The following is a 283,413-nucleotide window of genomic DNA, read 5'->3' as shown; positions in this document are numbered from 1 at the left end:
ACTCAAATGATTCTATGATTCTATGATTCAATCACAGCAGGTGTGGGACAGCTTTATTTGGGTTTGATCTAAAAATGGTGGAGGGATTTCCAACACTTGGCAAGTTTTAGAACCAGTTCTTAAGTGAAGCCAGGAATTGCTTATTCATGTATCCATGTGCCTGTTTCACCCCTTCTCAGCTCCATCATCCTGTTGTCAAACCTTAGCAAGCAATGGGCCACTCTGGGATATTTTCATGCGTCCAGCTCATGTTCTTCCAAGCAGAAGATTAATTTCATGTTTTACTTTCTTCCACTTCCGTATGTTCCTGCAGATATCAGCCGTATGTTTCTGCAGATAGTACCAATAAACATTTCAGAGAATCATAGAATCATCAAGGTTGGAAGAGACCACTAAAATCACCTAGTCCAACCACCAAGCCATCCCCAGCATGCCCATAACCATGTCCCTCAGTGCCACATCTCCACAGATTTTAAATACCCCCACGGACAGTGACTCCAACACCTCCCTGGGCAGTCAATGCTTGACCAGAGAAGAATTTCTTCTTAATATCCATCCAATACTTACTCTTGAAGATCCCAAATCAGTGGTAAATTTGCACTGCTAGACTCTGACAGTCTGTCCTCAACAAATATTCCATAATGTTTCATGGCACATTGACTGACTGGTCTCATAGACAGAACCTAGACAAGCAAAGCATGGGAAAGGTTCACCCACCACAGTACACCAGCCCCAATCCGGAGGGGCGGTGATGGGCTGGAGGATGATTTTGGCAGGTCCCCATCGCAGCAAATCCTTCTCCCTACAGGGAAAGTGACCCCGCAGCAGAGATCAGGTCTCCCGCGGACACATCTCTGCACGGTCGGGGCACTCATGATAAAGGAACCTGCCCAAGGGACACTTGGGAGTAGCATTCAGCAAATAGGCACCTACCATGCAGGAGGGAGCTGGGATAATGAGCTAATGGCAGCCTTTTTAGGTTTCCTTTTGTCATTACAAGAGGTTCTTCTTTTAATGAACAACGCCCAGGTCTTGGGAGAGGGAGGACAAGAGGATTCAGTTTAACGAAGGACATTTAAAAGCAGTAGGACTATTGTCATGGGTTTGGGGGATTTACTGTGATTCCCCATTTGAAGGAGGGAGAAGACAAAGGCAATTAGCCTGCTGGTCCCACTCTGAATCCCCTCTCCTCCGAATGCCAAGGCCATGCGATGGGCAGTTCTCCATGACAATGAGCCTCCTCCCAGGCTGGGCCGGGGCATTGCCTTTTCCCAGAGGGAAATATCCATCCCCCAGCCTTCAGGCTTCCGTCTTCATCACAGCATGGCTGCGGTTGGCAGGGGTCTTTGTGCCCCTCCGGCCCGACCCTGCTCCAGCAGGGACAGCCAGAACAGGGTGCTGAGGCCAACGTGCAGCTGGCTTTAGAATGGCTCCCAGGAGGAGACCCCTCGACCTCTCTGGGCAAGCTGTGCACCCACACAGCAGAGCTGCCTGATGGGCAGGGAGTGCTTCCAGGGCTTCAGTTTGTGCCAGAAAGATACTGCCTTAACTGGGCAAGCATGGCCATACTTGATGTGAAACCACGGTTACACCTCCAACAGCCCCAGCCAAGGACTGGCTCTTCCAGCTACTCACTGCACACACAACTACTGAAATAGGCAAACCTCACTTGAAAAGAAGTCCAAAGACGTTTCAAGCGCCGCATTGGATCAGTAACACAGATGCTTGCTGGCTCCTACGTGTGGCACTTCTCCAGCATGGGGTCGTTTAACTTCGCTCAGCTCTGGCCCTATTGATGTGCCAGCAAAGGTTCAGGCAGGCACCCATTACAGGTCTGCACTTGAGTTGCTCCACGTTACAAAGGCTTTGCCAGTACAGCTGGATCGGCCCAGTCCCCTAGAGGAGACCCAGCTCCTATCAACAAAGGAAACTCTTGTGCCAGAGAAGCTAAACCCCCCACCCCCAGCAAAACTCAGTTTATTGCAGGGTGGTGGGAGGGGATTCGAGAGGCAGAACACAGCCATCCGTACTGGGTTTCATCACCCGCCAACTCTTTCAGAAAGAGGGTTTCAATTACTGCTACTGGCCATGGATTGCGGTTTGAATCTCCTCTGAAGAAGGAGGCTTTTGATTTGGGCTGCCACTTACCAAGCCCACGAAAACTGTTCACATTGTGCCCGTACAGAAGGATTGATTGCCTTCATAACACTGGTGGAGGGCAACATTTCTCTGCAATCACTAGGACGTTCAAAAGACGTAGTAGTGTTCAAGGAAATCACTCTTGGGATGTCTTTCCCTTGCTCTATTTCTAACAATGGAAAACCTTTATCAGACTTCTCTAGCTAATGCCCCACCAGTCCTACAGGCTTCACCTGACTTTGAATGTCATGCATCTAAATCCTCTCCTGCTCATTGGTGGGAAGCAGTCCTGTTGGTCTCATTCTGATAGCACACGAAAGAAGAGGGGCAAAGCTTCATTTTGTGGCTTGACCCAAGAGGAGCAAGATGAGAATCAGGCCTGGCTGATGGTAAAAGCGGTGGGTGATGCGTCACCTAGAAAGAGCTGCTCCATATGGAGACTGCAGTTGTTGGGAAAATGTTGACAAAAGAGAGTCCAATTTCACCATCCTCTTAGAAAATCTTCCAAAACGGAACTTTATTCCCAATTATCTTTCCTCTGATTTTTGAAGGAAGAAATATATGGATTTACCTTCTATTTTTCCTTCTTTTTGGCAGAAATCTCCATCAAGCTGAACTCCCACTCCCCAAATGTTTTCTATTAAAAAGGAGCCTGATGGAATGTTTTTGTCCAAATTACCAAGCACAAGATTCACCTGGGTAAGGTGACGAGAATTGGCCCCTCAAGGAATAACTGAAGTGTAATGTGAAACATCAAAGGTGTTGTGTTTTTTTTTTTTTTTTTGCCTTATACCTGAGCTATCTCTGAATCATATCAAATAATCTTCTCATTTCATAACACCATACAATGCAGGCTAAAAGTGTATGTGATCTGCTTTGTGTACTGCTGAATGGATGATTAAACTGTCTCACCCGAGGGATATTCATCCGGGGCCTGCCCCAAACACAGTGAAGTCAGGGGAAAGACTCCCACTGACTTCAGAGGGCTTTGGAGCAGACCCATAATCAGCTCGGCTCTAATATACTTCAGGTGGTGTCTATGAGACTGCCCCGGGACACGTAAAAGGAGCTAAAGATTACACATGTGAAAATTAAATATCGTGGGCTTGATCCTGGCAATTGCCTGCCATAGGAGAGCAGAAGCCATCTCCCCTGTGCTCCTGGGATCATTTTCCTTCCCTTCACTGCACTGTGTCTGGGATTTACTGACAAAGCAAAGCTTTCACCATGCAGCCAGGCCTTGCTTACAATAAACAGAGACAAATCAGGTCAGGATCAATGGTTAAGCTACCCTGGGACCCTTTGGGTGGTGCCCATTTTATATCTAATTAAATAGCAGGGCTGAACTGTGCTGTTTTCCTCCTAGACTGGTTCTAAGGAAGGCACAGCTCTCTCATCTCAACTCCAGCTTTGGTGTGAGCAGAACCAGCGATCCCAAAAGCACAGGGTTGGTGCTCAGCTCCAAGTCTAAGCTGTTATGTGGCAGAACCAAGCCTAGCCCTCCTTAAGCAATGTGAATGATACAAAAATTTTGTCAAATGATATTGGGGGGGACAAATTTCATACTTTACATTCACTAAGTGGTCCTCCATTGTAGTAAGTGGACATCTGGGTACCTATCAAGTAACAGGTTTGGGACCAGAGGAAGTGAAGGTCTCTTCTGGTAGTGCGAATGAGCTGGGACCTCCTTGCTTCAGGAGGATGGAAGCTTAACTGGACAGGATCATAGAAAGGAAACCCAACAGGGACTGGGGAGACAGTGCTTCAACTACAGAGTATATAAATGTGGGAGTGTGTTTTCATGAGGTACCACTGTGTGATAGAATCTTTCCTAGGCAACCACTTTTTGGCACTGTTTGAGATGGACAGTGAGATTGACAGCCTGATCCAACAGAGCCATTTTACATTCATGTGTTTGCAGCAGTGCAGCTGAAAGTATCGTTTCAAGTCTCCATTTCATAGAAGCCAGTACAGACCTCTGTCCAGAGCTCAAATCCAGATTTGAATGAGCATTGAAGATACTCAAATTGCTTCAGCAGATCTCTCCCTAAAAAATAAAAAACCCAAACATGGCTACTTTAATACAGACGATGTGCTTTCTTCAGGTGCATGTTTCTATCCGTACCCCAGGGAATGTGTTTATTATATTTGAACAAGGGATTATATTTATTTTCAGTGTTGCTTGTAAGGAACATGTGAGCAGCAGTAAGCCCAGAGCAGTGTACATGTGATAGATATTAAAGTCATTTATCATATCTCTGAATGCTGCTTCATTCCAGACAGCTACTCCTTGTCACTGTGTGAAACTTCATTCCCTTCCTAGAAAAGTGATGATCTGAGGTATGACCAAGGAAGTGTTACTGGCCCTGCTTTACCACCAGGGGTCAAGGAGCACTATGGAGAAGGAATGTACTGAAGGTTACACAGTGCCACAACAGAGATAGGTATCAAACCCTCATTTCCCAGAGCCTGCATCACAAAACTGTTCTCCCCTGATGTCTGGCACACCTCTGAAGCCATCTTCCTTGGTGTTGTTATGGGAAAGCACAGTGGACCCCATCATTTCTTGTCTAAATCTCCACAGAGGAGCATGGGTATTGCTGCTGGAACATTGCTCCTGCCAAGAACATCCATCTTCTCTCCAAACCCCACAGTTCAGCTCAGCAGGGACTGGTTCTCTCTCAGAGGATTTCCATACTGTCTAAGTCTTGTTTTAAATCAGAAAACAACTGGAAATGTGCTGAACCTGCCAGGAATAACACCAGTAGCTCATTGCTGGAGTGACCAGTAATATGTGATCTGTTCTCACTCATTTCAGTCTGCTCAGGTATTTCAGCAGGAATCATTGAATCTTTTGAGTTGGAAGGGAGACTTAAAGGCCATCTGGTCCAACTCCCTCACAGTGAACAGTGACACCTACAGCTCCATCAGGTGCTCAGAGCCCCATCCAGCCTGAGCTTGACTGTCTCCAGGGATGGGACATCCAAACTGCTCTGGTCAACCTGTTCCAGTGCTACACCCTTGGTGCAATGATGTTTGTATCTGTGCGCGACACCAACCTGATCCCACCCGGTTTGAGCTCTCTCCAAGCAGTACTCTTGCTCCTCACAAACATATGCCATTTGCACTCGTGTCCTTCCATGTAGCTGCTGCCATGCTTGGAGCACACCTGCTCTCAGACCTATTTCCTCTAGTTTTTAGTGGATGGATGGAGCCCCATGCTGTTGGCAATCCGTTTCCACAAAGAGAACATGATGCTCGGTACTGCAGAGGGGAAGGATGCTGGAAGCAGGGGAATGCTGACTGCTGCCTCCAAGCCACCATGAAAGGATCTTAATCTTTTTCATACAGCACTTTGCAGCAGCAGACTTGCCCCAGAGACTCCTATGACTAGACAGAGTCTATTTGCTTTTCTTGTTCCAGGAGTTGGACACCTTGCTCACCTTCAGAAGACACCTGCAAATTGCATCCTGCCCTCTCTGCCCACTGCACACCTGGCTGCCAGCTTCCCACAAAAAACTCCACTTTCTCCTAAGGGTGGGATTGGTTTCACCAGCTTCAGGTGTTCCCATTGCAGGCATCTCTGTATGAACCAGTCACCCTTGTCCCTGTTTTGAACAGATGCAGTGAGATCAGTGCAATGCACCTGGTTTGTTCTTTGAGGTCTACTTCAGGAATGGATGAACTGCTCCCCAGATCTCAACAAGGGCTCTCCTGTGCAGTGAGTCTTTGCAGTTGTGTTTCACTGGAAGGAACAGGAATTTATCTTCTGACCAATGTAGGCTTTCCACCAGCATTGCTGTCTGTAGTCCATCAACCGCAGTCTTAGATGTAAAGGGAAAATCTCCCTTCTCCTGTTCCAGTGGATGCAGAAAGTCCACTATATTTTCCATTCTCCCCCTCAACATTTTCAGCCCCAAAACTATTATTTCAGGCCATGTTTCCAACACCTGACTACTCAAGAAAAATCAGGATTGGGCACACCAGTGATGATGTGTCACACCAAGTCGCATTCAGATTTAAATCTCTTCCAGGTTTATAAAGATTTTCCGAAGTTTGGCTACATCTCTAATTGTCCCACCACCAGTATTAAAATGTACTGTGTGTTTATCTCAAATTCTTTTCTCTTTCCATAATCTTCTCAAGTTTTCCTGCTCCCAGGAAGCAAATCCAAATAGATCCATGGGTGTTAGTGCAGTCAGTTTTGCTTTTCCAGCTCAAGATACTAACACAGTGCTGGAAAAGTATTTTTTCCCTTCCCTTTCCCTCCTCTCCTTCCTCCACAGTGTTTTCAGCCACAGCACGAGTATTCATGCTCTGCTCCTCTGCACGTTCCCCTTTCTTGTGTAGGCTGAAACTGCTGGAGGTAGAGGTGTGGCAGTGATGTTTGATCTTATTTCACATTAAAACTCTTTCACTGAGGGGGGCTGATCCCCCACCCCACGCACACCTTGAAGAGCATCCCACTCCTTCAGTGCTCCTGCGGCAACGAGCGGGCAGGGTAAGGTAATACCCATTGTAATCAGGGCAGGCAGGATCGAGCCTCAAGCAAGCTGCCATCCCTTCAGGCTGCAAAATCTGTAGTCTCCTCCAAAATAAAGGTGAACGTGATGACATCACAGTCAGACCATTCAAGCAGTTCATGTCTCAAAGCACATTCTGGCTCTGCAGAGGTAAAACCTCACCAGGGCATGAATTTCTCTGTGCCTCCCTCAGAGGAGTATCTCAGCACTGCTCATGTTGTCTCTACTTTGTTCTGATGAGGGCAGAATTAGGCATTGACAGCATCCTTGTTTGTATCCTTTTGAATTCCCAAATGCAAATGAATGGGAATTATGCAGTATAATGATTATATAGACTGCTCCCTGTGGAGGGATAGACTGGAGAAGGTACTGATGGAGATAGATAGGGTATGAGAGCTGGCAAGGAAGCAGCAGAATTGTCCCTGGTGATCTCACTGTGATTTAAGTAAGCCTCTTCCTTCCGTCAGTGTAGAGCTTTTGCATTACAAATGCTGAGTTTGTAATGGAAGCAGCTCTTCAGACTTGATTTCTGCTGCTCACTCCAGTGTTTGGGAAGCACCTGAATAGTTTAACCCCTGTAGATCTCAGCTAGATTCTATGACCACCTAGTGGCCCTCCAGAGAACTCCAAGGTTTCAAGTTGACTTGGTGTGAACACATTCCCTGGAAGAGATCTTCTTGAAAAGGTACATTTCTCAGCAGCCCTTTAAAGCACTGCTGGTATCTGAAGGAGCTTGCTGTAGCTACCCAACAATGCTGTGCTTGCAGGTCCCAGTTAGTTGAACCTGGGGCCTGACATAGATGCCTGCCAACCTAGCAAGATTGCAGATGAAAAACAACTGAAGGAAGGGCTCAGTACCCTGACGTCCCAGAGGTGGGATGGATTAGGAAGTTTGCCTTGCTGGGATGAGAGCCAAATACGTCTCTGGTGCTATCTGTTTCTTTATGAGAAGGAGGATTTCCAGTTCTCCTTCCTGTCCTAAATTGTATTTTAATTTGACATTTAATTGTGTGTATAGAAACATCAAATAATCTTCTCTAGAACTCCTAAGCTCTGGACAAGAATGATAATAAATATAAATAAAGTGAGTGCTTAGCTTGTGTTGGACAACTTTTTCATAGGCACCACTGGTGCTGGACACCTCCAAACTGCACTTACAGTGGTTGATAGTAGAGGCTCCTGGTTTGGTTTATCTTCCTTTGAAATGGCTGTCTTTCTGCAGCCACTAGAGGAGATGGCTCATTAAAGGAGCCACTGGTGCCTCAAGACCCTATCTAATGTAACTGAGATTCATCTTTGGCATTTCTTTCTGGTTGGTCACCTCAAGGGTGACTTTGTCCTATACATATTAAGTGTAATCCTAACTGTGTTGTATCCTGGTTATCTTTGGCTTCAAGGTCACGGCAAGTTGGTGGTGTGGTGCCCTCATCATCCCGAATGGCTTGTGGCTGGATAATGTCTGGCCACTCTCAATTTACAGGGATTTGTGATATGACCTGGACTTAACCTGAACATGCGCCATGGTGGCTGAGCACCCACATATTCCCCTGCTCCCATGTTCCACCACTGTAAACATGGATAATCCCCAGCTCATGCTCACTTGGTCCTTCTGAAAGCACCTTATGGGCTTGAATTTAAGCCCTGCTTTATGACCAAGGGAGCACAATCCTTGCAAAGCCCCAGTAATCATAATACGTGGAGGCAGAATTGATACATGTGGGCTTTTTCTATCACTCAATTAAATGGTTAGTTTATGCAACATGCCGTCTTTTTGAATCAAAGCTGGGTCACTGTTAGGCTGAGGTAACATTAATTATTTTTCCGCTTGTCGGATCCCATGAAAAGGATGTGAAAATGGCCTGTTTATGAAAGAGTGCGGGCAAAGGCTGTGAGCTGATTATGTCAAACATATTCAAAGCTTCCTCTGCAAAAGGGATTGTGATCAACAAAGCATAGCCCACACCTGCACCCATTTCACAATGAAAGCTGTGAGGGCCATGGAGCTACTGGGGAAGAAGAGAGGGTGCATTAACCCTTTTAGGAAACAGATCTTTCCACAGTAAGATCTGTGCACACACAAGTTGCTTTTCTTTTTCCCCTCACGTTGGTCCCGAGAACATTACTCCAAGAGGAAAGCCATTTTTTTTTTCCCCTTTCTGCTTTTTTTCCAAGCATAGACTTCAAGTTGGACAAAAACATTGGAGTGCCCCATTTCTTCCTGCCCTTTGCTGATCTGCAAGGGAAGTTGCAGAAAGGAGCTATGTGTGTTAGGAGGAGAGCAGTGCAAGCTCAAACCTCAGCCCTGAAAGGAGTTTTGTTCAGGCTGATCCTGGCACCCTAAAGGCAAGTGCCTACTCACATGGAGCATGCTGCTGGAGCCAGGCCATCTCCTTTATAACAAATGTAGCTGCTTGGAAAGCAGGAAGGAGAGATGTGCTCTTAGAGAAAGCTGAACTGGATCCTAACTTGTCCCATTTTCTTCCAAGCCTGTTGGGTTTACAACTGCTGGGTAAGATGGTCTGAGTTCAGAATTGAGCCTGGTTTGATGGAGGGGTTGGACTGGAGGTTCACTGTAGTCCCTCCTGAGCAGGTGATGCTAGTGTTTGCTGTTCCTGCAGACAGGAGGTGGAGGTCTCTAACATAAATGACAACAGTAAGGGAAATGGAGTTATATCACTTGTGATGTCCCTTACAGTCTGTGCTGAACTCCAGCCAGCCCACGGTGCAAGCTCAAAAGGCCAAGCAGGAGCACTCACCTCATGTTATCCTGCAACATCCCAAGAAACGCACCTGAATTCCAACTTCTACCTCCAAATCCTTCCCATAGGTTCTTCTATTACAAGAAAATCCTGCCTATGTTCATTCAAAGTCACAATCTAACCCTTATACAGGGGTTGTTATTTAAATACTAGAAGAAAAGGGACCAAAAACAATCTGTATTACACTATATAACCAGGAACAGCTGTGGCAGGTGCCTGGAATGAACCCCGATCCACACCAGAGCAAGTAGGCAATTCCCTGGCTTTGTAAGAGCCTGGAAACTGGTGCTGACATGATTGGTTCCACACAGTTCAAACTTAGCCATTTTGCCTTGTGAGCCTAATAGTCTGAGATTAGGGAGTTTTCCCTTTAACACAGAACAAAAGTGTAGATCCCCCAGTGCTTTGGAGATACTTTCTCAATCTAAAGAGAAGGCAAGGGCTTGTTTTTCAGCTGCTTTTTCAGCTAGGGCAGATGGAAGTCTGTAAAAGGTTTTCCTTTACTTGTTGTACTGAACATCAGCAGAAGTTGTTCTTGTAAGTACTAAGACACCCTCAGAGTGATTTTCCCATATCTGTATTTAAATAGTGTTGGAATATTTCTCTGAGAAGGGACAAAATGTTATTACTGATTACAATAAACCTCTAAAAACCTGGTATTTTAGAATCTCCAAGTTGATCTTCAGAGTCTTTAAAACCCAAATGCTATAAAAAGCATAGGGTAAGTGCTTTGGCTGGGCTGTAGCCTTTAGTCAGGTTGTAATCTCATCTTTGGGCTGAGTTAATTGGAAATGGATAAGAAATAGGGTATGTTACAAAGCAGTGTCAGCTACTTTAGGTAAGTCAGTGGGTAGGTCATTTTTCATTATCAAATGTTCTAAAAAGTACTTCAACCTTGTTTGGAAATAAACAATCCAACAAAGCCTCCACGCACTTAATCTATTAATCCTTGTAATTAGCATTGTGCAGGAAGAGGTAAGTTTGGTAAACAAAAACTGTAAACTAAGGAAGTATTCTTGAAGAATATGAACAGCAATCATTGCAATAACTGTATTCTTTCAAAAATCATTCTTTTTCCTGCTGGCAATTTAAATCTCTCAGAAGTTTAAAATATTTGAAAGGATCAGAGAGTGAGAGCACCTGAGTTTGGCGAACATGGAGAACTCTCTCAATAGCATGTTGTAAATACAATAAGTGATGGAGAATAGTCACTATTTGATTATAATTATGTATAAATACCATAGATAGCACTGCAGTACTTTCAAGGGTCATTACAGAAATCAGACTGACTTCCTGCACAAAAGTTGGTTTGGTTGTGAGAGGATCTGTTCAGGAAAACAGAATCTCCTGCTTGCAGGAAGTTCTCTAGTCAACTGCCTATTTCTAAAACTGAAAGAAGGTTAAAAGTATGACACTACTGTCGTATTTTCCTTGAAATAACACCCTGGAAAATGTTCATAAATTGAAAGTATCCAGATGTGGACTTACTCTCAATATTTTGTTCCAAAATCTCAATGTTTTAATATTCTAAATAGTATTTCATGAATATATATATATTCTACCACGGAACAAAAGCAAAACAGCAGGTTCTAATGTCAACATTGCTATCCCCTGATACACCCAGTGGCTTCAGTTTTTCTGAAGAATATTCCTGCAGCATGCTTAGAGACAACATGGGTGAGGTTCTTCTGGTCAGAGGTAGGTGTGTGCCTCAGCAGCTCTTCCATTCTCTTTGGGGAAGAGGAACAGGATTTCTCAGAGCCAAACTCCATTGCTCTTTGATTCAGCATCTACATCTGGCTGATGAAACATGCCCTGCTTATCTTTGATGATCTGCAGATGTATAAAGGTGGAGTGTACATCTCAGAAGTAAGCATCTACCATACAGACATTTGCAACGTGAGCCCTGACTGTCCATGCACAAGTGATTTGGCTGTTCCTCCATTTCCTTGGAAAACTGCTGAGACACCAGCCAGTATGCAGGCCTGGGCCTGGAAAAGGAAAGCTTTTCCGATGTCATTCATCACATTTCCCCCCTTTGACACCTGGGACATCAGCACTGTGAGCTGCCTTTCCTCAAGCTTTTATTTCCTTTCAGCATGGAATTGAAGTGATTCTTCATATACTCTAATGGGAAACATATATGAACTCTGGAATGGATAGACCTCAGCCTAGAGTAGAGAGACAAACCAGATAAATGCTATGGGGGGCAACAATAGCATACATTTTAGTGGTCTTGACTTGCATACCCTGCATTATTGACCCCTATCTGCATAGGACATTCTTGAGGAACACCAAAAACTCATACTTTAGTTCTGAAAGCCCAGTTATGCTACCCACATTACGTCCAGAAACCATGTCCTCAGTGTAGGGATGGACCACTCTGACATCCCAGGAAAAAACTGTGGAGCAGGAACGGAGACTCACAACATCTACAGGTTGCTCAGTGGCCAAAATAATATGAACATATCTGAGGAAATGAAAAGGAAGGGAAGACATCCCCACTGTCCTCCCACATTTTTTTAATGCACTGTTTGTTGGTTTTGTTGTTGTTGCTGTTGTTGTTGTTTGTTTTGAGTCAAATTCCCCAAAGGTAGGAATTGGAGTTGAAAAGTAAGTCCATGCTTCTCTTTGGATTTCAGCCTGGAAGTGTACCTTCTCCACCTTATTTGTATTTCTCCTTTTTTTCCACAACTTTCTCCAGCCTCTTGAATGGCAGAGGTAACTACCATTCAAAAAAAATGTCAGCAGGTCATTTAATAACTTTCCCTCTCTTCTGAGTGTTTGGCTCTTAATTATACATAGGAAGAAACACAAGAGATTATAACAAGAGGAATAGCAGGCAGCCAAAACCAAACTAATTTATTTATAGCATGTGACATATGGCAACATAAGACAAGATCTCTGGCTTTTGGGCATTTTGGCAAGATGCAGACTGGATCCTATGGCAACACCTTGTTTGTACACTTTCTATTTCTGCTGCTCAGTCCTGTTTTTTTCTTTTATGTCTCATCTGTAGACCTTCAAAGAGGAGACCTTAACCTTCCTTGGCCAGTTTTGACTTAGATATTACTTAGGCATATGCCAAAGGGTAAGAACCATCCTGCTTCAAGGAGATACAACATCTTAGAAAGCACTTTTGCCCGAAGTGTAAATGGAGACAGTGGTGTTTACCTCTTTTATCTACCTCAAAGTGTAGTGTGAGGGACAGATACTGTTTTAAAGTGCCATCTAATTGTTGAGTGTTTTTCTCATCATTAGGAAAAGAACGCAAGAGAAGCCAGTCTGGCTTAGATCACCCCTCAACTTCCAACATGGCCAAGACATTTGCCTTTACCTGTGTGTAGCCTTCACTTGTTTCCCATTGAGCCAAAATAACAATAAAAGATTACCTATTCCTTTATCTGCCTTTCCCTTCCCTTCTTCATCTTCATGTCCCTGGAAACGAGTTGTCATGTGAGACAGAGAACACAGAAGATATTTTATATAATTGGGAAGAACAATTCATAGTGAAAGGCAGTAGTTCAAACCTCGCTTCTTACAAACAGTGAAGGGGTGGAAATTTCCATGGGTTTTGTGCTTCTGAGTCCCATCAGTCTTGTTGAAAACCCTCTACCTTTGATTCCAGGGTCTCCACACAACTGACTTTTTATGCATCAATCTCCCTTTGATGACTACTGCCAGGTAATTTTTCTTATCTGACTTAGGAAAGATCTAAAAGGATCAGTTAGCTAGCTCCAGGGTAGGTTCTTTGAAAAGCAATGATTTAGCAAGGCTTTCTTTTTGGGGTTCTCCAAACTTTCTGGTTTATCGAGCTCTCCAAGATGCTGCCCTCAGCAATGCCTGGGCCTGGTAGAGGTGCCCGTCCTGACCTGTGGCTGCAACTCCTTGCTAAGATGGGCCACGGATCTGTTTTAGTCTTTAATCAGTCTTTAAGCTCCATGGTTGACTGGGATGGAGGAAAGCAAGCTGTCATCAGAGATGGGCGACCATGAACCAGGATCCCATGTTTACTGTGTGACTGGGACCTTCACAGGAAAAGCAGAGGAATATGAGCAATAGGAGAAGAAGGAATGGCCTCAAGTATTGCCAGGGAAGGTTCAAGTTGGAGGTTAGGAAGAATTTTTTCTCTGAAACAGTGGTGCCTGGAGCAGGCTGCCCAGGGATGTGGTAGAGTCACTGTCCCTGAAAGTCTTTAAGGAAAGAGTAAATGTAGTACTTAGGGACATGGTTTAGTGAGTAGTTGTTTGTCGTTGATGGATGGTTGGACTACATAATCTTAGAGGTCTTTTCCAACCTTAATGATTCTATGATTCTAAGGCCTCAGTTAATGGCAGGCACCTGAATCTCCTGTGTGGGAAATGCCACTGCATGGTGCACACTGGCCAGTGACTGGTCTAGCTGGAGAAGCTGTGATGTGAAGCCAGTGTTTTGTGGCACTGTCACAGAATGGCTCATGAAGGGTTTGCATGCTTGAGCAGACCTGAGCAATTCACAGTCAGAGCTATCAAAGCAATGACCCAGTGACTTTAACATGCTGTCTAAAATCATATTCAGAAACTTTATCCCAAAATTTTAATGCTTCATTGTATCGTTACAAACAGGCCCATGGTGATGTTATACATTTGCACATTGCCTTCCACACCAGAGACTCCCAGTGAGGAGGTCTTGAGTGAATTCATGGAATTAATGCATTATGTAAGGTGTATGGACAGGTACACAGCGATTAGATGAAACAAAATCCCAGTCTCCTTCTGAAGCTGGATATGTTCTAATGAGGAGGGATATGGTTTCATCAAGTTTGGACACAGAAATTTGAATTCACACAATTTATTGTCAGTGTCAGATTGTTAGATCTATTTTCCCTGTAGCCTCACTGAGGGGAAAACAAAGGCACCCTGCCTACCACAGAAAGATTTTGCACTTTCCTAGGGCTCCTGCTCTACTTCCACTACCTCAGAGGAAACCAAAGGAATCAGTTCACAGCAGAGTCCCAATCTACAGATGGCTGAAGGTGAAAACAGAAATCCTCGTACGCCCATACACAGAGAGCACTACTGACATGCAACTTCACGTGTTCATAGAGACTTCTAGGCAAAGTATTCATGATCTTCATGAGCTATTTTTTCCCCCATCAGCCAAGAGGTAAATATATTAACAACTTTGAAAATGCATCAGTGCCCCAGTTCAGCTCAAGCATCAATTCACCTTGAGGTCAATTTCTATTGGGAGTGCTGAAAGTGCCTAAATTCCTGTTCTTGGCTTGCTCAAGGTGACATAAGAAGCCTATGGCAGGCAGAATAGAAGAAAGATATACAAAAATATCCTTCCTCTCAGCTCCTGTAAAGTCTGCTAGTGGATTTGGAGAAGTTCACATAAGAGGTGGGAGGATCCATGAAGGGGAACATGAAGGGCAATGAAGCTGGTGAAGGGTCTGGAGCAGAAGTCTTATGAGGGGCAGCTGAGGGAACTGGGATTGTTCAGTCTGGAGAAGAGGAGGCTCAAGGGAGACCTTATCACTTTCTACAATTCCCTGACAGGAGATTGTAGTGAGGTGGAGTTGGTCTCTTCTCCCAGATAACAGAGATAGAATGAGAGGTAATGGCCTCAAGTTGCACAAGAGGAGGTTCAGGTTGGATATTAGGAAACATTTATTTTCCAAAATAGTGGTAATACATTGGAACAGGCTACCAAGGGAAGTGATGAAGGGGTTCAAGGAACGTGGTTAGTGGGGATGGGACAATGATTGGAGTAGATGATCTTAGAGGTCTTTTCCATACTTAATGATTCTATGATTCTATAAATGCAGTCCCTCACATCCTGTGACCTGGTTTCATTACTGTGAGGAGAAGGACTAGGGTTTTTAAAGTCTTCCAGTGTTAGCTGGTATGGCAGAGCTGGCTGGCTCCATGTACCATGGCACATAGGACATTACTGATGATACCAGTAAACAGAAAAAGGAAGTTTCGTGAAACATATGGACTTTAGAGCATGAGCTGAAAAAGAAAATGGGAATCAGATGAGTAATCAGAACTCCTCAGTGGAAGACTTACCCTGAGAACCACATACTGAAGTCTCGAGACTTGTAGCAAGTCCATAGTTGTAATCTAAATAATACAATTTAATGATGTAATTGTAAGTTGTTACGACCAGCCTGGGTCACTGGGAACAGTCAAGGATGTCAGTGGGGTTAGGAGTGAGGGAATAGCATCTCTACTCCAGAATACATCACTGTGGTGGGTCTGTGTGAATGGAAAATACAGCTTTTTTTTGTCCTTATGCTGCTCCCAGACCCTATTCCCTCTGCTCCATCCATCTTCCCAAAGGACTCCTGGCTAGTGGTGACTTTTTGCTTCCACACTGCTCTTCATGGCACACAGCTCTGATGGGCTGAAAATCAATTGCCTGCAGAAAATCCTAATGGTGTTGTCTTAGCAGTCTCATACACTGGATATCTGCCTACAACCTTACCGAATAAGCTTAACTGTGCCCAAAGGAGTCAACATCCAAACCAGATTAATGGACAAGTTTATTACAAGAAGACAGAGAGGAACTTCCTTTACTATGAGAGTGGTGAGGTGCTGGAACAGCTGCCCAGAGAGGTTGTGGATGCCCTGTCCCTAGAGGTGTTCAAGGCCAGGTTGGATGGGGCCCTGGACAGACTGGTCTGGTATTAAATGGGGAAGCTGGGGGCCTTGCATATGGCAGGGAAATTGGAGATTCATGATCCTTGAGGTCCCTTCTAACCCTGGCCATTCTGTGATTCTGTGATTTCTTGCCACGAGGTGGCTGGTTAGCTCTTTGTGGCACCAATGGGTCCAGAAAAGATAAAGGAAACTGGGAAGAGAGGGACCATGGGAACAGCACGGGGCAAGGCTCAAAGCAACAGGATTGCCCTACTGCTGGCTGGGATGCCTGCCATTCATCCAGATGAGAGCTGGTGATACGGCAAAGCTCTTTCTCTCTTTTGTGTTATTCAGACAGATACTGTGTGTCTTTGGTTGCCATATACAATTAATTTCAGATCTGATGCCAGAGGATATTCGATACAAGATCTGAACAACCATATGTGTAAATTCATAATGCTGTCTGTGCCAGAACATGTTGCATGACTTTGAATCTTACTGCTGGTTAGTGCCATCAGATATAGCTTAACAAAATCAAATGTAACACGCCCAGCTAAAGAAAAGATGTGACATTTTTGCTGTAAAGCTCAAAGAAAACTAGCCAAGAGGGAACAAAACACAATTTGGCAAAGTCTCAATCAGCTCAACGGAAACTCAGCATTTGTTGTACATAAATACTCTCATTACCCAGTCCAATGCAGAGTGCATGGACAGACTTCCATGAGTGGAAAGGGAAAGGAAACTTTGGCAGAAAGGCACTCGAGATAACATTACTCCTGATCTTGTCTGAGATCCACCCGCTGGTTGGAGGCTGGGAACACCTCTCCTGGGTTCATCAGTCTGTTTAAAGAGGCTCCTGCCTGCAGCTCTGCAGCTCTTCTTCCCAGGTAGTAGCACTGTAATTCTCACTCAGTAAAACTTTCCCTTCATGGAATACAGGGCAACTTGCAGATACTGTGTTTGCATGGAGGGCTGCCTGCTGTCACACAGGAGAACCCATGTGTTTCCCCATGCATACTCACCTCATATATCTGAGCTGGACTCTGCGTCTGTGGTGATGAGCAAATTCTCTTCCAGTTGCAGACACTGGAACCCTAACATGTTTCAATACATGCACAAACATCCCTGTCTTCTCATAGTGATTTCTGTTTTCCCTGTGTACGTTTGGCTGTTGGTGGAAGAGAAAGTTTCTGCAGATTAAATACTGAAATTTACTCATGCAGAAATTAGGGTATTCAAAACACCCTACAGTTTCCAGATCACTTCAATTTCCTTTCTCTGCTTTTCCCAGCATGCTTTCACTTGTTTGCCCATCCCATAATGGGATATAGCATACCCCCTGCAAAAACCCAGTGGTGTGTGATGGAGCAGGTTCCTTCAAGGGAATTCTTGATTTGACAGCAAGATGTAGAAGGGTCATGTATTAAAAGGTTATTACCTTTACATGGTTTCTTGTACTTGTTAAGTATGAACAAAATGTGCTAAATGCCCTTAATATATTTTCCTGTTCATGTTCTACATCTTCCAAATGATCACTTAGTGCACAAGACATGAATATACAGAGGTGAGATGCTGAAACATGCCCAGTGGATGTGAGCACACAGTCAATGCTCTGCAATGAGCTCAGCACTTCCTGTCATTCATTGACATGGAGAAACCTACAGACATATTTCATACTTGACTGCATAAAATTAACTGCATTGGTTGTGACCATGCCACACCTGAATAGCCTGCAACATTTTCTGAATCTAAACTACAGAATCTGTTACCATGGAGAGTGGGACTTCTAGATTTGGTTTCACATTGGGATATTTGAGAGATTTGTCTTGCCACCAGCTTGGATTTCTGCCTTATGACTGCGCATCAGACTTCTCAGAGTGTCCCTTCAAATTTGTATTGAAATGACCTTCCAAAAATAAAGCTGTCATTGAGGTTGGTGTAGAGATGGATTAACATGGGAAGGATGGCCAGGATGCGATGAGAAACGTGTGTGTGACTACAGGTGATGAGAAGGTTTGACATCTTTTACTGCAAAAGTAGCTCTCCAAAACCCCCAGCCTCCTTCCCAATTCATAACCATTTTATTTTATTAGGCAAATGAGAGTTTGACTGCTTCTCTGCTGCTTCACCATTATGGGAACTTTCACACCCAGAGCAATTTTGTGGTCAGAGCACTGGGCTAGTAAGCAGAAAATTAAGTTAAGTCGTGGCTTTGGAATAGATGTCTACATGCCTGTGAGTCAGCTCCCCATCTAGAAGTCTAAGATATTGATGCTTTCTTATTCCTGTTGATTGTCTTCTGTTCTTAACCCTGATGGTTTCTGTGAAAACAGAGGTTCCAAACAGAGCCATCATGGGGTGAGATCTGATTTTGCTCAGACCCTGTACCCATTTCCTCCTTCTGCAGCAGCCCTCAGCACAGCAGGTGGGCTCCTCTGCTGTATGATAATAATTCTCGTTAGCTAAGATGTGGGCCAAAGACTCTGAGACAGCGTGTTTTTATTGGGAGATTACTGCCTTCAACTGGCATTTCTGCTGAAAGCACCTGAAGACACTACCATGCCCTTCCCATTTTTATCTGCTGCAGGAGATTCTAATTACAAGTTCGAGTTCAGGCACAGAGGAACTCAGCCCTGTATTTCAGAGGCTGAAAGATCTTTGGGAAAAATCAGCACTTCCTTGGAAAATACAAAAGAAAGCTTCAGCCTTATCTAAATTGTGAGAATCAGTGTAATCCTGCAGTTCAGTAGGCCTTCAGCACACGTTTACTCAGTCCTGTGCTATTAATGTGTGTTTGCATACTTTCATTTTCAAATTCTTTTGTTACTAGTGGTGCTGCTGAAGTGCTGAATGAGAATTCTGTATTTCAACACAGGTTTGTTCTCATTCCAAAAAGAATTTTTATTTAGCCACCCCTGAGATGATGCAGGCTTCATTCACAATAGACATGCAAACACATTTATGGTCGCATGATTCACTAATTAAATTCTAACTGTATAAATTTTTAATCATGATTATGTTAAGATTACAGACAAGTTATATGGTATTTCTTCTGTTCCTTGAGATTTTGGTAAATTTGACAATCGTTTGCATATTTACATTTGCTCTATTTCTGCACAAATGACTTAGACATGAATGATGTAGCACGTATAGAATCGTAGAGTCATTATGGTTGGAAAAGACCACTAAGATCATCTAGTCCAACCATCAACCCACCACCATCATACCTCATAGAATCATAAGGTTGGAAAGACCATGTGGAGAACTGCACATTGTTGAAACCTTCTCGTAAGAGAGTACATGCAATCAATGACTACTAATTACAAAAAAGCACAGGTTTTTGAAGTTATCTACACCAGAATACACAGGCTATTCAATGACTTCTATAAGCACTGCTGTCACAGCAAGCACACAGTTTGATACCAAATGACAGCTCTTAAAATATCACAGCTTGGGATCACTATACAAAAATGGTCTGTTTTTCTTCTCAAGTGGATTTTAGAAGTCCAAATGTTGTTTTGAATGTTATTAGGAAAATGACACTAAAGTACTATTACTACTTATATTGCCATTAAGGGCAAGTGACCAACCACGGGTGCATTTCTGCTGTACAAAACACAGGATGTAGTGAGCAATAAGCAGAATCTGCTCCACATCAAAAATTGTTACGTACTGAAGGCAGTGGCAGCAGTAACTGCTTGTGGTCACATACAGTGAGTGGTAGCACAGAACCGTGCTTTGAGCAGTGCACTTCCAAATATCCCTGTGGAGGGGGACTCCTTTTGGGGGCTGATTTTGTAATGGAGAAGATTGGTAACCTTCTCTCTGTAGAGAGCTTGTACTATTTCTATTTTGGCTCTTTGCACAGTTCCCATGGTATTGAAGTACAAGTGTTTTCTGCCGAAAATATTTGATTCATTAATTGCATTTCCTCAACCCAAGAAATTCCTCAGCATTCTTCTAGCTGACAGCTTTCCTACCTTCCACTCTAGGACTTTGTCAGCACTTGGCAAACTGGACACATTCACCTCTCATGATCTTTCTCCTGAACACAGCCTTTGCGAGGACTCCATTCCTACCAGTTAGTGCTGGCTATCTGGTTCATGGCTCCTACATTCATTCAAGTCTAGTCACCTGGTGACAGAGAGCTGCAAGTTAAATTGATGTCAGCATGTCTAAATATCAGATCTGTTATTTAAGACTTACACACTGTTTCTAGACTTCTAAGATTGAGGACTGTGCCTTTAATGGTTCTTTCTTATTTTTAACGAGGTGCAGAGGTAACTCTTCCAGCACAATGAGTTACACCAGTGCCTAATTGCAGAGCAAGGAGGAAGCACCAAAACACGGAAACATGCCTGGGTCTTACTTTTGCATGACAATGATATGCCGTGTGCTGTTCTGTCACCCTGAGAAGTGGAGCATCCTTGCTAGATGTTGGCCAAGGCTGAGGAGCCAAGTGAAGCCAAGGGGCTGCAAGCACTGCAGCCCTGGTCACTGTCAGCACTGCTTTCACAATTGCAGGAGAGACGAAGGAGGCTTGCAAGGCTGTGCTATATGAAAACACATAGCTTAAAGGCTGCAGAGCTCACCAGAAACCTGGAGGATTTTCCCCCGTAGCAGGAAAAGGAAGGGCGAGTGCAAGGACAGTTTGAATCCTGTGATTACTATTCTTTTGCTAATGTGCTCCACACTGTTCTCTTTATAAATTACTGAATTATCCTTAGGAACAAAGGGTATTAGGGTCCTGCAAGCTTCTCTCAGTTTGTGGTAGGACTAATTCATTAATGTGGCTCCAACAGGAATGTGTGCAATGTTCTTTCTAATTGGACATGACTGGTCAAGAATGACTCGGCCTCCATCCAGATCACACTGTCACTTATGCTGTATAATAAGCTACTACTACTGGCCCATGAATCAATTTTTAAACAATCTCCAGTAATGAACTTGGACGGCCCATTGTTGTTGACAAAGAAATGCACAGTCCCACTATTGTCAAAGGGCTCAATTATGGGTTCTTGCTGATAAAATAGAGGAGGGGGGAGAGGGGAGGGCGGTCTGCGGACAGTAGTGACAGACTGAAAGAAGTGTTTCATCTCTGGGGTCCTTACTGAGAATGACAAGCTAAAAGGTCAGTTTCATAGAGGTTTAACTTGAAATGTCTGAGGACAAAAAAGGCATCTGGAATCATTAGGAAATGTGAAGTTTGACTTGCACCATTGGAAATCCTTAATATATTATTTTAACTGTAGCTCTGACAAACTCTTTGCCCACTGGGTGGGAAAAAAAGGTTAAGGGAAGTAAAACCTTTATATTTATCCAGTAGCAGGGAATAAAAAGGTTAATTTTAGTAACTCTGGGAAGATTCTGTGGGGGAACTGTCAATTCTTCAGCCTATTTGCCATTGTCCTGAGCCAGCCGAGTCAACACGGGCAGTGGGAGAGGCTGCTGCCGGCACTGGCTGCCGGACACCGGGCTCTGAATGTTTTCCCCTCAAATAACCTCATCACTCACCGAAATGTCAGAGCTCTGCCCAGTTCCTCCTGCCTGAAGCAGCCTCGCCAGCACGGCAATACTGCGCCTCTTCTTCTCACTTTGTTCAGGATTACTCGCACGTTACCAGAATTCCCTGAGCCCTCCAGCGTATAAAATAAAATAAATTTATCTGCAGTGGTTCCAGCAAGCTGGGTCTGGCATGGCAAAGCACATGCTTGCAATACTCTTTCCAGTTGACCAACGCCTTACAAAGCAAGCTCTTTGTCATTCCCATGTGGAACATCAATGCCAACTCTTACTTCAAAGCTTTAAAAATACCATACAACGTCAGAAATTTGGTTCCAGGTTTCTTTCAGTGGTAGAGGACTGTGGGTATGCATACCCAAATTCAAAAACAGGCAGGGTGTAAATTTGCAAGGCCCACAGGTCAAAATCTTCCCCCTTTTCTGGAGGTTTTGCAACAGCACCTGAGTAGAAGGGCAAAGGGCAGCCTGTGTTGACTGCCATGTATTTCCCAGGTAGATGAGTCATTTCTCCATCTGGATAAGACACTTGCTCTCCATTCTCCAGCCACAAAGCAGGACAAGCTTGGTACATCTGGAAGGCCACGCTTGAGTAAGAACAGTAAGAGAGATTTAAGCAAGAATAGGGGCTGGCAGCCCACCTATTCTCTGCGGAGAAATGGGGAATCAAGCCAAGGCTTTGCCAGAGCAGGAATGAATGTGGACGTGCATGGCTAAAGCATAGGAGAAGGTGGAGTCTGAGCCACACCTGCCGCTGTGAAGGTTGCTGGGGCTTGTCTGGCAGATGGGCTCATCTCTCAGGTAGTCCTTCCAAACGCCTTCAGAAGAAAGGGATGGGAAAGTGCTGAGAGGACGTCATGCTCAGCACACTCCAATGCCAGCTTGAGTCAAAGATAGGTGCTCTGGAACCACAAAGGGGGAACCTGGTGGAGCTTGTAGTGCTGGCACTTCATGAGAAATAAGAAAGTACCCCATGTGGAAGCATAGAGGTTGGCATTGTTGGCTTCCTGCTGTTGACCAGACTTACAGAATGGGTGAAAAAGCCTCCTGGGGAATTAGGATTAGTGGGACCAAGTGTGGGGAGACCCTCAGCAGAGGAAAATACTGAGCAACAGATTTCAAGGACCTTGAAAATACTAGCTGCCAGTACTGGGATCCATCCTTAGAGCAAGGTTCATTCTGGAGGCACTCTATTACTAAACTCCCAAAACAGACAATGTGGAGACGGTTCTCAAGTTTCTCAAAAAAAGAGGAAATTTTCCCTTCTTTTTCACCCAACTGGTAAGAAAACCCTTTTTCTCCTCCACAACAATGTTCGCTCCTGTTAACACACCTTGACCTCTGGTTGCTAATGGTCTGTGATTCACCAGGCAGGAATGCATCTCTATGTCCAAGCACTGGGCTCTGGTTTGTCCATTTCTCCCTGGGCTGCGATGGAAAAACGAGCAAAGGGAAGGGACTTGAGTCCAACAAGAGAGAAAGGAAATGTGGGATGAAGAGCTGCAAGTGAGGGCTGGTTTTCCATGGACCTGCTGCTCATTTTGGTCATCAGAGAGTTGAAGAGAGCCCTTGAGCCTACAGGCAGTGTTTTGAAACTCCTCCTGCTCTGGACAAGCTGTATTGCAACTGCCCTACACCCCAGGACAGAGCCAGACCTTCTGGTGAAGTGAAGCCTGAATCAGCCAAACTTCCAAAGGGGTTGAGTGGAGCAGAAGGGTCTCAGGAGCTGGAGCTATTTGGGCACTGGATGAAAACTCTCTACTTACAGAGCCAGAGACCGCAGGGGCTGTACTCAGTGCCTGCCTCAAGTCTGGGCAACCCCGTCTGTTCCCATCAGGAGGCCCAGGCGGTAAATTGGGCCCTGAATATATAATTAAGCAAAGGGCACCATCCTGAAGCCAAGGTTCACACTGGTCTGTTGTGGCTGGGGTGGGAACAGCCCTTAGCAAATCAGTCTCAGGATGTTGCTCCTAGTCAGCTGGAAACTTGGTAGCTCCACTCCATAAAAGCTGGATCTAACGCTTCAGCTCCCCAGCTGGCTTCGGCATCCTGACCGGCACGCAATTCTGTGGCTTGCTTTTCTGCACGACAGTCTGGAAACCTTCCTTGAGAGCCTCTTGTTTGCAAGCTGCCAGGATTTGCCATGCAGATTCTTGCCAAAGGGATAATATAAACAAAGCATAATGTCAAGTTTCCCACACAAGTAAGATGATCTATTAGCACTGCACTTTGTACTAATTATTGCACAGTGGGTGGGGGCTTGTGAAAGGAGATTTATGCATTCAGCTAGCCTCACTTTTATTATTTGTAAGTACTTTTTGGCAAGGAATGAGCAAGATATGTATTTTATTGTTACGCTGTTGCAAACATCCTAATCTTCCACACTCATTAAAACCTCATAACAAATAGTAAGAATGATATATTGCAGCCACAGTAGACGTCTCATTTATCCCCAGGTCAGGGGGAGGGGGCTGAGACACAGGAGTGAGGGAGGATGGGGGAGATGGGAATGCAGTTTTTTGGGCCATGGGCATCACCTCAGCACATGGAGATCCAGATGTCCCAAGGATGGAAAGATGTTAGAGGTGGTAAGGTTGATGGGGTGGTAGGGCAGATGGAGAGCTCTGTGGTTTGCTCACTATGGCGTGAAAGGAGGACACTGCTATCACAGAGTGTGAGTTAGTGCTCTCTGAAAGCAAGAGCCTGTCTACATCCTTCCTGGCATGAAGGAATTTCTCCACCCATCTGCTCAGGGGGGAGCATGTCAATGTCACTATCCATGGAGCAGCCTGGATTGTGAAGTTTGTGCCCATGTGTCAGGATTTGGCTTGAGGAATAACCCAGGAAGGTATCTCAGAGTATTCCTGCACTGCCTGGACAAGTAGGAAAGGCCTCAGAAGTTGCCCAATAAGTCAGTTTTTCCTTAGGTAATACGCTGCTGGGTGACGAAGGCTGGATGTTGCACTGGTGCAGTTGGGTCAGTGTGAACTGATTCTTCACAATAATCGCCTTGATGATCTCTGATCGTGATCACACCTCACCAGTGCAGCCCTTGGCTGGTAACCAAGGAAGGAATAGGGTGAGCTCAGAGCCTGGTCCAGGAGAGGTACAGGAGACCTCCCAGCTGCGGATGGTTCTGCTGTGACAGCTCCCTCTGAAAGCTCTGCATCCTCTGCCCACTCCCACAGCATCCAAACTCCATTAGTAATGCGGAGCCAAGATGGACATGCCTTGAATGTCTTCACATGTGAGCATCCCAGGACAAGGGTGGGAATGCAGTAATACTCAAATTCTCATTTTCCAAACCAAGTTTGAGAAGATCTGTTCCCAATTTTCCTCCTGACAACAGAAGGACAGGTACACAGTGTAACCTCTGGATGGTGTGGTACCCTCTGGGGAGAGTTTGGGTAAGAGCTAAAATAAGCCAACTGGCATTTCAGGAGAACAAATTCAGTGCAAAACAGAACTTTTTCACAGGTGGAAGGGCTGTGATGGCACCTCCAGAGCATCATGACTGTTGTTGGATATTTCTTTACCAGAATTTCCCAGGTAAAGTCCAGAAAAGACACCTGACACACTGAAAAACACACAAAGAAAAAGGAGGAGGTGGATGGCGTGGGGTCTCCCTGGTGCTTCCACCCAGGCCTGAAAACCACGGCTTTCAGAGCCAGCTGCACCCCATCCCTGGCTCACACTTACCCAGGATGGTAAGACAAATTGGTGCTCTTCTTCAGAGGTTCTGAGTTTTGTCATCATTTTTTGCATATTTGGAGCCCTTCTTGTTTTACATGACATGTTTGGAGGTGCCAAGGGAGAAGATGGGCTTTCATCCTCTTTGTCCACTATTCCTTCCAATATGAAAAGAATATTTTGAATACGCCAGGAGATCTTGCCCTGACCACCAAGACACTGCCAGCCCAGGACCATTCTCTTGTCCTGTTTGTTCTTCAGTTTCAGGCAAATAAAATTTTGTGAATGGTTAAAATTCATGAATCAGAAGTTTTGAAATACTTGGCAAATGTTTCCTTGCCACATTGTCTTCTCCCACAAATCTTTCTTCATTTTCCAGATGGTGCTGTGTTAGCTCCAGGATGTTGCTAGAAAAAAGAAAGGTGAGACAGAAAGGGAGAGAAAAGGTTGAGCTTAGGAAATGGCAGATACTGGTTATACTTTGAGCTTGTGACAGATACAGAAGGAAAGAACGTTTCTCTCAGACTTTTTTGGGGGGGTGTATTTTGGAGGTGCTATCTCTAATTCTGAATCTGTCATCCTCCCTTCCTCTAATTATTGCTGTAATTATAATGGCATTGTGCTCCCTGGGGAACCAGGGAAAGTTTGTCCCAACACCTAGGAACAAAATCCCTATTTGCTTTTCAGCCTGCTCTCATCCAATATAAGAGGAAGAAGAGTGTCCTGCTCTGCTCCATGGCTTGGGAATATTACATTACCATCAAGTCACAATGTGAGTGATATAAACGAAGGTTTAGGTCAGATCCTCCATTTGCTTTGGACACTGCTGGAAGATGGCCCTGGTGGAGAGGTTGGCTCCCAATCCTGCCATTGGGACATCCAGCACAGGACACTGTGGAGATGGTTTCGGGATAAATCCTTGCTACTCTTTGGAGAAAAGAGTAGAGCTGTTAGAGGGAGAAACCTGGTGTCTGAGATGGGGAAAAATGAGGATTAGGAAGGATGTCGACATGAGGTAACTCGTCTTGCAGGCTTAAGAAAGTGTCAGGTTGCCAAAATAGAGATCACAGAAATGCACCCAGCAAAGAAGGGCTTGATTCTTTCTTGAGAACCGTGGGTGTAAAATAAAAGTGCTCTGCTGAAGTCCAAAACTGCAGGACCACATAACTGAAGTAGTGATTGTTGAGGCTGATGTTGTCCTCAGTGAGAGTGAATGTGCTCCTTCATGGTATAAAACCCCAAATGAACAACCTTGTTTCACTGCCAACCACCACCAACAGTCTCTCCTGTAGAAAAACTGTCCTAAGCCTGTCCAGCCATAAGACAGTCATAAAGTTCAGCCAGAAACAGAAAACTCCGTCCTTCAACCAATGTCTATCACTATTTTTCATCCTCATCTTCCTCCCCAGCCATCCCCAGAACAACACAGTTGATCACCCCATCCCTTCCGTCTCCCCTACCTCCACACTCCCGCTCTCTCTGCACAAGCTCACCCTGAACAAGCCTCTTTTGTTGGGCCACCCCACACAACAAGAAAATTAGCATCATTCGGGCATGTTGAGGCCACCACAGCAGCTACAAGCCATGATTATGGTGCATGTGGTTAGCACAGCCTGCAACATCAAACAGCTTGTTTACAACAGATGTAATCCGTAATGATATAACAGGTGTATAACAGTCAATACCAGCTCTGTAGCGATCAAATAACTTTGTGGCACGTTCACATTGATCCAGTATTAATCCAACTCCCTCGGGGTTTTGGTCTATGATTTATATGGCTCACTGGGAGGTTTCGGCAGCTATTTGGCACGGCACCAAACTCCAGGTAGGGATCAGTATATAATTTACCTTTGCAGTGAGAGCTTTTTAAATCCGTGCTATTAGCAAGTTGGGTTTGTCAATGGCACTTTGAAAAGGAGGGCCTGTTGGAGCACGCAGAGACACGTTTCCTTCAAAGGATGATTCATGCGCTGCAGCTTCAGTGACTGTCCTGGTTTTACATGCTCGAATGCTGATGAATTAAAGAAGCAACAATACCATAGCCTTTGTCAGCTCTCACAGGCCCGTGCTATGAATTCCCTCCACATTTCTTTATACCTCTGCCCAAATTGTTTACCTTAGCAAGGAGGCACAGAGGAGAGGATAGGATAAAAGCATACCGAGGGAAGGAGGACCGGGAACTTCTGAACGGGCATCAAAGAGAAATTCCATGGTGGCACATCCAAAACTGGAGGGGGAAATACTTTTCCACCCAGGCCTTGGTTAAATGGTGGGATTGTTTCCCACTGGTGAAACCAGAAACTGGACAAGATTCAAGAAGATGATAAGTGTTCCAAAGAATAACAAGAAGTTGTCCAGCCATGTAGGACATGGGTTACTTGCCCAAGGCAGGAACCAGGACCTGGCCCGAGTTCTGCTCTTGCATGACAGGAACCTTTGAATAGTCAAGGGTCTACATTTAAAAATTCATCTCATGCCTAATTTTAGTTAGCACCTCTACAGGCAATTTGCAGGCAAAACAGTGGTGATGAAGTATTCACAGCAAATTAGAAGCCGTCTTTTAATAACAAGAATGAAATATGTTGCTGAAGGAGCATGGAAAGGAAGCTGGTATTGCGTGTGCTGTAATCCAACAAACGAGCTTCGCTTGCAGTGATGGCAAGCTGGTAACTTTCATGAGTATTAAATGCAATTAAAGAAACAAACACTCTCCATCATTCCCCAGAGTGAGAGATATTATCAGCTGTGGCTTTGTATTTTTACATAATCACAGTTTAAAGGAACATTTTTCCATATGTGGAAATTCCCTGTTTTCTCCTCCAAACGCTAACAAAATCCTTGCCGCTGGCTGGCTGCGCTCTCTTCGTGGCTCTGCACTATGGCACCCCTGCTTGCCCCAAGGCCTCGGGGAGAGGAGATGGGCCCAAAACAACCGCCAGAGGTGAACGTGCTTGAGATCCAGTCCTACACCCAAGCAGGGCACGTTCCCTCGGCTTGGGGTGTTTTTGGAAAATTCCCCTCACTAAATGTTAAAAAGGCTTTTGTGATCTCCGGGCCCTCCTCTTTTGGGTGGCCCGGCCTTGCAACCTGATCAAGAGGCACAGCTCCCTCCCTGTGCCACATTCAGCCCCTTTGCCCCCAAAGCTGCGCCCCCCCCCCCCCCCCCCCCCCCCCGGGGGTACACAGCATAAAGGGCACAGCACCCCCGAGCTGCACTCCTGTGACCTTCATCAACTGCAGCCTGGCTGCACTGAACCCACCGCATGGCTAGGTGGACACCTTGGGGCTTGGCCAACCACGTCAGCTTTCTCCTCTGATTCAACACGAGGCCTTTGAGCATGGCCGTGCTCCAAGACGCAATAGGCCAAGCACCGGGCTTTGACTCAGAACTCAGCTGCTCTGAGGTAGCTCCATGCTCCTCACTCTTTGACCCAATGACCGAATTGTTTGCCCCCTTGCCACGGAGCAAGGTTGGGCGCAGCAAGCTCGGAGGGAGACTCAGGATGTCTGTAACTTGCGCTAACACGTTTGCAGGCCTAAGCTGTCTCGCACACCCATCTGGTGTCCACACATGGTTGTCCTTGCATCTATCCACACCCTAGTCCAACCGCAATCACTTCTCCCCATAAAGGCAGATGTGTTTCTCCCACATCTTCACAGCCCTGGCCCAACTACCCTTTGCACCGAACGGTGATTTCTGGCTTGCTTGCATGGCCTTTGCTCGACTTGTTTGTTTATTTGCCTTGCGTGTTGTTTGTGTGCAGCTTGCCTGCTGAGATTTTCACTGCCTGCATTCAGTATGTGGGCTGCCTGCTCCGCTTTTGGACGCCATCTCACTTGGTTGTGAGTCTGTAGAAATTTCTTGTCTCTCCTGTGCTACACCACTTAGCTTATGAGCAAGCCCACAGCATGACCAGGACCACTGCAGGTGGCTAAGGTGAAGAACTTAGGGCATCCCAAATTCTCCCATCACTTCTCCACAGCTCCCAGCCACATTCTCTGCAAGATGTGCACCCATGCACCAAACCTTGAAACTGCACTTTTTCTCTGATGGCTGGAGAGGTTTTAATGGCATCAGCAAAAAGTGAGTGGAGGTATTCTGCTATGGTGACCTCCATGGGCACTTATGGACCCTTAAAAAAAGGGTAAGGGGGGCAACAGCCCCTCTATATCTCTTCCAAGCTGTGCCATTATACACTTAGGATTCATAGAATTTTATAGAAAGGACCTCTAAGGTCATCTAGTCAACCCATCATCACCCTGCCCACTAACCATGACCTCTGTGTCATATCTTCACGGCTCCTGAACACCTCCAGGGACAGTGATCCCACCACTCCCCTTGGTAGCCTGTTCCAATGCATTACCACTCTTTCCAAGAATAAATTTTTCCTAACATCCAGCCTGAAATTCCCCCAGAAGGTACTACGCTCTGTGGAACACCAACCCATACTGTGTATTCACAGTCCTGCATACGTGTTCCCTGTTTGGCAAAAGGCAGACAAGGAAAACCTGAAGCTTTGAAGCTTTTCTCAGACCAAGGAAGTGACTGCCATTATTTCCATTTGGTGAGTCTTTGAGGACTTCTGGCAGATTCCAAACATGTTTTTTTGGAATGTTACACTGTCAGAAAACATTCAGATATTAAACATCACTGTTTATGGGAAAATCTTGTTAACATGGAACCACCATCAGGAGCTTTCATTAAGAATTCCTTTCTGCTTGATAAGGGCTTTCCTTATCTAAACAGTGGTTTGGTTTCCTCCCTCCAGAGGTTGGTGTTGTGTCATGGAGCTTGGGAACGCTCTTCCTCTTGGGAAAATTGAGAAGCCTAGACATCACTCTGCCAGGCCTGCCAGGAGGTCTGTCTAGTTATATCCTAGGTATAGACACAAGCTCTATCTAAACTAAGACTTTGCTGTGGACTTGGACCATTTGCTGGTTATGCGCCCAGCCCTGTCTTAGAAGCTAGATCAGCCTCCCCGTGGGTGACGTGCTGGCTGATGAATAAATGCAAGAATGTCTCCAACTGTCTCTCCTTTTTTCCCTCCTATTCTTCCCTTGCCAAAACTGAACCATCCTGGATATTGATCATCTCTAATGTTCATGCTGATTCAGGCACACTTGCTAAACATTGCTGTCATCACTTCATTTATTTATTTCGTATTTGTTATCTTTTTTTTTTTTTTAACTAAATCCTTTTAAGACCCTTTTAAACAGCTCAGAGATCATCCAGGACTGTTTTCCAGCCTGAACTTTCAGTTCCTCATTTTTTGGGAGAAGAGGCCTTTAGGACTGTTGGCTTACAATAGGAAATCTGAAAGCCTAGTGTAGATGTAGTCTCAACCTATGTGCGTGGTCCTCTATTTCTGTTCCATAAATGCTTGCTGAAGCCAGATCTTCCCTGCAGAGGGAACAACTGAAGCTAAGTAATTTGGCATGTTTCTGGAGTGTTTCACTTGCAGGATCCTGTGGCTGTGGCCAGGTTAGCCCAGATCACCCACATGCAGTGCCCATCCTGGAGGGACCTCCATAAACCAAATCCCAAATATTCACTCAAGCCCACCCAAGCAAAACAACCACTGCTGTTTGGGAGCTCAGTGTATGGCCACAGCAGATCACACTAAATTCTGTTTGCCCGAGGTTTGGGAATACCTGCAGTCCTGAGCTCTGCTGTATTACTCATATCATTACTGTATTATTGTATTATAAAGGCTGTATAAGCATTTATCACTCCTCTTCCTCTCTCTTGCTGATCTGCAAGGTGTATTCCCTGCAATAACTGAAAGATTCGTTGCAGAGCATTGCTTGCATTTTTGATTATGCAGTTCCCAGCCCTCGAAAGAGCCCTGCAGCCACTTAGCTCATGATGACGACTGATACCAAACACCGTTTCCTCTTATTGCAAGCAAGTAAAAATAAACAACATCCTACTGTACCTGCCTCTATCCAGGAAAGCGCAGTAACCAATATTTATAGATAAACAGAGATACATTGCCTGCTGGGGTCTACTGCAATGAATTTAGACCAGAAGATTGAAAATCCAATTGTGTTTATAAATCAGCTGTGACATGCCAGTGTCATGTCATCAGCAGAAGGCAAAGGGCATGTTTACTACAAGCAAAGGCACACGCTGCAGTCATATGCATAAGCAAGGCTCTGTGCAGACAGGTTATTTTTTGCATAGTGGTTTCTCCATTTTTACATGACTTAAGGATAATGCTCTAGGAGCCTTCTTTTTTTCTTTGTACATTTTTTTATAGTAACGTTGTTTTTTTCACCTTTCGTGATTGACTGGAGGTTTTGTTCTTTTTTTCTTTTTTTTTTTTTTAATGTTCTGGAGAGTGTTTGTGCTTTATTTGGCATCTTATTGCATACCTCAAAAAAAAAAAAACAAAAAAAAACCTGACTGCAGTCTGGCTGCTTGCAACCACTCCTGCCAAAAAGAATTTGTGCTTCTCTAAGTGTGTTGTTTCCATTTCTCAATCTAATCTTTTTAATAATAAATACAGTTACTAAGAATAGCTGTTTACCACCTCTGTCAGGTCCGGACTTCTACTTGGGCTCAGATCTTGTCCTTCAGTTAACTGTTTGGTTTGAACAAAAGTCAGCGTAGTATGAAGATCCTGTGTGGCCCTTTGTGCAAGCTGTCAACTGTCCTTAGGATCCATCCCAAGGGATCTTACTGCAGCTCCAGCAAAGCCCTCTTGCTCCTATCCATTTGGGATCTGGTAGGTGCTATGATCTACACAGCCAAGCCCAGTTTTCCCCCAAGAATGGTGACTCCCAGCTTCTCTCTGTCCATTACTTTGTCTTCCCCTACAACCTGTGCTGCCCATCACCAACTCAATATCCATTTCCAACCATTGCACCAGCCAGTTGATTTGGGGTATTTTTGCTGTCATTTTTTTTTGTTATTTTCCACACCAAGCCCTCTTATTAGTTATGCCCTTTCCACTGACCCTGAATTATTGCTACCCATGGTCTCAGAAGAACAGTGCTGTTTGTTAGTCTAGGACCACATGTGACAACCCTCTTCCTGGCCAACACCAGAGGGTAAAGAAAAGAATTCTAAGCCAAAAAGCAGCAAAAGCTACAGGTGCTGAATGCTCATGGTGGGTTCAGAGGAGGACGAAGGAATCAGCATCTATATGGGGACCTGCTGGAAAATGCTCATCAGAGAAATGTGCACAAATTCAGTTTGGAGCATGCAGAGCTTTCCCCAGTGGGGTGTCAGACATCCCATTCCCACTGCCATGGGGCTGCCAGCAGGAGATTAATGCCTGGAGTTTTACTGGGGTTGGGTTGGGGCACAGCGTGCCCAGCAGCTGGGACGATCATGGGGAAGGGCATCCCGGTCCAGAGCTCTTTAAGGCTTACAGCAATTTGCAGATTAGTGTTGGCGCTTCCAAAGCCAGGCTGGCAGTGAGACCTTTAACCAAGACAGACAGATTCCCTGCTGAACACTGTTCAGTGGCTTTAAATGGAATAACAACGTCTCTGCAGCTTGGATGATATTGGGTCAATCTCGTCTGTTCTGATGTGTTCTTCCCCTCCTTTTGCCATGGGTCAGCGCTGCAGCCTGCTTACTCACTGCTGCCTTTGTGTTTTAGGGAGGTGGGGGGGATCATTTTTATAACCAATGCAAGCAGAGCTAATGGTAAAAAGTAATCTTCTGCTCCAAGGCGTAAGCTGGTTGCATGCAGGGTCAGGGAGGGATTTTGCCTTCCCTCCTCTCCAGGGCTCGGCACAGTATGAGCCTTGCCCCAAGCAACTCTCTGATCCTCATCACGCTTCCTTTTTATTTTTTTCTATGTTCTGTAGCCATGAAAAAATATAATGAAAGGCTGATAGGTGCTAATGGGACCCCTGGGGAAGGTCCCATGTGGGGGACTGATAGGGGGCTCCCAGGGGTCTGCTGGACAGTGAGCAAAGCTATTTGTCTTGGGGATTTTGATTGCTTCCCTCTACTGTCCTACATCCATGGCACATTTTCCTTCTTGAGGTCCTTCCTTTTCTATTCCAGATCCCATTGGCTCACTCAGGGTGCTGGATTCCCCCGGAATAAACCTCATGGCAAACCCCAGGGTGGGCGATGCTCCCACCCCAAGGAGCTGCTCCGATCCGTGGAGCTCACCCAGCTTGGTCAAGGTGTACCGGTAAGGCGCACGGCAAAAATGCAAGCAGGCACAAGCCGAGAAACAACCGTTGGGAAGCCAGGAGTTCAGAGGTAAGCCGGCTGTCCTCAGGTAACAAACTCTGGGCCACCCACATCAGAGCCCCAACCTCAGCTCCCTCCCAGCAGAAATGACCAGGGGCAAATCTCAAAAGGCAGAGCCAAGGCTCGAGATGTGCACTTCTATCAGCATGGTCTCACAGGGAAAGAGCAGGCATCAAAGGGATCGTGGCCTCTTCTCCCAAACTGCAGCTGTCCTGGGATGCTGTGGCAGGCTCTGGGTTCCCCTGTTCTCCAGCCAAACCCATGTCCACTGCACACAGAAAGGAAAATACACATGGATGTGGAAAAAAGGGATGGGAAAAATATCTACTTTTTTCCGGTTGAGTTCTGAAGCCACTTAGAAAAAGAAACCAATAATTAAATTTGAAGAAAATAATAGCAATTAAAGGAAATTAAGTATGAGGTATAGGCTACCGGTTAACTCAAAAATAGCAAAGGTAGCACTTCTGTTGGGAGCCCTGAACGTTCACCTGGTCAGGGAGACAGACAGGGAGAGGAAAACAAGAGATATCAGGACAGGGCAGATATGGTCAGACGGGACACCCTGGAGCTGGTGTATGGGATGTGACATCACCTTCCCACTCTCAGTCTGCAGCACTGCAGCTTTATTTTTGCTTTGCCATCTCCAACATGTATGAGTTGTGCTTTGAAATGTTGTCCTAAAATGAGAGTGCTTTCAGTCATTCAGAGGGTTGAAGGGAGAAATGTAAAGGCAATCTGGTGTCCAAGAGTGCGTTTGCACCAGTTGTCTGTCCTGAGCATCTTCTTTTGGTCATTGGCATCTCCAGGCAGAAAATCCCACTATCCATTACAGTCCTTCCCACCTGCTTTCCTTGCCTCTTAGAGGATGCTTGGGGTCTTTTTGGTCCCAGCCACTAAATTAATCCAAACCTAGGGTACCTCCAACATACAGCCACACACCATAGCCACTGTGTCGTCCCATTGGTGTGGATGAACACCTGGATTGCCCAAGGCACATCTAGCCTGGGGAACACAGAGCTTGCTCTTTCGGCCCCAAAATGAAGACCTGGGCTCCAGACAAGTTGGTATTACAACTTTAAGGTGCCCCAGAAGAGAAGATCATCTATTTCCGGCCACCCTTGAGGATGGGGATTGCAAAAGGCGTTGCCCTCAGCTGCCCACAGCCCCCTCCATCAGCCCCTCACCCATGGCCCTTCGCTGGAAGAGCCGCCGTGCGGCGCATTCTGCCCAGGGCTGGCAGATCCGCGCCTGGAGAGAGACATCAAAGTCTCTCTTGGAATGTGTGTGGCTCTGCTGGGCTGAGAGAGATACAGAGCCAGGGATCATTAAAGAGATACTGTGATGGTTATCGCCCCGGCAAATCAAGGGGAAGCTGAGCATCAGGCTTGCCAACAATACCTGTTATTGTTCCTCCCCTGCGCAGTACTTTATTAAGCACTATAATCATTTTAATATTCATGTATCTCCGCAGCCATTCCACCCCCCTTCTCCTCTTTGCTTTTCAACATATTCCACGTTGGAAAGTGCCTTTCTTGCATTTCCTGGGAACTCGCTTTCCCTCCGGGCAGCAGGTGTCTTGGTCCACAGCGCCCAGGCACCGTCCCTCTCTGTGCTGAGAAAAGGGGATTTTCTCTTGGTCTTTTGCTTTGCTTTCCCCTCACCTCCTTCCATCCACCACCGCCTGCTTTTCCTTTGAGTACAAGCTAATTAAACACCACCCTGCTACATGATGGCATTGTTTCATGCTCAATGCTTAGAGACGTGGTTTAATGGGCAACATTGGCTGTAGGTGGACGGTTGGGCTAAATGATCTCAGATGTGTTTTCCAACCTTAATAATTCTATGGCTCTATGATTCCATATGATGTGAAACTGGAAGCTGCCCAGTGCAAGGTGGGGAGCCACACCAGGATAGCCCCATCCTGAGACACCTTGAGAGCTTTCTGATGTGTCCCCACAGCCATGCTGTTAGGCAGATGTTCTCCAGCAGCCATGCGTGGGGCTGCGGTTTATGCTCAGCTGCTGGGACTGAGAAATTGAGGCATAAAATTTCTAGGGATCCTGGAGGGCACTGAACTGAGTGTGAGCCAGCAGTGTGCCATAAAGCTGTTCATGGCAAAATATGGCCAGCACGTCAAGAGAGGTGATTCTTCCTTTCTACTCAGTATTACTGAGGGTTCATTTGTAATGCTGGATTCTGGGACCCTGGTACAGTAGAGACCTAGCATATTGGGGAGAGTCCAGCAGAGGCCACTGAAGTGCTATAGGGACTGGGGCAGCTCGGCTGTGGGGAGAAGCTGAGAGAGTCAGAGCTAGGTTCTGCTCAGTGGCGCCCAGGGCCAGGCCCAGAAGCTCTGAGCACAGCCTGGAGCCCAGGAGCTTGCCCTGCCCATCCAGCAGCACTGCTATGCTAGGCCATGCTGGAGCACCAGCACAGGGACCAGGGGGGTGTGAGGTCTCCTTCTTGGAGAGGTTGAAAATCTGCCTGGCTCTGAACCTGAGCATCCTGCTTGGGATGTCCCTGCTGGGGCAGGGCTGTGCTACAGGGACTCTGAGGTGCCTCCAGCCTCAGCCATGCTGTGGTTCTGTGCATGGATTGCATCACCTTGGAAAGATGTGAACTGTTTGTGGGGTGGATCTGAGTGTGGGTACCCTTCAAACCAGGGCTCTGCTTCAGTAACAGCCCTCACAGCAAAGACTCACAAAGGATGTATGGGATAATTTGGAGAATCATAGAATCATAGAATGCCTTGGATTGAAAGAACCTTGAAAATCGTCTAGTTCCAATCTTCTGCCATAGGCTGGTTGACCCCCACTAGACCAAGCAGTCCAGGGTGCCTTGAGCACCTCCAGGGATGGGATACACACAACTTTCTGAGCACCCTGTGCCAGTGCCTCACTGACCTCCCAGTGAATATTCTCTGAGCCTGGTGCTTTGGGGCTTTGAACTTCATAGCACCATGGGCCATGCTCTGCATGGCTGTGCTTTACTCCATAATCTGGGACCCTGGATTCACATGCTTACCCCCAGGGTTCCAACCAGGCCCAACATCAGGGGGAGGGGAGACTCAAAGTTCAGCTGAGACACCTCCACCTCTCCTCCAGCCCCCCAGATTCTGCCACTCATCCCAAAGTTTACTTCCATTTTGGAGCCACCCATTTAAATCCATTTTAAAACACCTTATAAGACATGTTCCCAAACCCCAGTTTTCTGGTACCTTCTCCAGTTAGGTTCATTGGGAACACGTGTGACAAAAGGAACCTGTGTGTGTTTGGCTTCTGGTGGAAACGATGAAGGATCCTAAAACACCATGACTCACAAGGGCACAGAATGGTCCCATGTATCCAGAGAAAGGTGCCAACACACACCGTGACCCAGCACCAGGTTCTTTCCCCATCACCATCAGCTCAGGACAATCCACTACAAAACAAGACGAGGCTTCAAGGTTTCTGGCTCAGAAAATGTGCTGCCCATCCTGTGAAAATCCCTTTTCCTGCAGCAGGGCTCTGGGCAGGTGCTCAGCCCCGTGCAGGGTGCAGGATGCAGCCCCTGGCTCCTCCAGCTGCTGCTGAGGTATGCACAGCTGGGACCACGCACCATTGGGGAGTTCCCCGAGGTTCAAAGCACTGCTGCTCACTTTGTACCCCGCTGGAAGACGCTTCCCCTCACCGCCTTCCGGGTGTGATTTCATAGCTGCAGGAGAGAGAGCTTTTCATCCTCTGGCCTCAGCCTTCTTTTTCTTTCTTTCTTTCTTTTTTCTTTTCTTCTTTTTTTTTGGTAACAATATCCTATATAGAAAGGAAACAAACAAATTAACCACTCACTCTCCAGGCTTAGCAGCCTCACCCACACCCAGCAGCCATCTTCCTTGATCCCCCAAAGCACTCATCTCTTGCTGACATGCAAACACGCATCTTTCCCACTCTCCTTCTGCAGTTTCTCTTCTGAGCACAGAAAGTATCAGGTACTTTTACCAGGGAAAGGGAAGCAGCAATGCTAAGGTATATCCATATGGTTCTTCTGCTAATGATCATGCCTCACATCTGCATTTGGTGCCTTCCATCTTTCTGCCCACCCTGTTCATCAGCAATCCATCCCACAAGGCTTTGCCAACAACACCTCCATTATCTTGAGAGCCTCCTGGGAGCCCTCAGCCCCTCTCCAGGCATTGCCCACGGGGCTGCAGAAGTCCTTTGGAAGTCCATCATCAGGGAACTTCCTGATGGCACTACAGAGGGCTCCCATCAGGGTGTAAAATAGATGATGTGAAGAAAAGGTGAGTCCTTAGGGGAAAACAATACTGCAGAAGAGGGATGTGCCTTTCTGATTTAGAACACCTGATGATGCCTACCAGTGCACCCATCCCTTTGTGTCTGTCACTCTATGGGGCAATTGGGCTTGGCCAGGATAACGTCCTGGCTGGTGGAGCTCAGCAAATGCCCATGAACAAAGGTAAAGGCAGTGAGAAAGAGGAGGAAATCCACACAAGAACTTAAGCACTGGGATTTGGGAATTTGCCTATTTTTCTTCTTCATCAGCCACTGTAACTTAAAGCCTTCAACAAAGCAGAAAATGTAGCTCAGCTCTGCAGAGGGGAGCAGAGGAGAAGCAATTGATTCTGTATGACCAGAGCAGTGTAGGATCATGGACTGTGGAGTCAGTATGTGGCTTTAAAGGGGAAAACGAAGCAGTGCTGGCACTGATGCACTGGGCGTGAAGTAAAGCGAAGTCATTTGAACACCAGGTCTCCTCTGAGCACAGTTGCACTGACATTATTTCAAGACACAAGACTGTATTTTGGCAATTACACATTGGATGACCAAGATCCGCTTCCTGATTTCCAAGCAATGTAAATCTAATATTGAATCAACAGCACGAAGCAGCCTGACTTTATCACAGGGCACACGGTCATGTGAACAGCTTACAGTAAATAGGAAAGTCAGGCAGCTGAGTGGATAACGATCACATTCAGGGTCAGGGTATTGTTAGGAGCTGTTCTGCACAGATAAGATTTCTGACATCCATCATTCCTTCTGTCAGGCCAGAGAGGTTGTGAGCTCAATAAGACGTGGTTTCACTTTGTTAGAAGGCTTTCTTGAGCATAGTGAAGAGGCTTTAGCAATGATTTGTTCTTCGGTGTTGGCAATTCTGTGCACATGTAACAGGCCCTGCAGCATCTTAAACTGCTGTCACACAACTACTTCAAGAGGCAGTTCTGAGAGATATTACACTACTTCTATAATCTAACTATCTATTTTCTATCTATTATCTATCTATTTTTATAAAATTTATCCAAAACCACCTCTCAGCCCAAAAGCTTGACCCAGGGAAGTGGTGGAGTGATTGTCTCTGGGGATGCTGAAGGAAAGGGTAAATATAGTGCTTAGGGACATGGCTTAGTGAGCAACATTGGGGGTAGGTGGATGGTTGAACTAGGTCTTAGTCCAACTTTTATGTTTCTACAATTCTATGATTCTTGGGCAGCAGCATTACAGGCATTTAGCAAATGACTGCTTGTCAGTCAAGCTGCACTGATTTGCCATAAACAGGGTAATTTACCCCAAATCTCCTTCACTGAGGTTTTCCCCTCACTGGGGCAGCTCTGCATGGCAGAGGAGCAAACCTCCCTATCCCAGCAGCTCAGACCACAGGAGAAAACCACACAGAGGGATTTCAGTGTGTAGACATGTGGTGCATCTTCAAAGCCCCAGCATAGAATCTGTTTATACTGTAAATAAACAGACACAAATAACGGGTGGAATCCTTTTCCTTCTCACTATCTCCTCTGGAGGAGAAGAGCAGCTCAAGAGCGGCTGTGTTTGAGTGCCACAGCACTGAAATTCCTTATTCCTTTTTTTTTTTTTTTTGTGGAATAGAAGAGTACCTATAAAATGACTTGAGGCAAACGAGCTGAGATGGCTGGAAATGGTGAAATAGCAGGACCTTACTGTTAGCAGCATGTGGTGGTGGATTTGCTTCTACATCCCCGGATACATGCTGGAGTTGCTCTCTGAGAACATCCTGCTATTCCATAAACATGGTCTGCACTGGGAAACAGTGGAAATCTGAATCTGATCCCATCAATCCCTCCTGAAATGCAGGTCTGACACTGGTTTCCATGAGGGAAAAACAGGCTTTTGATGAGCAAGAAGTGAATCATTCACTGCAGTCTGATTATTAAAAGAAAACCTAGGATGACAGGTTTAGTGAGAAGGAGAGCTCCTGCTGCTGGTACCATGGCACAGCTCAGGCATGGCATTCCTCTGGCATTGCTGCAGGCTGACAGGGTCCTGCATGTAGGAGGTACAGAAATGTGTCCCAAAAGCAGCCCAGAGTGAGCTGTGGGGGGGGGGGGGGGGGGGGAGGGAGGAAAGGCTGGGAAGAAAAAGGCCATGGCACAAGACAGATGTGACATGAAGAGCCACAGGACATTTCTTGGGGCTTTGAGATCTATTGCTCCCTTTGGATTGGCCATGCAGCACCCTGACATCAGGCCTTGGAGGAAGAGAGCAGAGCAGGGATGCTGTAAGCCTGGCCATGCAAGAAGCACGAGATTTTGGTATGATCAAGGATACATAGCAGCCGTAAGGGGTCTGTGCTCAGAAGGTGTTCTGCAGGGTCCTGATGGATTGGGTAGCGTTGGGCGGACCAGCAACTTTGCAGCACATCTTGGCTTTTGGCCACTAAACGCACTTTCTTCTCCTGTCTGGCCCTGTGGGATTAAACTTTCTTCACCAGGTGCTCTGTGGTTGGTACAGAGCTTGGTTAGGCTGGGTGGTGGTAGGCGAGAGAGCTTTAAAATAACATAGGGTGTGGACATCTTGCTGGCAGTTGTGTTCTTAAGGGCCTCACTTGCCCAAACAGGTCTAGCCCTGTGTCCTCAGCCCTCAGCAGTGGGCACCTCCACTATGGTGGAGTCAGCAGTGGGTTCACACACATTAGCCTCACTGGAGGCTTGGGAATGATCAACAGTGTCCATGGTGCACACCAAAATCAACCTTTATGGGTCTCCAAATAGCACAGCTTTGGGTCTGGTTGACCCAGGGCTTGCTTCCAAGCCTAGGAGAGCTGAGAATGGGCTAGATCATATTTGGAGGTCCTGTTTCACCTGAATTATACTGCAGGAGAGGCTGCTCTGTGCTCTGTGTACATTACATGCTCTGTGATGAAGTTATAGGTGAAATTTCTCCAGACATTTCTTGAATCATACTGTCTCTTGTTATGATGATGCTACCATCCCAACCAGGGCTACAGGAGCCTCTCATAATACGTTACATAATGGAGGTATGGAAAGGTAAATGCCTAGGTCCAGGGATGGGACTCCACCAGATGTCAGTCATTGTTGTCTACAGGCTAAGAATCCAGTCCCATACATCCTGAGAGTGTACAGCCAAGCCAATAGAATACCTGCATGGTATCTAGTCTCCAAATGAGGCTTCATCCACGGCCATCCTCACCTTTGGGTGTTCATTTCCATCTTGACTGTTGTCACTTAATTTCCTACTCTTGTCCCAAACCATTTCTACCATGGAGTTGATCCAAAATATTTCATCTAGTCAGCCAAAATTGATGAGAGGATGGGGTGAACTGAGGCACCTGCTTCAGCTGTGGGAAGAAGGGAGACAAGGCAGGAGGATACTGGGACAGCTGGAAGCCTGGGGCTGGCTGCTCATGCTGTTCTGAATGGATGAGAGACATAGGGACAGGCAAAGAGAGCTGCTGATGGAGGGCATCCCCAGCCTTCCTGCTGCCTAATGGGGGCATCCAACTCCTCACTCCACCAAGGTCCCTGCATCCCCCAGTGCCATCCTCAGTGCCATCTTTGCTGTTGATGAGAGAACACTGACGATGAGATCCCATGTGTTTGTATTTGTGCTAGATTTGCTGAGATAATTGACGGCAAACACTGTAGCTTGATAAGCAAAACATTGGCAAGCTGCAATTTCTAAAGCATCTTTAGCTAAATTTGTAGTGGTTGTCTCCAATTTGCAGTCCTGTTTGTGTCTGTGAAGAAGACACACACTTTCTCAGCTCCCGCCTCATGTTCTCACTTGCCTCTCACAGCCATGGAGGTAGAAGGAGGATTCCCCTTGCTTTATGCAGCTTGGCTTTGACTGAATAGCTTCCAGTTACCTTGAAACCTAATCTTCTTTTGAACTCATTTTAAGTCAGTTGCATTCTTGGAAGGAGATGAGCCTGCGAACTTGTATCATCAGATGAGAGAGATAACAACCCTGCAGAACCTACGCCCGGTGGCAGGCACAAGCCAGAAAATATCTGCACCTGCTCACATGGAAAAAGCACCCGGGTATTAGAGGAGGCAATTTGCCTTTCATGAGTTTTGGGATGTTTATTCCATCAGGGAGCTTCTCATATGTGTCCTGGCTGCCTGCATTTGGGCAACCTCCCACCAGTCCTACGTGAGATTTGGGATGTGATGCAAGATGAACCTGAACTCCTCCAGATGAAGACGAGGTTCACAGTTTGGGTTCTTGGGGGCGGTTTGGTGCTGGTTCTCAGCTGGTAAAATCAGTGTATAGGACAAAGCTGAGAGCTCAGCCCTTCCTTAGATCTGGGTTTCATAGACTTTGCTGTTCCCAAAATAGGGAATGAGCAACAAGATATGTACAAAAGCGGACTCCTCCTTGACAGCAGAGAGCCATGGCTACCAGCGACCATGGAGGGAGTCCAAGAACCATGTAATTTGTAACGTCCACAGGCTGGTCACCCCTTTCCTTACTGAGTCTATGGAGATGCTCCCATGTTTTGTCCCAGGCCCTACTCCTTGGGTTAAGATATAACGTTTGGGTAGTCAGTCTGGTTTCTTGCACCTAGGTGCTTCCCTGTAACATCCAAGATTCTCTGACACATATCTGAGCTTTCTCCTGCAGGAGCATGGGTTTGGCATTCAGCAATTCTTCATGTGGAGACAGCATTACTGCCATCAACTTTGCATTGGTAAAGATATGACTGCTAAACAATGAACTTGAGGAAGCAAGGGAGGAGAGGCAGAGTCTACGTGAGAGAGGGAACCAGCTCTGTTTGTTCTTGCCCATTCCTCCACCCAAACTGGTCGTGAGACAAAATGGCAGCCACAGTCTTTGGTCTCATTATGGAGCATCAAAAGAAAGGAGGGCTAGAGAGAGGGACAAAAGCTGCTGTGTTTTAACATCAGGAGGCAAGGCTGGGCACTGAACACAAAGCAACCAACAGCCTATTGCAGGGCGAAGATCTGGGCCCTGGGGACTCCCTCAGGGAGTAGGGATTACACCATTTTTTGGTGTGCCTTTTGTATTCCTTCATGGCTCCTTGGATCCTCAGCTTCAAACACAGCTGCTTATCTTCCTACATTACTCAGTGTTTCCCTACCTGTGTTCTAATGTAGCTTCAAAGCACAGCACTTACCACAGTGAACAGACCGGTTGATTACATTAGAGCAACATCTTCTAATCATCAATGGTAGCGACTGCAAATCTGGAGAGATGTTTTGGGGTATCTGGAAATAAAGTTGCCCTAAAAGTGCTGATTTCATTCTGAGGCAAGACCCACACTGACTCAGGAGCAATGTGTAAGGTCTCACCCTTAGAGCAACCTTTGCAAGAGCAGACGTGCACTGATGGGTTTTCCCTTTTTAGTAGTGCTATCTCCATCAGGACATTAAAGAGCTTTCAGAGCATCTGGGCAAAATGCTCCTTCCCCCAAAACCCAGGGCAGTTCACCAGCCCAATCCATTTGCTCTGAGTTGTTCTCAACACTTTGATTTACCAGTATGGGTTTCAAACTGTAACAAGTGAGAGGAAACAGCCGTGCCATTTTCCTCCTTGGAATTCCTCTGTTAAAAAGAAAGTAAAGAAGATGTAAGTCTGAAGATTGGATCGAAGGTGTGTATGAGCCCTTGAGAAAAGCTTTTGCTCCCAAGAACCTCCTGGCCATCCATAGTGCCAGAAAGGAGGATTTTCTTTTGACATATCTATAGTTTTTTGCCACGGCGTTGCTGTTTATTTTCAGTTTCCTCCAAGATGGCGGTGATTGCACTCTCCAACAAGGTGGGACAATGTCGGTACTCCCCAAATGACTGGAGAGGCACCTCATCTTCGGGTAACCCAGCTGGAGTCCTCCCAGTGGGTGACGGTCACATGATGGTTGTGAGGCTATGGGAAAGCAGGCAAGTGGGAGTGGGACCGCCGGCTGCCAGAACAGTTCATACAGCCCACAGCGTGCTCCTGCCCACATCTAAGGAGCTGTCGGGAAGGTGAGTGAGAAGGAGCGAGCTGTGGACCAGATGGATTGCTCTGGTGGGCCGTATCCAGCCTGCAGGCCATCGGGAAGGCATGCCTGCACCAACGCTCCTGGCAGCTCTTCTTTGATAGGTGCTGTGGAGAGAAATCGTGCATTGGAGGGAGCGGTGGAGCGATCCAGTCCGGGAAGTCGTGTCTATCTTTGTTCTCCTCCTACCTGATTGTGGGATGACTCATCCCCTTCAAACCAGCGAGGCTATTTCTGACACGAGGTGCTACTTGGCGTGAGTAAAGATGGAAAAGCCTGCCCCATAACTTGGATGATAAAAAGGATAATAATTATGCTTTATATAGCAGACTTACAAATAATGGCTTGCTTCTTTGGCTGTTCAAGACCACACACGCTTTTTTTTTTTTTTTTTTTCAGGGGGAGAGGTGTGGGGGGTTAATTTGGGACTTTTTTAGCTGGAACGGGAGATCTGTGTGGTCCCGTAGGCTCCTGTATAATAATTCTTTTAGCTTAATATCTTTTGATCTCCTCTAAGTTATTCATCAGCCCTGAATAACACACTGCTTGACAGTCAGAACATTTTATTGGTGAAATGGTGCTTCATTTCACCTTCAAACAAAAGCAGGCTCAATGCTGCACCTCCCCAGTTACTGCAGGAACCCATGGACAGGTGTCAGTGCTTTAGGAGAAATGGGATATTAAGTGGAGACAGGAAGGAAGGGCATGAAAAAAGGGAGTGAGGTCAACAAAGAAAAGTACAGCTTAAAGGAACAAAAAGGAAAAGAAAGAATAGGCAAAAGCATGAGGGCTGCTGGAAAGGTAACAGGCAGTAACAGTATTTGTTCATTCACTTTAATGAAAAGAGCACAGGTGAGGGATGGGTAAAGAGGATGGTTCAAGGCTTCACAGTGCCACACAGAGCAAGGAAGTTCCTGCAGAGGAGATGGGTGATACCATATGCAAACAATCAGCAAACTGTATGGAAAGCGATAGCTGAAGGGAAGGGGGATCATTAATAGGGATCCCCAAGCATCAGCTTTGGAACTCATCTCACATCCTCACTGGTGACTTCAGCATAAAAAGCAGCAGTATAGTGATAAACCAACTGATGGCTAAAAATGAGGGAGGGAGGAAAAATGTCATCATTCTGGAAAAGGATATGAAGTCCAGAAAAACTGTCTACGTCCAAGGACAGGAACAGCAGGAGTGGGGTGGCCAGGAAAGAAAGGCACAGAAGGCAAGGTCACACATTTAGAAGGGCATTCATTCTGACCTTGCATTGGCTGTCTGAAAGCAGACCAACCCCGTTCTACATGCAGTGCAGAGAGAAAGGGAGGTCCTGAGGGTGGTTTGCTCCACCTAAGCTGTGTCTGACTTTTCTGTGGATGAAGTTGATGGCAGGAATAAAAGAAGAATGGCTGTTTCCATACATACACTGTGTATGAGAGCATCATGCAAGTCTGGATAGGAGGAAAAAAAATGATGCTTGTTCTAATATGTGGTTTTCCCTATGGAGAGCCACACAGGACAGGGCGCAGGGCAGGGTGCAATCACAAAGACACTGAGCCCTGCGGACACCACCAGTGTCACTGCGACATCTGCTTGAGGAAGTGATGGTCACACAACGGTGCTGGAAGATGGAAGTGGGAGACCACAGCAGTATGGGGAGCAGTTGGCTATCCCAGGTGGCTGCAAGGATGGCTAACCAGCTTGGGGCTGGCTGCTGGCACATCCCCAGCTCACAGTAGTAGGGATTTGAAGTTTCATCATCAACTCCAGTTGGGACAATGATAATCCATCCTCAGGTCTCCAGTAGTGCTGCTTTAAAGGGGCATTTGTTTCCTGGCAAATATGGAAGAGGGGATGACTCTTCGAAGGCCTTTGAAGCTCATGAATATTGTACCCACTTCATATGTCCCAGCCAGGAGGGATTTCAACATCATCAATTGCTGGAGGATGGTATTTCTCTTCCTTCCCCTCTAACTATCTATCTCTATCTTGTTGGGTACAAGGAGTTCAAAAGAAAGTGAAATAGACTGCCTGGTCTAAAGGAAGGTGCTCCTGCCCATGGAAGAGTGTTGGAATTAGATAGTCTTTAAGGTCCCTTTCAATCTAAGCCATATGATTCCATGAAATAAAGGCCATCTCAAGACAGCCATAATAGGGCTACCATGCTTCTGAGTTGGGGGACCTGCTACTGCCAGGTAGAGATACCCTTCCTCAGAGCATAAACTGGGAATACTCTACACTTTGGCACCCAATGTATGTCCCTGTGCTGAGACCAATCTCCAGATAAAGCCCTGGGCCAAGAGCAGAAAAGAGCAAGTAACTTCTAATGCCTGGGAATCAAGGGAATAGGTGCAGCGGTCAGTTTCTCTCTCCAGGTTTTAACTCCATCTTTCCAGCACAGTAGACAGGTCAAAGCCTGCTTTAAAGCGAAACTCAGTCTGTAACCTATATGCCCAGACAGGCGCACGGCCAGGTTCACAGTGAGCATTAATCCAGGCTCACAGGGCTTGTGTGTGGACAGTCTGGGCTGAACGCTTTGGTGGAAGAGTCAAAAGCTGCGTGGGAAGGGTTGTCCTCAGGAAAGGGGCCAGTGGTACAAAGGCTGCAATGTAGTTGGGTGTTGAATGGTAGTGATTGAACTGGTGAGAGTGAAAGCAGGGCTGCAGCTGCTCAAGAGATGAGAGATGCAGCTGAGGATGAGATCTTGCAACCTCAGAGGCACTCGAAGCCTTTAGGAAAGGGCTGGGAGGGGGAATGCAGAAAGACAGAGCTGCTAACGCACAGTCTGAATCTGGAAAACCTGCAAGGTCGTGAGCTGTATTAATATTTTGGTTTGGTTTATTAAAGTCAAAGAGTAAAGCATGGTGTTTAGGCACAGATTAGAAAGGAGCAGTAAATACTGGGCAAGAATAACCAGGCACTGGATAATTTACTGTGACAAAGGCAGGAGCTACGAGATCTGGATTGAGCAGCAGAAGGAAGGATGCAAAGTAAGCTGGAGCTTAGCAGGGTGTTGGTGAATGTGTTTTTGCCCCTCAAACACTGCAATCCTCAGCCGAGATCGTGGTGCTGGCTTTCTGTGGGAAGCTGCTTGAGCGTGGTGTTGGTGTAGAGGAGGGTTGAGCTGGGCTTTTCTGCAGATGGAAGTTGAAGTGAGTAATGGACTCATATCAACTGTCCTGGCTAAGCATCCCTGTGTCTGCTCTAAATGGAGTAGACACAAGCACAGGGAAAGTTGAAGGTATGGCGCTGAAATCAGCTCCTCCTGTCATATCAGAGAAAACAGGAAAGTCATTGTAGTCTTACCAGAGAGGCAGGCTGGCTAAAAATCTATATTAAGAGAAGTGTTGAGGTGCCATCAAATACACCCACAGCCGCTGCTCCAGAAGAGCATCAGTCTCCCTGCAGATACATTAGGCAGTCCATGGGGATGTCGCAGACACCTCAGCACCTCTCAAATGGCCACAGATGCCCACATGTGGTTGAACAAATTCAGGTCCTGGAGTCAGCTGGGGTGCCAGAAAGGCAGCTCACATGGCCCAGACAACTGTTCTAGAAATGTCTCAAAATTCAGGGATTTATTCTTCAGTTCGGAGTCTGGTCGTAGAACAGGATCAGAGTAATCATAGAATCACCAAGATTGAAAAAGACCTACAAGATCATCCAGTCCAACTGTCCGCCTTATCACCAACAGTTCTCACTAAACCACGTCCCTCAACACAATGTCTACACGTTCCTTGAACACCTCCAGGGTCGGTGACTCCACCACCTCCCTGGGCAGCCCATTCCAGTGCCTGACCACTCTTTCAGAAAAGTAGTATTTCCTAACATCCAGCCTAAATCTCCCTTGACACAACTTGAGGCCATTCCCTCTAGTCCTATCACTAGTTACACAAGAGAAGAGGCTGACCCTCAGCTCACTACAATTCCTCCCGTCATGCCCCACTACAGCCAGGGAATTTCTTTCTTGTTCACTTCTGAGCTGCCAGCTTTCTCGGCTGTAACAGCAGATACCATCAACTGACTCTTGCAAAAGCAAGACTCAAGGAGTCTAAACAAAGCAAAATTCATACATGCAACACTGATAAACTCTCAGAAAACAACAAAGTCAGTGGGTTAGAGACGTAGTTTAGTGGGTATGGTTGTGATAGGTTGATGGTTGGATGGATTATCTTAGCGGGCTTTTCCAACCTTAATGATTCTATGATTCTATGGAAGGGTTTCATTTCCATGAGGCTCAAATCATTTTTGCTACATTTGGATGAAGGCAGTCAGATCAATTTGCACCTGCTGGAGATGTGGACCCAAGAAATTTGAGAGGAACTTCATCTGTGATTCCACTTTGCAAAGCAGGGAACGAGGCCACTGGTTGAGTGAAATGTTCAGATGCAGTATGATGTGGCACTTCCATGCCCAGAAGAAAAACTTGTCTAGAAAGATTTTAATAATGAAAGGGTCGTACTGTTGGGCAGCAAACGTCCTCATTGAGTCTGTTGAAGAAAATCTGCCGTTCATCCTGGTGCGCAAGTTTTCCTGTTAAACCTGACTCCTAGGAAAGACTAATGCGACAGGAGATGCAATCAAGGCAAGCCAGTGGAAAGATAACCCATCAATTACCCAGCGGCTTGGGATATTCCTTCAAAGGCCCATTCAATCAGACATCTGATTTGCATGTCTTTCCCATTTGCTGCAGGTACTCATTAGGAGCATTTAAATACAACCCTGACTGCAGCCCCACAAAGCCTTGGGTGGATACTTTCGAGAACCTCATTTTAGTTTATCAGGGTTGTCAGAAGTTGCAATTACTGTAGAGCATGAAACAAAGTCCTTTATCACCCCTTTGAATCTGCTGGGATTAACATCTCCCCCTCACAAAAATAAGTGTCTTTGCAGTATTTAGAGATCCCAAAGATCAGCATCTCTCCCTGTAAGTCCTACCAGAAAAACAGACAGAGTGATTCCCAAACACTGGACTGATGTGATGCTCAGCTCAATGGCACCATCTTTTCCCCATTTTTTTAAATAGCTTTGTGCCCAAAAGATTGGTTGTAAACCTGGTCTGTATCTACTCATACCCATGTTCAGACTAAACCAGGGACAGCCTATTTCCCTTCAGCAGGAGACCAGGGTTGGGTCCTGCCTATCCTCAGCTGCAGTATCTTGTTTTTTTGGCCACGGGGATGGGACTGCCCTGCAACAGGTCAGGCCTGTCCATCCTCCTCCTTGCCCCTCACTGCCCCATCTCAGCCTTGCACACTGTCTCCCCACTTTGCAATCTCAGCTGCTATTTCGACATCCCCAGAGCTGCAGTGGGACCACAGTGCCATTTGGACTTCTGTCCAGCTATGGATAGATGTTTGGCCAAGAGTTTGGATTCTTGGACATCTAACAAACTGTACAACCCCACCAAGCTTGAGCCATGGTTAGGATGTTTGTGCTGTCTCTCTCCTGTACGTACAGGTGGTGATCTCTACCAAGGTCAAATCTACCTGGAAGCTGCCCAGGAGTCTATTTTCATGTAAGATGTAGGAACTGAATGTCCTCCAGCCTGCCTTCCCCCTGAAAATTTGCTTGAAGTCAGCCCAAAGCTTCAAAGGTTACTGTGGAAGAAGAAGGTTGAGAGATGATAGACCCTTGAGGAAAACAGTTAAAAAATCACCCCTCCCTTTCTCCTTCCCCCCTTTGGCAGAGCAACACAAGCAGACATGGTGTAGACACAGCTGTACCCGCACACGAGGGCTTTGGTCAGCATGGTGTATGTTATTGTGGGAGGCAGCACAGCAAAACACGCTCTGGCAGGAGAAATCCTTGCAGCATTGGCCCAGCCTTGGTCAATATTTGTCCTGAGTTTGCTTGGAGTCAATTCTGTGGTTGGGGAGGACAGCTGCACTGCCTCATGCATCTGTGAGTTTGTAGCCTCCAAACGCAGACGTGGTGCCAGATGGGCACTTCAGGAGGTACTAGAGAGGAACCAATAATCCCAGCACCAAAATCGGAACCAATTTGGTCCCACTGAACCCTTTGTGCCCCTCTCCTGCACCAGCATCCCAAACACCAGAAAGAAAGCTTTTAAAGAAGAAAACCGTGTTAGCCTTACGCCAGCCTTTGATTTCTCTCTTTGGATGCTCTTGTACAAAGTATAAAGGTAGTGTCTCTAATGAGATTACATATTATAGTCAGTCGGGAGCTGTTAAAGAGCTGTTTCTAATGGGATTAAAATGTATAGCACCCAGTTATAGCCGTAATTGCATTACACCCGTAAGGAGAGCCTGCAGTGTAAACCGAAGGCAGGTCAGGGATTCGGCGCGCTTCGCTTCAGCATCTCCCAAGATGCTTCCCTGTTTTCCCCTTTTTTCTCCCCCCTGTCTTGGATGAAGAACAAAGAGGGAGAAGATTTAGCAGAGTGTCAGGAAGTGACTGGAGGCTAATCCCTCGCTGACACTCCCCAGCACCAGGGGGAAGTAACTGAGATCAGCCAAATTGGCATATCAAAAGCCTTCTAATTATGTCACTGGTGGCTTGAGCCAATTCCTAACATTCTTATTCATGGAGTTTCCAGCACAAGAAAACCCTCCTTAATCCAAGCTGCTGTTGTGCAGAATGTAATGTCATGGATGGGGTTCCCTTTGTCAGCGCTGGAGGGCCACCGGGATGCCTCCTGCCCTATGCAGTGCTCTGGGTGCACCCAAAAAAAACTCCCCCTCTTCCTCACTTGCACGTTGTTCACGGAGTGCTGTGGTGAGCTCAGCTCACCTTTTTTTCCAAAAATAGGATGGTGTGAGAGTAGAGATCCTGCCACCAACCACCATGCCACTAAGCCCCAAGTGTGCACAAAGCCTGTGTGCTGATCTGATGCTGTTAAACCCACTGGGACAAGCATTTTAGTAGCTCCAGCCCTTAAAAAATTGTTTCCATGCCAGGTTTGTGCTCCTTACTGCAACGCCAGCTAGCAATGTCCTCATATGGGATGGTGAGCAAGCTCATGATGCCATGGCCACTGAATACTCAGAGGTGAGGATGAGTCTCGGACCCAGTGCATAGAATTATTGAATAATTTGAGTTGGAAGGGACCCTTAAAGGCCATCTAATCCAACTCCCATGCAATGAACAGGGACATCTGCACCTTGATCAGGGGGCTCATAGCCTGGTCCGATCTGACCTTGAATGACTCCAGGGACATCCACCAAATGGGACAGGGCATCTTGGCAGCAGGAATCAGTCCTACCTGTTGGGCTGCACGCTCCCTTCCAACAGGGCTGGGCAGCTGGCTGGGAGGGTGTGAGTTAAGCAGTAACAGCGCCGGGTCTGTAGGTAGCACTTTTCATCTGCAGTCTCCAATCTCTTGACAAATATTGCTCGCAGTAGTGAAGATCTGAGAAGAACAAAAGGATTGGGTCTGTGCCCATCTTTCTTCTTTGTAATATGCAAAGAGGGCCAGAAATCGCTTTGTTCGTGTTAGATTTTGTTTTTTGTTGTGTTGTTTTTTTTCCTAAGGTATTACAAATGCAGATCTTTATTGCTCAAGAGAAAACAGCACATTCACGTTGTGAATAGACACCGAGCAGGTGACACTCAAGCAAACAGGGAAGTGATTTGTTCTCAAGCTATTTAAATCTCCTATCTTTTGTGTCTTACTGTTGTTGTTGTTACAACTCAAGAGTCAGCAAAACACTTGGGAGCAAAAGGACTTCGGGCAGGACACTGTCATGATGCTCATCACCTCTGCCAGCCTGGGCTTTGTGTCCACACTTGAACGTCACTGGTTTAATTTTCTGGCAAACTCCTTTTTTTTCTGGAGAGCCCAGGGGGCTGATTCCCAGGGGGAAAAGCCAATGTGACCTGAATGACAGAAAATGGGGACAGGCACCTCACCCTGCCAACTCCCCTGGTAGTGCATTATTCCTCTCCTAGAGCCACCCTCCCTCAGCACCCTCGAGACAACCCCATTGTGCAAACTACTTCTCCAGGCTCCCTCTGCCCTTCCCCGGGACACAGAATCTCTCCCAGCCAACACAAGCCAGGGCAAAAATCTGACACCCACTCACCACCCCACAGCTTTCCATCAAAGGGGAAATGTGCAGAGTGGAGTTGGGTGGCCAGGGGGGTTCCTGGGGAGCGTGGGGTGAAGCAAGGTGTGCTGGTTGGTCTTCCATGGGGTGTTTGGATTGAGAGGGTCCCCTTTTCTGCAGCAGTGGCAGAGCGGGTGGAGTGGTTGGTTGCAGTAGTCAGAGCTCTCCTATGGGAGAGCAATGGGAGACAGAGGTCTCCCAAAACTATAGTGAAGTGCTCAGTGCAAGGACCTGGCCCCTGTTTTGAGCAGAGAAAAGCACTGTGGCCCCACACGTTCACCTGTCTGCCATCTCTATGTCACCATCTCCAGGACAGAGAGAACACTCTCCCCACCCCCCCCTCCAGCACCAGCACAAGCCCTCCCTTGGCCCTGCACTGGAGATGCTCAGGGCTGGGGGACCCATTTCCAGCTTTCTTCCTCGCCAAACTGCAACAGAAAAGTCACCCAGCTGCCAAAACCCCACAGTGCTGATGGCAGAAAGGGGCTAGGGGTGAGCGTGCCAGATGCATGCTCCATCCCCTACCTCAGGCGCCTGGTCCGACTCGCCTCCCCCAGCTCCAGCATCACCTGCCTGTTTATACGGGAGATTTGAAAGCTGTTACCTCCAACTCTTTTTATACCCTGGTCTAATCTAGATACTGCTAATGATATTTACTTTCAAGACGCTCACCTTAGATTGGCTTTTCAACATCTAAATTAAGTGTTCCATCTCAGTCTTTGATATCATGACGGCACTTCAGCTACCTTTGATCATATCTACTAAGTATTCTCATTAGTAATCAACATTACTTACTTAAAATAAACACATGTTTTCTTGAAGCTCTGCGGTTATGCTTAATCAGCCGCAAAAATTCCCCTTAAGACGGTTTGTATCATTCAAGGGCATTTGCGTCCATAACCCCATAAATAGCTGTTGTTTTCCGTGCGCTCTCCCAAATGCTGTCTGTTGAGATCTGGCTTTCCACTAAAAGGACGTGGTAGTCGTAACATCCCCCCTGCCCAAACCATCCAGAAATTACAGTGGATGTCCCTCTGACGTGCAGAAAATGATGAGAAATCATTGTGTTTTAGATAAGCTGTTTGTGATCGGAGTCACACCGCAGTTCGGTGTATCAGATCTTTACTAAGTCCTGTCTTGGTCAGAGCTCTGCATACGACACACGAGCATCCCTGCATACATCCGAGGAAGCCACCAGGGGAGGCAAATAGGTGTCTCTCACCTTCCAGCCCTGAAAATGTCCCTGTACCCCCTTCTCTGAGCTCCTCCTGCCTTGTGATCCTCATCCTGGTGACTCACATCTCGGGACTTCAGACCACTTCAAATTATCACCAGTCTGGGGATGCCGGATGGCAGAGAGGAGGTGACCCCTCAGAAACAGTAGCAGTGATGCTGGGCTCCCATGGGGACTTCTCCATCCAATGGGACCAGAGCAAGGCACCTCCCTGCCTCCTGGGCATGCAAGGATTAAGGACACTAAGCCCCTGCCAGGGAGGGATTTGGCAGAGTTTAAGTCTTTCCTGCTGCTGATAACGTTTCCTCCGGCTTCATCCCATCCCCTCCGCCCTTTGATGTCAACTGGAGGCACCAAGTCTAAAAGAGCCACTGCTGTTGATTAGACCTAATTAGTCCCTAATGCCCTCTTAAATCCCATTTTAAAAGGGAGCCATTCAGCATGCCCAGGGCCAAAGGAAACGGTAAGGTGTCCACGATCAAAAGGAGGGAGAGTGCTCTCCAGGTAATTTAAGATGAGCAGGGTGCATAAGGTGGGCACCAGCTCTCCTAGAGAAGGCTTATGCAGACTGAGGGCAGAGAGCATCCCGCAGTGCTGGGGGCATCCCAAAGCCATGTGTCCTCCTCCCCAAGCCAATGAGACCCTTCTGCCCAATCCAATGGGGCAAGAGGCTGATTTCCAGTGCAAGAAGCTGCTTCAGCGAGAGGAGGAGGAGGTAAAGGGATGAAGGCTCCAGCATTCCAAGAATAGTGGTTGAGTTCTCTTTTTTTTTTTTCCTCCAGATGTCATTTTAGCAAGGAGTTACACCATCCAGTCCTTTGAATTGATGATCCTTGGGGGCCTCCCCTTGGGCGGGGAGAGGTGAGCAACCTCTCTTCACCCACCTTCCTCCCTCACCAACACAAAAGGTAACAATACAGCCAGGACTGAGAGATTAGGGCATCAGTTTAGGAAGACACAACAGGGATGAAGTCCCATTTATCACATGCTTGAGTCTCACTAACCTCAGCGGCTCCTTGCCGCTCCATTCTCATCCCGTCTCCTCCATGAGGCTCACTAGCTGGGAACGAGATACTCCCCAGCCTGGGTCTTTGCCTCAGCCACACGACCAACCTCCCGCCTTTAGGTCCAACTTTCTCTAGAAACCAGGCCTGCATCCAAATTAATTTTCTGTATGTGTTGTTGGAGCGATTAGATCTGCAAATCAACATAGCCACAAACTGAATAATGCACCAGCGCTGAGCGCTGTCGGGGCAAAGCCCCAAGTTCCTCATCAAGTTCAGTCCTGCAGAGCCTGTAACTAATGATTTTTCTCTCTTGGCCAGGAGTCAGCACTGTATCTCTCACATGCACATACAAACATTGTACGTGTGCCTTGTTAGCATAGAGCGATCTGCAGATAAAGGGCAGCAGAGTGGAGCACCATGGGCACTGGGACACTCACACGGCACCTCACCTCCAGCTCTGCTGGGCTTGCCGAGCCTGGGAGCGCCAGCTGAGGGCAGGAGGAACATCTCACCACCCACAGCTCTTCGTGTTGGGATGGTTATCTCTTGCTGGGAAGTTCTGAAGGTCTCTTTTTAGTCCCAGTACTAAAAGCTGGCCCAAAGCCCACTGATGTCAATGAAAACCAAGGAAGAGTTCAGTCTTACACAGCAGAATCATCACGAACCCAAGCAAATTGCTGTTGGCCTGGCAGGCCCCACCTGCAGATACCACCACCCTGACCACACCAGCATGGAAGCAGACAGCGACTGCAGCTCCCAGGAACTCCCCAAGCATCACCTGTTTGGATCCAGAGAGAGAGGCAAGAGATGCAAAAGGCCTTCTCCCACAGCCGTGCGCTGGTCCCTAAGCATTCTTTGCTGGACATACTGGACCCCAATCTGATCCCTCCCACCAAGTTCAGGGAGCCCCTGGATGTGTTGGTAGGGCACAGGGGACAGGCAGGGGATACAGGGCATGAAGCTGACACCAGGTCAGCCTGCCCTGCCCTGCCTCACAGTGGGCCTGTGCTTATGAGCCTCCCAGCAGCCTGGTGGGAGGATGCTCCTCCATGACCTACCTCCTAGAAACTATTTGTGTCATTTCTACAGCCTACAGCAGGAGACAGAAGAGTCCTGAGGAACACCACGCTTCAAGACCCCTATGCCTTTTACATGCCTGCATTTAGACATACCGTTCCCACTGTTGGTGATTGAAGCTGGGTGAGATAAAGATTTTCATCTCTGCATTAGAAACAAAGATAACTGAGGCCCAGGTGGAACTAGGGTGAAAGACCCATAAAATGAGTTTGAGGAGTTAAAAAAAAGATGATTATCATAGGGACATCCCTGCCTGTGCTGGTAACAGCTCAGGGCAGAAGGGACAACAGTGGTGAATGACATCTCCCAGAACAAGGTGGGTGTTGAGTCTAAGCTCCTCACCCTAACCTAAAGCCCAAGAGAGATGTCCCTTTTCAGAACTACCTCATTATTTTGTCTGGCATCTCTCTGTCTCAGTCATTATGTTTAATGCAAAGCACCACAGCAACCTTGTTGCTGAATAGGATGCATCTGGGCTCAACTAGAGTTTTATCCATAAGCATGGAAGAAGTGAGGAGAGGAGAGGAGAGGAGAGGAGAGGAGAGGAGAGGAGAGGAGAGGAGAGGAGAGGAGAGGAGAGGAGAGGAGAGGAGAGGAGAGGAGAGGAGAGGAGAGGAGAGGAGAGGAGAGGAGAGGAGAGGAGAGGAGAGGAGAGGAGAGGAGAGGAGAGGAGAGATTATCTCAAAATCATTAAGGTTGGAAAAGACCTCTAAGATCATCTAGTCCAACCATCAACCCATCCCCACCATGCCCACTGAATTATGTCAGTGCATATTTTCTTGAATCAGTTGGATTACCCTGTTACCCATTTAATTTCCTTATAATAAAATTGGTGTTTATCCAAATGATCATTTATGCTGTAAATCAACTGTGATACCTGTTATTCTTCGTATTATACCTCCTAAAAGAATGGTGTTCCAAACTGACAGCAGGACCAATCTATCTCCATCAATCCCTTGCTCCTGTTCCATGAGTTGGCCAAAACTGAAAAGGAGGGGAGCGTCTCTTCACTCTGCTGCTTGTTGTGCAGCACCTCTAAGCACACTCTTTCAGGGCTTGTTCAAAGCCTTACCATGAGCATGGAGATTGATGGTGTTTGCTCACACCAAGCCTGTTTCTCAGTACTGATCTCTTGATGTAGCCCCAGCTCACACCAGCAGGAAGGGAAAGGAGTCCTGCTCATGGGGCTTGTGCTGGCTTGCCAAGCAAAATATCAGTGCAAAAGAATGTACCTACAATTATAACTTCATGTGTTCACTTTGGGGCCTCTGACATTGTAGAGCTATCAGCCCAGCTCACAGATGTTGACAAAGGGCTTGGGGTGAAGTCATCCTCTGGAGAGGAGAAGCCAAGAGGACTTCTGCCTTGGCCTGTTTTTGTGGCTTGCATGGCCACAGGAGGGACAGCCCATGGCCAACAACAGACATCAGCCAGCCCACCCCAGGGCCTCTGTTCGACACTGTTCTGATGGAGATCTCTTTCCGCAGTTTTCTTCTGGGAAACAAAGAGATGGAGCAGGCCAGATGGGAACAGAATATCCCAGAGACAATGGCTTGCACCCACCATTCAGTTTGAGTGTTCATGGACAGTGGGGTGAAATCTGAGTCCGTCCAGCAGCAATGCTTGCACAGACAACCACTGAGAGAAATGGTAACCCTTTGTGGCCCTCATCTCCTCTTGGGTGGCACCTGAGTGGCAGTGCACATGTGCTCATGCAGTGGGATGTATCACTAGGATAAGGAGGACATAAAAGTGATGCTTCCCATCTCTTCTATGGATTGGACCCAGCACAGGGATCTTGGCACGGGAAAAGCATCCTGGAGCTGGGCTAAGCCACCTACTCGTGGTGTGTGGTGGGAGCTCAGCATCTCCTGGTACCCCATCACCCCATCACGCGGCTTCTCCTCACAGTGCCTTTGCTCTGCAGTGAGATCAAAAGGCATCCAGCCCACTGATGGCTCCGTTTGTGTCGAAAGGCTCCCTGATTACCTCACCATTAGCTGCACCCATTAAACAAAATCTGAAAGGTTTTAGACAAAGCTGAGGTTTCAGATGAGAGGGCGAAGGAATGACTCAGTGCCTTTAAACGCCAAAGTCTTCTCCTCCGTCCTGTTTGTACAGCACCTAACACGAGGGGTCCAGGTGCATGCCTAGGGCTCTGAAACACCGCCACAATTAAATAATAAGTGTAATAGCAGCTGTACTCCCACCAGCAGGGTTTCGTTTCATTATTTAAATATTCAGTTGCGCTTGGTAGCACCTCTCAGGGATGCAGTTTGTTTCAATAAGGAGGAGGGTGACCCCCAGCCAGCCATTGGCATGTAATAGGTATGGCCAGCACCCATGGGGCAGGAAGGAGTGACCCCAGGGTCCTGACCTTCCCCAAGGGCTGGACGGGGCTGGGCAATGAGTTTGCAACTGATATTAGCTGCCCATAGAGTCTGTAAGGGTGGTGAGCCACAGCTTGGGTCATCTCCAAATAAAACCCATGGATGGAGGTATCTCTGCAGCCAAGAACATCTGGGGGTGATAATCATAGAGACATCAACGTGAAGCTGGGTGCAGGTGAAGAGGAGCAGGCAGAGGCACAGAAGCTGTTCCCTCCTCCATTTCCACCTGTAGAATTAGCAATAAACACCAAATTTCAATCCTAAAAAAAGAACTGATAGAAAGCAAGCAGTGTCGTGGTTTGGCATCAGTGCCTGAGGTTTGGGCTGGGGATTGTTCACTCCCCATTGGGCAACAAACCCAACATGAAAGCAGCCTTCAGGAGGACAGGTCTCTGCAGAAAATCCCAGAGACCCTCTGACTGGCTCCTGGCATTGGTTGACCCACCCCAGATCCCACCACAAAGCTCTTCCCAGGGCTGTGGGGGCTCCTGGGAAGCAGACTGCCTCCAGCCTGGTCCTTCTCCTCAACGTGGTGCAGGGCATTCTACTCTGGGTGGTCCTGCTTGAGCACAGGGTTGAACCAGACAGATCCCGAGGTCCCAGTGCTTCTCCTGCCAGATCCAGCTCACAGTTCAGATTCCTGGTGGGAAACACCTGCATTTATCGCAGAAGAAATAGTGCCATCTACTGACATTTATAACCTTATTCCTAGAAAGCAAAGGGTGGATCCTTATCTCCCTTGTGCCAAAGAACATTCGGCGTTATTTCAGCTTGAGAAACACCCGTGGAGTAGAAGTGGTGGTCATGTAAGTGACCCACATGCTAGGTTGGTATGCACTGGCAGCCTGAGTCCCCACAGACATCCAGGGTAACCCCCTTGGCTGCAGACTGCAGTTGGAGTGGCCACAGCACCAGGGACAGACCCCAAGCACCCCTGGGAGAAGGGCTGGAGGTGAACACACTGCCCAATGCTGAATTTAATTGATCCTTACCCTCTTCACTGTAATGAACGAACAGAGCTAAACCCTTGCAACAGGCTGCCCTTCAAGGGTTATCCCCTGTGCCATTCGATTTCTTGATATAGTTTTTCAACCCTGATCTGTGGTCTGCTTCCTCTGATGCTGATGGCCGTTGGAGTTACTGGGGCACTCAGAGGAATTATGGGAGAAAGTACCTTAGCCTGGGTGATAAGGGCTGAGATATCTCTTAGTGGTCCTTCTTGACATTATGAAAGCTTCAGTTCTCATGCAAATATGCAGGAGGTGACAGCACTCAGCATGATGTCTCCTAAGTGAGCTCAGAAATGAAATAAAGTTCAATTTCCTGTTTTGGTCTTCTTTATTCTACACATTACGTGTATTATATATGGTAAGTATTTTATTATACTGTATTCTGTTACATTATATGAGACACCAGCCCCACATGCTTGGTCCAGCACTGGGGTCACCTTCCTATGCAAGGACCATGACAGAAGACATCACAGGCCTCAGATTCTGGCAATGCAAAAAAACACTCCACCAAAAATTGGTCCAAAACCACTGGGAGAAACCATCCAATCCTCCTGTCCCAGCAGCAGGAAAAGCCCAGCATCCCAGTTTGAGGAAGCCCCATGTTGGGGAGATGGTCCCACCCCCACCTGGGGACGTGTGAGCCACAGAGAACAGGTTGAGAGCAAGTCAACGTGAGAGTCAACAAAGCATGGTGGATCTCAGCTTGGGAACTGACTGTGCAAAGCAAAGCTCCTGATTTTCTGATTTTCCGAGCTGACCTACCAGTAGTGAAACCATCAAAGCAGGAGGCACATTCCTGAGGTTTGACCCAGCACGGCAAAGTCAATGAAAGGTTCCCACTCAACGGACACTGGAGCACAGCCACAGAACTTGCAGGTAGCCAAGATTTATTTTTCTCTTCTAGGTTTTGTCCAAGGCTTCATCCTGCCAGGGCTCTGTCTCATCCTGCAACAAGGAAGTCAAGTTTCTCCTACAGAGGTATTTTAACACGGCAGATAACCAAATACATACAGTTAGAAACATTACCAAGTATGTATGTATAACTTATATTTTGTATATACATACAAATAACCTCCTAAGTGAGAGGCCAGCATAAAAGACAATCAGAGTAAACACTGTAATCATTCTAATTATGCAACACATTCTGCCTAACATATTTATTTTTAATGGTAGTCATTTTCATAACTCTAAGGCCCTGAATTAGTCCAATATGTTCTTAACTATGTTCACTTTAAATACAAATGATAATGACTTTTCCAGAGGGTCCAGCACCGTGGATGGGCTTGCCGCGCACCAGTCTATTCTGATTAACCTGTTTACTTTTAATAACAGGTTTAATGATGCACTCGGTGCCTAATAACCATGTTTAGTCACAAAGAGAAAAACCAACTACAAAATACTTTCTCTAAAAACCAGGCTACAGGGGATCGTTGGCCATCCTTTAATGCACCTTGATACGTTTCAGCTCTGCCAGCACCCAGGCAGGGTGCTAAGATTTTCAGGGAGGGCTTTGGGGTGACCAAGAAGAATAGGGTGCTGCAGGGAACTCATGTTACCTAATCTGGCTTTGCTTCCTCCCACCCCCGGTGCTCGGTGGATGGCTCTGGGGAGATGAACGGGGAGGGCTTCAAAGGGAGGCTTTTGTGGGCATCATGGAGCTCTTGATGATGGAGATGCACCAGAGAAGAGCTTGCTTGAAAATCACACCCACTACACATTAAAAAAATAATAATAATAACACAAAACCAACACCACCAAAACCTCAACTCCTACCTTCAGCTTTAAGCAGAGCCCCAAGAACTAGAAAGGCAATTAAATCAAGCAGCAGCTGCTCTCTGCTCTCATGTCTGAATCATGTCATCCCCCCCAGCCCAATTCTGGGGACAGGTGGGACCCTTTGGGCACATCCAACCTGGCACAGAGCTTCTTTTCCTAGCTGAGCACTAGATCTCCAAAACATGCAGCCAGGCTTCTCAATGTGTTGTGTCCAGACTTGTCCAAGCCCAGAGCCATGTCCAGACCTGTGCAATCACACTGCAAGGAGATGCTTGGAGCCACATCCTGCTTAGGATCATTCTTTCCTGTGCCTGATTTGACACCCGTTGGATATCACATAAATCCCCAGTGCATGGCAATGTTTTTGTTTAGTCGTGGAATCATCTAGGTTGGAAATGACCTTCAAGATCTCCAAGTCCAACCATCAATCTGACCTACTGAATGCCATCACTAACCGTGTCCCTTAGTGCCACGTCCACACATCTTAAATACTTCTAGGGATGGGGACCCCACCACTTTCCTGGGCAGTCTGTTCCAATGCCTGTCCACCTGTTTAATTTAAGAAGTCCTTCCTAATATCCGCCCTAAACTTCTGCTGTTACAACTTGAGTCTGTTTTCTCACATTCTGTCACTTGTCACTTTCTGGCAAAGCCAAAACTCCTCAGGACATCACGATTCTCCCCCGGTCTTTGAGCATCCCATGGCACCCAGCACACACCAAAACGCTTCCAAATGATCCTAAATATAACTGCCACAGATCTCACCAAACTTCAACCCTGGTTACGTGAAAAACACTTGTAAGGCTTGAACCCGCTCTAATTTGTATGCCTTCTGCCCCAGGGCTCACACAAAATGGGAGGGTGGAATCCAATAGAGTGTTGTGCATAAAAAGATGATGCCAAAGATAACCTTATTGCTAATAATAACTGTGGAATCCGTCCCTGTGAACAGGCCCCATTGAATGCCCAAACACAAGCATTCCTTGGTTAGGTTTTTCTGCCTACAAATATTTCGTTGGAGTCTTTAAATACTAATCACAGAACTTGGGCGAATGCTTTTTATCTTCAAAGTGCTGAAGAAAAAAAAAAAATTAAAAAAAATAAAATTAATTCATTAATCAAAGATAATTATAGGGCACAAAATATGCCTTGCCAAGAGCGAGAGTCAGCCAGCAGCCCTACAGAACGCCATCGTGAGGACTCCAAGCATCGCTTCCATGCGGAGGTGATTTTCCCAGAGCACTGCCCGAGCCGGATCCCTCTTGTTACTGCTCAAGCTGTCCGCCTGACATGTGTTAGGCTGTGTGTCTGCCGTGCAGGAAATAGGGTTTGAAGCTCACAGCCAGGAGCAAAAGCTCCGATTGAGGCTTTAATGAAGCTGGGATTGAGTGGCGAGGGTGGTTCAGTGAAGCAGTAAATGCAAACACATTATCACCTGAGAACTTGCTCCAATTTCACACCAATTAACTAGGAATGAGAGAGGGTTGGGGCTGGCTGCAGAGATGGCTGATAATCCCATGAATGGGCAGAAATGGCTCCTGCACAAGAGGCTGTGCCAAAATGAGTTTGTTAGATAACGGCAGGCCCGGCAATTTTGTCTTGGGGAGTAAGCATGTCGTTACTAGAGCTGCTTTTATTAGCAAATGCTACAGACGTGCTCAGAAATACAGATGCCTGTGAGGGAAACAGGGATGGGAGGGAATAAAGCAATAGCTGATTATCTCACCCCTCTGCCAATGCAGTGTATGGCAGGAGAAGGCAAGGATGAATGGGGAACTGAGGTTGGGACACATGAGGAATGACCTCTGGAATACCAGGAGTTGCTTTTGGGTGGGTTTTGGGTCCAATAAATGCAAGCCTGCAAGTGCTAAATGAGTCTGTAGAACTTGACCAGGGGTCACAAATCCTCATCCCCTCTTCCTGCACCATTTTCACCATGTTTTAGTGTTTGAGTAATTTCCCTGTCTTCCCACTGTGTTTACTCTCAGGTTAGGAGCTAGGGAGAGAAAAGGGAGGCAGTTGAAGGAAAGTGCTCTTTAAAGGAATTTTATGGGTTAAACACTAAACCAAATCACACACTCAGTGTGCAGAGCCCTCCCTTACCCCTTCATTAACTGCTGGGCTCGATGCCTGCAGCCAGCCTGACCCTCGCACACCATGCCACGAGGTTTCCTGCAACCAGCAGCATGAATGAGAGCAAATTCTAGTCTTTGAATGAATATTTGAAGTTACATCTTCATTTTAAAATGCACAGTCTACTGCAAATGTATGTGCAAGGATCCCTTGCTGAGTATCACACTGGCTGCAGATCTCAAGAACAAGTGGATATTGGGGGTGGTTTCCATTTGGGCAGGAAATATTTCAGGCTTGATGGAGCCTCCCATCTCCTGTTAGGGAAGGTGCTAGGATGATGAGGATATTGCTCCTCATCTCCTGCTTCAGCTGCTTAATGCATCAGAGCAACAGTCATGGGCTTCTCCCAAGTCCTTAAACCATGAGCTATAGCCCATCACTGACCCTTCTGCTCCAAGAGGGACTGGGATAACTGGTTAAAATTCAGGAAGATGTGTTCTCTGAATATGGAGAATGAATAGCCAGAGACCAGGATGTATCATAATTTCCTAAAAAAACCCACAAGTATTATTCACTCTGTTGAGTTCAGGGGTTGTGTGATGGTGACCTTGGCCCATTACCACAGCCCACCCTAACTGGTCAGTGGGCTGGGAAACTATAGATTGGATGTCAGGAAAAAATTCTTCTCAGAAAGAGTGGTCAGGTATTGGAACAGGTTGCCTAGGGAAGTGGTGGAGTCGCTGTCCCCTGAGGTGTTCAAGACATTGAAGAAACATGGCACTTAAGAGCATGGTTAATGGGCATGCTGGGTATGAGCTGATGGTTGGACTAGATGCTTTTAGAGGTCTTTTTCAACTTGAATGACTCTGTGATTCTACGATAAAAGAGGGGAGATTTAGATTGGATGTAAGAAAAGAAGCTTTTCACAATAAGGGTAAAGAAGCTCTGGAACAGGTTGTCTAGAGATACGGTGGATGTCCCATCCCTGGAGACACTTGAGGTCAGGCTGGAGGGGCTCTGAGCACCTGATGGAGCTGTAGGTTTCCCTGTTCATTGCAGGGGAGTTGGACCAGATGATCTTTAGTGGTCCCTTTCAACTCAAATGATTCTGTGATTCTAACAGTTTGGGTTGGTGTCCAACCTGCTAAGCCATTTAACCCCACAATCCTGGACAGGAGATGCTCTCTGCAGGGTACCCCACTCACTCTGGGGTAAATCTCCTGTCCTGTGCACAAGACACAGTGTGAATCGACAGGACTCTTCCTGCTCACTGCCTCTGGCCTGTAATTATCTTAAAGATAACAACTAAACCATCCAATGCATGTGAGGGGTTGAGGGAGCACAGTGCCTGTTAGCATCCTGGAGCTGGGATGGTTGCACTCCACAGGGCAGTGGGGATAGGGATGGGCGGAGGGTGAGCAGTGCCCAGGGGCAGCAGGAGACCTTCAAAAGACTGCAGCTGCAAAGGGTCCCACTGAGCACCTGATGGAGCTGCAGCTGTCCCTGTTCATTGCACGGGAATTGGACTAGATGGCCTTTAGGGGTCTCTTCCAATTCAAACGATTATGTGAATCTGTACTTCTATGATTCCTCCCTGCATCACTTCCTCCTCCATTCAGACACTGCACATTTGAAGAGGAGGGAATCCTTCACAGTAATGTACCATTTCCACTGGACGTGGTGCTTTAAAGACTTTCAAACTTCCTAAATTTTTGTAATAATCCCTTTTGCTCCCTTTGCCCTACATTAAATACAATTTCAGCCATTTTGAGTAAAACTGAATCCTTTGGGTTTAAAAGTACGTATCTACATTTAACTCAAAATAGGTTTTGAAGTACCTGGTCAAAACCAGCTCATTATGGTGGAACAAATTATTTTATTATAACCCAAACAAGTCCAAATCCCTTTTCAATTAAGTATATAACTTCCAAACACAGCCAGCTTTTCTTTCTTTCCTTCTTTTTTTTTTTCTTTTCTTTTCTTTTTCCTTTTCTCTTTCCTTTCTAAAACAGAAATAATTGGGGAAAATCCCCACCTGGCACCCTTGTGCTGCTGGACCAGCCACTGCCCTAAATAATGCAGCATCCCTTTGTGCATATGTCAATGGGCAGCAGCTTTTCAGGCAAGTGAAGCTAGGATATCTTTAAGTCAGGAGCAGTGTTGTGTGTAGGTGCCACTCTGCATCACTAAGAATTTCATTTAAGGGGTTGCTGTCCATCCTGTGAGCATCTGAACTTTTTAATTTACATTTCTAGAGGCCGTTTGTGTTGAGTTTCTGTTGGAAGGCAGAGAGGTGAGGGCGGCTCTCCCCACACCCTCAGCACTGACCACAGGAGCAGCACTGGGATGGGCACTCACAGCACAGCCAGTTAGAAAAAGCCTGAAGAAGTGAGTAGGAGGGATGGACACTTATCTGTAGATCTTCACATCAAAATGTTCACCAGCCAACAAGTTGCTGGACTCGATGAACACGGCAGTGTTGTACACAACAGCCTGCCTGGCACTGGAGATCAAGCAAAGTGATCTCCTCCACCTTCAAAATGCATGAAGCTGCAAAATCTTAAGGGCATAGAAACTTCCTTTGATTGCAGGGCTGGTATCTTGGAAGTTGCATTCCTTTAATTTCCTTTGGCTGCTTGCTCTCCCCATGAAGGACATGCACAGGGTGGTGAGTTTGCAGTGGAAACTGGTTTTGCTTCATTTTCCACTTCTCTCCTGCTACAAGGAAAGAAGAGCAGCTTCGGAGGCCTTCCTGCCTCTTTCTATGCAGACAGAAAGGGCTGGGTGTCTGTGTTTAATTACAGCCTGAAAGAACTGCATTTAAAAGACAACAGCAAGCTATTTAATTAATACTTATCATTAGCACACATAGGAATGCCTAGCAGCAAATTGCAACAACAAAGCAATTCCTTTTTGTTTTTTTCCTTGCACTTGGGATAAATTAATTAAAAGAAAAAAAAAAACAAAAGTAAACAAACAATTTGAACCATATTTGGGATGACTTTTTGTGTAGTGGCAGCACAGGGATAGTAGCTCTGACCCTAGCACAGCTCACATCTATAGGAGCTTTCCAATCTCCAGCCCTGCTGGCCAAGGAGCTTATCTTCATCTATCCAACTATCTATCTCTCTATCTCGGCATTCACACTGGGCTCATACCCACGTCTGAGCGCCTACTTGTCTTCATACCTGTCCATAAATTACACAGTGCCCCCGGGGCATTATAAATAATAATTCAACACCCAAACCTTCAGAACGCTGTTTTAAAGAATTGGCTTTTAATTCACTGTGCTGTGGACTCCTCCTTCCGGCCCATAAAGGCAGTGCTGGAGGAGGACGTGACACCATGGGCAGCTGATGAAATGGCCCCCAAAATCAGCCCTGTGCATAGGAGGGACAGGGTAGGTGTCCATAGGCAGACGGGTGAGGATGAAGGAAGGCTGAGCTGCTCTGCTGGAGGGAAATAGCATCCTCATCCTCAGCCTTTCTGAGATTTGTAGAACTGCCCATATTTCATCTCAGCTAGCCCTGCAAACATCCTGTTGTTCTGTCCTTCCCTTTAATTAATAGCATTTTTAATGACACTATTAATGACTGGAGTGGTGCACTGGTATCCACATCTCCATTGGGCAAGGCATGAGGCAATGACCTCTAACTTGGAAGCAGATGGCTTAAAAGGCAGACCTCCATGTTTAGCTCGGCAGATGCAACCCATACTGGGACAGGTGTCCCAAATCCCAAATTTCATACACCAAAAATGCCCACAGAACAGCAAGATGTTGTGGAATGCATGAACTGTGAGGTAGAAAACACCAACTGAGCAATGTGAGACCGCACTGTGTCCCAACACATTGTATCTCCATCCCAATGCATCTTCTTCTAAACACACTGTATCTCCATCCCAACACACTGTATCTCCATCCCAACACATTGTATCTCCATCCCAACACACTGTATCTCCATCCCAACACACTGTATCTCCATCCCAACACATTGTATCTCCATCCCAACACACTGTATCTCCATCCCAACACACTGTATCTCCATCCCAACACACTGTATCTCCAACCCAACACATTGTATCTCCAACCCAACACATTGTATCTCCATCCCAACACACTGTATCTCCACCCCAACACACTGTATCTCCATCCCAACACACTGTATCTCCAACCCAACACACTGTATCTCCATCCCAACACATTGTATCTCCATCCCAACACACTACAGCCCCATCCCAACGTACTTCTTCCCATTAAATACATGGGGTAAGGAGCCCCAGCCATATTGTCCCTTCCTGTGAAGTGTCCCAATCTCTAGGGAACATGCCTGGTGAGATACATGGTTCCCGCAGAGGATGACTGGAGACTGTGGGCATCACCTGTTTCCTGGGATGCATGGATCAGACCTACTTAGAGGAAGGAAACTGGAATTTTTGCTGGAGAAAAGGGTAAGCAGCTGATGTTGAAATGAATTATTTCATGATATGGCCTGGATTTGTGCACAGCTCTGGAAGGCACAGAAGTAATGTTTGTCTAACTAAGAAGTGTGTTGATCGGCCAGAGCCCTCAGCCACCTGTTAAGGTGTCAGATAGAGAGGTACCACCAGCATCCACCTTTCCACATGACTTTCCTCCTCACATCTTCCATCTTCCCATCAAATTTGTTCCTCTCCACTCAGCCTGTGTGGAAGCTCTGAGCACCCATTCTGGGGATGAATTGGATCCCTGAGCCTCTCATGGGACCTGCTGGGAGATGTCCCCAGGCCTGTCCCCACAGCAGGGCTGGGTTGTGTGGCAGTGCATTGCCCTCTGCAGGTCACAGCAATCCTACAGCATCTATGCCTTCCCCTCCATCCGCCAGAAAACATGGAATCACACAATATCCCAAGTTGGAAGGAACCATAAGGATCACTGAGTCCAACTCCTGGCTCCACACAAACCAAACAGGCTTTTCCTGCCTGGAGAGCACCAAAAGAGGTTTCATAGTGCCTTAGATTTGTCCACTCTATAGGATATTTAGGAATGTAACCCTCTTCTACCTCCTGCACAGGACACCATCCCCAGCAGGATGCTTCAGGGGCGATACAGGAGCAAGGGGACCTATTCACCATTCATTGTTCCCTTTCTTCTTGCAAACAAAGCTCGGTGGAACCCCTCACTCATGCATCCTGCTGCTCCTGGCCAGCCGGATTTGCAACCTTCCTCTTGGATGTGGAGTTGCCTGCAATTTCAGGCCTCTCCCCCCTCACAGGGTGGCTTCAGTTATGATTAAGAGCTAAATTACAGCAGGGCAGTTGGCCCTGTCTGAGAACCACAAAGTCTGAGGAGGCGGCTATTAGAGGTGGTGGAGTTCAACCCATATAACATGCTGCAAAATGAAAGGACCTGCTGATGGTGGGGGTCAGATCTCAGGAGGGGGGAGATCTCACCATCACCTCCATCATTAATTAAAAGAAAAAAGCCATCACAAAGAGGGTGGTGAAGCACTGGAACAGGTTGCCCAAGGAGGCTGTGGATGCCCCATCCCTGCAGGCATTCAAGGCCAGGTTGGATGTGGCTCTGGGCAGCCTGGTCTGCTGGTTGGTGACCCTGCACATAGCAGGGGGTTGGAACTGGATGATCGTTGTGGTCCTTTTCAGCCCAGGCCATTCTGTGAATCTATGAAAAAGTCAGCACTAGGAGCAAGTAATTGCCAAGCAAAAGGCTGCATTGTTACTCCAATACAAGGCCTTCAGCTGCATTTTGCATCATTTTTAAACACTTCATTTTGGGGATGGAGGTGGCCTCGCTGGTGGCACGTATCCCTTCTCTCCCACTGACTTTGGATGGGAAGCAAGCAGGGGGTGGTGAAGAGATGAGAGAGGCTGCCTGGGTGCTGGGCACGGCAGCTTGCAGCCCGGGCAATGCTCCCTGCTCTCCCTGCACACTCTGCAAATCCCCTTGCTGATTTACTTCACAGCATTTTCTTTTACCCCGCTAAATGCCACTAAACCTTCAGATTACCCTCCCATTTTTTATCCTTCCTTTGATGTAATGGGGAATTTTTTTTATTTTTATTTTTTTTTTTTTTATGGCAAAAGGGGATTTTTCCCCCTGGTGTAATTATTCCCATTTTTTTCTTTCCCTTTTTAGGCACAAAAGAATCCTGCCAGATGCACGGCTTGTGGAGGCAGCTCCCACATGAGGTATTTATGTATTTATATGTACATGATGGGAACGTGGTATTGAAAGTCCTGAAGTTTCAGTCTGAAGATAAGGGGAATTTCCCATTTCCTATTTCTTCCAGTGGAAATTGCCCTGGAAGAGCCTGCAGCAAGACTGGACCAAAAGCTGCGAGATACAGCACTACAATGTAGGTCCAGTGGCTGGCACCCCTATAATAACCACAGCCAGGGGACACAGCCACTATTTAATACTAACACTGAGCAAGTTTTGGTAGCTGGGATGATTCCTAAAAGCAGATTCACTCCAGCCCTGGGTTCATTTCCAGCAGTTATGGAACAGAGGCATTTACTGCTTTGAACATTCTGGGCTATTAAACACGACTTAACCCAAGGGCAGCATGTTGCTTTGAAAGGTGTGCACTGCTGTGAGGTCGATTCCAGCTCAGATCCCTGATCCCATATGCTGGTTTTTCTCATCCACTTCACAAAAGAAAAAAAAAAAACAAAACCAACCACCCATTTCTGTCCTTCATGTTTGCAACGAGCGTTCAAATCTTCACATGAGCTCTGGGAAGTGGAAAAGCTCCGTGAGCAGCACATGAACCTCCTCTCCAAAGTGCAAACAAGCCCCTTGTAATCCAGCACAGCATAACTTTATGGGATACAGCTCAGTCCCTATCTTGGTACCCAAAGATGGGATGTCACAAGTGCTTGCAATGGCAATTCTGCTTCCCAGAATGCTTTCGCCCAGCCCTGCAGCTCCATCCTTGCCTGTACATGCACCACAGGCATCTCAATCCCCATCTGTGCACCCCCCAGAACTGAGCAGGCACCTCTTGGAGTGATCCCATTCTCAGGGAGGTCTGGGAATCCCTTCTCCTCACACTGCCTCCATTCTGAGGCTGCTCTAAGATATATCTTCAACTGCTAACTGCCATCCATGCTGACAAAATAAAACAAAACACAGGAATCAATGCAACGGAATCATGGAATGGTTTGGCTTGGGAGGGACCTTAAAGCCCATACAGTCCCAACCCCTGCCACAGGCTGGCTGCCACCCACCAGCTCAGGCTGCCCACGGCCCCATTCAACCTGGCCTTGAGCACCTCCACGAATGGGGCACCCACAAGCCCTCAAGGCAGTGTTCCCATGCCTCAGCAACCTCTGAGCAAAGAATTTCCTCTTAATACCTAACCACAATGGCTTGACAGTGACACCCAGCATTACTCCTTCTGGTAGGTCTGGTACAAGATGCTCAGGGACAGAATCACTGAATGAAGGTAGGTGATGACTGCGGATAATTTTAAGGGAGCTTTTTGTGATGGCTAACAATGATGAGACAAAGATGTTCCTTCAGCATTTCAATCAGCATTCATAACTTTATAGGAAAAAAAGAGAATACGATTGCAGAGTTCTTTTGTGAAAAAATTATTAAAGAGTCTAATAATTCAGAGTTAAAATATGTTCCAACTAATAATTAACTGCACAGGAAGAGTAGGTTTCTATCTCAGTGTAACAGAGAGCTCTCGGGTAAAGGAAAATGAGCCCTGGGGTATCATCCAGCCACATCCCTAAAGCTCAGGCCTGTCCATTGACACCCTGTAGTCCCGGGGAGGTCAGAGCAGCACCCCGTTTCCCCCACCATTGCTCCACAGCTGTGATGTGGTCCCGGATCACTCGTGCCCAATCCTCGCCTCGCTGTAGGACTGTGGACCGGGTCTCCATCGCTGTTAGGGCAGTGATTTCAGGAGGGATTTCGGGAACCAGGCCAGCTCGCAGCACAGCATCCTGAAATTTGGCAGCAGAGGCTGGAGCTAAGCAACAGCGGGGTGTGCTGAAAAGAAAAGCAAGAAATCTTTTGATGTCAGCCCCGAGAAGTAGGCAGAGAAGCAAGCTGGAAAGTGATGCTCTGGTCCTTTAACACAGCTGACCAGCACACCTGTCTCCATGCAGGTCCTTACCTGCTGGCACAGCTGTCCAGATGTGAGTAGTGGTAGTGAGCAGCCACGGCCGAGTGTGGGCACAGCAGGTAGTGGTTCTCCTCCCAGCAGCGCTGCATGGCTTGCACGATGTCCTCATCAGATGCTGAGCACGAGCGCAGGGTCTCCGAGACCTGCAGCAAGAGAAACAGAGGTTTGCATTGAGCATCATCACCTCACGTGTTCCTTTCAATGGAGTTGATGCCATGGGCACCCAGCAAAACAGAAACAGGAAGGCTGGAAGTAGCAACTGGATGGCGGTTTCCCCCACATAATCAAGACAAGGGATGTCTGCTGCAGCTGGAGGAAGGTGCTGCTGGAAATGTATCCTTCCCCCAGTTTTGTAATAATGCATTTTCACATTATCTTGTCTATATATTGCATCTGTATTTAAGTAATGTGAGGGTTTCTTCTTATATTTCTGACACGCAAGCAGGCCTAGGTGCTGCAGAAATGATGTTTGTTTGGGACAGCACACATTGGGTGTGATGAGGCAGATCTCCGCATCTCACCCAAAGAGCTTCACAGTTCAAACCTCCACTTTTCTCTTGCATTTCACTCTGCTTTGTACTCCTGGTCCCATTCACCATATCAAGGCTGAATGGCAGTAGTGGACCCCACACCCATTCCCCAACACCACACTCAGTTCATGCCAGAATCCACTGCTCAGTCCACCCCGGCCTGACTCACTGCACAGCTAATGCAGGCACTGAGTGGCCAAGAAGGGGTGATTTCATATCCTACCTAAAAAAACTATAAGTGCTTTTATCTAAAGGTTTGGTTTTTGTTTTTTTCTTTTATTATTTTTATTATTATTATTATTTTTTAAACATCTCTATGCACCTGCACTGACATAAAGCTTCTCTTAGATTTTAGTTTGGAAAGTCTCCAAAATGTGATTTTTTTAATTGTGAAAATGAGTAATAGAATCATAGAATGGCCTGGGTTGAAAAGGACCACAATGATCATCCAGTTCCAACCCCCTGCTATGTGCAGGGTCACCAACCAGCAGACCAGGCTGCCCAGAGCCACATCCAGCCTGGCCTTGAATGCCTGCAGGGATGGAGCATCCACAGCCTCCTTGGGCAACCTGTTCCAGTCAAAACCAACTGGAAACAGTAAGTCTTCTTCCACACAGAGGAACAGGCATGAAGGACTGACCTTTCTGTGCAAACTCTCTGGCAGCTTCAGGCTTTTGGACACAGTGAATTGTTCCATCAGCGTTTTTGTCAGGTGGCTGTCAAAACCTGAGAGCAGCCAGAGGATCCTCTCCACATTGTACGGCTCCTGGGATGACAAGGGAACACGTGAGCAGCAGAAATGGGAGCATCTGTCTCAGGGTGAGAGCAGCTGTATGGATTCTCTGATGTCTAATTTGGGGTGAGGCCCTGTTGCACCTTCTTCTTGCTGGTAGGTTTTGTGCCTTCTCCCTGCACACCTACATCCCCAAGCTCTCTTTGGGAACTCAATGTCCTTCAGATTCCTGACCTGTCTGAGCAGTCTGGCAGTGACCATCAGATTAAAACAACTTAATGAGGGGACAACTGATAAATTGACAGCGAGACCACATCTGTATAATCACCTTGAGGAAACCAGGCTAATAACACGCTATGTATTTAAGAACCAGAAATATACAGCGGTTTTACTGAGTGCTGCAGATGCTGCTATGAATCACACAGCTCCCATGTTACTTAATGAGACACTCAGCTCCCTGCAGGGCTGACCAATAATCTTTGTAAACATATAAGGAACATATAGGGCCTGACTGGACTGTATGGCTATGTAGCAACCGGCGTTACGACACCGCAGCAAAACTCAGTGCAATACCAGACAAAAGGGTCCCAAATGGGTCTCACTGCTTGCTCTCTCATTCCCATGTGCTCAGAAGCACTGAGCAATGTCCAGCCAGGTGGTTTGACCAAGGTACATTGTAGAAACAGACAGGACAAGGAACACCTGATACAAAGTCCTCACCACATCTCTAGGATTCCTGCTCTGCTGCAGGGAAGTGCTGGCTTTGAATGAGTTCTATATACCTGACAGTGCCTATGACCTCTTGTTCCTCCCATCCTGTCCTCCCCTGGCAAGTCATCGGGACTTACTCAGCCTTTGATGTCCTTATCTGGGTGGCTTACAGCTCCATTCCTGTTCTACATCTTCCCACCATCATCTTCCACTGCCTTCAGCCTGTAATTTCATTGTAGTATGGGTGTTGCCTGCCCTTTGCTTTAGGCTGTCCCCTGGTTTAGGCTGTCCTGACCCAGGTGTCCTGAGAAACTACTTGTTAGCACGCTTGGACTTTGATGACCTGCTACCAGAGGTGCCTCCAGCCCATCCTCCTGATGCCTCTTTTGCTTCCCTTTCTGCTTTTCCCACTCCCAGAAGTTTTCCTTCCACCTCCATCTGTTTCAGCTTATGCCTTCCTCTGCTATCTAGATCCAGTCAGTCTGGGCTGGGCCCCCAGTGGGAGCCTTGATCTTCACATTATTCATCTCTATGGTCTGTTTTTGTCCCATGTACTAGAGCTGTCCAGAAGGACACCTGGGCTCAGTCAGGAGGATGGGTCACACTGAAAACTGTTCCCAAGGAAAGTTTTGGCTTGTGGACATGAGCTAAGTCTTGCTGCCTGAATTCAGGCCCAGAAAATAAATCCCCTGGCTGGCTTCTGATGCTGAAAGTCACAGCGTGCGCTGTGATTCTTCTGGAAGTTCTCCTTAAAAGGGTCATCCACACTATAAGCTCTGCTTTACCTTCATCTTTCCAGTTAGTCACTAGCTGGAGACTGCAGAAAAGGCAACCAAAAGGGAGAGTGAGCCCCACATATTCATGTTACGGGAGGAACTTCAAACTGCAGGCCACAGCAGCCCAGTGATGGGAGCAAACAACTTATTCTCTGCAAAACACCGTATTCCTCCACGCTCCCAAGTTCTCCCACTGTGTTTGAACAGCTCTTGGAAAATTCTAGTAGCTTAAGGCCATGGTGATACAACACCAAGTATTTCAAACCTAGGTCACTTGTTTGGAAGCAGATCCAATCCCTGAGGATCACAGGGTAGGTATGAAAGAGTATTTGCTGTTATTATTTCCTGGTATTTGTCTCCAGGCACTTGCTTTCTGTCCCCCCATGACTTTTCATTTCTGATGCCTTTGCCTGCTGGGACTTGTTTTGCTCTGCACAAACTGCAGACGGTCATAGATGAGGCATTTCTTCAGGGCTACTCCAGCTTCTTCCCTTCTCTTGCTCTTGCTGCAGCCTTCCAGAAGCACCAACAGAAACCCTGGGACGTGACAGGATTTATACTTTTCTGAGTGTCACAGAGGTGTTGAGAAAATGGCCCTTTCCTTCCAAGCTTGCACATAGCAAATCTCCAGAAATCCACCATTTAGCAACAGAGATTACAAAGTCCAGCCTTGAAAAGTATGGGAGAAGGTGATGTTTGATCTGTCTCAGCTCAGCAGTCTGCAGCATAAATGCTCAGGATGACTCACACCTCCCAGTGCATCACTGAGAGGCACTGCCAGTGGCAAAATTACAGTCTTATAAACCAGGTATAGCAAAGTACAAGAAAAAAAGATCTAAAAATACGCACGTTCATTATCTTCCATTTGTTCCAATTCATTATCTACCTGAATATCCATGGCTGATGCTAATGTAGCCTTCACACGACCTGAGAGTGAGAAATCTCCATCTTTAACAGTCCTGTGAATGATGTCGTTGCTGTTAACTGCAGCAACCAGCTGAATTGGAAGACCCATCTTCTGGGCAATACAGCCAGCTAGAAACAAAAGTGAAAAAACACATGCATACTTGAGAAAGAAACATTAAAAACAGATTTAACAGAGAATTTGTTCTGTAAGCTGACTGAGCATCCAAGTTCAGAAGTGAGCACAAACGACAACCCCTAATAAACCTCCAGATATCTATCTTAAATGCCTTGGTAGAGCCCCATATTACAAAATCCTAGGACAAAATGCACCTCCTGGCAAACCAGCCCACTGAACATCTCCAGATCTGAAGATGGATAGGCAGGAGATTGAGAGGTCAGACAGGTGCCACTCCAGCAAAAGAGAAGAAGTTTGGAGGTTCTTGGAGATCATTAATAATGCCTCAGATGGGCAGCCTGGAAATACAGTGAAAGCAGCTGAGTGCATTAAATCCTTTTCATACTACTGCTGTGTGCCTAATTCAGGATGGAGGCAGTCAAGGATTCACATGGAAAGGGCCAGATTAGGCAGTCAGGAGTGGCCCTCTTGACAGCAGCTATCTAAATCAGGTAAGACAAGGGAGAACTTCACACCTCTATTGAAGTCTTACTAGGGAAATCAGACCCACAGTATTCTCCCTCTTTTCTGGACCAAACATGTTCTGTCCTTCTCCAATGCATCCACCCTCAAGATAGCTACAGTCATCATTAAAGGGTGGTTTCAGATTTTCTGCACCTTGCAAATCATCAGAGACGCTTCAATGAGTAATAACCAGACATGAGTAATAAAATACAAGTGGTTCTGAAGAAATCCTACCAGAGAGTGGGTGTTTTAATAAATAGCAATGCCCAGCATTTGCAAAACATTTTCAGGTCACAGAGCACTCTTTCTCTTCCCTAACCCATCTCTCCTCCCTTCACCTGTGACATTTCCCCCGCCTCCTGTTGGCACAACAATTTCCACCACTGGCAGTGTGGTGCTATCCAGGGTCGGGGTGCACCGAAAGTAAGCGTAGAAGTAGTGAGCAATCTGCACCATAATCCTCGACCAATTGACCGAATTCAAGCTCATCAGGTTGTTCCTTCTGGCAAAATCGACATCAGCAAACAGTTCCTTGATAGGCTCATCGATTTCATCGCTGTTCCCGTGAACTGTCAGAAAGAAAAAGGAAAGAGTAGATGTGCCAAAATCAGTGCCAAATCAGTGCCATGGGGCACAAAGCATTTCTGCTCAGAAACAGGGCCAGACTGAAGTCCTGGGGTTCGCTGCAGCCAGGATTGTCCTGAGCTGGCTGTCTGTCTCAGGGGCTGTTTGAGTTGGGGTTACTTAAACCATAAAATTGGGGGAAAAAGAAGTGGGGTCACCCCTTCATCCTTTAGTTCCAATAAATGGTGTTCAATTCAGTGCAGGTGAATGGAGACCAGAAGAGAAAGTCTTGAACCACTCAGTCATCAAAGTGGGAACACGGGCTAAGAGCCTCTCCTTAGCAAGACAGCAGGGCATAGTCACTGTGATGGAAATGACCCAGCTGGCTGCAGCAGCAAAACCAGCAGCCCCTGGAGACATTTAGGGTCACAATTTCAACACAGCAGGGCCACAACATGGACGATCCTACAATAATGCCAACCAACAAAGACGTGGACATTGTCTTCAATGACGGTGGTCATCTGAAGTTCCTGTATCTGGGTGCACAACCCTTTGGGTAGCAGAACAAAGATGTCCACATTCTTCTGCCCTCTCACGCTCTCAATTGCTGAGCTCCCTGTGTCCCCTGAAGTCCCTGTTTCAAAGCAATGAAGAAACAAGAAATGCAAACGTTGACACACCAATCAAAATTGCATCACCAGACTTCAAGAAAAAGATGTGGAGGTGCTCCATGAGATACTTTTGGTTAGAGGAGCCTCCTTGGCATTGACAGGATCCCCCATCAGTCACCCATGAGGCAACACCACTACTCTGGGGCACCTATATGGTGGGCTGTAGGATGATGGCTCTCAACGTAAAAACCTTCCCAGAAGCTTTCCCCCTCCAAAGAGAAATACTCACCAACCAGAACATTGATGTGTTTCTGCTTTTTCTCCAAGAAATACTGTAAAAACTGCCCAGTGCAGGACAAGGACAGATCCTTGAATGCGTAAGTAACCCCATGCCAGAGCTCCAAAACATTCAGCCCATCCTTCAGCCTGGACAGATGAACAACATCCTTGTGTCTGAACTTGCTGAAAGCCCTGTCAATCAGATCTAGTGGAAAAACAATTAAAAGTGCTGTCAGAATAGGTACAGGACAACTTATCTGTGGTTGCCTGCATCTGTGCTCTGTGTGCTCCTGGGAAGCAAAGGCAAAGACTCTCCGAGCTGGAGAGGTGACATATAGAAGTTGTTTTTAGCTATTAGGAGGAAGCCAGCCAAGCTCCATTGCCTTCAATAGCTCCGCAGTGAAGAACTCTAGAGGAAACCTGACACAACCAAAGCAAACTGTTAAATCACAAAATAAAGGAAACTTTCATCATTAGCACACTGTTGAGACAGAGGTTGTAGCTGCCCTCTGGTGGAAAGGATGGTTTAAAAACATTACAAATGGAATCACAGAGAGCATGGAGTAGCTGAAAGCCATTGGCAGACAGGTAAGGTCTGGTGCTAGCACTGCACTCCCCCAGCAGTCAGCAGGGCCACAGCACTAGCAATTGCTATTGCAATCATCACAGTCCCCATGTGCATGCAGGGTACACATTTTCCAAAAGGTAACAAGCCCCAGCAAGGTGACAGAGGAGAAAGGGGCAGAGAAAAGGTCAGGCAATAGTGCAGCAGGCTCCATCTTCTGGGCACTGTGAAGATGCTTAAGCTAAGGCAGCACCCAAACACCCCGAAATCCTCACAGGCATCTCTGCAAGCAGCTCCCACTTGAGACTCACCACTAAGTGTGCCACGTGGGATCAATTCAGGCTTGACAAAGAGGAAACATATCTCCTTCACCAACTCGGGGTAGGAGAGGTGGCTCCATTGTTGCAATGTGGGCCTGTCCAGCGAGGGGATGCAGCTGGGCATGAAGAGCCCACCATCAGGTGCATAGCCAGAGAAGAGGGCTTCCTCGAAGTCCACGGCCTCCGTGCCCCCCCGTGTGCTGATGTACTCCATCGGTGCTGGGTGGGCGCTGCGGTCACTGCCAAAGTCATGGGTAATCTGCTCTGCTGGGAGCACTCAAACTGACCCTAAAATATTTCCTATGTAGACACATGGGGCTGGAGGATGGTGTTGTGTGGGTTTGCTTTGCCTGTGCCCTTCTAACACTGTCCTGGACATGTTTCCTCTACTCAGTCACTGCGGGGGCACCTGGTGTTTCCTGAGGGCTGGGTGCAAAAGCTGGAGCTTTAAGATAAAATTACTTAACAATTTTTTCTTTAAAAAAAGGAAATGGGAAAGGAGACAGTAAGGGGAGAGAAGAAAAAGGGGAAGGGAAGAGGGGGGAAAAGGGAGGGAAAAAAGGAGGAAAGGGGGGGGGGGGGGGAAAGGGGGGAAGGGAAGTGAAGGAAAGGAGGAGAAAGAGGTAAAGAAAAAGGGGGGAAGGGAGGAAAAGGAGGTAAAGAAAAGGGGGGAAAGGGATAAAGAGAAGGGAGGGAAGGGGTAGAAACGTGGGAAAAAGGAGGGGAAAGGGGGTGAATGGGAGGAGAAAAGGGGAAAAAAGTTAGGGGGGAAAACGGGAAAAAAGTCAAGGGTAAAAAGAATGGGGAAAAGGAATGGGGATAAGGGAGATTATGCTTCTAGAGCAGCCTGATTTTTTTCGAGGGAGTTGAACACTGGAAGTAAGGGCAGCATTTAACTCAAAGGGAGCGCAGCAAACCTCCAGGATTTGTTTTGTTTTGGTTTGGTTTTATTTGCGGGGGAGGGGCGAAGCCTGCCGGCCTCCCTCGGCCAAAACACTTCTTTCCTTCTTCCATCTTTCCCCACCACCCCTCCTTCCAACAACACCGCAGCGTTTTACCCATCCCGCTTCCTCTCCCCCCGGCCCGCTTCGCCCCGCTCTGCCCCGCGGCCCGCCTCACCTCGGCGCCGCGCCTCGGGCCGTTCCCGAGGCTCGCAGCCCTTTGCCGGCTCCGCCCCGAGCCATGGAGGCGGGTCGGGGCGCCCTGCGCAGCCCTCGGGCGGCCCGTTGCGGGGCTTCGTCGCCCTGTTTGTAAAGCGCTTTTCCCTGATATCCGAAATATCCATTCGCAGCAGGCTGGAATAAGCCGTTGGCGGGGCATGGCGTTGCTCTCCAGGGGAGCTCAGGCTTCCATCAGTGGTGAAACCTCCCCAGGACCATCCCCAGGGTCACCCAAAGCCCCGGGGTCACCCCAGGAGCCGCCCTGGGGACGTGGCCGCTCGACTCAGCCGGCCCCAGCGCACAGGGCAAACCCTGCAGTGCCGCAGGCTGTAAGCAGGTGGGTTTTGGTCCGTGTGTCTTTAATTCTCTGTGTATTTTTGGAAGGTAAACGAGCCTTACATCCACCCTCAGGTTAGTTATTAATCCCTTGTTTACCAGCTTTTCTGCTCTCGTTGTGCTCCTTCAGCAGCTGACAGAAAACAACATCTCCAAGCAGGACAGTGAAATCAGACCAGTAAAGGAAAAACAGGTCTGTACTGACATCTTCTGCCTCCTCTACTGATGTCTACTGATGTCTCCCTTCTCTCAGAGCAGCGTGATGAATTTGGGCTTCACGCAGAGGCTGAGCACATTGTGAGCAGGAGGAAGCAACCCATACAACTTGATAGCTTTTATTAGCAATACAGTGCAATTTAATTCTATCAATATGCATCTGATCATCTTGACAAGATGCTACAGCCCTGCAGTCACCCTGCTGGGTCCTCACCTCTTCTACCACCACAAGATTTTTATGCCTCCATGCATTCTCTTTCCATGTGTGAATTAGCAGCATGAGATTAATTAATAATGAGATTAATAATCAGCTGCAGCAATAGATCAAGAGCTGGGAAATGAAACAGCCTGCTCATGCCAAAGTGCCTCCGTGTTTTTGGACTTGCGCTCTGTCCTGAGCACTTGATAGCCATGAAGCAGCTCAGCCATAGCAGCTCAGCTGCTCTTTGGACCTGACAGAAGCCAGCTGTTTGCAGGCACCAGCTAAAGCTACTGTGTCACTTTTTTACTAACGTTGCATCAGTTTCTATCCCCCTGAACTGGATTTTCTCACGGAGAAAGCAGAAAGGCATAATGCAGCAGTGAGGGATGGATTTGTGTGCCTTTTCCATACCTCCTGCAAAGCACCCCCAGGCCCGGCAGAGCTGCAGAGCACAGATACATCACTGGATGGCAGCAAAGCCTCGCACACACGGAGGAGATGCTCAAACGCAGCCTCGTCCTGGTTGTTCCCACCCTTGCTCAGTGCCCTTCACTCTCAATGCACCCAGGCAGTGTGTGCTTAGCCGGGATTTCTGGCAGCAGAAAGGAACGCCTCTCCAAAGGGCTCTGTTTTACAGCCGAGGAAGAGGAGAACAGGAGATGTCCTGCAGCAGGAGGCCAAACTATGGAGCTGGGTGCCCAATACAGGGGCTCACCGTGGTGTAAGCATGTCCTACATCTTTACCCCATCTTCTCCCTGAAGGTTCCAGGCGTTTATCACCCTCCATTCAGCACACTCTCAGTGGTCTCAGGAGCCTACACCCAGGGTGAGATTCAGAAAAGGACACATGGAAATACCCCAACTCACAACCAGGACCAGAAAGTGTTGAATTTATTCAGAAAAAATCAATCAACCACAATGGCACAATGCTTACTGCCCTGTATGGAGTATGACCCCCCTCTCAGACACAGAAGTGTGAACTGTCAGAGGAAGCAAGGAGTTTTCAGGTTGAACCTGCAAGGTTTGGGCCAGAAATCAAAAGAATTCAGTTCTGCTATTCTCACTAATGTGTGTTGAGGTTTGGGTTCAATGGCAGGAAAGACAGAGAAGCCTGCAGATTGTCTGCAACTGCATAGGCAAGTTTGATCTTAGATGCATTTCTTCCAGCCTCAGGTCAAGGAGATATGAGACAAAAAAAGTACAATTACAAATGAATCATAGTGCAAGAAGCTTCTCCTTTGTTCATAGAATTGTGGAATCTTAGAATTATAGAATCGTAGAATGGCCTGGGTTGAAAAGGACCACAAAGCTCATCCAGTTCCAACCCCCTGCTATGTGCAGGGTCACCAACCAGCAGACCAGGCTGCCCAGAGCCACATCCAGCCTGGCCTTGAATGCCTGCAGGGATGGGGCATCCACAGCCTCCTTGGGCAACCTGTTCCAGTGTGTAACCACCCTCTGTGTGAAAAACTTCCTCCTAATGTCTAACCTAAACCTCCCATCTCAGTTTAAAACCATTCCCCCTTGTCCTATTACTATCCACCCTCATAAACAGCCGTTTCCTCTCCTGTTTATATGCTTCCTTCAAGTATTGGAGGGTGTTGAGGTGAATTTGGTTCTTTTCCCCTTTTTCTACATCTGAAATATATCTCTATATTGTAACTATCTCACCTGACATGAGATAGGATTTCTCCATGTAACAACTTCTGTTCCAGCATACAAATATGTAAGCATACACTTTTCCCCCATACCCGTGGTGGTTTTACAGTGCAGTGAGCCGCCAGCATGTCGACCCTTTCACCATGGGTTGGCGTGGCACTTCCCTGCCATAAAGTGTTTTACAGTAGGCTCAAGGACATCCATGTTGTGGTTTGGGTCTTGTGGATCAAAGTGCAGAACACAACTGTAGCAGTAGAACAGGAAGGCAGTGTGAGGATGGGGTTGTGCAACAGTCAGTTCCATGGGGAGACACCGAAAACACTCTTGCCTAGAGAAGGTTGTGCAACCCAGTCTAACTCAGCCAAAGGTTGCATTGAACACGCTGGCCAAATTTTCTCTCAAAAACTGCAGTCACATAGGATGCTGGTTCTATCACTGCCCTCCAGGCAAGAAGAGGTACGAAGATAAAGATAAGTGCTGTGGTACGTGCACAGCTACAGCACTTTTTCTTTATCAGCTTTCCCAGGTGGCTTTGGGAAAGTTTCTCAATCTTAGTGCATTTCATCATGTATGAAGTATGGACACCTATGGTTATGGAAGTACTTTGAATAAAGTAAATGTGTCAGAAGCACAAAATATGACTGCATGGTGGCAATTCACTGGAATAGGTTGTTGTCTAGAGAGGCTGTGGATGCCCCATCCCTGGAGGCGTTCAAGGCCAGGCTGGATGTGGCTCTGGGCAGCCTGGTCTGCTGATTGGTGACCCTGCACACAGCAGGAAGTTGGAACTGGATGAGCATTGTGCTCCTTTTCAACCCAGGCCATTCTACGATTCTAAGATTCCACAATTCTATGAACAAAGGAGAAGCTTCTTGCACTATGATTCATTTGCAATTGTACTTTTTTTGTCTCATATCTCCTTGACCTGAGGCTGGAAGAAATGCATCTAAGATCAAACTTGCTTATGCAGTTGCAGTTGCATGACCCTGCACATAGCAGGGGGTTGAAACTGGATGATCACTGTGGTCCTTTTCAACCCAGGCCATTCTGTGATTCTATGATTCTATGATTCTATGATTCTATGATTCTATGATTCTATGAATTTTGGACTTTGTCTGAAGCCCTGGCCTTGCGAGCACCATGGTTATTTCTCACAGTGTCCCCCTAGCCATGAACCTGCTGAAATTTGGATGCTGTCAGACCACACACAACCTCACAGCAGTGTCATGCCTCAGCCTGCTTTGTATATTGTTTTTGTGTCTTTGCTTTCCTCATTTGAAGAGCACCATTTGCTAGAGCAGGTCATGGGGGTTTGTTTTTACATTTGTTTTAAATATACACTGCGGTTCTGTGTTTGGCTCAGAGCAAGACAGAAAAACCTTTGCCATTGTGCATTCATTCTGCAGCATGAAGACATAAGTGCAGATAGCAGTGAGGGTCACCACAGTTTGTGAGGCTTCTTTAGATGTCATGGCTGTGGGACACAAAGTAAACTGCTCTGACAGAGCCATTTCAAGGACAGAGGTGTCAATGGAGTGCACACAGAATCATAAACTCATAGAATAATTAACATTGGAACTCAGTTGTACCTCAGGACTCACGTGCAAATGGCAGGGCACACAGGTTCCTCCTCCTGCCTGTACGGACTTGAGAAGCTCTCCCTGACTAATTTGCAGCCATTCACTGTAGGCAGTCTTTAAGTGTGCCGCTTTGCTTGATAAATCAGGATCAAGGAAAGCATGAGCCAGCTGGAGAGGTGAGCATCATCTCAAAGTGACAACCCAGGTGTACCTCCAGGATGGGAGTTCACCCAATCACCTGCAGGCACTCTGATGCTGCTGCTCTTTGCCCTCCACCACGCAATTCTCCACTTGGTTGGATGAAGGTTGGCTTATCTGTTCTAGGGGCTATTCATGCACACAGATCATACAGAGACATATGCACTGCAAATGTGTGGTGGGATGAAATGAAAGGCATTTTCCTTCATTTAAATGCTCACTGGCTCTTCCAGATCATCCTCACTCCACATTTGTGGAACCCGTCCACAAATCCTATAGCATATGGAGGACACCCTCCTTGGCACAGACATAAGTTTTAATTTAACTGCCTGGGAGACTACATGTTACTGCCATTGTCAGTCACAGAGTTAGATTTGAGCTGTCTGTCCTCCAGGGATGTCCCCACTTAAACATTCCTGTGTTGCTACTGCTGGAGAGGCTGGGAGAAATATTTACACTAATGGCTAATGACTCTATTTCTCTCTCAGTTTTCTTTCCATGCACTGACATAAAACTGCTCCATAAGCAGTGAGCATAATTTCCAGTCCCAGCCCCTTGACACTCTATAAACTAAGTGGTTGGATGAAGGACAGCCCCATCCCCATAGGTACCAACAGCTGTAGTCAGCTCTTCTCTAAGCTATGCCACCCATCATTGACAAGCAGAGCTAAGTTTCATGCTATCTATGGAGATCTTTGCCTTACTTTTGAAGAAGAAATGCTGGGCCTTTGCTTCATTTGGATCAAAGATCTGAAGAGGGCATGGCTGATGACAAGGGCCAAGGGCTTCCTTTACTTCAGCATTAATAGGAAATTTTATCAAGCGGTGGTGCTTTGTGCAAGCCATCACTTTCAGCAGTCTTATCAAGGCTCTGATATTGGCTTATCTAATCTAAAACAATACGAACTGGTGCTTGCATGTCTACAACTTGAAAGGTACAGCTTGGAGCCAGCCAGCCTGGTTCTGATTCCATTAGACCATCAAAACAACTTTAAAAAGAGAAAAAGCTGGGAAAGGTGCCACATGTAATCTTAGTGGTGTCTTGGTAATGCAACCCAATGAAAGCTTTGTGGATATAAGGACAGAGAATTAACTGCAGCAGAAGCATCTTTTCCTGGCCTGTCCAAACTTTTGAAGCAGTGCAGCCATGCGGCCAACTTAAAGAAACCTTTGTTCCTGAAATAATAAATAAGTGAACCAAAGATGTGAAAACTGGACAGCAGACCAAGTTCCCAGGTGCAAGCACAGCAGAAATAGAGATGATCCAAGGAATAATATGGCTTGAAATAGAGGGAAACCCACATGGGAAACCATAGCTGATGAAATTGTTACCAACTCCTTTGAATGGCTGTGGGTTTTGGGATACACAACTGGGCTTGCATGACAGGAAGCTGTGATTCAATCAACAAAAGTTTAAATTAGAACTATGGCTCAAACTGGAGTAGGCAGAGAAGGATTTTCCCTGCAGGACCCCTGAGATGAACCATAACGTCCAAGTCACCAAGCAGCAGTGCATTAAGAGGGTGTTTTTCCAGTGCCCTGGCAGACAACGTGTGAAAATGTTCACAGTTCATGGGAGCTGAGAATGGGAATCCGAGGAAGGGCTTGAAGGAAGGTGCTAAAAGCCTGCAGCTGCTTCAAGGGCAGCTGTATGGTTATGGCAGATGGTACAAGAGTCACCAGCTAACTGCACTCTGGGGTGAAGCAGGCCCAGCAGTGCCTGGTGACAGAAGGGATTGTCCTGCTCTGCTTTGCCTGGTGCAGCCTCACTCAAGCACTTTGTACAGGTTTGGGCACCACAACATAAGAAGGACAAAAACCTATTAGAGAGGATCCAAAAGAGGACTTCATAGGTGGTGGAGGGTCTAGAGGGCAAGACATGAGGAGTGGCTGAGGTGCTTGGTTTGTTCCTTTTGATTATGATCTTGCCTTGAGCAAGAGGTTAAAACAGAGCCTTTTGGAGGTCCCTCCCAGCTGGCATTTCTGTGATGCATCACCTTGGGACACAGAGAATTTGGATACGTCCATGCCTAGGAGGGAGCTGAGAAGTTTGGCGTATCTTTATCTTTGATTCAGATGAAGAGAGAGAGATGAGACAATTGTGTCCTTTTCTTCAGACAAGTTTCTAGGGGCCTATGCATTATCTTCAAAGCAAGTTAAACAACTAAGTACCTGACGGCTTTCCACAAGACATAGCCTCAATCATATTTGAAAATGATTCTCGCTTTTTCTCTTTCTGCAAACCAGACCCAAGATTTAGGCTATGAACTGAGTTTTAATGACATGGCTAATAGACTCAGCCTTGTGCTGATCAGGTGCTTTTCCATGTCTCTGGAAAATTAGAGATTTCATGTTTTAAAATATCCCATATTCTGGTGGAGAGATGTACAAATATTCTGAACTTTGCTACTGAGATTAAGTTTATCTCACTGCATTTGCTTAGCAAGCCTGCCTGGGTAATAATTACCCTGGCCAAATTTAATTCAGCAAAGGTTTCTTCTTTCTTCTTCTTTTTTTATAAGAACGTTAGCATTTCTTTAGTAGGGGAAATAGAAAGCCACAGGGAATGAAATGAGAAGTCCCCCTGGGAATTCATTCAGCTCATATAGTCTGGGCATTTTCCACCAAATGAAAAAAAGAGAATGTAACTGTTCAGGACTCTGATGGTAGCAGAATGGGCAACTTGTATGAGAATTCACCCCACTTCAAATGTAAGCTGTCTTCTCTAGGTATCGTCCCCTCCTTTAATATGAGATATTCAATATGCTCCCAACTGCAGTCTTGGAGAGAAGTGGGCTATGGATTACTGCAGTCAAGGCTGGAAATGCAATCAGTGAACACTTGTTATTATAAATTACTTAAAATTACCAATGATCAAAAATAAAACCTCTTTGTTTTGTCTGCACATGTTCTGTTGGTCTTGTGCTGTGTACTTCTAAGTAACTCAGCCACCCAGATTAGGCATATAAAATTCTGTGGGACAAAACCTGGTGGGCTTTTCTAGATCCTTTCTCGAGCTCTGGTCCCATTCGCTGTTTTAGTCTTGGTGGTTCTGTTTTGTTTCAAGCTGATGTGGGTCTTCCAGGCAAAGCATGGGTCTGGGACATCTGCAGTGGCTGAGCTGTCAAGTTTCCTTGGAGCTGAGGACAACATCAGATGCTCCTTCAAGCTCCTAAGGTTGGATTCATCTTCCCTAATATGAAATGCTTAGGAACACCCTGTTCACATAGGCTTCTTTTGAAGAGGTTGGAGAGGGATAAGCAGCTCTGGGATACTCCTCATGATGTATTTTCTCGTATTTATCTCCTTTGGCTCAACTACACATCAGCTCAGATGCAGTCACTGCACTGCACATGGCTGGGGTCACCTGAGGAAGGTCCAAGGTGCCTCTCCACTGACTTAGCAGACACACATTCACTCCAGCCTGCACATGTAAATAAGTGAGAACTGGGCATCTGGCAGTGTCACTCTCATACCACCACAAAAAGGCCAAATATGCAGTGAGAAGGCAGAATGAAAGACTCATGAAGAGGAGAAGGCACGTGGGTGAAAAGTGGCAAAAAAATTGATAACTTTGGGAGATGTCAACAGGGACAGAGGAGATAAGAAGAAGCTGAGCCTGGGGTGTCTGAACCCTCAGAATGAGTGTTTGGAAGCAGCAACCTGGGACGCCTGGGGACATGCCATGGGGACAGTGATGGGATTGGAGCCCAAGCACTAAGCTCAGCCTTGAGGGAAGGAACTGAGCCCAGCAAAGAGCTGCTGCTGGCCTTGCTGCTGATGCAGGATTTGAGAGAAATGCAGCTCCAAGGGCTGAGCTTTTACCCATAAGCTCCTTCACAAGTTACTGTGCAGTGTTTCAAGAGGTGTCTGGACGACGTGCTGCGTGATATGGCTTAGTGCAGGTGGTGGCAATGGTGATGAGGAGATGGTTGGGCTAGATGATCTTGTAGGTCATTTCCAACCTTGTGATTCTATGATTCTATGTCTTTTCTAGAGAAATGAGAGGAAAGGGATTTTAGTACTGGCCTCTGGTAACAGCTTTGGTTGATCGATCACTGGTGCCACCAATCCATCCATCCATGTGAAAGCTCTTTCTGAAGCCAAGGCCATAGTGATGGAGCGTGAACTTCAGGCTGGGCTGCTAGAATTTAAATCTGAGTCCTGTTTTTCCTTAGGGGACAATGATGGTTTTGTGACCCAGTGTAACCCTACATCTGGGTTACACCAAAAACCACATTTACAAAGAACCATGAAGCATCTGCAGGAGGGAGTGAGCTAATCCTGCCAGCACACAGCCATGACTATTTGTGCCCATGCTGAAGACCCAGCATGCACAAACCAGAAACCCCACTGGTATCCAAGGGACATCATCATCTCTCCCCACTTCCTCCCCTTTCAGATGCACACATCCAGACCATAAACTGATTAGATTGTTGCTTTTACAATTAATCTTCTTGCAATTATTTTTTTTTTTAATGTTTGTTTATGGATGCCACGTTGCTCCCACCATAAAACATGGGACTTTCTCTGCTCCTGCACTGTAAATCGAGGTCTCTAAGTTGTAGAGCAATTTATCACTGACCATTGCCCAGTTTTATGTTAATGTTTGAACATGGCAATAAAGGAATTACATCATCTTACCTCTGACCAACTTTAGGGCAAAAGGTCCTTATAAAACCAAGCTGTGCATACCAGCAAGGCATCTTCTCTTGTGTTGGGAGCACAGAAAGCCTTCCATCATGAGCTTCACTGGAAAGTACGAGTTCCAGTCCCATGAAAACTTCGAGCCTTTCATGAAAGCCCTTGGTAAGTGCCTGTGTGCATTCTGTGCTGCTCTGCCTAAGCAGTTTCCACTGATATTTGGAGTAGCCCAACTGTGCTGATGTGCTGCTGATGTAGACTGAAAGCGATCTGTCAGATTTCCTATTTCTGTCTGTTACTCTGCAGTTGTTGTTTTCTAAATAAGTGTGCATGGAGATATGGCCTCAAAATAGAAGGGAAAGCGTCACTCTCAATGATGGCCTGAGGTCAAGTGATGCTGGGTGTAATTTTACAGCTTGCAGGAGAGTCCCAGCAGTCCTGCAGCCGTGTGCCAGCAGGCTGGGAGCTGCAACACGTGCTAAACCAGCGGGACCTTGCTAGCTTCACTCAGTGGTAGATCTGTCCCATCAGATTGTGAAATGTCAGAGTAAGCAGGACACTGCTCACCACTGCACAGCTCCAGATTCTACCATTCATCAGAAGAATAGTCAGGTTGTCTAAATGCTTAGTGATGAATGTGTCTGGCTTGATTTCCAGCAGGGATTCAGGAAGGGCTGCACTACCTCTGCATAGCTGTGTGCAGGAAGGGCCCTGTCTGCCAGATCAGCTTCATGCTGATGGGACTCTGAATCTCATGTAAAAGAAAAAAAAGGTTTCCTCCTTCTTCCTTGATTTATCCCATTTTCTCTGCTTGCTTTTCAGTGAGGGAAGGAAAACTTCCTTCTTGGCTGGTGAGATAGCTGTTCTACTTCTAGACAACTTCCTTGAACAAGGGAGAACTCTAGTTCCCACACAAAACCCAGGAGGACATTATCTTTTATTACTCCTTCCCACTGGAGTCTTGTGGTCATTGAGGAACTGCCATCCTTGAGAGCCTCTTCCACAATAGAGTAGAAATCCTCCAAGCTGTGTGCCCTCAGATTCCATTGCATTCATTAGGCAGCAGCAGTGCACCCAGTGATGGCTACAATGTCTTTCTAACATCTCTTGTTCCTGCACAGGGCTTCCTGATGATCATATCCAGAAGGGTAAGGACTTGAAGAGTGTCTCAGAAATTGTGCAGAATGGGAATAAGTTCAAGATTACTTTTACTGCTGGCCCCAGAGTAATGACCAATGAGTTCACCATTGGGGAGGAGTGTGAGATGGATCTGCCGACAGGAGAGAAGGTCAAGGTGAGACATCAGATCCCTCTCTGTCCAAGCCAAGGGGTTGAGGGACATTGCATCTCACAGATTCATACATTTATGGAATCATTTGAGTCAGAAGGGACACTTAAAGGCTATCCAGCCCAACTCCCCTGCAATGAACAGGGACACCTACAGCCAGATCAGGGTGCTCAGAGCCCTGTCCAGCCTGACCTTAAATGTCTCCTAGGATGAGGCAACCACCACATCTCTGGGCAACCTGTTCCATTCCAGTCATCCCCCTGCACATGGGCTAAAGGGAATAACCACATCAAGGGAATTAAATCTAAAGTGTTAGATGTAGAGGGCAAGAGCTGGGTAATTCCCCGGACCAATTCTGCCTCTTGCAGTTTGCATGTGTGATTTAGTGCATTGGGAAGGGTTTAATTGCTGAAACCAAGCCTGCAGGTGTGACACTCACTGCCCTGCTCCTTGTAGGCCCTCTGCAAATCTCTTAAAAATAAATTTCTGAAAGTGATAGTGCACTGCTGTGTGACCTTCTGACAAACTCAGAGCCTGGCTCTCTGAGGTTTCCACCTCCCCTCTGCTTCTATAAGGCACCATACATCCTCCCCTCTCTTCATCTGCAGCATCTCTGTAGATGAAGCTCTGTATTTTTAAAGTTATTTCATTGGAAATATAGAAAGCCAATATTTTAATAGCCACTTTGGAAAAAGAGGACAGAGAGGCTTTGGTGAATTCTTCTGACTGCAAACCTTTCTGACTGAAAAGTTTGAAGTGAAAAGAGGTTTATTTTGTCATGCTGCAAAACAAAACATACTCTCCCTTCATTTTGTTGACTTAAAGGTAGCACAAGAAAGTCAACCAATGAATCATAAACCAATAAACCTGTCCTTTTAAGTCCCAGAGGCTGTTAGCTTGTCTGCCAGCCTTTTGCACTGCTGCTGTTCACACTGGGTGAGATGATTTGGCAGGGTGAGGATTTATGACTCTGGAAACTCCAGTTCCTCAGCTCCAGTTCCTGGACAATACTTTTCAGTGATTCATGAAATGTCAAGATGGCACCACTGGCAAATATTGCATCGCAGCTCTACACCGGGAGACGTTGATACTGCAGGGACTATTGAAAGCAGGAGGAACGATCACTAAAGACATGCCCCAATGAGCTGGGCTCTGAGAGCAGTATTTGCCTTGTGTGGTTTCTAGCATCCCTGAAGGCCCATGAACAGAAACCAGGGGTTAGGAAAAAAGTTTTACCTTCCATAAATCAGCAGCTTGAGGGCAGATGAAGATGTTGTGCAGATGGACAAACAGGTGAACAGAAATTGATTTTGCTGTGTTATTTCTCTGAGTAATTTCAACAATCAATCAAGGCTGCCCTGAGGGCATCAGTGCTGTCTGAAGCCTTTATAGACATGTAGTTCCTGGGGGGCAGAAACTCAACAAACATACCAATTCAGCTGAGACCTTTCCAGAAAAATTGTATCTCTTTCATAGAGGTTTGCAGTGCCCAAAGTAAACACCCATACTCTTGCTGTGTTGTGGGCATCACCAGCACAACAATCCCTCCTCTTGGGAAAGCTAAATCACCAGGGAGCAGCTTGCTCCCAGCATTTTCAGAGGAGACAGTAGCAGCTCAGTACAGAAGGGGAAGGACAAAATGCAGGGGGTGTGCAGTGCTAACATTAATGCCTTTGTCTCTTCCCTTCTTACCAGTGTGTTGTCAACATGGAAGGTAACAATAAACTGGTTACTAACCTGAAGGGGCTGAAATCCGTGACCGAACTGAACGGAGACACCATCATCCATGTAAGTGGAGAAGAGAAGGGCAATGACCAGATTAACAGTGCAGACAGCTGCCTTCAGGGGTGCAAGGGGGACCAGGCACTGCAAAGCCTACAGTGATGCTGGAGACCTTAAACAGGTGCTGGAGATGAGCACATGCTTGCATTCAGGCTCTGTAGCCAAAGCAGATCAGTTGACCAGGCAATGAAGGCATTGTTTTTGAAACAGTCTGATTCACTAAGTGCCCTCTGAGATCCTACCAGGCACTGCTGATCAAAGTTACATGTAATGAGGGCATGTTTTCAGCCATATTTATAGGTTTAGGGTGGGGCCTGGCACCTGTAAAGAGGAAATGTACAATTCTGATTCCAGTCAGTGTCAGATTATCCTTATCTGTGTTGGGGTACTCATGAATATATCCCAAGCTTTAATAATTTGATTTATAGATGATTAGATGGAGATCAGTCCTGTGCTGATTTGCAAGACCAGATCTTTTCCAAGTAGGGTTTGGAGCCAAGTGCAATGCAAAGCTAACAATTTCTATTGTTTTTCAGACCATGACAAAGGGAGACCTCACCTACAAGAGAATCAGCAAGAGAGTCTAGAGACCCTGCACAAACTTATCATTTTACTGTGTAGAATGAGTTCCATTAAAGTAAAATTTGTATGAAAACATCTTCATAATAAACCTCTTTGCTGTTGCTATAAAAAAGTGCAAGCCTCCAAAACTCACAAAAACCCTGGAAAAAAAACTGGGCAGCAGGCTGAGCCAAGCCATCGTGAGACCCTCTGTGTTGCTGCTTGTCAGCCCCATTCTGAGATTCAGGCACTACTGTCCTTCTTGGGGCGTACTGCTGGGCTGCACACAGCTGGGTGGATGGAAAAGCACTGTGCCAAGACCAGAGAAAGGGTTCTGTCCCCTTCCTTAAAGACCTGGCCAAAGTGACATCAAAGTGATTGGCAGGGCCAAAGAACGAGGTGGTTGAGCGTGGCAGATGTTGGTGAACCTGCCTGGAAAGCTGCCTTGGGGCAGAGACCAGCACTGGGGGAGTTGAGGCATCCCAGCAGCCATTCCTATGCTCACTTACTCAAAAGAGGAGCCAGACCTACAGGCTCTGGCCACCCCATCACCGTCTCTCCCCCATCCTTTCCAACCAGCAAAGGGCACCAGACAGCCTTTAGGTGTTCAGTTTTGCCACGAACTGTGCCTGATAAATTGGGTTACTGGATATAAACTCTGGAATGAAATATAGGTTTTCTCTGCTCAGAGAAGGTCAGCACTGGTTATTCATAGCGCAGACATAGGAGCACCATGGTCAACTTCAACACTTGGTGCTGCAGGCTGGATGGAGACCTGGTTTTCTGAAATCAGGAGAGAGGAAATTCTCCCTTCTTAGCTGACTTTTCCAAGCTCTATGCTTGAAAGCTAATTGGGATTTTTTGCTGGGAAATGAGTGTACTGCTTGTGTAATATACCTACCTAGGATGATGTTCTCACAACAATTCAAAGCTATAAGAATGTTAGGAAAACAACACCAGTGCCTCCCTATCTCCTTCTACAATTCCAATGTGTGCTGTTAAAGGACTAATTTGTCCTCGTGTGCATCTCTGCCATAATTTCCCCATCAAAGAAGGTTTTCAAGCTGCAGATTGGCATTGATCTTCATGTTAGGAACTAAACCAATAGAGATTGTCACAGTTGAGGTCAGATAGGTACCTCCTTGACAAGTGGAAGGATCTAGTTCAACATCTAAAGAGCTGAAGTTTGTGTCCAGCAAACTCATCTTAGAACTGGAGGATCACCACCAAAATCTCTGAGAAATGTCAAGAGGAAAAAGCCTGGTTTTGTTTTCTTGCTATTCTTGCTATTTTGCTGAGGAGCTGGCAGGGGATTTTTGAATAATCAGTCCTTTTTCATCTCTTTGTTATCAATGAAGATCTGGAGCAAATAATTTGGATTTACAGATGGGCAGACAGCAAAGATCTTTTTGTTATTTGGAAATCCATCCATTGCCATTAGACTTTTCCTTCTCTCCATTCAGGCTCGGTGCAAAATTGATTAAGCACCTAAGATGAAGGACTGGTACAGGTAAGCGTCAGAGCCCCCAGCTCTGAGCAAAGGGGGTTCCCCTCCTGGAGAACTGCCTGTTCAGTAAAGACAATCCACACAGCCACTGCACCACACTACTGCGAATGGCATCTGGCATGGACTTATCTCACGTCCATTTGCTGCCACCACTGTGGACACTGTGATTTTTAACAAACTAACTTCTCTTAACTAATGTATCTTTAGACACGAATCCCATTTAGGCACCCAGTCACTGTGGTCAGAGTCCACACAGGTTGATATTACACCCACGTCACCTGCAGAACCATTGTTCATCAGTTTTTCATCAGCAAAAGATCACTTTACTCAAAATACCATCTCTATTTCTTAGTTGCTTTGCACTTGATGCCCACAGGCATACAAGACACTTCTTGGAACCAGCTTCCCACTTGTACTGTCTGTTGGTCAACCACACATAGATATCACTGGCAAGAAGTGATGTCATCACAAGGAAGTGATGGAAAAAAATCAGGACAGAGCCAATTAAAAATTTAACTGAGGACTGCAGGACTCGCCCAGAGAGAAACTGGCTTTCAATAAGAACGTAAATAATTTTATAGCAGGTTTCTTGCTTTGATTTTTTAATGCTTGTGGTAGAAAATGATGTTGCTTTTGCCAAGAGAATTTCTGCTGTGAGCTCTCAGGAGATTTTCAGGACTATCCCCGCTGGTCCATGCTCTCAGACTGGTGGCACTGGAAACAATCCTTGGGGATGTATCACATTCACATATCACATTCCCCATGTCTGGAGGTCCCACGGGTGGTGTTACCTAACAGGCATGACTTTGTGTCAAGCTCAATATTTATTCCTTCTTGTGGAAGAGGCTCGGTGGGGCCTCATTGCTGGGTTCAGGCATGACTTGAATCTTTTGGTTTTTGAGGGCAGCTTCCCTCATCTTGTAGTACATGAACTCATTCTGCTGGAACATGCGCAGCTCCATCTCTGTCTGGACACGCATGACCTGAGAGACACAACAGATTAAAGACCTGTGATGCAGGAGATCTCAAAGCCAGTGAAAAACACACTGCCTAAAAATGAGGACTGTCCATCAGGGATGTTCTAAGCCATGTAATGACTCTGATTCTTCTTGCTCCAGGTGTCCCAGCAGCAGAACCAAGGCTGACTGGACAGAAATAGCATTTACTTTCTCAGAGCTGGTTGCCTGTGACCTATAAAGGTGAATAAGGCATCAGCCCTTCCTGCACCCAGCCCTTCTGCAGGCTCCTGGAAAACCTCATCCCTGGATTCACTATGAACAATCATTTATAGTGCTGCACTATGACAAAAGTTCAGAAGGGATTTAAGGAAATCTTTTTACACCTGTCTGTAAGTTCCTTCAACCTTTAGTTTAGCAGCACAGAGGTCAAAGATCTAGTATTCTCATCCTGAAGAAAGTGAAAAGGGAAATACAGGAATGAAGGTGCTGGAGTCTTACCCTATGAGATGTAAAGAAGCGAACAGTCAAGAGACTATTTTACTTCAGGCACAAGACAGTCATTCTTCTGATAATATAAAATTGCACTAAAATTATAGCTCTGCTGTTAGGGGGACTAACATCAATAAAGGATTTAATTTGGCACTGTGTAAGTTTTTTTTGGCTACTAAAGGAGAATACTATAAAGCCAACAGGCCATTTGAGAGAGTTAAAGGATAAAGAAATGATCAGCCCTCAGATGCAGTCATATATAGTTCATCACAGCTCAACATGTGTGATTCTCCTGGGATCTGCAGCTCTTGACCTTAAGCTAAAAAATACACATATCAGTCATTTGAGAAAAAAAATAAACTGCAGTCCAAAAGGACTAGGGAGTGGTAAATAAAGAAGAATGGTCATCAATACAAGATGAGGAATATTGGTTGGTAAGCCAGGAACAAGTTCACCATCTGTAATTTGATACAGCCAAATTGAATGCCATCCATCTGAGAGCAATGAAGAATGGGAGGCTCTGCCCTTGGGCTCAGTGTTTCAAAAAAAGATTCAGGGACTCAATGGCTATTTTTAAAGCATCTACTGGTGCAGAACAAAAGATATTTTTCAGGGATGAAAATTTCCCATAGGAAGGAATGTGCACGATCCAGCGGACTAAAATGACCTAGAGAAAAGGATGGCACTAGTAAGAAGCAGCCATAACTTGACCTGTCTCTTACAGATGGGCCGTTCCTACAGACTGAATGCAACCTCATCCAGGCAGATAACAGAGGCAAGAAGGGAGATCGTGACACCTACCTCCAGGTCTTTGGTAATTGGGTGGGAAGGTCCATGGGTTATCAGGAGAATGGCATAGGCTTTACAGATCATGCTGTGTCCAGCTTCAATGAGGCCAGCATGCCAGTGGGTCACTCCTGCTCGCATCACAGCCATCCCCAGCTGTGCGTTGTTAGGATGGTATATTTTCCTGGAAAAGCATTGAGTAATTTTAGTTCAGGAAAGATCTCAATTCCCAAATGTTTGTCAGTGATGTGACATGTTTTCCAGAGAGCAAACTGTTTACTCAGTTGAATATTCTATTGAATTTGTTGCCAGGAAATGTGCAGCCCCGCTAGGGGCACGAGGGCATGGGTTACACAAGGACACAAGGTGTTGTGAAAGAGAATGAACAACCTGCAGACAGTGTGAGCTGAACACCTGGGTTGGAGACCTGATCATGCAGCCCAGATGTCACCAACATCACAGGTATAATGATGTGCCTAAATTGAAAAGGCAACAATCATCAACATCTCATTAACTAAGGCCTCATTACTCAACCATATTACTCAAGAGTGAAGGGATATCTTGAGTGATAGTCATTTGACACAGCTCCTCTTTTCTCTGCAACTTATCTTTCCTGCAGGTTACAGAAGAGCAGACCAGGTCCTGCAGCGATGATCTCTCTGTCCCACACTCAGGCTCTGTGCTTTGCTACTAGGGCAGCCCTGAGATGCTTCTGAGCAAACCAAAGAGGCTAATGAAAGATGACCCAAACTACTTGTCATTTACAGTTAAGTAATTCAAGGTGTTTGAAAGCGTTTAGGAATGGGTTCCTCTCTGTCTGGTGATCAGATCAAGATCTGAATGCCAGCACTTTCGTTCTGATGGGAGCAGACTAAGAAAATAACTTCTATAACACATTGCCTAACACTGCATAACCAGAGAGAGCTGCCAAAAACAGAGCAGAGCCATACATGTAGCCATCCACCATCCTCTTGGCATATTCAGCTGCTTCCTCAAACATCTGGAGGTAGGAGAGGACCTCAGAGGCAATGCTGAGGATCCTCAGGAGGTAGATGTTTGTGTCTCCCAGCACAGGCTCCTGTTTCTTCAGGCATTCGCGGCACAGCTTCACAACCTACATCAGAAAGCAGGGAGAAGGAGGAGAAAGTCATAGCACCACCGGCCCTGAAGCTGCCACTCCTGAGCCTTGTGTGGTCCACACCAGTCCTAGAGGCCAAGTCAGACTGCATGAAGGCTGGAGAAGATACAATATGCTTTTATATGTCCATAGCATCAGTCTAACTAAATGATTTGTGCTCAAATCTTCCTCTACCAGGGTTACTTTCAGAAAGTAAGCAAGGAAGAAGTGATTATGCCCCTCCTGCCTTCCACCCAACCTCCTATAAGCACCTTGATGCAAAGAATGCTCCTAATCTCCCTGTGAAGGTGAAGATGTGAACAGTCCCATTTCCACTTGCTTGTGTGTGTCAGCTTTTGTGATCTGAACTGCCAAGAGGACAGGATGTACGTGGAGACATTCAGCTTATGGAGATGGAACTTTGTTTCACCTATACATCTTTGACTTAGGGGGGACAAGACCTAATTTCCTTGGCACCACCTACACAGCAAGAGAGCAAGAGCACAGGGACTCACTTCATGGTAAGTTCCCTCCAGGCGGGCCTTGTTGATCTTCTCCAGCATGTCCTTGGAGAACTGGATAACTTCCTTCACTGTCTCTGCAGAAGGCTGGCGTCAAAGTTAGGAAAATTGGTGAGAAGTATCCACCACCTGACATCCAGGCACTGTACACATCCAAGCATGCCTGATGAAACACTAACCAGCCCCTAATTAGCCACCTCTTCTTCCTCCATTTATTGCTGAAATATAATACAATTATATTCAGTACCATCACTTATCCTCTGCTTTTCCAAGCCATTTGAATTTGCGTTTTCAAACAGTTCTAGCTGTCACAACCTTCCTTTTGATAAATGGAAAATCTGAAATCAGGCCACAACTGCCTGGTTCTGGGAACTTGCAGGAAGAGCCTGGCCAGGAGACACATGACCAAGAGAGAAGGCACATGGCCAGCAGACAGAAAGCAGAGACACAGAGATGCAATGAAGAATGAAGAGATTGGGATTTGTAGAGCAGGACAGCTCCACTGCCTTTTTACTTGGTTGATGGGATTTGTGAGGAGTCTGAGATTTAACAAGCTCAGAAAAGCTCTTGAAAATTTAGTATGGAAGGAAAAACAGTTGCATTTCAGAGCTATATGTCCCATATGTACATGGTTATGTATGTTATGAATTATTATTACATATTATTAGACTGAAACTGTTACAGCTGGTCAGATTTCAGCAGCTGTCTGAGCAGCACACAGGGTGTCCTAATGGCAAGAGCACATTCATTCAAAGGCAATGTTAATGTCACTCTGCTGTCTGAGAAAAGACTCCCAGAACAGGCACTTCAGCAGCACTTCCACAGAAGCTTTATCTAATAAAATTCTCTCCTGCATTTACTAGACCCCTAAGCCTGTTGCCATTATAAACAATGGGGGCTTTGCTACTATTTGGAAGGGCTGATGGACCGGAGGCCAGAGCGGCTGTTGAGGATGTAATCTGTCCATCTCACGTTTATTCATAGAGCTTTTTCCACACAGCTGTGAGTGCTGCTGCTGTCAGGCAAGCGAGCCTGAATTCAGGGAATGCAATACAGCCGATGTGCTCTGAGGGTGAGGTCAGCCTGGATGCTCATTGTCTGTGGATGGAGGGCATTTATAATAGCTGAAATCATATCTTGTATAAAGATACCAGGAGGCTTCTTCTATGCCAGCAATTCAAACAGGGGAGTGTATATCCCCCAAAGTGCACACAGCAGAACATATGGAGCGTTCACAATACAGAGATGGTGCGTGTCAATGCTTGACAGCAGGCTTTGAATAAGAGATGAGATTTTTTATGCAGCCCACTGCAGGAGCAATTTGAAAAATCTTCTTCTGCATCTGGGACTGGGAGCTTCAGTGGCCAGGATTAGTTTTAAAATGAAGCTTGATAGTTTAGCAATGGGAATTATTTAGCAATATCTTTTGCAACAATTTATCTTTTGTAGAGTTTACAGGAATAGAATGCCCCTTAGCTAACACTGACACAGAAGAAAAATAGATTTAAGCAATTATATCCTTGGGCACAGGAATAAAAAAAAGAAGATCTTAGAGCTATCAACGTGCTCTGAAAATAGGAGCTGCTGGCCAAGCAACACATCCTAATGCTGACAGCCAGACACAGCCTTACATCCTTCTACTCGATAACTTGTCAGATTGCCCAGCAAAACACAGACAACTGAAAAATGAATGGTCCAACACACTAATTCTTCCCACCCAAGCAACCAGGCACAAATGGCAGAGCATAGAACAAATTCATTCTCACCAGGCAGTGCAATGACGGCCTGATGACTGGATTCCCAGCTTCCCAGAGCCAACACAATGGTACATCTTTACAAGCTGTACAGTGTACGTAGTGCCAGTTGGTCCTGTTCTCATGGACTATTATATATATATACATAATATATGATACAGTATTTTCTATTCTGCTGTTGTTCAAAACTTTGATTCCATTCAGTTCCTGTCAAAAAGTCCAATCTAAATACCTGGATTTTTCTCAGCTCTAGACCTCATTTTCTAATATTTTATCATTCTGCCTTTTGCTGGACTGTTAGGTTAGAGTTAAAGGCAACTTTTGTGGGCTTTTTAGAAATGAAAACCTGTGTGCCTGTCATATAATAGAGATTAAACTGACCATGCATGTTTGAGTTGTTGTTGGGCTCAATAATGTTTCAGTCCTGGTCTCATTTTTTGCATTGGCACTGTTCAGACTGCCACAGTCTGACTCTGGCACTGTTGGGTGTCCCTGGGCTGTGGAGGAGACACGGCCAGCTCTGTTTGAAAGCACCACAGGACCATACCTTGTTGTCCCCCTCCTTCACTGCCAGCATCAGGTCATCTTTGATCTTTTTCTTGCAGTGCTCACAGGTGCAGTCAAAGTAATATTGCTTCTTCAGCTGCTTCTGCCGCTCCTCACTCACATTGAGGAAGTCCACATAGGACACAGTCAGCTCATCTCCTGGGGAGATCTTGCTTAGTGCCCGCAGCTCAATCCTGGGTGCAAAGAAGACGAGATATGGAATTGAAGAAGCAAATGCAGCCATAGATACATCAGGGACAAATCCTGCTATCAGAATCAGCCCTTGCCCTAAGCTACTGCTTTAGCAATGCAGAGATGTGCAGCAGCCTGGTTAACTGAACAGTCACATCAGTTTGTCCTGCCCCCATGCCAGTCTCTGGCTGGGATATGCTGAAAAGCAGAGAGAGTCCCATCCTGGGTGAATAATGGGATGAACCCAGACTTAAAATCTTATTATGCTGGAGAGAATCTCACCACAAGAAAACCCCTCAATCAGAAGTACATGACAAGGCTTGTAAAATGCTGAGTTTGGACTTTGGGTCTTTTTTAAGCACAGCTTGCATACTGCTTGTAGAGATCTGGCTAGACTCCCAGATCCTCAGCTGGGCTGCTTTCAGTATCATTTTCACTCTGAAAAGTTGAGATGTGCCCTTTGGATGTAGGATAAGAGATGTCCCAATCCGTTTCATGCATCTCTACATAAAGCCTTAGAAACAGTTGACCATGAATAGTTTATTTTCTATATAGACCATCTGAGCTGATGCCTAATGCCAATATCAAACACAGGGAAATCACCATTCTGTTACTAACCTAAAACCCAGGGTAAATGCTTGCACTGACGACAGGCCTCTGGAAAGCCTGTTTTTTGTACCTACCTTTATCTCAGGCCTTTCTCTGTAAGACATCTTAAATGATGTGGACACACAAATTTCCTTGCTGTTTAACTCCAGCAAGATAAATATCTTAGTTCCTCTGGGCCGTCCCTCCATCAAAGGGTCTGGATAAGCACCCTGTTGCCTCCTTTAGGTCTCACCATGAAGCCATGACGTTTGTATCAGGTCAACTCTGTGTTTTAGAAGAAAGCTCCTGGGGGATGCTCCTGGGTGGTGAGGCACTGGCACAGGCTGCCCAGAGACCTGTGGTGTCCCATCCCTGGAGGTGCTCAAGGCCGGGTTGGATGGGGGCCCTGGGCAGCCTGATGTGGTGAGGGTCACCCAGCCCACAGCAGGGGTTGGAATTGGACAGGCTTTAATGTCACTTCCAATCAAGCCATTCTGTGATTTTATGTCAAAATGTCTCACCAGGAGAGGGAGCTGATAACTGGAGCACTATAGGCAGGCTGGTAGCTAAAAGCTCTCTGCGTCCTTAGCTTTGCAAAAGCTGCTGTGAAAACTACACACTGAGGCTGGTCTTGACTTTCTCTGGGCATTAGATCATATCAACAGCATATTTCATACTAAATTTATCACTGAACGTGTCATCATAATGAAGGGTAGCTATTAGACCTGTCAGAACATAGAAAAATGCCAACCAGAGAAAGGTACAACCAGCTACTCCAGGAAAAAAGCACACAAAAAGGAGTCATTTCCACCAGAAAGGTTTACACATAGAAACATTCCTCTTCACACTTAACAGGATCCTCATTAAAATGAGTCATGCAACCAAAAAAGCAAGCCTTTGACTTTTATGATGCCCCTGATGGCCTAACTACCATAGGTATATTTTAAGCAGTCATCTGTGGTGATGAGGGGATTGATAACATTTCAAACAAGCCTGGACACACGTGGTATATTTTAAATCTACAGTTAGAGAGACACTGTCAGCTGATAACCTCACCAAGCACATCCTGTGCTCTTTCCCTCCCTGGTGTCTGCCCCAGGCTCCAAGGACCTTGACAGACGTGCACAGAAAGCACTGGGGAGCTTAAAACTCAAATGGTCCAGAAACAGCAACTCTAATCAGGAGCAAAACCCAGTTGCTTACTTTTATGGTACTATCTGTGATGCTCTGAGTCAATGGTAAAGAAGTTTTTCATCTCTTATTTCAGGAAATTTCCTGGGTTTTTTTTTGGAAATGAAGTTTGAAAACAACAGTGTCCCTGTAACTGGACTGCATATAACATACCAAGTGTATGAGCTGAGGTAAAGAATTTTCCTTCTTTTTTTGGCATACTTTTCAGGGATTTCTCAGGCAAAAGAGAACGCTCGCATCAGGTAACAGTGGCATCATTAAAAAGTAAATAATTAATCATGTACTATGATAAAAAAAAGGATAAAACCTACATCTCACAGTGTTGCTATTGTAGACAATGCATTCACAGGGCACTGTTTGTTGCAGAAGAGACATGGACTATTTAGTATGTCAGTAATGCGACCATTTCTCATCTCGTAGTATGCAAGGTTTTATTTTGGGCTGTGTAAGATTAGCAAGACCTTGTTCTGACTTTCATGCTCTAGCTGCACTTGGGGGGGAGAAATGAGAAGTGGAGGGGAAATACTGAAACAGAGGAAGCCATGGGAGAGGGCAGAAAGGAAGGGAGGGAATTTGCAGTCAGGGAGACATTACTGCTATTGTTTTAATTTACTACAAAATGCAGAGTTAAGTGAGGTTTGGGTTTAGTGGGGCTTTACACAGGGAGGAGTAGAAGTTCAGAAAACAGAAAGTGAAGTTTTCTGCAAACAGAGGGTTTTTGGAACCCCTCGGTGCTGTTTGCAGCTGTGTCATTGACGGGGCGTGAGGGGTGCATGGCAAGGGGAAGGACAAGGCTTTCAAGAGTGACCCACCTCATCTGTGTGTGGAACATTGATCTTACAGCCTCATGACTGAAAGACAAAACAGACATCTGCAGATTACACCGGTACAAGCACAACAACAGAAACTGGGTGAACTGGGTTGGTTGGGGGCACTGGAGCTCCCGATGCCTGTCACATATCAGTCAGCATAAAGGTACAAAGAGCTCTGCTGTCCCTGTACAGCTACCAAATCACGCATCACTGGCTCGCAGTGGCTTCAGGGACAGCTGTCCTGACACTGTGATTTTAAGAGCGCTGTCAGCCAGTGGATGAGTAAAATGCTCTGCTGACATTTTGCAGGGCTGGTTTTGTGCTGACCAGAAACATCTCTCTGACATCAGTAGTCATGCTCTCCAAAATGCAGCTTGAAATGGGAATTAGACTGGGATATCAGCAACCATGCTCTGTAACGAGTTTAGTGGGTCCTCAAGCCCAGCATTGTGCCTTGAGTGCTGAGAGCTCAGTTCCTGCAACAGTAGCTGCTCTTATCTCCAGTTTTCCTAGAAAAGAAACCTGGATAATTTACCTGGCCAATTAGCTAATGTAAGCAGATTTATAGTCATGGTCATGGTTTAAAGCCAGCAAGAGGATTCGTGCAGGAAATTCATCAGGCTGCCATACAAGCAAAATGTCATTCCTCTACTTACCACCCAGAATCTCAGGTTTGGGGGCTACTACCCCTTCCAGCTACCTTCTCCAGCACCCAGGCTGGTCTGAGAGGCTCCTCGTCACCCTGTATGTGACCTATAGCAACTGGCTATAGAGCTCAGGCTCCAGCTGGCTCTGGATCACAAAGGTAACCATCCTAAAGCACTTATCTTTTTCTCTTTGCTTATTCCCCAGCTGCTTGATAATACTGGTATCATTTTAGCAGGTAAAACTGGCAGTGAGAACTGGAGTGCACAAGCAATGTGTTAAAGGAGAGGAGGCTGTGGGCTTACCTTAGGCTCAGCACTGATGTTTGCTGAACATAGGAATGTATAAAATCTTAAGATTGAGCAGAAAACATTGATAAAACACCGAGGCTGTGGAGGTTTTGGCAAGCAGTTTCCTTCAGTTAATGTCTTGCACATAATGCTGCTTGCTGGATCAGCATCAGTTTAGGCTCCTCCTGGCTTAGGAGGAGTTGGAGGGCAGAGCATCCCTCCAGCAGCTAGGCACTGAGAGCAGCTGCCTCCACTGCCTGCTCTGCTGGGACATTCCTGCAATCCCACTGTGCTTTTCAACCTCTTCTTATCTCACACATCCTGCAGATATTTTCTTGCAGGATTCAGGTGGGAAATCGGAAGGCATAGCACTTTAGGGCATCCAGCTCTTGCATGTGACTCTGTTTACAGATAACAGTCACATTTCTCATTAAGAATCCATTGCTAAAGAGTTTATCAGTAATTAATAGAGACTGCAAGCTCCCATAGAGATTAGCATTTGTGTTAAGGATGGCCATAAACACATCAGTGATAGTGATACATGGCTGATTGCAAGCTTCAGTTATGAGAAACTCTTGGACTGTGGACTCAATTTAATCTTGAATAATTCATTAACTGTAAGTACTCCTTAACTGCTTATGAAGCCTTAATTGAAGCTATCTAGGTATCTACTTGCCACCCTATCTGTCTATTTTGAGTATGATTTCAAAACTCACAAGGGAAATTTACTTGCTGGTTCATTGGATTTGAGGTCAAACCCTGCTGAAAAGCTCTGTGTATTTGTTTGGTCTATCAGACAGCATTTTTTTAAATAACAAGAGAAAAAAATAGCTCTTCTTTAAAAAGAAAACCATAACTTTTTGTTGCTGCACTAGAGAAGGAAATGAGCATCGATTTTCTGGGACAGGGATCTGACACTCTGAGGTTAGCAATCTGTTATGTGCATTGGCTGCAAGGATAGGTCCCCACTGTGCTTGAGGACACTCTGCACTCTGCAGAGGAAACACTGCACTCACTTGCCATTGTTGAAGATGACAGTACAGTTGGGCCAGCAGTCATGGTTGGCCTGGCAGAGGTTGGGGAAGATTCCCACACCAACAGCTTGCAGTCCTCTTTGGTCACTGAGGGTAAAGGCATTGCAGTTGATCTAGTCCCAAAAACACAGGCAGGAAGAAGCACGAAAGGAGAAAAAGTTGAATTCAGTTACATTCAGGATTTCTCAGCTGCTTCTGATTGTTTAGGAGAGGCACAGCTTGGTATCCCACCTCCAAACTTTAAGGAGAAAGGAGAAGTGCCTACAAGATTATTGTAGGAGGTAATTCTAGAAATGATAGTTGGTGAAGGTGCACTGGTCTCTTGTATGGATGGCTCCCTGTGCCCAGTGGATTTGCTCTGCTGGGATGCTGTGTGTCCCTGGGGGAAGTTGATGTTCCATGGGGTTAACGAAGCCTGACATGCACTGACTCACAGCAGGGCTGGGGGCAGAGCTGCTCAGCCTCAAGGACTTTCTCTCTCTGCACCACAAAAATTTGTAGTTAACATTTTAGGACAGGGGATTATGAAATCTTTTCAGTATACTTTACCTATTATGTGTATATATATGTAAATATATATTAAAAAAATGTAACACATGTAATATTGTAACAGAATAATGCGTAAACTAAAATAGATCTGCTACATTCTCATATATTCTATTTGAAATATGTTTACTAAAAGTATGTTTATACGTTTTTTCTTAGCTCCAGGTGCAGAGTGATGCCCAATTGGACTTGTGGTGACCATGCAGCACCTGAGATTGAGAGAGCCATTTGCCTGCATGCTTAGACAGACTGCAGACCTTTTCCTGGCTGTGTCTCAGATTTCTCTATGTCAGTGCAGAAGTGATGTGCACGGCAAATGCAGCAGTATTCAAATCACCTGCAGAAAATGCTTGTCTTGGCCATCTCAAGGATGAAATCAGGAATCCTCAACTCATTCATTTTGGTTTGAGACTTCCCTTGGGCACCTGGCATAATCCACAGCATTAAAAGAAGCCCCCTTTGCTTTCTCACCCCTTTGACATACCACTCCAAATATGTGGGAGATGTACTGCATGCCAAACTGCTGGCTCTGGGCTGGCCAGAACTCCAAGAAGCTTTCCACATCGATACGGAGGTCCTTCTTCTCCTCCTCATCGAAGTTCTCCACGTGGTTTTGCAGGTCATCAATAGACACCAAGCAGTTCTCCGACAGCCCACTGCCTTCTCTCTCTATCCTCCACAGGATGCGGGCTGCCAGCCTGGCCAGGAGAGATCCCAAGGTGCTAGCACCATGCAACGCCAGACCCTGGTGCTCGTCTACTCAGGTTCTCATGCTCTTCCACCCAGCACAAGGACAGGGACTGAAGGGCCACCAAAATTCATTCATCAGTGGGACACTGTGTGCAGCCAGGCCATACAAGACAAGTTCAGCATCAGCTGGCTTATGGCTAGTCTCCATCCAGGAGTTTTGAAGGGAAGGAAGACACAGGGGTTTCCCATGGCATCTATGTTCTTATCTGGAGAAGTCATATAGAACCCCAGCCCTGGACAGCTTCTTCTATTTCTGTGGGGACTCCTATCATTTTGTTACTATGGAGCCAGGACATAAATCAAAATCAGTAGATACTGGAGCATCCCTGCTTTTCCCACTGAAACTGTGAAAGGTGGCTTTTCTCATTCTGCTGCTGTAGGGTTTTGGGTGTCTAGCACCGAACAAAAGCAGGAGCACAACCCCTTCACACTGGGCATTCCTCCAAACCCCAGCCTATGAGCTCAGGGATGTTTGTGGCCTTCCCCAAAGCAGTTCCCACCATCACACATCTAACTCAGTGCACCCAGAGGGATTTCCTATCCTCTCCCATCATTCCCCTGCCTGGTGGTGCACCAGACAGCCAGGCTGTGGGCTCAGGTCCTCGGGAGCCACTCTCACCTGATGTTCTCAGTGGGTGCCTTGCCGTGCTTCTTGATGGCAGAGCACTCATTTTTGTGGTTCAGCCAGGCATCTCTCTGGCAGGTTCGGTCACAGTAGTAGGCGAACTTGCACTGGCCGCAGCGATGGAGCTTCTCCTGCCGTTTGAAGCAGGTGTGGCAGACTACGTGTGTCAGGCTGGAAAGACAGAAAGTAGGCTTATGCCTCAGTGATAGAATCATAGAGTGGTAGAATCATTAAGATTGGAACAGACTGATAAGATCACTGAGTGCAACTCCAACCCATCCCCACCATGCCCACTAACCCATGTCCCTCAGTGCCACATCTACACAGGTTCTTGAACTCCTCCAGGAGCAGTGACTCCACCACCTCCATGGGCAGCCTGTGCAAATGCATTACCACTCTTTCAGAGAATAAATGTTTTCTAATAACCAACCTGAACCTCCCCTGGCACTACTTGAGGCCAGTACCTCTCACCCTATTGCTGTTACCTGAGAGAAAAGGCCGACCCCCACCTCGTCACAATCTACTTTCAGGGAATTACAGAGAGCAATAACATCTCTCCTGAGCTTTCTCTTCTGCAGACTGAACCATCCCAGTTCCTTCAGCTGCTCCCCATAAGACTTGTACTCCAGATCTCTCACAGCTTCACTGCCTTTCTATGGACACACATCTCTTAGTAGTGAGGGGCCCAAAACTGAACTAAACTTGAGATGTGGCCTTACCAGGACCATATACCAGGGGACAATCACATCCCTGCTCTGGCTGGCTATGCTACTTCTGATACAAAACAGCATACCATTAACCTTCTTGGCCAGGTGGATACACTGCTGGCTCATGTTCAGACAGCTGTCAACCAGCACTCTCAGGTTGCTTTCCTTTGCACAGCCTTCCAGCCACTCTGCCCCAAGCCTGTAGCATTCCATGGGGCTGTTGTGACCAAAGGGCAGGACCCAGCACTTGGTCTTTTTGAACTTCATACAGCTGGCCTCAGCCGAGTGATGCAGCCTATCCAGATCCCCCTGGAGGGCCTTCCTACCCTCAGGCAGACTGACTCTTCCTCTAAACTTCGTGTCATCTGCAAACTTAGGGTAATGGCTAAACTCCTTCAGGCAAGGGTCCTTTCAGCTTTCTGTCCATGGGCTCCTCCTACACACTGTGATGGAACCTCAGACATTCTGGGAGGATGGACAAACATCCCACCTAGCTTAATCCTCATACACTTGTCTGATGCTGTTGCTTCCCTATTTGGCTATGTCAAAGAGAAAAATATTTTGTTTAAAGGAGGAAAGCAATAAACCATTCCCCAGCTCTCAGCCCTCTTTCCTGCAGTTTGTCTGCTCCTTCTCAGCACCACTGCTGTTAACAGGATTTTCAGTCTGGTTTTGTTTTCCGTCTGGCCCATGCTGAGCAGAAAGCAGACGTCTAATGGGTCTGTCACTCAGTAGAATAAGAACAATGTCAAGGCAATGAGCCAGCCAGTGCTTCACCTGCTTGCAAAGCCTCTGAATTTGGCTGAATTGAAACCCCTCCAGAGGGGTTCTGCGTAGGGCCTGGAGCAAAAAAAGGAGCAGTGACCACCACAACACCTGACAGACTTAGGAGAAAATGGTTGAGAGGGGTGAGTATGATTCTGTGTGGTCCTGGCTGCTATCTCAATATTTATTTAGGCACAGTCATACTGTAGGGATAAAAATACACACAAGAAATGCTCTGATAATCAGCAGACTGGAGGTGTACCACAGTAAAGAAGACTGATGGATAGAGGTGGTTATATAGGGAAACCCTGCATTTGTGCTGCTTGAAACAAAGTTATTTTTCTATGAAGTAAAAGCAGCTTTGCTTGACACTTCTTTCTGCCTCTGGACCTAAACTGCATCTGTGTTGGCAGACCTGCATTTGGTATTATGTTGGAAATGACATAAGAAAGCCAAGAAAATATCCTCCTTCAAGGTAGATCTCCTCATCATGAAGTCTTCTCTTGTATGTCTTCTCCTTCCTTCATCAGACACAGCATGTATCTCGGCTGTCTAACACCAGGTGACACCAGACTGGGTGGCTCTGGAGCTCTCCTGCTCCCAGGGATTCCAGAAAGATGCTTAGGATGGACGAAGGGCTGAGGAACCCATTCAGCCAACCCCAAGCACAACTGCCCAGCTTGAATGGAATTTCAGCTGCCTCAGGGACAGACAAGCAACACCGAACAGTTAAGGACAGAAGAAAGCTGACCTCCAAAGTGCTCATATAGCACCATCTGGGATAGGACATGGGGCAGACTGACTGTAATACCAAGTTTAGGAGCTGTAATTGTGCTTATGAACACTGTAAGATTTTATTAATAAATCCAAGAGGGTTTTTATATTCAAAAGGGCAATATGGTGCTGAGCTGAGAATACTGATGATTTAGTGCTTGTTTCAACATATGGCACCCATGGGGATGCTGTTAAACAGCGAAGTAACAAGGGCAGTGCCTGATGTGGGGATGTGCTCTGCTCTGTTTACTCTGACATTAGCTTTAGCACCGTGCTCTTTAGGTCACTTAAAGCTGTCCAGCAGACAGGCTACCAGTGCAAATTCCTCCTTCCAGTCTAAAGGTCTGATGTATCTCTGGTGCCAGCAGCACTAAGTGGTGCTCACCAGCTATTCCTGTTCCTCACTCTGTGGTTTACTGTGAGCTGGATGGAGCAGGGAAACAGCTTTCAAAAGCATGTTTTCTCTTTGGGGACTTCAGAAAAAGATTTCCAAAAAGCATCCTACCATTGCATATACATAACTATAACCAAGGGTGAGGAATATATCAGAGGATACTGATGAAGCCCAATTTGATATCCACCTTCCAGGAGTGCCCAGGGTCTTGGACCCCATGTTGCAGCAGGTAAGTAGTTGCTTACTTGTGTGACCCATTTCAATGGGGAGGAGAGGGAGACCTTTTGGGATTTTGGCATTGCTGCACCAGCAGGCTTTTTTTCCCCAGCAGTTTTCTTCTCCAGGCAGCTGCACGCTCCTCTGCCTCCAGCCAGGCTCAACAGCATGAGGGAATTAAAATTCCTACTGCTCAGACACCGCTGTGTTTGGGGGAAGATCTCCTCATTGCAGAAATCTCACTGACCCCACAGAACATGATCATTGCCCACAGCAAGGAAACAGGCATGGGGAAGAAAAAAATGAGTCGACAGTCACAAGAAAAGACTGTGCCACAAGTAGGAATCACTCCCATAGTCACAGGACTGTCTTGCCTCTTCCCCTACATAAATACACATATATATATAAAAACACGTGTGCATGTTTATTTCTATCCCAGTACATTTAAATGCTTTTTCATTCCTCTGGCACTACTGCCTGAGCTACTGGAACCACCCACCCTGTGTGTTGGCTCAGGCAGGATGGAGAGGCCCACTGATATAAAGCAGGTTGATTTGCAACAGGCAACACCACATGCAAAAATGAGGTTTGGAAAATGACAGCAAGCAGTGCTGGTTCAGGGGAGCGAGCCCAGTGCAAGGCAAGCAGTCAGCATGGAGAAAGAGGGAGTGCATGTACATGGAGGGGGATGCAGCCAGCTCTATTAATGCAGATGAATAGCTGGGAGGTGGTGAAAAATGCAACACTGCGCTCTGTCAGCTGTCAAGTCAGGGGGGCAGAGGTGCAAGAGAGATTACATTCCTTGTAAGGGAAAGGAGAGACAGAGAGCTGATAAAACCCACATGGTTGTGTTGTGCAGTGAAGCACAGAGAGATATCTCGCACAGGGAATGGGGCACCCTTCTGCTGCTTGCCTGTTTTGAAGGCAGAGAGAAAGTGAATGGGAAGCTAAAGAAGCTTCCCTGCACTGAGGAATAGTAGGGTGGGTGTGAATACAGTGCAGCAGAACACCAGTTCTGAAGCAGTTCATCTTCCCAGCTCTCCCAGAAACAAACAAAAAAAAACCAACAATGCTGGCTGCAGATAGAATTATTCAGTAGTCTGAGTAGGTTGACAGGCATAAAAAATACCTTGTTTTTCACAAAACTCTCATGGGATCCTCAGAAACGGTTGGAAATAAAAAAGAAAAAAAAAGACTGGATGTATTAATAATACACCAGGCCTTCAAAGGCCTGTGCTTAACTGTTGGTGCTATAAAGAAAAATGGAAAGACACGAATAATTGAGATCAATTGCCTAAATCTTGAACAAACAGCACTCAGCACTGACTGCAAGTCTGACTGCAAGCCCTTAAATTGCCCAGGAGTCCTACAAGCTCCTGTCCTTCCAGAGAGCCAAATGCCCCAAGTGGGGATGGAAAACTGGGTCGCCCTTTGGCCCAGGAATGAACATTATGACAGGTTCTGATACCTGTATCACAGAATCACAGAATTGTAGGGGTTGGAAGGGACCTCCAGAGATCATTGAGTCCAATCCCCCTGCCAAAGCAGGTTCCCTACACCAGGTCACACAGGTAGGCATCCAGGCAGGTCTTGAACATCTCCAGAGAAGGAGACTCCTTCAGTATGTTTGCAGGTAGACAACACCAAAGACTTGCAGTGGTCCACAGTCTCTCCTGCAGTCACCTCTGCAATAGTTAAGATCCTCCAAGGACACAGAGTTAAACCCAAGTCTCTCAGCCTGTGGAAAACATTGGTTTATAAGACCTTGTCTGTGTCAGTGCTGTGTCAATGTACACTGCAGTCCCTGGGGTGATCTCCAGCCACTCATCCACCACCTCTGTGTGTTCATGTGGTGGAAACTGTGAGTCTGTCTATTTTTTTTTTTTCTTAATCCTGGCCAAAAGCAAGATCTTCATTAGCACAGTGATTTCTTCAGCCCATCTCAGTCTTGCCAGGTCAGGGATTTAGAACTGACCTCAGGGGCAGATGCCACTGATTGACTCACTAAATGACTCTATGAGGAGCCTCAGGTTTCCTCGGCCTCTGCTCCAAGTGTCAGCTAAGTTGGACTCTGAGGGGCTCATGAACTCCGCTGTTACGTGGATGAGATGTACAACCACTGCTATTCCTGGACATAGCTACTGTCACAAAAGCAATGATTCAATATGCCAGCCAACTAATGCAAGAGGTGACAGTGCTGTCAGCTAAACCACGGCTCCCACAAGCACAGCTCTCAGTGAAAGCAAAAGAAGCTAATAGCTCTAGCGACTGCTTGGACTGGATTCAGATGGATTCAGATCTGTAAGACCTGCCAAGACAGAAGGCTGAGTACTGCCGCAGGAAATACACTCACCTCATCTTTGAGACATGCACAACCTAAACATCAGGCAACCATTTCCCACCCAGCCCCCAGAGCACCTCATTCACTGGTTTGAAAAAGCAAGCTGAGATGGCTGAACTGCAAAAGAATAAAGGAGGATTTCACTGAATAGCTACTGGAAGTGGTAGAATGATCAAAAGCCATTTGATGTGAGTTTATTCCATTCTGTACAGGATACATGTCACACACAGATGATACAAACACCTAAGTTCACCTGCTCCATTTCTGTTCCTGGCTGTCTTGGCATCCCTCTTCACAACAGCATACAGAGGATGATAGAATAGCCTAAGAAGCAGGCAAAGTGAATGCATTTGGGTCCCACTTCATACATCACTCATCAAGCAAATCTTCAAGCCATCTTAGCTTTCTACCACATGATACTGTTTGCTTTGACTGCTCTCTTTCAAATCCTACTAGTTAAAGAGCAAGCTCATAAAGAGAAAGAAGGTTGACAGAAATATATCAGGCTTCCCCATGCCTGTAGGAAATAACTCTTATAAACTGGAGAGCTGGCATACATGAGAAGGTCACATACTGTACATTGAGCCCAGGTGAAGGGAATGTCATCATCCTGAAGGTAGCTGTGAGGAAAGGAGACCTGAGATCTTCGAGGAGAAAGCGAAGAGGGAGGGAAGGATTAAACATTAGTACATAAGCAGAGCATGATAGCATGCTTTACTTAGAGGCATGCTTTACCAGGCACGCACAGTGGCTTTACAAATTGTAAAAAGATCCAAAAGGGGCAAATAATTCCTTGAGAAAATCTGTTATTTCCAACTTTCTGCATCTATTTGGGGGAAAGAGAAGTTGATGCTGATTGGCATTTTCTGAGTGCTATTTGAGCTCATTACAGCAAGGCTGATTCAAGCACAAATCAGAAAGTTTGTTCACACACCCGAATAGCAAAACACAGGAGATCACACTGAGATCTGCCCCTGCTTTCAATCAGTATTCACCATTTCTCCCAACAGGCGGTTCTAGTTTAGGTAGAAGCAGTGGGCTTGATGTGTTAGTCAGTGCCAGGAAACCACAGTGTCAAGTAACATGTTAGCTTCAATATGAGGTGGCTGATGTCTTTAGAAACCTTAGCTTCTCTTTGAGTTTCCTGTACTGTTGGATCAGAGGTCTCTGGCATCATGTAAAAGCTGCTGCTCAGATGACCTTCCCTGGGTTGAAAAGTACACGTCCCCATTAGCCTAAATGACTTCAGTAACCTTCAGGGGTTTGTTTCCTGAGTGGGATGCAGCTTACGTGTTTGGACACCTCATCTGTGCCCTGTGTTAACTAGAGCTCCAGTCAAAACACCCAGTATGGTCTGGAAAGCAGTTCTGCTCACCATGGTGGTGTCAGCCTTCCATGCACATTCTTGAGCTCCATTGACTGTAATGGGCACTTGGGGCTGGATTGACTTTGCCTGCACATAGGAGCCTGATGTTATTTTAAGCTCTGCGGGGACTCGCATCTGCCCTGTAATGTTGTTCCAGAGGAGGCCTGATTCTCATAAATCCCCATTTGTACCTGTCAGCCCTAAGAGGATGTCTCAGACAACCCAAAGTGAACTGCTAGACAAGGCTCCACATTGCCCTGTAGGAGGATCCACTTAAATTGTCTGGTCTTATTTGTGCAGAGTATAATGGCTGGTTATAAAGTTTTTTCAAAGAAGGTATTTTTCCTTTTGCTTTCAAAACAAAATTCTCAACACCTCCTCAACCTCATTCTCCTAATAGCAGACATTCATGCAGTGCAATTGGTGACAGCCTCGGGTTAAAACTGCTTCTGCAATTTCTTGCATCAATGTGTAATTCTACAGTTTCCAGCAGGTGGCTTTCCCCACTGTGTGGCAGAGTAGTGCCTCTGCATAACTTAAGTCCAAGTGTAATTTATCCTCACTTTCTGCTGTGAAGTACTGTATTTAACACTTTCTGTTCTTCACCAGGTCGAATGGTCATCAGCTTTTCTGGGTCTCCAGCATTTCTTCATCGTCTCCTGTCGCAAACCAGTTTCATACCTGTGTACAAACACAAGCTGCTTTCCACCCTATGGTACTGCCACATGAAGAAAACAGTGTTGTACCTCTGAAGAGCTGCTCCAATGAATCTAGAAAAGATGCCTTCACTTTGCCTGCTGTTGCCACAACACATGCAGTCACATAGAAGATCACAGTGTGGTCATTACAGTATTATGGCCATCCATATTAATCACAGCACAGCCAGATGCAGGTTTTCAGTGGTTCAACATCTGCACCATGACCAGACTTCCCATAGAACGGAGCTTCTAAAGTCGTTGCAAGGTACAGACCAAATTTTCAAATTAACCTGCACTCCTGTGCTTCCATGGTCGCCTTAATAGATGCAGAAAGTTGAGCTCTGTGGAAAATCTCATTACCTGTTTGGTAAGATCTGAGCTGAAAAATTAAAGCTACCAGTTACTCATATTTGAATTCCCTTTCCATAATTCACATACTCACTGCTTTTAGCAAGACTCTAAGATGCTGAGTACTAGAAGGATCCAGGCTATCCTTCAAGAGCAGTCAGCTCAATGGAGCTACGTGCAACAGTTACATGCCACTTGGACTGTGGTAGAAGGCACCTCCAAAACCAAAGCCCCATAAGCGTGTGAAAAACATCAGAGCAGTTTTCACAAGCAAAACGCATGTTTACATTCTATATCAGGCTAGGATACCCCTGCTGAGCACTAACCAGCAAACATTTAACTGGCAACATCTGCCTCAGAGAGTTTGGGAATTTCACCACTGACACATATGAAGTACTTAGGGATGAAACATGCCACAGGAGGGTAAGAGTCAACTACTATTGCACGGGAGTGTGAAGAAGCAGCAGAGAGATAAGAATGACTGAACCCATTCCCATGCTCTGCAGTCCCACAGATGTGTTTATTTAACCACTTTCATGCTCTGGGACTTAAATAAACACAGCCTGGGGAGGGAGGGAAGCACAGCTCTGCCCGCCCAGTGTCTCTTGGAAATCTACACTGACTGCAGCCTGGACTGCTCTCCTATATGCACGATGCTCACAACATTTCCTGTAGAAGAAAAAAAGTCAACCAGCAAACAAAAGGCAAAATGTTTTCAGTGCTCAAATTAGTATTTTTAATAGGGTGTATGAGAGAAGTCATTATCCATAGGAACTTCTGAATAAAACACAGAATCCAGCAAGTGGCACAAATGAAACTAAAGTATGAGAGCTAAGAGGGCACGTCAAGGAGAGGTGGTTTTGTTACTAACCACTGTAATTGAATACAAGGTTAAGAATTCAAGAACTAAACATTAAAAAAAAGACCACTTAAATTGTAAGTTCCTATAATTGTATACATTCACAAACATGTTCATTCACCTGCCACATAAGGGCAAGGAAAAAGTGAGTGAAAGACATAAAAAATCTTATTCCTTGTTCTGTCCGTTTATCCTCAATTCTCTGCTGTTGCCAGATCATATACGAGCACAAATCAGCTTCAGTTGCAGCACTTAACAGGGAGGATGACTAGCATTAAAACAAAAATGTTTTGGTTTAATTGTTTGAATCCTAGACTTTGTTAGCAGAACTGATTCAATCAGAGAAAGCTCAGCTAGCAAAGCTCTGCCCTGTTTAATTCTCTAAAGCCACTGGCAACGTGGGGCAAAACTCAGCTTCAGAGCTGGTGCCTTCAAGGAGTGCTCACAAATTTCCTAAGCCCAGAATGTCAGCTGACATCTAGCTCTTCAGTTAAAACGTTTGGGACAAATTCTATTCTCAGATACTGCATTATAAGGCTGGACAAATCCCATTTATATCAGAGGCTCTACACTAGGTTTATTCCGCAGGAGGTTAACATAGAAATTGGTTCTTTGTGTCTTTTAGCTTTCAGGCTATTTAAATCAATATTCCACTAATATGAAGGGCAGAAGTAGGCACCCACGGGCTGCTCTGGCAGCACAGGTTGATCAGGTGCTGTTCACCCTTGAAATAAGCAGCAGAAAAGAAAAAGGCATCTGCACCAAAATTCAGTTTCTGGCTGTATCAGTATGAACAAAAAGTTCAAATTGCTCCTGTCTAAGAGTGAAAGTAGAAACTCAACTTCTGTTAACTTAGCTAGTTATAAACATAAAACTACTTAAGGAGAAATAACACCACTTGTAGATCTTCCAGTTTGAAGACAGCTGCCTGTGGAGTTACACATGCAGCTCTGGGTGGTGGCACACATGAGCAAAACACAGTGTAACTCACTGTTACCACACATTATACGTTGGAGATTTCAGCAAAGTGTCTGAGACTGCTCTCACTGAATTACATTTACTCCTGCAACTCAGTGGAATGTAGCATGGGTCCAGTTTTGTGAGGCACTGAACACATGCAACTTTCACTGCATTTGGCAAAAGCAGGCAGAATCGAGCACCTTGCAAGCTCACATCCTGAAAACAGATTGTGCCATGTATATAAAGTGAGAAAACAGCTCTGAGCCCTGGGAATGATATCACTGTAAGCTGGGAGTGCATAAGTACAAAAGTGTTTCTAACTTCCCTTCGCACCCCTCTTGATGCTGTCCAGACACTTTCAAGCTTTCACCCACCCAGCCAGATGAATTTTGCATTGAGATGACTTCTGAACTCTGTTTCACAAGTCCTTTTCTCTTACCTATCAAAAACCACAGCAGCGTAGGCTGGCTCTGCAAAGATGACATCTCCGGGCAAGAATTCCTTCTGTGCTTTCAAGCCCCTGCCTTTGCCTTCAGTTGTGAACACTTCAACTGATTCCATTCCCCCTCTGGTCATTCCCAGGTATGAGCAGTGAGCCAAATCTTCTGTCACCCTTGTCAACTTCGCCTTGCCACGACCACGTTTATAAAAGGGCTGGCCTACCCCCACCCCCAGCTGCACCGTATCCCATAGGAGGGAGAGGGGGTGGGAGCACGAAAGGCAGGAGGAGATCTTCCACGCACTATTGCCGACCTACACAGGGCCGGGTCTTCTGTTTCTTAGGAAACCCCCTCCAAAAAACACGTTTGGAATTGTTTCTCCCAGCCACAAGTAGTTGTGTATGTTAGGACTCAGACTAATTTATACTCTCCCATTGGAGAGGGAATGTATTCTCTTTGCAAGGGTATTTTTAGCAACCACATGCTTCTGTCTCTCAGGAAGCAACAGCTGAGACAGTGGGATAGGGAGTGCTGGTATGTGTATTTTTGACCCCTTCCACTGTCATCTGGCTTTTTCCAGAAATTAAACAATGCTGCTTTATTTTTACCCTCTAAGAGATGGACAGTGTGTTTAGAGGCAGGGAGAGCAGCGAAACACGTGCCCTGCAATCCTCTGCCTCTTCCATTGCCACTGGAGCCTGGAAAAGGAGCGTCACTTCCTAAACATTAGCAGCAAGCACACAGAGCAGCGTGGAAGGAGCTGGAAGAGCAGCAGTGGTTTGGCACGAGCTGCAGAAATAAGAAGGACATCTTAGATATTTGCACACTTCTGGATGCAATAAATACTTTGAGATTACAAAACATTTGAGGGCTTCTTACCTCCAACACTGGAAGAGATGACTCAAGGCCAAGATGGATGTGGCTCTGGGCAGCCTGGTCTGGTGGTTGGTGACCCTGCACATGGCAGGGGGTTGGAACTGGATGATCATTATGGGCCTTTTCAAACCAGGTCATTCTATGATAGAATTATCAGAGAATTTGCCCCACTCTAATGTAAAAGGGGGATGCAGGACAACCCGAGAGAACCCAGTCCCTTGTTTTGTCTTCTGTCCCCAGCAGGCAGTGTATGTAAAAAGGAAGGCTTCCACATACAGCAGTTAATCTCGCTATAGAAATTGATCCCAGTTTAGATTTTCATTTAGCTTTTATGTTTTTTTCCTCTAATAGCATTTTGTGAGGCTGGTTCTTGGCCATCTCAACTTCCCACTGCTGGGAAACCTGATTGTTTCCTTCTGGAAAAGGAAGCAGATACAGATATGTCACACAAATGTCATTATTTGCTCTTCTAACACCTCTTTGCTGTACAGAAAAACAGAACGGATTAACAGGGAAAGCGAGGCACAGGGAGGCTAAGAGGATAACTCTTGTGCATCGCTTGGCTGTAAAAGAAATGTTTTGCCTAGCCAAAGACACAGGAACTATTGCTGTCCACTTCAAGACAGTCTCCGAACTGCTTCGCATCTCTGAAAAGCTTCTGGCAAATTTCCTTTCCTGCAAATGAAGTACAGCACTTCAGTTCCATTATCCTGAGTTACAGTCTGCCTGAGCGTGCCAAGCACAAACAATATCAATCCACAACTCTATGGACTCAGGATGATCCAGGTGCTCATGCGATTATTAGCAACATTTCCTTAGAACCACACGACTCCAGCTCCCACTGAGGCTGACAGAGCTGGCTGCACGAACCTGCTCATATTTATTCTGTGCGGTGCATACAAATCAGCAGAAGCAATCAGCCGCTGAAAGCAGTCTGACTTTTAAGCAGTTACGTCCTGATCCTCAGTGCCACAGAGCACGGGCGGCGATGCGGGCGCTCTGGGCGGGGCGCGGGGCGGGCTGCGCGCCCTGAGGGGAGGCGGAGGGCGGGCCGGCCGTGCAGGGGGTTTAACCGGCCCTCAGGATGAAGCGGCGCTGGGCTGGGCCGTGGGAGGAGAGTGCTGAGATGTGCTGGCCCTCAGAGCTCAATTATAGCCGGCCCTGGCCCGCAAAGAGGCTCCGAAGGCGGCAGCCCCAAGGACGAGGTGAGCGGCGGCGGCGGGGTTCGTGTGATCGCACCCGCCGTCCCAGGGGCTGTAAGTGAGGGTGCGAAGCTCCGTGTGGAAAAGGCGAGGCTCTGAGCCAGCTGTCACCCACAGGACCCCCGTGTGGAGGCTGCCTCACATGTTGGGGTATCCATCAGTGTGTTACAACCTTGTGTATTTCATTTCCAGCCTCAAATCTCTGCCCCATGTAAGCTAGATGTGTAACACCGCTCTCTCAAGATCCTGCTGGAAGAGAAGCGGCTGTTTCGTGCCCTCTCTGCAATACGTATCGTGATGGTGGAAGTAACAGGAATGCACTTGTGCTGTTCCCTCTGTGAAATGTGTGATGTGTTCCCTTTTGTGTGATGCCCGTAGCTAAAAGTAATGAGAATTTGAACCCAAAGCAGAAATTAATGAGCAAAGTGCAGTGGGAGACTTGTCTGTGTCCCAGGTGTGTAAGAGCAGGTAAGGTGTCTGACAAGTCCAAAGTCGCTCTGAGCTCTTAAAAGCTGGCCTTCTGTTCTTCAGAAAGTTTCTTCTAGCTTCATAAGCCAACGTCATACTTCCAAGAGTAGGCTGCCCAACAGGGTACTTTCATAGCTTGGATCTGTGACAGAGCTCTGAAAATCAATCTTGCAGATGGAAAGTTCCTGTCACATCTCAGTTCCGTGTCCTCTCCTTCCCAAAAAATCTGTGGGACGTCATCCTGCTAAAGATCTAGCAAGTGGGGTGAAAAAGGTGCTGAGCTTCCAGGAATGTCAAATCATTCATAATGGGTATACACAGTATTTGTGTTTTGAAAGGCTTTAGTTAGTGCTTTTAAGCACTGACTGTTCGATTCATGGAATCGTTTGAGTTGGGAAGGACCCTTACAGGCATCAAATCCAGCTCCCCTGCAATGAACAGGGACACCTACAGCTAGATCACAGTGCTCAGAGCCCCATTCAGCCTGACCTTGAGTGTCTCCAGGGATGGGGCATCCACCACCTCTCTGGCAACCTGTGCCAGTGCTTCACCAGCCTTACAGTAAAAATCTTTTTCCTCATATCCAATGAGGAATCTCTCATCCAATCTCTTCTCTTTTAGTTTGAAACAATTCCCCCTTGTCCTGCCACAACAGACCCTGCTAAAGAATCTTCTTATAGCCCTCCACACACTTTAGATACTGAAAAACACCAAGCCAGCCTAAATAACAATGCATAAACATGGCCTTTTGTGAAATATTTGAAACATCCATTAACAACAGATATCCATTAACAACAGATATCCCCACTGTCAGTTAAATTTAGTAGTACTCTGTTGAACAGAAGTAACTCCAGAGGAATTAATCACTCTTAGCTTAAAAACTGACAGCTATTTTAAGCAGCCGGCTTTTGGGGGGAAAAAGCTGCACAAGTATGTATACTCAAAGGGACAAGTTATGAACAGGTTAGGTTTAAATTCCTTTTTTCACTTACACTTTTTGAACTGAGTTGTCATGTTTCTGAACTTCAGAATATTTTGAGCCAGACACAGCAAGGATCCCTGGTTATATACATACATATTTCGTTCATGGCCAGGCTGGATGTGGCTCTGGGCAGCCTGGTCTGCTGGTTGGTGACCCTGCACACAGCAGGGGGTTGAAACTGGATGAGCATTGTGTTCCTTTTCAACTCAGGATGTTCTATGATTCTATGATATGATTCTATCATTATATGGTTGCCACTTCATAGAATCATAGAATCATAGAATCATAGAATCACCCAGGTTGGAAAAGACCTTAAAGATCATCAGGTCTAACCACAACCCAACCACACTACCCTAACTCTTACAACCCTCTGCTAAATCATGTTCCTGAGCCCACATCCAAATGGTTTTTATACACATCCAGGAATGGTGACTCAACCTCCTTCCTGGGCAGCCTATTCCAGTGCTTAACAACCCTTTCTGTAAAGAGGTTTTTCCTGATATCCAACATGAACATCCCCTGGCACAACTTGAGGCCATTTCCCCTCATCCTGTCACCTGTCACCAGTGAGATCAACCCTGCTCTCACTGCAATCACCTTTGAGGTGTTGGAAGAGAGCAGTAAGGTCTCCCCTCAGCCTCCTCTTCCCCATACTAAACAGCCCCAGTTCCTTCAGTCTCTCCTCCTAGGGCTCATTCTCCAAGCCCTTCACAAGCCTTGTTGCCCTTCTTTGGACCTGCTCCAGCACCTCCATGTCCTTCCTGCAGCGAGGGACCCAAAACTGAACACAGGACTCAAGGTGAAGCCTCACCAATGCCGAGTACAGGAGCAGGATGACTTCCCTGGTCCTGCTCACCACTCCATTCCTGGTCCAAGCCAGGATGCCATTGGCCTTCTTGGCCATCTGGGCACACTGCTGGCTTGTATTCAGCTGACTGTCCATCGGTACACCAAGGTCCCTTTCCATCAGGCAGCTTTCCAGCCACTCTTCCCCAAGCCTGTAGGGTTGCCTGGGGTTGTTCTGACCAAAATGCAGGACCTGAAACTTGGCCCTGTTGAAACTCATGCAGTTAACCTTGGCCCATCGATCCAGTCTATGCAGGTCCCTCTTCATACCTATGCCAAACAGAGATATGATGTGAACATCACTGAAAATTTCTGGTTTTAAATGCTTGTTAGGGGAAGGAGGGGAGGTATTCATTTCTTAAATACAAAACTAGAAATAATTTTTGGCCTTGGAAATTTTCTATGGCAACATTTTTTGCTAATTTGTTTGCACACCCAGATGCTTTTAAAACACATATTTTTTTAGGGGGGAAGGGTGTTTTTTTTTAAGGGGTTTCTTTTGGCTCAGTATCAAGAAGGTATGAACACTGGATACCTATAAATGTATAGTTAATCTGTAGTTTACAACCATGCTTTTTCAAGATTCAATATGTAGCACATTCTCATGCTATCTCCCTCCTTTTGCATTCTGCAAATCTTCATTCTCTGCATACAAGATGGGGAAAGGTATTTGTTAGGAGACCCAAGGAGCAAATAGGGAAATAGGGCTGCTGTCTTGTGGAAATAAGTCAATACCTGGCAAGGAAACTAACAGCTTATCCTGCAGTAGTTAATTAATCTAATGGTAATGTTACTTTAAGAGAAACCAGCCTCCCCACATAGACTTCAGTCAGCTTTCTGTTGTGCCAATTAACATCTTGATTGCCTTTGAATGAGTGCAGCTGGGTTTAAATATGCCCATGGAAATTTTTAAAAGTAATAGTAACATCAGTATGTTTTCTGAAATTGTAAGCTTTTGGTTTTGTTTGTTTGCTTGTTTTGAAACATCAACTCACTTTTACTGCAGTAAGTTGCAAACTCTCTTCTAAAAGCAGAATGGCTGATTTCAGTCTGCTTCAGCTGTGCTGATCTGGCTCTGCTGGGTGTGTTGGGATGCAGGGAGCAGAAGTGCTTGAGGTGGTCAGAGAGGGCAGTGGGAACAGGAGGCTGGGGGCCAGCAGGGAGAAAAAAGAAGAGAAGTGAGGAACTGGGTGATTGATTTACTGTATTTCTATCTTAGTGCTTTCAAACAGTTTCTGTTTCATCCACAGCACAAGGGAGCCAGTGAAGTGTCTGTTCCTGTTTCACCCTGGGCAAAAGGGTGAGCAATCAGTTACCATCAATTGTAAGCTCCTCTTGCTGTGTGTCAGGGCAGGTCATGGGTCTGTCCGGTGCTAAAAAGTGGTTAGCTCTGTTTTGAGTTTAGTTTTGCAGTGTTTGGGCAGTGCAATAGTTAACCCTTATTTGGATGGTGTAGTTGTATGCTCCATAGGCCTGTGCTTGTGTGCAGGTTAGGCACATGTCTTTGTCAGCTTTGTGGTAGAATGTGGCATTTGAAGATTACAGGCCTGTAAATGTTTTGAAGTTCTCTTTCTATACCATTCTATGGGGGAAAAAATCATAACTGTATGCTTTGGATTGTGAAGTTAGTTTTAGAAGTGTACTGGCAGTTCAGTTTTTCAGCATTTGTTTTCAAAGAAGAGTCCAATTTGGTATTTATTTGTTTTGCAGTCCCCTGAGCTTTGACAGGGAAAGAATAATAATACAAATACAACACTGACTAAACTCACTTGAGAAAACAAAAATGAAGTGCTACTATATTGTTTCATTAGATGAATGTCTTTTACTCAGCTGCAGAAATGGAAATCCATCTGGTTCATCCAGGAATTCAGTTCTGTAATACCACACTTCAGTGGGTTCGATGTGGGTTTTAGAGCCTGTTACATTTGTCTGCTCTTCCTCAGCTGGATGTCTGTGGATATCCATTCCCGTTTACTTCCAAGGTTGCTTTCTGACTTCCATTGCATAGCAACCATATCTGCATGCTGTATTGTGACCAAAAGGAGCTGGATTTCAGCAATGCGGTCTGCCTCCAGTTTTGTGCAGCTGATACTCTAAGAATTCAAGCTTTTGTTCGTCTTTCATGCTGTTATTTAGGAGGAGTACCTTCACCTAATGACAAGCAGTAGAGTTTGTGCACATGATTTGAATTAAATGATTTTACTTTGTGGCTGGGACAGGCTTCAGCATGGACTGTCAGGTGCTGGCCTGAGACTGACAGGTGGTACCCTGGTAAGGTGCAGTGACCCCACTGTTGTGGCCATGCCTTGGAGAGAATAACGTGGGTCAGAAGTCATCTGCTGATGAGTTGTAATTGCTGAACTTGACTCCACCTATTTCTCATTGAAATGCTATGTTTGCTGCTGGCACTTGAGGGCAGAACTTGGCTATGTCATCTTCTGGGTTTAATACTTTGAATTTGAAATTTCATGTCTTTGCCTTTAGGGATTTCTCTAGCCTGTACTCTTTCCTTACTACATGATTCTGCTCTCAGTCTTCTGTGTCCTCAAGAGTTGGGGAAGAAAAATTAATAACAGGCAGAGGCATATTTGGGATCAGGAACACTTGTCACCTCACTCTGGAGCCCAGGGAAGGAGATGGTTGTTCTGATATTTGTGGAGGTTCTGCATATGTTAAGGAACATTCTGGCTGCCTGGAAAAGAACCTGGAGGTGAAACAGGCTGAGATTCCTGGTGTGGTGGTGCAGTTATTAATATTACAGATTTGAGAGGCCTGGTAAGAAGCTTATCTGCTTGATCTCTGGCTGTCACCCAGGGCCAGCCTTCACTGTGAGTGAGGTGACACTGAGAACGTGGCCACTTCCTACTAAGGTACCAATCTGGTCAGTGGGAATTCTGAGCCTAGAAACCAGAGAAAATTCTTACACTTCTTTGTGCTGCCCTGGAAGACGTCTAGCAACCTACCAGTTGACTTTATTGTGTAGCATGATGGTTAAAAAAGAAGTATGTATATATACACATATATGAAATCTTGTCTCTTCTTCCTTAAGCGTTCTTATTCCTGTCTTTTTATTAAGGAGCAGTCCCTCTGTGACAAGCAGTAGCTGGTCTGTTTTGCAGTGAACCATCATTTTAATGATACAAAGCTGACCTGAATAGTTCTGAATTGATGATAGCTGTAGTTTTATTTAAAAAATTTTTTGCTCAGAAATGACAGGGTCAAAATAGCGGTCCTGCAAGGCCTCTGCTTGAATCTCTGACAGGTTTCTGATGGTGTGGTTGTGAACAGCAAGGCAGGCTGGTTTTTAAGTTTCTCTCAGTTGCCAGGAAAAATGTCTTGTGCATCTGAAAGCTGAAAACCTCAAGTTCAACTTACTTTTCATAGAAGAAGCTGTGTGCAGACAGTGGTGGCATAAATCTCCCCATGCTCTATCATTTTTGTGTGTGTCACAAATGGTCTTGGAAGCACAGTGAAAGGGAGAAGGGACAAACTTGTTCTGAACCCTTCCTTGGAAGTGAGCAGTGTGATTTAGTGAAGGGGACTGCAGTTACCTGGGTTACACTGAAGGCCATCTACAACTTGGAGCCTGGTCAGGGTTTAGTGGGAGTTGCACTGGTTTATTCCTGAACTTGCATTCATGCAAATTCATCCCTCAACCTGGGGGATGAAAGGATTGAGCGCAGCCCTGCCAAAAAAGACCTGGGAGTGCTGGTGGATGGTAAGCTGGATATGAATGAGCACTGTGCCCTCGCAGCCCAGAAAACCAGCTATATCCTGGGTTGCATCAAAAGAAGTGTGGCCAGCAGGGTGAGGAAGGTGATCCTGCCCCTCTGCTCTGTGCTGGTGAGGCTCTGAGATGACCTGATAACGGTGTGTCAGTATCTAAAGGGAGCTACAGGAAAGAAGGGGGCAGACTCTTAGCAGGGTCTGTTGTGATAGAACAAGGGGAAATGGTCTCAAGCTCAAAGAGGGTCGATTTAGGTTAGATACAAGGAAAATATTTTTTATGTTAACAGTGGTGAGGCACTGGCACAGGTTGCCCAGAGATGTGCTGGATGCCTGGAGGCTTTCAAGGCGAGGCTGGATCAGGCCCTGAGCAACATGCTTTAGCTGTGGTGTCCCTTGCAGGGGAGCTGGACTGGGTGGCCTTTAAATGTTCCTTCCAACTCTAAGGATTCTATGATCCTATGCAGTTTGTTGTAAGACAGAAGAGGAATGTAAAGTGCAGGGCAAATATGTTTGCCAGAAAAGCAGCTAAGACTACAGAGAATAATAAGAATATGTTTATATGTACTGATTTTCATATGGTTTGGGTCTGAAGTTATGAGATCACGGGCTTTATGGCAATTCATGCATTTCAGGGGCAAGATAAGTTTTCAACTAATGCCAGGAACCAAGTAATTTTAGGTTTTCTTGTGTGGACCAAATCCTGTTATTGTGTCCATCTTTCACTCCCATGCTTGAAGGGGTGACCTGTATAAATCAGTAACTGTAGAATATTGCATATGGCTGGATGACTCACGCTACAGAAAACAAGGAGTAGTTACCTGGCCACTGTAACTCCTGAAAATAAAGCTTTTATTAGGAAATGTGTTCATGTATCAAGGAGCAATGGTAAGCCATGCCCAGACAGAGGTATTTCCATACCCATTTTGATTGTGGCACTCATTGGAGCAGTTTTTCTCCATATAACTAAAAGAAATAAATCGGTGTGTGGGAAATGGGTGCAACTTTTGCAAGCTTCTGAGACCTCTTGGCCTTATCTGATGCACTGAGCTGCTCCCTGACTTTCTTTGTCTCTTCTTCAAAATGTATTCCCATATTTGAGTGTGTGACCCAGTCTAACTACAATACTTCCTGTATTTTAGGCCATTAGTCTAGTATATCTGAGAGTATGACCAGAAAACCTAATGAAGCTTTATCTTCCTTGATTTTAAGGCACCTGAAGACCAAGTACATGCACAGCAATATTCTTTCAGTCCACGAGAGCAATACCTCTGTATGTAGGAAGGTGGAGGTGGCTTTACAGCCTTGCTCTGAGGCTACAACAAGGCATGGTGTGATTCAGTGGATGAACATTGGTTCCCTCATCTGCTGTGTGTGAATATTCAAGTGGTCAATGTTTTGTAAGCAAAGGCATGCACGTGTATCTTGTCCTGTCTCCTGACTGGTTTTTGTTGTTTTGTTTTTTTTCCAGGATGTTCAGATGAAATATTAGATGAGGCAACAAGGCACCACCTGTTCACAGACACTTTCTGTAGGGTTTGCTGTGCGGTGCTGCCGTTTGAATCCCAAAGGATGTCACACTATGAGGTAGCCTGGACGAGAGGATTTCTCCTAGCAAGTACTGGGGCTTTGGTTTGTTTGAGGTTTCTGTATGGTGTTAGAAAAGGCTGCTTAAAGCCTTTCCCAAAGCTTATGCTGGGCTTAGACATTAGCCAGACTTGAAGGTTGTGAATGATGTGGGTTCAGTGGTAGTGAAGAGCAATCACCTGCATGTCGCAGGGCGGTTATAGAAGGAACTGGGTAGGTTCAGGCCATGCTGTGTATGGGATGGAAGCAGATTTGCACCATGTGACCCAGGACAGAAGTGTGGCATGGGGCAGTGCTAACTATAGAGAGTAGGGGTCGTGCCCCTGATGCTTTACCCAGCAATACACACATGCTGCTATGTCTGCAGTGTCTTCACAAGGCAAGTTGTATGAATCATGCTGCAGGTTTCTTGGAACAAGTGTATGCCTTGGGACGGTGCTATAGACATAGGAAAGTGAGCTTTATTTTGAAACTTAATCCTAAAAATTTGCAGGTACAGATGTTTCATTTTCTTGCTGAAGTTAAAATGTCAGTTGCTCTCAGGAGTCTTTTTTGCTATTCTCATCAATTGGTATTCAGGTCTTGTAAGGTGTAATGCTTCCTTACTTTGATTTATGTTAAGCAGCACTTGTACTGTCGGAAGTACAGAGTTCAGACCCTCAGCTGGAATTTCTGTTTCCAGGATCCAAGTCCAGTTGAGCATAACAGATGCGATTGTAATGGTGAAATCAGAACTTCAGGATGAATTGATATGAAAATAAGACTCTTTTTTTTCCAGGTTTGCTGATGTTGTCTAGTCAAGTATGGTAGCACCTCTTTCTCATGTTAATATTGTCAAGATTTCCTAATGCTGTTTCTCAGAATCCTTACCAGACTCTTGGAAATCATCAGATTAGATTAGAGAGGACAAATCACTTGTTTGGCTTTGTGGGTTACCTGTGTATAGTGTGACGTGTGGGTAAGTACACTATAAAAGTGCAAGAGATGGAAGGTTATGTGTTGAGAGAGCTTCTAAGAATTAAAAAGTAATCACAGATGAAGGAGGTATGCATAACACCCAATTTCAGATGCTTGGGCATCTGAATCCTCAGACCTGTTTTGGATGAATGAGATTCCTGTTGCTGGTTATACCACTTCTTGGCCACCTATTAATAGAGCAGGAGTAACTCTAGTTTCTTTTCAGGGCAGAAAGCATGCTCAGAATGTTTATTTTTATGTCCAAAGTCATGGTAGGAAGGATGAGAGAATGAGGCATGACAAAAAGAAAGAAATAATGGATTGTACCAGTTTTCAGGTGACTATTCTTCACGGTGATCTGAAGCGCTTTCTCGTCCTTCAGTGAATGCTTGTGTAGCTGAGCTTGCCTTTGCTTAATTTCAGATGGATGGAACAAGGATAGTAGAGAATAAGTACTGTAATATCTGCAACATAACTTTGGTTTCCCCAGGTGTTGCATTGTCTCACCTCCAGGGGAAGATCCATGCTAAAAAGCTGAGGCAGTTAGCAGAAAGGAGAGGCCTGATGGAAGCACGGAGCATGCAACCTGTTTCTGGTAAGAACTAAGTTTGCACTGCGTGTATTTTCCTGTCACCTTCTGCAACAGATATAAAGAGGTGTTGTCCTACACCTGCATGTCTGCATGCTTCTCCGTTCTGCCTAAGTCACAGGGCTGTCATGTGGTAACTCCTTAGGTGACAGAAATATCATGACTACCCTGTAGAGCTTTGAAGCTAGGGAAGCCTGCCTTCAAGTTTCCTATCTTTCTAACTAAAGGCAAATATTTCTGATTATGAATGGACATGTTTACTGTTGCTCTGAATATTAAGTGAAGTCCAAACTTAGCATATTTAATAAAAAAAAATTAGTCCACAAGCAACAGCGAACTGGTGTGAGTGCTGTGTGAGTTGCTTTCAGGATTGAGCATAGCAAATGTGCTCTGAATCACCCTCTGTAGGGTAAAGCCTTCTTCTTGGACCTTAGAATGACCAGCCATCAAACACATAAATATTAATACAGGTATCTAATAATGAGTTTTCTGTTCCTTCAGAAACTGAGATGCCTTCATCGTCTCCAAAAGCAAGCTTGGATCTGAACTACTGCTGGCTCTGCTGTGTTCCTTTCAATAGTCCATTCTCAGCCCAGGAACATTATGTTGGTAAAAAACATGGAAAAAATGCAGCACGGAAGAAGATAATGGAGGAGCTGGGAATCCAACCTGTCCCTAGAGAATCCAGAACAACTGGTAAGCAGAACGTGAAAAAGTGAGGGCAGCTTGAGTGTTCAAGGGCAGCTCTGATGTTTGCAGGGAAATGTCCTGTAGCAAAGGAGAAGGCTAACAAGTTCAGTTCCTCCTTTATGTTTAGTTTGCCATCCTGAAGTTCTTTGGCAATTTTAGATGGGAAGATATTTCCTATTGACTTTGAGACACTAACCCATAATTTGACTCACTGGAGTCAAGTCAAAGAGATTATAAAAAATAGCTCAGTTTCTTAACTCCAAGGCCAGGATCAAATCAATCTTAAGACCTTCTGTGCTAGAAACTCCACAGCAACCTCCACAGGAAACATTTCCCAAGAATTCTTGAGCTTTACCTTCTTGATCTTAAACCCCTTTACTGACACTGAAATCAACACCTATGACTGCAGTGTCTCTCTTCATTCTGCGCAGAGCAAGAAGCAGACATAAAAATTGAATTGTTCATTTCCTTTTTGTTGCATTCATGCCTTCCCTTAATCTTTGTTCACCAACCTGATAGCTCTAATTGTTTCAGTCTTGCCCCCCAAGGAAACTTGTTTCCTAAATGGTTGTTATTCTCAAGCCTTCAAAGGCCCCATTACTGTCTTCTAGTTTACAATGTATGCACTAACAGATTGCATGATAAATAGAGCTATTACACACACTATTGTGCCAACATTATTACCTCTGACAGAAAGAAAAATTAAACACAAGATGTGAAATAGAAAAGATATCGTGCAACAGACTTAAGATATTACAATGCATTTGGTATGAAGTTGTATAACAGAAGACAATGAATGTGACACTTGAATAAAGAACTGAACCAAATTAACAGTTTAGTTTCAGTTCTTTGGAATTGTGATTGAAGCAATCATTTCTGCCTATGTGCTGAAGCACAATTTTGAAAGCAGAAAAGTGACTCCTCAAAAACCATTCTTTCAGATAATGTTTCTGAGGATTAAGGAAGTTCTTTCACACCTTTTCTATACCAGTTCCTTTTGAGTTCTTTCTGTGACCTACCAGTGACAAACATGAGGTCAGGAAACTAGATTTTCATTTTAATTTTATGTTTAGCAGTATTATTGACTGACTAGGCAGCAAAATAAAAACATATCTCTATCCTTGGTAACAATCCACTTTTTTTAAAAAAAAAAGCTTTAATATTAAGGACTCTTCTTGAATGCTATTAAAAAACAGATTTAAAAGGAGAGTAGGACCTGCAGCCTTTTCTTTTTGTAAGATAACTTAGAGGCATGTTAATCTATTTCTATTAAATTGATCTGCCATGGTGGCATTAAAGGATAACAAGTGAGATAATTCAATAGTTTGCAAAATGGCAAATAATTCCCTTGGAGATTCCTTCAAAAATCTCCCCTGATTCCATGTATCTACAAGAAGGATAAAATTCTCTTCTGTGACACATATAATGCAGTGGGTAATGTGAGTTAGGTTAGCAGTAGGGTAACGTGGTTAGCTTGTGGTTGGACTTGATCTTGAAAGTCTTTTCCAACCTGAGCAATTCTATGACTCTGATTCTTCTAAGCCTTCCATCAGACCCATTCCAACAGCTCTGCATCCTTCATGTGCTGGGGCCACCAGGCCTGGACTCAGAGCTCCAGACGGTGCCTTAAAATGGCCACCCCTTTTTTGATGTAACCCAGGGTACTGTTGGACATCCAGGCTGCAAGTGCACACTGCTGCATCCTGTCCAGCTTTTCATCCACCAGACAAAAGAATCAATATCTATTTTGTTCAATGCAGCAGTCCATTGGAATCCGTGCTGCATTTTGCTAATGTGTAAAGCTCCTGGGTTTGTGTTGGGGAAAACATTATTTGCTGTTTTGTTTGTTTAATACATTTAAATCTTCGCAGCGTGTGGGAGAGGAGAACGTGACGACCTGGAAGGCATAAGGTTCTCCTCATCTGACCTGAACTTAGATCTGTCAAAGTCTCTGCATGGTGTATCATAACACAGTGTTTGACAACTTCCTCAGTGTCTGAAGAATGGTTACACTGCAGCAGTGCAGCTCCATTTATGAATGCTGTTGGTGTGTAAAATTGAGTTACCTGGCAGCAGAGTCTTTCTATCTCTTCTGGAACTGGTTTGGGGAACCTGATATTACATGTTATTGTGAAATGCTTTGGATTTGGCCTTCATTTGTAGTCTTTCTGACCTACAGGTTCCTTCTTTTCTGTGATTGGGCTTGGCCATTACATGTGCCCTGTTTGCAATGTTATACTTACAACTATACATGAGTACCAGTCCCACATGCAAGGAAAAAAGCACAAGACCAGGTAAGTCAGGAAGCCTTTTGTTACCTTGTAGCACATGCTTTCAAGTTCCTATGAAAGACTTTGCTTCTTCATTAGCCCTGTTGTGTGCTGTTGAAGACCTTCCAGTTACTGTTTTTTTATCATTATTTTGTTGTTTTTTTCCCACTTGATTCTGTTTAGTTTTACTGTCTTTAGGAGTGACTGTCCATTTAAATTTCTGCTTATGTCTGATGTTCTGTCTTGGAGTTGCCACACTTGCATCTTCAATGGCAGCTCACAGAAAAGGTTTTGGAAGTTGTGGTTTTTTTCACATACTTTTCTATCCCCAAATATTTGCTTCTTTGGAAGCAGTAGCACCTATTTTGGCACAGTGTCTTCTGTGCTTAGTCAGTCTTTTGGGAAATGGTCTGAACTTTAAGATTCCTACTGACAGTAAATAAGGCTCTAATACTGGAAAGTCTCCATAGACTGTGTCACATTAAGGGTTCATCATGCATCTTGTTTTGTGTTTGGTGTCAGATGTTGTTTGGGATAGATGATAGCTCTTCCTTTCCCTTTAACCCAAAGAAGAGATTGTAGTTTTTCTTAATTGTGGAATGGCAATTGCACACCTTTTATCACTGCCTTTTTGAGATTGCTCTTTGGTTAGGGCCAAATATCAAAATTTCATTCCTGTTAGGCGTGGTTGGGAAGGCATATTTTATGTGAAGGTGCAGTATAGCATAACAGCAGTGTGACTGAATGTATTCCCTGTAACTTCAGTTGAGTTTTGCAGATAGAATCTTGTGTTAGAGGTTTCATGTAGATATACAGGACAGCACACTTGGAATAGGTCCTTTCTTGTAGCTCTGGAAATAGTTTTATTATGCATGTCTCTCTGCCTTCTAACTCAACAGATCCTAAGCAAGTTGATCAGTATTAGTAACTGTTCTTTCTATCCAGTTTATGCAGAGCGACAAAGATTCGCAGACTCAGAAAGAGATCAAAGAAAACTTACTACTCCTTTCAAGCTCAGGAAGCTACATGTCTTGAGGAAAGAATGGATTTGAGAATAGCAGAAGAGTTTCAAGATGGAAGCCTTGGTGAGGTTAAGCCTTCAGCCTTTATCTGTGAACAAGACCAGCATTCCAGCCTTTTCTCAGAAACCCAGACACCTACAAATACTGGAAAAAACAGATCACCACGTTGTTCATCAGCTGGTGAGCATGCACAAGAAAATACAGCAAATTGTCAGTATAACACAGCACACTGTGTAGAAGGGCAAGCATCTGGGGCAGCTGCCACCACAGATGGCTTTGGTCTGTCAGCTGTAGAATCTAAAGAGTATTGCAAACTTGTGCTCACTGAAACGTTTAGCATCTCCTACAGAAAAGAACAGAACCTTCAGGTAGAATATACTGAGGAGAAAAAATACATCAGCGAAGAGTTGAGGTGTAAGAAAGAAGACTCAAAACTGAAAAGGAAGGAAGATAGTGAAGGTGCAGATTTGGAGAAAGAAAGAAAGCAACGAAAGCGAATTAAACCTGATGTAGACTTAGTAAATGAGGAGAAATCAAGACCTAATAAAGATGAAAGGCTTAAAAAAAAACCTGCTAAGAAACAGAGAAAAAAGCGCGTAAAGAATCAACAGGCGTCCCAGATAGAGATCAAAACAGAACATGGGGCATTTTGGGAGGACTCTGGCTTTATATTCTGGTGAGGGTTTTGATTATCTTCATGAGCCTGCTCTGATTTGCAGGTTATCTTTACTATTTTGTATCATACTATGGCTGTTGTGGTTTTTGTTGGTTCATTTGGTGGTTTTATGTTTGTTTGTTTGTTTAAGCAAAGTTGGGGTTTTCTTGGCAGTGAGAAAAAGCCTGTCTTTTGCAAATGGTTGGTAGTAGGCATGCATCAGTTTTTGATGATGTTACCCGTACAACAGCCATTGTAGTGATGCAAACTTGGAAGTATGAAGGCTCTTCTTGAAAATGCCTCAAACAAGAGTCAGTAGCTTACAGGACACTCTTGGAAATTCATCAGAATGTATAGCTTTATTTTCCTAATATTAATGGTGCCTACTGTGGTGGTTTTGGTTTTTTTTTTTCCTACGAAGGTATGTAACCTTGGAAAGATCTGTAAGGGCACACATTGCACCCAGGCAAAGCCATATCTGTAACCATTCCACTGACTGCTTTTAAAGGAGAGTGAGGAAGGCTTTTGATCCCAGAATGAAGGTAGATTTGTGACTCGGTGCTCTAAAGAACCAGCAATGCTTTGCATTTGAAATAGTGTCACCAGAGCTTCCTTCATAACAGGTTTTCATTGTTGTGGCACGTAGAACATATGTAGGACACCAGTTAATGCATCTAAAAGCAATGTCACGAGACACCATTCAGTAACACCCAGTGCCTTCAGGTTGCAGAACAGCTTTTCCTTAGCCTTGATGTGGGTCTGAAAGCCATTCTGTTGTCAGGTTGCACCACTGGGTAGCCTGTTTGTAGAGGCACCTGTGCTGAGCTGCTGCTTTCAGCAGCTCTGCCCAACTGAAACTTTTTGTTGTGGGTTGTTGTAGTGTGGGATGGGGTAAAGACCAAGGCCCTCAAGCCTTGAATCGTCTGGTTTGTTTTAGTCTTGCATTAAGAAGTTGTTTCAAAAGCCTTGAGAATAATGTAGTGTGGGCTTTTGGTGTGTTATTTCTTACAAATTTGTTTTGTGGTTGGTTGCAATCTTGGCTTTAGGTTTCTGGTTATGAAGTTATAAATCTGAGTGGTCAAGTAAGGCCATGATGTGGTGTTCTGCATATACAAAAGAAAAAGCTCTGTTGAAGGGAAATAAGTGTCAGTTTACTTGCTTTTGAAATAAGACTTGCAGTGTTGGAAGTCAGGAGGAGATCAGCAGCTCTGATAATACAGCAAAAGCATCATTTGGGAGTTAATCTCTATCAGTGATCGCTTCCAAATCTGTGTTTGAACTCCACGCTGTCCTGCCCTATCTGGAAAAAAGTACAAGCTACGTGCAGGACACATGCATCTGCTGCTCTAAACATAACCCCACAACTTTCTTGGCATCAAAGATGATAATAAGATCCTGAAAGAAGTACTCTTGCTGTATTTTGGTGAAGCAGTGATTAATCTTTTATGTAAATGCTGCAAACAGGACGTAGCAGGTTCTCGTCTACCAGAAGCATGCAAAAATACAGCCTGAATTCAGATAAGTGATGCTCATTTTTCTGAAGTCATCTGGTTGTGTGTTTCCTCACTGTGTTGTTCTTAGCCTTTAGTGTTGATGATAATTATTTCCAAGCCTAGACATTTAAAAATATTAGGCATATGGGTTGATGGTTTTATTTGCCCTTCACTGTGAATGTCTTTTTCCTCTTCTTAGTAGCAGAGGAATCCGCATTGGAAGCTGATTCTGTTCATCTCTTACTCTCATTAAATTTATCTGTTCTGATTTGAGAAACAAACTGAGTCGTGGATCTTTGTCACACCTGGACAGATACAGCAGCAGATCTACCTGGTGACTCCGTGGAGTTTTGGCAGCAGGTGCAGGGGTTTCTCCCTGAAAGCCCAACATGCTCTTCTGAAATATCTCACTTAATAGTTTGTTTTCCCTTCTGTGTCTGCAGCAGTACAGGAAAACATTTCTTTTGAGATCCTAATGTGTTTAAAAAACACCACAATTCAATAGGACATCTTGTAAAGCAAGCCAGAAGTCAATTTCACTTCTCATTTGAAGCCTTAAGACAATAGGAAGGACTGCTGAATTCATTTTGCATACCCCAAGTGGGGCTGTGGTTTCAGGGGGGCTTGGTGAATGCTGGCACCTGGCGAGTTAATCCTACCCTTGGCCTCGGAGGCACACCCTTACTGTACCCAACCTGCTGAATTGTCTGAGCAGAGATGAGAGCCCTGGGCTCCCTGTAATCCACGTGGGCTACAGCAGGTCTGCACTTACACTGCTGAAAAATGTGGGTATTGCAAAAATGGGTCCCTCAAAAAAGTAAATGAGAGAAGCAGGTGCAGTGCTGTGAATCGTTCTGTAGGAAACGAGAAGTATAACCAAGAGTATTTCCCCACCTCCAAATAAACTGTCTCCTATTGCAGAGAATTTGGTTTCCAGCTGGAAGCAATGAACTGTTATTTCAGTGGTTATTTCTAGCAGAGCAAAGGTTCAGGCATAAACTTCTACTGAACTTTCTGAATCAAGAAAACAGTCTTCTTAGAGCTGCAGGGAAGTGCCTACCCAGGTTTGCTGCTACGTGCATGCTGGCATACCCTGCTGCTCAGGCATCAATATCTATTTCCACTGGTGATGGATGTTTGGGGTTCCCAAGTCTGAACTGAAGCAGTCTGCTTTGCTCAGCATGCTGAGTACCACTTGCACTGTAGTCAGATTTTACTCTGTGAGCAGGGCAACACCAGGCAGAAGAACAGACTGTCCATTTACAGTCCTCCTTGAGCCTGTGGCTGCAGGTCCCAGCTATTTCTCTACTTGAGACATCAGTGTTCGCAACAGAACCAAAACTTCAGCAGGGGTAAGGTGAAAGAATTGATGCACTGTGGCTTTTTTTTCCTCTGAGATCTAAGGGGAAAACTGAAAACTCTCTGTGGGTGGGAGAGGGGATTTAAAAGAAATCTTCAAAAGGAAGTAAGATTTCTTAGAATTAACAGTGGAACTGATCAAAGTGGTGTTGTGATACTGCTGCTGCTGTTGCACTGCACTACTTTTGTTATTTAGGAGTTTAAATACAGTTGTCCTCCTTACAGCTTAGTGCGTTTTCAATCCATCTGCTTTATAGATTCTAGTTCCTTGGTCTGAACCACACACGTTGTCAATAGGATGCTGTGAGAAATAGATGTATATGATACTTTATAGTGAAGCTTTTTTCCAGAAATATTTGTTCTTTAAGTCCAAGCTTCAAGAACGGGATGGAGAAGCTGTGGTGAATTTACATATGCTTGGTTCCTTCCTACCCTGCCTTTGGCCTTTTTCAAATCCATCTATTGTGCTTAAAGAATCGCTCTGCCTTGCTCTGCTTCCCCTCCAGCACTGATCTGTCTCATGCTTTGTGTTTCCCAGGTTGCCACAGTAACATTTCTCAGTTGCACAGTGCACTTCTATCTTTCTGGTCAAGTCAGCCACCTGGATGAGGTGTAGTGGGACCACAGAGATGTCAGGCTTCTCAGCATCTAGAAAGATTTGGCTCTGTGGCCCAGTTCTTAGAGGTCGTTAAAGGTGTTGCTACAACTTCATGCAAGTCTAAGACCAAAAGGCTCTGGAAGATGCCTTCAACTATCTTTGTTTTTTCTTAGGCAGCACCTAGGCTGATGTCAGCGGCAACATCTGCTTACGTCCTGGAATTCCTGGGCCAATAACTCTGGCAGTGTGACCCTGATGTAGTTTTCAGGGCTCTGTAGCAAGACACCTTTGTACCTGTGATGCATATTGTGCTTGAATGTGCATCAGCAATTCCTTCACACTTGATCCTTTTTACTCCTCCCACTGTCACAGAACACTCCAGTGGGGAAGGACCCACAATGGCCATGGAGTCCAGCTCCCCACAGGACTGCTCGAAACACAGACCCGTGTCTCAAAGCAGTGTCCAAACACTCCTTGAGCTCCAGCAGCCCAGGGCTGTGCCCACTGTCCCAGTCAGCCTGTTCCATGCCCTACGTTCCACCCCTCTGGTGCAGACCTTTTCCCTAACCCCACCTGCTCGCTGTGAGGAGCTGTAGCTGCCTTGAATTTTCCCCTCAGTCTCCTCTGCTTTTGGCTGAATAAACAGAGGAACTTCACCTGTTCCAGGTATGGGGCACCCACAGCTTCTCTGGGCAACCTGTGCCAGTGCCTCATCAACCCCTGAGTGATGAACTTCTTCCTATCTTTTAAACTAAATCTCTCATCTTTGATTTTAAAGCCATTCCCCCTCTTTCTATCACTCTCAGAACACATAAAAAGTCAGCCTCCTCCTGTTTGTAACCTCCCTTCAAGGCTGCAAGCCTTCCAGTTCTCGCCTAGCAGGGGAAGACCTCAGGCCACACTCGCTGCATGCCAACCCAAGCATGGTGCCTGTGGTGAAGGTGTGGCACCACCCAGGCCAGGCTGAGCATCACCCAGCAGCAAGCTTGCCAGGTGCCAGGGCACACACAGCCTTTCATCGTCCCACCCTGCACTCGGTGTACCAAAAAGCATCAGTGTGAGAGAGAGAGAGAGAGAAAGGTGAGTGCACAGCCAAGGGCTGGTGTCCAGCTGAGGCTCTGCAGCGCAGGCTCACCCAGCCTCGCCTCGTGTCTGCGTCATCTTTCGTTGTGATTCAGCACAGTGGGGTTCCACACTGTCTCTAGTGACTGACTGAGTTTTAAGGTTATCCGTCAGCTTTGTGGACAAGCATGAAGGAAGTGAGGACAGACTCCACAGCGGTGCTGTGCTTTTCCGCAGCGTATCAGTGGGTGTGCTGTGGAGGCCAGCAGGTCTTTTTCTTTTCTCTTTGAATAATGTTTTGTAAGCTGTCGCTGTGTAGGCCAACATCAGCAAGCATGTATCTTTGTGACTATGCTGTGGTATTTGCCAACAGAATGGGATCCTGGGCACTCTGATCTAGTGTTGGCAGCCCTGTCCATGGCAGGGCATTGAAACTCAATGAAGGTTCCTTCCAACCCAAGCCATTCCGTGATAAAGCAATGGGAGCCCCCAGCAGGACTGACTTGTGTTTGTGTTCCAGACAGTGCTCACGTATTACCATCAGCCAGGTCCTTCATCACCATGCTGGACAAACTGAGGAAAGGCAACACCATACCCAGGTGGCTGCAGCCACAACTTGTGCTCCTGCACTGCTGTTGGCTGTACATGGAGCACTGCAGCACCTACAGGCGTGCAGGGGACAGCTTTATCTTCAACAATCCCGTGGTTCTCTATTGAATAAAGCACCACATTATTTCTAGAGATGCTGGGAAGAAGGGGCGTGTATTTGTAAGAGTGTTGGTTTATTTTTTTTTCTCCTTTTTCTTTTAGCCTGTGCAATTCCGAGTAATCTCCTGCCTTTCTGTTCTCTTTCAGGAGAGGTTCAGGTGTGATGTTAGGAAAAATAATCAGAAAGTGTGGTGAGGCATCGGCACAGGATGCCCAGGGAGGTGGTGGGGACACTGTCACTGGAAATGCTCAAGAGTTGGGTGGATGTGGCACTGAGGGATGTGGGTTAGTGGACATGGTGGGGATGGGATGCTGATTGGACTGGGTGAGCTTAGAGGATTTTTCAACCTCAGTTCTATGATTGTTTTCAGGTTCCTGTGACTCCTGCCCACTGCTCAAACTGCTGAGAGCAGCTGCAGCAACAAAGTCATTTTGATTGCCCTGTGATTTAGTTCTTAATCACACCATCTTGTGTTAGTTTCACCAGTGGATGGAGGTGGTATGAAAACTGTCCTTGGATTGATGCAGAGGGCAGCAGCTTTCTGCAGCTGCAAAGGATGCTGCTGCTGCATCCAGGAGCCATGTAGGGACTCTGCTGACAGTGAAAATACAGGTGTAGGAAGCCCTTTCCCTATGGCTGTACCATAATCTCTGGACTAATCCTTGCATTTCTGCTCTTTCCTGGTGCAAGTTTGGGACTGAAGAAGGTGTTATATGTGAATATGTGGAGAGGGCTTTTTGTCAGTGTAATGCATCCCAACCCAGAGAGAGCAGACCTCTGAGATGAGATAGGACACACGGGCTGGAAATGAGGTAGTTGATTTATTTTCTGAAATTGGCAATGTTATAAAGTTGTTTGAGACCCCCTGTATACATTTCAAAGCTCCTTTCCATTTTAGAGACAGAGCTTGCAGACAGGAGAAGCAGAGTAAAGAGGAGACTGTGTCTGTATGTGAGCTGTAATGTCAACTCAGAGCCCCACTCTTCAAGGCAGAATTCCCTCTGTTTCAATGAGTATTCTGCAGACAAATAGCAAGGGAGTGAGTTTGGCCTGGAAAAAGGAGAAAAAGAGCACATCTTTTCTTTTTATCAGAATTTCTCTTCTACAGGATACCTAAAGCTATAAATATGGGTGGGTTGTGAGCGGGAAATGATGAAATAGACAGTCCATCCTCTAACAGACAGATTTTATTGGTTACACGCACAACTAAGCAAAGCAAAGCAGTGATGTCCAGGCTCCAAGAACAAGACCTCACCAATCCGTTGGCCAGACGTCTTGGGAGTCTTGGGAACCCAGAGAAGGTTGCTGCAAAGGTCCATGTGGATTCGGCTCCTTTAAGTCCAAGGTGATCACGCGATCTTTGGTTTTGCTCCTCTATCAGCTTTCCAAGTCTCTGAGGCTGATAGCACCTTTGCCACCTTCTGATTCTGCTTTTCTGCACTCAGGTTTTATGTTCCCTTCTGTATCCTTCCAGAAGCACTGTCCTTGGCTTTCCCTAACCTCTTCTCCTCCGCTTAAGGAGTCTTAAATCACACAAAAGCAGCTTTTTGTCATTAGCATTTGGGAGTGAGATATTCAGAGAGAAGTTATTCTTACTTTCTTACTGGGAGGGTAATCAAGCACTGGAACAGGTTGCCCAGAGAAGTTGTAGAGTCTCCACTATAAGGACAGTCAAAACCCAGCTGGACACAGTCCTAGATAATCTGCTCTAGGTGCCCTTGCCTGAACAGGCAGATCGGGCCAGATACCTCCAGAGGCCCCTTCCAACCTCAACCATTCTGTGGTTCACACCTACAGGCAGGCTGCACGGCCCGCCCTCTGCTCCTGGATGGCCCTCTTGTGACAGCAGAGGTAACCCCCTCACATCAAGGTCTGGTATGGCTTGTGTCCCCACCGCTCAACGCCTACTGGGTTGCAGCCAACAGCGGAGCTAAAGGTTCTTCTTGGTGGCAAACACAGAGGCCAACCCAGTCTTGCCCTTGACTATGGCAGGAGGCGCTTGGCCAGCCCCAGTCCTTTCAGGTGGTTCTCAATGCAGAGCCTCACGTGCCTTATCCAGTAACAAGTAGCAACCATGGCAAAGCACACACAGATTTGCATTAGCAGTATGACTACAACAGGATGCAGGAGCGCGTTGAAGATGCCGGTCGCTGTTGGGGACCAGCCAAAGAAAATTTCCCACCAGTGGTGCTCTCCCACCCTCTTAATCCGTTCCACTACCTGCTTTATAACGTTACCATCGTGATGTACAGTTATTAGGATCTTTTTAGCTTCTGCCTTAGCATTTTCTAAAAGCTGTTGTAAATTAGCATGCTCTAACATTTCTTTTACTAGCGACAAATCCATACCAATGGGGGTCGGGGTTATACTACGATAAAGGCTATAGTTTCTGATTAGCAATTGGCTAGTAAAAACTGGCGGCTTATACACGAAATCACAGCCTCTAATAATAGCTACATTGCAAGCACACGTATTTGAATCATTGAATACGGTCTGATTGTAGATGTCATTAATCTGCACGTATTTACACACTGTTCTAAAGCATACACACCCTTTCCCTACGTAAACTAACACGGTTTTGTTATTGCTGCCAGGATTGATCTCAAAATGGCACACCCCCTCACTGGTGTCAAAGCAGACATCGCTCGCCTTAAGGGCATCATCTTCGCATATGAATCCCAGCCCCCGTTCCAAGATGCAGGCTTCCAGATCTACAGATTGCCATTTTCTGTCTGACACTCTTGCCCACATCCGGTGGTCCAGGGGATAGACCACGGACCCGTTTGTGCTAATCCCCAGGGCCACGATGGGGTAGACCTTTTCGATGCGGGCTTCCACCACGGTGAGGACGTAGGCGATGACTGAGTTGAGGACCTGGTCGTGGGTGAAGTTCACCAGCCTCCACCAGGCTTGGAGCTGCCGCTCCTTCTCCGTGGCTGAGTCCCACACGATCTTTCGGATCTCGGTGGGGAGGATGCCGTTGTCACCATCCCTCAGGATACCTGCAACGACACTCTGCACCCACATCTGGGCCTGGATGCAACTAAGAGCAAGGGAGACATTATTTTGCTCGATTCCCAGTGCTTGCAACAACACCTGGTGGTCTTTCTCACTTATGTGTTCCCAGGTAGGCAGCACCTCTGACACAAGCCACTGCCCCATCCCTAGGCTGGCCAGGGATGAATTCAGGGGGTTGAGGAGGCCTTGCACGCCTGAGGTGACAGCCTCCAACTTGTTGGCCAAGACCTCAACGTTCATGCTGTTGAGCACTCCCAGCCCAGCACCTCCTCCTCCCAGGGCTGTGGCCAGAAGGTCTCTCCTGGCGCGGGCCTCCTGCATGGAGCGGCTGTGAAGCCAGGCCTGCCAGCCGGTGTAGAGGGTGGACAGAAAGGGAGCGCAGTGCGGTCTGACGGATGAAATATTGGCAGTGGACAGGGACAGCACCACCTTCTTCAGTGATCGCACGGGGCTGGTCAGCAGCTCTTGGATGTGATTTTGCTTGACTACGTATGGGCCTATCTTGGAAACAAAGGGACGCAGGACAGCAATGATGGGAAACTCTTTTTGAAATCCTTCGGGGCCTCCTATCAACCACTTTCCTCCAAGCTCGGGAGACATTTCTACACTCAGCTTTCCTTGACACCACACTTGGAGGTTTTTCAGTGGACGTGAACAGTATCCATAATCCTGGCTATACCATGATGTCTCTGCATTTAATTCAGATCTACTAAGTGTTTTGCTCTCAGGGACACAGTTTACTGGCACAACCCACTTACGGCTGTTAGGAGCAGTGAGAGTCACAGTGGTGCCATTAATTCGCTTTGCATCAGTTACACTTTCTTGAGAGTATCTAATTTCTAATTTTACTTGGTTCCCCACTTCAGCGTATTGGGCTGCACGCCAGGCCAAGAAGTGGCACCTCAGGGCCTTAAGGGTAGCAAGTGAACGCATCGTGGTGACAATCTTGAATTTAAATGACAACCCCACACTGTTTTGGGCCCAGAGACAGACCACAAAGACTGGCTGGACTAACGTAAAGTTGCACCAACAATCCAATTTTTCCAGGGCACAGTTTTTTTTCTGACTCTTCTTGGTTTTTATTTCAGTTACGGAGATTTGAGTCACCTGCTGATGAGTGGAACCATTAATTACCCTGCATCCTACTTTAATTTCTTGCCCCACCTTCCCCAGCAGCTGCGGAAGCCTGCTGGTGCTATCCCAGCTCCACTCGTTTTCCAAATACACTTCAGTCCCATGCATAACTACTGTTGACAAATTTAAGCGCCTGTTAGAATTTAATCCCATACTACCTGAATATTTCACATGAGCTTGAGACCAAGGCCAATCTGTGTCAATTTTTACATACCGCCTGACCCTGTGCTGGGCTGTGGCCCTTTTGCTGGGGGGTGTGTCTAAGCTGGAACTGACTTTTTCTTGGAGGTGCTGGTGGGTTGGTTGGGCATGTTGCATGCTCAGCACTATAGACATACCAGAAATCAAAGCAAATCCTGCAACCACAAATTTGAAAGCATTTTCCCTGCAGCACACATAGGGATGGTGATGCCACGAAGTTCGCCTTTCCCGCTGGTCACAATCACCTTCCATTTTCCTTCATCTGCAAAACATAAGCAAAGCGGGCTCTCCAGCCCCGTTAATTTCCCTTCCATGCTTTTAACTGTGAAGAATGGAACCATTTTTCCTGTCTTTTCGCCCCCTTTCTGATTTCTACTTGGTACATGGATGAACTGGCCTTGTTCACAACCCTAACCGGTCCCATCCACTGGGGTCCCAGCTCCTGGTTCTTCTCTCTAACCCCCCGATATGTTACCAGGTCCCCTGTGTTCCACTCCACGGGGCGCAGCAGCACTCCTAGCTGCTTGTCCATCTTGTGGATGTTGGCCTCCTGCACTGAGGCGAGTTGGTGGTACGTATCTGACACCGTCCTCAGCATGTCCTGAACCCACCTGTCTGTCAGCACACGGGGCTGCAGCTCGTCTGGCGGTGCCCCTCTCTGACACCAGTGCTCCAGCATCTTTGGGTCTCTTGCAGGAGCCATTTTGGGGGGAGAAGGTACGTGAGATGCCACAGCTCCCCGTAATGCCAGGAGGACAAGTGGGAGTTTCTGATCCCAGTCCTTCCTTTGTTGGTTTATGATCTTCCTCAATGCTATCTTCAGTGTTTGGTTGGGCCCCTCCATCAAGCCAGGCTTGTGGAAATGCCCCATGATGTGAAGCTTTTGCTTAATGCCCAATACCTGGCACACTCCTTTCGAAACTTCTCCGACGAAGCGTTGGCCATGATCTGAGTCAACCTCCTTTGGGATGCCCCACCGTGAGAAGATGTGCTCTACCAGGATCTTGGCAGTTGTGTTGGCTGTGTTGTTTCGAGCTGGAAATGCTTCCACCCACTTGGTGAAGTTATCACTGATCACCAGGCAGTACTTGTTTCCTAGGGCCGTTTGGGGCAAAGGACCGATAAACTCCATCTGTAGCTTGCTCCAAGGGCCAGAAATCCTCTGGTGGCCCAGGAGGGCTTTTGCTGTTTTTGCATCGGGATTGTTGGCTGCACAGGTGAGGCAGTTGTTGACATACCTCTCTACATCCTCTCTCATCTCAGGCCACCAACCAGCACCCTGTAGCCTTGCCAAGGTCTTATCTATTCCCAAATGCCCCTGCTCATGAGCCAAAGCCACCAGCTCTGTCCGAACAAGCTCAGGCACCACCCAGACTGGGAAATCTACCCCCTCTCTCCGTGCCAGGACCAGACCCGAGACATCCTTCCAGACCTTGCACCCTTTGTACTCCCTGCCCTGCGCTAGCTCCCGGACACTTGGGTCTTGTGCCTGCAAGCCCAGCAAGTCCACATTCTCCCAGTTCCTGCCTGTAGCCACCAACAGGGGGCCGTTCTCAGAGGGCCTACTGGCCTTCCACATCTGCCCTTCCTTAGCTCCTTGTTTGGCTTTGGCATCTGCCTCTTTGTTCCACTTAGCCTCCTCTGTTCCCTTCTTGTGGGCCCTGACCTTAATTATCTGGGCTGGGTGTGCCCTCTGCTCTGCCAGCTTGGCAAGGTACTGCAGCTTTTTGGCATAGGTGACAGGCTTGCCATCAGCTGACTGCATGTCCCTCTCCCTCCAGAGTGGCAGCCACTCCAGTGCCACCCTCACCACCCAGCCCGAGTCTGAAAATATGGCCAGCGGCTGGTCTGCTGGCGTGTTCTCAAGGGCAACTGTCACAGCCACCAGCTCGGCGGCCTGGATGGAGTGCGGCAGGCACTTCCCTTTGACCACCTCCCCAGTGCATCGGTTGATGGCAGCGTAGCCCGTGTAGGGCACCCCGTTCTCATGGTAGTTGGAGCCATCTACAAACCATACCACGTAGCCTCTGTCCTTGGCATCCACCAAGCTGATGCTGCTCTCAAACAGGGGCGCCCGCTGTGGCTTTGGCTCCCCCATCTCCTCCTCACCCCTCTCGCTGCTGATGACCACCCCATAGATGCTGGGTGGGGGCTCTTGAGTCTCCCCAGGGATGTCCTTGTTGGGCAGTGCCAGCACCCAGTTGGCCATCCTGGGGCTGCGTATGGGTCTGTTCCCTCCCTTCCCTGACAAGAGGTACCTCACTGGGGCACGGGATGTCCTTAGCAGCACTGGGGCAGACCCCACCAAATACTCCCAGTGCTGCAGGGCCCAGATCAATGCCAACACCTCCTTTTCGTATGCAGTGAACTGCTGCTCAGTTGGCGTCAGGAGCCGCGAGGCGTGGGCAATGGGTTGGAGGAGGGCACCATGATGTTGGCTAAGGGTGGCCCTCAGCCCTGTCCCCACGCTGGCCAGCTGCAGCACATAGGGTCTGTCACCACAGGGCCACACCAGCATGGGGGCTCGGGCAACGCTCTCCTTTAGAGTTTTAACTGCCTCATCCTGCTCTGGACCCCACTCCCACAGAGCATCCTTTCTGAGGAGCTTGCAGAGCGGAGCGGCTTTCTCTGCAAAGCCCTCAATGAACTCTCGGGAGAACTTCACAAGAGCCATGAAGGACCGTAAGGTGGTAACATCAGCTGGTGCTGACAATTTCTGTATCAACTCAACCCGCTGCTTCTCCAGCGAACGCCCTTCCTCCCTGAGGGTCACCCCTAAATATGACACCTCCTTCCAGCACAGCTGGGCCTTCGTTGGGCTGACCCTGAACCCTGTCTTCTGGATGGCCTCCAGCACCTCTGCCAGAACCTCCAGGTTCTTCTCCTTGGTCCGAGTGTGGATGAGGATGTCACCAGCACAGGATAACACGCTCTCTTTGTGGCTGAGCTTCTCCCACATCTTCAACACATGCGTGTGGCAAATGGCGGGGGTGCTGTGAAAGCCTGGGGGGAGCCTGGTAAAGGTGAACTGCCGTCCCTGGAGAGTGAAGGCGAATTTGTGCCAGGACTCGGGGTGCAGGGGGATGGCGAAGGACACGCTGGTCAGGCTGAGCACTGAAAACCACTCTGATCCCCGGAAGATGGCTTCCATGACATCAGGGTATTTGGCCACCATGGATGCCTTCAGCGGGGTGACCTGGTTGAGGGTGCTGTAGTTGACTGTCAGCCTCCAGGTTTTCTTGTCAGCTTTCCGCAGGGGCCACACCATAGCATTGCTGGTGCTCTGCTGCTCCACCAGCACCCCCTGGTCCAGCAGGGTTTTGACTGTATCCCATAAGCCCTCCTCAGCCTCAACCGGGTACTGGGGCTGCTGCTGAGGAGGGGGGTCTGGCCCTTTTATCACAACTACGGCATCGATCCGCCCGCAGTCCAGCTTGTTCCTTGCCCAGACCTGTGGGAACTGCTCCGTCACCCGTTTCACTCGGGGCTCCCATTCGGGGTGGATCAGGAGCTCAGGAGCTTTGATGGACATGACTCTGTGGCTTGCCGGGATGATGGGCACATCACTTTGAGGGCAACGTAACAATGTTTGGTTTGCCAGGTCCACTACCACCCCCATCTTTGTAAGAGTGGAGATAGCCAAAATTCCTGGCTTTCCTTTCATTTCCATTTTCCCAAATTTTTCTGACCCCTTGGCAGTTCCAATTTCGAAGGGTATGGGCTCTGTGAATGGCACTGAGGATTTTTGGCCATTTGGCCCGGTTACTTCAATAATTTCGCGTGTTTGGAAGAGCCCAGTTTCACCAGGGGTCATACTGAGAATTGAATAAGAGGCACCAGTATCAATTAACATCACTTGTCCAAGCACCCTTCCTCCAATAGTTATATCAACTATCAGGCGCCCCCACAAATCGGTCTTAATCGGTGCCACAAAAAGGGGCGATGCAGGTGCCTGGCAGCCCTATTGCTGAGCCTTAGACCCCGGGTCGATGGGGTTGGAGCTGCTGTGCTTCTTGGCCTCGTGCAGCGCCAGCTTTCTAAACAGCTCTGCGTCTGGCAAGCCATCAATGTCCTCCTGCTTCTCATATTTGATCAAGCGCTTCCTCAGCTCAGCCCGCCAAGGGTTGGACTTCTGAAACCTCAGCCCTTGCTGGTTTTCCTTCCCCGAGCTGTTCTTGCCATCAGGATCTTTCCGGTTGTCCCCTTGCATTTTTCTCATCCCCGCATTTTGGAAGGACATGGCTGAGGGTTTCCCCTTTTTCCCCCCCAGCATGTACCCTGGGAACGCCTGCTTTTGTAGCTCAAAATTCTGGGTCAGGATCTGTTCTAGCTCTGACAGCGGCTTCCTCGCCGCATCCCCACCCGCGATCACCCGCAAAGGGGGGGTCAGCCCCACCACCAGTGGCTCCTTGAATTCGGGCCTGTCAAAATCAAGGGGGGACTCCTTAGAACCAGGCAGCCCCGCCATCTGGTAGAGCATCTTTTTACGGTTGACATAGGCATCTGGCCGCTCCTCAGGGTTCTGCTTCTCCTGGTGGAAGAGCACCAAGGGGTTGACCTCTGGGAAAAACACCTTTAGCACCGCCGACTGGACGTCCCCGATATCCTGGACATTGCCCATTTGCACATCCCCCGGCAGGGCCGCAAAATCATCAGGTTTCATGCACTTCCTCACCACGTCTATCAGGTCACTGACCGCACTGCCGCTCTGGCACCTGGGCAGCCTCTGGGCCCTGGACAGCCAGTTGACCGCTGTCTCTTTGGTCAGCGGCCCCAGCATCTTTCCCACCGTCTTGAGCTGCTCGGGGGTGAACCAAAGCATGGCCCGGTTGGTATCAATGGCCTGCAGTGGGCCATGGCTGACTGGCTCATCGGGAGGACTTTTCTTAGTTTTAGCAGCCTCTGTGTCACTGCCCTGCAGCTGGCACACCTCCTCCCGCAGGGGAGCATATGGGGATGGCCTGGTGGGGCCATTGGCCCCCCACACATCATCCTCATAGTCATAGTGGGGTGGGTGTGGATCAAGACAGTCATCCCCCTCGCCGTTCCCGAACCGACTCCTCTTGCCCTGGATGGCAGCCACAATGCCCCGCGACACCCCCAGCTCAGCCTGCAGCTCCTGGATCTTGGCGTGGCACACCTTGTGATCAGGGCCATTGCCGCGGTCCCGCTGGGCATCCTGCAGGACAGCCCGCACCGCGCTCTGCGCGTCATGTGTCTCCCCGATCCATTTGCCCACCTCCTTCTCTAACTCCTCTGTTTTCAACTTCTCGTAGCCCAGCTTGCTCTCCAGCCGGGTTATCTCCACCGCGCTCCTCAGCGAGTCCCCGCACAGACCCTGAACCTCTGCCCGCAGGTTATCCACCTGCATCTTGAGCTCGCCCTTGGCCTGCTCCAGTGTCTGCACACTCTCAAGAGCCTCCTTAAGCAACTTCGACAACTCCCTGCCCACCATCAGCAAACCCTGCAAGGCCGCTCTCTTTTTGCACTTGTTAGTGGGTTTGGGCTTTTTGTTCTCCTCGGACCAGCTCTCCCACTGCTGACACAGCTGCTGGTACGCCTCGGGGCCCTGAAAGGCCCCAGGGGACCAAATCGGGGGGAGACACTTCTGGAGCACAAATTGCTCCAGCTTCCAGTTGCTAACGATATCGGACATCATAGCGAGAGTTGGGGTGACGAGCTAAGAGACGACCGCGTTTCACAGCACAACTACCATAACACCGGGACCCCACGGACCCACAAACCAACCCTCCAAAAAGCCCCACGACCTCCCTGGGACACCAAACCCAGCAGCAAGAGAAGGGGGTGGGGGGGACAAGGGGACAGTAGGGGATGGGGGACAAAGGCCTGGCAGGCGGCTGCTGCGGCCCGCCGGCACCCGGGGTGCAGGCAAAGAGGAGGAAAAGAGGAGGACCCCGATAATAAGATCTCACCAATCCTCGTCCAGATGCACTGGGAGTCCCGGGGACCTGGGGATGGATGCTGCAGAGCTCCGCTGGATTTGGCACCTTTAGGGTCAAGGTGCTGGCGGGGTCTCGGAGCCGGCAGCTCTTTATAGCCATGGCAGATGGTTGTTTGGGGAGGATATCGCCTGTTTGCTTCCTCGGTGCCTTTCCCTCCCTCAGGTGCGGCATCTCCACCACTATCTTCCCAAGGACAATTTGCTTGGCTTCTCTTATCCTCTCCGGCACTGATAACCACAGAGCAGGTGCTCTGCTCATTATTTTTTTTCAGGGGGGCCGGATTAGTCACCGCTACATCTCAAGAAGCTCTGCTTGCACCAAGTGCCCTCAAGAGGGAGATCTGGAGCAGCCACTGCCGCCTGTCCCTGACCACCCGTACCCCAAGATTCCCTTCATGGCCCACTTGCTTTCTGCACCCCTCTGCTAGCCCCTCAGCCTGAGGGACATCACACCTGGGCCCCAAACCATCTGAACCTGTAACACTTGTTCCCCCTCAATTTACACAATGAATATTTCACATCCATTTTATCTCCCAGACTTCAGCAGCAGAATTTCAATGCCATCCTATTGCACACAGGCGGGTAGCTGGGGGTGAAACCCTGCTCCTCACAGCATGGAGGGGGGCTAAGCCCTGCTGCAGCATCAGCTGAACTGCAGCTGGAGGTCTGCAGCTGCAGAGACAGTCACAGCTTCACCCCACAAACCACACTGCAGCTCAGAGCCCTGCACACCACTCGGCCCCCTTCGTTTTCCTCTGCCATTACACAGAAAAGGGCATTACTCATCCTCCTGTCGTTCTCAGTGCTGCTTCTCTCCCTCCCTCATTAAAAATAAGTACTTGGGGGAGGGAGGGAGAGAAGCTCCCACGCAGCTGCTTGAGCCCTGGGGATTGCCTGCTGGGGACCCCACCACCCTATGATCTCCTAACTCCAATAACTGCATGCCAAGGCTGAGCAGCACTCTCCAGTTCCAAAAGTCCTGTAGTCCAAAAGCACTGAGGGTGCAGATTTGTCCTTGTTTTTTATGCCCAACGTTTGCATTTGTGGCTACTGAGGGCAGCTCAGCCCCCTGGATCCGACCATCCCCGATGGGCAGTTCCCCTCTCCAGCCCCTGCATGCTCAGCACAGCCTGGCTCATGGTTCTGCTGCAAAATGGGATTTCAGCAGAACTGGGGACCCCGCTGAGCCATGCTTCTCCACTACAGACCTCTTATTTCCCAATGGTTTGCTCTAGTTACCCAAAGCAACACATTTTGTTGGAAAAAAGACACCAAGGTGGAGGGGGGGACGGTGGGGAGAGAGGGGGGAGAAATAGAGTTGAAAATGTAACAAAGCTGGCAAAGGACCAGGAAATTGGTGCTGGGAAGGTGAGATGAGGGTATGGGCAAGGAGCAGATCTGCAGAGAGACTGTGGAGATGGGGCAGGGATGAGGTTGGGCAGAGGATCAAGAAGGCTGGCTTTTACTGTATACATTAAAGACTTAAATCCCACTAGAAGCTGTGAGGCAAGTAGCACAAACATAACGAAAATTCAGATTCCCCTCCATCTTGCCCCAGCCACCAGCAAGGCTCATGATCAGAGCTCCACAGGAGACGCTGTACCCCGGCAAGGTCACAAACACCTCTTGTTTGTGTGAACAGATGGGTTCAGCTCACCCCCCCGTGCTCTTCCCAGACAGCAGCCCCAAACAAAGCGGGGATGTGATAAGCACCACCTGGCTGCCCGCACGCTCCCACGGCGCTGGGGCTGCTGTTGGAGATGGGCTGCCAGACACAGGCGTCCCACCTCTGGTTTGTTTACTGGGAGCAGCACCCAGCCCTGAGAACCACGTCATTTTGAACAAAAAGAGAAAAAGAAAGCCACAAAACTGCTCCAGCATTAAGCTTTTACATTGCTAATATTCTTCTTCTCTTTCTGTTGGACAAATGTAAGTTAAAATGCTGCAGGGAAGTATCTCTAAAGCTGCTATAATCATAAAATCATTTGAGTTGGAAGGGACCCTTAAATGCCATCTAGTTTAACTCCCCTGCAATGAACAGGGACACTTACAGCTCCATCAAGTGCTCAGAGCTCAGGGGAACCCTCAAAACTCAAAGCGTCTGCTTCAACAAGCCACTGTCACCAACCTTCCGGCAGTATTTGAAGCCCGCAGTAATGTGCCCTGTGCCCAAGGCTTTAACAGTGCTTACTCCATCTCTGGGAACACTCTGGTCCTGGGCAGGAGGTCAGAAGATGGGCAGGGGTCGGCAGAAAGAGAGGTGGGAAAGGAGGGACCCAGCTATGGCAGCAGGCAGGACAACTCATGTGCAGTGGAAAAGCTCTCCTGCAGTTGCACTTCTTCAGTGAGGGCCCTTGATAAAAAAGGTCCCCACAGCACTGGAAAGGGGAAATCTGACCAGGTGCTCATCAGGGGAGCCAGCCCCAGTGGGGGACAACCTTTTGAGTTCACTGCAGCCTTCATGACAATACTGCACTCCGTCACTCCCTGAAAATGCAATTAAAACCTGCCTGCCTTGTCTGAATCACTGTGTTGCAATTCCCCTCCCCTCGCCTGCAGCCAGATGCTCTCCCTTCCCTTTATGTGCAGCTTGGAGTTGGGGTCACTCTCCTTTGGGGCCATCCCAAATCTCCCATCACCCCAAAACCCCTCAATGCCCCCCTGGTGGTCTCCACCCAAACAAAAACACCAGCAATGCACAGAAAGCATAGAAAATAAGATGCTGCCAACACAGCTCTAATGGATGACTGCGCCCCGTGAGAAGGGCTGTGCACTTAAAGGAATGAAATGAGCTGGAAAGCACTGAAATGACCTCTGGGCTGCTCCTGCCAGGAAAGAGTTAAGGAATGATTCAGCCGACCCTACATTTGACTCTTCACCACAAGGCTCTGGGTGGTTGTAGCAGGAAATGGTATTAAACAGAAGGGTGTGGGGGAAACATGTTAGAGCAGCACAGAAAAATCTGGTGAAAAGGTAAAAAAACTACGCCAGATGGGATGGAAAATCCTTTCTTCCCATTCATCTGACAACTCACAGATCCAGGGGGTCCTGAGTGGAGGGAGGGGGAACCCCAGAGCCCCCCCAGAGACCCTGTGGGCATGAGCCAGGAGGGAACCCCAGCAAAAAGAGAGAAGAAAATGACAGCACACAAGAGATTTCTTCCCAAAGATGGAAATACTGAAGTCTTGCAACCCCTGCACCCCACTGCCCCCTGCATTTTCACACCATGCATTTCACTGCTCAAATCCAAGCCATTCCTGCTCCAAATCCTTCACCTGTAACTTCAGTACAACAAATGAGGCACTCGGTGTCAAAGCTCAGGGCCAGGTGGGGAGCCTGAGAAGAATTTCCTTACTTTTGCGGTTTGTCAGCCACTAAATTTGTTTGAGGTTTCTTGCTGTCGTCTTCAAAGCGTTCTGCGATGCCTCTCTCGTGTGAGATGGAGAGCTCTCAGCATTTTCCAGGCTCAGGACGGAATGCCTCCTGCACAAGGTGGTGAATTTTTTGCTGTGTGGTGAATCCCGGAGGCTGCAGTTAATTTTGCTGCCTTCTGCTGCAGCGGAGTGCCTGAAGTTACATCTTCTTATTTAGAGAGCAAATTGATTTCGACAGAAGACAGCCAAAGGGTGTTGTTTTATTCATTTAGGGCCCTCTGAGCCAGCTTGCTGCTCTCTGATACCTAAAGGCCAGATTTTACAACAGGAGGAGATGCTTGATGGTGAAATAGGAGGAAATCATTAAAGAGAGGAAGCCCAGCCCGTCGCCCTGACACCTGATTGTGAGAGCGGGGACCTCTCACCACCAACACCAGCAGCACCTGCGCACAGCTGGATGATGTTGGACATGGCCACCATGGCCAGGCCATGGCTCTGGCTCTGGCTCTGCCTGCAGCTCCCAGGTAAGAGGGATATCTCTGGATGAGGGCAATTTAAATCGCCAGTCCCAGGTAGCAGCGATAGAATGAGAAGGAATGGCCTCAAGTTGTTCCAGGGGAGGCTCAGGTTGGGTATTAGGGAGCATTTCTTCTCAGGCAGAGTGGTGAGGCATTGGAACACGATGCCCAGGGAGGCAGTGGAGTCACTGTCCCTGGAGGCGGTCAGGAACTGCAGAGATGTGGCACTCAGGAACGTGGATAGTGGGCATGGTGTGGTAGGAGGCTGGTTGGGCTGGATGATCTTAGACATCTTTTGGAACCTTAACGATTCTATGGTTCTATAATTCATGGGGTGAATCATAGGGGATATGGACCGAATGTATCGTCAGTGTACTTATACTACGTATATATAGTGCCTGTAAGAGTTGCCCCAGTGCAGTGGTGGGGTCACCCCAGGCTCCCCAAAACACCAGCAGTTGTACCAAAAGTCCCAGATGGGAAAAACTAAATAACTAATTAGAGACATACAAGAAGGTGCCTTTGGGGAGAAAAGCACCACAGTACAGCGGGGTTGGCTAGCTTCCCTCTGGACAAGATTGCAATAAATCCCAGTTTGCCCCACATGGGTAAAGGGGAACCAATTGGCCCCCATGGCTCCATTCCTGAGCTGCTGCCTCATTCCCACCTGACCCCTGCTCCCAGCCAGACCTCTCACCACCATGGGGCAGCCAGGGTCAAGCACATGCTGTGCGGGTGGGCTTGCAGGGCTGGAGTTGCATGGGGCAGTTTGCAACAGTGGCCATGGAAGTTTGAAGGAATACGTAAATTTTAAGGCAAATAAAAAAGGGGAAAAGGGGTCTGTTCAGCTTTCTGCATGGCTCTAAATCTCGCCTGGGAAACAGGCAGGGGAAGGGAGAGCATCCTTATCTCCTGAGGCTGTTTTTCACAGGGGCTGTGCAGCTGCACAGGATTATTTGCTGAACACAAAGCCCTGCTCCAGCTCCTGTCTTCCTTCCCCAAGGCCGTGCCAGCTCGCTCCTCTCACACACAAACACCACTCCTATCTGCCCAGACCTGAGATAATTTTCCAGCAGTACCTGCACAGCCCAAACAAGGCGATGCAACGCCAAAACGAAGCTTTCAAATCCTTTTGCTACCTTTGAGTTGTTCTCCCTCTCCAAATTGCAAAATTCTTATGAAAAACAGCCATCCAAAAATAAATATCAAATAAAATGAAATGTCTTTATATTCATTTTCCCAATCTTTCCAAATTTTTTCTGCCCTTTCTAGAGATGTGTCTTAGGAAGAGACCAACGCATCCCACAGAAACAGCTCTGGAGATGCTCAGGTTTCTAGCTACAAAACAACAGAAATAATCTAAAAGTTTTAGCAATCAAAATAAAGGAGGGAAGGGGCTCAGAAGAGTCTCTGGATTCCAAAACTGAGAGAATACAAAAAATACAGCACTCTTAAAATACTTAAAATCATTCTTCCACTCCTCTCTGCCACTGAGCTCCGTCTCCAGATGAGCGGTTGTGGGGTGATGTATGTGGTTTTACCAAAATAGATATAATTATTATTATTATTTCTCCAAAAAGTAGCTGGGAAACTGAAAAGGCCTCTGAAGGAATATCACAGAACCATAGACCAGGCTCTGAGCACCTGATGAAGCTGTCGGTGTCCCTGTTCATTGCAGGGAAGTTGGACAATATGACCGTTTAGGGTCTCTTCCAACTCAAACGATTCCGTGATAGAATCATAGAACATCAAGTTGGAAAGGACCCACAAGGATTACTGTGTCCAGCTTGTAACACAGGCTGATGCTTCTGCTAGAGGGGCTCTGGTCTGATGCCAGTTACTAAGCATAGAAGGAAAAGTTGGGCTGTTATTTAAGAGACAAGTGGACGTGGCACTGAGGGACGTGGGTCAGTGGTGGGACCCGGCAGGTCAGGCCAATGGTTGGACTTGGGGATCTTGAAGATCTTTTCCAACCTATGGATCTAACGAAGGTGAAATACACAGCTCTGCGTTCCCGCCTCTTTTTGTAGGTTTCTGTACAAATCTACTTTCATCCCAGACTCCAGGGCATATCTTAGCCCAGACAAACAGCAGCACAGAAATCATCTGCCCGATGAAGAGGGATCACACTGGGCTCTATTGGTACCGCTGGAACCAGGGCAGGCAACACTTTGAGTTCTTGCTATTTTCCAATCCTCTGGGAAAAGCCACATATGGCGCAAACGTCAGCCAGGAGAAGTTCAGCATTCACGGGATGAGTTCCCACCACTCCTCCAGGCTGCACATCAGCCGGCTGCACGGCTCCGACAACGGCACCTACTACTGCTGCACCATCCAGTCCTCCGAGCTCATCCTGGGCACTGCGACCCAGCTCAGCGTGGGTGAGCATCACTCCTGGGGCTCCAAACCATGCGGCAGTGGGCTGGGATGGGGGGGAGCATGTTGGCTTCCCAGTCTGGAGGTGTAAGGTTGGGGCTTTGGGGTCAATGAGATGGGATAAGTCAGAAAACGCAGCAAAGAGCTACAATGCATTTCTTGGTGGGCTTCTGGGGAGAAAAACAACGTACTGAATTGAGATGCAGCTATAGATGCTGGCTCTAAAACACCCCTTCTTGCTTTCTGCAGACATACCTCACATCTCACATTCATTGTGCTGTCTCAAAATTCCCTTTGGGATCGTTGCTGCTTCAAAGAGAAGCTGATTTCAGATAAAGGAGAACTGTTTTTTTTTAATCAGCTATGCACCTATCTATGTCCCAAAAGCAAGGCATGAAAAACATGGCTGAAATTCAGCACCGCCAAGGACACTCCAATTTAAAACTAAGCCCCAGCAGGTGGCTGGAAAAGACTCAACTCTGCCAAACATTGTTTTTTTCTCTTCAATAGCCAGGATAAAACAAACCACCTCTAAGTTCCCTTAGATCTATCATTTTATTAGAAGAAATAATGCAGTTTTGAGCAACAACTGCAGCAATGTGAATACAGAAGAGACTCAGAGACCCCTGAAAACCCCCCGTGCTGCTGCAATCCCTGTGCTCCTGTGTATAGGGGGCTTGGGGTTGGAAACCAACAAGCAGTGATGTAAAACCTTAAAATAAATGATGAGGCTGTGCCTGGCTGTAAGCATGGCTTGGGGATTTTTTCCTTCTTTCTGCTTTAATCCTGCCTATGTTTGCTCACTTAGCTTTTTATTAAAAATAGGGACTTTCTAAACACTGAGGGGCTCAGGATGCTCCTGACACCCAACTCGGGCAATTTCAAATGGTCTCAAGATGTTTTTTTGCTTTGTTCATTAAGAGATCCAAAGAGCTCTCAACTGTAATTAACATCAACGTTTGCAACAGTGCAACCTGACAGGCTGCTCAGAGAAGCCGTGGGTGCCCCATTCCTGGAGCTGCTCAAGGTTGGGCACCCTGGTCCAGTGGGGGGTGTCCCTGTCTATGGCAGTGGGTTGGAACCAGATGGGCTTTAAGGTCCCTTCCACCAAACTGTTCTGTGATTCTATGCTGGGTGTAGTTTTAAAAGCTGCCGTTTCCAGCCACTTCCTGTTTGCTGTGCTCTGCGTGACATTAACACTCTTCTACCTCTCTCCCAAACAGTCGATGTTTTGCCTCTGCCTCCAGTGTCCACGGTGGCCCCATTCACCAAGAAACCCACACGATGCAAAGCCATCAACAAGAAAGGTACAGGAACGCGTTGGCTCTGTCTCCTCCAGAAGCAATGCCCTGGGTTCTACGTGGGTGTAGAGGCCAGGAAGGATTTCCTTTTAGCTCTAGTGCTCCCCAGGGATGTAGCTCACCTGGATGCAGCGTCAGGTGGATCCCTGCACCAGCAAGAATGACACAAAAATGTTATCAAAACCCAGAGCTAAGCTCCCCATGATGCTTTTGATTTAGCGCATTCTCAAGGGATATTCTGGGGTAATGCTCATGGCCTCACCCCTCCCAAGAACAAGATCTGCTTTTCTCCTTCCTCACCCCGTGCTCCTCCACCCAGGTAGGACAGTGCTGCAGTGCTGAGCTGTAGGGGCAGCTCCTCACTCTGTCCCCCATTGCAGGTGCCTGCAGCCTCCTGGTCTGGGTCCCACTGGCTGCCACTGCCCTGCTGCTCCTGCTGAGCCTGATCCCCACCATCCGCCGCTTCTATCGTAAGCATCGTACCCTGGTACAGCCTGGGATTGGGGTGGGGAGTGTGTGGAGAGCTGGGGGTCCCAAAGCTGATTGGCACCATTTCCCCACAGGACTAAGGAGGAGGCTGTGGCTTCGAGTCCACAGAAAGTAAATCCTTCTGGGAAAAACTATGGAGAATCGCCGTGTGGTGCTGAGCCCTGCTGTGATGCGAGCCAGGGAGGACACTGCAGAGGACTGGATCAGATCCTGCACTGTGCCGAGCCTTTCTCAAGGAGACTTCGGGAGCTCAGCAGCTGGCTCTGCACTGGGACTGGGGTATCAAATGGATGCATCTGGGCTGGAAGGATGCTCTGGGCTCTGTGCTGGTTGATGACTTTGGTAAGGAACACTTTGAGAGGTGGCTGCACACCTCGTAAAGATATTAGAAAGGGTAAATATATCATTCAGCTCTGCAGGCTGGCGCCTTGTGGCCCTGAGTTGGGTTGGATTTGGTCAGCAAGGGACTACGAATGTGGTGAGGAGCAGGGGAGCGAGCAGGGCTTAAAGCCTGCAAAAAGCTGTGGGGGAAGCTCAGCCTGCAGGCAGACACAACCCATCCCAAGGCCAAGCAACCGGTGGAGCAGCAGCTGATAACAGGCAGAGGAGCCCAACAGCACGGCGCTGCCCCAGCCATGGGCACTGAGCCCCTGTGGCACCACGGTGCTGAGCACAGGGTGGCTTTCCTCCCCTCTTAACACAGCAGCCAGCACACCTCTCCTCAGCTCCACCGTGCCCATGACAGCACTAACCTCACCACCCCAAAAAAACCCTTTTATTTTTGATTTAAAGGAGAAAAGTCAGCCCTGAGTGGCAGTACCATGTTCCTGTTGCACAGTGGCCATGGTAGCTGGGACACAAGGATGGTCCCCATGCCACCAGGCACACGCATAGCACTGGCTGTGCTCTCAGCACACAGAACAGGCAATTGTTAGGAGTTTTATGTCATGCATTTTTTATGCAATTGCCGTAAAGAAACACTTTGAAGCTTTCTGTATGCAGAATTCCATTCTGGCAAAAAAAAAAACCAAACAACAAACTCAGCCCTTTGATGAGCATTCACCATGGGCTCCCTTTCCATGGGAAAACCTGCAGCTCAGCTGTGTGCAATCACAGGAGAGGACAGGCAGCAGCAGCCCAGGGCTCTGCACCTCCTTCTGAAACGCAGATTTGTGCACTTCACCAAAGGAAACTATGAACACAATCTGATAATGCCTCATCTCATCAGTGGGGGGTTTTTTGGGCAGTGAGCTTCAGAGATCTGAGCGGGTTTCACAAATGCAAGAACTGGTGGAAAAATCACCCCACTCTCATAGACTTCTTCCAGAGCGTATGTAAGAAAGAAACAGGACCACTGATGAAAAGCAGCTTTCACATCTGAGAAAATGAGCCCCCAAAAGTGTTCTTTTTGTTGTTGTTCTTAACTTGAAAGAAACAACAGTTGAGGTCAGGGATGCTGCATTGCAGAGCGAGCGGGAAAGGCGTGTTTGTGGTGAAACCCCACGGAAAAACACGTGTGTGTGACTGCTGAAGGCAGCGAGCAGAAAGGCCTTGTGGTCACAGTGTCACCCAGTGATGTCCTCCAGGTGGTGCTCCCCCATTTCTTCCTCACTTCACACGTCCTCCCAGAAACTCTCCAGCCTTCTGCCCCCTCCTCCATGCATGGAAGCAGGCTCACAGCAGCCAGAGCTGCTGAATGCCCACTTATACGTGCAGTTATATACATATTATTTCATACATCTTGACAGTTATATATATCTTGAAAGATATTTGTAGGAAAAAAACCCACTCTGCTCCTGCATTATGTTTCCCTGTAGCTCTTCTGCTCTATTTGCCCTCCAGCACTCCTGCCATGAACAAATCCCAGGCACCAGCACTGCAGACCCATACGGCACAGCTGCAGGAACACGAAAATCACTCCCAGGCAGCCCAAGCACTTCCCTGGACTTTACAACACTTCATTCAGTACACCAGAAATGCTGAGGCTGCACAGAAATAGATCTGAGCAGCAGTGGAAAAGCCATTGCAGAAATACACACCTTCCCTCTGGACAGTTTGTTTTCAGTTGGCTCACTCATCACTGATGTTCTAAGGATCGTTGTGCTGTAACTTAGAAATGCCTCTCTTTGGATGCACACTCAGTTTCCTGGGCAAACCATGCCCTGCTGGCACTCCAGGGAGAGTGGCCCAGGAGGCAATGGTGGGTCCCATCCCACTGTACAGAGCCCAGGCTGTCACCCCAAGGAGATGCTCTCCTGGTCCCCAGCCCCATGTCCCTCCCCTCCACCATTACTGGGCTCACAAACCAAGGCAGTTTGCCAGATCCAACACTTTTTTTTGACATCCACTGGGTCAACAGGCTACAGGGTTTTACAGCTGAACCTGTGTATGCATCTCCTTTATAGGGAATGTATACACACTCAGAAAATGGGTTCATTCTCCACGCAGTGGTGACCACATGGAAGAGATGGACCCTGTCCTTCTTCTGTGGTTAGGAGGACAGTGATGCTGGGAGGGCCATGCAGTGCTGCAGGTTCATCCCTGGGGATAAACGCCCTTGTGAGATCAACAGCTAAGTAAGTTTCATCTGCTCTGCATTAAACAAGGAAATAATTGGAAAATGAATAGTGTTTCAGAGGAAATGGACGTGGAGTTTTGTAGCAAATGGCTTCTTTGAAGTGACACACTGTAATGAGAACGTCTATTTAAGAACATGAAAAAGGTTTGATTCAGAGCACATTCAGGTACATCCAGAGCACTGTTCTGTCTTCAAACAGATGGCTAAGGAATAATGACAGGACAGTCATCCCCTTAGTATTCCAACCTTCTTCACTCAAAATGATTTCCTGAGCCTGGTGCCATCTATGGAGTAACTCACAGCAGATCTCTTTGCCAAGTGCTTGTCCAGGCTCAGAACTCTTCAGCAACGATATCTGTGGGTGATGGATGATTTCTTTAGATTTAATCCTGACCATCAGCAGCTTCATCTGCTGCCCCTTGCTTTCTGTACTGATGGGAAGAGGCAGTGGATACTCAAGCCCCTTCCACACCCTCCCTCCGGTCACAAATCTGGAGACCTCAAGTGAATACTCACTTAGACCATGTATTTTCAAGCCAACAAGCCTTAGCCTGCATATTCCAAATCCATCTCAGACAGCCAATCCTCCTTTTTGCCCTTTTCTGAACTTTTTCTGATCCTACTTCTTCAAGTCTCCTCTTTGAGGCAGCGTGAGATCATCCCAGAGCATTCAAATACGTTTGGTGTATTGGAAGATGGATGGGACTGACCATGGACTGGATCACTGGAGCACACGATGTCATCACTGGGTTCTCTCTGGTAGAAAGATTCACAGAATCATAGAATCACCAAGGTTGGAAAAGATCTCCAACATCATCCAATCCAACCACCCACCTACCACCAGTATTTCCCCAGTAAACCACATCCCTCAGTACAACATCCAAACATCTTTGGACATCTCCAGGGATGGTGACTCCACCACCCCCCTGGGCAGCCTGTGCCAGTGCCTGATCACACTTTTCTAGAAGATATTTTTCCTAACATCCAACCTGCATCTCCCTTGGTGCAACTGGAAGCCTTCCTACCTGCTAACATCTAATCTGCTTCTAATTTCCAAGTAAATTTGCTGCTGAGTGTTGAGTTGATGTTTACCAGTCTGAACCCAGATTTTCTCTCCTGAGTGGCAATGTTTGGCTTCTTGTCATATGGCAAAGCCAGGACTGACTTTGCTTAAACATATCACTTCACTTTCATCTATTCTGAATTTCACCTGCCCCTTTATCACCCAGTGTCTGATAGATCCTTGTACAGTTCTGTATTTACAAGGCATAAATGTAAGTAAATTAATTGCACGAAAGTAACATTTGCAGGTTATGTCTTAAACATGAATTGTTAGGTGACAAGTAAAGTCCAATGCTCACAAGCACAGGGCAGCAATTCTAGGGGACCCAGAATGGAAAGCAGCAGTCAAACATTCCTCTTCAGAGCAGTGGTGGGCACCAGGCTGCTAAAAGTGAAACCTAGCTCTGAATTTAGTTTTTTTTGTTGATGACAAAGGGGTGCATTAAGGCAGCCTCTTTTGAATAAGATATCCTGTTTGAGGGTTGTGTTCACAGCTTTCATTCTACAGTGAGGGTTGTTGGGGTTTTTTTTTTTGTTGTTGTTGTTGTTGGTTTTATTTTTTGTTTCAAGTTAATGCAAAATCTAGAAGAAATAACAAGGCAACCAACACCACAAAACAGATGAAGCAAAGCCATAGGTTTCCATACAGCCAGCACTGTTGGCAGGAAAGATGGAGAATCAGAATTGGGTCCAATTCCATCCCCTGAACCGTAACCAACCACAGAAATTGAAGTTCCCTCCTAAGATGTTACCACTGAGGATGCATCGCAGTACCCTGCCCTGGGAAAGTTACCTTTCACTGCACGGATGGCCCCAGAAACCCCCTGGGCAATCTCCAGCTGGTTTTCCTTGTCCAAAGCTTTTAGGGAGGGCTGTGTGCTTCCTTGAGGCACACTGACAAGATGTGACAGGACTCTGAATTGATGGAGGTGGGAGTAGGGCTGTGGGATAACACCATGGCTATAAGAACCCAACAGAAACCTGGCTGTGGGAATGGGGGGCTGCAACAAAAGATGGGAATTGTAAATGAGCCCATATCACCAATTAAAGACTGGAACTGCACTTCAGACAAAACTGGATGCATTGGAACAATGTACATCATCATCGTTTTCCTGAGGAAGGTCCATAGGCGGTGCTGGAAGACACACAGCCTTGAGATTCAGTGCAGAACTACAGAAAGTCTCTGCAGCGTGCAGGAGATCAGAGCTGCAGAACAACACACTGTTTGCTCCTGCCTGCAGCTGTAACTGTGCTGGAGGAGTGAATTGTCACCGGCGCCCAAAAGGTGGCAGCATTGGTGCTGATTTACCGACGGGCTGCACTTCCCTGTAAGGCATCCAGAGATGAGGTGCACAAAGCCTGTGCAAAGCAACCTGCCCGTGCAAGGCTGTCTTCTTGCACGAAGCAAACCTTTGACGTTTGGCCCTGCTATCAAACCCTCAGCCCAGGTATCAACAAGCAATGTGTGTGGCGATATCGGACCTGCTGATCGGGTTATAGGGCAGCACCATGGGAGGATGAGCACATGGGAGCAGTTGTGGTTTGCAAACTGTATTTTAAGGCACGTGAGGTTTACAGTAGGAATATCCAGCGTGTAGTGTGGGTGCTGTACTGGAAACATGCAGTGGAAAGATGTGTGAGTGGTGTGTGAGAGCTGCAATTGAGATTTTCCAAAGCCCTTCAGAGCTGCAGCTCTGCAAAGAAAACGGGGCAGCAAGTTGCTCAGAAACCACAAACTCCATTTCACACCGGAAAAACTGTATGATGGAGTCTGGTTGGTTTTGGACCCCTCGATTTGAAACAAAACCTTGTGATTTGAGACTACAGCTTGAAACCTTCATTAAAATTACAGTTCCTCCTTACTGAAGAGATCAGATATTCTTATGTCAACAGGTGGAAGGGTCAGCAGTGCTGCAATCAGCACAGCCACGCGTCACACGCGCTCACCACAAGCCGATCGCTTGCAGGACCAAGCTCAGCGTAAGCAAGCAGTGCTGCGTCGCTGCTCAGCAGAAGGCACACAGGCGTCCTCCTCCAGCACCGCGCTGATCCCACCAGCAGCACACACAGCTGCCCTGATGCAGCGCCGCCGTTTGGCTGCTCCTCCTGTGCTGCCCACCAGCACTGCACACCTCCCGCGGCCTGACATGTGCTCCTGCCCCACACTGCTGTGACACAGCCAGACCGCGGGCACAGCGCTGACCCGAAGAAGCCGGGCAGCTCCGTGCTGCTGTGCAAAAGGCACCGCTGTGCTGGACAGCTGAGCCTTCCGTGGATCACCAATAAACCACTCACATCAATACTCAGATCTGATGTCCCGGTCTCCTTCTATTTTCCCATATCTTCCCCACCGTGATTTTCCTTTCTTTCTGCAAGTTGTTTGTTTTCATTGAGAATTTCCATGAGGGCAGGGAGACCCAACATGCTTTCCCATCTCTGCATGCCCAGACAGCATTTCTTTATTCTCCCACATCATTGGCCACACATCTCAGCTTCCACTCCCTGTATAAGTCCTTCTTATCCCTCAGTTTGCTCTCGTGCTGTCAGAAAGGCATCCTTAAAGGGCTGCCAGTTCTGCTACACTCCTTTGTCTGTCAGGACAGCTTCACAGGGGATCACAGGCAGCAAATCCTTGAACAAACTGGATCCTTGTGATCCTCAAGATCACAAACTCCACCTGAGCATGGTTGCTGCAGCCCAGAGTGCCTCCAATCTTAACCTCTTTAATGAGATCCTCTGAGCTGGTGGGGAACAGGTCCAGGAACATTACTCCTCTGGTCAGTTTGTCTAATACCTGCACCAGCAGGCTATCTTCAGCACAGGAGTCTCCAGGATTGCTTGCAGCTCACTGTGTTGCTTTCTCGTAGAACATCTAGGTGCTTGAAATCCCCCATCAAGATGAGAATGTGCCATTGTGACAATTCCTCCAACCAAAACAAGAAGGTCTCATCTACAGGCTCACCTGAACACATGGCCTGTAGTAGACCCTGACCACAAGATGTCCTTTGTTGCTTTGGAATGACTCATAGAAAAGTGGGAAGTAAGATATCCCTACTAAGAAAGGCAGTAAGTCTTCCTGGCCTTTCCTGTACTCCACTTGTAGAGGTTCATCTAACACACCTCTAATGACGACATGCTGTAATTAGGCAACCGTGCTCCATGGCAGGATGAGAATCCAGTCACAAGAAACATTCAGCCCAATGCATTTGCCAACAGGTTCCCTTCCAACCCGTAGTGAACCACTACAATGAGGAATTTTACTGCTTTGGTCGTAATGCTGGTGTAAGGCAGAAGCAGCTCAGTGCAGCACCTCACAAAACATGGGACAGCTTCAGCCATCCACACAGCATGGCCACAGGTTCACCTCCTGCCCCTCGTTCCTCCAGCAGGCAGTGAAGTCATGCACTCCTCAAAGCTCCTGATCCCACTGCAAAGGCAGAATGGATTCCAGTTAGGCTGAGAAGAATATACTTACAGCAGACACAAACAGCTTAACTTAGATGTCACGACAGGAGATGGACAGAGGTCTTAAGGCCAACTGTTCACATTTCCTTAGTGGGATTCCAAGACATGGATTCTTGTAATGTTATTTAATGGATGGATTAATCAAATTTTCTCATTATATTGTAAAAAAAAAAAAAAGCTGCTCTAATTTTTGCTGACATCACAAGTCTTAACACATCAAAAAAAGCCTAGGACAACAGATGCTAGTTGGCTTCACAGCAGCTTTCCTTACTCACCCAAATGCTTTCAGGCCCAATGAAATGAGCCCAGCCATAATCAGACAATTTTGGCCCAATTTCTCACCAAACAGCACTTCCATCAGACAGCAGTGCCTGGATTCTGGCATCAGGAACAGGAGGCACATTTGCAAAAGAGGAACACAGCAACACATCTCAAATAGCAGTAGAGCCAGGAAATAACAACAGAAAACACAACACCAGCCCAGGGAAACTGTTGGTACTGTGTGTGCAAAGCTGCAGCACTTACCAACGTGTGAGAGGTCACCTGAGGCAGCATCAAAGGCAATGAATGTTGACACGTATATTAGTCAGGGTGGAGGTCCTGGTGGTTGTAAAATAAAGCCACAAAAAGTCTGCTTTGAAAAAAAAAGTAAAAATTTGCATGCCACTGGGACATGTGGCTTTTTGGATGGGTTTCACATCACAGACCTGCCTTGCACAAAGCAGCATTTGCAGAACAATTGCAAAGAAGAACAGGGCTGGAGAAGTCAGCTACATGTCGGCAATACGTGGACACGGGAATCAAAACTGCATATGAATACATGCTGTAAAATGTTCCCACTTCTTGTTTGCTCTGTAAGAAAACAGCATGCCTTGACATCCACACCGGACCACAAATGCATGAGCAAGTGAAGGTGGCAGAGCCTTGGTCAAGAAATGTAGCCTGAGGCTGGAGTTCACATCATGGAACTTGTCCCATTTTGTGTAGGTGTGGACGTTTGTGAGTGCTCCGAATGGCTGAGAGAAAGTAGTCTAGAATGGATGACTTAATTTCAAGAAGAACTGTTGCCAGTCTGAACGTCACCGCTGCAAAATCCATTAAAAACAGTGTTACGAGAGAACACAGCCCGAGTTCTGGATCTCTACTGGAGTTCTTCAGAAATCATTCTTTACTGAACCTTGGATCTTCACAGCAGAGGGTCCTGATGACATCACATCCTCTCCTATAAGTTACATAAGCTGCCTCCAACGTTCAGTGAGCAACATCACCCGCGCTCCGCTGCACCGCCCCGAGGACCATGGCCGGGTCTCCTGCACTGCTCCTCCTGCTCAGCCTGGGGCTCTGTGAGTATGGAAGCAGGCTTACGGGGCACCTGTGCTGGGAGGAAGGAGGACAATGGGTGAAGGCATTCCCCTTGCAGCACAGCCAAGAAACTGGGCAAAACGGACCATGGGAAAAGAAAGGGCAAAGCCATAGGACTGAATTCAGGGCTGCTCAGTGACTGCGCAGGGAAGCGGGAGCAGTGGGACTGCAGTGCAATAAGCAGCAGGAACAGAGCCTGTTCAGACAGGTGTTGCTGGAGGGGATGGGGAAGGGGAGAGAGAGGGATTAAGCAGTTGGCAGTAAAGAAAAAACTCTGGAGAAGCTGGGAAATTGGCGGCAGCCCTGAGAAGGCAGCTGAAGGGCTGTTCTGAAGGGCAGCATCCATCTCGAGAGGCCGGTGCTCACAATGCTGAGTCCACAGGGATTCCAGCACAGCACACAAGCGTGTTGGATGCTGAGGCCCTCTCTCCACATTCACCTCACAGCCTGGCTGCCTGCCTGCCATGCATCGCACTGGCAGGGAAGAGCCGTGCCCAAAGGCTCCAGGAGCTCTTCCTGAGCAGCACCTGAGGGGACATGGCCAACTTCTGCCCACAGGCTGCACCAGTGCCCAGGGACAGAGGAACAAGATGGAGGCCAGGTTCCTTGACAGGAATTTGAAGCACCCCCAGGAGGGACAGCGGCTGGAGCTGGAGTGCCTGCCTTACAACAGAGACAACGGTGTCTCCTGGATTCAACAGGACAAGGATGGTACACTTCACTTCATCGTCTACATTTCCGTGCTTTCTCAGACCACCTACCCAGAGAGCAAGACAACATCTCTGCGCTATGATGCATCATGGACAAGCTACACCTCCAGGCTGGTGGTGAAGAGCTTCACAGCACAGGATGAAGGCACCTATTTCTGCACCAGCAACATCAACCAGATGCTGCACTTCAGCTCTGGACAACCCGCCTTCTTCCCAGGTCAGCAGCAGCTTCACCCACCTCGCTTACACCCACCTCCCCTGCCCCTGCCTTCTCCATCCGCCCATCGCCCACACTCCCCATGTCCCTGCTTCTTTGCCAAGCCGTCTCATCACACACGCTCTGCTCCTCCCCATAGAGGCTCCCTGCCCACCAGCTCCGCTCACGGTACTGGCCATGCCCAGACACACAGGTGGTTGCGCAGTCGAGCAGCTCCTCCTGATCCCATCAGTAGCTCAGAGGGATGGGAAAAGGGTGGGAACGTTCACTTTATCGTCTCCAGTAACTCTCCATAGAAAACAATCTCGCATAAGAATAAGTGCCTCTGACGAATTACCAAGTGCACAGAAACCCCAGCCTTCCTCACCTCACGTGGACCTCTAGGTCTCAACAGCCTGAATACACTTACAGCACCTCAAAAAGAAACTCAGAAATCCCCACGTCTCTCAGGACAATTTTTATAACAGAAATAACAAAGAGCTCACACATGCTGAGGGTCTGATAAGAAATTAGGCACCTGTTTCCAGAGCTGGTCACCATTCAGATGTGGTTTTCCTTCTGCTGGTCATGTCGTGGCATGGATAGGAGGCTCTTCAGCTTTACCTCCCTGCCCTTCATCAGCTTTACCTCCCTTATTTCTTCTTTCCAGTCCCAACAACAGCAGCACCCACCACACACACAGCCACCACCCAGAGCAGCCAGGTCACCAAGAAGGACATCTCCTGGAACAGCCAAGATGCAGGTAACCCAGCTGCAAGGTGGCAGGGGCTCTGCCAGCAGTGCTGAATTGCTTGGAACAGCATGAATTCAAGGCTGTGCTGGCTGCAGGCAGTTTGGGATGTCAGAAGAAGAGAAAATTCTAATCTTTCTCAGAGAGCTGCCAATGAGGGATGAAAACACCTAAAGAGCTCAGAATTTCTGAGGGTGCTGGGAAGAAATTGTGAGCCCACAGCCCTCAGGTTTCCTGGCTGGGCAGCTCAGCAATGCAAGCAGACCTCACATCACAGTGTCAGGGCATCGCAGCTCAAAATGGGCCTACAGAGCTCCTGCAGTGCTGGCCACAGGGTCATCTATGGCCTGGCAAGACTGGGAGAAGACTCTTCTCTTGTATCTCACTGTATTCATCCATTTTTCCATCCACTCACAACAGCAGCAGAACACATCACACCCACTGCCATCACCCAGAGAAGCCAGGTCACCACGAAAGTCAACTCGCAACAGGGCCCGCATGCAGGTAACCCAGCTTTGTGGAGGCAGGGGCTCTGCCAGCAGTGCTGCTTTGATCAGAAGAGGCCAAATTAAAGTCTATGCTGACTACAGGCATTTCAAGACACAGGGAGATGCCTGCTGCCGGGCATTTACTCTTTCCTCTCTCTCCTTTGATCCCACAGGAACAAGCATTGAGAACACACCAAGATTCTACTGTAAAATGGTCATGTGGATTCACCTGGCTGTCACCTCCCTCCTGCTCCTCACGGCCATCACCATCACCATCACACACTGCCAAAGTAAGTCGCACCCTGACACCCTGCAGAGGTTCCTGCAGCCTCACACCACAGAGCACAGCCCGCTCCCCCAGGGGAATGGGCTCCCTGCCTACCGCCCTCACGCAGCCATTGCGTATCCAGGACACAGGGAATGCAGTAGGACATCCTTTTAAAATCCTTTTCCCAATTTTCCTCAGCTTCAGGATTAGCTTCAGAAATATTTTTCACATTCTTCAGTGTCAGACAAGAAATTATAAACACAGACCGCATTGGCAATGCCATCCTGAATCTGGTGTAAGTACCAGAACACAAATTTTACTGTACTACGTACTTACATACATTACTTACAACAGGGAAGGGTACGGTTCAGGGGAATGGATATGGAGCTGCTCTAAGGCAGTTAGAGACACCAAAGCAGCACAGGGCCTTGCAGAGACTCTCCCAAAAGGCTGAACTAGGAATGGTCGAGTCACAACATTTTCCATTTCCAACTTGCAATAGAAAAAAAAGATTGCGGTTTGAGACTAAATCGTTAAACCTTCATTGGAGATTTTAATTCCACTTTCCTAACGAGATCAGATATTCCCATGCTAAGAGCAGGCAGGGTCAGCAGTGCTGCAATCAGCACAGCCACGCGTCACACGCGCTCACCACAAGCCGATCGCTTGCAGGACCAAGCTCAGCGTAAGCAAGCAGTGCTGCGTCGCTGCTCAGCAGAAGGCACACAGGCGTCCTCCTCCAGCACCGCGCTGATCCCACCAGCAGCACACACAGCTGCCCTGATGCAGCGCCGCCGTTTGCCTGCTCCTCCTGTGCTGCCCACCAGCACTGCACACCTCCCGCGGCCTGACATGTGCTCCTGCCCCACACTGCTGTGACACAGCCAGACCGCGGGCACAGCGCTGACCCGAAGAAGCCGGGCAGCTCCGTGCTGCTGTGCAAAAGGCACCGCTGTGCTGGACAGCTGAGCCTTCCATGGAGCACCAAGAAAACAAGCATATCAGTGCCCAGCTCTGATGCCCCATTCTGTCAATTCCGAAGTCTTCAATACAAGCTGGATGTAACTTTTACATATTTCAATGTCCAGTTTAGTCTAATTCATTATTGCAATAGAGGGCAGAGAGATTCATAATGAAACATGCTATCCCACTAATGTTGGCAAAACCAAAATTCCATGTTGAAGTCCCACTCCAAGTCATGCTGGAAGAAATGAGTGTCTGACTTGGGTCCATGACAGAAACTCTCTCCTACCTTCAGCAACTCAAATCTGCTGAGCAGGCACAGAGAAAAGTCATCCATGCTGCTGATCTACATTGCCTCCACAGGTGAAGGTTTTGGAGTAAATCTTCACCTGGAGGTCCTGCTACTGTCTGAAGCTTTTCTGAATAAAGTAATTGCCAGTGGGACAGTCTTACTTGTTCTTATTTGTTACTAGGACTAGAAGGACCGGCCTCAAGTTATGCCAGGGAAGATTCAGATTAGACGTTAGGAAATACTGCTTCCCCAAGAGAGTGGACAGGCTGCCCGGGGAGGTGGTGGAGTCACTGAAACTGGAGGCGTTCAAGAAAGGTTCAGATGTTGTATTGAGGGATGTAGGTTAATGGGAATATTGGTGATAATGGAACGGTTGAATTGGATGATCCTCGAGCTCTCCTCCAACCTTGGGAAATGTTATGATTTTACAGAACGGAGAAACTGCTTTGTGCTAGGAGATACAAACACAGAACCCAGGAAATGAAGATCCCTGCCCCAGCTAATTTGCTACTTAGGAGATGAAAGATGGAGACTCAGGAGTAGAGTGGCTTCATCTGCTCACACACAGATGTCTCCAGTAGAGCTAAACTTGCCTGGGTCCCCCTCTGGCCAGTGCAGTGTTTGCCTGCTCAGAAGGGATGCATGACAGCCCCATACTGCTCTGCTGCTCTATACTGACAACATGCTTTCATCTTGCCTAAAGTCAAATATTCACTGATAGATTCTTACAGGGAGCAGAAAGAAGCGATTCCCCCAAAAGCAGCCCTTATGACTCAGCAATATTGCCCTCATCCTGCATGGCACTCACAGTAGAACACATCAGAAAAGGCAGGGGCGGGATGTATCTTTGGTGTAGGAGTGACTCACAAAGATATACAACAAATCAAAATCTGAATGTGAAGAGGAAAAGGAGTCCTCTGAACAGTGACACGGCACCCAGATTCTGAGCACATCACAGGAAGAGGTGAGCTCATGTGGAAAAAACACCATTGGTGAGCCACAGGAACACTTCTGCACTTGGGAGACCAATATCTGGGTTCCTGTTTGGTATCTGGGATTGACCCACAGTGAAATAACGCTGTCAGTAGGGCAGAGGAGGGAAGTAAGAAGTCCCTACCAAGAAAGGCAAGCTCTCTTCCTGGCTTACCCTGCTCTCCCCTTATAGAGGTTCTCCTAACACATCTCTGAACACGCGATGCTGTCAGTGGGCTACCGCGCTCCATGGCAGGGTGAGAATCCAGTCCCAAGATACATTCAACCTGACACTTTCATCAGCAGGCCCACATCCTGTGCAACCACACAGAACTACTAAAAAGAGAAATGTTACTACTTGGTCACAGTGCTGGTGAAAGGCAGAAGCAGCTCAATGCAGCACCTCACAAAACATGGTATGGCTTCAGCCATCCGCAAGGCATGCCCACAGCTTCAGCTCCTGCCCCACGTTCCTCCATCAGGCGGTAAAACCGGGCTCTCCCAAAGCTCCTGATCTCATTGCAAAGGCAGCGTGGATTCTGCTTAGCTTGAGGAGAATAAACTGACACCAGGAGGAGCCCACACAAGCAGCGTAGCTCAGATGTCTCAATGGCAGATGGACTGTTCACATTTCCTTGATGGGATTTCAAGCCATACATGCTCGCAGTGGAATTCGATGGATCCAACAGATTCTCTGATTACTTTGTTAAGCTCTGCTCCAGCTCATGCAGACGTCACAAGGCTCACAGCCTCGTACCACCACAAGCCTCTCAGAGCTCAGCAGGCTTCACTCCGGCTTTCCTCACTCACCAAAGTGCTGCGAGGCCCACAGGAATGAGACCTCACTGAGAATTGCAGGCACAGCCATCCAACCAGATCCAACCAGGTGCGTTAGTTACACAAAAACAAGGCCACATAGCTGACCGGCTTTATCATTCTTTTTGCTTCTATTTTTAACATTCTAATAAAAGCATTAAAAATCAAACTGATTTCTTATTTATACGTTAAGGATTTATCACAGAATCACAGAATGGCCAGGGTTTGAAGGGACCTCAAGGATCATGAATCTCCAACCCCCTGCCACATGCAAGGCCAACAACCTCTGCATTTAATACCAGAATAAGCGACCCAGGGCCATGTCCACTCTGGCCTTGAACACCTCCAGGGATGGGGCATCCACAACTTCTCTGGGCAGCTGTTCCAGCACCTCACCACTCTCTCTGTGAAGAACTTCCCCCTGATATCCAACCTAAATCTCCCCTCCCTCAACTTAAAACCATTTCCCTTTGTCCTGCAGTTATCAACCCTTTCAAAGAGTTGGCTCCACTCCGATTTATAGGCTCCCTTTAGGTACTGAAAGGCTGCAATCAGGTCACCCCACAGCCTTCTTTTCTCCAGGCTGAACAAGCCCAGCTCCCTCAGCCTGTCTTCATAGGGGAGGTGCTCCAGTCCCCTGATCATCTTTGTGGCTCTCCTCTGGACCCTCTCCAACAGCTCCCTGTCTTTGTTGTACTGGTGGCTCCAGACCTGGACACAGTACTCCAGATGGGGCCTCACAAGAGCAGAGTAGAGGGGGACAATCACCTCCTGCCCCTGCTGGCCACCCCAGTAAATATAGTCTATTGAGAAAACACTGCTCTGAAAGTAACACCATCTGTTTTATTCAGCTGGTCCATATGTTCAGAGGCAGATGTTGGTGGTATGGCAGTAGAAGCAGAACCTTCCCACCAGTTTTGCATCACGTTTTGTTGCCACGTGACAGACAGCAGCAGAGGGGCAGTCTGACAAAACAGCGTCCAACCCAGAAACGAGCACTGAAGTCATCTGTGCAGAATAAATGGCACCCACTGACATTCGTTGATGTTTGTTGCATGTTTCTGGAGACCAAACAGTGGCTGTGAGCACAGTGAGGCTCTGGGAGGAGCATTTCAGCAGCAGCAACAGAGACAGCGGTCACCAGTGCTGGTGCCTAACACTGCTCCTCATCTCTCAATGCAGCCCAGGCATGACGAATTATTGCACACCCATGGAGTCACACAAAAACTTCTCGTAAGTGAAAAGGAAGAAAAAATAACAAACAAACAGGATAACCAGGAACTACCCAAAGAAGAAGCAAATAATGCCAGGATAGTGAAACAGTCCCTAATTCATGTGCAAAGCTGCAGGAAGCCCAAACCACTACCAACGTGTGAGTGGTCAACTAGAGACAGCAGCAAGGGCCCCAAATGTAGAAGCACACAAGGGTTATTTGGCAGGACGGAAGTGCTTGTGGTTGGAGAAGAAAGTCACAAGATGTAAAAAAATAAAAGTAAAAAATAATCTGCATGGCACTGGGGCATAAGGCTTTCTTGATGGCTATCACAGCAGAGACCTCCTGCCTGCAGCTTCTGCACAGAAATTACAAGGAACAATTACAGAGAACAACTAACATGCAGAACTCAGCTACATGTTCACAACGCATGGACTCTGAGATGAAAAATGCAAATGAGATGAAAAATGGATCAAAGTCTAAATGGAATAAAAAAATAAAGATAGAAAAAATAAAATAAAATCTCTGACCCAAAATACAACTTGCAGTCCATGTCCATTGAAGGGGACTTGCCCTGGTTTCCTGAAGCTCTGCTCATGATGCAAGCAACCAAAAGATCTAGGAGACTGCAGTCGGTGGTGACAGAACAGACTTCAAGAAGGACCACTGAAAGCCTGAATCTCAGCTGGAGACATTGCAGCAAAACCCCGGAGGCACCGTTAAAAACATTGCTATAACGATAAAGGAGACCAAGTGCTGGATCACAACTGAAGTGCTGCAGAGATCCTTCCTCACTCTGTTTCACCGCAGAGGCTGAACACAGAATCTGCACAGAAGGGTGCAGGCATTTGGCTGAACCTTCTCTGCCTACACCTCAATCAACCCAAAACTCAGCTCTCATAACCCAGCCTCCCTCTCACTTCTGAAGTATTCCTCATTAAGCACATCTAATTCTTAACACTTGCAGTGGGTTCTTTAGATTCATTCACAGTTCTCATAGGGGCAGAGGGACTGAACAGGACTGAATGCTACAGCCAACACCAAGAATGTTTAAAGAAAACAGCTCCCATCTGTATTCAAATATATGTGTCTTTTGGTGTAGGGATCCCTGGTGGGAAATCTCTCCCAGCTTTTCCAACTGAATTCCCCTCTGCAGGGAACGAGATCATTCATCTCAAACTCACAACCTCCTGAGCCCATTCCAAAACATGTCACAATCTCCCATCCCTCCAGGATTTTGTATACGCTCTCCACAGCTATACATTATGGATTAATTGCTTAATGTAAATAAATAAAAAACAATTTCACCACAGCCTTTACTAGTAATATACTGTGATGCCTCCGTTATAAAGGCCAGGAAGAATCTCCAAACCTGAGAGCTCATCTCTCTTTTCCAACCCTCTCAGATTCACTATCAGTGCTGCTGATGGTCACTGCTCGGCAGGAGAGCACTCAGCACAACTTTGTGTAGGTGGATCTCAAATATCACAGTTGACCCTTGGCTGACCTCAGTTACCCCACCCTAGAAGGCTCCACAGCAGCTTTCCTTACTCACCCAAATGCTTTCAGGTCCAATGAAATGAGCCCAGCCATAACCAGACAATTTTGGCCCAATTTCTCACCAAACAGCACTTTCATCAGACAGCAGGGCCAGGATTCTGGCATCAGGAACAGGGGGCACATTTGCAAAACAGAAACACAACAACACATCAGAAATAACCATAGAGGCAGGAAATAACAACAGAACACAAATAACACCAGCCCAGGGAAACTGTCACTACTGTATGTGCAAAGCTGCAGGAAGCCCAGCACTTACCAATGTGTGAGTGGTCACCTGCAGGCAGCAGCAAGGGCCCTCAGTGCTGAGGACCTTTCTGGTCTTTTTTGGCAGAGTGAAAGTCCCTGTGGTTGTAGAACAAAAACACGAGAATTTAAATTAAAGAAAATAAGTCTGCATGAGTCTGGGACATGGGGCTGTGATGGCTACCACATCACAGACCTCCTGCCCTGTACACAGCGGGTTCTGCACAGAAAGTATAAAGAAGCAATGTGGAGAACAGCTGAGCTGAAGCACTCAGCTACATGGCAGCAATGCATGGACCATGAGATAAGAAGTGCACACGGATCAATCTGAAAATAGAATAATAGAATAAAGTATACTTAATAAAGTATACCAAATAAGGTATAGAATAAAGTATACTAAAATGAAAGCTAATGCCAAAAAATAGCATTGCAGACCATGCCAATGGGAGGGGATTTGTCCTTATTATCTGCAAATACTGACATGATGATTGTGCCCCAAATGGCTGAGAGACAGCTCTTGGTGGCGGCTGATTTGATTTCAAGCATGAAATTGTCAATGTCTGAATCACAACTGAAGACATTGCAGCAAAATTCCTGAGGAACAACTAAAAACAGCCCTGTAATGATTAACCAGCCCAAGTTGTAGGTCAACAACTGAAGTGCTGCAGAAATCATTCTATTCTGAATGCCAGCTCTTCACAGCAGAGGGTCCTGATGACATCACATCCTCTCCTATAAGTTACATAAGCTGCCTCCAACGTTCAGTGAGCAACATCACCCGCGCTCCGCTGCACCGCCCCGAGGACCATGGCCGGGTCTCCTGCACTGCTCCTCCTGCTCAGCCTGGGGCTCTGTGAGTATGGAAGCAGGCTTACGGGGCACCTGTGCTGGGAGGAAAGAGGACAATGGGTGAAGGCATTCCCCTTGCAGCACAGCCAAGAAACTGGGCAAAACGGACCATGGGAAAAGAAAGGGCAAAGCCATAGGACTGAATTCAGGGCTGCTCAGTGACTGCGCAGGGAAGCGGGAGTGATGAGACTGCAGTGCAATAAGCAGCAGGAACAGAGCCTGTTCAGACAGGTGTTGCTGGAGGGGATGGGGAAGGGGAAAGAGAGGGATTAAGCAGTTGTTAGTAAAGAAAAAACTCTGGAGAAGCTGGGAAATTGGCGGCAGCCCTGAGAAGGCAGCTGAAGGGCTGTTCTGAAGGACAGCATCCATCTCAAGAGCCGGCAGCCTGCCTGCCACGCACTGCACTGGCTGGGAACAGCCCTGCCCAAAGGCCCCGGGAGCTCTTCCTGAGCAGCACCTGAGTGGACATGGCTGATTTCTTCCCACAGGCTGCACCGGCGCCCAGGGGCAGCGGGATGCAGTAGTGGTCAGGTTCCCCAGCAGGACGGACATACAGCCCCAGGAGGGACAGCGGCTGGAGTTGGACTGCTGGAGAAACACAACGTCCTGGAAAGTAACCTGGATCCGCCTGGATAAGCATGGGAGCCTTCACTTCATTCTCTCTAATTTCATTTCAAACACCACCACATTTTATGGGGGTGAGAGAACATCCCTGAGCTTTGAGGCATCATGGAGAGAGAAAACCTCTAGGCTGGTGGTGAAGTCCTTCAGGGAAGAAGACGAGGGAATCTATTTCTGCATCAACGACATCAACCTGGTGCTGCACTTCAGCTCTGGACAACCCGCCTTCTTCCCAGGTCAGCAGCAGCTTCACCCACCTCGCTTACACCCACCTCCCCTGCCCCTGCCTTCTCCATCCGCCCATCGCCCACACTCCCCATGTCCCTGCTTCTCTGCCAAGCCATCTCATCACACACGCACTGCTCCTCCCCAGAGAGGCTCCCTGCCCTCCAGCTCTGCTCTGACGGATGACAGTTACAAAGTCCACAGCCACCTCCTTCCTCTCCTCACATAATCCGGAATGTCCTGACAGCCTCCCTACGTTTACAGCACCTCAAACAGTCACTCACCGGTGAGGTGGAGGTTGGAGTGTGGAAAGAAAAGTTTCCCAGGTCTCTCAAAACATTGTTCCTGATAAGAAAGATCTCTGAGTGTGCTGCTGAGGAATTAGGAACCCTAGGACTTCACTTTCCATCCTTGGGCATTGTTACAGTGCAACACTTTTCAAAACGGGTCCTACAAATTCCCTGTGTTGCCTGTGTACTGCAGGGATGGCACAAGGCAGATTTATTGCATATTGCTGAATTCATCCATTTCTCCTTACTGTCACAACAACAGCAGCACCCACTGCCACCAACCAGAGCAGCCAGGTCAACACGAAAGACAACTTGCAACAGGGCCCGCATGCAGGTAACCCAGCAGTGGGGATGCAGGGGCTCTGCCAGCAGTACTGCTTTGGATATAAGATGTCAGCAGCTAGGCCTTTCCTCTTTCCTCTCTCTCCTTTCTTCTTGAAGGAGCAAGCAATGAGAACATGCCGAGTTTCTACTGCAAAGTACTCATGTGGGTGAACCTGGCTTGTGCCTGCTTCCTGCTCCTCACTGCCATCGCCATCACCATCACGCACTGTAGAGGGAGTCGCCAGTGAAAGTAAGTGCCAGTGAAGATCCATGAGCTGCATTAATATCTGCAGCAAGCAGCACAAATGCTGAAGGAGAGATTGTTACACAACAACTGCATTCACTGCTAAATTTTTGGCTCAACGTTGTAATTCACCAAAAGCAGTTTACAATAATGGCAGAGAAGCATAAAGGGGAGGAGTATCATAAAGGCAGGTCAATCCTGAAGGTATCTAAGTGAGCTTATAAGCACCACAATGCCTTTCAAAAGCTCTGCTTTTATTTACAACTGGGTATTTCTCTTCATTGTTGTCAAACCTCTATTTCAAAAGCAAGATTGTGATTGAAGAGAAAATTCAGAAATCTTCCTTGACACTTTGGATTCCTCCTTGCTAAACAGATCAGACGTTCCCATGTCAACAGCAGGCAGGGTCAGCAGTGCTGCAATCAGCACAGCCACGCGTCACACGCGCTCACCACAAGCCGATCGCTTGCAGGACCAAGCTCAGCGTAAGCAAGCAGTGCTGCGTCGCTGCTCAGCAGAAGGCACACAGGCGTCCTCCTCCAGCACCGCGCTGATCCCACCAGCAGCACACACAGCTGCCCTGATGCAGCGCCGCCGTTTGGCTGATCCTGCTCAGGATCACACCCTCAGTCACACCCAAAACTCAACTCTCATACCCCACCTCCCTCTCACTTCCAAGGTCTTCCCAAATAAACACTTCTAACTCTTAATGCTCTCAGTGTGGTCTTTGGTTTCATTCACAATTTCCAGAGGGGCAGAACGACTGAACATGCTACAATCAACAGCACCATTGCTTCAAAAAAAGAAAAAAATCCAGTCCAAACTACATTGAAATATATATGTCTGTCTGAGCAGGGATCCATGGTGGGAAATCTCTCCCAGCCTTTTCAACTGAAAGCCCCACAGCAAGCACTGAGGCTAGTGGCCTCCTGCGGAAACCAGCTCCATCTGTGAGCCACGAGGATCAAGAGGAAGGGCAGCTCTGTGTTTAGGAGGGGAACTTCTGGGTACCTGTTAGGTAGCTGGGAATGACCCACAGTAGAATCACACTGTCACAGGGAGAAAAGAGGGAAGAAAGACGTCCACACTGAGGCAGGCAATAGCCCTTCCTGGCTTATCCTGCAGTCCAGCTGTAGAGCTTCTCCTCACACGACTCTGAACATGAGATGCCGTGGGTAGGCAACCGTGCTCCATAGCAGGGAGAGAATCCAGTCCCAGAAACGTGCAAACATCCTCATTTGCCAACAGCTCCCCTCCCAGATCAACCATTCTGAACCTCAGAAATCAGGAATTTTCCTACTTTGGTCACAATCCCAGTGAAAGGCAGAAGCAGATCGCTTCAGCACCTCACAAAATACGGGACAACAACAGCCATCCACAAGGCATGGCCATCGGTTCAGCTCCTCATCCCATTGCAAAGGCAGCATGGATTCTGCTTTGCTTGAGGAGAAGAAATTGACAACAGGAAGAGCCTACACAAGCAGTATAACACACGTGTCTTGCTGGGAAATGGATGGAGGCCTAAGAGTCCACAGTTCTGACGTGCTTGATGGGATTTCAAGGATCTAGTTGTGTTCTGTAATAGATTAACCCTCTTTCTCTTCTTTTTGCAACACATCTGATCAACTTCAGGCCAACATCACATGTCTTTCAGCCTCATAATACCCTGTTCCTTCTGTTTCACAGACCTCAGCAGGCCTCGCTCCGGCTTTCTGCTCTCACCACAGTGCTTGGAGGCTCAATGAGATGAGCCCACTTCCCAAACACTTTCTGCTCATTTGCTCACACAAGTGGTTCCAGCAGTCAGAACTGCCTGGCTTGTTAACATCCAGAGGGTTTTCTTGCAAAGCTAATAGAACAGTGCCTCACACATTATCAAAACATAGCAGGAGAGCCAGGAAGTCCCCAGGGAAGAAGCACATAACACCAGCCTCGAGCAACTGTTGTGACTGTATGTGCAAAGCTGCAGGAAGACAAAATGCTCAGCAGTGTGTGAGGTCACTTACAGACAGCGGGCAGCCTCGGAGTGTTGAAACAGGTACAGTGGGACGGTTGTTCTTTACTCTAGAAAGGGCGGAAGCGCCTGTGGTTGAAGAAGAAAACCAAAAGGATATTATCAAAGACATAAACTCAGCATACTACTGGGACAGATGGCTGTCTTGATCAATGCCATACCACAGAGCTCCTGCCTTGCGCACAGCAGCTTCTGCAGAGAAACCAGAAAGAGATGCAGAGAACAGAGATGCTGAGCTGCAGAACTCAGCTACATGTCAGCAGTGCACAGATTCTGAGATAATGTGCAGAAGGATAGGTGCTGTAACCCATTCATTCCCAGGTATTCTTTAACCTGTAACTTGAATAAAATAAAATACAATCTCCCTAAGAAAAACAACAAGATGTCCATACCCATGGCCCCAGTCTTCTCCTTGCTTTCTGCAGTCCTGGATGTGAAGTGAGTGGGAAATATCAGCCTGTGGTGGTTCACCCAATTTCGATAAGGATCACTGCCAATCTAATCTCAACTGAAGACACTGCAGCAAAATCCCTGAGGCACCATTAAAAACAACACTATCACGATAAATGAGCCCAAGTTCTGGATCTCAATGAAGTGCTGCAGAAATCTTTTCTCACTGTGTTTCACATGAGAGGCTGAACAATGGCTCTTCACAGCAGAGGGTCCTGATGACATCACATCCTCTCCTATAAGTTACATAAGCTGCCTCCAAAGTGCAGTGAGCAACATCACCCGCGCTCCGCTGCACCGCCCCGAGGACCATGGCCGGGTCTCCTGCACTGCTCCTCCTGCTCAGCCTGGGGCTCTGTGAGTATGGAAGTGGGAAGGATGCAATTCAGGGCTGCTCAGTGACTGCGGAGGAAAGCGGGAGAGGTGGGACTGCAGTGTGATATGTAGCAGGAACAGAGCCTGTTCAGACAGGTGTTACTGCAGGGGAAGGGGATGGAGAGAGAGGGGGCATGTAGCAGTTGTTAAGGGGAAATGACCTGGCAAAGAAGCTGGGAAATGGCAGCAGCCCCAAGCAGGCAGCTGAAGGGCCTCTGTGAAAGACAGCATCCATCTCGAAAGCCAGGCGCTCTCAACACTGAGTCCCCAGCGATTCCAGCACAGAACCCATGCGTTTGCATCCACCTCACAGCCCAGCTGCCTGCCTGCCATGCACCGCACTGGCGGGGAAGAGCCCTCCTCAAAGGCCCCAGGAGCTCTTCCTGAGCAGCACCTGAGGGGACGTGGCCGACTTCTGCCCACAGGCTGCACTGGCACCCAGGGACAGAGGAACAAGATGGAGGCCAGGTTCCTCCACAGGAATTTGAAGCACCCCCAGGAGGGACAGCAGCTGCAGCTGGAGTGCCTGCATTGCGAGAGAAACAGACCCCTCTTCTGGATCCGCCTGGACAAGAGTGGGAACCTTCACTTCATCTCCAGTACCCATTCCTATTCTACCACCATGCAGGAGGGTGAGAAAACAGCACCAAACTTTGAGGTGTTATGGAGAGGAAGCTCCTATCGGCTCTTGGTGAAGAGCTTCACAATGCAGGATGAGGGCACCTATTTCTGCGTCAACTACATCAACCAGGTGCTGCACTTCAGCTCTGGACAACCCGCCTTCTTCCCAGGTCAGCAGCAGCTTCACCCACCTCGCTTGCACCCACCTCCCCTGCCCCTGCCTTCTCCATCCGCCCATTGCCCACACTCCCCATGTCCCTGCTTCTTTGCCAAGCCGTCCCATCACACACGCACTGCTCCTCCCCAGAGAGGCTCCCTGCCCACCAGCTCTGCTCATGGTCACACTGCCCCGCAGCTCCTCCCCATCCCCTCAGAACCTCAGAGGGATGAGAGTTACAGAGTCCACAGCCACCACATCCTTCCTCACCTCACCTGGACCTCTAGGTCTCAACAGCCTGAATACACTTACAGCACCTCAAAAAGAAACTCAGAAATCCCCACGTCTCTCAGGACAATTTTTATAACAGAAATAACAAAGAGCTCACACATGCTGAGGGTCTGATAAGAAATTAGGCACCTGTTTCCAGAGCTGGTCACCATTCAAATGTGGTTTTCCTTCTGCTGGTCATGTCGTGGCATGGATAGGAGGCTCTTCAGCTTTACCTCCCTGCCCTTCATCAGCTTTACCTCCCTTATTTCTTCTTTCCAGTCGCAACAACAGCAGCACCCACCACACGCACAGCCAGCACACAGAGCAGCCAGGTCACCAAGAAGGACATCTCCTGGAACAGCCAAGATGCAGGTAACCCAGCTGCAAGGTGGCAGGGGCTCTGCCAGCAGTGCTGAATTGCTTGGAACAGCATGAATTCAAGGCTGTGCTGGCTGCAGGCATTTTGGGATGTCAGAAGAAGAGAAAATTCTAATCTTTCTCAGAGAGCTGCCAATGAGGGATGAAACCACCTAAAGAGCTCAGAATTTCTGAGGGTGCTGGGAAGAAATTGTGAGCCCACAGCCCTCAGGTTTCCTGGCTGGGCAGCTCAGCAATGCAAGCAGACCTCACATCACAGTGTCAGGGCATCGCAGCTCAAAATGGGCCTACAGAGCTCCTGCAGTGCTGGCCACAGGGTCATCTATGGCCTGGCAAGTCTGGGAGAAGACTCTTCTCTTGTATCTCACTGTATTCATCCATTTTTCCGTCCACTCACAACAGCAGCAGAACACATCACACCCACTGCCATCACCCAGAGAAACCAGGTCACCACAAAAGTCAACTCGCAACAGGGCCCACATGCAGGTAACCCAGCTTTGTGGAGGCAGGGGCTCTGCCAGCAGTGCAGCTTTGATCAGAAGAGGCCAAATTAAAGTCTATGCTGACTACAGGCATTTCAAGACACAGGGAGATGCCTGCTGCCGGGCATTTACTCTTTCCTCTCTCTCCTTTGATCCTACAGGAACAAGCAATGAGAACACACCAAGATTCTACTGTAAAATGGTCATGTGGATTCACCTGGCTGTCACCTCCCTCCTGCTCCTCACGGCCATCACCATCACCATCACACACTGCCAAAGTAAGTCGCACCCTGACACCCTGCAGAGGTTCCTGCAGCCTCACACCACAGAGCACAGCCCGCTCCCCCAGGGGAATGGGCTCCCTGCCTACCGCCCTCACGCAGCCATTGTGTATCCAGGACACAGGGAATGCAGTAGGACATCCTTTTAAAATCCTTTTCCCAATTTTCCTCAGCTTCAGGATTAGCTTCAGAAATATTTATCACATTCTTCAGTGTCAGACAAGAAATTATAAACACAGAACACATTGGCTATGCCATCCTGAATCTGGTTAAGTACCAGAACACAAATTTTACTGTACTATGTATTTTTGCCTTTCTACCTTCTTTGCCTTCTTTGGATTACCAATCAAGATGCATTAGAAGCATTAATTTCTGCAGTAGGAAGAAGAAGGACACATTTTTACATCACACCTCAGTTTTCTGCTGAAATTCCTGGCTCAACATTGCTATCAGCTGAATGCACCCTGAGGTAGTGATAGAGATGCCACAACTGGGAAGGGTATGGTTCATTAAGATGGATATGGAGCTGCTCTAAGGCAGCTTAAAGCCACCAAAGCAGCACAGGGCCTTGCAGAGACTCTCCCAAAAGGCTGAACTAGGAATGGTCGAGTCACAACATTTTCCATTTCTAACTTGCAATAGAAAAAAAAGATTGCGGTTTGAGACTAAATCGTTAAACCTTCATTGGAGATTTTAATTCCACTTTCCTAACGAGATCAGATATTCCCATGCTAAGAGCAGGCAGGGTCAGCAGTGCTGCAATCAGCACAGCCACGCGTCACACGCGCTCACCACAAGCCGATCGCTTGCAGGACCAAGCTCAGCGTAAGCAAGCAGTGCTGCGTCGCTGCTCAGCAGAAGGCACACAGGCGTCCTCCTCCAGCACCGCGCTGATCCCACCAGCAGCACACACAGCTGCCCTGATGCAGCGCCGCCGTTTGGCTGATCCTTCTCTGCCTATGCCTCAATCACACCCAAAACTCAGCTCCCACACCCCAACATCCCTCTCACTGCTGAATTATTCCTCATTAAATGCATCTAATTCTTAACACTCTCAGAGTGTTCTTTGGATTCATTCACAGATCTCATGGGGGCAGAGGAACTGAGCATTCTACAATCGACACCAGTAATGTTTAAAATAAAAGAAGTCGACTCCCAGCTATATTCAAATACATATGGTTGTCTGAGCAGGGATCCCTGGTGGGAAACATCTCCCAGCTTTTCCAACTGAATTCCCCTCTGCAGGGAACGAGATCATTCATCTCAAACTCACGACCTCCTGAGCCCAGTCCAAAGCATGTCAGACTCTCCCATCCCTCCACGATTTTGTATATCTTCTCCACAGCTATACATCATTGATTAATGAAAATAAATAATTCAAAATCAATTTCACCACAGCCATTACTAATAATAAATGATGATGCCTCTGTTTTTAAGGGTAGGAAAAATCTCCAAACCTGAGAGCTCATCTCCCTTTCCCAGCTCTCTCAGTTGCACTATCAGTGCTGCTGATGGTCGCTGCTCGGCAGGAGAGCATTCAGCACAACTTTGTGTAAGTGGATCAGCCACCTTGGCTGACTTCAGTTACCCCACTCTAACTGGCTTCACAGCAGCTTTCTTTACTCACCCAAATGCCTTCAGGCCCAATGAAATGAGCCCAACCATAACCAGACAATTTTGGCCCAATTTCTCACCAAACAGCACTTTCATCAGGCAGCAGGGCCAGGATTCTGGCATCAGGAACAGGGGGCACATTTGCAAAACAGAAACACAACAACACATCAGAAATAGCCATAGAGGCAGGAAATAACAACAGAAGACACAAATAACACCAGCCCAGGGAAACTGTCACTACTGTATGTGCAAAGCTGCAGGAAGCCCAGCACTTACCAATGTGTGAGTGGTCACCTGCAGGCAGCAGCAAGGGCCCTCAGCATTGAGGCATATAAGGTGTGGGGGTTTGGGGTTTTTTTTGTTGTTGTTGTTGTTGTTTTTTTGCTGTTTTTTTGGCAGGGTGGAAGTCCCTGTGGTTGTAGAACAAAAACACAAGAATTTAAATTAAAGAAAATAAGTCTGCATGAGTCTGGGACATGGGGCTGTGATGGCTACCACGTCACAGACCTCCTGCCCTGCATACAGCTGGTTCTGCACAGAAAGTATAAAGAAGAATCGTGGAGAACACAAAAAATCATGCTGCATGCAGCAACATGTCAGCAATGCACGGACCCTGAGATGAGAAATGCACATGGCTAAATTGCTAAATAGAATATAATGACATGCACTAAAATAAAATCCACTGCATGAAATACAACTTGCAATCCCTGTCAACAGGAAGGGACTTGTTCTTGTTATCTGCTAATATGGCCATGATGATTGTGCCCCAAATGTTTCAAACAGCAGTTGGTGGTGATTGATTTGATTTCAAGAATGAACACTGTCAGTCAAAATCTCAACTGAAGACATTGCAGCAAAATCCCTGAGGCACCTTAAAAAAAACTCAGCCCAAGTTCTGGATCACAACTGAAGTGCTGCAGAAATCATTCTTTTCTGAATGCCAGCTCTTCACAGCAGAGGGTCCTGATGACATCACATCCTCTCCTATAAGTTACATAAGCTGCCTCCAAAGTGCAGTGAGAAACATCACCCGCGCTCCGCTGCACCGCCCCGAGGACCATGGCCGGGTCTCCTGCACTGCTCCTCCTGCTCAGCCTGGGGCTCTGTGAGTATGGAAGTGGGAAGGATGGAATTTAGGGCTGATCAGTGACTGCGGAGGAAAGCGGGAGAGGTGGGACTGCAGTGCGATATGTAGCAGGAACAGAGCCTGTTCAGACAGGTGTCAGACAGGAAGGGATGGGGAAGGGGAGAGAGGGGGATTAAGCAGTTGTTAGAGGGGAATCACCTGGCAAAGAAGCTGGGAAATGGCAGCAGCCCCAAGCTGGCAGCTGAAGGGCTGCTCTGAAGGGCAGCATCCATCTTGAGATCTGGACGCCGCAGCTCTCCCTCCACATTCACCCTCTCAGCTCAGCTGCCTGCCTGCCACGCATCGCACCGGTGGGGAAGAGCTGTGCCCAAAGGCCCCCAGGAGCTCTTCCTGAGCAGCACCTGAGGGGACATGGCCGACTTCTGCCCACAGGCTGCACCGGTGCCCAGGGACAGAGGAACAAGATGGAGGCCAGGTTCCTCAACAGGAATTTGAAGCACCCCCAGGAGGGACAGCGGCTGGAGCTGGAGTGCCTGCATTACAAGAGATACAGACCCCTCTTCTGGATCCGCCTGGAGAAAGATGGGAGACTTCACTTCATTGTCTCCTGCTACCCATGGTACTCTACTACCTATTATTGGGGTGACAACAAATCTACGCAGTTTGAGGCATCACTGAGAGACAACACCTTCAGACTGGTGGTGAAGTCCTTCAGGGCACAGGATGAGGGCACCTATTTCTGCGTCAACGACATCAACCAGGTGCTGCACTTCAGCTCTGGACAACCCGCCTTCTTCCCAGGTCAGCAGCAGCTTCACCCACCTCGCTTACACCCACCTCCCCTGCCCCTGCCTTCTCCATCTGCCCATTGCCCACACTCCCCATGTCCCTGCTTCTTTGCCAAGCCGTCTCATCACACACGCACTGCTCCTCCCCATAGAGGCTCCCTGCCCTCCAGCTCCGCTGGCAGTACCAGCCATGCCCAGACACACAGGTGGTCGCACAGCCCAGCAGCTCCTCCCCATCCCATCTGTGCCTCTGAGCGATGAGAGTTACAACGTCCACAGCTCCCACATCCTTCCTCACCTCACAATAATCCAGATTGTCCTAACAAATCCTGAATGCTGGAAACATCCCACAAAGTAACTCAGAGGTTAGGTGTGGGTTGGACTATGCAAAGAAAAGATTCCCGGGTCTCCCAAAGCTCTATTCTGAATAAGAAGGATCTGTGCATGTGCTGCTCAGGAAGTAGGAACCCTCAGCCTTCTATTTCCATGGTTGGGCAGTGTTTCACTGCATCACTTTCCAAAATGGGACCTATGAAGTTCCACCCTTGTCCTGCCTTGTCCTGGCAGTGGTGGCAGAAGGCGGTTTTATTCTATTTTGCTGTATTCACTCTTTCTTCTTCCAGTCACAACAACAACAGCAGCACCCACCACACCTGCAGCCACCACCCAAAGCAGCCAGGTCACTACGGAGGACATCTCCCAGCACAGCCCGAATACAGGTAACCCAGCAATGGGGAGGCAGAGGCTCTGCCAGCAGTGCTGCTTTGGTCATAAGAGGCCCAATTAAAGTCTGCGCTGACTTCAGGTGATTTCAAGATGCAAGCAGATGTCTGCAGCTTGGTCTTCCTCTTTTCTCTCTCTCTTTTCTTGCTGCAGGAATAAGCAATGAGAACACACCACACTTCTGCCACAAAATAGTCATGTGGGTAAACCTGCCATGTGCCTGCCTCCTGCTCCTCACTGCCATCACCATCACCATCACACACTGCCAAAGTAAGTCCCGTTCTGACACCCTGCAGAGATTCCTGGAGCCTCACACCACAGAGCACAGCCCACTCCCCAGGGGAGTGAGCTCTCTGCCTACTGCCCCATGCAGACATTGCGTATCCAGGACACAGGGAATGCAGAAAGATGCTCTTAAAATTCCTATCCAGCTTTTCCCCATCTCCAAGTTTATCACCAGAAGTATTTATCACATTCCGTGCTACCAGCAAATAGAATGTAAGCAGTGAAAACTTATTCTAATAAACTGCATTGGCTAAAATAGGTATCTGGGTTGGAAGTATCAGAACAAAAACATTACTCAACCATTGATTTCTGCCACTTTGTGCTGATCCGAATTACCAGAGCAAATCCACGAGTTGCAATAATTTCTGCAGCATGCAGAACAAACCCTCAAAGACACATTGCTACAAGACGTACATTTTCTGTTAAAATTCATGGCTCGATGGTGTAATTTGCTAAAAAGAACCTTCAGAAATAAAAGAGATGACACAAAGGGGAAGGTAATCATTCAGAGGGATTCACACTGAAAGGCTCTAAGTCAGCACTGAGCCACCAGAGCAGACACAGGGCCTTCAGAGAGTCTGCCTAAAAGCACAGGTAGGTGTGTTTAGTCTGAACCATCCTAATACGGCATCAGCCATCTAAAGTAAAAGATTGTGATTTGAGACTAAATTCAGAAATCTTCATTGATGCTTCAGATTCCTCCTTGCTAATGAGATCAGATGCTCTCATGCTAAGAGCAGGCAGGGTCAGCAGTGCTGCAATCAGCACAGCCACGCGCCACACGCGCTCACCACAAGCCGATCGCTTGCAGGACCAAGCTCAGCGTAAGCAAGCAGTGCTGCGTCGCTGCTCAGCAGAAGGCACACAGGCGTCCTCCTCCAGCACCGCGCTGATCCCACCAGCAGCACACACAGCTGCCCTGATGCAGCGCCGCCGTTTGGCTGCTCCTCCTGTGCTGCCCACCAGCACTGCACACCTCCCGCGGCCTGACATGTGCTCCTGCCCCACACTGCTGTGACACAGCCAGACCGTGGGCACAGCGCTGACCCGAAGAAGCCGGGCAGCTCCGTGCTGCTGTGCAAAAGGCACCGCTGTGCTGGACAGCTGAGCCTTCCATGGAGCACCAATAAAACACTCACATCAGTACTCAGCTCTGATGCCCCAACCTCTCTCTATTTTGCAATATTTTTCCCATTAAATGGTTGTAACTTTTGTCTCTTTCTCTGAGTTGTTTGGCTTAACTATTTCCAGGAAGGCCGACAGTCTGAACATGCCACCACCTTCCCCACTGGTGTTTCAAAAGAAGAAAAGATCCATTGGAAGGGCCACTCCAAAGTCTGCTGAAATAACTTCATGCTTGACCAGGGTCCAGGACAGGATTTCTCTACTCTCTTTTCCACCTGAAATCTCCTCAACAGGCATGAAGAAAATGTCAACTCACCTCCTGCTGGGCCGTGTTCCTCAATTTGCCAACCTGTATGTTGCCTGCAGGATTTTGTCCCTCCCTTTTTGCGTGTGCCCTTGCTTAATTCTTAGTCATGAATAAACTGAACACAGACCAGTATCTCTACAGACTCCATATACATCGATCCATTTTGATTCTGTATTTAAAGGCAGGGAGGTCCTGCAGAACTGAAACTTCCTTTCTCTTGACATATCAAAGTGTGTAAGTTCATTTGCCGTAACTTGAACCACCCATCATTTGTTTCTTTTTGATCACTGCTATGACTCGAAACACAGCACAGGTAAGTTGGTCTACACCGTGAAGACGCATGTTTAACTTACTTAAATGAGAGGCCATATCCACCAGAAGCATTAAAACTGTCACAAGTTTTCAGTCTCACGTTCCTACACAAAAGTTCCTTTTGATTCCAGAAATCAATTCATTTCAGTTTGCAAATCCTAAAACTGCTTAGCATTTTACCATGACTTACACACCTTACTTTACAAAAGTAAATGATTTCTCCCTTACCAGCGTTTGTACTTTTAGGGAGTGCCTGGAACTGGTGATGGTTCAATCCCTTGGGCTTCATGAAATTCACACATTTGATGACAATTGACAGGACAGTCCCCATTTTTAAAGCCTTTCTGCATATATTTCCCTGATGTACCATGCAGAGATGTTTCACCAAACCTGGATTTCTGGCAGCAAATCCGTTGTCTTCTATGAATTTTACAAGTCCCACTTTTTTACCAACCACTGCCTGGGTGCCATCAGGAGCTCTACCAGATACGTCAACAAAGGTTAAATAAAATCACTTTTACGCCATTTTTATTGCTTTGCCTGCATCAAAAGATTTCTTCATGCCTTTTAATGGTACCAAGGAAGCCATTTCTTCAGTGACATCATAGTTTTTAACACTTCCTTCCATGAAAACAGCAAGTTGAGTCAGCAGAAGGCACACAGGCGTCCTCCTCCAGCGCCGCGCTGATCCCACCAGCAGCACACACAGCTGCCCTGATGCAGCGCCGCCGTTTGGCTGCTCCTCCTGTGCTGCCCACCAGCACTGCACACCTCCCACAGCATCAGTAGCACCAGTAGGCATCTGTAGCATCAGTAATTTCATCTGTCAGCAAAGGACAGCTTCTGAAATTAACAGCTTTGCTACGCGACTTTCTTGCCACAGATTTGTCCATTTCTTCAGTCCACCCGGCAAGAGTTGAGTGACAACAACTGATTTTAGAGAAATCCCTGTTTTAATTAGGGCAGATTGCATCTGTGATGCTGTCTGTGCAATGCTCAATAAACTCACCACCAGCAGATGGTTTTGCTGCTTCTGCCATCAGATTTGCCACCACATCACTGGCCTTTATAGCCGAGTCCATCTGAGGTTAAACTCAACAGCAGTAACTCAGTTTTACCTCAACAAAGAAGTGCTCATCCATCCATTTCTCACTGAATACTTCTCCTTCAACCACAATTTTTCTTCATTTGAGGGTTCTGTTATGTCTTGAGATGACATCAGGAAGGCTGAAATGTTGCTATGGGTAATTACTGTGTCTCAGTCACCCAGTGGCACACGTGGGTAACACACACAGGTTCTTATTTGACTGAGCGTGTGGTGGGTGCCAGAGGTGGAGATAGCACAGCACCGTGCCCTGCCCATGTCCTGGTGGAGCTGATGCCAATCTCACCCTGCTGTGTGCCTGTGTCAGTGATGGGTGCACACAGAGGGCCGGGTCGCCCAGCAGGGCAGAGCTGCTGCCATGATGGTACAGGGCAGGAGGCGGCTGCAGGCCGGGCTGGGCCGGGCAGCGTGCAGACCACAGGTTGGGCATGCCTGGAATAGAGAACTAAGTGCCTTATGAAAACAGGCTGAAGTCAAAGGGATTCCTTATTTCTTCTCATTAACCAGCTCATCGCTCCATGGCAGAGTTGGTCACCGGTGTACAAGTTAGGAACACTTGCTGCTGTGGTGAAGCTGCTTGACCCAATGCACTGTCTTGTTGCGTTCTTCATTGTCCAGCTCTTTTTCCACAAAAAAACCCAGCAGTTTCATCACTCGGCAGTGCCAGGTTTCTCACAGCCAGGAGCAGGGGTGTGCTTTCCAAAGGAGTGATGGAACAACACCTCCCACACTGAACAGAAGAAAAAGCAAGGAAGCCAGAAAATACCAAAAAAAAGAATGAAGTAGCAGCAGAGCAAAGCTGTTGAGACAGTATGTGCTAAGCTGCAGGAAGTCAAAACCCTTACCAGTGTGTGTGGTCACCTAGAGATGGTAGGCTGGCCTCTGAATGTTGAAGCATGTATGGAGAGGTTTTTTGGCATGGCGGAAGTCCTTGTGGTTGGAGAAAGAAAAAAAAAAGCATAGGGTAACTCTTTGTTCTTTAGACCTGAATGCCACTGGGGCACGGGGCTGCCTTGGTGGGTGTCACATCACAGACCTCCTGCCTTGCACACAGTGGCTTCTGCAGAGAAAAAACAAAGAACAATTGCAGAGAACAACAGAGCTGAAGTACCCAGATACGTATCAGCAATGCATGGGCTCGCAGATGAAAAGTGCAGGTGGAGAGATGCTGTAAAACATACCCAGGTCTTCTTTAATCTGCAAAAAGAATAACACATAAAATATCTGCCAAGAAATACAACTTGCAGTCCATGTTCACAACACAGGACTGCACTTTGCATTCTGCAGATTTGGACATGATGAGAGAGTGGCCCAAAAGTCTAAGAGACAGCAGTCTGCAGCCACTGATCTGACTTCAAGGAGGAACGTCGTCCGTCTGAATCTCAGCTGAGGACATTGCAGCAAAATCCCAGAAGCGCCATTAAATACAATGCTGCAACAATAAGCAAGCAGCAAGATTTGGGTCACAACTGAAGCTCTTCAGAAATCTTTTCTCATGCTATTCCATCTGAGAGGCTGAACAATGGCTCTTCACAGCAGAGGGTCCTGATGACATCACATCCTCTCCTATAAGTTACATAAGCTGCCTCCAAAGTGCAGTGAGCAACATCACCCGCGCTCCGCTGCACCGCCCCGAGGACCATGGCCGGGTCTCCTGCACTGCTCCTCCTGCTCAGCCTGGGGCTCTGTGAGTATGGAAGAGGGAAGGATGGAATTCAGGGCTGATCAGTGACTGCGCAGGGAAGTGGGAGCAGTGAGACTGCAGTGTGATACGCAGCAGGGGGGATGGATGCTGGACGGGATGGGGAAGGGGAGAGAGGGGCATGTAGCAGCTGTTAGTGGGGAATCACCTGGCAAAGAAGCTGGGAAATGGCGGCAGCCCTGAGAAGGCAGCTGAAGGGCTGCTCTGAAGGGCAGCATCCATCTCAAGAGCCCGGCGCTCTCAACACTGAGTCCACAGGGACTCCAGCACAGCACCCAAGCTGGATGCCAAGGCCCTTCCACCACATTCACCTCACAGCCTGGCTGCCTGCCTGCCATGCATCGCACTGGCAGGGAAGAGCTGTGCCCAAAGGCCCTGGGAGCTCTTCCTGAGCAGCACCTGAGGGGACATGGCCGACTTCTGCCCACAGGCTGCACCAGTGCCCAGGGACAGAGGAACAAGATGGAGGCCAGGTTCCTTGACAGGAATTTGAAGCACCCCCAGGAGGGACAGCGGCTGGAGCTGGAGTGCCTGCCTTACAACAGAGACAACGGTGTTTCCTGGGTCCGACAGGACAAGGATGGGAAACTTCACTTCATCACCTACATTCCCGTGTTTTCCCGGACCACCGACCCAGGGAGCAAGACAACATCTTCACAATTTGAGTGGTCAAAACAAGAAAACTCCTTTCGGCTGGTGGTGAAGAACTTCAAGGCACAGGACCAGGGCACCTATTTCTGCATTAGCAACATCAACCAGGTGCTGCACTTCAGCTCTGGACAACCCGCCTTCTTCCCAGGTCAGCAGCAGCTTCACCCACCTCGCTTGCACCCACCTCCCCTGCCTCTGCCTTCTCCATCCGCCCATTGCCCACACTCCCCATGTCCCTGCTTCTTTGCCAAGCCGTCTCATCACACACACACTGCTCCTACTCAGAGAGGCTCGGGGCACTGTTGAGAAATTAGGAGACCACAGCACTCAATTCATATGGTTTGGCAGCATGTTGTGGCATCACTGTTGAAAATCCTTCCTGTGGTGGCCATGTTTCAGCTGGGGTGAGAGAAAGCTCTTATATTCTATCTCACTGTATTCATCCAATTTATTTTTAGTCACAACAACATCAGCACCCACCACACCCGCTGCCACCAACCAGAGCAGCCAGATCAGCAAGACAGACATCTGCATGCAGAGCTCAGATCCAGGTAACCCAGCTGTGGATAAATGAAATAAAGGCCTATGCTGACTACAGGCATTTTGGGATGCAGGGTGAGGGGAAATATCTTGAGCTTCATCAGTGAGATGCTGATGAGGGGATGAAACTAAAGCCATTATGGCATGTGCTGCCCAGGGAAGAGATGAAATCTCCTTTCCCAGAGGTATTCAAGAAGTGAGCGTATGTGGCACTGTGGGACATGGGTTAGTGGGCCATTCTTGAACTAGATTTTCTTAGTGGGCTTTTTAAACCTCAGTGATTTCATGATTCCAACCCCAAGTTTTTTCCCACTCGGGGTGACTTAAGAGGCACAGGAATTCTGATGACTGGACAACACCAAAAGAAGGGAAAGCATTTTGAGCCAGCACTGGTTTTAGCCCCAGAAGGAAACCCGAGAGGACTTCTGGCTACATGTCCTCCCTCAGCTCCCCAGCACAACGCCAACAGCATCAGCCCACAACTGGGGATGTCACCTGAGGATGTGCCTGGTCCCCACCACCCCCTTTGTGCCCTGTAGAAGTCCTCTCCTCACACACACCTACTGCCAGCCTCGCTCAGAGCCACGCAGCTCTGTGCTGCAGGACCTCCCAGTGGCTCTGCCACAGCTGGACATCAGCACAGCTGGGAGACGGGCCTTTCCTCTTTCCTCTCCTTTCTTCCTGCAGGAACAAGCAACAAGAACATGCTGAATTTCTACTGTGAGATTTACATCTGGGCTCCCCTTGCTGGCGTCTGCCTCGTGCTCCTTGTAGTTCTGGTTGTCACCATCGTGCTCTGCCAAAGTAAGTCTCACCCTGACACCCTGCAGAGGTTCCTGCAGCCTCACACCACAGAGCACAGCCCGCTCCCCCAGGGGAATGGGCTCTATGCCTACTGCCCTCACGCAGCCATTGCCTATCCAGGACACAGAAAATGCAGAAGGACCTCTCATAAAATCATTTTCCATATTTTTCTTATCTACACATTTAGCTTCAGAAATACTTATCACATCCTCCTGCCAGACAATAAATTACAAAGAGAGAAATGTTACCGTACCCAACTGCACTGACTCTACCTTAGATCCTCAGACCAGGCACGCTGCCTTTAATATGCATTGGCTAAGGGCAGTGCTCAGTATCTCTCTGCATCCCACTGTGAGTTTGCAGTAGCAGTGAGTAAAACTTCAGCCCATGACACCCTGCTGGTTTGTAGATAAGGATCGCAGCCACGTGGATACAGACGTGGTCCCACGCTGGGTGGGAGCGTTGCCATTCACCTTCTTCAGCATTAACTGCCGCCAATGGATTTTCAGCAGCATGCCAGAGTTGCTGGAGACAGCAAAAAGGAACTCAGCCCTGTGCCCCCAGCCTGACATGGCAGCTCTGAAGCCGAGTGCTGAGGGAACAGGAGCTGCAGCAGCGCCCAGCACATGGCTTTCCCCACACATGAGCTCAGTTCGCATGCTCTCAGCCTGATAGGAGACAGGAAGGCAGTGAGTTGCTGGGGAATGCCAGCCCTACACAGCAGCTGCACTGCTTTCCTACCCTGTGACTTCATATCTCTGAACTGTTTGCTCTTTTCATTATAGAGACCAGAAGACGACGATGCAGGTGTAAGAGGTCAGTATGTGACAAGAGGGATGCTTTTGTCTTGAAGTCTGTAGCATTAATACTGGGCCATAAGGCAAGCAGGTGGCACAGGAAACACCGAAATGCACCTGGACTTTCTTCTCCCAGCGTGCAGTAGATAGGAGGGGACTGTGTAATTGTTGAGGGGGGGAGAGGGGGAAAAAAAAGAGATAAGCAAACAGAGAAAAGAACCTTACATCATTCAAATCCCTGAGCACTGATGACACTACATAAAGCCAGGATGCATCAGCAGAAACCAAAACCCTCTGCACACCAGCCAGTGCTCATCCCTTCCCATCTCTCTCATCATCCCAAGCCTCCAAGAACACACTGTCAGAATAATAACGTTGCAGGCTGCAGTTTACCACTTTTGAACTCCCATTGCCCAGCAGCAGCACGCGCCTTGCTTCTGCAGCCTGACCTCCCTGCAGCTGGTCTCACCCAGCCTGCTCAGCAGAAAACCACTTCTGCACTTTGCAAGGTTGGTGCGGAGCCCACTGCAGGGCTGTCACAGAGAAGTGCTCGACCACGGAAATCCCCAGTGCTGCTCCAGTTACACCAGCACCATGCAGGCGCTGCAAAAGAGAGGCTGCAAACAGCAGTTTCATATCTCTGCAGCCTTCTCTGCAAATGGAGCCCTTTGCAGCTGATAAATCCAGCCTGCTGGTTACACATCCACAAGTTTTATAGACAAGAAGGAGATATGTTTTATAAACAATTTAATTGCTCACTGGTAGTAATAGGGAAAACCTCCCTACTTGCATTTACTGAAAAGGGATCCCTACATCTACGTTTGCAGCCACTGCAGAATATTGGGGCTTTTATTTAGAGAGGCACCTTCTGGTGCCCCTGGCTGAGACAAGGCATATTGGAAGCCTATTTCTTATCGTTATTTTAACTACTGCTTAGCAGCATACAGATGCTGAATGAGTGCAAAGGGGACGCAGCGATGCTTGCAGCTGGCTAGGAGGTTCCAGGCTGTACCGTGAGCTGAGCAGCGGGATGGGAACGACGTCCCTGCTGACTGCACATCCAAATAAATCCTTTTTTCCCCTCTCTAGACCTCCAAATGGGAAGCCTGGTGCAAAACCCAGTGTACCAACCCGACACATATGAGCAGCTGCAGCGCCCGGCTGCTGGTCAGCACCTGGGAGCCACTGCTGCCAAAGGCAATCTGCCACATAGCTACTACTCTTCGAGCATGCTATCCTGAGAAATCCAGAAAGACAGCAAAGGAGCAGAGTCACACAGAGCCAGCACCTCCCTGAAGCACAGCTCTTACTGAACCAGAGCTTTTCCATTGGATTCCAAAGGCCCAACACCACCTTCAGACCCAGCAGAACTCTGTGGTTCCAGCAGAAGAAAGCGGTCAGTCCTGATGCAAAGACCCATCGGTGACAAGTGGATGAGAAATAAGGATATTAACTGATCTGCCCCCTTTTTTGTGGTGCTGTGCAGCCCCCTCAAAGTTTCACAGAGTCACAGAACGGCTCACGTTGGAAGGGACCTTACAGACCATCACATCCCAACCCCAGCCATGGGCTGGGTGCCACTACCTGGTCAGGCTGCCCAGGGCCCCATCCAACCCAGCCCTGAGCAAAGTTTCATCTCATATAACACAGGGCTGCACTGAGAAAGCAAACAAGGATATAAGGGTTGTACTTTTGGGAGTTTTACACTGCTGCAGGCTGAAGTTTCTTATTTCCCCTTTGCTCCCTTCATCCTGCTGCTAACCCCACACCCACTGTGCTCAGCACTTCCACCTGGGCACAAAGTGGGACTCCCCTTCTTCCCGGAATAACTGGTTGAGTATTAATAAATTAACAGCCTCTGTTACTTGCTTTGGCTAAGCAGGACTTTCAGCATTCTTGGGGCACTGCGAGCAAGAGTTGTTTATTTTTTCACCTCTGTGCCTGATGTAAATATTTCCTCATTACAGTGACACATCAACACCTGAGATAAAATAAAGCAATGTTTCCAGACAGATTCACTAATGCTTCTTTCTTTCTTTGCTTTCTGGCCTCAGAGAAGCCAAAACCCCATGTGAAAACCTGAGGGTTTGAGGCAGTCACATGTAAGGGCATCAGACGCCGCAGGTTAGGTTCCAATTGTCCTTGAGACAATCTCTGCATTGATTTTCTCAGGGAGATGCAGGATGGGTCCAGAAACACTCCCTGCACCATGAAGGTGGAGGAGATAAAGGTTTCGGTGTTGTCTCCAAGCGGCTGATAAAGGCCTGGGGAAAACAAAGAACATGAAGCTTTTTGCAGAGGGGGGGACAGCAGGACAGCTGGGGATGAGAGAAGCTGAGAGAGAAGCAGTTTTTCAGCTTAGCTCCTATCATACTAAACTGAAAAAAGAGTAAACAAACACATCTAAAGCTCATCCCTGCTTCACCATCCTCTATAGCCATTTCCTCACTGTTCTCAGTCAATGCATTGCAGTTTTTGGCAGCCCCACGTGCACCGCATGCAGCCACCCTCCTGTAACTCATCAGGCAATGCTCCAACAATGTTACCCCAAAAATCCTCTCCCAGCAGCTCAGGTGGTTCCCACACCAAGTGCAACCCTAGTGCAGGAATTATCTTTGTGCCTCACGTGGCACAGACGCAGCCACACAGGTATTGAGATGCAAGAAAATAAAAAGCAATCCTAACTAAGGAAATACAAAACGCCTCCCAAACAGAAAACCAGGTGTAGCATTTAACTGTAAAGCACTTCAGAAAAGAAAGTGCAAGCAGCTCAGGCAGATGAAAAGATGAAGCTCTAGAGCTGGCATGTCTCATGCGGCAGCTCTTCACACTGATGTTAGCCCCACTGGTTGCAGATACCTGGCTGTGCACAACATGGTAGGTGACATACACTGAGATAAAGGCATTAACACTCAACAGAGAACCTGGCAGAAGCATTACTCTGTATTCTTTCCTCTATGCTCTGCTGCTCTTTAAAACAAAACAATGTATGTGTGCAATATTCAGTAGAGCTCTGCTACTATGAGAGCCCCCGGAGGTCAATTCTGCAGGGAAAAGCAGGCAAAGCACAGCAAAGCAACACTCTAAGTAGTGAAATACACATATTTGGACATTAGCAGGTACTGATGTTACATAGATGCTCCACTGTGCAGGGCTGCACCAAGATCCTGGTCCTGGAGGGAGACTGACGCAGGCAAAGCCATCCCAACACCACAGATGCAGTGAAGGACCTGGAAGCAGCACACACTATAAGGAATCTTAGCTTGCACATGAAATCCAACATTTTGGGGAAAAACTACAATGCTGCCAGGTGCAATTTCCCTCCTGAACACAGAATAAAATTCAGTGGGAGCAGGCACTGAAGCTCAGCCCATTCTCCTGGGACTAAAGCTGGCACCTGATGTGCATCCTGTGGAAACCATGCCATGCTGTTGCTTCAGCATTCTGGATGCAAAAAGTACAATAAGGGAAAAGAAATAGTGAGAGAGACCTGAGAAACACAGTAGAGGCAGTAAAATATGATTCTCCTGTAAAGAGGTTTCTTCCTTCTGATTCATCTCATATAAAACCTACTCAACATGCAGGGTCAGCACGACCTGCCCATCGCTGAGCTCATTCCAGTTTGCACTGACACTGTGCTGCTAAGCTACATTCAGAGTAACCCACCGAATGGTGGAAAAAACCATTAGTTGCAAAGCAGAATACAAACTGGGCCAGACTACCAGGGCTTTGTATTTGGAATGTGCAGATAAGGCTGTGCTTCTCCATGGAACCTATTGATACTGCTACCCAAATGCATACCATCAAGGCAGAGCTCATGCACAGGCAACCATTAACACAGGCATGGAGGAAACAAGGCATTATCCTTTATATTAACCCACACATTGAAAATCATGGAGGACAAAGCAAAAGTTTAACCTTCAAAGGCAGCTGGCAAGGAACAACAGACTGTTATCTCACACATCTTGTTAAACCACACTTCTCTTGTGCATAAATATTGAGGCTTGCATTAAGTTTCGAGTAAAAACCCAACATTGCATTATATCTTTACTCTGGTGCTCTCTCATCTTTTTCTTCTGTTCTCAAAGCACTGTTCCCTACACTGGAAGGAAGAGCACAAGAATGGGGATGGTTTATAGGGCACAACATTTCCAGAGACACGCCGGTCTCTGCAGGGAAAAGCAGAGAGAAGAAAACAGTATTTTGAGGTAGGCAAACTAATCTTGCAAGGAAAACCAAACCCAAACTTACTGCTCTGTTAAATGCAGTGAGTTGGCCCTACGTAGCCATAAATAACTTGAAGGCTGAAGTTTGGCAACAGCCGTGTTGTACAACGCGATAAAGAATGAAAGCAACAGGAGGAGTGAAATCTAAGTTAGCAGGGATCAAAAGCTCTAACTCATTCCTTCTAGTGTATAGCTTCTGCTGCAGCTGCTATGCGAGTTAATTAACCTGACTTATGGACAGAAGACTCAAATCAATATTTCAGCAGGGAAACACTGATTTTTAGCAGGCATGGCTGAATGACCAGCCTGCAATTTACAGCACTGAAGACCCCGCAGGAAAAGATTTTCCTTGTTCAAAAATACCTCACAGAGCAGCAGATCACCGACAGGGCTGAAGGAGCCAAAGGACTCAGGCTTGTTGCAACACCACGGTCACAGCACCAGGAAAACATCCAGCGGCTTTTAACCAGCACTTGAAGTCAAAGGTTATGTGCTAGTTTCATTGCAGCTCCACGTCCAGCGCAGCAGGCAGAAGTCACAGTGATGTGGATACATACAGAACCTTCCACTTACTGTGCAGCACTCTCATTAAAAGGCATTGCAGTGCAAGGGGATCAGAATTTGGCACAGAAGCTCAGAGATAACTGCAGTACTTTAAAATGCTTTAGAAGCACGAAGCAGAAGTATTTGATTTTAAGAACACTGTGGATGTTTCCAAACTGCAGTGCAGAAAATGGACGCATTGGCTGCTGATCAGATCTGACATAAGAAAGCCTCCTGTTATTATTCACTCTTTGGGCAAAGGAAACAATTCAGGCAGTAGGAGATAAACAAAAGGCAGCTCTAGGAACCAAAGCGCAGGCAGTGCCTCACAACCACCCAGCACCTCATGCACATAAGCACTCCGTACTCAGACAACGAGCATCATCTGTTGGCGGAGATTCAAAACTGCAAGCAGCGATCCAGCAAGCACACAGCTAGGGAAAGAACAGTCAACACTGTAAATTAGCTATGTGTCCATAAAGTGAACTATTTAGAAAACAGGATCACACTTAGAAATTCAATTCAGAACTTTTCCAATGCACTGCCAACTAATATCTGCCATTTTTGTACTCAGAGAACTGCATCAGAGGCATTTTCAACGTGGGCTTATGTTCACACCAGCACCAAACCACAAGCAATGTGACAGAACAACACAGTAAAGTGCAACGTTTTGCATTTGGGCCAGAGCAATCCCAGGCATCCTTACAGACTAGAAGGCACAGCCCTTGAGAGCAGCCTGCAGAGAAGGACCTGGGGGTCCTGATGGATGAAAAACTGAACATGAGCCAGCAGTGTGCTCTTACAGCTTGGAAGGCAAATGGAATCCTGGGCTCCATCAGAAGAGGGGTGGCCAGCAGGGACAGGGAGGTGGTTGTCCCCCTCTACTCTGCTCTTGTGAGGCCCCATTTGGAGTACTGTGGCCAGGTTTGGAGCCCCCATTACAAGAAAGGATGCTGCTGGACTGGGTCCGGAGGAGGGCAACGAAGATGATCAGCGGGCTGCAGCACCTCCCCTATGAAGACAGGCTGAGGGAGCTGGGCTTGTTCAGCCTGGAGAAAAGAAGGCTGTGGGGTGACCTCATTGCAGCCTTTCAGTACCTAAAGGGAGCCTACAGACAGGAGGGGAATTGACTCTGTGAAAGGGTTGATAACAGCAGGACAAGGGGAAATGGTTTTAAGTTGAGGGAGGGAAGATTTAGTTTGGATGTCAGGGGGAAGTTCTTCACAGAGAGAGTGGTGAGGTGCTGGAACAGCTGCCCAGAGAGGTTGTGGATGCCACATCCCTGGAGGTGTTCAAGGCCAGGTTGGATGGGGCCCTGGGCAGCCTGGTCTAGCATTAAATGTGGAGGTTGGTGGCCCTGCATGTGGCAGGGAGTTGGAGATTGATGATCCTTGAGGTCCTTTCCAACCTGCCATTCTGTGATTCTGAGAACAGAGCTGTTCCTTGGGAACTGTTTTTCTTCCATTTAGTCCATATGTCACCACGTTTCAATACAAAGCAACTCCACGCAAAAGAAAAGATGGAAAACAATGTCACCAAGACTAGGAAACCTACATGGAAAATAATATCCTCACCTGTTTATTGTTAGTTTTACCACTCGGTAACCTGGTTGGTTGGAACTCAGTGTGAATACAACGGAAGTTTTGCAGAAAGTCACACACCTGCATCGTTCACACGAACCAAACGCATTTCAGGCTCAAAATTTGTGTGCCTTGACTTGTTGCTCTTCGTGTCTCTTTCAGGACATCCCTTGTCACTGATCCAACAGAGTCCAACTCAGTCTCTCAAGCCAGGTGACACACGTTCAAAAGGTGGAGATGTCTCACAGACGGTCTTCTCTGCAGTGCATGGTGCTAGTGCATTCAACCAGTGTGTCAGAATTCAACCGTGTCAGCTTGGGTGTTTTACTCCACAATACAGGAATAGAATTTCACACGTAGCTTCGCATGCCTTATGGCTGCTCGCCCTACTATAGGACAGTGCAATAAATACAAATATCTGCACGCTAGAAAAAGATTGAACTGCCATGATCTACACCTTGTTCATGAGTACAAATTTACCTAGTCAACAATATGACAAATTTAGCAGAAGAAGTGGCAATGGCAGTAATAGTCTACTACAAAAACAAGGCTAGAAGCAAAGTGTTCTCAAGCTACAGAAAACTTGCTACCTCCTAATACGTGACGTAGGGCCCAATTCTGCCAAGTGCAGCGTCGTGACCAGAAGACTGCATCAGAACATGCTTTTCCCCCATTTAACAATGAATAATCATACAATTTATTTGGTTTTGATAACTGTTTATAAATAGCACACTATAATGACTATTAACCTATACAGCAACATGACACTTATAGCCTAACCCTGAATACAAAGTCCAAAGAACATGACTACGAAGGCCAGAGAGCAAACGTCATCGACTAAAAGCATTTCCACTTCAGAATTTCCTTTTATTGAGTATTCTTTTACACAAGCATTTGAAACCTAAGGAACAGGATTTCCTATTCCCTCTGTTCCAGCAGTAATCTATCCACACATCACCCTTATAAATTAGTGATGGATTTTAACAGGTAGCCCCTTAGGGCTATATATTTATATATTTTATATATATGCACATTTACTTTGAATTCTATGTAAAAGTTGAAAAAATGTTTGAAAGAAAAACTCAGAATATATCACAGCTCTTTCAGCAAAAAAAATACAAATTAGTTTTATAACCACTATTCAATTTATCAAACTTTTTTTTTTTTCTGAAGTATTTACTTTTAATTATGTACACATTACAGGAAATAAAACTTCTTCCACAAACATTCTCTAAGGTGACAGTTACTGATAGATGATAGCAGGAGGAATATTAAACAAATGGGGGTGATCCATTTCTGCTTTTAAAAAGTAAAAAGTCACCATATAATTGAGTACAAAAACCTGCATTGAATGACAACTGCTGGTGTAGTAACTTGATCAGATATGGAGACCAAGAGTATAGTAAAGCCCTATGGTAATAATATTTCTGTAGCATTTCCACTTGGTATGTATATACTAAATGTTGGCAAAGTTTCTGTAGCATTAGCTTATACAAACATAGGAGTCCTCAGTCTGCTGCATAAAATGGAACAGGTGTGTTTTAATTCTCCCAAAATGCACCTGAATTGCAGAGTGTCACTTACAAACCGCATAATGGAGCTTCTCTTCAGAAAAATATCTGTTTGGCATCTCCAGGACTCTGTTCCATCGGACAATAGGGGCATTTTAATCTGGGGACGAAGACAGCATGTTAGAATGTCTCTGTAAAGCAGACAGAAGCCCGGTAGCAGTGCTTTCTGGAGCCCTAGCACTGCTGAAACACAGCTAAGCACTCAGCTTCCTCCTCCACCACAAAGGTATCAGGTTGGCAGTGACAGTCCCTCCTCCTTTCCCCCAGCAGCACACAACAAAAACACGTGAAGGCTCTGCTAAAAGTTACCTTTCACAGAAAGAAACCTTATCCCATTTTTCTTCCCTCTAATTGTTTTCTCACCTTTTACCCACTCACCTCTGAATTATTAAGTACCAGGAAATTATTCTTCACGGTTAATCTATTATTTAAGTTTTGGGGTTAGTTTGTTGCATTTAAGCCATTGTAAGCAGGCTGGTGGCTTTCAGTGTGACTTCATTAACATCCAGCCAGTTTTACTCCCCGATTCCCAAAATGCTGTCATTTCTCAATCCACAAAGATCAGCTCCTGCAGGCTATGGCTAAATAGGTCAGCCTGGCCTCCCTGCTGAGGTCTCCACCAGCACAATTCCATCTGCTCACTGCATTTCTTCTAGCACTGATGCATTCTCTCCCCATCTCTAAGCCTGCACCTTTCACTCCCCAAAGTTAATTTTGTCAGAGCTGTTTTGTTACTAAAGCTGATGAATAAAAGCATCAGGAATGAGTGACCACAGACAGGAATAACACAGCAGTAAGCTTCTCGGCTTAAAAACGGATGAAGTTATCCCAAAAGCACACCTTCCCTTTTTCTTGTTTGTTTTTTTAAACAGAGCAAAGCATGCAAACATTACTCAATGTTTTCAATCACAGTATCACTTATTTTCATACTGGATGTCACAAAACAACCAAGAGCTCTATATTAAGCCAACAGCCTTTGCAGAAGCTGCCTACATTCAATCCACCTTACCTTATTCCTGAAGGAAATCTGTACAGCTCTCCCCTCAGTTTTCCTCCTTTCCAAAAGCCTGTAGCTACCAGGGCATGATAATTCAACTACCCACTCAATTGCTAAGCTGCATCTCCTCACAGGTTTACTTCCCCTGCCTACTTTAAAGGGTGTTTCCACCATTACAAGCCTTGCTCCCAGTGAAAAAAACAGGTGTGCAGAAGTCTCTCTTTGCATTTTGTGATGACATGGTGGCATTTGCAGCTTGGAAAATTACTCTGTTCACTACATTCCTTCATGTAATCCCTTTCTACAACATCAGAGGTTTCTTATGCTATCCTCCAGCACATCAGCTCAGCCACCTGATTTCAAAGTCATGCTCCAAGACTTACAAGCTTCCACCAGTTATGGAATTGGGGACGCAGCTTTCCTCAAACGCCACGCTTTAGTCTTAAGATTCATCATTCTCTATATTAGCTTGGAATGCAAAAAAATGGTACTTACTTGCTGCCATTAAACATTTTATTCAAAGCATCTCTTGATATAATATGACCACAGACTAATTTCATAGGTGGATTATTATCTGTTGTTTGCTGACGGAGAATGGGACAAGCAAATATTGAATGGTACCAGCACTTTTTACCAAGGTCCACCTCAATCTGCGAAAAAAATGAAGATGATTTATCTTGAGAAGCAACATTTCCAGACAATTATTCCTTTATGTCACAAATCCCTTAAGAACTGTAACTCAGCACTGAGGGCAGCAAAGTCCATCATGTTGATGCTTTACAACTTCCCAGTCAAGAACACTTCATTGTGATCTTAAAATGGCAGTTCACGTTGCTCTCCCTCCCAACTCCCTAAAAAAGCAGAGTATTCTGACAAAAGACAGGTGTATATTTTAGTGTAGATCTGTGCTCTGGTAGGAAAACTGAGCTGATGACCCAACAAGGCATCCTGTATTTTCTAACCAGTGATTTCTACAGCTTCCTGAAAGACTTCCCCCTCACCTAGAAATCCCATCAATATTAAAGTGGATCAGAATCATTTCTCTTCAGCAGTAACACAGAAAACACTGGTCCAAAAAAGCCTCCTGCCATTAGCACTAAATGACTTCAGAAAGCAACACCTCAAACAGAAAAGAGCACATAGATGATTTAAGGAAAGGACTGACAAGTGCAGGCCTGGAATGTGCACACCTGAAAGTTCCACTCTCACTGTTACAGAAAAGCAGCTGAGCAAAAACTTCACACATGCACTGAAGCTACATGTGAATCTCTTCTAGCTACCATCAGTGAGGCTAACTGAGTCCATGCCCAGTTTGCACTAAACAGGATTTATTTCCAAATCAGGAGCAGGTCACTGGAGAGCTGCATGAGCCCAGTAAAAGCTATAAAGGGAAAACAGGATTTCATAACAACTCAGCTTCTTTTAACTCAAGAGTTGTGCTGGAAGCACAGTGCACTGGATCCCAGTGTATACAGATTCAGATACAGATCCCAGACACAGATCCAGCACTACATCTTCTACTTCATATCTGCCTGATGAAGTGTCAATGCAAAGCAGCCTATGAACAGATCTCAAGCCCAATTGGAGGAAGCTCATGTTCCTCAGTGAGATTCAAACTTTATCAACTACAGAACAGGAAGGGGACTCAGCTGCCCATGCTTATGTTTTATGCAAGTCCTGTATGTGGGTGCTGCTGAAGGCAGTGCCTTGCCTGTGGCAGCCTGCACAGCTGGTCATACCAGTGGCCCTTGTGCAAGTATGGGTGGTGATTCATGCTCAGCTTTGCCGTGGGCTGAAGCTACAAACAGAAAAGCAGCAGCCAAGTCCATCAGCCAGGCTGGCTGGCGACCCTGCACACAGCATAGGGGTTGAAACCAGATGATGACTGTGGTCCTTTTCAAACCAGGCCATTCTGTGGTTCCGTGATCAACATGAACAGAGATCCTGAAGTCTCTGTATAGGAAACCTCAGACCCTGGAGCTGCTGGAGCTGGTGGTTACGTATGACATCCCCTAGCATTCAGCACACAAGCAGCCTGAAACCTGCATTTCCATTAGAGATCCACCTGCCCCATAACAGCTCAGCTTTCACTCACCGGTAGTTCATCCTTCTGGTTCCAAACACCTGTGCACTGCCTTTGTTCAATAACTGCCTTGATATTAATTAGAGCTGGTAATGCTACACAACCTGCTGAAAAACTGCAGAAAAAAAAAAACACCACATTAACATAGTGTGAGTTTTAGCAAGTAACTATTTCTTGCATTTCTATTTTAAAAACCTTTCAGATACAGCAGTGTTATACTACTTCATTCAATTTGTGTCCGTGCTGCTGAGTAAAGAAAGAAAACAAATGTAGGGAAATAATGTCAGGCAAAAGAAGGAAGGAAAGCACAACATGCAGTGATGGAACAAGAGCAGCAGTATACAGCTGTACCATGGCAGTGCCTCAACATTCTGCCTGCTCTGAGAGCTGCCCATTTCCAGAACTTCCCACATTACTTTCAGGAAAATACTTCAAAGCATTAACAATGATTTTTGACAATTTAACAGACATTTTGATGGACAATAACTTCAGTCTAACAACAGTGCTTTGGGCCTGGAAATCAGGAACAACAAAAACAGAATTTATCAGCCTGCCCTGCTTCTCTGGCAAATCATTTTGTTATCTGTGCATGTTTTATTATCATGACCTTCCTCTTCCCTGCTCCTCCAGATACTTGTTTTTAAGGTTTCTACTTATTTTCTATTATGGCTAGTTTTCTTGTGAGGGATGTGCCTGAAGCCTGCCAGCCTGCTGCCTGCTATTTTAAAGAAAAATGAAATGAAGCACCTCTCCTAATGACTGGCCTTTTCATTCCTTGCACTTGGCTTTTTGTTGGTGTCAGCACTGAGTAACTTGTGTTCACTCTTGGGGAAGTTTATACAGGTGCATCATAAAAGCACCACTGCTTCAACTGTTCTACCCTACATCTCTAGATGACTCCAATGGGCACCTAACAATTCAAGTAAAACATAAATGTAAGCAACAATTTGGCATCCTGTTGTCCTTCAAGACCCCGAGCAATGACCTCCTCAATGCACTATGTTTTCCTATTGACTCCACAGAGTAATTCAGACTGTAAGACCTGAATTAGACACACACTGAAGAAACCAATCAGTCTTTAAAAGAAAACTACAGCAGGCAACCTCTATCAACATTCTGAAAAGCAGTACATTTGATAACAGGGATTTCACTTGAAGCTAGTTTAATTTTTGAAGGATTTGCAGCACCAAAGGTCACGTCAGTTTCAAACAGCCTTATTTGTGACAGGAGTATCGACACCCCCTGCACAGGAAACATGTTTCAGCACAATCAAATTCATACTGGGCTCAAACCAAGAGGCCAACAGATCCAAACATGAGGGATTTTTCCACTTCATTGAAAATCTCAGACACTTGCACTGAGAGCTGCAGCATTACAGTGGCAGCACAAAAGGAAAGCACCATGGGTGGTTGCTCACTTCACTGCAACAGGAGCAACATGAGAACTAACAACCAAAGTTACAGATATCCATAATTTAGACTATCTATAAAATCCTCCAACTGAAACTGGCTTTGTTTATTCCAGGAAGACAACTCATGTGGAAGAAACTCCCTTTGTTGTAGTTTATGACAGAGGTGTGAAACAGGAGAAGCAGAAGGCAGGACAACTTCAAACAAAGCTCTAAAGAAGAATAATAAAATGCAAATAGTAGTTAAAAAACAGACCCAGGAAGAGGTAAGGAAGCTTCTGCTGAGTACTGAAACTAGCCCTGAAAGATGCATGTAATTTATTTTCCATTAAATGTTTGAAATAGAAATTAGAACATCAGGCAATTGGCAGCCAAAGGTTAAAGAGCAGCTGATCTGTATTATCTTCTGAAAAGCTAGAAGGGGATTAAACTGCTTTTTCTTCACATTTCTGACAGCCTACTATCGATTTGCATTTTGTCAGATTAGCTACTGGGCTTCAAAGAGCCTTTATCCTTTGCAAATGAGGGCCAACAAATAGTTTGGAAATTTGAGCAGTTAACATCACAACCCGATTCAAACACTCTCGTAAGGAGAAGACAGGTGAAAAAACACGTGGATTAAAAAGAGATGATCAAGTGCTGACAGAATCACGGTTGGAGCTTTAGTGCTTTGTGGTTACGCAGCAGGAAGAGTTTTCACACACTTGTTGTGGAAATAAATGGCTGATGGCCATCCTCACCCTTCTGTCTAAGCTACAGAAGCCAAGATCCTTCCATGAATGCTTCCCTTTGAGCTGAAAAGATGCTTCCTCTCAGCTGAGAAAGCCCAGCACACCAGAATCTCTCATCATTCACATCCTTGCAAATCTCACTGGAGCTAATTGTAACCACACTCTTTACTTCACACCAGCTAAATAAGACTACTTGTCAGCATTTATTTTGTCCTCAATTAGAAACAGAAACCAAAACTCCATGTACCAGGTCTTAAAAGCAAGCAAAAAGCAGCATACCTAACACTGAGTGGTGATTCGACTGAGAGACCCAGAAGAGCACAGGCATCTCTTGTGAAGATGTCACAGATGTCCGCCCACTGATTTGCATCTAATAGATGAACGTACGGCGAGTTCTCTATGCCTTGCCTCAGATACACCAGGCTGCCCATCAAAACCTGAATATCTGTGAGGGACCAGGAACAGTTAGTTGTTTCATGCTATGAATAGAAGCTGGCATCTTCGCTTTTAGACTGCGTGAGAGAAACGAGCAGAAGCAGAAGATATACTAAAGCAACGACACACATCCTCACCTCTACAACCTGTAATTCCAGCCACCACAGGACACTTTTACCTATGAAACCCCCAGTGTGCTATGAAAATAAATGAAAATAATGACCAAAAACACACTTGGAGCATGATTTGTATTTAACTACCACACGTCACTTCCAAGTGCCTTGGGAATAAGACCTTACCTTTCTGATGGTTCAGGGCAAACGGCTGGAAGTTTTTTGCGTACTGAAGTGCTTCTCTTTGATTTGCTGTTCCACCCATCAATAAACTAATGAAATATAATCTGTGCAGTTTGAACTCCAGTGAACTATTCTGTGCCATAAGCATTTCTCTGTTGGATACCGCCCACCTGGAAGAAACGAGGAGGTACAAAGGGACGTGACACAGGAGCAATTAAATGTCAGCCCACATGATATCAAATTATTACAATTATCAAACAGCTATTTCAAGAAGGTGACTGTTCCTTGAACTTCTATTAGCCTACGTGGAGCACAGAAAAGAGTAAGATCCTTTACAAGTAGGAGTTATGCTGCATGCACAATACATGTACAACATACTTCTAGTGCTGCATAGGCTAGCCTGTGCCTTCTAACACAGCAACTGGAAGGCAAGGCTGATTTAGGCACAATAGAAGGTAGAAATAGCTGAAATTAATTCCTATATTGGAATTAATATCGCTGAATCTTAACAATTACAGTCTTCTGCTGCATGTCATACAATGCTTTCAACAACATATTTTCCAAATTCCTCATTCCCCAGCATCTTCTGCTCAGCCACTGTATTGTGTGTACGTTGCCCTGGAGAGGGGAAGTTCATCTATGGAACAAGTCCATGCACTGCAGGTACAAGGGGAAGAGAAATCAGTCTGCATACAGTACTCAGCTCTGCTAAAATGTGATTTGTGTTATTGTCAACTGGCTGCAATAGAGGCTGTTTTTCCAAACTGGCTTTTAGACAAGCTTTCTGTTTTCTTGTTCTCTGAGTGGCAGCACTGATTTGGATGAGAAGAAAGCAAACACAGAAGCAAGGCCTGAGGTGTTTGGACTAGCCAGTTCCATTCCTATTCAAAGGATTTGCAACAGAAAGAGAAAAAGCAGCAAATGATGGCAAAAACATTCAACTCACATACTCCCCACCACAGTTCAAAATCATCAGTAATCACAACATCTGTCTTCCTAACGCCTCTCAAAATGATACTTTCAGAGTGTCTTCAATTCTGTGACTCAAATCAATCTGAAATTTTTGAAGTATGCTGTACACTGTGCAAACCACAGCTCTCTGCTAGCTCCTATGGGGAATTTAGTTAGGATGCATCTCACAAAGCCTGACAAAGATTAAAGTAAGCTTAAACCATGTCCCCAAAGGTCACAGTGAACACCAAGACCTTACTGCTTTACAGACACATGGGATGACAACGCCTATTCCCTGGGAGACTACATCAGAAGTTCTGAACCTGCCACTTATTCCCATCAAAGCTTCACAAAGAATGCTCCTCCTGATCACTGCTGAGAAATATGGGAAACTACTTCATCAGCACCAGCAATTCTGAGGAATAACTGCCTTTTGAGACACAGCTCAGTTCTTAAGCTGGATAGAGTATTGTCACATTTTAGTTGTCCTAACAGCCACATTTTTCACATAAGCATTTGTGCCCAGCACCAGGCAAACAGAGGCAGAGAGTTTTTGCCCTAAAAAGTCACACTATAAGCAGAAATGAGGCAGGGCGGGGGAGGGAAGCCAGCATAGAAATTGAACTAACAATACACTCTATTCTCCATCTAATTCAGCTGTCTAGGGAATAAGGCTTCCTTTGAAGAAGGACCATGCCTTCTCCTTTGTTTGAGAAATATTCAACACATTGCAGGAATGACACAATGTGGCTAAGTTGCCATGAATAAGGCACAGGGCCTGGGTAATGTGAGCTGATCTAACTTAGTGACTTGAGGTAGGTGGACGTAACAGCAATAATTTACTGTCCCTCAGAGAGAGCATCCTTTACAACAGCCATGTTACTATTTGAACTACAGCAGTATGTGGTGCAGCCAACATTAAATTCTGTTCAGCTGCATCACAAAGCATTGCAGTGCTGCTTCCCTTCATTTACCCAATGCAATGGCAATAAACCAGCTGAACTTTCTACCTGTGGAACTATATGCAAAGGTTATTCGGGTCAAACTCTGCATGACTCAGAGCTGTACTCCAGGATTTTACTGCAGGCTTGATATCAGAGCATCCTACATTTAGTGTAGATGCCAATGACCTCTGAACTGACATACACCTGAGCTGGTTCATGTGGAGAAATGCATTTACGTACATTTTAGTTAAGTATTTAGTTAGCCAAATAATGCCAAAAAAAAAGGCATTTTAAGTGTACAAATTAAGATCTAGAATGAAATACATTTTCAATGCTTTGTTCCATGTCTCTTACTTTTAAAAGGTTGCTGAAAAGCTATTTTATTTTTTCTTGCCTTTGAGTAAGCTTACCAAAGCCACAAGAAAGGCTGAGGGCTGGTTTGGTACTTTTTTGTTCTTAAAAATAAAAGTTGCCCTGATTTGTACAGCACAGATATGTACCCACTCCTGGAAACTACAAAACCATGAGATATTTCATCATCTTTCCCTTATAGCACCATCTTACACGTCTAGTGGTTGTAAGCTGATGAAAATATTTTAGTGTAAGGCTGACTGACAACATCTGAGCTACTCTCACACTTCAGGGAATGCTGAATGCTCAGACAGAACCTCCAACTCTTGGACTCCACGAGTTGTTTTGTTCAGATCACACCTTCAGCCCACGCTTCCACCTGCAACTCACGCACCAGAAACGCTTTCTGGCTATCAGGAACATATTATGACATTAATGATCACCTACCTGGTAGCAGCAGTCCTTACAGATCACATCTATCCTTTCATTCCCTCTTCCCAGTCTTTATCTGCACTAAACAGGGAACTGGCTTGAGGAAACAGTGACACAGTTGATACTGAATCTAAGTTTTGCTCCCCACCAGGGTTTGGTGAAGCAAAGAAGACTTGGTGACACCCAACACCTTTATTAAGTCCTATTATCCTCAACAGCTGGACCTTTGTGCATAACATTCACTAGTGTTTCACTGTAACTACAGTAAAGAACCATCATGGCTGATCACCGGTTCTCTAAGTTAATTTTCCTCCCAAAAGCTTAAATTAACCCTTAATACTTTGTGGTTGGACTTGATGATCTTTAAGGCCTTTTCCAACCTGAGCAATTCTATGATTCTATGACTCTAAGGATCCTTTTCTTAGTTAAGCATTGGCCACTGGGAGGGACAACAAGAGAACAACTGGAAAACATTTGCTCAATAATTGAGATGTCACAAAGAACAAATGAGAACACATCAAAACAAGATAATATTTAAAGTGAAACACTACGGATTTATTAAAAGAATTTCTAAAAAGGAGGAAAAAAATTGAGCAGACTCACTCTAATGCAGGTCTCAGAACTCTAACTTTTAATGCTTCCAATATTCGATTTAATTCCACGAATGGTTCTTTCTGACTCTGATCTATTGATAGACCAGATTCCTGAAAAACAAAGGCACGCTTCAGGTTAAAGCCTAAAAAAGAGGCAATTAAACTGCTGTTTTTTCCAGACAGTTTCAATATTCACCTGGAAAGCCAGCATTCAATAAGGATGCTGTCACAAAGCGTAACGCTGCACGTTCAGGAACATTCAACATCCACACTTACGTTACCTGACACAGCTCCTCGGCCACGTCCAACATGCCCTGCCGGAAGAAGTGCTCCACCATCACCTCGTTGAGGATCCGCTGGCTGTCAGCCTGCCAGCACCCATCAATCCCCACACTGCTGATGTCAGAGTCAAAATTCTGAAAGGTACAAATTAACATTTAATAGGTTGGAACAAAGAACCCCATGTAATTTTCACGCGGGACATCTCTGTCTCCACTCCAGTGCTTTCTGCCTATTACTCAGTTTGCCCTTAATTACCTCCTGTTCAAAGTAAAATGTATCTGTCAGCTGCTTCATTATCTCCTGTGTACAGAAGACATCCTTTGGCTTGCTCATCTCACGTCTCAATATTATCCACCATAAGGAACTACAGTGACAAATTACAAGTTAGCTTAGCAAATGAGAAGCGGAGTTAACTAATAAAGAGACTCCCTGAGTGCAACGTGTTTCTGAAGAAAGTACTGCAGAAAAGAGTTTTTCCATACATGAAAACTGAACAGCAGAAGAACAGAAGACAAAAATCGCCCACGTTAAAATCAAAATAGCATTATCAATGCATCACTGTCACAACGGGGCACCAAATCAGAAGGAAAAGTTTTAACTCAAGAATTTTTGACATAACTGGAGGGGGCAGACAATGCTGGAAGAGGAAAATGTCACTTCTCCCCAGGCTCCCAATGACAACGAAATCCAAATCTCTGCAGATTTCAATATACCAGCACCTGAACTTTGAAGATCCCAGAGTGTTTTTGCAGACCTAACCCCAACGATCCCTTTGCAGCACATTTTTAGGTCAGTGGCCTACAGACATATTCCAGGAATAAGTAAAAATGTTGTCACAGTGATTCTTTAGTAACACTTGGCACTGTGCCTCTTGGCAACGGGAGAGCAACGCTTACTCTAACCCAGGATATAAAACAGGATTTTAACTGCTAACATGTTTAGTGCTCTGGGCAAGCAAGATAATTTGATTAAACATCCACACCCACAGTCCAAAATAAACTTTTTGCAAAAGAACCAGAGCCCAGCAGGCAGCGCATCGCCTGATTGCCTGGTAGCTACTGCTGCCTTCTGGGAAGTAACTTCAGAAACCAGAAGTTTGGTGATATTAGCAGTGCTTCAGCTTTGGTTCTGTGATGATAACAGCTCCTGCACATATGGGAACACTGCACACTCACCTCTGTCACAGCAGACACAGCAAACACCACTGAGCTTGTGCGAGCTGTTTGGCAGCCAGGCACCACCAGTTCTCTGTCAGCCAGCTAACACTGGAGCAGCAGGTTAGCCAAAACACAACCTGGGGTAAGGGCTGCTGGTACAGAGCTGGATAATCAGCTTCAAACCAAATGCGAGTCGGCAGTGCGGGTTTGCATTAGATCAGCACTTTGTATTCCAGTGCTGCAATACCTCTGACCTTCAGAAGGAGCCCAACAAGTCAGATGATGTTTTGTGACAACACACACCAGGCAACAGACATTTGCAGAGCAATGCTATCAGAAGCACTCAGAAGTCTCCTATTAACCTGATCTAGAAGTGAGATCAATAAGTCAGAGTTCCTCTGAAGTCCACACAAAGAAACATGCAGAGGGAAGCACGGCAGACCTGCGCTCTGCTGAGCCCTCCCAACCATGCAGGGAACGTGGCTGGGAGGCAGCACCCCCAAAGCTCCATATCTGAGCTCCCCCAGACCCAACCCAGCCACCCAGCCTCCAGGCAGAAGGGCTCACTTTTAATCCCACGTCTCCCTCACAATACCCACATGGCTATACCTGCTGCTTTAGCAGGTAGCAAGTACCTGCCTACCCTTCAGCTGCCAGCCTCCAGGACTGAAACTGCTTTGATGCTGCTCTGCAACATCATGAGAAAGGAGCAGCCTCCTCAGCCCCACACACAGCTTCAAAGGCAGCACTCCCCTTGTAAACCCTCAGTAAAACACTCACCTTAGGCTAGCAAATTCTCTTCCATCTTTTGGAGATGGTGGGGCAAGACAAGCATCTAAATCACTGTCACCGAGACAAGTCTCAGAGCTAACGCTTCCACACAGGTGTCTTGACTTCCAAATTCCCTGCCCTGCTGCTCATATTTAAACTTTGTAGTGAAAAACATAAGAGATTTGAAGATTAAATAACACTGTTCTCATCTGTGCCAATCCTTTGAAGCCTTTACAGTTCAATACCATTGCTGATTCTGGTGTTGCTTTCCAGACACCCCTAGCAGGTAGCAAATCCATAGAGAAGGTATTAAACAAATAACAGAGGCAGCACTGAGAACATATAAGCTCTTTTTTTCATTGGTTTCTGGGATAGAAAAGAAGATTCATTACCAATGAAGTTATTCTTTGTTCCTTTTCAAATTCTAGCACACTTATAACATATATATATGTATATATATATTTTAATTTTGAAACAAACCTATGAGCTTTGAGAAACTTCTCAAAACCCCACTGCAAACTGGATTTTTTTTTTAATCCTATAAAAGATGGCAGCAGTGACTCACACCAACCTAGAAGTGCTGTAGCTTCAGGTCATATAATACAATCCAGGGACCTCAATAAGTTTTCTTCCTCCCCCTGATATGTTCTCTGATGAACCCATGTTTGATCAGGCTCTCATTTCAATTACTTTTCTTTAAAAAAACAAAACGTGGATGATTTCTGGGGTCTCTATGGTATGTAGGATTCCACAGCTCTGCTTCCAGTGGCTCCTAAGCAGTTTCAAGAACTGACTGCACAACACAGCCAGTGACTGTCACATGTCAGAACAAATGACTGCTTGCCTTTCTCTCACTTATTTCATAATTGTCATGCCAGCACTAGATGCTCATGACTACACATCTCCCAGCTTTGTTTTCTAAATACCAACAGTGTGCCAACTGATGGCATGGGGAATTTCACAGCAAGTTAAATGAATTCCTTACATTACAGACCCCAACATGTTTATTTTACACTTTCAATTTTAAGCTTAGAAGCGTGTCAGCTCTTACTGCAGAGCAGCAGCCACTCTTTAAGGAGCCTAACCTAACAAGCCTAAAGGAAAGGTGTAAAATATGATGTGCTACATTTACCAATAATGCCAAGAAAAATACACTACTGATAATTGTTGAAATATGAGGACTCGAGACACTCATATGATGAACCATTTCAATCAACACAACCTTCCCTATTAATAACATGATATGAAGAAGAATGGTGACTAAAGACAGCTTCATTTGCCAGTTTTCCAGCTTAGGTTGCTTTGGGCATTCCTTTCTTCTTCTGAATTCTGACCCCAAACACAAACACATCTGTTAGAAGTTCTCTGTTCAGTCTGTTGGTTCACAAGACGATGCTCAACTTGTAAAGACTACTAAAGCTTTCCTAAATGAAGGCATTCAACTACTGCTCACGTGGTTGCTAGAGGGAAACATTTACTCGCCCCATTTAGTTGTCTCATCCATGCTTGGGGATGAACTCATTGCAGATGAGTGATGTACAGGGAGATGAGGAGTAAGCTACCTGCTAACACTGTGCTGAACAACAAGAGGAGGATGAACACTGGAAGTGGAGCAGATGGTGCTGCAGCACAGATGCAACTGGATGTAAACATTCCTTATCAAAGAAGAAAATGAAAGGGGCACATAAGCACGTAATCCATTAGGTCCCATCCAAGTTAGTAAGTAATGACTAAATGAACTTAAATGCAGACCAGACTAACACTGAAATATAGATGTACCCCCTCCTCAACACTGGGAAAAAAAATTAATCTGTTTGCCACAAGAAGAAAATACAGCAAATGCTTTCAGTAGAGCTGTAGATGCTATGTGTAACAACAGATGTCATTCGGATGTGTCACTCTAAATTGGTACCAGCATTAGCCTGTTTCCCAACCTCAAATCAGGCAATAAAATCATGAGTTACATTTATCCGTGCCTGAGCAAACGCAGCTACAACCACCATAACAGGTGTTCCAGAGATGTTAATCCAGCCATGAGATAAATGAGAAGGTGCTGGGTGAGGATTTAGACACAGCAAACGGGACTCAAATCTTGTGAATCAAAGCAAGGGCAGCTTCTTTAAATTCAGACAAGCATTTCACTTTGGAATCAGTAATATTTTGTCCACAATGTATCAAGAATTAATTTGCAACATCAATTACAGTTAATTACTGCTATTATTTTCAGCTTAAGTATATTACAGGGAAGCAGTGTGAAGAAGGCAATTCCAATAGTTTTTGAGCATGTTTTCCAGCAGCATGGATAAAATGCACTGAACACACACAGAAAGTTCCTTTCAGGTGGTACTGTCCAGAGTTTAAACATCACACTCTCACTTGACAAACATGCTGGGATTTCAGGATATACTTTCAAGTAGCAGAGACACTACAACCAGTGAGAAGTGATAAAACCAAACTACTTGCATGCCGAACAGTTCCTATCTAAAGAGATAACAACCCTCACTGGTGCTCTGCACTGCACAGAAATGTGTCCTTCACTCCCAGCAGGGCTGGGGACTGGTGCAGTTCCCACTGGAAGCCTTTTGTTGAAAACATTACACACACGTAGCAGGAGCAAGAATCTGGAGGAACAAGCAGGCCACAGAGTGCAAGTTGAACTCAGTTTGAAACAGCCCTCTGAAACAGCTTTTCTGACCCTGTACAGGCACAGGATAGATCACTGCATCCCCTTCTGCTGTTTTTTTTAGAAAACCAAGCATTTCAAATTTAACCAATGTTTTCATTTACAGCCATTCTTTTTGAAATGAAACCAATAGACAAAAGGCTAAGAGACAGCAACAACACTGTCAGATCTACGCACGTGACAAAGCAACAGCAATTTGAATATCAGACTCAAGTCTCACCTGTATTAAGCTCGTATGCATTGTCTCCTTCAGCCTCTAAGGAGTATTGCCACTAACTTCCACAGCAGATTTACAGCCTTTATACAAGACCAAGGGCTGCTCTATCTCAGACTACTCAAATTAAAAAGGTACACCCAAATCTGAAAGCTTTTCATACAAACTCCACTTGATAAGTCAGAATAGAAAAGTTTCAAACACAGGACAAGATTACATACATTTATTTCAGGCTTCGCACCAGTAATAAGGATGGAATTTTACTCTAGTTAATAGGTTTAGGTACAGCAGCAAGGATTAGAGGCAGATGCATCCTTAAGCTTTGGATAACAGCGATGCTTGGATTAAAGCTATTAGTACAAAGTTTGAGCTCTCCATGATGGTCAATCATAAGCAAAACAACCCTAACAGCTGCAGAGACATTCTGCCCCACAAAGCAGCACTATGCACTTCATCAGTTTGTTGTGCTACTGTTAAATTATGCTTTAATAGCTTACCATTACTAACAAAGTTGAAAAATTCAATTGATGAATTAGTGCTCTGTAATGATACAAGTGTTTTTGTCCAGCTGAAAAGTTGTTTTTAATGAAAGTAGAGTAAATTCAATCTAAATGTTGTGAAATTGAGCCCTAAGAACCAACAACACATCTGATATACGTAAGAATGTCTGTCTCAAATTCTCTCAGTTCTAGGCTGCCCTCAAGAACAGAACACCACTTCCTGGTCATTTGCTACCAACAATTAACCAGAACTGAAACACACACCTATAAATAACACTCCTTATCAAGACTGACGTTGCAGCAAATGTTTTGCTATGCAGATGTAATACATTCTGTTACCAGCCTAGCAGGACCTCTATGGCACGTCCTCTTGGAAACAAGAGCTGCTCCAAAATGGAGCGCTCTGTATGGGAGTTCTGAAGCGTTGCTGCACATCACATGGTCTTATGTCTGCCTTCAAGCCTACACTGCTGCAGCTGAAAGGAAGACTGAAGATGAATAGTAGCACAAATCCCAATGTTGTGAAGGAGTACAGATCACAGAATGCATGCAATAACACCATCAAACCACAATACACTTACCTTATCAATGGCTTTTCCAACTCGGGATACACTGCTGTGAATGTCTTTGTGGTCAGAGGCCAGTTTTTGGACTGTGTCCTTTATTCTTTTACAGCACTGTGTCATAACAAGTGAAATTGTCCCTGACAAGTCTCCATCTTGATCTAAACACAGAAGAGAAGAAAGTCACCAACTCTGTTATGAAGAAATAACTTAAATCTTCAACATGCAACATCATATAAAGACAAGTGGTATTAGAAGAAATGCAATTAGAAAGCATTGGTGAAGCAAGTGCAGCTTAAATTAAGACACACAGGACATGGCTCAGCCCACGAGGAAACCAGTCTGGTACAAAAATAACACTCAATAAGTGCAGCACTTTAAAAAGTAATGTAAATATATTGTGTGTTCTACTTGAGTTCAGCAGATCAACAAATAGGTCTCCAAGAAACACCCCCAAACACACATCTCACAGAACGTATCAGGAAACAGCCTCTAACCTACTGCAGGATCAGTTTTTTTCTAGACAGCTCCCTGAAGACACATCAGAGCACAATACTTAAAGTTAACAACATGATATGGATTAATGAGGTCCCAATTCACTCTCACCCCCAAACCACCTCCTTACTCCATAAGGTGTAAGCTTGGATTTGAGCTGTGAAACATTTGCTTCCTGAGCAGTGGGGATGGCCCCAAACAGCGCCAGTCTCAGCCTCTCCTTGAGGGATGTGAAATAGCCCACAGACGCCCTGACTGGAGACATCAGGCTTCCAAGAAAGAGCAGACGGTCAGGTCAGATTTATCTCTAGCAGCACGATACTGCTAAGCTCACCCACCAAGAGCACTGCTGTATGACCCGCGTTGGGGGCAATATAAATACACAGTGCTTACAACCCCCTTACCATCTCCTCTCACCTAATTCACGCCCCTCTGCAGCAACCAACAACAAAGTTGACAACAGCATCCTTCTGTGCTTTACTTCGGCCCTTTCTCTGGTTTTGGATTCTGACAGAAGGAGACTACTTGCCAGCCTTACCTCTGTAGGTCTCTCCTCCCCCAAAGTTCATCCTACATGAAGACTGATTCCTTCAGGCACACACACCGACCACTTCAACTCTACTGAAGGCTACTTTAAATACATCAGCCCAGAAATGCTTTCCTAACATTCCAGATCCAAACAATTCACGTGGAAAATAACACCCCAAACCATTTCTCTACAGGAAAGATTTTAAAAAGCAATCACTTTTTGGTAAAGTTTCTTTCTCATTCCGTACTTCAGCACAGTTCTGGTTTGAGTGACATGTGAAGAGATCAGTTCCAATGCTGGCAAGCTGAGAACAATAGAAAGAAACAGTAACCATTACAATGCACACTGAACAATGTGCCTTGGAGAGAGCAAAGGAAACCCAGCTCACAAAGAACAAGGCTGCAGTCGGAGGGGGTAGGGAACCATTCAGCAGCCGCTTACTCTTAACCTCTTCTCTTATGCATCCCAACTTTCAACTCTGCCATTGATGTCGACAGCAAAAACAAGGTGAAGTTGTTACACACGACAAGGAGTTCATCCCCAAGAAAGTGAACGACCTGTTTATCTTCACGAGCTTCTGCTATGCAAGATATGACTGCATTTTTGCAATAGACGAAGCTTTTAAGGACGAAGGAAAAATAAGGCATCAGGTTTCTTACTCTGGTTCCACGAAGATAACCTTAAGCAAAATGACAGAGCTTTACGTTTTTTCTTGCTGAGGATGGAAACAGTCCCTATAGTGCACAGTCACCAATCCGGCTCTACGCATCCTAAATTCAAGAAGAAATTTCACACAGCTGCCACCTGAAGTCGGCCTCCTACCATTACTTCAACAACAGTGACTATCTGTTATTGTTTACTTCTTGTGACAGACATTTAAAACTTACATAAAGGATTAAGGAACTTTCTGGTGCTCTCTCCCAGGACAAAACGCTCAGTCAGCTTACACCACAACCAGAACATAAGCGCTCATCCCCAGATCTGCACTGCCCCATAAACATGGAAGATAAAACACATTAACAGCCATTTTTTCCTAGAAAAGCCATTAAGCTAAAACCCAAACAACTTATACACACACTGGTATTTCTACCCCAAGCAAATAAGTGGATTATTGTCCCCTAACACATACTGCAGCAGAAACCAGCTACAGCAGAAAAGCCATCAAATTCATAAGAGAAAAGATTTCTCCCCCTACACGCATCTCTTTCTGCTTTAATTAAACTGGTCATTACTTGCAATAAATCAGCAGAAGGAAGCCTGCAGACAGACCCCTCTCAGCATTCAGTGCTCACAGAACACCACGGACTGACAGCTTCACTGCGCTGGGTGTGCAGAGCTGCAATTTAAAAGGAAATACTTCAGCAGTCAGACACCAGGCAGTGAGCAGAGCTCAAAGCCAAGTTCAGTCAGCCAGACACTGACCAGACATTGCTTCCACCATCCAAGAAGAATAAGCAATCCTGCCTTGGCTGTTCTAGGAGATGAGATGTATTAAAGGAGAAGAAAAGCAAACTTGGTCTTCCTATCCACAGGGCTCAACATGGGGCTGCTCAGTGCTTGGGCTTTAACATGAAGAACAGCTCAAGAAATGTTAAGAGCAGGAAAAAGAGCACAAGATAGAAGCTGCTTCGGCCTCTAAACTAACAAGGTTTTTTTCTCCACTCATTTCCTTTTGGTAGCCACTGCCTTTTTAAGGCCTTTCCATACATCTTTGCTTTCAAATTTCATCCCACAACGTGAACTTCTTTCTATTACTTTTGGATCTGTTTTTTTGTTTGTTTGTTTTTTAATGTTCCCTTTTAAATCACATGCAGAGAGGGATATTTCTGCAGTTTGCACCCCCAAATTACAGAGCTCCATGTTAGGATATCTGGCTGCTTCCATGTCCATCAATTCTCAAAAAAAATAAAAAAAATAAAAAAAATTCAGGTCACAGCACATAAAAGCTGCAAGTCTTACTAAAAAGGTACATGAAACCTATTAAAGCTGCCTACCCACAGACATCAAAATTTAATAGAGCCCTGAGATATTTGAGCATACACTGACAACACATTAGCTTCATTCTAGAGTGCTGACTAAAAGAAAACTCAGTTTGGGATGCACTTTGCTAGGACAGCATCACCAGTCAGTCAGTGAGTGCTGAGAACACATCTGGGGTTTTATAATACCACCCCAAAATACCTGTACATGGAGCCTGGAAGGAGCACCCTGGATTTTCACTTTGTTACAACAGAAGTAAGAGCTCTGGATGTGGAATACAATCACAGAGTGGCCTGGGTTGAAAAGGACTTCAAAGATCATCTAGTTTCAACCCCCCTGCCATGGTCAGGGTCACCAACCACCAGACCAGGCTGCTCAGAGCCACATCCAGCCTGGAATAGGATGCTTAGAAACCTTCGCAATCCCACAGATTCCTGTAAGTATCAACACAAGCCTAAGGGTCGTGCCACAAAGCTTTCCAAGCAAGGTCAGCATCTGTTTGTGAGGATATGCATTAAAGACAGTCGATAAAACACACAAGCTCAAACTCTTTGGAAAGCCACTGAGCGCCATTTACTGAGATGCGCTTCCAAAATAATACCAAAAAAGACAGAACATGACTTCATCGCAGACAATTGCCTCAGAACTGTATTTCCATATTTGCTCTCTATGCAAACTGCTCTGTGCACGCAGCAACTCTCACGCACTTCTGTTTATGTTCTAGGAACTAAACGCGCTCCTAGATGAGAACCGCACCTGTATTTGTAACAAACCCACAGCAAACACATTTGACTCTGAACCAAAGCAGAGAAAACCCCAGAAAGCAGCGAGATAAACACCCTGCTGTCAAGTTTGGGCAGAGGAGCCGGGCAGCTCCCACTCCTAATCCCTGAGCCACCACTCACTTCCTGCAGGGCGCTGGGTGAAGTCGCTTCAGCCGCCTCAGCACCCCTCCCACACCACCCATAAACACGGCGCTGATTGTGCAAGCTGAGCGTTTCATGTTTACAGCGTGCTTCGGAGACCGAGCCTGCCCACACCGGCTGCAAAACAGAAACTCCACTCACGAGGCCGTGTTTGCTTTCAGCTGAAGAGCGGCTTTGCCCTCCCCGAAGGTAAATAAGTGACAAAAGCATCGAGGAAAAGAGAAAACAAAGAGAAAGGCGAAATAAACAGCGAGCTGGCTGCTTTCTTGCAAGCCCGCTCTTCATCTCCTGGCTCTCCCCCGGAACACGGCGCAGGGCTGAGCAGCCCAGCGGCTCACAGCGCGCTGAGGGCACAGCCGGGCAGGGCTGAGGGCAGCCTGCGGGCCTCGCGTTTCCACACTGGCGGATTTTAAGACCTTTCGAAGCGGTTTTTTTTTTTTGCCCTGACGAATGGGGAAAGAGGGCGGCGGGCTGGGAACGGACGGGGATAGGGAAGCAAAGCGGGGTGTGTGGGGGAAGGGGGGTTCCTCACGTACTCTCGGTCTGGAGGATCTCCCGCCGCAGCCCTCCCGCGTACTGGATGAGCTCCTCCAGGCTCCGCTCGCAGAGCTGCCCGTAGCCCGAGAACTTCTGCAGCACCTTCTCCAGCTCCCGCTCCACCGTCACGCACTGGTCCATAGCGGCCGGCACCGGGCCGCCTTCTTCTTCTTCGTCTCCCCCCACCCCCGGGCTCCGCGGCCTGTCCCGGCCGCCCTCCGTCAGCCCCGGCCCGGCGTCCAACTTCCCGATCTCCCCCAGCTGTGCGCAGGCAGCGCGGCGGGCAGGCGGGGACCTCAGCGGCGGGGGAACAGGCGGCGCTGCGGGCAGGCGGGGACCTTCGACGAGAGAGGAAGGGGCGGCGATTATTGCTCAGGCGGTGCGGCGGACAGCCCCGGCCTACCGGCGGGAGAGAACGGGCAGCGAGACGGGCAGCTAAGCGCGGGGTCCTGAGGCTGCGCTGTTGCCATGGGGACGGGCTGGAGGGGGCGGGGCGCGGAGGAGGCTGCACTGTGTGCTGTCGGGCCTCGGGCAGGCGGGCGATACCTGTGGGGTTGTGGGCTGAGGGGATTAACCCCCCTGCGGAGCGCTGGGCAAGCGCTTGGTTAAAAAAGAACAGCCGAAATAAATATTTTTTGCTTGAGTTCCCCCTTGGCACTTCAGTAGTTGGATATGGCAGCCCCAGGCAGGTGTCACCGTGTGTTTCTGTCCTGTTAGAATCAGTTGAGAAAACTCTGGTCTGAATTTGGAGCACAGAAGCACGCAGTCACAAGGATCACAGAGTCCAGCTCCCAGTCACAGAATCAAGGAGGTTGGAAGTGACCTCAAGAGATCACTGCTAAAGCAGTTCCATACAACAGGTCACACATGTGGGCACCCTGATGGCTCTTCAGTATCTCCATAGGAAACTCCACAGCCTCTCTGGGCAGCCTGTTCCACTTCTCCATCACCCTCACTGTATACAAGTTCCTGCACATGTTAGTACAGAGGTTTTCTTGTTCAAGTTTTTCATGCTCTTTTTAATGCACATTAAAAAGACCATTGGGCTCCTTGGCCACAAGGACGCAATGGTGGCTCATGGCCACCCTGCTGTCCACCAAGACCCCAGGTCCTTCTCCTGTAGGCAACTCCCAAAGCTCAAACCATGTATCTTGTTGCTTCATCTGTGGCCATACTGCTGAAATAAGACATGAAAGCAGAGATTATTCTCAATGTAGGTACATACAAGTCACAGTCATTTTGTCAAATTCAGGCCCAAACTGCTGTCTCTGTTTTCCTGCTCTTTCTGTACTCATATATGATGTTCAAAGACATGCAAATGCCTTGGGCTTATGTCATTAGTATCTTGGTTTAATTTGTTAGGTTCTTTACCACCATGGTCACCTTTGTCATCTGTTAGCACATTCAAGCAAGATCTCCTGACTTAGACATACATATATAAATATATATAGTCAAATACAAATAGAGTCAAGTGTATGTATATACACACATATTGTCAAACATATATATAGTCATCAAACAGAATCTGTCTTCTCTAGGGGCAGTATAAGATTTCTTACTGTTACAGTAAAGAAAATACCAATACCTCGAAAAAAAAAAAGGCAAGTCAAGATTTAATTCATGTATTCTGCTCTTGTATGCTGTTTGGCCTTGATTCATGTACCTTTCTGCGCTGTTAACTGTTGTGTGCTTACAAGCAATTCTCACAGGAGAGGAAAGATTGTCTACCAGATCAAAGAGTCAAACTCCAGCCTGCCTAAAGTCCGGTGCAGCCTGCAGCCTGGTCTGATATCCCAGCTGTCCCTGCCTCCAGCAGGAGATTGGACTTTGTGACCTCTGGAGATCCGGTCCCACTGGAACTGCTGTGATTCACTGCTGGATCACGTCAGGCTTGCTTCACCTGAATAACCAGAGCTTTATCTGAAGTGTCAAATATTGGCCAATCTATTGCAGAATACCTGTGTGTTAAATCTACTTCCTTTTTGGCCACTTGCAGCAAACATTTTTGAATTTAAAATCCCTCTAGGTAAAATAGCGCTGTCTGGCTGCTGCCATTTTGTTTTGACACTCTAATAGAGGCTTGCTGGTTTATTTAATTAAGATCGGTTAAATAATATTTTATAGCACACATAAAAATTTGTTGAGATGCACCCATGTTGTTTAAAATGTAATCCAAGAAGACTATATGTTACTAAACTCCTGCCAATTATATTTACAGAGTGGCTGACTTATGGTAAAACTGGGTTTCTAGTAGCTTAAATGTTAGTTGACTGATCTTGCTATGTGGCAATATTAAGACTGTCCAAGAAAAAGGGGGTAATAATATTTTAACACGATAAGGAATGGAATTAAGATTTTCAGTCTTCAGTTGTATTGACTTAAAAAATGACAATACTTGTCTTAATGTTCCCAGTAGATGGCTGGTATAGAAGGTGGATTACTGCCTGTATTCCCAGGGTGCCCAGCCAGCAGCTGCTCGCAGGAAACAATGAAGGAGGAGAGGGAATCCTTGCCATTTATCAATGGGCAGCAGAGTCTTCAGATTTGGCTGTCTGACAAGAAAAGATGTCTGTCTCAGTTCTCAGGATTTGGTCTCATTCTCTCAGAAATCCAAGTAAAATATTCTTTTCACCAAGATGGTGTAGAAGCAGATCTCTGCTTTGGGTTTTTGTTTAAAGGTGGAATTTACATATTTAGTTCTCATTACATCCGTAATATTTGCTCAGTGAGCACAGAACTGTCTGTCTGATGACTGTTTAATATTGCTAATTATGTTGAGTTAACCCGAAGGTCTTTAAAATGTCAGCGCATGTCTTGTTTGTCTTCACCCCAAATGAATTTTTAATTCACTGCTATGGTATTCAAATTTTCCAGCTAATTATAACTCTCTGAGAAGTTGTTTGCAGGTGACATGTCAAAGACATTCTGAGTTACAGCTAGAAACCAACAAATGTCAGCCGTATCTAGAAAATACCACATCAGGTTTGTAAACTAAAGATGTAAAGACAGTATTCACCTAGGAATTCTTTCTCAGCATATTAAACATGAGTTGGAGGGAGGGAGAAAAAACCCAAAATTGTGTGGATATGCGAATGCTCCTCAGGTTTGTACAAGTGCAGCCCTTGGTGCTGCTCAAAACAAATCTTTGCAGAACCAGTATTTCAGCACTGAGGCCCCAAGCCCGCTGTGCAGCTTCCTAGTGTTATCCCTCTTGTCCCCCAGGCCTTTGGCTAACCCATCGCCTGTGGTTCTTGCTCATACCCATCCCTGCCCTGCTTTTCACTTGCATTTTTCCCTCTCCCTCACATTTCTGTTGTCTTTGTACTGCTGTGCTCACAGTTGCTTTGCTTTGGATTGTTTGGGGTGCGTATGTGTTGGGTAGCGGTTTGAAACAATAGTTTTACTTTCTTGAAAATTACTCCAGGGTTTTGAGTTTTGGCAGATGATTAGCTTAGTATCTGCAGGGGACTCATCATCAATTACCACTGGGGAATGTTAAGAATTCATTTAACTCAGCCCATGAGCAGTAGGAAATAACATACTAGTGACAGCCTCCCCAGCAGTTGGTGTTGCAAATAGTTGAGCTGTGAGCGTAGCCTTAATTAATGCTAGGTGCTTTCCAGCTGGAGGAAGCAGGGCATCCCTCAGCTCAGCACACAGCCAAAAGATACAGGGAGGAAACAGGGAGAGCAGGGAAATGGGGCAGCTTCTTGTATGCGTGACGAAAGTAAAGGGTCTCTGTGAAACTTTAGAAAAAGAAATGTGGTCTTGCAGTGTGTTCGCAGCACTCCAGGGGAGCCTACCTCTGGTCCTAGCGACAGGTGACATTAAATGTGCTTTTTATTGAAAATCCCTTGGCACCACCAACTGCAATAACAAAGCCACTCACGGTTTTGTTTTTGCCAAGGGGAAAGGATTAATCTTACTGATGTTGTGCCACAGACACTTTCTCATCAGGGAGATGGGTCCTTGAAGGGGATTTAAAAAAATTGAGTGACTGTGAAGGAAAGGGCTACAGCCTGTCCTACAAGCTCTGTCGCTTCTTCCTTCAGTACCTTCTGTGCAAGCTCACTCCAAATCAGACTGAGCTGCTGAAACCCCTTTATATTCATTCAGCTGAGCAACAGCAGCAGCTCTGGTGCAGTCCATTCTTCCCTCCTCTAATCTTTACTGTACCACATTACAATTAAGAGGAATAAAGAGTTGTACGGCTCCCAGTACAACGCAGAACATTTAGAAGCCCATGAGGACTTAGTTTGTGAGCAGGTATTTCTGCAATCTCTCTTCCCCTTTCCAGAAACAAAACGAGCCCACTGCGATAGAAAGCATAGCCGTTCTCAAAGAGGCCATCGTGGCTGTGCAGTCACCTGCAAAGCTAAACAGGACAACATGGGCTGAACCTGCATCCAGGATGCCCAGGCATAAGGACGCGTGGGATAAGGCAGGTGGAGCACAAGAACAGCGTTCGTATTTCATTTTTTACAGTGGTTGATGTGGGTGTAATGGTTAGTGCTTTTTACCCCTTCAAATCAACATGTAAGAACCCTCTAACTGTTTTTTAACTGCTCTGAAGACTGTGGCCATTTAGATGCTTTTACAGGTCAATATTTATGTTAAAATTCGATTTTTATGCCTTAGTGCAGAATTACTTAAGCATGTGTGCTCTGAGGGGTTGTCAGTATTCTTTAAATGAAGCTGTGCTATTTCTGTGTTTGTGTATGAGTTGGCAATTTTAATGCAAACTGTGGTTTCTTAAAATAACTAAACCTACAGAGGCGATGCTGAGTTCCCTTCAGAGGAGAGCCTTCATCTCAAAGACCAAGTGTGACTGCAGTGTGTTTTGAAGCAGGCTAAATCACCTCTTTACAGCCTTTCTCACACTTCTTGTGCAGAACCCCAGTGAAGTGGTCTGGTCTACGTTGGTTGGCGACCTTGTGCATAGCAGGGGGGTTGAAACTAGAAGATCATTATGGTCCTGTTCAACCCAGGCCATTCTATGGTGTGATCCTATGATCAAGCGGTCCCACTGGGTTGCTGTCAAACCGTTGATGGAGATGTTCAGGAGCCTGGGGATGCAGCATTGAGGGACATGGCTGGTGGGCATGGTGGGGATGGGCTGGTGGTTGGACTTGGTGATCTGAGCTCTTTTCCAACCTCAATGATTCTATGATCCTGTGAACTGTCCATGCACTTTAGCTCTGTCTGCATGAACACCTTTCTCCTAATGAAAAACGTGAGGCTGGGTTGCCGTTTGCCCGTTCTTGGTGTTTTCTTAGGTTTATTTTATAGCAACCACAGCAATCGGGTCCAAAGGTGATGCCTAGGGCAGGCACAACCCCTTTATTTACGGCACAACCTCTTTATTTACGGCGCAGCCCATTCGGTCGGCAGGCCTCCGGCGCTCTACCGTGCGCGGTGAGGGCGCTGCCGTCAGCCGGCAAGAGGCGGCGGGGCCGGGGCTGTGCGAACCTCCGCGGCCCCGAGTAGCGGGCGGAGGGCGGGCGGAGGGCAGGCCGAGCGCGGCCCCGCTCGCTCGCTCGCTCGCTCCCTCCGCGGGTCCCCGCCCGCCCGCACACGTCACTTGTTATGTCTCCGCCGGCGGCCGCGGCTCCGCCGGGGCGGGGACAGCGGCGGGAGGGAGGCGGGGGGCGCGCAGCCCCGCCGCGCTGACAGCCCCGCGCCGCCTCAGCGCCGCCAGCCGCGGGGCAGCGCCGGCCCCCCCGGCTTTTACAGCCCGTCCGTCCGTCAGCCCGCCCGCCCGCCGGGAAAGATGTGGCTGAAGCTGTGCTTCTTGCTGCTGTATTTCCTGGTGCTCTTCGTCCTGGCCAGGGTGTTCGAGGCCGTGGTGTGGTACGAGACCGGCTTCTTCGCCACGCAGCTGGTGGACCCGGTGGCTCTGAGCTTCAGGAAGCTGCGGACCATCCTGGAGTGCCGCGGCTTGGGGCACTCGGGGCTGCCCGAGAAGAAGGATGTCCGGGAGCTGGTGGAGAAGTCAGGTAGGGCCGCTTCCCTCCTCCCTTCCCTCCCTCCCCTCGGGCCTAAGACGGCAGCTCCGGCCAAGGGCATCGCGGTGCTGCGGCGGGAGCCCCGGGCGGCGCTCGGACGGCGGCACCGACGGCGGCACGACGCTCCGCGCTGCGTCAGCGCGCCCGGCGCGGGCCCGGCGTGACCCCTGAGTGCCCCGAGCTCGGCTGTCGGTGGGGCGGCTATGGGGGGAGGCACGGGCGGGCGGCGTTCGGAAGGCCTCGGCCAGGCTGTCAAGAAATGGTTTCCCGTCGGGAGGGGGTTTTTGCTTTCGGGTGTGCAGCGCAGCGCTGGGCTCCCTGCGCTCGGCTGAAAGCGAATGTCATCGGCCGTGAAAAACGAGGAGGAAAGAATTCGAGGAGGAAAGAATCCAAAGATACGCAGGCTGGCGGGTTGCTATTTATTATTTAGTGGGGGCCGGCTTATTCTCTGCATCCCTTTCCCTACGGATCGCTTGTTTGCTGGGAGGTGTCATTGGGACGGGGATGAGGGAAGCAGAGCTGTGGGATCAGTGGGTGCTGTGCGTGGAAAAGTGCTGCAGAAGTTGGTACAGACCCGTGGAAGTGGGGGGCTGTGGGGTGCCTGGCAGCGCTGAGAGTGGGCAGAGCTGCAGGAGTGCATGGAAAGTACAGATGGTGGCCCAAAGGGAAGTGGCCCAAAGGGCTGGAGATGGGCTGATGTAATCAGCGTAATGCCAGCCAAGCAGGACATTGCTGCTTGTAAATCACGGGGCAAAGGGCTGCTGTTAGAGAGAGAAAAATCCTGGTGCTCGGTAAGGGAACCAGACAGAAATAAAGAGAAGGGTTTGGATGAATACAGGGAGGTCAGAGCCACAAAATGCTAACTGGCTTTAATAATTGATGTTAAAGCTGGGCAGCTAAATCTAATTTGCTTGTATTGTTTGTTGTTTATTTATGTTGTTTATTCACTTTCCTGCTTCACCAGTAGGCACCAGGAGGCAATTTCGGTTTTGTTTCCAATCACTTTCGCTCTTTGGCTGTCACGTACTTTCATGATGTCATTATGTTTGGGCTGCAAATGCTGCAGGGAAGTGTTTAACGCCAAACAAACTGTATTAACTGACTTAAAATGTCATGGAAACAATTCTAGTGCCAATAGGCTTTGCAGAATTTTTCTCTAATTTTGAAGTTTGAATTCCATGAATACTTTTTGAAAGCTCTCAAGTGTTTCTACTGTAACAGCACTTCTTTTCCCCCCTCATTTTGTAGGAAGTAGCCTCTTCAGGCAAGACTTCATTTCTTCAAGTTGAACATATTAGTTGCAACAATACCAGTTGTTATTAAGAATGTTAGTAATGATGGCAGAACAAATCATGGGGAGGAAATGAGGTTGTGGGGGAAACATCAAATGATTTCACCACGAGCCCCTTTTCTCGCTAGGATGGAGTTGATGAGAACTAATTCACAACTTTGTAAACAGAACCCAACAGCTGAATTGTTCTGTGTTGGATTTTTGCTTCTTGTGGGACACTCAGCATGTTTTTAGGTACCGTATTTCTGATTGAAATGCTGTTCGAATGATCAGTGCTGAGAATTTGTTTGCTCCAGAATTACTGTCCCGTGAAATGCAAGTCAAGATACGTGAATTCAGATTGCTGCCTGCCCCTGAGATGCTGTTGTTTTCAGATAGGGAGGCTCAGGAGATGTTCATTTACACATGTGTGGTATGTCTGTGTAATCAGAAGCGTTGTCAGATTGTTCATAGTCAGGTTCCTATGGATGGAACTAAAATAACTTCAGTCGCCTTCCTACTGACAAGGGTTTTGAGCACCCATTTAAAATCTACCCAGTGAAACTGCTGCTCTCTGAAATAGACTCACTGTTACTATTAGAATTTGCTGCTATTAAGTAATCTGTCATGATGTTTTAACAGAATGTCTCCAATTGCTTCTTTTTCAGGTGACCTTATGGAAGGGGAACTTTATTCTGCCCTCAAGGAGGAAGAAGCCTCTGAGTCAGTTTCAAGTACGAACTTTAGTGGTGAAATGCATTTCTATGAGCTTGTGGAAGATACAAAAGACGGGATCTGGCTGGTACAGGTATGGGTGTTTTATCGTGTATTTTTATGTATCACATTCAAAGTGAGTTTTGAGCAAGAAATTTTTGAGGGTGGTTAACTAGAAGAAAAATGTGCAACAGGGAGATGATGGCAGAGATAAACCACATCAGGGAGATCACAAGGAGCAAATCTGGTCTAAAAATTGAGCAAGACTGGAAGTGACAGAGTTCCTATACAGAGAAGAAGAAAACCTGTTGCTGAGTGGATTGCTTTTTGAAGGCAGATGCTTTACAGCCAGCAGACAAGCAGAGCAGCACACACTGTAGCACAAAGACTGTGCAAGTAGTTGGCCCTGGTACTGTGCAAGTTTGTGTATAGTGTGAAGTAAGTGCATTAGGTATATATGCTCCCAGCTGGCACAGGAGCAGTGCCTCTGGTCTTGCTCTTCTTTTATTACATGCTCAGACCCGATTGGTTTAAGTGTCTATTTATTTAAGGGGCTCAGAGCACTTTAGCAGTCTCTCTTACCTCCTCACAAATGAGAGAGGTGCAGCTTTCTGATCCAGCAGCCTGTTTGCACAGTATGTTCTGGAAGCTTCAAGTTTGCCTTTCCCCAAACCTTGTGGGCCCATTGATTTACAGCAAGCTTCCCCAGGGCTGCATGAGAACAAGAAAACATTTAGGCTTCTGCAGATGAGGCTCTGGAACAATTTATCATTGCTCTTGATAACATATGAGAACATAAGATAAGTAGTCTAGATTAAAAATGTGAAAAAATACTTTCCTTCATCAACTTCTCCATTGATAAGAGATCTTTTTAGGCAAAAGTTTCCTGGGACCAGCCACATTGGGCAGTCAGACTTTTCCCCCAGATAATCATTGTTTACCTGACAGCTCTCCTTCCTGCAGTGAGCCGTTTGTCTGATCTCCTACTTTCATGTTTTCCATTTCAATTGATTACCAGGATTTAATGACTTTCTGTTACTAGAGCTATGCTACTGCCACCTCTGAAATAGACAACGAGGTGAAGGATTACCTGCATAGTCAAAATGGCATTGGCATTTTGGAAATGAACGTTGAGTCCAAATTTCAGGTTTAAATCGTACAGAAGAGAATCCTTCAAGCAGAGAGAGGGCTGTTGAGTGACATTGTGCTTACTGTCTCTCAGCTAGCTGACAAATGTGAGTATGATGTGAAAAAACTCTTCTCCATACAGTTCAAAAGAGTAAAATGTGGCAGTTCTGTTGTCAGTTGTTTGCTGAATTTTAATGGTAATATATTTTCAGCCAGCTTCATAATAGCCAGTCAGTCAGGCTGCATTTTGATATCTCAGATGTGATGAATGTTGTCATCATCTTGGAAATATTTGCACAGCTATTCAGTTGGTCACAATAGCTGTGGAAAGAAACATTATTGAAATTTACTGAATAATTTACTTGCTGAATGCTGTTGGTCTCTTTCTCCGCAATGAAAACCACTCAAGATATCAAATTTCTTTCTTTCATTTTTGCCTTCCCTCAAGTTTTCATCACTGTGTTTTCATTTGTTTCCCTTGCTACAATTACTTCACTTCTGCACTGGATTCTTTGTGTCCTTTCACAGGTTTTTCCATGCTCTTTTCATGTGCTTTTTCCCCGCAGATCTTCCTGTTACCACCTTCCAGTTCCAACTCCTGATTGCTCTCCATTACCCATTCTCCTTTACCTTTCAGCCTACTGTTAAACAGCTGCTCAGCTCAGAGCTGAGGCAGGGGACAGTGCAAGACCGAGGATGCTTTATGTAGAGGTTCAGTGACCACAGAGAAGGGAGGAATGGTCTGCTCTGTTGTTGCTGCCGGCTGGGAAGCAGAAAGGAGCTCCAGGTTCTTTCCTGACCCTGAATCTGTTCCACACAGGCTGGGAAAGCAGTGGAGGGAGAGGAATGGTTGTGGCTCAGCTCACGCAGTGCTGAGTTGGGCTGTGTTGGATGAGTTGGTTTGGGAGACAATCGTGATGATGTATCAGAAGATGAAGACTCAGAAGATGATTTTAATTTTCCAGTGCATGTAAATGAGATTTCTGGGTGGCACAAGCTGGTAATGTAGTAGCATGCACTGTCTGCAGAGAATGTGAGCAAAATGAGGAAACTACGATTATTTTTTGATGTGTCTGATCAATTCAGAGGTGAATTTATTGTTTAGAGCTGGCAAAGCAAACCTGGAAAAAGTCAGAGACTGTATGCAGGGAAACCAAGTGTTTTGTGGCTATGTTCCGTTTTCTGGAAACCCACATGCAAAGAATTGAGGTTCAGTGGTACAGCAGTAGTTTGTTTACCAGTGTAGCTGCTAGCAAGTGTCCCATGTTCCTCTATGGGGCTTTCGTAGAGCCTCAGACAGCAGCGTGTTCTCTCTCTTATTAGCTCATGATCTCATCACCTTTCCTTTTATGTTTTTCTTCTTGCTTGCCAGCTGCTGTTATGCACTTCTCTGGCGAGCAGGAAGGATGAATGGTAGCTTCTGGAGCAGAGAATGGTGCTGCTTGGTTTATTGGCAGAGGAGTAACTCAACATTCTTGCTTTTCCAGGCTCTGCTATGCCTTAATGCTCTCTGGTTAGCCTCTACAAGCCTGTCACATCCAACAGTGTACGTAGCCATTAAGGCTTTTTAAAAACATCTGATAAAAGATCCATAAAAAGATCATTTTTTAAAAAAAAAATATATATATATATATATATTTGAATGAAGTTAAAATCTAAATTTATGCTTTTCTTTTGTTTAAAAAAAGACCTTTGGCAACATGGTGTTAGAAAGAAGCAAAGGGAACTTTATTCTTGGCTTTGAGGCAGCAGGACGAACATGTCTACCAGCCAGCATGGTTGTGACTGTGAGTGGAAAATAACAGCACTGTCTCAGTTGGAGTAGATCTTCAAGATGACCAATATGACCAGTCCAGCCAACTGCCTGCCCTGCCATGTGCCAGCAATAAGCCACGTCCCTTAGTGCCATGTCCACATGCCTCTTCCATCCCAGTCTGTTCTGCATCCGAGCTTCATGTTCAAGTGGTGCAATCACAGAGTGAGGGGTGTTTGTGTGGAGTTTTGGTGATCTTTCTTCTGTTTTGATTTGCTTTTGTGTGTATGCAGAATAATTTTCATATTTGCCTTTTCAAATTTGCCAGGTGACTGCTTGTTCTCATTAGAAGGAAATTAGGTGTAAGCACTTAGCTCATTTAAAATACGTTGTTCAATGTTTGTGCCATTTTTTCCAGTAGCCCTTCAGGATCATTTACCACAGGATACCCCATTTTAGCTTTCAGTATCCTTCTGGAGAGCCTTCTTATCCAGCCAAGGGTGTAGAACACCATCAGCTGAAATGTGATAGTTCTCACAGTGCCTGCATCTCTTTGCTAATTCATTATAACAGCTCATTCATTTTCTGCCCCTGCATGTGGAGAGGACTCAACAGAGCTGTTCAGATTGGTGGGTAGAACAGCTTGCCTGCCTTGAAAAACTACATGTAATTTCCAGGTAGTTAATTGTTATGTGCTCTGACGGATGCACTCTTCTGTCTTTACCTATTTTAACCAAATTTCTCATCGTTTCTTTCTTGGAAAAGACTAGTTAAAAAAAAAAAAAAAGCAAATAACAAAAACCAAAAACCAGACATCTTTAATCCATAGAGATGGATTGTGAACTAGTTGTGAGTCCTTGGCATGGAGAGACTGCGTGGAAATTCAGTTTCATCAGCACAGTGCAGAATAATAAACTGTGTGTGAGATGTCTTGGAATGAATGAAGGTGCAGACATTCGTGGATCATCATAGAATCATAGAGTGCCCTGGGTTGAAAAGGAGCACAATCATCATCCAGTTTCAACCCCCTGCTATGTGCAGGGTCGCCAACCACCAGACCAGGCTGCCCAGAGCCACATCCAGCCTGGCCTTGAATGCATTCAGGAACATCATAAGTAGGCATTTTCCCATGCTTCTAGTAAGTAACACACCAGATCAGTTTTAATTAGATGTATTTCTGTGACTTGTCCCAATATCTCTACTGTTTTATCTGTGGAAGGATAGTAACGTAACAGTTGATGACCAAAAAAAAACCAACTATGTCAGACACATGGGAAGCTGAATTAATAGACGAGTGTTTTTCAGCTTTTATATCTTTGTGGATGCTTCCATAGAGCATATGTGCTCTGTGCAGAGCTATGAGGCTGCCTTTGCTCACTTACCCACTGCAGGCACCCTGACTGAGTTCCTGGTCCTCTGTGATTCTGGATATCTCAGACTGGAGAGTGGTGAGCCGTGCTGACAGCTCTCACACACGTGTGACCTTACCACTGCCTTAAATAACTTAGAAATGGGTTTTGCTTTTGGCAAAATCATGCAGGTCTTTCCAGCTTGGCCTGAGTTCCTTCATGCAGAGATTGCCTTGCTGACTGCTCCTGGGGGGACTGCCTGGATGTGTTTGTGTGCAGAGGGTGATGATGGCTCTTCAATTCCCAGGTTTTGTTCTTCCTTGCGATTTAATCTGTGTTACAGCTCCCCAGTGCCCTGTCTTGATGGGTACTTGAAGCTGTCTTTGTGGCCAGGCTGTAAAACCGAGTTTTGACTATTTGTGTGTATTCAGAACGTTGTGTGCTTGTATGAGCAGGTGTGCCTGACACCTGGTGTCTTGGCTAACTTCCAGCTTGGATAATGTTGGAGCTTCCCTTGGTGCTTTCATTTGGATAGCTTTCTCTTCCTTTAATGGCACACGCTCATATGCCATAATGGCTCAGAGATGCTGCCAACGTGGATATTTTTCCATCACAAAAAAAAACAAAAATAATAATGTAGAAAACACATGTGCATCTCTGAGCTTCTCTTGTGTCATCTCCATTCTGCCTTTCTATTTTGTTCCCTTTTTCTTAGTATTCCCATCTCTGGTGCAGTGTAACAAATACAAGTAGAGTGGCTCTTAATCAAAGGACCGGAGTACAAGGGTTGTTGAGTAGCAAAGTAAATAATCTGTCAGGATGTTTTTCTCTGGAGTGTTGCTGAGGTTACTGTGGGTTTCTGAGGCCATTGGACTGGGTAATAACTAGATTTAAGGAGTGATTTTAAAATGTCCTCTTTACAGAGCTGCCTGTCACAGGTCTTCAGGGTCTGTATCTTTGAACATACTGCGGTTTGCTGCATGGAAGCTCTTTCCTCCATCTTGCAATAGTTTTTACACATCAAGTGGTTAGTACGTTTCTTTTCTTTGTACGTCTTAACTATCAGAGGAGGAACAGAAAATAACTAAAGGAGCTGGAATTGGTTAAAATAATGAGTGCTGAAGCACCACAAAGTGTTGTTTGTTCTTCATTTTTCAGTGTCTGACTTTCCTTCTCGTGCCTTGTGATGTTTGAATAGTCTCCATGGTGGGTGAGCTTCAAAACTTACTGAGATTGCTCCTTGTTAGAAAGGCTGGCTTTGAAATCTCTGCATAGTGGTGTAAAAGAGATTGAGCAATACCTGATTTCAATGAACAGAAAATAGGAGTGCTCAAATGAAGCCTCTGTGTTGTGCTCAAACGCTGCTGGGCTACCAGAACAGGAATCTCTGCATTTTGCTACAGCAAATGTTTCCTGGAGTCTCTTCGGTAGCCATTACAACTTTTCCTGCTACTTATCTTCTTAAAGTTTCATAGAGTAACTTAGAAAAATCCTTAACAATGGCTGGGAATGACTAGGCTGGGGAGTTACGGTGCAGCTGCATCAGTGAAAGTTATGAAGTGGTCACTGTGGTGTCAGTGCATCCACCTGAAGGACTTTCCTTTTGGATTAAGCAAACAACTGTTCACAAGGGTGGATAGCGATGGGACAAGGGGGAATGGTTTTAAACTGAGGCAGGGGAGGTTTAGGTCAGATATTAGGAGGAAGTTTTTCACACAGGCTGGTGATGCACTGGAACAGGTTGCCCAAGGAGGCTGTGGATGCCCCATCCCTGGAGGCATCCAAGGCCAGGCTGGATGTGGCTCTGGGCAGCCTGGTCTGCTGGTTGGTGACCCTGCACATAGCAGGGGGTTGGAACTGATGATCATTGTGGTCCTTTTCAACCCAGGCCGTTCTGTGATTCTAAGAAATGTCTCACTGACATTGTTGTATTTTTCAAAACATTTATGTTTCTTTCTCTGGGGTATTTGTTCTTAAAGTCTGTCTGCTTCTTTAATGTCATAACCCTGGCTATTTTAACTTATAGATCAAAATGATTTTATTAATTAGGTTCTTAATTGGCGTCACCTGTTTATGTCCATGGGACTATTCTGTCTAATTGAGAGTCAGGAGAACTCTTCCAATGCAAAAGCTACTCACACAGCTGCCTGCTGAAGTCATCACAATGTTGGTACTTCCAAAGTGACACGGCCCCTGTGTCCCTCGATTCATATTTTCTATTGGCTTCAAGTTGCACCAGGGGGGGATTCAGGTTGGATGTTAGGAAAAACTTCCCTGAAAAAGTGGTCAGGTGCTGGAATGGGCAGCACAGGGAGGTGGTGGAGTCACCAACCCAGAGGTGTGCAGGAAATGTTCAGCTGCTGCTCTGAGGGTCGTGGCTTAGTAGGAAATATTGGTGATGGGTGTGTGGTTGGACTGGGTGATCTTGGAGGTCTTTTCCAACCTTGGTGATTCTGTGACTGTAATTCTGTGCTTTTTGTTTTGTTTGTTTTCATGTGATATCTGAAATCCATCTTTTTAGGTATGTGGTTGTATAGTGGAAAGTGAAAAAGAAAACTCAGTTGCACGACATAAAAATTGAGTTCTCCAAGGTGCAGACTTTCCATCTTTGCTTTGCACATCTTGGTAGCTTAACTTACCTGCAGTATTTCACAACAGTTGTTTGGGAGTCTCCTGACCTTTTGATGTGTTTAAAGAAACTCATGTCTGAGTCTCCAGAGAAAGCTGGTAGATAGATAGAGTCCAATGAGGGCCAAAACCTCTCCGGTTTCTTCTGCCACACTGATTGTTCCACTCATGCAAATTGACATTGACATGAAGAGGAAGAGCAGGAGTTCAGATCCAGTCCTCTGGCCTGGGTGATGTGTACAGTAGGTACCAGATGTATTCCATGCTGTAGGATTGTCAAATGGCAGGGTAACTTTGATCCTGTTGGATGCTTTTAGCCCATTAAGATGATTAATGGATTAATTGGATTATCTTCTTTGTATTATTTGTCACTCTGACAGGTGATATTTTGCAGAACGTGAATGCAGCTAATAACAAGAAGAGCTTGAAGGGCTTGTATTCCTGTAAATGTCAGTTTCCCAGTAGTGCTGGCTGATCCCATAAAATATACCTGGTTTTTTTTTCCTATGAGCTTTCTCTTGATTTCTCCAGTCGGAGTGGAACAGATGGCCAGAAGGGACCTTCTTGATTAGTGAATTCACCTCTGCTAGGCTGTGGAGTAATGTTTATAAAATACCTTGCTCTCTCTTTAAAATAGATTGTCTGTGTGTGGTACTCCTGTTGACTGTTCCATTCATCTTGGAAATGTGCCTTGACTTTAGGCCTAAGGGTATTCATGGCTAATTTGTTCTGATTGTGCTTGAATTGACATTGCCCTTCAATTCCAGTGACTCCAAATGCCTACCCTGCTACTCCCAGTGCATGGAATCAGTCAAGCAGTTTGTTTTTGCCAGGTGTGGTATTTCCTAGAGCTTGCTTATCTCACAGCCAGTTACTATTGATGCCATACAGCCCTGCTGGATCAGCTGCAGCCCCACGCTTCACATCCTGCTGTCCTTTCTACCTGATGAACGCCCAGTGTCCTGTTTGCTATTGATTTCAATTTCATTCCTGACATTCTGCTTTATGAGGTTTGTATGGCATTACAATCCTCTTTTTTCCCCGTGCTCCCCAGCTGTGTCAGCTGTCAAGGGCTTTGGGCTTTCTGCAGGAAGGGCAGTAATAGGGACATACACTGACCAGATCTCTGAGAGAAATCCATTAAGAACTCTGTTAATACCTTTCTGGCATTTTAATATTTTCTTGCCTCAGCCGATTTCTGATTTACTTTCTGATTATTTTATTTTTTTTACTCATTACAAAAATTGATCCCCATTTCACCTGCAAGCTTCCCATGCAGCACATTGCTAATGCTGTACCAAATTGGGAAAAGATGACTACCTTTCCTTTGTCTTTAAATCCAGTTCATTGTCTCCAGGAGAGGATTGGTTTTTTAACTCTCATCCTAACAGGAATGATACAACTTCAGTAATTCCAACCTGAGCAATTCTAGGATTCCATGCTGAAGGGGATGGGAAATTCAATCATCTCTGTGCCTTTAAAATTTGCTCTGCAATTTGTTGAGATCAAAGTAGCGGGATGAGTTTTTCATTTGCTCTTAAAAATAGTAACTAACTTCCCATCAGAACGCAAAGCACCGTGACGGTGGTTGTACAAGAAATGTTTGCAGGTGGATCTGTAATTCTGTGTGCTCACTGTATCGCAGTTCTGCTCAGTCTGATTTGAAGTGTATGATATTATTTGAGTTTTGTTTCCAGCTTCAGGTGCCATAAACATGCTAGCCTGTCCCCAGCCAGCCGTCTTCTCTTCATCTGATAACAGAGGCAGAGCACTAAGTTCATTTTTGAGACAACTTTTCCCCCTTGCTTTCAATACAAAATTTGGATTTCTTTGATGCCCCGAAGAGCTTGCAGACCTCTTGTGCATTCACTTACCTGCTCTCCTCAGCCACGGTTCTTATCAGCTAACTGTCTCATCTGGTGAAAATTCACACTTCTTAAATAAGATCTGTTAGAAGTGTTTGTAAGTTATCTTTGGACTGGATTGCATCGTGGTTACTTACCCTGTAGTTGGCACCCTCTTCCACAGAGATGATGGAGTTCTGTGTTCAGTGTTGGGTCCCTCTCTGCAAAAAGGATGTGGAGGCCCTGGAGTGTCCAGAGAAGGGCAGTGGAGCTGTGAGGGGTCTGGAGCACACATTTTATGGGGAGCAGCTGAGGGAGCTGGGATCGTTCAGTGTGGAGAAGAGGAGGCTCAGGTGGGACCTCATTGCTCTCTGCAACTCCCTGCAAGGAGGTTGGAGCAAAGTGGGAGTTGGCCCCTTCAAACAGGTAACAGTGATAGGATGAGAGGGAACAGCCTCAAGGTGCACCAGGGGAGGGTCAGGATGGATGTTAGGAGAAGGTTCTTGTTAGAAAGAGCAGTGATGCATTGGCACAGCTGCCCTGGGAGGCGGTGGAGTCACCGTCCCTGGAGGTGCTCAACAAGTACATAGATGTGGCACTGAGGGACTTGGCTTGTTGGCGGGGGTGGGTTGAACTCAGTGAGCTTAGAGGTTTTTTTCAACCTTTATGATTCTATGATTGCTTTCCAAAGTGCCTCTGTGCAGTGAACTCCCAATGCTGTCAGTAGGTGTTGCCTACGAGGAACAGCTGCAACAGTCATCTTTGGTCGTGTTGTTTTTTGGTAATGAAGACATAAAAAAAGCATGAGCTCAAAGCATGTTGCAAAGTGTGCAAAACCGTAGGAAAGTTCTCTCTATTTGGTTATGAAACAAAAATTGTCAACTCTACCCTTGTCTTCCAAAGTAACTTTCTCCAACAGCACAGACCTTGATAGGATGGGAGTTAGAATCAGACAATCCTTAGAGATGGAAGGGACCTCTGAATGCTATCTAGTCCAACTGCCCTGCAATGAACAGGGAATCTGCTATTAACCTAGCCTGAAAATCAGGCAGTACCAACAGCCAGTGTGACAAACACAGAGACATGCTGGTGACCTGTCTGCAGTGCCTCATGTTCTCTGGGCGCTGGCAGTGGGTACTGTAGTGTGGTGTAGTGAGAAGGATCTCTGAGCAGTTGGCCCAGAGGGTAATACACTTTCCAACGTTTATTTCAGAACTCCTTAATAAAATGTAATGACTCCTCACTACGTCAGGTGCCTTTATTGTGCTGTAGTAGCGTTGGGGATTTACTGATATAAATGTCTCAAGTTGTCTTTAGGAATGTGGTCTCTTTGGCTTGAAGTATACAGAGGAAAGAAAATGAAAATACCCAGCAGGTGATGTGAAGAAGCCTCAATAATACAGCAGTGTCCCCAGCTTGTTGTCTGGGTGCCTGGAGGTTACACTTAGCCAGCCCATGGGCAGGCAAGCTACGTGATGTGTGTGTTCTGAGAAGGGCTGGAAGGATTCCCATCTCAATCTTCAACTGTGATTTTATTTAAACGCACTGAGCAGTGCAATCTGTAGCTTCAGTACAGCTTCGTGTCTCCATACAGGACATCCGGTGCAGTAAACCCATTTATTTTCAGTTTCTGAGTGGATGCTATTTAGCACAAAGCAGATACATTTTTGAGTCTCAAATGCTGGGCATGCTTTCCAGCCCAGTGTCTCAGCCTGTACACAGTGAGCTCTTCATCGTGCTGGCAGCCTGACTTAGGGAGGAGAGCTGACGTTTCAGGTTATGAAGCCTAGAAACGACTGGGAGCAGTTTAATGGTGGGTAAACAAATGCCTAACAAATAGAAGTTTCAAAACTTGGTTTAAAAACGTGTTTCAAGTGGTTGCCAGTCAGCTTGTGGAAGCTTGTGAGGCATTTCTAAAATAGAAACTGTGACAGCTCATGGAATAACACATGATCAGGCATGTCATTCAGCATTAGCTGCCAGCAGCAGGCAGGCAGGTTCTCCTTTTTTTCCCCTTCCCTGTGCAGTTATCAGTCCTTATCCTTCGTTGCAGACACCTGTAGAAGCTTACATGTAGGTAACCAGAAGTACTTCTTTAGTACAGCATGGCAAATTAGACCTTGGGATCTATCACAGTGAATTACCATCTTGGAATTGCAGGTGGGACATGGGAGTTGGTGGAGCAGTCACATAACCTCATGGACTGAGTCACTGGCAGAAGATTTTGGGTTATTATCTGAGAGTTTAATTACTGGTTTCCACTGCTCAGAGGTGGTTGATGGCAGAATAAACTGATATCAGGTCCACACACTCTACTTACATGCGTTTTACCTGCTTTGAGACAGTGTTTCTTTGGTATGCTGTAAGTTTAAATGACAGTGTGCTTTTCTGCCTGTCTGCACAAAGAGTATTTCTGTCTTAGAGTGTCACCAAAGACACTTGGTGCACCTGTGTTCTATGTTCCTATTGCATTGTCTAAGGGAAGGGGAAGATGATATCCAGTGACCAGATCTCTTTTCGTGAAATTTGCTCTTTATTTTGGAAAGCCAACTTACTGTGATACTGAATTATTATCTTTTTTTGGCAATAGGTCATAGCAAACGACAGAAGTCCACTGGTGGGTAAAGTCCACTGGGAGAAAATGGTGAAGAAAGTATCGAGATTCGGCATACGTACTGGCACTTTTAACTGTTCCAGTGACCCCAGGTATATTCATAAAGGACTATCCAGAATGTTTAAGGCTGAGCTGTATTCCAGCAGCTGGGCTTCCTGCGTTGTAAAAGCAGCTGTGATAGAAGGTGCTTTTATTTATATCTTTGCTAAAGTCTCTTCAGAATTCTCTGCTGCATTATTTATCAGCATCATAAACACAGGTCTGCAGCTTCCTAAAGCACTGTGGGGGAAATACATGATGAGACTGTGTAGAGTATCATACAGCAGTGGTAGAGAATGAGTAGAAGAATCTGGCCTTAGGGCACTCATGGACAGGAACTGCTTGCTTAGAATGCAGCTGAATATAGCTCATATAAGAGAGCTTTGGGTTGCAGAGATGCTTTTTTGCTATCTGGAAAGGAGAAACACAGGTGAGCACAAAGCTTCAAAGCAGTTCCTACTTCTCAGGATTATTGCTGTCCTGTTCCTTGACAAATACGTGCATGCTTCCATATGGACATGAACACACCCTTTGTCAGCAGACGGCGCGCTGTGCAAGATGCTCTGTTGTTTACATATGATTTCAAATGAGGAAGAAAAGCAGAGTCAAAGAAGCTATTAATAATCCTGTGCTGCTGCAAAAGCAGTCGTTTAATGGCGTTGTGCTGGAAGCATTTGCTTCACATGACAGGAAATCTTGTCTAGAATTTTGGTCTGGGGATTATGCATGTATCTCAAATGCTAAATGTTTACAGAAATTGCAAAGTTAATTGGAAGGGAAGATTCTTAGACTTCACAGTGTTTAGAGAAATAATCTTATATAGTAAAAGCATTGATACCTGAGCATCTTGAAACTTTGGCAGTGTTTCTCTTTGCATAGCTCCTAATTAGCCTCAATTTTATCATAGAATCCTCATGAGTTCATCCCATCTCAGCCTCTGCTAGTTTTATGGTGAGCTCTCACCACACCAGTTGGCCTGCCTGCATCCTTCCAAAATGGCCCCAGTAAGAAGTGCACAGCCTTCTCACTTCATTGAACCTGCTGTCAACATGCCAGCATCCTGTTAAATTCACCCTGCTGCTGACTGGCAAAACTAGGTTGAAGGAAGCACTGGGAGAAGTTATCTGAAAGCTGCAGGACATTGACCTGCATTGTGATGGTTATTTTTTTTGGTCAGAATGCCTATGAAAAATAGCTGTACTACCAAAGCACTGTGGTGTAGAGAAAAAAGTCCACTTGCCTTCTTCTCAAAGCCAGTTCCAAGGCAAGGTGACTTTAATGGTCCAGTATTAAATGGGGAGGTTGGTGGCCCTGCATGTGGCAGGGGGTTGGAGATTCACGATCCTTGAGGTCCCTTCCAACCCTGGCTATTCTGTGATTCTGTGTGATGCTGTGTAATGTGTGGCCTTGTTACAATAACCAATGAAAATGAGCACTGTTCCTCTATCAGCATCTGACACATGCATATCCGCTTACGGCTTTCTTGTAAGATAGATAACAAAGACAGAAAAGATGGATAAAAGAGATAACAGATGTGTTGTAAGAGTAAGTGCTCTCTGTCAGAGATGATTGGATGCCTGTATTTCATGCTGTTATCTGTAAGAACTCCCAGGTGCTCACCGTGTCTAATTTTTGGGCTCATTAAGGAGATGTAAGGACTGCAGCTGCAGGAGTATGCAGCTCCATCATCTAACTTGCCGTTTTCTTTGCAGATACTGCAGGAGGAGGGGCTGGCTGAAATCCACCCTCATTATGTCAGTTCCACAGACCAGCACCTCCAAGGGAAAAGTAATGCTTAAAGAATACAGCGGGCGCAAAATTGAAGTGGAGCACATTTTCAAATGGATCACAGCCCATGCTGCTTCTCGGATCAAAACCATTTACAACTCTGAACATTTAAGAGAAGAGTGGAACAGAAGTGACCAGTACCGTGTGAAAATATACCTGTTTGCCAGCCTCGACCAGCCTCCAGCCTTCTTCTCTGCACTAAGTGTAAAGTTTACCGGGAGAGTAGAGTTTATTTTTGTGAACGTGGAAAACTGGGACAATAAAAGTTACATGGCAGAAATTGGTATCTACAAGACACCATCCTACATACTTAGGACTCCTGAAGGGATTTACAGGTATGGAAGTAATGCTGGTGAATTTATATCACTGCGTGCCATGGATTCCTTTTTGCGCTCGTTGCAACCAGAAGTTAATGATTTATTTGTTTTAAGCTTAGTTTTGGTTAATCTGATGGCTTGGATGGACCTGTTCATTACGCAAGGTGCTACTATAAAGCGATTTGTGGTTCTTATAAGCACTTTAGGGACGTATAATTCACTCCTAATTATTTCCTGGCTACCCGTGTTGGGTTTTTTGCAACTACCTTACTTAGACAGCTTTTACGAGTACAGTTTAAAACTCTTCAGGTACTCTAACACAACTACATTGGCTTCTTGGGTAAGAGCCGACTGGATGTTCTACTCTTCGCACCCAGCGCTCTTCCTCAGCACGTACCTTGGCCATGGTTTGCTGATTGATTACTTTGAGAAGAAGAGAAGACGCAATAACAACAACGATGAAGTCAATGCTAACAATCTGGAGTGGCTCTCAAGCCTGTGGGACTGGTACACCAGCTACTTGTTTCATCCTATTGCTTCCTTTCAACACTTCCCTTTTGACTCGGATTGGGACGAAGACCCAGATCTGTTCTTGGAGCGTTTGGCCTTCCCCGATCTCTGGCTTCACCCTCTGATACCAACAGATTATATCAAAAACTTACCAATGTGGAGGTTTAAATGCCTCTGCATCCATTCGGACGAAACGCTGGAATCCCTCCAAGACAGCGAAAGTGACTCTGACAGTGAGAACAGAGAGGTGTTCAGCAGTGAAAAAGACATCTCGGAGGAAGACGAGCCAAATACATTTCATAGGCCCAGGGCAGGAGAGCCTCGCTGCCGTGCCGACAGCTGTTCGTGTGCCAGTCCATGTTGTCACAGGGAGCCTTGTGGACGGAAAGCGAGGTCGTACGGGTCGTACAGCACCGCAGACGAGCCGGATTGGTCAGCGTGGCCCCCTGAGATGCTGCACTGCACGGAATGCGTGGTGTGCCTCGAAAACTTCGAGAGGGGCTGCCTGCTCATGGGCTTGCCGTGCGGCCACGTGTTCCACCAGAATTGCATTGTGATGTGGCTGGCGGGCGGAAGGCACTGCTGCCCCGTCTGCAGGTGGGCTTCTTACAAAAAAAAGCAGCCATACATGCAACCACAGCCTTTGTCCAACGATGCCCCGTCTTAGCCGTGCGTCCGTGTCCTGTGTCAGCTTTCAGGATATTACTGCTTGCCTTTTCAATGTTAGTCACTTAAAAGATTACGTGGTTTGAAGTTTTAGTTTAAATGTTAGTGCAGTGAACTAAAATATACACGATCTAACGTTAATGGCAGAGTTATTTGGTTGCCTTGTGTGTTGAACTGAATGCATTCTTACCGTACAATAACTTCTTTCTTTTCATCATCCTGAAACTCGACGCTGTTTTTGTAAGCACAAAATCAAACCTCCACCAGAAGCGTATCCCAGCAAACGTTTACAAGTGAGGATAGGGGGGGAATCTAAATTCTAACCGGAGATGATTGCTTAATTTAAGTGTTTCTTATTTTAGAGTCTGTTCAGCACATCCTTGTTGAATAATGTACGTTATAAGACAGTGCCGTTTAAAAAGAGATACGTAAAATAAATTATTTTAAAAGGAGATTTGTAATGTTAATTGTTTTGATAAATATTTTGTGTGTATAGTTACAGATGTCTTGCTGGTCTGATTTATCTGTGAAGACAATAAAAATATAACACAACTTTTGTGACTAATAAATCATCTCCTAGGGATGCTGGAATTCATTTCTGTACTGTGAAGGTAGCTGTGGTGTCCCTGTGCATTGCAGAACAGTTGGAATAGGTGGCCTTCAGAGGTCCCTTCCAACTCGAAGGATTCTGTGATTCAATGAACCACCGGCCGAGCAGAAGGCAGTGGTGTCTCACTGAGGTTCTCTGCTTGATCAGGGGTTTCCTAATTGATCACAAATTGCTTTCTCAGACCTTCCTTACAGCCTGTCTCTCCAGTATCTCATATGCAGACATCTATGAAGGCTTCATGGTCTCCAGTTTCAAAGCAAACCATCATGAAGGGGGAGAATGCCTTGGAGTGACTCGAGCACCCTGATAAGGCAGAACATTCCAGATTCCAGGTGTTGGTGTTCTGCAGTGATTTCTGATTGCCTGGAGAAGAGCAACAGCTGTTTGATGCCATGAGAAATGGGGTCTGGTTTCTTTGTATTTCAGTAAGAAAGTGCAGCTTTGGCTGTGCCTTTCAGGAATCAGCTGACTGCAAATTCAATGAGGAAATCTTGCTTTGTCTCCTCCCCAGTTCTTGCCCATGTGGTACAAAAGGAGGACAATTAACGAAGGCAGTGAAAAGCATAAACGCAGGTGCCAGTTGCAGTTCTGATCCATCTCTTTACTGTGCCTCTAGAGACATATGGGACGTGAGTGCTCACAAAGCCATTTGGCACTGTTTTATCCATGCAGGGGACCTGGACACGTTTGTTCTGTCACCAAATGTTTCACACCTCCCATCAGCAGGTGTCATCGCAGGAGGACACTCCTAATCATCAGAAGAGCTGTTTTGAGCAGTGCTTCTTTCCTCATATCCTATCGCAGTGTTGAGGTCAGGAGGAAGAAGGGGCATCACCAGCCCTGTTGTACTGCAGAAAGTGTTTTCATTCCAGCAGAGGGCTGTCGGTTCATGTCCTTCATCCCTCATTACCGAGGTGGAGCGGTGGGAGGCACAGTGAGGGCACAGAGCGTGTCAGCTTGCAGTGTGCAAAGCACCATCGCGCTGAGTGCTGTAAGCACACATGTGCTTACTGTAAGCAGCTCCCAGCCTGCCTGTATTGCTGCACAGCTCTTGTGTGGTTTGCTGAGCACCACGAGGGCACGTTGGTACGGCGCCGTGTCCTCAGGGCACCGCGTGCTGCTGGAAAGCCAACCCCAGCACACAGCCCGTGCCAGGCAGCGCTGCTGGGCGCTGGGTCAGCTGCTTTAGTGAACTGCTGTGCACACCTGTTCCAGCTGATTTAATGACCTCGCTTGCTCTCCTGATCCAATTCTTCTGATAAATGACAGAAAGTGCTGCTTAATTAGCAAAAGAGCCACAGAGGGCACTTCCATATGTGCAGATAATTATGGACAGTGGATGGGAATGACTGAAGGGTTTGTCCCCCTGTGCCTGTGAACCCGCATTACATTAATTGCTGCGATCCAGATCCTGCTGGATGCATCTGCTTCAAAATCTACAGCAGCTGTCCTGGCGGTCCCTGCAGGAAAGAGAAAGCAGTGTTGTGCCTTTATATTAGGAAACGCTCGTGTTGTGTCTGCAGAGGCATCCAAAGGGAGCTTACTGTGAGCACAGGATCTCAGTCTACCCCCAAACAGTAAAAGCGGGGAGCAGAGAAAAGGCCAGGCCTAGAGCAAGGCTGGCAGTTGCACTGTGAGTTTGCATGGCCCTGCTGGCTGCCTGCTGCCAGCGCTGGTCCCAGTCCTCAGTCGCGGGGCTGCTGACCCCTCGTTCAGTGACAGCTGCTTTCGTATGCTGCTTTTCCTGCTCTCTGATCCCAGAGGAGAGCTCTCCTTTCCAAAGCATCCTCAGATCTGCTTTCATTCTGCCCTAGGTTTTGAATAAGGGAAAAAAAGACAAAGGTGGACTTGTCCATTTTGTGACTACGATTAAAACGGCTTTCTGTGGGAACTGGAAAACAGTCACAGCACCGTAGAACCATAAAATGGCCTGGATTGAAAAGGACCGCAATGAACATCTAGTTTCAACCACCTGCTGTGTGCAGGGTCGGCAAGGGTAAGTATGATTGTAAGTCATCGCAGTGAGATGAAGTTAACAGCACTTCTGTGCTCCTGAGCCTCTGCAACCTTTAAACGCCGCGCTTACTCTGGTGCCACAGGAGCGGCACGGGGGGGCGGGGCTGACGCGGTAAGGGGGCGTGGCCAATGGGATTACGCCCCTCCCGCACGGCGGCGCGCAGGGCGGAGGCGCGCGCATGCGCAACGAGGCCGGGCGGCGGCCATCGGCGCATGCGCAGAGGGCCGTGCGCCGCAAGGCCCCGTCAGCGGGCGGGGCGGGAAAGGCGGCGCCGGGCGGGCCGGTTCCGCCATGGGACTCTTCGGCAAGACCCCCGAGAAACCGCCCAAGGAGCTGGTGAGCGCCGGCGGGACCGCTTCGGGCGGCGGGAGTAGGGGTGCGGGACCGGGAGGCGGCGCGGGCCGTTGCCGTGGCAGCGGGGGGTCCGGCGCCGAGCCCCAGGGCTGCGACTCGATTCCTCGGCCTCGCGGGCAGCGGCCGCTTCCTGAGCGCTTGTGTCCCGTCGTGCTGCTGTGTGGAACCGGAGCGGAGTGTGAGGCACCGAGCGCCGTGTGAGGGGCTGCGGTCAGCGGCGATGGCTGCGATGGGCGCTGCGGTTTGGTGCGAGTGGTTGCGTTGGGGGGAAGCGTGCAAGAGTGCGTCCCTTTACAGCTGGAGTCCAGCTAACTCTCGCGCTTTCTCATTTTGAGGTGAACGAATGGTCCCTGAAGATAAGGAAAGAAATGAGAGTCATTGACAGACAGATCAGAGGTGCGTCCTTCTGGCTTTTCTTTTGTGTGTCCCTGCCTTCCTTGTCATAGAATGGCCTGGGTTGAAAAGGACCACAATGCTCATCCAGTTCCAACCCCCTGCTATGTGCAGGGTCACCAACCAGCAGACCAGGCTGCCCAGAGCCACATCCAGCCTGGCCTTGAATGCCTGCAGGGATGGGGCATCCACAGCCTCCTTGGGCAACCTGTTCCAGTGCGTCACCACCCTCTGTGTGAAAAACTTCCTCCTAATATCTGACCTAAACCTTCCCTGCCTCAGTTTAAAACCATTCCCCCTTGTTCTATCACTATCCTCCCTCATAAACAGCCGTTCCCCTCCTGTTTACATAGAATCATAGAATCACAAGGTTGGAAATTACCTATAAGATCATCTAGTCCAACCGTCTTCTCATTGCCACTGCTACCACAAGCACTAAACCATATCTTGCAGCTCCTCATCCAGACGCCTCTTGAACACAGTCAGGGATGGCGACTCCACCACCTCCCTGGGCACCCATCCTAGGCTCTCTGGGATGGCTGACCACTCTCTGAGAGAAAAAGTTTTTCCTCATGTCCAAACTAAACCTGGTACAACTTGTGGCCATTTCCCTGGGTCCTGCTCATTGCCTGGGAGAAGAGGCCATACCCCTCTTCACCATGAACTCTGTTCAGGAAGTTATAGAGTGCAATGAGGTCTCCTCCAGACTGAACAATCCCAGCTCCCTCAGCCGCTCCTCCTAAGACTTGTGCTCCAGACCCCTCACCAGTTTTGTTGTCCTTCTCTGGATGCTCTCCAGGGCCTCAATGTCTTTCTTGTAGTGAGGGGCCCAAAACTGAACACAGTACTCGAGGTGCGGCCTCACCAGTGCTGAGTACAGGGGGATGATCACCTCCCTGCTCCTGCTGGCCACACTATTTCTAATGCAGGCCAGGATGCCGTTGGCCCTCTTGGCCACCTGGGCACATTGTCTGCTCATGTTCAGCCGAGCGTCAATCAATACCCCCAGGTCCCTTTCCTCTTCACACTCATCCAGTCACTCATCCCCAGTCCTATAATGCTGCATGGAGTTGTTGCGGCCAAAGTGCAGGACCCGACACTTGGCCTTGTTGAACTTCATCCCATTCACCTCAGCCCAGTGATGCAGCTTATCTAGATGCTCCCTTCAAGTACTTGAAGGCCACAATGAGGTCTCCCTGGAACCTTCTCTTCTCATGGCAGGGGAAGGGGCTGAAATCGAATAAACCAGGGTAGTTATTGCATCTGGAATGGAGAAATAACGTGGTCCTGGGGCTGAGTTGGTCTGTCCTACAGAAATGTCATCATTCTGAAGTTCTACAAGTAAAATGTTCTACGTAACCTGAAGTGTTCTGCAGAGATCTAATGTACCCGTGTCCCATCTGGTAGGATGAATTTCACTTATCCAGAACTTCCCCCAGACTGACTTAACAAATGGCCTTGGTGCAGTGTGGCACTTCCCATGTAGAAGCTCTGGGGATACGCAGTGTCCTAAAGAGCACACAGAAATGGGAGTTCCTTCCTTTTCTTAATGGTTATTTTGCTCTTACATTCATGACGCTTCTGGAGATGTCTTGAAAAGCAGAGAGCTGTGTGTTATTACTCTGCTATTTGCTCTCTTTGGTTTGCCTTCCCAGAACCTGAACAATTATTTTCTTTGAAAATACACGCCAGCAAATGACTGGTTTTTTTCTTCCAAGTCCATAGCAGTCTGTAACTATTGGCTGTGCATCTTCTTCTGTACTTCAGATATTCAGAGAGAAGAGGAAAAGGTGAAACGGTCGATAAAGGATGCTGCCAAAAAGGGGCAGAAGGATGTGTGTGTGATCCTGGCCAAGGAACTGATCCGCTCTAGGAAGGCTGTAAGCAAACTCTATGCCTCCAAAGCTCACATGAACTCTGTTCTCATGGGGATGAAGAACCAGCTTGGTAAGAACTTCGAAGCCCCGGTGCAATGACTCCCCCCAGCTCCAGAGACAAGGGCTAAATTTCCATTTTCAGAAGGTCATCTGTAAGATGAGTTAAGTGAGATGGAATTTAGAAGCAGGCTCCTCTTATTAAAGGGAGCTGATTCTGGGGGGCTTTCAGGACCTGGAGAAATTCTTCCTGTACCTGGTCCTGAGGGATCTGGCTGCTGCAGTTCTGAGTCCCCACATCCAGCCATGATGGGTGCTTAGCTCCCATCAGTGCCATGTACCAGCACAGCATAAACACACAGCTTTGAGTGAACATCAGCAGCACTCGGGCCTAATCCTCCTCTCTGGGGTTGATGAGGACTGAGATCCACGAGTAGATTGCATCTGTGTGATGTGACATTGCAGTGAACTGGCAACAAGGAGGCAAGTCCCCAAACTCCAGGTTAGTAAGCTACTGAAACTTAGCATTTCAGAAGTCAGACGTGACTCCCCACGTAGCTCAGTCAGCAGAGAGGCTGGGGCCAATCCTGCAGATTGGGATTTCCTCTAAAAGGAAAGATGCAGAGCAGCCTCCGTGTTCCTGCTGCTGGCATCTTCACTGTACTATGAATGTTCTGACGTGCTGACCAAGCAATGAGAATGAATGTAGAATTCAGTCTGGGGTTTGTGTTGCAGGCTGTACGTTTCTTTTAAATTGCCTAAATGCAAGTTTTTATCTGCACAGGGAGGATATAATTTCCTTCCTTTCGGTGACACAGGGATCATTCAAGTTATTCTATGCCTCTCCTTCACAGCTGTCCTCAGAGTAGCAGGTTCATTGCAGAAGAGCACAGAAGTCATGAAAGCTATGCAGAGTTTAGTGAAAATCCCTGAAATCCAGGCGACCATGAGAGAATTGTCCAAAGAGATGATGAAGGTAAGATCTGTAACACGGATCAGGTGTGGGTGAGCAGGGGGTGGTTGTCCAGTGAGCTGAAGCACTGTGCAACTTCTGAACCATTTTACCATTATACACCAGAAGGCTTTGGCCATGTGGTGCCAGGCCCTGTAGGGAAGTATTTTTACATGCAGATGGGAAAGAAGGGAAGCTGATGTCAGACACAAATTTTACAGCCTGTCATGTAGTTTAGGCTTTATGACTGAAGCACGTGAAGTACAGATGCCTTTGTGATGCAAACTTGCATTAAGCTGGGTTGGAGATGCTGTAGCATTTTTCAACTTTCAGCGTACAACAGAAGTGAACAACAGCTGCAGGGTGTGAATGTGAGAACATGCATCTTTAATCCTCGTTCCTTACTGCTGTTCCTGTGCACCAGTTGTGCAGATACAGACTCAGAATGTACATCTGAGTACAGCCAGTCTTATTCAGAAAAGCTTGAGCAGTGATTGGATGTCCTGGATGGGCATCAGACTGGGAAACTCAGACTGGGAAATGACTGCTCTCCAGTTTCCAAGGGCATCACTTGCTGTCTTCTTGTTCCTGTTAGGCTGGTATCATAGAGGAGATGCTGGAGGACACCTTCGAAAGTATGGAGGATGAGGATGAAATGGAGGAGGAAGCAGAGATGGAAATTGACAAAATTCTGTTTGAAATTACAGCTGGTGAGTCTCTGTGGGCCACCAGGAGCCCAATGAATCCAACTGCCCCAGCCATGGGGGCCTGTACAGTCAGACAGCTGTTGGGTGTTACTTCACAGTGGCTGGCAGAATTATTGAGACACCCGTACCTAAGAGCTGCTGATATTAAATTACAACTTAATGCTCACTAAGGGCTCTCTTTATGTTGTTCACAGGAGCCTTGGGTAAAGCACCTAGTAAAGTCACAGATGCTCTGCCAGAGCCAGAACCCATGGGAGCAGCTGCTGCTGTTGACGAGGAGGAAGACATTGAAGCAATGCAGTCACGATTGGCTACGCTGCGTAGCTAAGGAGGAAATGTACAGTTTGCCTTTGTTCCACTATGGGATGTTCTATCTTCAAAATGCAACACTTAACATGTGCAAATATTTTATGTAATATATTTTTTTCTGCCTGAGTCCTGTATTCTCCAAGAAACTACTGTAATATACACTTCTTCTTGGGGGCTGCAGTCTCAAGAGATTATTTTCCCCTTTTCTTTCAGCCTGTCTCAGGTGGGAGATGATGGTGAAAGGGCAAAGGTCTGTAAAGTGATGTGTTTTCAGATATCAGGTCTTGAAGTGCATTCTTAGGGAAGGATGCTCCTTGAAGCTAAACAGCACTTTGGCTTAATCAGCTACCAAAACCTTCTGTGGTGTGAGGTCTTTGACTGACTGACTGACTGACTCCAGATTTTATTAAAGCTGCTCTTAAAGTGATGCATGGACACAGCTGCTCATTTGCACCTCTCCAGATTTTTCGCCTTTCGCAGCTCCCTTTTGGGTTTACAAAGCTAAAGAAAAGCTTTCATGCAGGAGCAGCTGTTAAATAAAAGGAAAGCCTGGACAGAGCCAGAAGAGGAGGTAGGCATGGGAAGAAGCAACAGCTTGAACAAGTAAGCATAAACAGCATGAAAATGATGAGAAAGGAGGTGGCAGAAATGAAAGGCAAGCTGTGGCACCCGCACTGCACTTAGCATAGTGGCAGCTCTTCTGCCTGTGGCTGGGTGCAGATCACAACAGATCCTGTCCAAATACTGAAAAACACAACTAACTGAAGATCTATGAAATGAAACCTGGTACCCACAGAGCCCCCAGGGAGAGCAGTTGTGGCCCAACACTGCTGAGCAGCAGCATCTGTTACCCACTCTGCTCATCCAAACCCAGTAACAGAGTACAGCAGTGTTACAGGCCAGCAGCTGTGAGCTTCATCTGACACTGGTGCAGTCACTGCAGTCACAATATAAACAAGGATGGCTGCTGGAATTCATCTCGTTGTGGTGGGGGGGGTGGATCCAAAGTTCCTTAGAGCAGCTTGAAGATACTGTGAGGAAGGTGGCTGCACTGCTGTAACAGTTCTTGCTGCAGGCTGAAGGAGCGCCTGCTCACAGAGAACAATTTTATTTGAACCTGCTATTGCCATTTGTGCCACCTCAATTCCTTGCTCTGAAATTTCATAAAAAGACATTCCAATAAAGCCCCCCCGAGCTCGAGAAGAAGCCCCTCCATCTTCAGTTTTCATTAATTTTGTTGTAAAGAGTACTGACAAATGCTCAGAACTCCATTCCATACGTGGCATCTTAACACTGAAAGGTGAAGTCACCTGCAGCTGTCTGAACATCATCACAACCTACCAGGTACTTCCGTGGTTGTGAAGTTAGCTGCTGTTTAAGAGGCACATTGTTGGAGTTTGAATCCCCAGCACAGGATGCCTCCTCCCAAAGGGAAACTTCAGGCAAAACTCATCTCGATGCAGCAGAGGCAGCACGCACTGCCATGCTGCCTCTGTTCCAACAGGTCAGGAGCACGGAGCCTCACAGGCAAAGTAAGCAGTCTCTAATTTTAAGGCAGACTTACTGAAGAAAGTTAAGGCTGTGTTCAGAGAAGGCACTCAGAGCTGGGAGCTGCCCAACAGCTTCCAGTCCCAGCTGACAAAGCAAGGAGGAGCCAAGTGCTGATCGCTTTCATGCTGGAGGCAAACAGAGGCACAGCCCACAGCAGCCCCAATGCTTCTGGTTGGGGCCCAGCTTTGAGCAATGAAACTCAAGTGCTCCCTTTCTGCTGCAAAGCAAACAAGAACTGACTGAGGGCAATTTGTTTCTTATCATCTTCACAGCTCAGAAAGGAAAAACACCTGGAAAGTCAGTGACTGGCAGTAGCTGATAGGTGGGGTAAGACAAGATTATGTAACAGCAGTAGTAAGGAAATCCAAAATCTATCTTTAACAAATGGGTCTCAGCTGTACGTGCACATGTCTGTGTGTAAAATCAGTGTGACTCATTACACTCCCTGGGTGCTAGGATACTGCACGCCAGCTCCCCACACATCTTCCACCCAGATCCAAGAAAGGCAATTAAGCTGCTTTATTTCATTTACTTGAAACTTGCTATTGCAAGAACGAATACTCATCTGAAACACAGCCTTGGCTTGAAGGGTTCTTCATTGCTTCAAACACAGTGACAAGTGAACATGGTGTTTCTCGCTGCAGGAGGCAGACAGAGCAGAGGCTGCTCTAGCTCAGGTGTTTTCTGCCAGCTAGAGACCTCAGCAAGTAAAGATGGAGGGAAGTTCTCACTGAACATAGAGGTGTTCAGCAGACATCAAGGCAGCAGCAGGAGTTCAGTGAATGGGAACATCTGTGCACACTGAGCTACGTGACAGTGCCTGCACTGACCCCTGTGCCTCATGGCCGCTCCCAGAGGAGTTGACATTGAGTTCACAACGACTTCTGGCTCACAAAGCTGCCCTGGACCTGGCTCAGCCCAACTGCTGTCCTTTGTGTTTCAGTGCTGGAATAGAAAAGCTGAGTTTATTTTAGCTTATCTTGGTAGATGACAGATGCGTTTCTCCTCTGCTTGTTTTTACAGTTTGTGATGTCTTCAATCTAAGCAATTTTAGAGCAGTGTGCTTTTTAAGACGGAAGCTGCAGAACTCATTCAATGCAGACCACAGTAGCAGCTGAGAAGCAATAATCAACTTAAGCCACATTGTGGTATCCAAAAAAGGCTACAAACAGATCACTGAATTAAATACAGAGCTTTCAGATACTTTAAAAAAAGTCTATGAACAATATGATACACAATTTACTTTTGCATTTCAAAGCACTGCATCAAACTCATTGCTTTTTAAAGAGTCAACTGAAGAAGCTGGGCAAGGAACAGTATCTGAAATAGAAGAATTTTATGTAGACCATTCAGTGTTAAAAACCAGAGAATCAAACGTAAGTTCAAATTAAAGATCAGTTTCAAACAGAAGACATTTGATTAAAAGTTTCTTTTAACGTTTAGAAATTTAAATACATTTACCTAAAGATGGTTAATCTCCATCTCTATGTTACTATACAATAGCTTAAAGCTACTTTAAATGCTAGTTCTATGTTAATGTGAAGTTACAGAACCGCATTCTTAGTTAACATAAATTGGTTATTAGTTGGGTGACTCCGTATTTCCTCCCACCCTGAAATAAGCTTTAAAAATGGAGCTTTACAATGTCTCAGATAATAGTTTTCAAATGAGTAGTTTGGAATAATTCCCGACAGTTCTATAGGAGGTATTTTGTACAGTTTGGAGAGCAACTCCATATAAAGTTCTATTGCAACTGAGCATTCACAGTATGCCACAGTCCATACATATTACTACATATACATATCAGGTTTGTAAACATTGGAAGAATACACAGAACATAGTACCACAATCCTCTGGTACTGCTGAAAGGAAGATGAGGTAACATTCATATAATCTCAAAGTCCACAGAGGTCCTGACTGAGTAGTTAAAACAGCTGCCAGCGCTTCTGTTTTCATAGTGTGTGTTAAGGCTTTCTACTTTAAGATCTGCTAAGGCTGGATTCGTTCGCTCTCAATATCCCAACTGCATCTTTAACAGCGTGGTATATGACATTCTTCACCTAGGGAGGAAAAGAAGGCGTTCAGTTTGACAGCCAAGCAGCGTGGGTAGGGCAGATCAGAAGGCCCTGACACACAGCTGCAGATTCCCACCTTCTCTGCACCCACGAGCACAGAGGTGCTTCTCTGCCAGAGCCCCACTTACATCACTGAGCTGTGAAAGCGAGGCGCAGTGCTAACGGCAATTAGCTGAAATGCAGCAGCCTCACATTACTGTGGGTTCAACCAGAGGAAGAACAGCACAAACAGGAGGTAATGCTTCAGAGCGCTGTCAGAAGGCCTCCTCTAAAGCACTCAACACGTGTAACATTAAAAACAATTTTTCCAAGGTCCAGTGCAACCCAATCTGGACTGGAAAGGTTGTATGGATGGCTCAATCTGCAGGGATTTGGTGAGGGTTTTTGTTTTTTAAAGGGAGAAAAGGGACGAGGCTCTCCTTGAGCACAGGAAACATACCTGCAATTTATCTTCATGGTTTGTATGCGTATGTGACAGATACCTAAATTCCTGAGTGAGCCAGAAGCAATGCTTGACGTGCTCTGGGGATACAAAGTCTTCTGCAACTTTAATACAACTGTACAAATTATGAACCTGGAGAGAACAAACAAGCATTAGCCACGTATGCAAAGTCTGCCCAAGTGGTCGGGCTGCAAACAGTGCCACTGGTCCTTGCCTGGTGCGGAGCTCCTGCTGGAATGAAAACTACATCTCCTAGAAACTGTACAATAGCCCAGCCTTGAACTCCATACTCCTGGTGAAGGCGTTTTCTTAGAGATCGATCCAAGTACCAACTTTGATCATGAATGGGATCGTGATCTACAGGATTTTCTTGACCTTGTTCTTCAGCAACCTGAAAAGTAGGGAAAGAGGCTTGTTACAACACACCAGTCCTGCAGGATGACCAAGATGTGCACGCATTCCACACCGAGCAGCTTGCACCACGTGATCAGATACAAGAGTTATACGCAAGATTTGGATTCTTTACTCAGTTCTTGTTTGTCAAGGCTACATCACTTCATTTCCACCTGCTTCACAAACATGCTGCAAAGGTGGATGTGGTACATTAAAATCATTCCAGTGTACACAGGAAAGAAGAAACGGGGTCAAAGTGACCCATACTCACAACAGGAACTTCTCATACGTGAGAGCATTTCTCTTACACTACTCTAGCACGTAACTGGACAAGACTGAGTGCCAAAAGCAGCAGGTGCCTGCCCTGAGGCCTGCACTACGCACTGTGCTTGCTGACCAAAACAGAGCCTGCTAACAAGAGTTCCAGAAGTTACCAGTCAGGGAGGCATGAGGACTTCATTCAGGAAAACGGAGGGGCAGGAGGATGTGGGGACCAGATGTTTGAATCTTAGGAGTTCATTTAAAAGGAGATGAACGCCTTGGTTCTATCCTGAGAGAAGCTGCAGGAAGTCTCAGGCCTGCAGGGAAGTATGCTACAAGAGACTAAGAATCAAATCACAGCTGCTTATAAAAATTCACTAGCAAGTTTTATCAGATACAGTATTAACAAAAAACAAAATCTTAACCAAATTAGCTGTAGCTCCTCCAAGCTGTTGTCTAAGACAGTGCTCAGGCCAACAGCTGTTCAGACCATTCCATTTATTCTTTTAAACATTGACATTTTTACTTTTAGTGAAAAAAAGTCCCATTTCTGGAACTACCAGGAACTCTTGACCACCTGTGGTAAATAGTGAAAGGAGCCCTTTTTGATGCAGTATCACCTCTTTCCTTCCTCAGACCCTTTCCCTCCCATGGAAGCCACATGAAAAACCTTAATTTCTCCCTCAATCTAAACCTGAAAGCTATGGAAAGAAAAACACAGTGTAAGAACATGAAAGAAGGGAGACTTCATAAATGATGTGACCAACATTTCCAAAGACCACCTCATGCACATGTTTAAGGGTCTAAACTGTGTTTGTGTTGAAACTGGAACAGGAAGGTTAAAAAAAGAAGCCCAAGGATTTGTGTTTACAAGTCTGCATGGGCAGTAAAACAGTTTTTAAGAAGGAGCAGCCCACCTTTTTGAGGAACTCCCGGATCTTCTCTGTATCCTTAGCAGCATAGATGTGCCACAGAGCTCCAGGTTTTTCTCGGCTTTCAGTGAAACGCTTAATTGTCAGCTCATCAGAATCTCCATCTTGTATGGTCTTCAGCACTTCTGTGAAGAGAAAACACAAGCAGTTACACTACAGAGACCTTTCCACCAACCACATCTGGACCACAGCTTTCTTGGAAGGAAACAGTTCCTCCAGAACAAGAGAAAAAACTTCACCTTCTTCTTGATCAGCCTGACCTTTGGGGATCCCCACATACACCATAACATTGGCTGCATCAGACACATCCAAGTGGAGATTTGTTGTGCCATATTTTCTATCTTCTGGTGTTATTAAGCCTGAAAAAAAGCACCCACTACATTAGTGAGATAAAGAGAAATCTTCTGCTACTCTAAGCAGAGCTACCCAAAAAGCCCAGGCAGCTTTTACTTTCATCAGCAAATTCCTCCAGGCAGCAGTTTCTTTTTTTTCCTAGGACTTTGCAGCATCACCTTTGTATTTTGCCAACTGTTAAGTTCACAAGCTAACAAATATCAGCCTGCACCTCCAGCCCGCCTGTGTGATACACGAAAACCACACTACTGTTAGCAGAGGGTTTCTGCAGCAGTTTTGAATAAAGAATTCTCAGCAACAGTTTCTCCTTCAGCAGCTGCTACAGCATTTTTAGGTCAGGATCTCTTTACTGGCCACGATGAGGCTTAATGTTTGAAGTGTCTTTTGAGTGACAACTTATCACAGGAAGAATCTATTTTTTTGTTTTCAGAGCAAGCTTCGATCCAGAAGCCAGGCTGGATGGGGTTGTGAGTAACCTCATCTAGAGGGAAGTGGGGCAGAGGCAGGGGGTTGGAACCAGATGAGCTCAGATGTCTCTTCCAAGCCAAACCATTCTGTGACTCAAATACATGGGCAGAAAGAGCCATAGTCTGACACATTCCTTACCGTAGGCGTTGTACATCTTAGGGCCCAGGTCTGGTCGTACAAAATAGTTGGGAAGTCGAGAGGCAAGGTTGAGCTTTCCACCTCTCCTAGTGTACTCTGGCAGTGGAATATTTTTCATCAAATCATCAAACCTAAAGAAATACAGCACAGTTCAGTGTTAGGCCCCGTGATCAACAGCTTTTGATGAAGCAGCTGTCAAAATGTAACCGTATTTCTACATTTTATTGCTTTGGAAGCACAGCACACAAACAGTTTCTTGGCAAGTTCATACCGAGAAGGCATCATATCTCTGAAATCTTCTCCTGGAGGCCAATCTTTAAGCTTCAACACCATTGGCTCTCCTTCTTCTGTTCTCAGGCGGCCTATTGTCAGATATTAACATGTCAGATTATAACAGCTTGCACCACTCACACTGCAACTCATCATGAAATCCCAATCTTATTTTACAGCCACGTTCACCCTGCAATTGTTCACACAGAACCGAAGGCACGCAGTTCACTTGACACCACGGTCAGGTATTACTGCCCTGAGAAGCGTGCTGTGACAGTGCAGAGCTTTTTGGATTAAGTACAGTGTGAACTTCAGTGGCTCCCCTCCCTAAGCACTTCCCACAGCTTAACTCAGACAACCAGAACAATGTTCTGCATCTGAGGGCAGCTAATGGTAAAACTGAGCTCAAGTAACACAAATGAGAGGCACGAACAAGCCTTCCAGCTCCCAGTCCTCCTGCCTCAAGTACCAAATCCCCAAAGTTTCCATCACACAGATGAGGCAGGACCTCCAGCTGCCAGGCAAGCATTAATTCTGGAAAAAGTTTGTTTCTAGAAGCAAAAATGCCAAACCTCATGCTCACCTCCCCAAACCTCAGGAACACCTACACGTTTCAACAGCAAGATCTAATTACCTTCCGAGTATCAACCACACACAGGTCCTTTTGTTTTACCTGCGTGGGTTAAAGCTGACAGGTGAACCAATTTGCTAAGATCCCCAACTTGTTCAGAATGCTTTCCCAAAAGAAAAAAAGCAGCCAAACGTGCTGCTCAGAGATGGTCCTCAACACAGCTGACAACATTTCCTCTAACTCCACCATCCCTTGAGCACACCTGGTGAGAACACAGGGCAGACACTGTCTTCAGAGAACAAAGCCTGGAACATCTTTTATTCTGCTCTGTGCTGCTCAAGGATGGCAATGTCATGCTAGAGTAAGATTACCATTGCTTAATATTTTACCCACTGTAAAGAAATTCACACTGCTTACTTGAAATATCTTCAAACCCATCCCAGAAATCTCCTACAGTAGCGCCAGTGATGATTTCATTGGTCCTGCAGTTGACCAGGTCTACTTCCTGTTGGCCAAACTCTTTCCTGAAGGACTCGGGTCTCCAGAGGTCTGCATTTAATTTGTGATGCACTCCTGACACCATTACAGGCTGTAAGGAAAAAGACACCCCAAAGAATCATCAAAAACTTCTAATTCTAACCACCCATGAAACGTACCAAACATTGAAACATGGGCACTCTGCAAACATCCCACTTTAAAGGATGAACGCTCTGCCACACAGGAATCACACCATGCATTTGTCCATTCCTTATTCCAAGCTCCAAAGCAGCATTTTATTTTTTTTTAATAGAGAGCTATAAGTTCAGCACTGTGTTTGGAAACTGATTTTAAATAATATATATCTTTTTATCTAAGGATTTCAGTGTTCAGGTATTACATATCACGGAGTTTCAGTGTTGCTTATGGTTGCAGTAAGTTTGCACCTGCCTTTCAAGTAAGAGATCAAAGCACACGATGAGAAAATGGCAAGAGGAGATGTTCACTACCTGTCCCTGCTTCCAGCACTCTCTGAAGACGTTCCAATTACTCTCATTGTTGGGATCTTGAAGACACAGCAAGCGGTTATCACATAACCAGTAATGAGGCGTGTCAAAGCCCATTATTGTAGGCTTTATAGTCAGTCCTTGTGGCTTCTTAGGCATGTCTGTCACAGTTCTGTTTTGCACCAGGGAAGCAAAAATGTCATCGAGGATTTTGGGTGTACTCTTGAGTCCATTGTCTGTCTGGTTTATTAAAAAAGAAAGAGAAAGAACAAAAAAGTTGGTGTGTTTTTCTGTCAGTGTCCTCCGCAATCCAAAGATGATGTATTTAATATTGATGAATTTATATATCTGCCACTTCCAACATTTTCACGTCAGCACACAATCGTGCAGAGAAACAGAGGTCTGCAGAACAGCTGCTGCCTAGAAATTCAGTGCCATTAAAGGTCAGTGTCATTTCTGATAACATCTGCAGCGTTCTGGCAGCACGCAGTTCCACCCCGATTTCAGCAGCACTGCAGAAAGGCACTGAATGCTGCACGAAGGAAGACTTCCTTTATATCAAAGGACAGAAATGCAGTTTCACCAAGGGACCCCAAGGACAGTATTTTATCCCATTTCTTTGGGGCTGTACCTGTTCCTGGGCTGTAACCTGCTCTTGCAACTGAAGTGAATTGGTGTGCAGGCCAGGCACAAGTCAGTCACCCACCCTCCACAGAAGGAGGTTTCAGATCCCTCTGTAAGCTCCTTGATGGTTCTTTTAGAGATTAGAGGAGATGCAAATCAATGCACCTGCCAGACATTATGCTGAGTAAATTTGTCAGCTTCATCACCTGCCTCCCAGCCCCTCACTCAAGCAAGACTGGCTGAAAGCACTACTGAATTACTATTCTAAAAAGCACTGCAACAGACAATGAATTAAACCCTTTCTCCCTCCAAAGGAGAATAAAGTATTGGCTACTGTGACAAATGCCTGTGGTGACTGCAGCCACAGAACAGCAGTCTAAGCCTGGTATCAACACAAGCCAGTGCAGAGATGTCACATACCTTTCCTCCAGAAGAATTCAGGAGATTCCGCAGGAAACCCGTGTTGTTGTTGCTCACAGGTGTTAGTATTGCACTGTTGAATGTCTGCAGGGCTGCAGCAGGCTTAGCTAAGGTAGGGAGTGTCTGAAGAGGTTTGTTTTCATTCTTGGAAATGGGTACGAGAAGTTTCTCTGCAATGAGGAAGAAAAACATTTGAAGAAATACAGCAAGGAGTGATCTGAACCACAAGAAACATCCTTCAAATCAAATCCAAAGCATATGAGATACTCACATAAATATACATATGAACACGCATACGTATGTGCAGTATGCATATGCTCTGCAATAGACTCACTGAACTCCATTCCAGTAGGCACTGTGTCATCCTCAAAGATACTGCTGGGCCCTGGGCATGTTTTTCTAACAAACAGCCACAGAAGGGTTTGCCTCTCACCAGTTCTATACATACCTTTGTTTTCTTTATTCACATTTCCACTTGTTATATTTGACAGCCAACTTAATGAAGGAGAAGTGTTTACTGAAGCAGTTTGTTTACTTCCAGCTGCTGGTTTGACAGGAGGATCGTGTGCAGGGACCTGTGGGCTCAGGACTAAGTTGTTTTGCTGAAGGCTGGTCCTCTCTCCAGGTACCAAGTTCTGAAAAGCACAAAGTGAGATCCTGATTAAATATAAACACACCAATGAAGGAAAAACGAGCAACGTTCTTTCAAAATAGAATAAAGGAAGCGCTGCCCTCCTTTAAATAACCTCATCTCCACAAGAGGTCAGCATTGCATCTTAGTACTGAAAAGAGATCCAGGAGAAACCACGACTTCTCAACTTCAAGAGCTTATGGAGTCCATCTCTCTTCATGATAAGCAAAGAAAGCTGAGTTTCCCAGATGATTTTCTGGGATCGCTTTAGAAACCAAATACAATTTTAGTAGCTGCTTCTTGGTGTTCTAGTAGTAGATTATCATAGAATGGCCTGGGTTGAAAAGGACCACAACGATCATCCAGTTCCAACCCCCTGCTGTGTGCAGGGTCACCAACCAGCAGACCAGGCTGCCCAGAGCCACATCCAGCCTGGCCTTGGATGCCTGCAGGGATGGGGCATCCACAGCCTCCTTGGGCAACCTGTTCCAGTGCCTCACCAGCCTCTGTGTGAAAAACTTCCTCCTAATATCTGACCTAAACTTCCCCTGTCTCAGTTTAAAACCATAATTGCCAGGGCTAAGCTGGAGGTTCAGTTTGCTTGTTTAAAACATGTAGATAGAGCACCTAAATCTCTATCCTCAAGTGGCAAAAATCTACCAGCTCTAAAATAGAACTGCATGCGAGTGCAGCTGTGGCCAGAAGCAGCCATGCACAGAACCCTCAGCAATCTCTTAGGCAGCTGAGTTACTCGTTTGGAGCTGCTACATTGCCAGGCTAACCAAAACGACTTCTGTGGCCTGGGATTTCTGCATGGCTGGCTATATTTCACCTTCCTGCTCAAAACTGTCCAAACAAGAAGTCATTATATGCATTTATTACTGCTTCATTCTTTATTTCACATCTTAGTGACTACTGATGCTTGGTAAGAATCCCAAACACGACACAAGTCTCAAACTTCATTAAATAAGTTATGCCCTCTGTGTCACAGCATAAAACAAAATTCTCATTTTACAGAGAAAGAGGTATAGAGGACATTCTGAGAAACTAAGACCCAAGTTAGGTCAGTCGTATGCTAACTTGAACTACATAACCACCTTCCTTGCTCTTAATATCCACAATATTCCACATCTCTTACATGGATTACCAGCCAAAAATCAAGTTCAGCCTGCTTCTTGGACTCAAAATGTATTTATTCTCAAAATAAGTTTATAAATAAGCATATGTAAAAGACACTGATTTTTGTAATGCTGCAAAACTAGGCCATTAACTTGCAGTATTTTTTACTTTCCAAAATACATATATCTAATTACATACTGCCATTCACAAAATGAAAGCCTTCTTCATTTTCTCATAGCAATTAGAATTACTTATTGAAATAAAATCACCAAGAAAACCCAAACTTTATGATGTTTCTTTGCTTGTTAATAAAATAAGCAACAAACTTCCTACCAGAAGAACTTTCCTGCAGAGTAGGCAGTGCTCCTCCATACTGCTCCAGACCTTGCCACTTTATCCATATTCAGCTCTTTTATACATTCCAGAACTTTCCTACCCTGCTCATTCTTTTAGGTGCTGCACATAAAAGGCTGGATGTTGTGTTGAGGGACATGGTTTAGTGGGAGCTACTGGGAATAGGTGAACGGTTGGACTGGATGATCTTGAAGGTCTTTTCCAACCTTGGTGTTTCTATGATTCTATACATGCTACACCTCCAGGACACAAGGGCTAGCCTGCACTCCCAGCCATTACCCCATCTCTGTTGTTAAGACTGAGAGGACTTGAAGTCTAATCCTATGTTTTGACTGATGAAATAGAGAAACAGCCAAACTCACTAACATTTTAACATTTTTCAATAGGTTACTCATCAAGTTACCAGATGTCAAAAGAACCAAGTAAGACTTCCCCCAAAAGTGAGAACCAAACAAAAATCCAGCAGTGGTCAGGACTGGTGTGCTTGTGTCAGTTGCCACTGGCTTCAAATACGGCTACATTGAGACCAACATGTGGGTATTTCAGCTACACAGACAGCAGTGAGAGGCAATGCAGCAATACCTGTTTTGAATCCTCCTTTAGAGTGGGCTTTGACAGGGCCTTGAACTGTTTATTTGCACAGGGGCAGTTTGCCTTTATTCCCCATTTTGTTCTTACGGAGTGAACAATATCACCAACATCATAGAGTGCTGAAGGGAAAAGAGTAATTAATGAGCTTAATTAATTAGAACATTCGGCTAGTTTTAAAGAAGTTGTGCATACTACTCAGCTAAACAACAGCAAAGTAACAGTTCACCTTTAAACACTACATTTTGCTACTGCTTTGTGAAGGTCAAGATAATGAAACAAGTAGCAGGCACACAGGCTGTTCCAGTTTAGGAACTTAAACCTGTTGACAATACCACTAAACTTTGGTTAACCTTAAAACTAAAAAAACACCACCAAAAACAAAAAGCCACTTAGTTTAATATCAATAACATAGAAAAGACAGCAAAAGGCTGCAACTGCCCATCAGTCTCCCAATCAAATCCTTAAAATACCTCTTCCAGGAATTATCTGTGTAGGCATTAGATTCTCCGGTTCGTGCTCCTGCCCCTTCACACATTTAAACCAGGAGAAAGTATCCGAGTCATCATCTGTAAAACACAGTCATTACGTGGTGTTTGAGTTGCCAGCTGTACCGTCACATCACAACACAGGTCCTTCCCACTCTCCCCTTGCCTGAAGCAGCAACATGCACTCTCACCTTCATGTATGCCTTTTTTCCTCATCCTGTAGCAGTCCACACACACGCCGAAGCCGCACTTTGAGCAGACCCAGTGCAGGTTGAAGATGGTGGTGTCACACACATCACACATCTCTCGAACTCCACGCACTGCACGCTTCCAGGCTACTTGTCCTGTGGGATTTGACACAACAGGCCAAGTGTTAGTTTTAATTAACAAATTAAATGTTGAATCGCTTCATGTAAGAAAGGCTCAGCCTTGTTCTCAACTGAACTCCCAAACCAAGTCTTTGCAGTCATAGATTCAGAAGAAGAATCAAATTGTAGAACGGCCTGGGTTGAAAAGGACCACAATGCTCATCCAGTTCCAACCCCCTGCTATGTGCAGGGTCACCAGCCAGCAGACCAGGCTGCCCAGAGCCACATCCAGCCTGGCCTGGAATGCCTCCAGGGATGGGGCATCCACAGCCTCCTTGGGCAACCTGTTTCAGTGCCTCACCACTCTCTGTGTGAAAAACTTCCTCCTAATATCTGACCTAAACCTCCCCTGTCTCAGTTTAAAAAGAACATTCAGAAGAGTCTAAACTATCAAGATCATTTCACTTTCTGTGCAGCACTATTATTCCTGATCTGCACCTGACCACATTAACATGCATACTGCTGACATTCCCTCAAGTGGAAATTCCACAGCTGTCCTAAGAAATCCCTAAGTTGCTATTAGCAAGCCAGACTCAACACTTAGCATGCTACAAACAGCTTGGATTTGTCCCCAGAATGGCCAGAGTTGGAAGGGACCTCAAGGATCGTGAATCTCCAACCCCCTGTCACACGCAGGGCCACCAACCTCCACATTTAACACTAGAGCAGGCTTTTAAGAAGTTTCCTACACGTTACAGGTGTGCATCAGACCTCCTCACAATAGTTACCTTCTCAGCTGTTCTTATTTGTGCAAGTGACCACTGGTGTTTATGTTATCACATACCCATAATATATCATCTTCCCACTGTCCAAGTCACTCTCCCAAGTCATTTTCTGTTACAACTGCCTCCCTCCAGGCTCTACCTAACACAGTCTCACTCAAATGACTTTTTTGGCATTAGCTCCTCTGTTGCTAAACAGTAGCAAACTCTTTCTTCACACTCACTCTTCCTGCCTCATACCTGGGGGTCCAGAAAGAAGGAGCTCACCAAGATGCTCTACAGAGTGCAAAAACATTCAAACACCTCTCCTCAAGGAGGGCTATCTGAGCAAACAAACCTACATTTTGGCAGAGCTCAGTTTATCAGAGCCAGAGCCCTTAGGAAAAGGTGTAATTTGAACAGAACTCCACCAAGAGAAGCTTACCACAGCTTCAACTCCTACACCAACTAAGTTGGTAAGTTGGTAAGAGCTGAACTGTTCAAAGAAAAGAGTATCTACACCCCAAAATATTGCTTTCCTACCCAGGGCATTACAAACATTTCCATTTTCATGACATTGAGTTCCCTTACTTTCAACAACTTTCAAAGTAAGCTTCCCTTACTTTTCAACAATTATGCCACAGTTATAAACAAGGAAAAAGGGAATTTCAATACATTCAGCTCCTTTGAAATCAACTCCAGAACTGACACACGAGCTTTATAGGTATGCTAACAAATGCTTCCTCTGCTATTAAAAAAACACCTCACATTCTTAATTTTGAGGGGGAATTCACGAAATTACAACCCTCTGAAGTTGTTTTGATATTCCAGCCTGTATCGTTCTCTAGCTCTTCATACTTTGGCTTCACAGGCCTGAGTGTTTTCTAGCTGAAGTGAAATACAGAGTTTGCAGATTCCAAGTAGTTCAGGGCAGGACCTCACAGCAAGCATTTCTGAAACATTTAACAAGTCCTCCTTTCTGCTTTTAAAGGTAGTCAGTCCAATTAAGCTTTTCTCCTTCCGTTCACAACCCTGCAGTGACTGGTAAACCAACGTGATCCTTATGTCAATACTACCCAGAATGCAGAAGACACTGGGAGGCACCTTTCTAAGCTGTATGGCTTCTGTCATGTAGTTACAAGCCAAAACAAAACCGCCGTTATTTTAAGATCCATTCCAGGTTGAGAAGTGGTTATGCAAGTTCACAATGCCTCCCATTTAGTGGCTCATGTTCAGCTGCAGCCAAAAACCTGTGTTCTACCATGCAAGGTTTGCCCTGTTGGCACTGACGGAGCTCTGCAGTCAGTTACCCCCTCAGTAATACCTCTCTGGCCAAGCTCCAGCAGGGCTGTGTGCAGAGCTTCTTAAAACAGGCCCATTGCAAACTGACCCAATGCTTTTGGGTGGAGGGAAAGAATTATTTCTTTCTTTACACTTCACAGGTAGCATTGTTGGGGCTGGTGCACAAGTAAAAGCAAAGCAATCCACCAAAATCAAGAGGAAAGCATAATTTCACTCACATATTAAAAATAGATGGCAGGCAGCTGCCTGTTACTTTAGCTTTTCTGTTCTTTTAAGACACTTCATTTCATAAGAGAAATGCACTTCCCCTTCAACAGGATATGTAGCTATAAATTGAGAATTATTCTGACAGATATGAAAGAATTATGTTCCCTTCCACAAAGAAAGAGCTGTTAGAACTAGTTCATGCTAGATCTTAACCTTCCTCTGAGAACAGAGGGCAACACTGAAGACTTCAATGACATTTCCAAATGCTTACAACTGATTTTCACACAAGTCAAAAGCCTAAAGTTTCACATGGAGTTATTAAGGTAGGGGTGATGTAGTACAAATTGATCTTACTGTGTGGTTCAATTGTAGACATAACTTCCTTTTCAGATATCACCAGCTGACAAAAGTGGTCTCCAATGTTGGCCAGGATATACTTCGCTGTGTCCAGATCCAGGCCAACAACATTTTTGGATAAAGGCAGCCACAGGCTAATAGCCTCAGGATCATACTTATTGGGAGTTAAGAAGCCTTCCTCACGCAGTATCCCATGCTTATTGAACTGCAGCCTGTGAAACGAGCAGGGAAGAAAGAGCCATCACCTCAGCTGTTCCATGAGTTTGTATTTCCTCCCACGAGTCAATGCCTATGCTGCAAACACGGACACCACGTGTCAATAGCTAACACAATGGTTGCAAGAACATGGCTAAACATAATTGTCATGAATGCTAGGCATGCTTAAGATACTGCCTGTTTAAAAAGCATTACTAAAGAAACTGGTGGTTTGGGTCGAGATAGTAAGGTACATTTCTTAGGGACATTTTTATTCATGCAAAAATTATCAGGTCAACACCATTTGAAAATTGCATATCTATTAAGGATCGTATGCAAAGGAAGTGACAATAAAAGCTTCATCTAGAACAAGCCACAACTCACAGAAGAGAATATAAATACATTGAAGAGAATATGAATACATTGTGTTCTTAAGTAACATTTACAAAACTACTAATGTAGCTGCCAACAAGATTTCAAAGAACCAATGCACCTCCTACAGCAAAGCTTGAATAAGACACATGCTATGGAGCAATTCTGGTAGTCTGGAGGAGACCTGCATTGTTAGAGGCTTATTAAATGAGAAAAGTTAGAGTTACGTTCACATTTTCAGGAACCTTTTGACATATGATGACAGCACCCTGCTCACAACACCACCAGGAGTGGCAAGAAAAGATGCTGGCAGCCATTATCACAAAACTCAGCCATTTGCAGACTCTGAAGATTTCACAAGTTCAATAAACAAGGACAGTTCCACTGGCACTGACTTGTGAACTAAAGGATTCAGGCATTCTGATGCTTGTTTCAACTGATATCATACCTACCCCAAGACACAACATCTGGACCAAGTAGTTCATGGAAAAGTTTACACTACTCCAGCACAGAAGAAAGGACGTGTTACAAGCTGTCAAACCACAGTGTTTGACAACATCCACCCTGGGCTTACAGATACGCTTCAAGTAGCATTTCAAAAGCTTTCTGAAATGGTTCTTTATTTGTCTTAAAGAGAAAATACCCAGGGACCTTGACTGTTCAGCTTGATATCAGGCTCACAGGGACACGGGGAAGCTGCACATCAGGGTTGAAACATGCCAACAGCACCCAGCGGTCACTGTGCTTTCCTCAAAGTCCCCCTGCCTGCCCTCCTTAAAATCCACTGTGCACACTGATGACAGAAATGGCACAACACTCAATAAGGCAGAATAAAAAGATGAAACAACACAAACTATTGCTGCTGTTTCAGTTCTCCAGACTGAAAGCCCATGGTCACTTGTTGTAACTCCTCTGTAACTGCAGAATACGTCTAACATTTCACACTTCCAACTGCTAAATGCTGGGAGACAGAGTCTAACCTCCCAGTGCTATCAAGCTGAAGCGTTCGAACTACACTCAAGTTATCCCAACTGGCTTTCAGCCCAGAACAGCCAAATAAACAGCTCTAAGTTCTGCCAAAATATTTTCTACTCAAATGAAGCAGTTATAAAATTTTTAAGTGCTAGAAAAACACAGGGAACTTTTCATTGGTTGGGAATACTAGGCTTATGGCCTGACAGCTACACACTGACATCCAGTAGTTTTAAACCAGAGATCTACATAAGGCTGTGTTGAGCATAGAGCTGGTTTACATCTGGCCTGGAAAAAGAAGATAAATGTTACAGCTAACAGTGAAAACTCAGCAGCACTCCTTCCAGAAAAGTAAGAATAGAGGTCAGATATCTAATCCCAACAAGCATCTTGTTGTTCACATTAAAAGAACACCGAGGTCTGCATACACTCAATACTGTTCCTACCTTCTGAAGTGAAAGAATCGACAAAAGACAGTGGAATCTTTCTGGTCTTTGTTCTTTCGGTAGCTGTCCAAGCGACATTCCCTGCATTTGTGCAAGTGAGGTGCAATGTTATTGCAGGAGCCATCCTGTACAAATGCTTCTCCACTCTGCTGCAGCTTCTTCACTTTCGAGGCATCTGCTAAAACGGACTTGCGAACTATTACTGTAGGGAAGAGCAGTGAGCATTACACAAGCTGTACTAATCAGTTTGTTATATAAATATGCAAGCAAATGTCTTCAAGTGAGAAACAACCTTCCTTATATGTTCCCCATTATGTTAAAAAGAAGTAATTGTAGAATATTTGCAGTCAGCAGGAACTTTTTCAAGGCACTGTTCCAGTGGAGGCATAGTGCAAGGACCCCAAAAATTTAACAGATGCATTCACCTTCCTACAGCAAACTTTTGAAGGTGTGCCTGCTTTCAGTGAAAGCACTTCAACTATCAGGGCTTGAGAACCTGTCTGTGGAGCTGACCAGGGCATGAATCAAAAGTATGAAGACAGAAGTACAACCAGGCTCTTTTTTAGCCTGTTTCTCCCACTCAAAGTGCAATGGATTTCAGCACTTTACTATGACAGATAGCAAGCATCTCCCTTCCTCCCACACTGCATGTGAAACCTAGCAGGGCTCAGTGACTGCTTGCCTGGCTGTTCATCTATGCCAGTTAGAGAACAGCACATGGTAGTCAACATGAGATTGAAAACAAAGAGATGGGTGTATAGGGAAGAGTCCTCAAACCCAAAACTAACAGCTACACCACCTGATGCACAGCACAGACACACCACCAGGAGCCCAGCTCCATAAATAACCACAGCCTTCCCCATTCTGCTCATGAAGGAAACAAATGGAACTGGGCCACAGATAACACAGAAACAAGGCAGCTCTTCAATTTTGTTTGAGAACAGTTACTGAACGAAGGCCCTTCTTGATTAAAGCTGCATTGAGAACAACACCCATCTCCCATAACACGTTTTTAGCAGCAGCCCTCAGTTTTGTAAAGCAGTCTCCTTACGCCATCAGCATCTGCCTTCCAAACAGAAGGCACGTAATGCTTGCTCATGTAATCTGTTTTGCCATTCTATCATTGCAAGGTTTGTAACAATTCTGTTTTTTCTCCCCATCTAGCAAGAACATTTTTCTCAATTTTACCCACAAATGACTTACATTCCAAAACACCCTCCAACAAAATTAAAATTGCTATTTTTGCCCATGTTACAAAGAAGATACTTGCACTGAATTACTCAGAAACAGGGATATCTTCAAATGACAGGAAGTTTAAAAAATACCTACCATTATCCTGGATCTTGGTACTCCCACTCCAAAAGCTTTCATTTTCATTCCTCTCATAAAAAGCCTCATTTGAATTTCTCCTAACAAAAAACTCCATGTCTACGTGTTCATCCACCTTGTTTCCTTTTTGGCTGTTACAACCACTGTGTGATTTAACTCCAGCCTCAGCAAAAGGGAGAAGGTGAGCATCTGACGTCGAGGGCCTGCAATCTAAAGTCCTCTGCAGTTCCACAGAGCTATTGACCCTCGGTATTGCTAGGGAGGAGTTCAGATGTTGCAGTGGTTTTGCAGGAATGCACTCTTTAGAAAAGTTTGTCGTGGGCTTCAGAGGAGGTTCGCTCATATTTTTCAGACCGGTTTCTTTTCCGTTAGTTGAATCACTCAAAGATGAAGATCGTGAAGATATCAGAGAGGTATATTTACCATTTTGATCATTAATATTTTGTGTTTGTTCCTTAGTTATATACGTCACTTTAGGAAAGAGCGTCAGATTTTCCTTCAGTGGTTTTGTTCCAGCATTAAGACAAGAGGGATGGACTTCTGGTACGCTCCGTCTGCATGTGCTGAGAGACAAGATGGAATACTTTGACAAGGGTGTCAGACAAACCAAGGCATCTGTTTCTCAACACTAATCTTGACAGAAATTTCATCATGTACCTCTGATAGTCAAAGGTGTAAAACTTTGTGCAAAGTTCAACGTTCACGTTCGATTTCTTCTTTTTATTATTGTAAGTGCTGTAATCAAATGCTCAAGCTTTATCTACCTGTAGATCCCATTCCAGTTTAGCTACAGTAGCTACTCCACTACTTCTTCCACAACTACAGTTACTTTCTCATTTTTAACATGTAACAGCTGTATAACCAAGTGCCTCCCACTTGCACGTCATGCTCAAGAAACTTCAGCAGAGACAGTGGCTGGGGGGGCACTACATCTGTACTGAGACAGTAAAAGTGTTCCCACACAAAGAGATCAGGTGCAAAGTCATGCTTTCTGCAAACCAATATCACTTCTTGCAAAGCTAATGCACAACACTTCTCCTACCACACCACTTCTACCATACATGTTAATCTTTGTGATGGAACTGGAGGCAGGGGTACAATATTCTGACCTTTAAATACTGCTAGATGAGTTCACGCTCAGAAAAAACTGTTGCACTGCAACACAGTTCTCACACTAGCTCTGGTTGGAAAATGAAATAAAGCCTTTTATATTTGAGACATTCACCTGGTTGAAACATGCATTGACAACATGATTCCTAGAGCTTGTTTTATAATGGAAAGGCAGATCAGCTCAAACCTGCGCAGAGTTTGGAGTAGTAAACTCAGTATTGGAAGATTTTAAATCCAGTGGGACATCTTCCAGATTACTACCACTAACAAACAAGTTTAAGGCCAACATTAACTGGTATTGAACAAAAAAATATAATGGAGGACCCATACTTAACCTGCAAGCAGCCAGCCTACAGGACACCTGCTGAAGCTGTTCCAGTGTTCCAAAAGACCTAGAGTTACTGCACTGCCTTAAAAATCAAACTATGTTTATCCTGCTACAAACTTTAGTTACTTATGAAAGAACAATAGTCCATGGAAGTATGAACTGATTTCTTACCCCTGAGGAGTTTCTGCACCAAGATTGGGAGGACAGTTAGCTGGCAGGGGCAAGCCTTGATGCCTTTGGTCTTTGTTAGCAGGAGTACAACCCAGCAATGCCTCACCAAACACTGTTGGTACCGAGTGCACATGTCCCTGACTTTGAGAAACCTGCAGGAGAGATTTTAACAGTTATGAACACCTAGAACATCACCACCAAAATAAATATCATGTTACAAGGTTAAGCTTAAAAAGAGAAGTACATTAATGCTCTTCTCAGAATGCTTAAAAGCTTGAAGGCCATTTCTCACCCAGTCCATTAGATGGAAATAACTGAGCGTCCTTTTAAATCTCAGAGGTTCAGTGAAACACTGTTGCTGCTAATTCACTTCCCCCACCCTCATCCCTGCAACAACCACCACAGTCTTTAAGGGTAAGATGTGGGTGTAACATTAAGGCAAGGAAATAGAAAGCTCTGCTCTTCTTCAGAACCAGCACTGCAATGATCTTTCAAAGCTGGTAGCAGTAACCAGAATTCAGAAATGGCTTTCAGAGCTCACCTGCAAACCTCAGAGAAAAATTAGAGAATCATAGAATGGCCTGGGTTGAAAAGGACCACAATGATCATCAGTTCCAAGCCCCTGCTATGTGCAGGGTCACCAACCACCACACCAGGCTGCCCAGAGCCACATCCAGCCTGGCCTTGAATGCCTCCAGGGATGGGGCATCCACAGCCTCCTTGGGCAACCTGTTCCAGTGCATCACCACCCTCTGTGTGAAAAACTTCCTCCTAATATCTGACCTAAACCTCCCCTGTCTCAGTTTAAAACCATTGTCCTATCACTATCCACCCTCATAAACAGCCATTCCCCCTCCTGTTCATAAGCTCCCTTCAACTACTGGAAGGCAACAATGAGGTCTCTATGGACCTCAATGACCAAAATGAAAACTGTGAAGTCAGTCTGACAGTATTACCAAAAACCCATAAGTGAACTTCCCTGCAGTGTAAAAAAAAAATAAATAAAATAAAAAAAATCTTTGTACCAGGATTCCACAAAGCGTTAAGCGACAAATTCCCCTGCAGATTAAGTAAGCAGCTTTGTAAGCCTACAATTCTTTCAGAAATACGTCAGGAATACCAAAATTAGCAAGTCTTTCAAAGCAGTTGTTTTCCATGGGGCTCCCTCCCCAGTTCTGACATCCATATTCCACTCCCACATACTCAACTTACTGCTGTAAATTACACTACAGACTCATTACCATCAACTCTAAAGTAATTCCTTTCTGCTCTGGTATAACACAGCTGTCAGACACATAAACAAGTTCACAGAAAACCTCTGGAATTTATTAACTCCACATTAGAAATCACATACTAAGTTGTTTGGTTTTTTTGATATAAAAAAGCTATAGCTTCAGCTCACCAACCCCACAATCACAGCCTTTCCACTGAAGACCAGGAATCAGCTTTTCTTCCTTATTAGAGTACACTCACTCGTCACCATTTTGAGAAAACAGTTGCAAGACATTTCCCAAAGAGTACAAAGGTCATAAAGGAACAGTTCTTGGAAGGCAGACTAGAAAACTACAACTAAATAAATAACTGCATTGCTTTACAAAAAAAAACAAGCCGTGAACTCAGATCACGGTAACTTTTCTGCAGTACATTTGGAATATGAAATAAGAACTGGCCTCGTATGCACTGAGCAAACTGCTCAATGGCTGAATAAGCCAAAGAATGGCAAATTGGGTGCCTGAGAGACACTAAAGGTACTCAAGCATGAGCTATGCAGAGGAGCACAATTGCAGCACGTGAGCTACTTTTGCTGCACGCTTGGATCACTTTTCATAGAGCAATCTTGTCTCACATTGTTACCTCCTGCTGCTTCCTTGTGAAGCTGTTACAGATTTCTATTAATGATATCCAGACATCAACCAAACCCAGATAGTTGTCTCAGCACAGGGCTGAGCACACAGAAGCTAAGAATCAAAATTTACAAGCAACCAACAAAAAAAAAAAAAAGCCACCCCTACCATCACCTCGAGAGGTTCCATAAGCTCTTCCATAGCCATGTCTAAAATACAATTTTGGTCTGAAACACTCAGACAAAATTACAGGTTAAGTTAGAAGTTCTGTGGCCAAGCCATTATATTTTTCATTTACATTTCTATACTTAAGTTACCCAGATCTTCTTTTGGCCCATTGAGAGGGTTTTGGTTTCTTGGTTGTTTTTTGTTTTGTTTTTTAAGAACTCCCAGATCACTCACAAGAGAAATAAATGCAGACATACAAGTACTAGAAGAGTGGCCACATTCTCTCCTGGTCCCAAAGCAACATTCTTCCAGAGTGCTGCTTGTGTACCTTGAATCCTCAGAGCATGCAAGTGTAGGCACAGGTTTTGGATTTAAGAATAAAGCAGTTAAAAGACTGAACACGAAAAACAAAAGTTATGCACTTGAGAACCACCCTGTGTTTAATCACACTACAGAATACATGACTAGGCAGGCTAACATTTAAGCACAAGGAAGGAGCAAAACACAGTTTAAGAAAAAAGAAAACCTGAACTTCAAGGCTTAGTAACAACTTCTCTGATTACCACAAGGCAAGATATTTGACCCGTGCCTGGACAAGTTTCAATAAGCTCAACACATCCTCCAAGGGATCACGTCTATTATTTAACTTTTCCACTTAATCCTTATTTAAGACTGTTCTGAGAAGTTACGTGACTGCGTTATGTAACACAGCTGTACACAATGCAGTAAGACATTACCTCAGGAGAAGACTTGGTGTGTTTGGCATCAACACTTCCACTGTTTTCTGATTTCCTTTTCATGCCCCCAATTCTTTTGGATTTATCTGGAATAGAAGGTGATCAACATTAGCATGACATTAACATGATCTATTTTAGCACAAGCATGCTCCTTGCCTCTGCAGTACAAACAATAACTGCTCTTACCACATTTTCCATTATTGTCATATATTATTTCCACGTGAATTAACTCTGGATCAAGAGTCTTTAAAGCTGGAATCTTGAAAAGGAACAAAAAAACACAGAGCCAGTTAGAGATGGAAGTTATCGTTTGAAAGCGTTTATTTCAGATGCTGTGGTACAGATGAAGCTTAAATACTTCATTTTTGGATTCCATGAATGTCAAGCTAAATTTAACAACATACAGTGATAGTGCTTCAGCTTGAAAGCATGCATGTAAACTGGTGCTTCAGAGCACTGTGTGCACAGCAAAGAAAAAAGGATCACGTTTGTCTTGCTCTTCATATACAACTTCCAGGTCTCCTTTTGTGTAGATAGCCACTTATTTGAAAGTTGTGCCAGCAGCATGAATTAGCACAGAAACACTTTGGAGTAATAAAAGCCCCTGCACTATAGTGACTTCCACTTCATTTTGGCTTAATGTATTAAGGACAGAAATTAAAATGCTCCTGATGGCTGTATAAACTGAAGACTGCACCCTTGACCCATCTCTGTTTGTAACCACATCAGCTGGTTCTTACCTCCTGACAGTTGACTTCTAGAGTTCTTGTAGCAGGATTACCATTCACCACAACTGCTGTGAACCACTGGGTAGATGGATCCAGGCTATAAATTCTAATCTTTGAACCAATGATATTTTTTCCACCTTAGAAATCAGAGGAAAAAAACAGTAAACAAATGAAAACATCCAACATGCCTCAGAATGAAGGTGCATGAAGACCACCACGTTATCCAGGTTCCAACATGAACTAACCAACAGTACTGTATGCTAGATTTAAGGAAAACAAATTGAGAACTTAGAGACACCTTCCACATCACTGAGGGGGGGGGGGGGGGGGGGGGGGAAAGCCATGATAAAACTACTTTCCAAGTATGTGCTGCCTTTGGATAGGACAATTAAGCTTTGTGGAGCTTCAGACATGCAGCTGGAGCCAAGACCTCCAAATTTCAAATAGTGAGACAAGTCAGTAGATAAGGAAATTAGAATTTATCAGATGAGGAATTTTCTCCTCTTTAAAGCACTGAGAATGAGGACTCTAGACTTAATACCTTCCTTGCCAAAAACATGCATGCAAGAAATGCCTTCCAGTTGATGACTAAAAAGACACTTGCATGAACCAGTAAGAACAAGGCCAACAAAACTAAACCCAACAGCTTAAACCTGAGTATAAGAGCAGTCTGTCTCTCTCTATGTAAAGCTTTTGATGTTTGGGAAAAAAAAAAAAAAAAAAAAAAAGAAATCAAGCTCCTTGAAAACAACGAGCAACACGCAGTAATTCATTTCAGAAGGAATTGCTGCACATTTGATATCTCTTCCACAAGAGTGAGGTCATCTGTCCACGTCTAAATTCTGTACTCATTCCTACAATGGAAATACCCAGTAGTGAAATTTCCATAATGCTTCATGTTTCACATTCATTGCTCCAATATAAAGTGCAACTTTTTTTTTTTTTTTAAACACTTTTTTTAAAGCTTTCATCCCTAGAACAGATAACTATGGCTTATACCATCAGCACTAAGATCTCCCTCCTGTCTTCATTACTTACTGACAAATCTCCCTGCTACAGAGCACGCTCCTACCTTGCACCAAGCGTGTTTCATCTAGGTGTTTCTTAACTAAAGCTTGAATTTCTTCATTGACAGTTTGATCGTCCTTCAGAGGAAGCCTGGAACTCTCCACATCCTATTTTGAAGCAAAATGTGTAAGTTAGTATTGAGAATAATGCCTCTGATTAACAAGAAGTTGTATTTAGATACAGGGCACCACCCGTTCATCTAGACCCAACAAGTTTCTCATTACTGCGTGTTCCTTCAGTTCCCAGCTCAGTTCATAGAAGCACACATCACCTGGATTGTTTTATTACCTTGCTAATAAGCACTAAGTTTAATTAAACCATTTTTTAAAGTTTAGGATTAAGTTCTTAGAAGCAGCAAATACATATTTTCTAAACAGACATAAGGGCAACTATTTCAAGTTTTGTTTCAATTTGTGTTATGATAACACCAGGACCCAGTGCTTCATGAGACATCATTAGAAAATTTCATAAGAATGGAAGCAGAGGCAGCTGTGCCTAAATTGTTCATAATTATGAATTCCTATGTTTTACGTTAGGTTTTTTTATTTTTATTTTTTAATCTGAACTCTTTGACAACATGATTCTCCTAGTTAGAATTGACTCCTAAAGAGAAGCGGAGAGCAAGTTATTAACAATGGCTCAGAGCACCAATACAGAAGGATTACACTGTTTTGTCTGAAGCAGTGCTGTGGTGTTTGTAAGCAGCAGAAGCCTCAGGAGCCAGCAGACAAAGAGCTGTTATTTAAGTAGCCAGAAAAGCAGCTTTCTCCACTGCAGTACTGAGATGAGGCTCCCACGTAACACATCTGTAACTTAAAAGTGATTCCTGTGCTAGTTTCTCAGAATACATTCTACTTGCTGGCTGCCAACAGGTCCAAGTAGTTGAACATTAACAGTGGCACTATCAGCAGTCTCAATGTGGGACACCTATCACTCATTTCATTCACGCTGTTTACAGGTCATAGGAGCAGCTTTCTACAGCAGGTTAAATCCTTTATCAGCAGCAGATATTATTCCTCAGAATGCCTTACCAGCCAGTCACGTGGGGCAATTGTTTCAACCTGTCTCTGCCTAATTTCCACTAACAAGTTCTCTGGGTGCTCAATAAAGGTATTATAATTCAACCATCCCATTTACATCCTGCCTGCCTCCACAGTTGTTTAGGATTAGAAGTCATGTGTTTCCATTAAGCAGTACGATTTATTCCAGACATGTCTGCAATTCTTGTCACAGCTACAGCAGCCACATTCAGAAGACAAAAGGAAATATTCCATGCTAACCCCTATCATCAACATGATGCAAGTGCTGTCACCTGAGCTGAATGACTGCCCCAGCACACTGCCTCACAGCTGCCTTAAATGCCTGTGTCCTGGACATGCACATCACATTCAGAACTGATATCTAAGAGTTATGGCAATAGATATCTTCTCCAAGTTCTCACCTGTCTAAAGTCTGCATTTAGGATACATTAACTTCAGATATCTTAAACACCAAGACAAAGAGATTTAGACTCTATTTTTATAATGCCATACAAAGTTACCTGAATGGGCGTCAGAAGGTCTTTAGAAAGAAAAACACATTTCTCTTCACCAAGATAGCGTATGGAAACCATTGGTCCCAAACCGGCTTTGTCCACTAAGGATTTGTAAGTCTACAAAAGTGAGAAACATTTTCTAAGCAGCAGAGTAAGGTCTCATTTCTCATGCATTTTAATTGAAATAAATTCAGTTTTGCGTCCATTTCCCTGTTTAGGTCTCACATCTCTGCATGGCAGAGCGGGGGAATAACCAGCAGACCAATGCAGCTTGCTGCAGGGCTCACATTTCAGTCCTCAAAGCTCACACAACATTGACAGTGTACTCAAGTCTTAATGTAGGCATATGTGACAACTTAGATAGCCTCACAGGTACCACACTGCTCAGTACAACGACGTTTTCAGGTACACCACAAGCTTCAAAAGCAGCCATGAAACAGCAACCTCCTTTGGAAAACTTCTGAACTCTTCCTGATGAACCTGTGCAAGGTTAAGCTCTGTCTAGCCTTCAGTTAACAGCTCTGAGTGGGTACAACACCAGAGGCAGCAAGAGCAACTCCTCCCTGTGCAGAAAGTACATTTACACACCATTTCAGAGGGAAAAAAAAAAGAACTTGCTCCAGTTGTTGGCAAGGAGTTGTTCCAGGAGCAGCTGGGCAGTACAGGAGTTGTACAGAGCTATTCCAACTCTCACTAAGACACTTTATCACGTACTTGATTCAACTGCTGCAATCAAGATTTATTGAAATAAATTCCCTTTTTGTGATTTGCTCTTGTGATTCTTTCATTCCTTCCCTGTTTAATGAGAAAGGGAGGAAAAAACATCTTTGCCAAGGCAAGTTCCAATGTTGTACTTTACTTTATTCTACATGGCTCCTCCAGTGAGCTTCTAACATGCACATGGCATGAATTGACCCTTTAAACACATCAGTGAAGGAAACCTCATGCATAAAACAAAGATGGGTGAGTACCCAGACAGCACAGCTTAGATGCACGGAGATAAGCAGGTCATCACAATGTCCTATCAGCAAATCTATTAGTAGAAATACTAATATTGTGAGGCAAAGAAAAGAATGCCAAGGAGCCATTACTCCACTTCCTCTCCCACTCCATACTTCCCACTGATGTCTGCTTGGATTAGCTCTGCTTAAGACAAACCTCAGCTAAAGCAGCAATAGAAATTATGCTACATCCCTCATACCAGGCAAAGTTAAGAGCATGAAATATGGACTACAACTTCAGCATAATAGAAGTTGGGCAGGTCTCCATCCTCGTTTAGTTCACAGCTACTTCCAAGAGTAACAATGTCCAAAGCAGTCAAGTAAAACTATACTGGTGGAATACATTAACCAAGAAAAACTCTTTTCACCTCTACTGGCTGATCTGCATAACCAGCCATGCACGGCAGCTGCAGGAAGCTTAGATTTCTGGCTTGGACAGTGCAGCTTTCGTTTTTATGAGTACAAAAACCCTGATCTCACAAGTGATCTGCGGCAGTCAGCCATTATATAAGAGTTATTCACATTACTTTTGTCTCAGATCAGAAATCATTCAAGAATTAGCAGTACTTGAAGCAAAGTAAAGCAATGATTTAAGATAAAAACACAGGCTATCCTTACAAATCTGTTCTTTGCCTTTTTCTCTATATTCTTAACCACAATTTCATGAAATGCATAGCTAGAGGGAGAAGGGATTCACACTCTACAAAACAGAAGTTTGGGAGGGAAGTAAAACCATAAAAATTCATCCCTGTATCCCTAGACAAAACAAACCAACTTAGAAATGCTTATGAGCTCTGCCTAGCTGTGTACTAAGAGCTTCAGTCACCCTGCACGTTACACGTAAGGCTTTACAACACAAATCATACTGCACTTGAGAAATTCACACTTGTAACAGGCACAACTATCCTCAGAAGATGGAAGAGCAGAACCAAAGTAAGGCCAGCTGTGTACTTGCCATTGCAGGCCACTGGACAGGTGATATAGAACCGCCATGAGATCTTCTTTCTGCCAATACCAGCTTTTGCTCCACAAGGAATACCTTCATTTTGGGACTGTAGACTTCTATCCATCTTCTTTTTTCCCATGACTCATCATCAAATTCTACACAAATCTACAGAAAGGGAATAAAGCAGAAGAGTGACTAACCTCCTTAATATTCAAGCACATGCAAGGTAGAAATGATAAACAATTTCTTCTAAAAAAATTATTTAAATGAAAGCATGAGCGTTGCCTTCCTGTCATACTCTATCATCACTGTCATCCTAGACTCACTTAATATTTTGTAAGTGTAGTTAACTGGTTTGTCATCATCAGTGTCACATAAAGCATTAATATTCTTATTAACTCTACAACTTTCCCATCTCAAGCAGGCCTCTGCTGGTCAAGTTCAGGTAACTGTGTTAGCTTTGTCACCCGTGTTTAAGTCAGGGGGAAAAAAAGCAAACAAACAAGGACTGCATCCTACAGCCTTTTCCACAAACTACTCACAAAGACAACCTGTTTTTCCAGAAATGTTTTACGAGCAAATCCCAAAGAATAACTTCAGCACAAGTTTTGAGAGCGCAAGTAACAGCATGCCACTGAAGGACACCAAGTAGTAAGTAGTGTGAAGAAGGTCATTTCCTGCCTGCTTTTAATTGGTGTTTACCTCTACAAATCTCTGAAGCATAAATATGAACTGCTCAAGAGGAAAGCAGCTGTCACTACATGGCAAAAACACGGAGAGTCTGATCAATTTCAACAGTGGCATCACTGTCCTTTCATAAGAACAAGTGGAGACGACCAAAAGATTGAGGAGAAACCGTACAGATAAACCCCCACGTGACTAAAGGAACTTAGAGAACTGTACCTTCAGAAGTATGTGTCCCTGTTCCAATCAAGCATCACTAGCTTAAATACATCATTTAAGTGGTTTACTTGAAGGGAGCATATAAACAGGAGAGGGAATGGCTATCCTATCCACAAGGGTGGATGGTGATAGGACAAGGGGGAATGATTTTAAACTGAGACAGGGGAGGTTTGGGTTGGATATTAGGAGGAAGTTTTTCCACACAGAGGCTGGTGATGCACTGGAACAGGTTGCCCAAGGAGGCTGTGGATGCCCCATCCCTGGAGGCATCCAAGGCCAGGCTGGATGTGGCTCTGGGCAGCCTGGTCTGCTGGTTGGTGACCCTGCACATAGCAGGGGGTTGGAACTGATGAGCATTGTAGTCCTTTTCCACCCAGGCCATTCTATGATACTCAAAGCATAACTGCCTAACTCCTGGAGACTTCCCCTTTTGCTTCTTCCCTTACAGGAAAGCTGAACAAGTAGAAGCATGCACACCAAATGGCATTATCACACCCAGGAGTTGTAAGACTAATGGGCACAGAAATAAATTTACTTATTTTCAAGTTCACGGAAATGGTGAACGAGATAAGCAAACAGCACAACTCCCAGAACCAGAATGGCTTGTTCTGTGTGCAGAATGAATACTGCACAAACAGGAAAATACAGCTGAGAAATTGTTGTAGGAAGTAATTAACCATCCTCCATTTCTATAGCTAATGCTTCCTAACGCTACACGAGAAGCAAGATTTGAAATATTATCTACTTCTACTCCTTTAGATACTTTTATTCAATCTATCACTACTTCAGGTCTTCCCCTACAGTCCCCTCTACCACAGGGCTGCAATACAAGAAAGGCAGCAGCACTTATTTTTGGTACCAAAAAGTTCCTCGTGGCTCCATCAGCTACTTCACAGCTTCTTTAACACTTTTACTGGAGAACACACAAAGTTAATCACTGCTAGCAAAACCTCCACCAACCCCACAGCACAGAGAAAAGCATTAACGACCCCAGCAGCATCTGCCCCTCCTTCAAGTCCCAGAGAAGGTCTTTAAGAGCTTTCTACAGCAATTCCTCCTCCTCACCCCAATTCGGGGACAGCCATCCATGGGGAAAGCCCTGCTGCAAACATCTGACAGAAGCTCAGCAACCAACAACACGAGGCTTCCAAAACACATCCCAAAGTTTGGGCATTCAAGAGTTAGAAAGGCAAAGGTTGCCCTCTTGCCTGGAAAAGTGCAAGCGTTTCCTGCCTAAGTCCCTTGCAGAAACAAGAGTAACACAAGATTCTCTTATTGTAAGGGAGTCTTGTCCCTAGCAAACAGTTTGTATCCTACAGCAGTGATTCAGACACGGTTGGATAGTTTTCCTGGCTACAGTTGACAAAGAGCCTCTTGAGAGCTTCAAGTTGTCAAAGCCTGCTGGTTTCCACCCTGAACGTACAGTTAATGAGTTACACGAAGCCTGCAATAACTGATAGCACACAGAAAAACGCCATCAGCAACCATTAATACGAAGCAAGAAGAGCATGAGGAGCCTCCAAGGCCACGCGTGGATTTCATAAATTCGAATTAAAAAAAAAAAAAAAAAAAAGGGGAAAAAAAAAAAGCGTTTGGATAACTCCAGCCTGGAGAGAAATCGAATCGTTTACAGCTGACAAGGTCTTAAATCACGGCTGGAAGATGGACAGAATAAAGGCCAAGCAAAGCAAGCGCGGTGCAGAAGTTGTCACCGTGCCGTGGAGGCGAGCAGCGCCAGTCGGGGAACTTCCGGCAACAGCGGAGCGCGGCGGGGCCTTCAGCCAGCGCCGCACGTGTCTCGAGCAGTCAGCCGGGGCAGCTCATCACGAAGGGCTCACGAGAACACGCAGCCCGTAGATGTACGTGCGAGGTACGGAGCTACACGAACACCGGCGCCTCCAGCCCCCACCCCCTTACGGCGCCCCGTTACCTTCAGGTCCTGTTTGGAGATGTCGGTGTGCGAGACCGCCCGGATCCTGCCCGCCTGCCACGGCCATTCCGCCACGCGCTCCGTGTCCCAGGGCCCGTCGTCCTCCCCGGCCAGGCTGAGGAAGCGCTTCCCGACCAGCAGCGACCAGCTCCCCTCGAGCCTCAGCACCATTTTAGCTCATCGGGAGGCTTCCCTCGGGGCGGCCGGCAGAAGGGCGGCCCTCAGGCCCTACGCGGGGTTCGCCGCCCACCCGCCCGCCTCCGCGCGGAGCCCTCGGCGCCCTTCGGAACGCCGCCGCGCCCGCGGAGCCGTGAACTGTTGTTTCGGCGGGAGGAGGGAAGCAATGCCGGTCGGCCCGACCCAGCCCCGCCGCCCCTTTGTTCCCAGCAGCCGGAGCGGGGCGGCAGCTGAAGGAGGCGGCCGGGCTGAGCGCCTTCCGGGTGCCTCTCCCCAAACCCCCCCTCCTCCCCAGTGCACACACAAACAACGCCGACCTCCTCCTTCCCCTCCTCCTCCTCTTTCAGCTTTACCCTCCCCCTCTCACCTGCCGCCCCCCGCCCTCAGCCCGGCCCCCCGCCGCCTCCACACGGCGCCCGGGTCCCGAGAACGCGCCGCTTCCCCTCCGCCCCCGGCAACAGCCGCTGCGCCCGGCGCCGCTCCGCCGCCCCGCGCTGGCGCACACACCCCTCAGCCAGCCCCCGCTGCTCCCTCTCTCGCTCCCATTGGTTCTTCCGCTCCGGGGGGGCGGAGCTAACGGCAAGCCTCCCGCTGTGATTGGACCGGAGAGGCGGTGTCCGCGCGGTTGGCTCCGCCTCGAAATGTTAGTTCAGCTTATGGCGGTTAAATAAAGAAATATCCTTCCGCCGAGCTTCGAGTGAAAGAGTCCTTCGAGACACCCACATTCACAAATAGCCCAAAGATGAGGCTAAACGGGAAAACAAACATTTTTGAGGCCGTGACGCGCCATGACGTTTCTACCGCTACGTCAGGCGGGCTGAGCCATAAACGCTAAGTGCCGTCTGCGGTGTCGGCGGAAGGATCCGCGGGAGTCAGAAGGAGTGCAGCGACCGCTTATACGTGCGATCCGCGGCGTACTCAGATATAGCACAGGGGGAGGGGGCACCTGTAGGGCTCTTCTGCGCGTGCGCGCAGCGACAAGGTGCACCTGCGGGGGCGCTGCGGACTGCCTTCTGCGCAGGCGCACTCGGCACGGGGCCGCCACCTGCTCGGGGGCCGCCTCTGCGCGTGCGCACGGAGGTCGGCCATGCTGAGGAGAGGCTGAGGCGGCCGTGGCCACCATCTTGTCTGTCGGTTTGGGGACAGGGAGAGCGAGAAAGAGCTGGTTCCTGTGCGACAAGGAAATGCGCGTTTGGGGAAATAACGCGGTCTAGACGTTCCTTGAGGGTTTGGAAAGATTTTGAGGTGGTTTATGTAAGTGTATCTAGAGGCAAATGGCTTCTGCCACCTCAGATCTGTAATTCCTGTCATGGCAGACCTACGTGCTCTCATTAAAGGCTGTGGTCAAGGTCATAAAACCAAGCAGTTAAACTGAGAAAATGCTAAAGAGCAAGCAGAGCAATTCACACAGTGACCCAGAAAGACACACTGCTTGTCTTTCACTGCAGGACTTAATGATATAGGAGAAAGTGACCAAACATGATGGAAGTACCCAAGGAAAATGAGTTATTGACTGACCCAGTTTACTGGAAATAGAGAATGTTGGGCTTACGCCTTTTTCCTACCTCCTCCCATCACAACAGACCCTTCAGGCCCCAAGTCCACACCTAACAGCAGCTCTGCCCCTGCCACAACTGTTCCACCATTTTTCAAGCTGGCACTGCTTGTGCTGAGTCGTTTTGCTGTTTATTTTCTAATAGATTTTCCCACCAGTTTGCTGTGGGATTCCTCACTATGTTCTCTACTGCTACGTTCAAACACGTTCATCTGCAGAGCCCAAAGGGATAAGAATTCCTTGCTCATCGTGAGAGAGTTCCCATCCTTGGCACAACAGAAATCAGGCAGCACAAATACATCAGTAGCTTTAAGACCTCTTCAGTGGTTCCTAGCAAGGAATCGTTGGATTGTTAAGGTTGGAAAAGACCACAACGATCACCTAGGTCAACCATCAAGGAGATGAACTTAGCATTAAGTAACATTTCCAGCAGGTGAAACAGAAGTGGATAATATAAATTGAGTCTAATTGATAAACAACTACGTGTAGCCTGGAGGAATGTCCATTAACAGTCATCAAAATGAAGAACAAGCAAGTTTCTTTTCAGATTGAAAAGCAGCTTTAGATATTCAGCGTGTGGACCAGCCCTACAAAATGCAGCTTGTGATACAGTACTCTATGAAGCAAGGTATAGTTCAAGCTACCAAGTTACTTGTTGTGTCGCTGTAGCAGTGGCTGTACGATGTATGATATTTCATACTGTGTGTTTTGTACTCTCCTTATTTGAAACCCTTAGTCTTTATGCATGGAAAACGCTTTGCCTCAGAGGTTGACCAATTAATACGTACAAGAGCAGCTGTGGTAGGCAGTAAAGGTACAATCATATTAGTTGGTACAGTAGATCTAACTGTTGTAGTTTACCAGTTGACCAATTGTAAAATTTTGTGCAGGCATCATAATGAGGAAAAAGGAGGGATTTGAAAGACAACAGTGTGGGTTTTGTGAATGGCCTACTCCCACGTGCAAAGGGGGAATGTTTCTCAAAGGTGGTTGTTCAAACAAAGAAATGTAATAGCTTTGGTAGGATACCAGCCTAGAGGATCAAGGATAAAAGAGAAAGGTCTGGGTAGTGGCTATGATGAATTAGTCCATTAGACCTTTGAAGTTAACATGCTTATTTTTGAAGTGACAGATGGGCCAATAGCAGGATGCTACAAGAAGAATCATGAGATCAAAATGCAGCATTCTGAAATGTGTATGAAGTAAGGTAAATCTGCAAAGACCAGAAGAGAAGATGGTAAAACATTGAGAGTACAAATAAATTAATAGAAATCAAACATTTAGGATGCAAACAATAGTAGTGGTATTTGAAAAACAAGCTAGAAGCTGAACTCAGTTAACTCTTATATACATATATATTTAATTGAAGTAAATCATTAGCTACATACTTCACTTACCTAGGTTTCTTTTTCCCTTATAGAAGTTAGACCAGGGCCAAATATTTTTAAAGTTATCCAGCTTCTTTAGAAGGTATAAATTTGGGATGATCAGTGAAATCCTATAGCAAGGATAATAAGATGTAGAACGTTAAGTTGTGACTGCTGATGCCCACAAGCTTGTTACATAGTTCTAGAATATACTTCTCAATCTACGTGGCCAGAATTTTAACTATGCAATACAGAAAAATAAATACTGTGCTTTTTTAAACTTGATTTTATCTCCACAATATTCTCCACAAAAACATCATGTTTACTAGAAAAATTGTATGTTTCTGTACATACCCCCACTCACACAGCATTCCAATAGAAATATCAAAATATCCAGAAATCATTTATACAAACTAGCACCATGATAATGGCACAGATGCAGTTATCTCACTGGGTTATGTGCATCTCAAGAACAAAATGCTATTTGAAGTACCTGTAAAGCAAAC

The 283,413-nt window shown here is 46.3% G+C and overlaps 11 protein-coding genes and 1 long non-coding RNA gene across 47 annotated transcripts; 6 read left to right on the top strand and 6 right to left on the bottom strand.

Moving 5' to 3' along the window:
- Window positions 1–64,896: 64,896 nt before the first annotated feature.
- On the bottom strand, window positions 64,897–78,671 carry THNSL2 (threonine synthase like 2). Of its 4 annotated transcripts, none has more exons than XM_048942535.1 (9): window positions 78,257–78,671; window positions 77,129–77,253; window positions 76,263–76,457; window positions 75,844–75,996; window positions 75,137–75,367; window positions 74,139–74,287; window positions 71,673–71,798; window positions 70,494–70,645; window positions 64,897–70,366 (listed from the first exon to the last, which is right to left on the bottom strand). In XM_048942535.1, the coding sequence occupies exons 1-9, from the start codon at window positions 78,319–78,321 to the stop codon at window positions 70,111–70,113; spliced, it is 1,452 nt and encodes a 483-aa protein (XP_048798492.1). In that variant the 5' UTR covers window positions 78,322–78,671; the 3' UTR covers window positions 64,897–70,110. The 4 variants fall into 4 exon arrangements, with proteins under 4 accessions (XP_048798492.1, XP_048798490.1, XP_048798489.1 ...); XM_048942533.1 differs by having other exon boundaries at window positions 64,898–70,366; window positions 77,129–77,367; XM_048942532.1 differs by having other exon boundaries at window positions 64,899–70,366; window positions 77,129–77,376.
- A 7,635-nt stretch (window positions 78,672–86,306) lies between these two features.
- FABP1 (fatty acid binding protein 1) lies at window positions 86,307–90,848 on the top strand. Of its 2 annotated transcripts, XM_048942336.1 has the most exons (4): window positions 86,307–87,297; window positions 88,254–88,426; window positions 90,116–90,208; window positions 90,739–90,848. In XM_048942336.1, exons 1-4 carry the CDS (start codon window positions 87,231–87,233, stop codon window positions 90,787–90,789), a joined length of 384 nt encoding a protein of 127 aa, XP_048798293.1. In that variant the 5' UTR covers window positions 86,307–87,230; the 3' UTR covers window positions 90,790–90,848. The 2 variants fall into 2 exon arrangements, with proteins under 2 accessions (XP_048798293.1, XP_048798292.1); XM_048942335.1 differs by lacking the exon at window positions 90,739–90,848 and having other exon boundaries at window positions 86,314–87,297; window positions 90,116–90,304.
- SMYD1 (SET and MYND domain containing 1) lies at window positions 88,476–115,378 on the bottom strand. 2 transcript variants are annotated; one of them, XM_048942333.1, is made up of 10 exons: window positions 114,983–115,378; window positions 105,110–105,286; window positions 104,225–104,438; window positions 103,177–103,307; window positions 101,226–101,264; window positions 98,444–98,636; window positions 96,137–96,229; window positions 95,455–95,618; window positions 94,520–94,688; window positions 88,476–93,253 (listed from the first exon to the last, which is right to left on the bottom strand). In XM_048942333.1, exons 1-10 carry the CDS (start codon window positions 115,117–115,119, stop codon window positions 93,095–93,097), a joined length of 1,476 nt encoding a protein of 491 aa, XP_048798290.1. In that variant the 5' UTR covers window positions 115,120–115,378; the 3' UTR covers window positions 88,476–93,094. The 2 variants fall into 2 exon arrangements, with proteins under 2 accessions (XP_048798290.1, XP_048798291.1); XM_048942334.1 differs by lacking the exon at window positions 101,226–101,264.
- A 1,565-nt stretch (window positions 115,379–116,943) lies between these two features.
- LOC125692532 (zinc finger matrin-type protein 1-like) lies at window positions 116,944–131,259 on the top strand. Of its 10 annotated transcripts, XM_048943156.1 has the most exons (8): window positions 120,292–120,362; window positions 120,608–120,657; window positions 124,555–124,670; window positions 125,854–125,964; window positions 126,051–126,222; window positions 126,718–126,912; window positions 129,086–129,200; window positions 130,122–131,259. In XM_048943156.1, exons 3-8 carry the CDS (start codon window positions 124,656–124,658, stop codon window positions 130,876–130,878), a joined length of 1,365 nt encoding a protein of 454 aa, XP_048799113.1. In that variant the 5' UTR covers window positions 120,292–120,362; window positions 120,608–120,657; window positions 124,555–124,655; the 3' UTR covers window positions 130,879–131,259. The 10 variants fall into 10 exon arrangements, with proteins under 10 accessions (XP_048799108.1, XP_048799112.1, XP_048799111.1 ...); XM_048943151.1 differs by lacking the exons at window positions 120,292–120,362; window positions 120,608–120,657 and adding an exon at window positions 116,944–117,064; XM_048943153.1 differs by lacking the exons at window positions 120,292–120,362; window positions 120,608–120,657 and adding an exon at window positions 120,242–120,272.
- Window positions 131,260–137,243: 5,984 nt separating this feature from the next.
- Window positions 137,244–146,489, bottom strand: LOC125691860 (uncharacterized). Its single transcript, XM_048941772.1, has 2 exons — window positions 146,361–146,489; window positions 137,244–140,689 (listed from the first exon to the last, which is right to left on the bottom strand). Exon 2 carries the CDS (start codon window positions 140,677–140,679, stop codon window positions 138,058–138,060), a length of 2,622 nt encoding a protein of 873 aa, XP_048797729.1. The 5' UTR covers window positions 140,680–140,689; window positions 146,361–146,489; the 3' UTR covers window positions 137,244–138,057.
- Window positions 146,490–148,811: 2,322 nt separating this feature from the next.
- On the top strand, window positions 148,812–154,562 carry CD8B (CD8b molecule). The gene is made up of 5 exons (XM_048943246.1): window positions 148,812–149,881; window positions 150,036–150,287; window positions 152,312–152,662; window positions 153,881–153,964; window positions 154,339–154,562. The coding sequence occupies exons 2-5, from the start codon at window positions 150,221–150,223 to the stop codon at window positions 154,560–154,562; spliced, it is 726 nt and encodes a 241-aa protein (XP_048799203.1). The 5' UTR covers window positions 148,812–149,881; window positions 150,036–150,220.
- A 980-nt stretch (window positions 154,563–155,542) lies between these two features.
- On the bottom strand, window positions 155,543–162,182 carry LOC125691653 (uncharacterized). The gene is made up of 3 exons (XR_007376195.1): window positions 162,078–162,182; window positions 160,383–161,514; window positions 155,543–157,781 (listed from the first exon to the last, which is right to left on the bottom strand). It is a non-coding gene; the product is annotated as an uncharacterized LOC125691653 (long non-coding RNA).
- On the top strand, window positions 162,153–192,824 carry CD8A (CD8a molecule). 18 transcript variants are annotated; one of them, XM_048941207.1, is made up of 6 exons: window positions 162,168–162,895; window positions 163,473–163,841; window positions 164,491–164,583; window positions 164,992–165,075; window positions 165,233–165,349; window positions 174,412–174,649. In XM_048941207.1, exons 1-6 carry the CDS (start codon window positions 162,850–162,852, stop codon window positions 174,426–174,428), a joined length of 726 nt encoding a protein of 241 aa, XP_048797164.1. In that variant the 5' UTR covers window positions 162,168–162,849; the 3' UTR covers window positions 174,429–174,649. The 18 variants fall into 18 exon arrangements, with proteins under 18 accessions (XP_048797175.1, XP_048797164.1, XP_048797163.1 ...); XM_048941206.1 differs by lacking the exon at window positions 174,412–174,649 and adding an exon at window positions 166,000–167,134 and having other exon boundaries at window positions 162,170–162,895; XM_048941212.1 differs by lacking the exons at window positions 165,233–165,349; window positions 174,412–174,649 and adding exons at window positions 173,813–173,945; window positions 184,279–184,521 and having other exon boundaries at window positions 162,176–162,895.
- A 4,310-nt stretch (window positions 192,825–197,134) lies between these two features.
- RMND5A (required for meiotic nuclear division 5 homolog A) lies at window positions 197,135–218,940 on the bottom strand. 2 transcript variants are annotated; one of them, XM_048941204.1, is made up of 9 exons: window positions 218,588–218,940; window positions 214,140–214,282; window positions 208,233–208,367; window positions 207,962–208,062; window positions 204,684–204,850; window positions 204,229–204,394; window positions 201,823–201,925; window positions 200,223–200,377; window positions 197,135–198,830 (listed from the first exon to the last, which is right to left on the bottom strand). In XM_048941204.1, exons 1-9 carry the CDS (start codon window positions 218,727–218,729, stop codon window positions 198,767–198,769), a joined length of 1,176 nt encoding a protein of 391 aa, XP_048797161.1. In that variant the 5' UTR covers window positions 218,730–218,940; the 3' UTR covers window positions 197,135–198,766. The 2 variants fall into 2 exon arrangements, with proteins under 2 accessions (XP_048797161.1, XP_048797162.1); XM_048941205.1 differs by lacking the exon at window positions 218,588–218,940 and adding an exon at window positions 218,193–218,458.
- Window positions 218,941–224,222: 5,282 nt separating this feature from the next.
- On the top strand, window positions 224,223–241,858 carry RNF103 (ring finger protein 103). 4 transcript variants are annotated; one of them, XR_007376184.1, is made up of 4 exons: window positions 224,223–224,584; window positions 226,532–226,671; window positions 227,725–227,812; window positions 237,870–237,973. XR_007376184.1 is itself a non-coding variant. In XM_048941129.1 (4 exons), exons 1-4 carry the CDS (start codon window positions 224,359–224,361, stop codon window positions 241,212–241,214), a joined length of 2,052 nt encoding a protein of 683 aa, XP_048797086.1. In that variant the 5' UTR covers window positions 224,227–224,358; the 3' UTR covers window positions 241,215–241,857. The 4 variants fall into 4 exon arrangements, 3 of the variants coding, with proteins under 3 accessions (XP_048797086.1, XP_048797087.1, XP_048797088.1); XM_048941129.1 differs by lacking the exon at window positions 227,725–227,812 and adding an exon at window positions 239,645–241,857 and having other exon boundaries at window positions 224,227–224,584; window positions 237,870–237,985; XM_048941130.1 differs by lacking the exons at window positions 224,223–224,584; window positions 227,725–227,812 and adding exons at window positions 224,793–225,004; window positions 239,645–241,858 and having other exon boundaries at window positions 237,870–237,985.
- A 2,186-nt stretch (window positions 241,859–244,044) lies between these two features.
- Window positions 244,045–248,856, top strand: CHMP3 (charged multivesicular body protein 3). Its single transcript, XM_048941132.1, has 6 exons — window positions 244,045–244,176; window positions 244,530–244,590; window positions 246,355–246,534; window positions 247,316–247,437; window positions 248,009–248,123; window positions 248,315–248,856. Exons 1-6 carry the CDS (start codon window positions 244,132–244,134, stop codon window positions 248,446–248,448), a joined length of 657 nt encoding a protein of 218 aa, XP_048797089.1. The 5' UTR covers window positions 244,045–244,131; the 3' UTR covers window positions 248,449–248,856.
- A 2,305-nt stretch (window positions 248,857–251,161) lies between these two features.
- Window positions 251,162–280,307, bottom strand: KDM3A (lysine demethylase 3A). The gene is made up of 25 exons (XM_048941127.1): window positions 279,809–280,307; window positions 276,985–277,140; window positions 275,035–275,145; window positions 273,499–273,601; window positions 272,439–272,563; window positions 271,885–271,957; window positions 271,699–271,784; window positions 268,950–269,101; window positions 267,341–267,903; window positions 266,012–266,213; window positions 264,024–264,238; window positions 261,283–261,435; window positions 261,077–261,172; window positions 260,598–260,725; window positions 258,360–258,546; window positions 257,912–258,081; window positions 256,871–257,107; window positions 256,302–256,473; window positions 255,315–255,405; window positions 255,044–255,174; window positions 254,323–254,442; window positions 254,069–254,208; window positions 252,712–252,888; window positions 252,495–252,629; window positions 251,162–252,040 (listed from the first exon to the last, which is right to left on the bottom strand). Exons 1-25 carry the CDS (start codon window positions 279,977–279,979, stop codon window positions 251,960–251,962), a joined length of 3,975 nt encoding a protein of 1,324 aa, XP_048797084.1. The 5' UTR covers window positions 279,980–280,307; the 3' UTR covers window positions 251,162–251,959.
- Between the last annotated feature and the right edge of the window lie 3,106 nt (window positions 280,308–283,413).

This window comes from Lagopus muta, chromosome 4 (genome assembly GCF_023343835.1).
Source record: "Lagopus muta isolate bLagMut1 chromosome 4, bLagMut1 primary, whole genome shotgun sequence".
NCBI lineage: Eukaryota > Metazoa > Chordata > Aves > Galliformes > Phasianidae > Lagopus > Lagopus muta.
This window is presented reverse-complemented; position numbering and strand designations above follow the sequence as displayed.

Excerpts from the sequence above, each read along its gene's own strand:
- THNSL2 (XM_048942532.1), bottom strand. The coding sequence starts at position 78,321 with ATGGCTCGGGGCGGAGCCGGCAAAGGGCTGCGAGCCTCGGGAACGGCC. Across the intron at positions 74,288-75,136 it reads AGGCGGGGGAAATGTCACAG|CTGGCTGTATTGCCCAGAAG; the intron begins GTGAAGGGAGGA and ends TTTTGTTTCTAG. Across the intron at positions 70,646-71,672 it reads CAGAGAGTTTGCACAGAAAG|GTCTCGGAGACCCTGCGCTC; the intron begins GTCAGTCCTTCA and ends CTCTTGCTGCAG.
- FABP1 (XM_048942335.1), top strand. The coding sequence starts at position 87,231 with ATGAGCTTCACTGGAAAGTACGAGTTCCAGTCCCATGAAAACTTCGAG. Across the intron at positions 87,298-88,253 it reads GCCTTTCATGAAAGCCCTTG|GGCTTCCTGATGATCATATC; the intron begins GTAAGTGCCTGT and ends GTTCCTGCACAG. Across the intron at positions 88,427-90,115 it reads CGACAGGAGAGAAGGTCAAG|TGTGTTGTCAACATGGAAGG; the intron begins GTGAGACATCAG and ends CCTTCTTACCAG.
- SMYD1 (XM_048942333.1), bottom strand. The coding sequence starts at position 115,119 with ATGACCAGAGGGGGAATGGAATCAGTTGAAGTGTTCACAACTGAAGGC. Across the intron at positions 105,287-114,982 it reads GCTGCTGTGGTTTTTGATAG|CCTGACACACGTAGTCTGCC; the intron begins GTAAGAGAAAAG and ends CTGTCTTTCCAG. Across the intron at positions 93,254-94,519 it reads CAATTACCAAAGACCTGGAG|GTCATGCGTGTCCAGACAGA; the intron begins GTAGGTGTCACG and ends TGTGTCTCTCAG.
- LOC125692532 (XM_048943151.1), top strand. The coding sequence starts at position 116,944 with ATGAAGCGGCGCTGGGCTGGGCCGTGGGAGGAGAGTGCTGAGATGTGC. Across the intron at positions 125,965-126,050 it reads TGGATTGTACCAGTTTTCAG|ATGGATGGAACAAGGATAGT; the intron begins GTGACTATTCTT and ends GCTTAATTTCAG. Across the intron at positions 126,913-129,085 it reads TAGAGAATCCAGAACAACTG|GTTCCTTCTTTTCTGTGATT; the intron begins GTAAGCAGAACG and ends TCTGACCTACAG.
- LOC125691860 (XM_048941772.1), bottom strand. The coding sequence starts at position 140,679 with ATGGAAGGTGATTGTGACCAGCGGGAAAGGCGAACTTCGTGGCATCAC.
- CD8B (XM_048943246.1), top strand. The coding sequence starts at position 150,221 with ATGATGTTGGACATGGCCACCATGGCCAGGCCATGGCTCTGGCTCTGG. Across the intron at positions 150,288-152,311 it reads GCTCTGCCTGCAGCTCCCAG|GTTTCTGTACAAATCTACTT; the intron begins GTAAGAGGGATA and ends CTCTTTTTGTAG. Across the intron at positions 153,965-154,338 it reads CAAAGCCATCAACAAGAAAG|GTGCCTGCAGCCTCCTGGTC; the intron begins GTACAGGAACGC and ends CCCCCATTGCAG.
- CD8A (XM_048941207.1), top strand. The coding sequence starts at position 162,850 with ATGGCCGGGTCTCCTGCACTGCTCCTCCTGCTCAGCCTGGGGCTCT. Across the intron at positions 163,842-164,490 it reads ACAACCCGCCTTCTTCCCAG|TCCCAACAACAGCAGCACCC; the intron begins GTCAGCAGCAGC and ends TCTTCTTTCCAG. Across the intron at positions 164,584-164,991 it reads CTGGAACAGCCAAGATGCAG|CAGCAGAACACATCACACCC; the intron begins GTAACCCAGCTG and ends CACTCACAACAG.
- RMND5A (XM_048941204.1), bottom strand. The coding sequence starts at position 218,729 with ATGGACCAGTGCGTGACGGTGGAGCGGGAGCTGGAGAAGGTGCTGCAG. Across the intron at positions 201,926-204,228 it reads GAATCACCACTCAGTGTTAG|TTTTTCAGCAGGTTGTGTAG; the intron begins GTATGCTGCTTT and ends TTTTTTCTGCAG. Across the intron at positions 198,831-200,222 it reads AAAATGTTTAATGGCAGCAA|ATTAAAATGCCCCTATTGTC; the intron begins GTAAGTACCATT and ends CTTCGTCCCCAG.
- RNF103 (XM_048941129.1), top strand. The coding sequence starts at position 224,359 with ATGTGGCTGAAGCTGTGCTTCTTGCTGCTGTATTTCCTGGTGCTCTTC. Across the intron at positions 224,585-226,531 it reads GGAGCTGGTGGAGAAGTCAG|GTGACCTTATGGAAGGGGAA; the intron begins GTAGGGCCGCTT and ends CTTCTTTTTCAG. Across the intron at positions 226,672-237,869 it reads ACGGGATCTGGCTGGTACAG|GTCATAGCAAACGACAGAAG; the intron begins GTATGGGTGTTT and ends TTTTGGCAATAG.
- CHMP3 (XM_048941132.1), top strand. The coding sequence starts at position 244,132 with ATGGGACTCTTCGGCAAGACCCCCGAGAAACCGCCCAAGGAGCTG. Across the intron at positions 244,177-244,529 it reads AGAAACCGCCCAAGGAGCTG|GTGAACGAATGGTCCCTGAA; the intron begins GTGAGCGCCGGC and ends TCTCATTTTGAG. Across the intron at positions 248,124-248,314 it reads TCTGTTTGAAATTACAGCTG|GAGCCTTGGGTAAAGCACCT; the intron begins GTGAGTCTCTGT and ends TGTTGTTCACAG.
- KDM3A (XM_048941127.1), bottom strand. The coding sequence starts at position 279,979 with ATGGTGCTGAGGCTCGAGGGGAGCTGGTCGCTGCTGGTCGGGAAGCGC. Across the intron at positions 269,102-271,698 it reads ACACCAAGTCTTCTCCTGAG|GTTTCTCAAAGTCAGGGACA; the intron begins GTAATGTCTTAC and ends TCTCTCCTGCAG. Across the intron at positions 260,726-261,076 it reads ACAGATAATTCCTGGAAGAG|CACTCTATGATGTTGGTGAT; the intron begins GTATTTTAAGGA and ends TTTTCCCTTCAG.